General features: G+C 39.2%; 3 protein-coding genes across 4 annotated transcripts; 1 reads left to right on the forward strand and 2 right to left on the reverse strand.

Annotated features, from left to right (window-relative positions):
* Window positions 1–448: 448 nt before the first annotated feature.
* stk39 (serine threonine kinase 39) lies at window positions 449–42,181 on the forward strand. Its single transcript, XM_058392947.1, has 18 exons — window positions 449–628; window positions 2,903–3,015; window positions 3,740–3,848; window positions 5,174–5,315; window positions 6,078–6,133; window positions 8,998–9,107; window positions 9,348–9,449; window positions 9,904–10,037; window positions 10,448–10,496; window positions 10,589–10,654; window positions 15,886–16,008; window positions 16,568–16,597; window positions 17,034–17,090; window positions 19,008–19,069; window positions 31,006–31,058; window positions 31,341–31,409; window positions 31,501–31,565; window positions 38,068–42,181. Exons 1-18 carry the CDS (start codon window positions 514–516, stop codon window positions 38,140–38,142), a joined length of 1,530 nt encoding a protein of 509 aa, XP_058248930.1. The 5' UTR covers window positions 449–513; the 3' UTR covers window positions 38,143–42,181.
* A 112-nt stretch (window positions 42,182–42,293) lies between these two features.
* On the reverse strand, window positions 42,294–155,943 carry b3galt1b (UDP-Gal:betaGlcNAc beta 1,3-galactosyltransferase, polypeptide 1b). Of its 2 annotated transcripts, XM_058392948.1 has the most exons (4): window positions 155,849–155,943; window positions 101,356–101,405; window positions 47,780–47,815; window positions 42,294–44,644 (listed from the first exon to the last, which is right to left on the reverse strand). In XM_058392948.1, the coding sequence occupies exon 4, from the start codon at window positions 44,400–44,402 to the stop codon at window positions 43,410–43,412; it is 993 nt and encodes a 330-aa protein (XP_058248931.1). In that variant the 5' UTR covers window positions 44,403–44,644; window positions 47,780–47,815; window positions 101,356–101,405; window positions 155,849–155,943; the 3' UTR covers window positions 42,294–43,409. The 2 variants fall into 2 exon arrangements, with proteins under 2 accessions (XP_058248931.1, XP_058248932.1); XM_058392949.1 differs by lacking the exon at window positions 47,780–47,815 and having other exon boundaries at window positions 155,849–155,907.
* Window positions 155,944–157,651: 1,708 nt separating this feature from the next.
* Window positions 157,652–183,157, reverse strand: xirp2b (xin actin binding repeat containing 2b). The gene is made up of 9 exons (XM_058390816.1): window positions 182,997–183,157; window positions 178,430–178,584; window positions 176,949–177,077; window positions 175,411–175,482; window positions 174,841–174,904; window positions 173,057–173,151; window positions 162,830–172,799; window positions 160,355–160,485; window positions 157,652–160,211 (listed from the first exon to the last, which is right to left on the reverse strand). The coding sequence occupies exons 2-8, from the start codon at window positions 178,484–178,486 to the stop codon at window positions 160,394–160,396; spliced, it is 10,479 nt and encodes a 3,492-aa protein (XP_058246799.1). The 5' UTR covers window positions 178,487–178,584; window positions 182,997–183,157; the 3' UTR covers window positions 157,652–160,211; window positions 160,355–160,393.
* Window positions 183,158–219,060: the final 35,903 nt, after the last annotated feature.

Here is a 219,060-nt window from a genome sequence, read left to right on the forward strand (position 1 = left end):
CAAGGCTGTTTTGGCAGCAAAAGGGGGACCAACACAATAGGCAGGTGGTCATAATGTTATGCCTGATCGATATATACACGCAGACACACACACACACACACAGACACACTGACCACTTCCTCTTTAAAATGTCGTCACTCGGCCACAGTGGCTTTAAATCTAAACGGTGTAGGTTACAGTGTTAATCCCTACAAAATATTTAATCTTTAAATCCTATTTAAATTAGTTTCACTGCGAATACTTAGGAACTGAAATATGAGTTATGAACAGTTGGACATAAACTACTAAATACCCTAATAACTAAAAAAAAGAAAAGAAAAGAAAGGTTGTGGTAATGAAATCCTCCCTCCTCCGGCTACGCTCAATACCGTCCATCGCGCACTACCCTGGCGCCCTATTTAGTGCGGTTGAAGGAGGCGGATGTGGACGCGACCTCCGCTACAGACAGCTGAGGAGGCTGTGACGGTTAGCCGCTAGCATAGCAGCTCCTGTAGCGCAACCATCCGCAGCATCATGGCGGAGAGAAGCCACTCATCTGCGGCTCCGGCTACCGGCCACAGTCCGCAAGCAGGAACCACAGCCAGCTGGCCGATTGTCAAGGAGGCGTACGAGCTGCAGGATGTTATAGGTAAGTACACAGGGGATAAAAGTGAGTTTTAATGTCGGTGTTTGGGTGTGAATGTGTGGTGAATGACAGGGAGGGCCTGTACCGGCTTTTTCATGTGTACTAGCAGCAGCAGCAGCAGCAGGCGGTGGCGGTGGTGGTGGTGGTGAGATCTCTTCTGCTGCTCACTAATGCAATGCGGATGTGACACACCGTCAGCTTTCACCTCAGTGCTTTCAACTGTTTAGCACATTACACGAGCTATGCGGAAATCTCACAGTTGAGTTTGTCAGCGAGTTTCCAACTAAAATGTTTATACTGCTTTCTGCTGACGCCGTGGCTAGAAGGGACATGATTTCCTGCTAAAGCCCAGGTAAAGTCTCCCTCAGGTCTCCTTCACACCTCACTCTACAGGTTAGAAGTTGACACAGTATTTTCAGCTGCACGGGTATTAACATCAGCTTGTTAACTTCATTAGCAGCATTAAGTTGTAATTAATATCTTATTACCATCACTGTTCATATTAAACTACGTCCCCCCACCCACCCACACAACCCACTCCTGGTATGAGGAGATCTCCACTTAAAAAAACCTATTTAGAAATAACATACAAGTCAGTTCCCATCATATCAGTCATCTATAGTTGATGTGACTGTGTTATTATCAGTATGGGTTTTTTTTTTTGTGTGTCATCAATCCAATCCTTAGTGTCATTTCATTCACCTTCAGACACTTTTTGTTGATGGCCTAGTGACAGATTGTTCTCTTCCTCACGCCCTCTGTTGGAGGATGCTTGCACCTGACATCCTGTTCAACACAATGACTTTTAATATGTTTTGTTTCATGGCACTTTGCTGATCTCCCAGACTATTAAATAGCAGTTGAACCTGATTCCCTTAGTCATAGCTCATTGAAAACCGCACCACGGAAAGACCAAACACGCTTGCTATGGCACGGTGCCATTAGATAAAGCCGGACACAGTAGACGAGCAGTGTCGGAGCCCTATCGTCATATCAGCTGATAAGCAAGAGCAATGCTGAACAGCTTCTGTGCACTTCATTTGTGCTATTTTCCTAATCAGCACTGCATTCAGGACCCCCTTCTCCTTATCTGTCAGCAGCAGTTGGCATGGTGTGTGTGTGTGTGTGTGGTGGAACACATTCGCTCTGTGCGTAGTGTTTGTAAACAGGCCTCGTTTATTGATCATGTGTACAGTGATTAATATGCAATGTTGCCTGCTGGAAGCTGAAATGATTTAGAGCAAGCACCGGTCACACAGAGGTACTAAGTGTGTATCAGGGATAAAATGTAGGTCAGCTGTAACATGCTGCCGGAGAAAGTCATTCAGAGTGTTATCAAAACACAAGTCGATAAAGACACTGACTGATAAACTCAACACAGAGCAAACCGTAATGCAGAGATTAATACAGAGTAGAAATAAAGAAAACTAGGAAATTAGACTTGCTGAATTAAGAAGATCATGATGACTAAATAAAGTCATGCGAAACGTGGAATCAGTGAACCAGCGAGAGAAAGAACAGGACGCTATGACCAATAATGACACTGATATTGAAAGTAGAATGGACGGACAGGGATGCAGAGTCATTAGACAGACATAAATATTTCCCCAGCTTAGGCATGCTGAATGCTCAATTCTGATTGGTCAGAAGGCAGTGATTTATTTTCGATATAGGAGCAGCTCAGAAACTTCTTCCAGGTTTCATATTAACACAATATTTTTTCTACAATAAGAACTCGGACTTGTGTGATGGATTATAAATTCTCCTTCTCGCAAGGAGTCGTCAGTGTCAGTGCTGTGTAGAAGTCAAAGTTCACACACTTTCTGATCCAGGAAAATCTTCAGGACAGAGGGATTTATGGTGTATATTTAATTTAAGCTGACCAGATCCACGTATTGTCTAATGAATTATTTTTGTAGGTGTTCCACAACATTAAATAAATAAAAGGGTGTGATGTTTGCTAAATTGTAATTAATAATAAAAAACGCAGTTGATGGTAAAAACAGGACTGAAACACTACGGGTGCGCTATGCATCAGGTCAAATCACACCACTCTGTTATTGATTATTTTTCTGCCCCAGCATGCCCTATGGTGTTTTATTCCTTACACATTCAACCCATGAACTGACATCAGTCCTAAATGCTGTCCGTTCCTTGAATGTATTTTTCCTATTACACATTGGCTTTCAGTTTTTAGTACATGCAGTAAATGGTAGCATTTAACATTCTGTATAAGTTGGAGGTGTATTATTAACCTCTCTTATTTGTTATTTGTAGGCAGTGGAGCCACAGCTGTAGTCCAGGCAGCTCTCTGCCTCCCTCGACAAGAACGTGTGGCTATCAAGAGGATTAACCTGGAGAAATGCCAGACCAGCATGGAGGAACTACTGGTAAGACTGGAAAAAATGATTTACTCTCTCTTCACTGCGAAGAGATACGCACACTGGACGAGAGAGCTCGAGACGAGAGACCTCGGCTCCTGCACTCAAAGAAAAGTTTACTCAAATTTAACAGACTAAATTCAGCGTGATGGCTGTCTGCCAATAGCTTAAGATTGATTTTTATAACAATTCATATCTCTGCATTGCAGAGAGGTTTATAGGAAAATAAAAATAAACAATAAAAATCCACTTATTTCTAGTTTTGAGGTTGAATTTTAGTTAAACCGCCAAGCATACAAACAATGCTATCATACTGTATATTCATGATTATACTGATTATTCATTTATTGTTCATTTCGGATTCTGTGAATCTGACGTGAGATGCTCTTGATAAACGAGCGCTCTGCAGCAAGTCTGTGGTCTGGGAAAAGACAGTAAACAGTAAACATCTCAATTGTCAGCAGATGTAGAAAACTGGGCTACTGTTAATTTAATGCTGAACCACAATAACCAGTATGTTTTATGCATGATGATTAATAATGTACTACTTTATTTCTTAAAGGCATTTTATTTTTTTGTGGCAGACCTCAAGAGCAATCCTAAAGTTTAACGGACAAATATAGTCCCAGACTACACAAACTGGACTAGAAATACACCCAAAATGAAGAAATATGTCCACGGAAGTTTGCTGAAGTTTTAGAACTACTTATCATGATCTTTTGTCTCAATTTAGAAAGAAATCCAAGCCATGAGCCAGTGCAACCATCCAAATGTAGTGACATATTATACCTCATTTGTGGTGAAGGATGAGCTTTGGTTGGTTATGAAACTACTGAGTGGAGGTAAGAGCACTATCAATTCTGTGTTTTACAATGATTCATCTGTCTTAATTTTCACAAGGCCAAATACAAGTACATGTCTTCCCCCAGGAGTTTGTGCAGTATTTTCCTACTTTTTCTATTTTCCTTTTTTCCCGAAGGAGCCAGTGAACTGGGACGCGATGATTTTTTTTTAATACACAAAATGTATATGTATATGAAGGTACAATCCAGTTACCTCTTGCACAGTATATGAGATCACACATGCATAAGAGTGTGAAGTGCTCAGTACTGTTTATGAGACCTAACTGACACCCTTGATAGCAATCGGCAGTGCAACATGGGCTCATATAATCCACGCTGCCTGTAATAGTATCCACCTCTGCACTGATAGAAATAATTCCCATTCACTACAGCTTCTTTGCTATGGAGGTACACTATTCAGATGAACCTGGTCATTTATAGAGCTATTCTCATCACTCTGTGTGGTCTGAACAAAGAATTCGCAACTGCCCTGGCTCTAGGCTTGCTCGATATAACAATTGACCCATCTCTACATGATATTACGTCGCCATGATATCCAGTGACATTTACTCTGCCAACCTTTATGCATTTTGCAAACGAGACCTTAACACTGGACTGTGTTCTATTGTTTATCATTCAGAAATACAGCAGCCTTTACTCCCGGAGAAAACGAGAGATTGACATATGAATTCGCCCTCTTTCTCCACATCTCACACTAATAATCTCTAGTCTTCATTTTGTTTATGTTCAAGGGACATGGAGAAGGTTTTTAGTCCATTAATATGAAATAAAACCACAACTATAAATTAACATTAAAAACATTATGTTAAAAGGAATGCCATTAAAAAATGGACAAAAATGTTTAAAAAACATCCTCTTTTTTTAGATTTTAACCTAAAAAAGATTACGTAGGCTTATAGTGTGTCAAATTTACAAATAATGCTAATGATGATAATGGAAGTGATTAAATATTTAGTTTTTAGACATGTTTTAATACTCTAAACAAAGAAGCATCAACAGAGAAAAATCCTGGGCATGTTCAATTGTAATTAACAAAATTTTATAATTAAAATGATAGAAAATGTACTGTTGCTTTTTTTAAATTTATTTAATTTATTTATTTATTCATTCTTTTTTTCTTTTTTTTTATTTACAGTTTTTACTGCAAATTTTTCTCTTTTCCCAATTGGCAATTTCCTAATCAGTTTTGGATGATGAATTTATTCATTGAGATTTTCAAAAATGTAAATTGCAAGCAGGGGAAATCAATATCACACAAGTTTACCCTGATTTTTGTTTGTGTGTGTGTGTGTGTGTGTTTTCAGGATCAGTATTGGACATTATAAAGCACACATGTAGCAAAGGAGAGCACAAAAATGGCGTATTGGATGAACCCACAATAGCTACTATTTTAAAAGAGGTTCTAGAGGGTCTTGATTACCTGCACAGAAATGGACAAATTCACAGGTAGGAAAATGTGAATCTGAAAATCGACACTCAATTATTAATTCTAAACGGACACAAACATGACATTTAGATCCCAGTTTATTTGGCACGTCTTTCTTGTGCCATCATCCTTGGTGATTTTATGGGGTTACACCACCCCAGACACTATACAATTAGTTGCTGAAGCCCAGTGCAATTAGTGCACAATTTATCATCCCTTTCAGTGGAAGGGGGACTACAATAGAGCTGATCTGATATTACGTGGGTGGCTGATCATTCTCCGTCATGACACTGACACTGATAAATTGCTAGATGATTAACACAAACTGTGCATGGAAAAAAAGAGCTTTGATATCTGATGATGTGGCTAGACGGCGGACCAACACGAGAGTTGTGTCTAAAATTGGCCAGTGAGTGAACTCATAAGTGCTGCTTATGATAGACTGAATAATCCACCCAAATAATATCTGATTCAAGATTTATTTGGGTTTATTTACGACTCATTTATTATTTTTTAGTTCTTGATTCTGGCTAGCTGCGATTGTGTTGCAGCAGTGCATTTGTGATGCATAGGGGGGACAAATTTAAGGGGGGGGCAAAGTGATACACTCTATCTGACCTATATGGTGGTTGGACCTGATAAGAACGTGTGAGTGCAGACACAAGGGTATGTGTAGCTAATAAACTGGCAACTGTGTGTATATTGTATTGAGAAAATAATTAACAGGCATCTCTTGTGTCATGAAGTCACAGAGGAATGAACGAACATGTGTTTGACCTTAGGGATGTGAAAGCTGGGAACATCTTGTTGGGAGAGGACGGCTCAGTGCAGATAGCAGGTTTGTTTCCCGATACATCACCTTTTTGGACCAGAGGGTATTTTTTTTCATTCCAGGAAATATATTATAGTTTGGAAAATGGTGGCAAGGGGCATTAAAAGGCAAGGTGTAACACATCCGAAATTCTTCTGTCTATTTGTAAAATGACAAGAGCCAACTCGCTTGCATCGTTTAAAACACATCCTCTGTGCACATGCTTAAAATGATTACACTTTATAGCGTGTAGAAGCACATTTACAATATGCTTAAATATGTTTCCAAAGGCTTGTGGCATGCTGTATGGTCAAGTAGCAAACCTAATCCTATTTAAAGTGTTATTTTGTGAACAGCACCAATTAAAGCTAGGATTAAAGCATTCCTGGAACTATAAAGGATTTTTTTAATAGCTCTACATTAATTAAACTTCCTTAGCTGTGAAAATGCTGCAGTAATTAGTTTTGGGGAGTCAGTCTACGCATGGCCAACATGCTATTTCTGGGTTTTATGAATGAGGTTTATGTTGCTTTAGCTTAAACTCTGCAATATTATGTCCATTATATGTATTTATGAGTTATAAATTAGTTAATAAACCATTGTTTTGTGATTTTTAAGATGTTTCATTTAGTAACTACTTGGGCTAGGTAGAAGATATACACTATATTGGCAAACATTTTGGGACACCCCTCTAAATCATTGAATTCAGGTGTTGTTTTTCAGGGGTTCCAGTGGAAGGAGCTCTTAATGCTTCAGCATACCAAGACGTTTTGGACAATTCATTCAAATCATGCTCCCGACTTTGTGGAATAGCCCCTTCCTGTTCCAACATGACTGCACACCAGTGCATAAAGCAAGGCATGGATGAGCGAGTTTGGTGTAGAGGAACTTTACTGGCCTTCACAGAGCTGTGTCCTGACCTCAACCTGATAGAACACATTTGTGATGAATTAGAGCGAAAACTGCAAGCCTGCCAAAACTGGGACATCTGCTTTTACATGCACATGAATTTAATATGGAGTTGCCCCGCCCTTTGCAGCTATAACAGCTTCAGAACTTCTGGAAAGGCTTTCCACAAGGTTTAGGAGTGTGTTTATGGGAATTTTTGACCATTCCACTAGAAGCGCATTTGTGAGGTCAGGCACTGATGTTGGACGAGAAGGCCTGCCTCGCAGTCTCCACTCTAATTCATCCCAAAGGTGTTCGGGTTGAGGTCAGGACTCTGTGCAGGCCAGTCACGTTCCTCCACACCAAACTCCCTCACCCATGTCCTTATGGACCTTGCTTTGTGCACTGGTGTACAGTCATGTTGGAACAGGAAGGGGTCTTCCCCAAACTGTTCCACAAAGTTGGGAGCATGAAATTGTCCAAAATGTCTTGGTATGCTGAAGCATTTAGAGTTCCTTTCACTGGAACTAAGGGGCCAAGGCCAACCCCTGGAAAACAACACCATTTGGAGGGGTGTCCCAAACGTTTGGCACCATAATATAAGTAGAAAAGTGTATGTGGTGACAGAAGGCTGTAACAGGGAATAAGTACTGAAAAAGAGGCTTGAAAAAGAACATACTCATGGGGAATGTGGCAAATCTAGTACAGGCATATTGATTAGAATTTATGTAACCATGCTGACCTTGTTTACTATTGACTAATAAAGATTGCAAGCTAGGGAGCATGTACATCAAATTAGGGATGCACCTATCATGTAGTAAGTGTCAGTATCAGACAGATATTGTTCAGAATCTCTCGATTATTATCAGAAACAGATTTGAGATATTTTCGAGTTCAGTCTACTGACCTATTTTGTTTTTCAATACATTTGGACGAACCTGTTGTTTGTTGACTGTGGTGATGACCTACAGCTGTCTGCTTTAGGATTATTTACAATTCAGGACTATTTGTTATTTAGGATTATTTTCTCAGTAGGTGTGAGAGACAATGACAAAATCTTTTAAATGGTTTACAATTATAATAAATGGATAATAAAAGGATCGCAAGCATGCATAGCTCAAATAGGCCGAATTTTCCTGAACTCCTGTGCATGCATAAAATGTTGATTGTTCAGTACAGGTATTCATATATACACTATATTGCCAAAAGTTTTGGGACGCCTGCCTTTACATGCACATGAATGTAATATGGAGTTGCCCCGCCTTTTGCAGCTATAACAGCTTCAACTCTTCTGGAAAGGCTTTCCACAAGGTTTAGGAGTGTGTTTATGGGAATTTTTGACCATTCCTCTAGAAGTGCATTTGTGAGGTCAGGCACTGATGTTGGAGTCTCCGCTCTAATTCATCAAGGTGTTCTATCAGGTTGAGGTCAGGACTCTGTGAAGTTCCTCCACACCAAACTCTCTCATCCATGTCTTTATGGATCTTGCTTTGTGCTCTCGTGTGCATCATGTTGGAACAGGAAGAGGGCCATCCCCAAACTGTTCCCACAAAGCTGGGAGCTTTAAGGGATCCTGTCACTGGAACTAAGGAGCCAAACCCAACCCCTGAAAAACAACACCTGAATTCAATGATTTGGAGGGGTGTCCCAAAACCATTGGCAATATAGTGTATTATTTCCAGGATTTCCCTCATGGGATCAATAAAATCTATCTATCTATCTATCTATCTATCTATCTATCTATCTATCTATCTATCTATCTATCTATCTATCTATCTATCTATCTATCTATCTATCTATCTATCTATCTATCATTACATTGAAACGTAACATAAAAATATAATTGAGGAATCTTTATAAAGATGTTGCAGTGTTAAGTTTAGTTGATTCTACACTGTATGCTTATTTTTTTGCCAAATTCAGCATCAGTCAGTTTAGGAAAAGTATGGAACGATAACAGATTTAGCTTTTCCAGTTAATCATGTGAATAATTCTCACTGCAGACTTTGGTGTGAGCGCGTTTCTGGCGACTGGAGGAGACGTAACCAGACATAAAGTTAGGAAAACCTTCGTGGGAACTCCGTGTTGGATGGCTCCAGAAGTGATGGAACAGGTAGGATTGTTTATGAAATCAGCATTACTGTTGCACATAATAACCGACTGCCTCCAGCGTGCCTGCAGAGACAGGGACCACACACAGGGACGTCTGTCAGTCACGCCAGAACAGTTCACTGGAACAGTTGTGTGTTTTTCAGGATTTTGCAATACACACGTGAAGTTTCCGTTCTGAATTTGAGAAGATGTTTTCTGTGACACGTTTTCTGTGAGGTATTTGGCTCTCTGTCACCTGTAGGTAAGAGGTTACGATTTCAAAGCAGACATTTGGAGTTTTGGGATCACCGCCATAGAGCTGGCCACAGGATCCGCACCCTATCACCGATACCCTCCCATGAAGGTGAGGGTTTTATTTTCTGTTTTCATTGCTGAGTAGACAACTGACAAATAGAAACACACTGAGAAGTGTTATTGTATTATTTTCTATGTAAAGGTTTTCTAAGCTTGCTTAGAGGATGATTATATTAAGGAAGTGTGGCAAATGTTTTAGGAAATTAATATACAGCATTAACGTGCTTTGATTCACTGCTGGGACAATATAGAGGTATAATTCTACACTGTAACAAACAAGACTAACATAGTTATACCTTGAAGGTTATGCTGTGCTGTGCATACTCTAGAAGTATCCTTAACTAAATAATAGCTACTCTGACAGTGCCGTGCTGTGATGCGTTTCATTGCTGTCCTCTTTGGAATACAAATTCCATGTAAATGATGTAGATTTCATTGTCTGATTAAGACTTCTTCATTGTGCTGTTTTATTGTGACCCTGCTTTCCTCACCCTGTTGTGTAGGTCTTAATGCTGACACTGCAGAACGATCCCCCGACCTTAGAGACAGAAGTGGAGGATAAAGAGATGCTAAAGAAATATGGGAAATCGTTTAGGAAACTAATAACTCTGTGCCTTCAAAAGGACCCAACTAAGAGGTACATTATTTTATTTTCCCATTCGGAAAACCAGATAAACAAAGTCACTATCGTAAATTTGTTCGAAAGTTTATTGAAGAATTACCTTTTTTTTTTTTTGTAGCGCTAAAAAGAAAATCTCTCTCCGGGCTTCTACTTTGTGCCGTCTGTTCAGTCACAATCAATAAAGGGATTCAGCGTTATAGAGCTCCCAGTAGAAAAATTCAATTATGCTCAAATTGATATAAACGAGCCCATGCCAGACGTTATACTAAAGGCTTACTCTAAAATACGTTCTGCGCACATGTTGTTATGCTAAATATTTTTTTAAAGGCAACTTAATTACCTGTGCTGGTTAATGTAGGAAGTCTATTTTTAAGAATGCCGACATGACTTGTTTACATACGCAAACGTTTTTCGCATCTCCACAGGCCAACTGCTTCAGAACTTTTGAAATGTAAATTTTTCCAAAAAGCCAAGGTACTGTTTTATTTTTTTATTTATTTTCCTTTGCAGTTCAGACAGCCTGATGTGCTTTCAAGTTTACAATCTTTTCTGCTTTACCATTCTAGAACCGGGAATACTTGATTGAAAAGCTGCTCTGCAAAGGACCAAATATAAGCCAAAGAGCTAAAAAGGTATTTCATTCTCATCACACGTTTCTCTGAGCCACTATGACCATCCCGGTGCAGCCTGTACTAACTTGCGTGAGGTTTGGTCAGTGTGGTGCGTCTTTTTTAGAATACTGCCGCTACACACTGCTGCTTTTTCCACAAGGTCTAAACACTCTAGTTACAGAGACAGAAGAAAGACGTCTTTCAGCGATTCCATTCTGGCCTTTCTGTGGTGTTCAGGTACACGCCTGTCATGTGATTGCAGCTGTTTATGGCTATTAGACAAAATATATAAATATATATACACCACACAATTTAATCCACAGAATATTTGTTTATTCCGTAGGCCGAGCTTCGCAGTTGGTAAATATTGACTCGGTGGATTGGGTTGCATATATTTCTTTTCTTTATTTAAAGCAGCCGTGGTAAACACATTAATCACAACCTTTTATTTAAGGCTGTTGTATAATCTTATAAATATATAAAACGCAACAATAATGGCAGTGTCCTCTGCAGATCTCGTGTGCAGTATATCCAGAGGAGTGTGATGAGTGATAATGTCACAGCACTGTGGAAACGTACTGAGCCAAGATATAAATATTTAGAGTTAACCTTGTTATAGGTCTGTGCGAGACTGTGACTGTAATATATGACATAAGGTGACTTCATTCCTATGGGCTTTGTGAGAAGGAGACACTGATGTAAACGAACATAGTAACAAGGTTAACACGTTTTATTTTTGTGATTAAATTACATGAGTTGTGTGAGATCGGTGGGACACAAGTGTGTAAACACCCCTGTTTGTTTTATAAGGACATGTCTAGTAATCATAGCTATAGGCCCAAGCACAGGCTGGCAGTGTCATCGGAGGAATAATCCATAATCATAAACGGTAGAACAGCAGAACGAAGGTCAAGACATTCAACTCAGAACACGGAAATATAATGCAGGATATAACACAGTCAACATGGAAGAGGAGCGTAAATAAAGCAGACTAATTAAAGGGCTAAACACAGAACAGGTGCACGCATTAGGTAACGAATGACAGGACAGGGGCGGAGACAGGAAGAAAACAAAGGCACATGGCAATGTAAACAAAAAGCATATGGAGTGAAACATTCTAGAGAGCTAAACACTCATTGTACCAGGAAACAGGCTATGCACCACCTGGGGGTGGGGATGGGTAGGAGGGGCTTGATGGGGATGGACAACATCACATCATGGAATTTATTTCATTGCCTCTTTCTATACCTGGCAACTATTGTAACGCTATTACAGTATATTTATCACCATATAACAGAATAACACCAATAATATAAATAATGTAAAACATTGCATATATAGAAAACTAATTATTGTTTAGACATTTTCTTATTGTCTTTGGCTGCAGTCTAAAATGAGTTCATCTCCGTAATGATCTGATTATAGGCTTCTGGTCATGGCTGATGGCATTTTCCAGCATCTGTGTTGTCTTTATGCTGATGCAGTACTGAGAGAACCTATGGACAGCTGTATCCGCTAAATATTTCGTTAATATTAATTAAAGAAAAACCAAAACAACTGCCTTTCAAATGCTAATATATTCTCATGAATTAATTTGAATATAATATATAAATATACATAATAATGTGAATAATATTATAAAAGCCTGTGCTTTAGTGATGAGACGCGGTTACAAGTGATTGCATCAAGTCCCGCATAGGCAGGAATAAGCGAACGAGTTCGTCTCTGATTCAAAGACAACCTACCTTGCTGAAAAAGCGGCGACTTTCTTCCCTTTTTGGTCATTTGACCTTTTGCCTGTTCTATTTTAAGCGGTAACTGTCCCAGACAGCTGCACCACTGCCAGACCTTGTGTCGTTCGTTTCTATAGATTGTGTAGCCTTTGTATCTGTTTGTCAGTGCACAAATGCAATCAGGTAGGAAGCAGGAGCAAGCAGAAAACGTTGGCCATGCAGAACGGATGCACTGTCAACTCGTGCATTCAGGGAACTGTAACGTATCCAGGCCCCGACAGGAGACAAAGACAAATGGGGTTTAATGTGGCTGCTTAGGCAACCGAGCACGCCACTTAAACACAACCATTTGCATGCTAGGCCGCTTTTTACTCACAGTCTAACTGAGTGTGAGATCAGACCGAGATCACAATTCTCTCCATCTGCCTTCAGCCTAAAAAAGGAAGAACAGAGCACAAGTCAGAAGGAATGAATGAACAGGAAGTAACATGGGTGAAAGGTGTGTGGCTAAAGAAGCTGGAGCTGTGACACATACCTCTGTGACAGTGTATTTATATGAAGTCCATTTATAACATTTTATAGCTCGAGGTTCTGTTTTAATAGAAACTGGAATTATCTTGGTAGAATACACTTCAAATCTCCACATGAATAATGTGCCGTAAGACTAAAAGCTTCATCATTACCACACCAATTTAATGCCGCTGTCACTGTAAGGGTTCACAATGCCTTTCGTCATACCTCCGGAGGGCTCAGCGTAGCTGTTCCTGCATTTGGTAATCGATTACAGTCAGTGAATTAGCATTAGCATAGAGAAAGCTTTATAGAGCCATACCCGTTGGGGTGGGACAGAGTCTGTGAATACTTCTGAGAGCAGTTGCAGTCATCCTGATCTTAGTATGCAGGGATGAGAACCTTTGGGAAATGCAATTTTGATATTACCACAGAGAAGATGATTATAGCAGCACAACTGAATAATTGGACTTCTAAGCAGATGATGCTGTTACAGACAGGCATTGCTGCAATGGACCATAAAATGAGAGCACATTCTGCTGTTTTAATTAGTTTCATTGTTCAATGAAGCTGTTATGAAATAGCGAGCTTTTGTAACATTCCTGTCTTTTAACTCTCTGTCTCTGTTACTCACCTTCTTTGATAGAAATGTGTACAGTTATTGTGGAAGTGGAGAGCAACACAGAGAAAAACATTGTCACTTGAGGATTCTGTGACCTGACCACCTCTGAAACCAGATCCAATTTCCTCTCTCTCTCTCTCTCTCTCTCTCTCTCTCTCTCTCTCGCTTTACAGCTCACTTTTACTGGCTTTGCTCGAGTGAGACTTTACCAAAGCCACTGTACTGCAGTGACTGCTGTTGCCGGATGAATACCATGCCATCCCCTATTCCAGCCTTTACTAGAGTCTGAAAAATGAAGTGAGAAAATATACTGGTCCAATGACCTTGAGAAAGCAGAGTGAGGGTACACTGAACGATAAAATCAATATTGGACTTTGAATTTTTTGCATCTGGCATTTTTTGCAAGCTTTAACTGACTCTTTCTAGTGGATCACATATCTTTGATCCCACTTAGCTGTAGATATATGGATAAATAAATAAACTGACCATCAGGTGTTCATTACACTGAGCAGTGATGTGTACACGTCACACACGATCATGCTGCTGTCTGAACCGATGTAGTGCTGCTGTTTGGCCAACTGGGGGCAGATGAGTTCTTTGGTTTCAGTCAGGCAGAATGTAAGGAGCTACACGGTGAGATTGATTCGGCTGGACAGGCGTGGCCAGTGCCTAATTAACACATCTCATATAATTATTTTATGCCGTGTATTCACCAGAAATGTAGATGTTCTGCTGAAGAGATGGAAATATTGCTGGCACAGGATATGAAGAGTAAAAGCCATTGTTTCCTTTCTTTTACCGGCACCTGCTTTGTGGATTGTGTTTGTGTTTTACGCAGAACATGTTGTGCTTGTGGCATATTAGAGAGTGAGCAATAAAGGTGAGTAACTGACAGTTATAGTGTAGTGGGTGTTTTGGCACATGAAATGTTTGTTTTGTATGTGTAGGTGTGAGGTCTAGGATTGCTGACCTTTTCATCATATTCACACACTCAGAGCTTGTAGATGATGTTTGTGAGACTGAACACATTTTGACTATATATACACATTATATATATATATATAATGTATTATTTTGCTGAAGGTGCCAGTGGAGAGGCAAATGGATGCTGGCCTGCCGGTGTGTTCAGAGAGAGAGCATGATGCTGGGAGAAGGGTACATGCTTCACCATTTGACTCTTAGCTGTAGCTGCCTTTCAGTTTAGTAGATTGCATCACTTAGTAAATTTGTAGACCATTTGTAGATTTAGCTGTCTTTTTAAGCAGTGTGTACGTGTGTGTGTGTGTGTGTGTGTGTGTGGATGTGTTGTACACTACAATTCTCATCATTCAGGTGTTGTGCAAATGTAAAAGATTTCCTGGAGTTTCTTTAAATGTAGATTAGGTCTTTAAATATTCAGGACCCACAGGGTCAGTTTGGGGGTGAGGGATGTAGGGCGGTATTTGGGGGTGTTTGAGCCTTTTATCATCATTACTTAGTTTATAGTTAATAATAACTATTATAATAACTAGTATAATACATACTATTAGTTTCATAGTAATCATGGATTTGTTCAACTTTTAATCAGAACAAAGCTGATCCCTGGACCAGTTTTCACTTGATTGTAGGTTTGTGTAGAAACAGAAATATATATATATATATATATATATATATATATATATATATATATATATATATATATTTATATACACAACACCCAAGCATTACATTATGACCACCTGCCCATGACCCTGTCACCGGTTCACCACTGTTCCTTCCTTGGACCACTTTTGATAGATACTGACCACTGCAGACCGGGAACACCCCACAAGAGCTGCAGTTTTGGAGATGCTCTGATCCAGTCGTCTAACCATTACAATTTGGCCCTTGTCAAATTCGCTCAGATCCTTACACTTGCCCATTATTTTTTTTTTTTATTATTATTTTTTAATATTGAAAGCCTATTAGGCAGATTGAATAGGTTGATGCTATTAGCTATTTATGTATAAATTTCCAGTGTGACATTGATGTATGATTGGATGTGGAGAATTGTTTTCATTAACTGTTATGATAAATGATCACACACATTCATTAGTGTTTGCAAAAAATATATATATATATATAGCATGTTCAGTGTAACCAGTGACTTAATATTTCACTGTTGCTGAACAATAAATTTTACACATGACCAACATTCAATACTCTTCTACCATTTCTGAAACATTATAATTCACCACAACAGTTTTCTCACCTCAGGAAATAAATTGAAATGCCATTTATTGATTAACAATTATGAGACATCAGCTCAGATTCTCAGTGTCCCAAATCGAATAAATTTCCCAGACAATGCACTGCCCTTGTCCAGGGTAAAAACCAACCTGGTATGAGAATGTCTCTGTCCTGCTTAGGTGAGACGAGTGCCAGGATCGAGCGGTCGCTTGCACAAGATGGAGGACGGAGACTGGGAATGGAGTGATGATGAGATGGATGAAAGGAGTGAAGAAGGGAAGGCAGCTGTCAATCAAGGAAGGGTGTGTGTGATTTCATTTTGTATATTATATTCGATATCAGGAAAGCGAGTGCAAGCGCAGTGTTAGATTTCACTCTTTGTACTTCCGTTAAATGTATTTTCCTTGGCTAGACTTTAACATAGCACAGGATGTAGCTTTAACAGAGTCTACAACCACTGACATTTATGAATGTTCCATACAGTGTCTAGCTGTAAATATTTAACCCCATGTATATCTCTGTATCCTTAACGACAGACTTGTTCTTCAGACTTTAAAGCAGCGTGACCAGGGATGAGACACACCTCTCCGTTTTGTTATTCTCTTTGATTGGTGCTTGCGAAATGTATAACTCACTGTGCGCTCGAGTCAGGAATAAAAATCAAACCCCCTCCACTGAAAATCAGCCGCAAATCAGCGTGCACTAATGAGGCTGGAGATGCATTGCTTCTGTGTATTGTTTATCATAAAATGCAAATGAGCCAGTGCTGATTACACTCCTACACAAACAGCTACATCTGTCTATCATTCTTTGTGGGAGAAAACGTACATAATATAATCCTGTCTCTTAATTGCTTTTCAGTCACGGAGGGTCAAAGATGAAAACCAGCATGTGAGTGTTCCTTTTTTCTCTCCTCATACTGAAGCTTGTTTATAGTTAAACTTATCAGCAAATTTGTGTTTTGGTACTTGAAAGAAGAAGAAACGTATTTCAGCAATTAGAAATGTGCAAACAAACACAAGCAGAGCTGATAGACAGAGACAGTGCCGCTAACCATGTTTGGTCATAACCTATTTTAATTATTCACTGATGGATTGTTTTATAATGCAATTACATGTGACAGGGTCCTGTACTGATTGTCTAATAAACTAACTGATATGTGAATGTAAAATATTTTACTACTATAGAAATACAAACTATTACGTATGCAGAGTTATGAGTATGTGCGTGCTCGGGAATGCTCAGAAACCATTTTCCAAAAGCTGAATGAGAGAGGTCTAGCTTATTCTTCCTCTCCCCATGTGCGTAATTCTTTTTTTTATTGCAGGGGGAAGTGAATGCCAACAATGTCCCTATAGAAGGCCTGTCCATTCAGCATCCCCAGGTGAGGGCTATGTGTGGAAGTGGATGTGATTTATCTTGATTCACGAACCCTGTGTCCCTTGCTGAGAGGCTGTGCAGCACAGACAGGACTAGAGGAAGCCTTTTACCATCTCCACATTTGGCATCCTCTGTATTACATTTACAATAGCTACTGAGTTTTTTTTTTTTTTCCCCCTACTTTCTCTCTTTCTTATCCCCTGCCATTTTTACTTGCGGTCTATTTTGCTGTGTTTCTTTTTTGTGTTATTGCCTTATTTAGCGTCATTCAACAATAGGGGTGATAGTTAGGAACAGGGAAAAAAGCCACAAGAAATTGTGAGAGCAGAACAGATTAACAAGTCATTATTTTGCTACTGTACAGTCCAGTGAGTGGTGTTAAATTAACAGCTGCAGAAAACATTGGAGACCAGTCTAGTTACACCAGTCTCTGATGTAGGTGTTAATTTAGCACCCTGGCATTTCAGTGTGTGACGCTGTAATTAAGTAAAAAGAAAATCTGCAGCCATCTTCATAAGTCTCAACTGCTTTTAGCTGCTAAGCAACAGTAATCTCATGATGAACATTTCGGACTGCGAGCTTTAGTTTGGTTCATTTCTTTCTTTCTTTTTTTTTTTTTTGGTTGAAAGTGGATTCAAAAGGTAAAACTTAAGACTTGATGTTATGTTCACCATTTAAAAGTGACGAAATGAAATCGTAAATGAACAGCTGCTAGATACACTGGACATCGGTTTAGATATACCAGTCTCAGAATTACATATCAGGTGTTTATTTTTCGGTGATTGATACTGCCTTTTAAACTTAAACTTTTAAACCAATACATTGATCAGGCATATCATTATGACCACCTGCCTATTATTGTGTTGGTCCCCCTTTTTCTGCCAAAACAGCCCTGACCCGTCATGCATTGTGTATTCTGACACCTTTCTATCAGAACCAGCATTGAGTGCATCAATGAGTCTTGGCCGTCCATGACCCTGTGGCCGTTTCACCACTGTTCCTTCCTTGGACCACTTTTGATAGATACTGACCACTGCAGACCGTGAACACCCCACAAGAGCTGCAGTTTTGGAGATGCTCTGATCCAGTGGTCTAGCCATCATAATTTGGTCCTTGTCAAACTCGCTCAAATCCTTACGCTTGTCCATTTTTCCTGCCTCTAACACATCAACTTTGAGGACAAAATGTTCACTTGCTGCCTAATATATCCCACCCACTAACAGGTGCCATGATGAGGAGATCATCAGTCTTATTCACGTCACCTCTCACTGCTCATAATGTTATGCCTGATCAGTGTATATTTGTGGGAATTTATAATATTCCCTGTACTAAAACAAAGCTATTACGGCCTAAGGGTTTATAAAGATGAACGTTTCACTACTAAAACCCATTGCCCCGTCTAGCAGTGAAGGTTATTTCAGTTTGTGAGAATCGTTGTGAGGTGTGCATACAGGGCTTGAACACAACCCATAGTTATTACCCTGTAGGTCTGTGTGCTCATGTCTGCGACTCATTGTAAATTAAACGAGAGAGAGTGCTGGTGGAAACGGCATAACAATCTCTCTTACTGTTTCCTTATTTATGCACTCATGTTTCCTTCTGTCTGCCTGTCTCCTCTGTCTTTCATCTTGGCACTCTCTTTTCTCAGTGACATTACCGTTATTTAAAATTGATCAGAGATAGAGTGCCACAGGCACGCTGATCCCCGTGGATATGGGGAGAGAATTTCGTATGTCGCCTTTTGTCTTCTGCTCTGATACGAGCCTGAGTTTTTTAGATTGAAACATGCAAGAATGTTACATTAAAATGCTCCGCTGTCAGGAGAATCCCTGTCACATTATGCATTTTCATTTCATAATATACATTGAATAAAAGGTGAATGTATCTGATTTTTTTTTCTTTCTCTTTATGCCCTTTAAAGATTCAACCTCTGGAAAAAAGCCCAAGCACTCAGGGTGCGGTGAACATGGTTCTGAGGCTAAGGTGAGAAAAGTACTTGATTTTCTATTCTATGCTCATTACACTTTTATCATTTCTTAAAGTAGGGGGGAAATCTGAAATACTCAAGCATGTTGACTGTCTGTAGGAGTCTAATAACTGTGGTTTGTATGCTACAGAGTGTGTGTGTGTGTGTGAAAGAGAGAGAGAGACTGTCTGTCTTTTCAAAATGATCCCTTTCAGTCAGTCTGGTTGAGGCTGTGCAGAAAGGAAGTGACTAAATTAAAGCATTATGCTCAGCTGGATTTTCTAAATTGCTCTGCACTCAGTCTTAAACTACACAAAAAAAAAGACTAAACATTGTTCTCAAATCACAAGACAAGGTGAACAGCTTTCAACTGTTCCACACACTCTGGTGAACAAGAGCACCCAGGGGACTCCGTGTATTTTTAGCACTATTAAACAGCTTACAGTGTGATGACAACTTCCTCACTTACTTTTTAATACAAGCCACTGAACTGAGGACTGGACGTGAAAATGCTTGTTAGTATGCAGGTGGAATATTTGTTCAGAGTTTAATTCAGCATGGTTTTCTAAGTGATTAGCCTCGGTGTTCAAATCAAAATGAAAAATGTCAAATATACATAAATGTAATGCACACTGGGCTTGGAAATTATTCGTATTCAGCTGGCAGACAGTCCCAGTTTTTCTGTGTTTTATAAGATGATCATAACTGATATTGAAGTAGCACTGGGGCTCGGGGCAGCACGAGATTGTGTGTGTGTGTGTGTGTGTGTGACAGCTAGATATAGAGAGAGGTGGGAGGGTTTTCTCTGGAGAGATTAAATTCATAGTTATTGCCCTGAATTTAGAAACTTTTTATTTCTTTTTCATTCCACTTTGAGTATAATTTAAAGGCCAGGGTGTGAAAATGGGAGTCTACAGCATCAAATTCTCATTACAGTTACAGACCTAAAGCACACATCAGGCAAGGGATTACAGGGATTATTACGTGCATATAATCATCCATTCTCACACAGAACCCTTTCATAAAGAGTAGACGATGAGAAAGACAATAATGTATTTTTATGCAAATTGCACCGTCTGAATTTGGCAGCTTTTTAATATATGCACACACACACACACACACAATAGTTTCAGTTTGGCTGCTTCTTTATGCTGCTCTCGGTTGATATGATAACAGTACACTCTAGCTCTAAACAACATCCACACTACCTAGACTCCATCGTTATATAATCATGTTCACAGGTAGGTATAATCACATCCTTTATAACCTTCACATCTAATTGAATGGATGTGGTTTCTTATTTCTCTTTTAAGACTGTTCTTTCTTTCTCCAGGGTCTCTTTTACACACCTCCAGTTCTACTCTACTCAACACGATACACAATGTGAAAACACTTAGGTAGAGTTTGGGTTTTTAAGTGAACTGAACTGGATTAAGTAATACTAATTCCGTCTTCTAAATAACCCATGATTTTAATATATGCCGCTGTTTGATAGATTATAAGACGATGTTGCATTTATTTTTGCTTGCCTTTCTACAGGTTTTTTTTTCTTGCATTATTATCGCATCTTCTGGTCACAATATGAAGCTGTTGGCGCTAGATTTGCATGGCTTGATGCTTGGTGGAGGATCAGTGGACAGACAGTTAATGACAGGGTTGCCAGATTGGTAAATGCACAGTGTGATCATGGAGGTTCAACTTTATTGTCCTTGTCAGAGTATGAGTACAATGAGGCAATGAAGTGCATTTAGCATCCAGTCAGTGGTGCAAATAGCAGATAGGTTTAATGAAATAAATAAGATTATGGTACAACAGTGTACAGATGAAGATAAACAGAATAACGCATACACGTAGTGCAATTAAGGTGAATAAAATAAATATATGTCTAATTAAAACAAATTAATTGGAATTTTGTTTTATAACAAGTTATTGAAATGAAATCAAATTTTTTTATGCAGAAAAGACAAAGTGCAAGTAAAGACAGTGTGTCTGTGGTGTACAGAACCATTTCTACAGCAAGACTACAAACACTGAGTAAAAGGGATTTATTTATTGGATAATGTCTGGTCATTATAAATATATGTGATATATTTCGTTTCACACTCAGATGTTGAGAAAGGAAACATTTGTATTTTGGGCTAGTGTCAGGTCTTTTGTGTAGTTTTTGAGATGTATTTGGACTGACACATGTACTGTCTAAGACAAGCTGCTAGGACTGTAGGCTGAATGACTGAATGCTGTCAAATCTCAACTGCCATAAACTACGTAATTATTCACTGGGTCACCATATAGCACAAGTCAAGTATGATAGCCTCTTGACTTAAGTCTGTTTGAAGTTACACTACCAGTCAAAAGTTTGGACACACCTTCTAGTTCCATGGTCTTTCCTGATGTTTATTTCTTTCTACATATTTCTTTCTGTAAAACAATGCTGAAGGCGGCCGAAATACACAATAATGACGTTTGAACAGTTGATATTGAGATATGTCTGCTACTGGTGCTCTGTAAAGCCTTCATAACGGCTCTAATCTGAGATGCTGTTAATTGGTGATTTCTGAGGCTGGTAACTCTAAATGAACTTCTCCTCTGCAGCAGAGGTAAGTTTCGGTCTCGCTTTACTGGGATGGTCTTCATGTGAGCCAGTTTCATCATGGTGCTTGATGGGTTTTGCAAATGCACTTGACAATACTGTTCTTGCAAGAACTGTTCCAGAACACCTGACCTTCATGTCTTAAAATAACAACTGACTGTTTTTTGTCATTACATATGGATTACTTAAGTCCATGTGTGTTATTTCATAGTTTTGAAATCTCCAGTATTGTTCTAGAATGTAGAAAATAAATCCCTAAACAAAAAACATTGCATTAAAAGGTGTGTCCAAACTTTTGACTGGGAGCGTATGTCTGTATTAATGTCGTTCCTTCGTTAGCCTCCTGGTGGTCCAGCATCAGGATCCCGCGCTCTCGTTGCCCCGGCCCGGGTTCGATTTCAGGGCAGAGCACTATCCCAGCCGCTGAAGAATTAACTCTCAGTGCCAGTCCCAGGCCCGGATTAAATTGCGTCAGGAAGGGCATCCGGCGTAAAACCTGTGCCAAATCTAAACATGCGGACGAAAGGTTTCACTGTGGCGACCCCGAACAGAGAGCAGCCAAAAGAACAACAACGTCGTCCCTTCACTGCAAAATCTACAGTCACTAGCTAGTGATGGATAGTAGGTAGATTACAGGCCATGCTCAGAAATAATCAGAAGCAAGTATGAGTATTAAAGAAAGATTGAAGTGTGGTGGGTGTTAAATGAACAGTCGAGAGGAACTGTAGGCTGCACCATATGCAGTCAGACATCATCGAGTGTTTTTTTTTCCCCCTCCTCGAGCACATCTGATTCAGCTCATCAAGGCACAAGCAATTAGTCGATAAGTTGAATCAGGTGTGGCGGAGCAGGAAAAACAGCAAGCTGTGCTGAGAGTCTAAACATCTGAAATGCATAAACGTATTAAAACGGCTTATGGGGATATATATGAATCTCCACTAAAGCTTTAATCCAAGCTGCAGCTTATGCTGTTATATGTGGGTAGCATCGTGAGCTGGTTCTATATGCTATTTATCTTGAGTTGCCTCATTAGATCTCGTAATGATAGACTCAAGCTACACTTCAATTTTTATCACGCACACACGCCCCCGCGCACACACACACACACACACACACACACACACCTAGTAATTCTTTTATCCGACTGTTTGCTTTCAAGGCATTTCCACTGCCACACAAATCATGCTCAATGGGTTTCACTGAGCTCTGTCAACTCCAATTACCCATCATGCCACTGTTTGACCAATCGCTTTTGACTGCTTTTGTGTAGACATGTGACAGGGATGCTTCTCTACCTCCTGTGTTAACAGGGATCATATGCAGAGCTGTTTATTTCCTATTAGCATATAAGCAGCATTTTAATGTGCCAGACAGCTGACTGAGCATCACATTACATTTGATGCGCTCCAGTGATACCTTTTTTTGGTGAAGGGTGATTCATATTAGTCACATTTCACAGATCATGTGCCAACTGGAAGCTGCTTTTCTGACAGGTCTGTGCAGTACAGAGCTATCCCACTGTCTGGCATGGATACATCATAGTAGGATCACGTAATTATATCGCATTATAATGCTGCGATCTTCCACGTGCTGCAGCGTGGATGCAGACAGTAAAGTGAAAGGTTATAGGTTCAGTGATTCAGTCATTTATTCATCAGCTCTTCAAAAGTAACCTCGCAGAGATATCTGAATGTGTTATTTGCCTTGCACAGCTTTTTTACATTTAAAACATTAAGTTTAAAACCTAGTTGCTATTAGACATGAGTGAAGATACAGATAAGAGTTAATGTGTAAGGGTTATCTGCTTTTAGACGTGCGTCTATGTCTCTCTCTCTCTAATTTTTTTTTCAGCCAACTCTTATTTTACCCCATGACCTTGCGTACTCTAGTGTTCACTGGGGTGTTGCTGTGTTGACAGGGTGCCATATGTGTATGCCAGACATGAGCAGCATATTCACCAAATCAGGGTGCATGGGAGAGAGAGAGAGAGAGAGACTGGGTGAGGAAGATAAAGGTTCCCTCTGAGTACTGGACAGCAAGATTAAGGTTAAGCTTAGAGTATGCCAAAGTGTCAGTCACATGGAGATCCAGCTAAGACCCGTGTGCATGACTTAGGAGGATTGCAAATAATCTCCTGTACTGTGTATCAGATTTACCGAGCACACTATATCTCTTATCTTAATTAGGACCACATTAAGCACTGACTAACTAACGTACCACATAAAACGTCTTCGTACACTGTTTTACAGTACGGTCCTGGACAGTTATTCTGTTTTCACTTACGAAGTCACCCAATCCCATTATACTAAAAAGTAAAGAGTAAAATACAGAGTAAGTGTTGAATAAAACATTTACACTCACAAAATGAGGTTCCTAAAATGAAGATTAAAAAAAAAAAAAAAAAACCAACACAAAAAAACCCCACTGTACTCAGGGACTCGTAAAGCTGCCACCTCACTGATTAGTTAGCTGCTCTGGTGGAGGAAGAAGTGGTTTCTACTCTTCTGTAAGAAAACACTGAGATGATTTGAGCTGTTTGGAATTGCTGATGTAAGTACTGTTAATAAATTGCAGCCACTTTTCATATGCAAAAACTCACAAATGTTGAAGATTCCACATTATATTAAGCATCTCTAATTCCTCTGCGTAATCTCTACACTGTTACCGATGAATCATAACAGCTTATGTAAATCGTCCTCATATCTTATGTAAACAAACACGTGTGTATCTACTTCAGAGTTGAACCGTAGTTGTAACAGCACATCAGGGTGTACAGCTCAGGTGGAAAAGAGGGAGGGTTTATGAGCATGTCTGTGAACCTGATGGTTCTCCAAGAAGATTTTCTCTGAACTAAGTAACACAGGAACTATTCACTTATACTGTAACTATAAAGTAAATGCAGTGACTTTAGAGTACCTGTGCAGAAATTATGCAAAAAGTGTTAAATAGCAGACAGGTGGTATCAGATTTTGGTGCTTTAGACTAAAATGTCAAGATACACTTACTTGCATGAACCGTAACAAGAAGATACATGGAAATTTACCAAAGATGTTCTGCTGTTTGCCATCTGTTACACTGCATATATTATGAAAAGGATAAAACATGTTGGGCTTGCTGCTAGAGAAAATATAAGAGAATAAAGAAGCCGTTATCACTCCTTATTTTCCTAAAACACATCACAGTGTTTGTTTTCCTCTTATACCGCAGCAAAGATTTCCCAAAGACTACAATTACAATGATTCCTTGAAGAATGACCAATTATTCGTGTTATTTCTTGGTTTAGCAGTTATATACAGCTATTCCCTAACCAGGATCTCTTTGTTTCCTCCTAAAGTTTATTACACACAAAAAAGAACAGAATGGATTGTTATGTTACAGAGAAACCAGAAAACTCTATTCTGATGACTTTCTTATGCAGAAAACTTTAAGTAATAAAGGGCTGACAATGGAGACTCCTTCCATGAATATTAAATTTGTGTAGTAAACATAGTAAGAAGCCTCTATTTAGATGTAAGTGTGCTCTATAGAAATTCCAGTGAATTAGTTAATATAAATACAAATTCTTGAATTTCCTCCAATATCAATAAAGTACGCTATATTGCCAAAAGTTTTGGGATGCCTGCTTTTATATACATGTGAATTTAATGGAGTTGGCCCGCCCTTTGCAGCTATAACAGCTTCAGCTCTTCTGGGAAGGCTTTCCTACAAGGTTTAGGAGTGTGTTTATGGGAAATTTTGACCATTCCTCTGGAAGCGCATTTGTGAAGGCCTGGCTCACAGTCTCCACTCTAATTCATCCTAAAGGAGTTCTACCAGGTTGAGGTCAGGACTCTGTGCAGGCCAGTCAAGTTCCTCCACATCAAACTCACTCATCCATGTCTTTATGGACCTTGCTTTGTGCACTGGTGTACAGTCATGTTGGAACAGGAAGGGGTCATCCCCAAACTGTTCCCACAAAGTTGGGAGCATGAAATTGTTCAAAATGTCTTGGTATGCTGAAGCATTAAGAGTTCCTTTCACTGGAACTAAGGGGCTGAACCCAACCCCTGAAAAACAACAATGATTTGGAGGGGTGTTCCAAAATTTTGGGCAATATAGTATATCTATCTATCTATCTATCTATCTATCTATCTATCTATCTATCTATCTATCTATCTATCTATCTATCTATCTATCTATCTATCTATCTATCTATCTATCTATCTATCTATCTATCTATCTATCTATCTATCTATCTACAATTATTATAGAAACTATATAGTATTAGAATGAGAGTGTGATTTGACTTGCAGATGGAACTACTGTCATGGGTGCTGTAATGGAAAATTAATCAACACCTTCTGACCAATCAGAATCAAGAATTCCAGATGCTGTGGTATAACAGTAGATATGTTATATCGCCGGTATGGTTTATGCCCAGTTAAACAGGTAATAGAGACTTAATTCAAAGTGGGACACTTTAACAACACAACTGTGTACACCAGAAACATCAGACCTCTTCCACAACTGACCTTTTTTATCATTTAACCATTCAAACACCTTAAAAAGTAGGCTAGAATTTCTCTCTCACATTTCCACTCACAATCCTAATCCATACCGCCTACCTTTCCGCAACACACTGTAATCTGTTCAGTTCCCTCTTGTTCTCTATATCTCTGTCTGTGGCTGGTATTTTCTTCTGATGCAACAGAAGCAGGCAGATTGAGATGGAAGGTTCAGGGTGTGTAAGTCAGATATAGCTATGACAGGCGAGGAGGAGACTCAGCCTTCTTTTTCTCTCGACAGATAACAGAAAATTTTTCACTTTATCCCTTCTTTGCTGGCTGAGATTTTCATGTCACGCCCCTACAGATGGCTGCTTGTCAGCTGAGTAGCTGATGTGCTGCTAGTCTGGTAGTAAACAAATATAGAAGTGAAATCCTTGCACGCGTATTTGGATTGGAGCTTAACTTGCGGCCCACAGTCTCTCCATAGCCTGCAGCGCATCACAAAATTGACTTCCATTTCATCAAGTCACGCCAACTCTGATACTCCCATGACTGTCCATCTTAAATTCCTAGATTGTCATTATAACTTTGGATTTAGCAGTGTGTGGGTGGTCATAGAGGATATTTTTAAGGCTCAAATAAGATCAGCGATAACTGCTGTCATCTTAATCTGGGATTGAAGCAAATGAAGCTAATGCAACTGTCAATCTACTAAATCAGCAGTTTGTAGCATAACACAGCCGGAGGTGGAGATTTTCATTAACGATCTGTGAAGTTTAATACACACACACACCCACACACACACACACACACACTCTGAATGAACTGCAAGCCTGATCTGGTAATGCCTCAATGAGTTCATGCATAAATATCATTCATTCATCTTCAGTAACCAATATATACTGGTCAAGGTTGCAGAGTCTATCTAGGTAACACACGGGCACACACACACACACACTCTCAGTCTCTCTATCTCTCTCTCTCTCTCTCTCTCTCTCTCTCACACACACACACACATACACAGCTAGAGGCAATTTAGCATAGCCGATCCACCTAGCTGCATGTTTTTGGGAGGCAAGAAGAAACTGGATCTTTTCCACCAGTCGCTTGTGCAACATAATAAGGCAGCTTGGAGAACATGCTCTATTATGTATACATGAGCTAACTGATGCTCATGACTGGCTAGTGAGAGCAGGGCTAAAGATAATCTCTTGAACTCCCAGCCAAAGATTCAATCTTGTGATCTTTAAAGAATAAAGTGGATGCTTTAACACTCAGCAGCCCTAGTAAATGCTATTTGCCTTTTTTGCAATTCAGCTTTTTGAAGTCTGTTTATCTTAGACTAACCCAGCACTTCAGATGTTAAGAACTGTGCTGAGTTAGAGAGCAGCTCAGTTGATTATAAATATGCAGCAAGGAAGTTTAAAGTCTGGCGACTTGTTGTAAACCAGTTATAACCCTGTCTGCATTGATACACCTCTCCAAGTATATTATTCACCCGGTTCTGTTTGCTGTTATCTACTTAGCATTTGTGAAGCAGCTTCCCAGTCCCTCTTCCAAGGCCTTGATAGTTCTAAGGGATTTAAAGAATGTATATGCGGGGTGTACAAGGTAGTCATTAGCTTCGCTCTGCTGTAACACTTTCAGGGAAAGTCTTCTTCTTGAGCCAAGTAATTAAGCTTAGTCCAGCTTCTAAGTGGGCGGCTGGGCCACCATCCAAACTCACTCACACTAGAGCTCTAGTGCTTCTTCCATGTAGTAAATGTTGATGATTAATTCCCATGTTACTGTTTAAATATTCACTTCATTATTATTGAAACCACTGTAAAACCAGTGAGCATTTGACAGGTCTTTAATATTACTTATACAACTGTTATAGAAAGAATCTATTCAGTGGATTGTAGTCGAATTTAAAATAGGATTTAACAGATTACCACACGATGTGTACATTACCTGTGGAAAAAAAAAAAAAAAATATATATATATATATATATATATATATATATATATACACACACTATATTGCCAAAAGTATTCGCTCACCTGCCTTGACTCACATATGAACTTAAGTGACATCCCATTCCTAATCCATAGTGTTCAATATGACGTCGGTCCACCCTTTGCAGCTATAACAGCTTCGACTCTTCTGGGAAGGCTGTCCACAAGGTTTAGGAGAAGTCCACAAGGTTTCTTCCAGAAGCGCATCTGTGAGGTCACACACTGATGTTGGACGAGAAGGCCTGGCTCTCAGTCTCCGCTCTAATTCATCCCAAAGGTGTTCTATCGGGTTGAGGTCAGGACTCTGTGCAGGCCAGTCAAGTTCCTCCACACCAGACTCTGTCATCCGTGTCTTTATGGACCTTGCTTTGTGCACTGGTGCACAGTCATGTTGGAAGAGGAAGGGGCCAGCTCCAAACTGTTCCCACAAAGTTGGGAGCATGGAATTGTCCAAAATGTCTTGGTATGCTGAAGCATTCAGAGTTCCTTCACTGGAACTAAGGGGCCAAGCCCAGCTCCTGAAAAACAACCCCACACCATAATCCCCCCTCCACCAAACTTTACACTTGGCACATTGCAGTCAGACAAGTACCGTTCTCCTGGCAACCGCCAAACCCAGACTCGTCCATCAGATTGCCAGATGGAGAAGCGCGATTCGTCACTCCAGAGAACGCGTCTCCACTGCTCTAGAGTCCAGTGTCGGCGTGCTTTACACCACTGCATCCGACGCTTTGCATTGCACTTGGTGATGTATGGCTTGGCTGCAGCTGCTCGGCCATGGAAACCCATTCCATGAAGCTCTCTGCACACTGTTCTTGAGCTAATCTGAAGGCCACATGAAGTTTGGAGGTCTGTAGCGATTGACTCTGCAGAAAGTTGGCGACCTCTTCGCACTATGCGCCTCAGCATCCGCTGACCCCGCTCCGTCAGTTTACGTGGCCTACCACTTCGTGGCTGAGTTGCTGTCGTTCCCAAACACTTCCACGTTCTTATAATACAGCTGACAGTTGACTGTGGAATATTTAGGAGCGAGGAAATTTCACGACTGGATTTGTTGCACAGGTGGCATCCTATCACAGTTCCACGCTGGAATTCACTGAGCTCCTGAGAGCGACCCATTCTTTCACAAATGTTTGTAAAAACAGTCTGCATGCCTAGGTGCTTGATTTTATACACCTGTGGCCATGGAAGTGATTGGAACACCTGATTCTGATTATTTGGATGGGTGAGCGAATACTTTTGGCAATATAGTGTATATATACATATATATAATGTGATCAGGCATAACATTATGAGCAGTGAGAGGTGACGTGAATAAGACTGATTATCTCCTCATCATGGCACCTGTTAGTGGGTGGGATATATTAGGCAGCAAGTGAACATTTTGTCCTCAAAGTTGATGTGTTAGAAGCAGGAAAAATGGACAAGCGTAAGGATTTGAGCGAGTTTGACAAGGGCCAAATTGTGATGGCTAGACCACTGGATCAGAGCATCTCCAAAACTGCAGCTCTTGTGGGGTGTTCCCAGTCTGCAGTGGTCAGTATCTATCAAAAGTGGTCCAAGGAAGGAACAGTGGTGAACCGGTGACAGGGTCATGGGCGGTCAAGGCTCACTGATGCTCGTTGATGGAGTGAAGGCTGGACCGTGTGATCCGATATAACAGATGAGCTACTGTTGCTGAAATTGCTGAAGAAGTTAATGCTGATTCTGATAGAAAGGTATCAGAATATAGTTTGTTGCGTGTGGGGCTGCATAGTCAAGGCTGTTTTGGCAGCAAAAAAGGGACCAACACAATACTAGGCAGTTGGTCACAATGTTATGCCTGATCAGTGTACAACAACCTAATGTTAGCATAAATGGTTCACCTGCCCATCGGGTCATGGACGGCCACGGCTAACTGATGCACGTGGGGAGTGAAGGCTGGCCCGTGTGATCCGATCCAACAGACAAGCTACTGTTGCTCAAATTGCTGAAGAAGTTAATGCTGGTTCTGATAGAAAGGTGTCAGAATACAAAGTGCATGATGGGTCAGGGCTGTTTTAGCAGCAAAAGGGGGACCAGCACAATATCAGGCAGGTGGTCATAATGTTACGCCTGGTCATTGTATATGCACATTATCTAGTTTTCTTCCTAATAACTGCCAATATTTAATCAGTATATCATATTTCCTGACATTAAGGCAAGAGCCAACAGGTAGAAAAACAATTTTGGTCATGTAACTCATATTTTCATATTTTTGGATTAAATGCATCAGCCTGTCTCTTGAACCATATTAATACCATGATCAAAACAACAAATCTTATTAACTACACTTTAGGGATGTGGAAACATTGCTTTGCTCTAAAGGTGTATTTAATTTTTTGTTCAGAACCAGAAATCTGTTTCTAGATGGCCTGCTTTCATGAAATTTTGTTTATTCCTGTTCCAGTGTAGAAGAATATTTCAGAATAATTTCTCAACCTGTTAATAAATCACTGGATTTATGTTACCTTTACTCTGAAAAATGTCAAGAAGTGAAAATTGATTTTCTAGCAGTCTATTCAGTAAAATCTTTTCCTTGAACATGTCTAACGTCGATTTAAAAAAAGTAGATTTTTGTTTATTACTTATGAAAATGTATACATATAATGCTTCAAGCTTCATTTGAATACTTTTATATAGATTTGATATGAAACCTAGAAGACAATGAAACTAGCAAAGATAACGTCTGTAAGAAATACTTTATTACCATGTAGTGTTTTACTTTGAGGTGAATTGGTTTAGTTCTTGCGATTTGATTTCCTGACTCTTGTGTCTCTTGGCTGTCTCTTGGACAGATAGACAGGCGGCCTGATTTAAGTCTTTTGGCTTTCTCTCTCTCTCTCTCTCTGTCTCACAGGAACTCGAGGAAGGAGTTGAATGACATACGGTTTGAATTCACTCCAGGCCGAGGTAAGGGCTGCTCTGAACACATTAGCGTGCGAGGCCTGATGCCCCACCATTGACACAGCATGTGCTTGGGGTGACTGGCATGATCATCCAAATGAGCTTGCTGTTGCTGTGCGTGTGTGTGTGTGTGTGTGTGTGTGTGATTTAGGTATTTATATAACATATGACAGCACTGATATTTGTTCTAGGAGCTGTTTATGTGAGTGGTTTTGTATTTGTTCTATGTGCATTTGTATGCTTGGGAGTTAACACATTGTCTCTTGCTGTTATGTGTTTTCCTTATAGATACTGCTGACGGTGTTTCTCAGGAACTGTTTTCTGCTGGTCTAGTCAATGGACATGATGTTGTAGTTGGTAATGTCACACACAGAAAAATTACAAATGAAACCTCTAGCATTTATACGATTATAGGATTGCTTTCATTGTATGACATTGTATGTTTCAGTTGCTGCTAACCTTCAGAAAATTGTAGAAGACCCAGTTACCTATAAAGTGTTGACCTTTAAACTGGTGAGTACTCCAAACACATACAGCCCAGAATAAATATAATGACCTAAGCGAACATTTGTTTACCATTTTGATTGGCATGTATTTGAAATGAAATGAGCCAGCTCTAAATTAATTTTGCAACCCTTGGTGATATATATCGATATGTGTGATATGAAATTAATCAAGTAAGATTAGATTTTTTTTAAACCCTTTGCCACTAAGTGGTGGAGATCCTCATTAGCACAACATCTCAGTTTGATCTCAGCGTGTTGGAATGTTTGTAGGATTTATATGGAATTCTCATTGTATCTAGTGTTATATTTTGGAATTGATCCAAACAGGGTCAAGGTCACAGCAGTGGTGGGCCGTCAGGGCCAGCAAGGCCTTCTCTGCTGGCCTAAATAGCAGTGATCTGAATCACTGACTTGCATTTAAATATATTTAATATATTTTTCCATGAATGTGTATGCAATTATCCAGTTATCAGTAATCTGTTTTCTACATTTCATAGCTTTTCTTCTGGTTGCGCCGCTTCTAGTAGTGTATATTTATGATAAGAGTATTTATCCAATCATATTTCAGTCATATTAACACATCATGTGTTGTCAGGGTGAAAAGAAATCTGCCTTAAGGCCTTCAGAATCAATAGTGCAGGTGCCAGTAGCTTAACATAAATGGCAATGAAATTGTTACATTAACCAATCAGATTTCGAGTTGGCGTCACTGGGGCCATCTAGCATGCATACAATTACGTCAGCAATTTCCTGTCCTTTAATTGGATAATTGGAGTAGTCAGAGGCAGTGAACCACACAAAATAAATAAAATATATATATTTTAACTAATGGCTGACAGAGGAGAAGAAATCGATTTGGTCGCAGACATCCTTACAAATGTATTTTCAAGGCGGACGGTCATAAAATTGACCATTCCTTGTGAGGTGTGAAATACTGTAGCCTAATTTCTTTTTTACTTTGCTGTTTAACGGTTGATTAGTATCTATTGCCGTGGTGTCATAATGATGGTATAGAGGTGGATTAATTCAGGAAGGACACCAGTGAAGGCCTAGGTGTGAAATGCATGGCCCGCCACTGGGTCACAGCAAGGTCAAATGACTGAAATAGCTGTTGGTTCACTAATTGTAATGCTTTAAATCTTTGCTCTTAAGGGGTTCTGTGTGAGACAGTAGAAAAAAACGTTCACTGTCATTGTCAGGAAGTTTAAATCCATGGCTTGTCGTATACAGAGCAATTGGCTGTGCTGTCTGGGCAGGAGGGATCGTATACTCTCTATATTCTGTCAGACACAGTGACATTTGCCAATCATGGGCATCTGTGAGCTCATGTATGTGGAAGAGGGCTGATAAAGCTATCCTCTGAGAGAATTATGCTGTCCTGTGATTCAGCATGAGCAGCAGTTTCAAAAGATGCGGCTGGATGCCTTCACATATCTCGGAGTGAGGAACGTGTTAACCTTCACCTTCCCCGATTGATAGCTTTCATGTAATGGGGTGGGAACTGGCAGACGACCAGATTGGGTCTGAAGGGAGAAATCTTGCTTTTGTGAGGTATTTGTGGGCACATAAACATCCCAAAGATCTCACTTACTGTAGATTTTTTTTTATACTGTATTTATGATAGATGCTATTACCCAAAGTGGATGCTGCACATAGAACATCTGAGATGTTTTGTACACTATTCTGGTCACAAGGTTTAGAAGCTATTCACGCCTTTGTGCACTGGCCTGTAACGAGAAAGCAAACACAATGCACTTTTCAGAGCAAGCTGCAGTCGCTGGAATGAAAAATAGTTCACAGCCGCCTGTAGGCGTTTCTTTCTAGCTAGAAGCCTGACTTGCGAGCCTAGTGAAAGTGAAGAAAAGGAATGTAATTTGTAGATCACTCTTTTCTGGTATATCTCCTAATTCAGTGCTGATTTATAATGCAACATTTCACTTCAGCAGTGTTACTCCTGTATAAACTCTGATAGTCTTCATAAGCATGACTGAAAAATGGTAATAATCTGATTTTAATGTGTATATCTGCATGCTGACATTATCTTTTGACAGCCTTTATACAATTAAACTCACATCAGTTAAAGGAGAATGCATTAGTGTGAATCCCACTGAGCCCAAACGTTACAGATGCGGATTATAAATGATGGAGTCTCTGTCATTACAGATGTTTTTGTAGGGAGATCTTCTCGATACGGAGCTACAGTAGACAAACGATGCTGTGGTTCCTCTTTAGAAAGATATTTTTCTTTTCTCTTGCCGCCTGTCATACTTCCTGTGTCATTATGATGCATGTATTCTTAGCACCATGTGATCCGAGACAGTGCGGGGTTTCCAGCGTGGGTGTGTAAGAGGAATTAAATACATTACATAGATTGCAGTGAATGGTGCAATATGGTCCAGACCATTTTTAATTACTCCTTTAGATCACTCCTTTGAGCATTGCAGTGGAGGTAAACAACATCTGTGCTGTAGTGCACTGTGCGCTACTCTCTGATCCTCCGTGCTGGAATGTTTCTCCAGCAGCTGCCCGTTTTCACTGGCAAATCACAGCTTATCTACTCAAGGGCTCTTTCAGAAAGCACATGTCTATGTCCGTTTCATGATAAGAGCAAACTAACATGTTTGATCATCCATTAATCTAGTGGAAATCTAACAGGGACAATTATGAGGAGCAGCGATTCTGAGTATGTTGGATTGGGCATCTTTTAACATCACTGATATATCATTAAACCAAACCAAATTTTCAACGGTTGATGCAACTTGGACAGTTCATAGAAGAAAATATTGGCAATGTACTAGACTCCTATTAGTTTAGCTTTATTGCAAAACCTGCCATTGTCATTGTTCACCCCTGTCGAAATTATTCCACATTTAACGTGATATAATACCCACCAACAACAACATAATTACAACCTTCTTGTGTGCACACAGCTTAACAAAATTCGTTAAAGCACCTTCTGCTTGTTATACAGCACTTAGGTTTAGCAGCTGAGCACATCTTGATTTGGCAAATTTATTTCACTCTTCCTTGCACAAATGCTCCAGATCTCACCAACCATGAGGGTATCTCCTGTGCACAGCCCTGTTCAAGTCATTCCACAGGTTGTGGATAGGATTTTAGACCACCATGCTTCTTTGGGTGATGAGCGGTCTTGTTTTGTACCAAACATATTTAGAATTATGTCCAGAAAACTTTTTCAGACACATTTGCTGTATGGTTTGGAGTGAGCGTATGTTTTTGTATTTCTATGTAAAATTTAGCCAGGCATAGATGTTTGTAGCGTGGACCATGCAGGGAGGGACCAGTGCTTGCCAGATATTCCATATTATTGTTGCTCTAAGTCTCTTTCAGCCTCCCTTGTAAATTTTCTCCCTGTCTTTTCCTCAGTTTTGAAGGGATGTCCTATACTTGGTGATGCACATTCTTTTTTTCTTTTTTTTTTACCTCTCTCCTGATTGAAATCTTTTGAGAGTGAGAGCCCATGCAGCATGCATAGTGAGACCAATAGGATGAAACCAAATAGATGCGGCTTTATTTGGGGTTAATCAAAATCACTTCATTGATATGATAATTATAATCATTAACATAATCACAGGTAATTACTTTTGTACATGAGATTGACGGTGATTGGTTGATTCTGAGCAGTCATATGACACATTATAAAACACTGTGCAGACTTATGCAACCAGGTTATTGTAAGATTTTTCTTGGTTGAACTTTGTTGGTTGGTGTGTGATATAAATATCTGACCTGATTTATCCTGGTAGAAAGAATTTTTACATCGCAGAAATGTGCAATTTTACACATTTGTGATTTAAAAAAATTTTTTTTACAGTCACTGTTTTATCAGATTTTTACTTTTCGGATTTTTAAATCAACAGGAAAAAAAAAAATCATTTTACAGCAGTTTCTTTCTTCAGGCTGCGTTTACTATCTCTGTTTATTTTTTTGTACTTGAAGGAAAGTGTTCTATTTAAATGCAGTGGTCTGTTGTCGGTGCTTTTGAAAAACTCCGCTTCTGACTCTTTGTCTACAAAAATAAATAAATATATAAATAAAGTAAAAATAAATGGGCGAACATGGAGCTGTGAACTACACATAGGAAATTTGCATAATCTGAGTGGGAGCCCAGAAAATGGATTTAAGCATCTGCACCACCCGAGTCTGAACTTCCTTGTGTAAATTTCCTTGTGTAGGCTTAAAATGTCACATCTGAAAATGGCCCATAAAGTGAAATCTAGCAGATAGAGTACAGTTATGAGGAGAAGGGTCTGTGTGAGAATGCATGATAAGGCATCTTTTGTTAACATCACCCCATCACGCAGAATGTGATACAGAAACGCATATTTACGTCAGGCTGAGATGATATATTTGCGATTGTGCAGGTACACGCACAGTAAATATGTTCCGCTTTCCCGTTTTCACGCGCTGTAATTCATAACATTTCACTAGGAGGATTTATGTGATGCGCCATTGTAGTGCGCTCTCTGCAGCACCGTTGCCCTTATTGGCTGACTGTAGTCAAAGGGAAAAGTGTCAACAGAGATGTGTTTTTCATCACCGGCCCTTTCAGCTTTGTAAAAACACACCCACAACTCTCCCAGCCTGGCTGTAAATTGTTTAGTGCTGTCTTGCCAAAATCTGCTGTTCCATCTATGTGAGGCAAAGTGTGTGAGAGAAAGATCGATCACCCCTCTGGCCCTCTGCAGCGTCTCAGAGTGTGTGTTAGCTGTGATAAGGACCACCGCTGCACAGACACACAGAGGCTGTACTTTGCATACCAAAGGTGAGACAAAGCCTTTCCAGACAGAAGGATTTTATATTTCTTTATGTTTTTTTTCTCCACCTGTAGTTTACTCTCCTGCTAATACAGGTATTTCTTTGTTCATCCCATTTTGGAAGTTTTGGCTTCTGTCGATCAGTTTCTTACAGCTTCTTATAACAAGTGCCAAGTCTGCTTTGCAAAAAGAAAAGGAAAAATCAATATGACACAAAAGCCCAGTGTGTGAGCTGCTTAGACACACGGACAGCTAATAAATAATTTTATTTTGTCATCTAGCAGGTGTTTTTTTTTTTCTTAGACATGAATGTATATGAAAAGAATCCTCATTTAAGGTGTTAGAAAAGCACCGAAATGACTTTCTTCTTTACAAGTGGATTCACAGAAATGTAAAAATCATCCATGCTTAGTTGGAAAACTCATTAGAAGCAAGTTCTAGGTCTGTACTGTAGGTTGCTCAGTGCGAATGTGTGCCTGTGCTTTCCTTTTTTTTTTTTCAGTCAGGAAATCAGGTCTGAAAATAGATGTGCATGGGTCATGCATCATCTGTGGGGACCATAAAGTGCTGAGCAGAAGCAGAATGAATGGATCCAACGCAACAGCCCTCCTCCACCTCTTCATCTGCAGCATATCTAACACACACACACACCTCTTCACTCACATGTCTCCTCATCTTTACTGTACTTTACTGAAACACTGATCTTTCTGATTTCCCAAAACTATACTTACAGTAAAGATAAACAGTAGGTTCTGTATGTAATCTAGAGTTGTGCGCTTCTCTTAATGCTAGCCGTGTGCTGGTATCGAAATGTTGAATAAATGTCTGATGCATATGGCACACAAAATTAGAAACAATTCAGGAGATTCGTAGTAACATCCGATTGTTTGGAACTGGAAGATTTCCAGGAGACGCGTGCCACATCTCTCATGGAAGAAGGAAGCCGTTGTGTTTCCAACTGTTACCGTGAGTGCTCATGGAGATCAGCTAAATGCTGGGTTTTCCAAATGATGTGCAGTTCACAATATAGACTCATTAATTTGCACAACTTTCTTAAATGAATGTTCTATGGTTTGTTTTCGTAGGGACATTGACTTTACATTTTCACGCACAAACATGACGCTGAGCAAAAACGAACTGTGATTGGTTGCTTTACATGTCAGTCAGGTGCCCTCATGGGCGGTGTTTGGCGAATAAAAGCTGCTATGGAGTCCAGACCTTCCAATGATCAGTCTGAAGGTCTGGCTACCCGGGACTAGCCATGTGCTAGCATTTAATCTTTTCCACATCCTCTATTAGTTTATACAATAAAATTGCTAGCTGTCAGTTGAGGCCTTGATTTTTTCTAAAAACTTGTGTGTTAAAAATGTCTAAACTTTTTAAATCTGTGAATGTGATTAATAACTGTGAAAGCTGAACAGTGAAGGTGTATGTATTTTTATGTATGCAATTTAGCATGTGTTGTCTGTTTTGTGCGGTGTTTGCCTTATTGAATATGCATTGTGGAGAGATTGTACCTAAAGGTGCAAAATGCAGAGTGGTGTTTATGCAAAATCGATTACTTTTGCACCCTACAATGTGATTTATTACTTTGGGATTGGCGATTACAATTACAAATGACTATGGCCATAGGGCAGGTTTCAAATTAAACAGGGTGGGTAAAGAATATATCCTGAATACCTGCTGAGCCTTGGTTTTTTTTTGTGTGTGTGTGTGTGTGTGTGTGTGCAGGCATCTGGCTGTGACAGTACAGAGATCCCTGACGAGGTGAAGCTAATTGGCTTTGCCCAGCTCAGTGTTACCTGATGGCATACCTTCTGAGGGAAGAGGAAGAGGATGGGAGGAGGAAGAAGGCTTTGAACAGAGAAACTGAATGCTGAAGAAACTGCAGACTGGGGGTTTAGAAGCCATCTCCAGCTTACTCCCGACTCAAGCTCCTCTTTCAGCTCTAGCCTCATTTTAATTACCTTCTAACTGTCAATAACTAAGCATTCTGTCAACACCTAAATAACACACACACACAGTCAGCTTCCCTTGGCCTACATTCTGCTCCTGCAGTGTCTTTCCTCAACATTCCACCTCCCTCTTCCCCTCAGCCCTGCTAACTTGATGCTCTCAGGTGGCTACAGCCAGCAATCACAAAAAAAAAGAATTAGCGTTTATCTTAAAATAATTGTGTTACATTTGCTCTCAGCAAAGCTATTATTATTATTATTTATTTTTTTTTTATTGGGAAAAAAGCTTTCATTTTCCTTACCTTGTTTTGAAAGATGAACTTTTTTTGAGGCGCACATTAACACCGCAAAACCCGGTGTTAAGTCGGATAATTTAAGTCCTCCTTTCTTCCAAATGTAAGTTATTTATGGCAAAAAATAAGCACATTATTATTCATGATTCTAAAATGAATACCGTTTAAAAAAAAAAAAAACTTGTACCGTACTATATGTACAAAATATGTAATCCACTATAAATGAATGAAACCGTTTCCCCCACAGGAAGTAGGAGGCGAGAACCGAATGCTGCCATGTGCAAATGTACTTGCTTATTTTTCAGGACAGTGTTGACGCTTAACTGCTAGAGGTGCCTTGTTCATTAATCCGTGCCTAAGAACACAGGTAACAAGCCGAAGCTGTTTGAAAGCATAGACTGCTTTATGTTGATCAACCGAGCAGAATTGCTTTGCAGCTGATAGCTCCATTTAAAAGTATTTTCACTGGCAAATGGCTTATGTTGAAATGACAAAGCTTTAATGCACTTTGATTTAGGATTGTGCAATGTACACGTGCTTCTCCCTGGAAAAAAAACCCCTCCTGATTTAACCTCTAAAGCTTTGTTTTGAAACAGGAAGATCATTACAACTGTAACGCACACCTGAACTGTGATATAATGGGGGGGTAAAAAGCCAGCTGCTGAGTAAAGAAGTAAAAAAAAAAAAGAAAAAGAAGTAGCCGTGATATCCCACTGCATTAGCCAGCATGCATCTGTCTGATTTTTATAACAGGAGGAGGTTCATAACCAAACGATGACTACTGTCCGAGAGATTAGTCATGATTCCAAAACCAAGTACAGCTATTCCAGATTACTCCATTTTCAACTGTACTTGAAAACATATGCTTAATATTACAATAAATATTATTTTATGAAATTGTGTTGCTTTAGCATCTGCGTTCTATTCAACGTCATCTGCTTCAGCAAACTAGCAAAGGGATGATTCTCAACAGACTAGATGGCCAGGTGCTAGAATTCAATATCGCCGTCATCCTTTTTAAAGACGGTTATCGATTCCCACTTAATTGAACATAATTCATCAAGCAAATCAGTTATTAGATTATTATAAAGTCAAATTAAATTATACTCACCCACTCGTCACCACAGCTTCCTAGAGGCTTTTCCGGACTCCGAGGCCAGCCGGGCTGTTTAGTAAATTTATATCCAGTGATCATCGCCGCGTATATCACCACAAATGCCCGGCTCCCACGGACTATATGGTGCAATGATTGAGCTGGCTCATATATTTCATGTGTAAATGAGTCTAATTCTGTAAAATCAATAATGTTTTAATGTTATAGCATTATCTTCATGCCCACAATCTCATAAAAACAGCCATTCCTGGCCTGTCTGAGTGCAGCTCATAGCCACATGCTGAAAATCCCAAAGATTGGGTCAATTTGTTACTGGCAGTAAGAGAGTTTTGTGACGGGTTTACTTGTGATCACTAGGCTTCCAGCCAAACGACATTGTTTGCCAGGGTTAGAGGCAGGCGAGTCCTTCAGGGTGGTGGGTTTGGGGAATTGTGATTTGGAGAAGTTGGCTACAAACTGATGGTCTGCTTTTGCTCTTCGGAGCAGTTTATCACACCGTTGAATTTCACCTTCCTCACATGTTTAATATGGAAATTATTCCACACTAGGTGCTTGGCAGACACCTGACGACCTGCTGCAATTTTCTCTGTAGCTGGAAGCCAGAAGACATTTATGATCGCATAATCAGAAGATAAAGACTACTCGGAGGAAATGCACATGTGGTAATGATAATGAAACCTCTAAATCAGTGCTCTTAAAATGCACTCAGCTTAAGGCAAGGAAAGATGTCGTACTCAGAAACGACATAAAGGACAGTTTGCCGTCTAAACCAGGGGCTGTTTTTGGAAAGGATCTTGAGAATTGAAAAAAGGGGGGCGTATTAATCTTAAAATGATTACTCTTAACGTTTTTTATCTGTGTCATTCACGAAGCATTTTAGCACTGAGAGAAGGTCTCAAGGCTGTGAAACCACACCACAGGGCTCCCAAGTCAGAAAGACTGAATCACAAACCATCCTAAATGGCTGTGGTGATTAACAGCGCAATCCAGTCCATTTGTTCTATAGAACATCTGTGAGATCATGCTTTAAATTATGTATTGTGCTACTTGTTCAAGTATTTCAGTGACGCAGTAAAGGGCAGACAGCTCTATAATGTAATGCAGTACTGCTAGACATCACGTTTACACAACTCTACTTCACTACATGGCTGTATGACAACTGCAGGAATGCTGCAAAGGTAAACTACAAACAGTTATATTTTATACCAAATCCTTCCATCCTTTCTTTAGCTTGTAATAAAAATAAAAATCATTGCTAGTGATATCAGTTTTAATATGTAAATAGCGACAGTGGTTGGCTGATTGTTCTTAACAGGAGATGTATTTAAAAAACCCATTGCATTATTTTATATGACTTTAAGAGGGGGAAAAAAGTAATGTTGCTTTCATACCACATGGAAATCTCTACTGTAAGTAAAGTAGGATTCTGCACAATGTTTACAACCTGCAAAAACAGACAGGTAATTTGTCAAAAATATATGGATATGGACAATATGGACATCAACTTCAACCCTGTGTACACATTCACCAACCCATATACACTGATCAGGCATAACATTATGAGCAGTGACAGGTGAAGTGAATAACACTGATTATCTCTTACCACCTGTTAGTGGGTGGGATATATTAGGCAGCAAGTGAACATTTTGTCCTCAAAGTTGATGTGTTAGAAGCAGGAAAAATGGGCAAGTGTAAGGATTTGAGCGAGTTTGACAAGGACCAAATTGTGATGGCTAGAAGACTGGATCAGAGCATCTCCAAAACTGCAGCTCTTGTGGGGTGTTCCTGGTCTGCAGTGGTCAGTATCTATCAAAAGTGGTCCAAGGAAGGAACAGTGGTGAACCGGTGACAGGGTCATGGGCAGTCAAGGCTCACTGATGCTCGTTGATGGAGTGAAGGCTGGCCCGTGTGATCCGATCCAACAGACGAGCTACTGTTGCTCAGATTGCTGAAGAAGTTAATGCTGATTCTGATAGAAAGGTGTCAGAATACACAGTTTGTTGCATGTGGGGCTGCATAGTCAGGGCTGTTTTTGCAGCAAAAAAGGGACCAACACAATATTAGGCAGTTGGTCACAATGTTATGCCTGATCAGTGTACAACTACCTAATGTTAGCATAAATGGTTCACCTGCCCATCTGTTTGAGAATTGGGAGGTCTTCTCCACAGTAACCCAAGCTCAGGATCGAACCATGGACGCTGGATGTGTATGACATTGTCTTCAGGTCACTACTTCATTAGCCAATCATGGTCAATATTCATTCAGTAAACAGGCCCTCAGCTACAGTAATGAACACATCCCTCCATCTTAATTTAGGAAATCTGCTTCCTTTCAGCAGTTTCACTAACAGCTTTTAAGAAGGCTTCCTTTCAGCAGTTTCACTAAAGGTTTTAAGAAGAAACTCTTGGGATCTTTTAGCGCTGCTTATGAGAACTCATTGGTGAGATTCTCTGTCAGTACAGCCCCAGAAGCCATAAGAGTGCATTAATATACAGTAAACAGGGAAAGAGATTTACAAGCAAAGTGTAAGTGGGATCATAAATCTCACGTGCAAATAAATAAAAAATAATGAAAGAGAAAAATACTAAACTGCTGTATGTTTGCATTTTTTTATGTTAAAAAAAATCCACAGTATAATACAACAATACAACAACCTCCCATGGGGACAGCTTTCCCAGTATTTATGCTTTTCACAATTAAATGTCACAAATTGTTCAATATTATGAGTGAATAAAAAAATAAACACAGGAAAATTAAGTTTTGGCCCCCACAATTAAGTTTTTAGAAAATATAAAGTTTCCACTGTCCAGTCATTTTCAATAAAGTTCTTTCTTTTAGATGAATATGTAACATATACATGATAAACATTCCTCCAAGGAACGTCTTTACAGTGCCTTTTACCAAGTACAGTAAATGCGCTTTATAGGATACTTAGTACTAAGTGGTAAGTAATCAATATATAATATGCATGTGCAGCAATAATACAAAGATGAGCCAGCTGGATCTGAAGTAAGGATAGTAGCTAAGCATCGACTACGGAAATAAATAAAATCTTGTTGTAACTGTTATTATAAATAATGAAATATACATCTTTACATTTTTTACCCAGAAAAGAATCATTTTCCTTTAAACACACCAACATGTAAACAAACAGAACTCAGGCGTTTCCACATGAAACAAAAGCATCTGTTAGAATATATATATATATATATATATTATATATCTTTTTTAAACATTATTAGTTTTAACACTCGTCATTAGTGCTGATTACATCAACACTTTAATTACATCCAACAAAATGATGTGCAGAGTGGAAGGAACTAACATCAAGGACATTCATGTTTGGTTTTATCTAACTCAGAGTGCACCTTTGTTGAGCTGATGAGCTGAATTACTACAGTGCAGAAGATTGTTTATGCATGAATTAGCCTTTAAGGTACTGAAACAAAGCACAACGCACCCTCTGCTGATGCATTTCGACCGGCACAGCAAGAACACTCACGCTGTCAATATATTTATCAGTGTACTTCACATTTGCACATCAACAGTAGCATATTCTTCACTCTTGGATGATCTTGATCTGACCTTCATCGAGTGGCTCAAGGCGTCACAGGCTGTTCTTGGGGCGTTTTGGGGGTTAAGGAGAACTTTGTATAGGTTCTTTTTATGTATAAAAAAATTGAAGCAGATAGAGTGTCCCCTCAGGAGTTACTAACATTTGAGGTGTTTCTTGCTGGACATGTCGTTCCAGATGCGGTGAATCTCTTCAGGAGAGATTTGGTGCACTGTGATGACTCGACGGTACCTGCAGAGGCTGTAAGCCATTTTCCAGTGATTGAAGCCACTGTTCTGATACGGGTGAATGCCGAGCTTCCGTAAGCAAACGCCTACGTAAACGTCCTCCAGATGAAGCAGACGGGTGTGAAGAGAAGTCTTATAGATCAGCTCGGCCACGTCCGCTGAGAAGACGTAGCCGGTGCCGGAGCAGAACGGTGGGTACTTGCTTTCTGGGTACAGGTCTCTGGGCATGTACCACTTACTGCGCATATCCCGAATAGGTGAGCCATTTATGACGTAGCCGGTGAAATACCTCCGTCTGGGCTTGGTGTCCGGTTTTAGCAACTTGTACACCAGGTTGTCCATGTTGACGAAAATGTCACTGTCCGTCTTCATCACGTACTTGGCCTGGTTGCAGAAGGTGGCCACCCAGCGCATTCCCATCAGAGTCTTTAGAGTCAGGTTATGGTAGGAATCCACAAAGTCCTCCACTACGATGTCGTGGAAAATCTGACTCTCTTGCTCCACCATCTGATTCAGCATGCCGTCTGTGCTGCGGCCAAGGAGGAAGAGCGTGATGATGCGGAGGTCGCTGAACGTGCTCTCGTCGCCCCACGTTTCCCGAATCGCTTGCCGAGCATCAAACTCCTTGTGTGTTGTGCTAATGAGGATCACCAGGAACGGCACGTTGGTCTCACATTTCTTGGGCTCGTTAATGATGAAGTCGAAGGCGTGGGGGTTTAGCGGGCGGGTCCGGATGTTGTTAAACGTGGTGTTCGCGGTTCTTTGTGGTTTAACGGTTTTGCGAGCGGGCGCAGACAGCTGCCCAACTAATGACGTTGTGGGTCTGGATATGCTGAGATACCACAGGGCACTTGCCCAGCAAACAACTGTCAGCACATAGAGACATGAGACTTTTGAAGGCATTATGGAGCGTTTTATGTGTGTTTTGGTTGCTGAACATCAAGTAGCATCCGAGCCATTAGTAATGGAGCTTCAGGCAAAACAGCGCAAGGCTGCATCTGTGTGCCGCTTGATATTAATTGTCAGTTACTAATGGCTTTGGTGTAAAATTTGGAGCTACTCTCTCTTCATGCAGCAATTGCACAAAGTTGTCATAGGGCTCTGAATTTTCCTTCCAAGAATCCTCCACATTTTCCATCGAAAAGCTGGAAAACACAAATACACACACGCTTTAAACCAAGGAAAACGATTTCATTTAATAAAGTCAAAAGCATCAGTTAGTTCTTACTGAACCAGTTCATAGAAATATAATAAACCGGCATTGGTGCTAGAACCAAAACTAGAAGTGAACAGAAACCCCACAGATAAGATGGTCAGGTTTTAAGTCTAGTCGAAGATACACCATGCAAACAGACTCTAGAGAAAGAGGAGTCTGCACATGGAGATGAAGAGTGCACATATTGTGTTGCTATGCAGTGCAGATTCGTCTCTACACACAGTATCAGCTTTTCTTTAAATACACACCACTATTTTTGTTCTGACACACATAATTTCCTGCTTAATTATGCTAAGGTGTTGCTATTTTAGTTCTTTTTCTATCAACTCCACTCGAATACTAAAGTCCAACAGCTCTCACAATTATTTTATCCGTAACTAATAAGAACAAACAAGTCGGGTGCGGCTACTAAACGGCAGCTGTCGAAGCCGCGCACAACCTTCTACGTTAACCAGCGTTTAAAAACTGCACCAGATGTGAGACGCCATAGAAAAACATACACTCATTTATCCGGCTGTGTTTATAATGCAACCAAATCCAACAGAACATGACTGTATTAAAATCAACTATTTATTTATATAATGAGGAATATCGATGCTGTCGAGTTCGCAAAGAGGTTATGAGTTCATTTTGTACTTTTACAGATTGTTCTCATTATGCTGCATGTTCTCTTGCATGACCTTTCCTTTGAATATTTTGCTCCCGAAAACTGATAGAAAAGCACTGAGCCGCTACACCTAATGCTAACAACTCCTACAGAAATAAACCTGTAGCACGTTTCAAATTGGAATTAGTTTACCCTGTTGAAGCTGCTGTGAAGCTTCATGTGATGTACAAAGAATTTCCTTCAGGAATAATAAAGTTAACTATCTTATGTACAGCAAACTCTCAGGCACAAGGCTTTAATTCCTACAGTATACGCGATAGAGAGTGAGAATTCAGCTTTCCATCTCTTCAAACAAGTGTTTATGTGTAATCAGATATAATTAGTACCTATGTGCAGGGATCCATGAGAATTTGCTATTTATGTTGTTTTGGAAACTGTTACAGTAAATATAGCTCATATGGTGTTTTAATTGCAGACCATATTAAATGCATGAATTTTTCATTTTATAGTGTTTATGGCAGGAAGCCATGCCTCGGGGAAACGCACCCTGTGTGTGCACGGCTTGTAGACCCTCCATCATTCTGTCTAAATCCATCATTAACATTCTGCATGCTTTCTCTTTTTGTACCTTTCATTCTCTGCATTAAACTCAACTCTGGTTTGGATATTTAACTAGTCTTTTTCCCCCAGAAGCAAAAAAAAAGAAAAAAAAAAAGAAGGAATTTCCTCCAGTTTTAGGGTGCACATGAGTTTCTCTGGCATGTCACACTCCATAGTGATTAACAGCTCATATAAAAAGGTGACATTCAAGGTTTTAATCATTTCTATTGTTTCATTAATATACAGCTCTGGAAAAAAAAAAGAGAGACCACTGTCCATCTCCAGATTTGAACCCTATTGAAAACATCTGGAATGTCATCAAGAGGAAGATGGATGGTCACAAACCATCAAGCAAAGCTGAGCTGTTTGCCTTTTTGCAAAAAGAGTGGTATAAAGTTCCCCAACAGCAATGTGAAAAACTGGTGGAGAGCATGGAGCCAAAACGCATGCAACTCGGTGTTATTCCACCAAATACTGATTTCTTAATGTTATTTAGCCAAAGCATTAACACAATTTGTTTACAAATGATTTGCATTTTGTTTTATTTGAGTTATTAAAGCTCTGCAAATACTGCATGATCTTGGGTCATTCTGATGTGTTGTCATTTCCTTTAAATATACACTCTAAAGAACAATAGTTATATTTTGAATTTAGGAGAAATATTGTCAGCAGTTCACAAATAAATGAAACAAAACTCTTCATCTCACCAATACATGAACCTGTAAGAAAAAAAACATAAGAAACTGATTATTTTGCAGTGGTCTCTTATTTAGATATTTAGTTTTAATCTAGCCTAAAAGTCTGCGTTAACATGTTCTAATGTTAGTGCAGCAAGTGTGTTCAGAGTTTTAACATTGTAAAAGCTCGAGTTGTATTGTCTGTACCAGCGTTATTGTGGAGAGGTGTGAATTACTTCCACAGCAGGAGGTTCTAACTCCACCCCTCTCACATCACCCTGCTCAGCAGCAGCTAAACACAGAGTCACGATACTTCACACACTGAAAGTCAACAGTGTTCCGACTAATTTTCTATCAGACAGCTGAAATAACAATTCATTTATTTATACTGAGTAAAAATGTCAAGTTCATGTGCAATTTTGACTGCAAATTTTAAATAATTATTTATTTTCGACCAAGAAAAAAAAATAGAGAGCAGGAAATCATAAATCAGTGTGTTAGTATTTAATGGAACATTATATTGCCAAACGTTTTGGGACACCCTTCCAAATCATTGAATTCAGGTGTTGTTTTTCAGGGGTTGGGTTTGGCCCCTTAGTTCCAGTGAAATGAACTCTTAATGCTTCAGCATACCAAGACGTTTTGGAAAATTTCATGTATAGGAAGGATGACCCCTTCCTGTTCCAACATGACTGTGCACCAGTGCACAAAGCAAGGTCCATAAAGACATGAATGAGCGAGTTTGGTGTGGAGGAACTTGACTGGCCTGCACAGAGTCCTAACCTTAACCTGATAGAACACCTTTGGGATGAATTAGAGTGGAGACTGTGAGCCTGGCCTTCTCATCCAACATCAGTGCCTGACCTCACAAATGCGCTTCTAGAGGAATGGTCAAAAATTCCCATAAACACACTCCTAAACCTTGTGGAAAGCCTTCCTACAAGAGTTTACGCTGTAATAGCTGGCCAACTCCATATTATATTCATGTGCATGTAAAGGCAGACGTGCTAAAACGTTTGGCAATAAAGTGTATGCAATGTACATGGCTTAGTTCATCAGCATTATTCTGAGGCAGCACAACCCACAGCGTAGACAAACTACTTATATAAAGCTGCTGTTGGTGTGTGTATGCGATATTTCATTTCTAAATATATGGATTATGACGGCTGTATTGACTTACCATTTATTAGTCTCTCAGTGGGTGAATAAATGGCACCTGCAATTAAAGAATAAAAGACACACACAACAATGACCATCAATACTGTCATTTAGACTAATATGTAAAAACATTTGAAGTAAGTGTAATCGCTAATCAAACACAATAAAGCTTCTGTTGATTTTCAGAAATTTCCAGTCACAAGGCAGCACTGAAGCGGTGAAATGAAAAATTGCTCTGTAGCACTACGCAAATATTTTATTCTGTCCTTTGTGAAAGTCAGCCCTTATCGCTCTGTGCTCTCACTTTGCCAGCATCTTCTGTTTTGCTTCATTGGTTCAGTTTCAAATGCTTTCTGTCTCGGAGCTTGCGCTGTATTTGCCGTAAAACAAATGACGGTTTATGAAAGAGAAATAAGTCACTGTAGTCTGTCTGCTTCAAACAGTGCAGAACCCTGACGCTGGGGTTGTGTTGGTTAAGAATGAAATGCTATCAGACTTGATGCTCAATAGAACTGAGGAAATTGGGTTGGTACACGCACGGTTGAGTTGGTAAGCATGAGCTGAAATAGGAGTAAACAAAGTGTTTATTTACAGCAAGACAAAAGTTTGACTCTCCTCCCTACAAACATCTTCATAACACTGCCCATGATTGTCTGCAGGATCGGGACTAGATTACACCACCACAACATGGGTGTTTCATAACCAACGCGTTTCAGTGATGTTTAATCAAACTTCGATCATCTCTTTGTCTCCACTGTTTTCTCGTACAAAGCCTACTGCAAGAACGAATGCTGGTCTGTCGCTTCTATTCAGACACTCTTATAAAAGCAGGAGAAAATAACAGAGTATCTGGAGCTTTATAGAGCATCACACATTGATTTCAGAGTCTAAAATACTCTGCGTTGGATAAGAAAAGCTTTTTACGTGATTAGTTTTGACATATAAACCTCATGTTTATTATGTTATCTTACCAAGACAGATGCTGAGCGAAAATGAAATTTCACCAAACAATTTATAAAAATGTTTAATATCTTCTGTGGGGGACGATGTAAATTGCTGTTAAAGCATGAAGACAATGTGCCTGTATGTGTGTGTGTGTGTGGTAGTAGTAATAGATAGAGACGAGGGCGTTATTAAGAAGGCAAAGTGATAAAACTGTCTGTCACATTCGCAAAGCCAAGGCACAGCAGGAGGGCAGCTGCTCGAGTCCAACACATTATCTTTAAAGCAAAGATTTAGATCCACCGAATCTGATCACCCACTGGACAGCCTGTATGATTAAAGAGAAGACTCAGTGCCACAAGCGCACACACACAGGGAGATAACAGCAGAAGGGCTACAGATGTTTTTTCTCAATCAGAGCCTGTTTATCTGAGAGACAGGAAGAAAGTTCTGTCCGTAAAAAGAGATAAAGAATTCTGACGGGTTACAAAAACAATCAGTGCTGAAACAAGATAGCCGCTGTCCATCTCACAAAAAGCACAACGGATTTTGTTTCAAAACCCGAACAGATTTAGAGACGGGTTTATGGTTAAAAGCCTGGATTCAGTGTGGCTGCAAATCTATGACGTTCAGGACCGTGTTTATTCTCGCTCTCCATGAGTAATGAAATGCCTGATCTCTGACCTGCAATCTCCAGATTCTCATTTTTTTCATTACCTACACTATGTAATTACCAGTGGACAAATTTCATATCCCATTATGTCTACTTTCCTGCTCTTGTAATTGAACACATTTATCAGCTCAGTCCTCTGTTTGAGAACTTCATTAAAGTGCTTTTTACTTCGATTTATGGAATGAAAAAAGGCAGACGCATATAAATTAAGTGTTGAAAAACTACACTTTCACCAAACTATAATAGAAATCAGAGTTCAGGGTGACATGGTCCCACAGCAGCTCACTCACAGCTCCCAGGGTTCCAGGTGGGCTTGGAGCTCCTGTGTTCTTGGCTTTCCTCCCATGCCCAAAATTATATAAGTATGTATGGCTCTGTGAGTGTGTGCGTGTCTGTCCTTCAATGACCCATCCAGTGTGTATTCCCTTCCAGCTCCCAGTGTTCCCAGGATACGCTCCAGATCCAGGATAAAGCACTTACTGAAGATGAATGAATGATTTAGTGCACTGAGACCTTTTGTAATATAAAAGCTTGAGGAAATGATAAAACAGAGGACACTCACACACAGAGACATGTCTGTCCTACTGCCCTTGTAAAGACCATCCTTTAACATAATTATTAATGCAGAGAATTAATGCTATATGTAGATCTTAAATTAACCCTAACCTTATATTCTTACCCTCGGGAAACGTTTGGCTCTTTGTTCCTAAAAAATATCTGACAAACAAACAAAAAAAAGCAGCCCAATATCTCCACAAAGTCAAAACTATCAGATATTCCTAGCCGTCTGGGGACAGTGAGTTACCAGCAAGATATACATTCTCTCTCTCTCTCTCTCTCTCTCTCTCTCTCACACACACACACACACACACATACACACAAAGCAAGGTTCCAAAAATGATTAACCTTCAAAATGCATCCATCATAGTTTGTAGTACCATATGATAAATAATGGATCAAAATATTATGAAATAAATTCTCAGATGCAGGACGGACTCATTTGTGTGACTGACAGCACAGCAGGAAGTGTTGAGTGCCTGAGCACCTGTGCTGTAACACTGCCCTGTCTGCCCCATCATCTTCTCTCCTATTCTGACGATCTCACACAGTAATTGCAGCATGTCACAGCGGCAGCACACCTCAGTGCATGCACACACACGCATACACACACACACACACACACATATATACACACACACACACACCACCTGCCAAACACATCCTTACTGCTATTCAAATTTGATTACCGTAAGTGGCTGTAAAATACTGCTCTCCAATGTCTGCTCCTCATCCAACCTCAGATTAAATGCTTAAAAACAGCAGGCCATCGAGTTTCAGCTGTACAGTTATAGACTGAAGAGAGTGTACAGGAACACATGACCAGAATTCATATCAAAGATACAGAGATTTAAAAACAAAAGAAAATAATTGGGGAAAAAATCAAAAAAATATCAAAAATACCATACCAACATAACCACTGGGTGTGGGGTGGATGCACTCCCCCACTCCCCCACTCCCTCACCCATCCCCCCACCCCTTGATCTAATTACTCCCTCATCCAATCACTCCCTCATCCAATCACTCCCCCACCCACTCCCTCCCTCATCCAATCACTCCCTTACCCACTCCCTCATCCAATCACTCCCCCACCCCCTCCCCCATCCAATCACTCCCCCCACCCACTCCCTCATCCAATCACTCCCCCACCCCACTCCTCATCCAATCACCCCTCCACCCACTCCCCTTATCCATCACTCCCCCACCCACTCCCCTCCCTCATCCAATCACTCCCCCACCCTCTCCCTCATCCAATCACTCCCCCACCCACTCCCTCATCAATCACTCCCCCACCCACTCCCTTATCCCATCTCACCCCCACCCACACCCTTATCCATTCACTCCCCCACCCACTCCCTTATCCAATCACTCCCCCACCCACTCCCTCCCTCATCCAATCTCTCCCCCACCCACTCCCTTATCCAATCACTCCCCCACCCACTCCCTCCCTCATCCAATCACTCCCCCACCCACTCCCTTATCCAATCCCTCCCCCACCCACTCCCTTATCCAATCCCTCCCCCACCCACTCCCTCCCTCATCCACTCACTCCCCCACCCACTCCCTTATCCAATCACTCCCCCACCCACTCCCTCATCCAATCCCTCCCCCACCCACTCCCTCCCTCATCCACTCACTCCCCCACCCACTCCCTTATCCAATCCCTCCCCCACCCACTCCCTCCCTCATCCACTCACTCCCCCACCCACTCCCTTATCCAATCCCTCCCCCACCCACTCCCTCCCTCATCCACTCACTCCCCCACCCACTCCCTTTTCCAATCCCCCCCCCACCCCCTCCCTTATCCAATCCCTCCCCCCCCCCTCCCCTATCCCCTCCCCCCCCCACCCACTCCCTTATCCAATCACTCCCCCACCCACTCCCTTATCCAATCACTCCCCCACCCACTCCCTTATCCAATCACTCCCCCACCCACTCCCTTATCCAATCACTCCCCCACCCACTCCCTCATCCAATCACTCCCCCACCCACTCCCTTATCCAATCACTCCCCCCCCCACTCCCTCCCTCATCCAATCACTCCCCCACCCACTCCCTTAACCAATCACTCCCCCACCCACTCCCTCCCTCATCCAATCACTCCCCCACCCACTCCCTCCCTCATCCAATCACTCCCCCACCCACTCCCTCCCTCATCCACTCACTCCCCCACCCACTCCCTTATCCAATCACTCCCCCACCCACTCCCTCCCTCATCCAATCACTCCCCCACCCACTCCCTTATCCAATCACTCCCCCACCCACTCCCTCCCTCATCCACTCACTCCCTCCCTCATCCACTCACTCCCCCACCCACTCCCTTATCCAATCCCTCCCCCACCCACTCCCCCCCTCATCCACTCACTCCCCCACCCACGCCCTTATGCAATCCCTCCCCCACCCACTCCCTTATCCAATCCCTCCCCACCCACTCCCTTATCCAATCCCTCCCCCACCCACTCCCTTATGCAATCACTCCCCCACCCACCCCCTTATCCAATCACTCCCCCACCCACTCCCTTATCCAATCACTCCCCCACCCACTCCCCTATCCAATCACTCCCCCACCCACCCCCTTATCCAATCACTCCCCCCCCCCCCCCCTTATCCAATCACTCCCCCACCCACTCCCTTATCCAATCACTCCCCCACCCACTCCCTTATCCAATCACTCCCCCACCCACTCCCTTATCCAATCACTCCCCCACCCACTCCCTTATCCAATCACTCCCCCCACCCACTCCCTTATCCAATCACTCCCCCACCCACTCCCTTATCCAATCACTCCCCCACCCACTCCCTTATCCAATCACTCCCCCACCCACTCCCTTATCCAATCACTTCCTTACCCACTCCCTCATCCAATCACTCCCCCACCCACTCCCTTATCCAATCACTTCCCCACCCACTCCCTTATCTAATCACTCCCCCACCCACTCCCTTATCCAATCACTCCCCCACCCACTCCCTTATCCAATCACTCCCCCACCCACTCCCTTATCCAATCACTTCCTTACCCACTCCCTCATCCAATCACTCCCCCACTCCCTCCCTTATCCAATCACTTCCTTACCCACTCCCTTATCTAATCACTCCCCCACCCACTCCCTTATCCAATCACTCCCCCACCCACTCCCTTATCTAATCACTCCCCCACCCACTCCCTTATCTAATCACTCCCCCCACCCACTCCCTCATCCAATCACTCCCCCACCCACTCCCTCATCCAATCACTCCCCCACCCACTCCCTCATCCAATCACTCCCCCACCCACTCCCTCATCCAATCACTCCCCCACCCACTCCCTCATCCAATCACTCCCCCACCCACCCACTCCCTTGTCCAATCTCTCCCCCACCCACTCCCTCCCTCATCCAATCACTCCCCAACCCACTCCCTCCCTCATCCAATCAATCCCCCACCCACTCCCTCATCCAATCTCTCCCCCACCCACTCCCTCCCTCATCCAATCACTCCCCCACCCACTCCCTCCCTCGTCCAATCACTCCCCCACCCACTCCCTCCCTCATCCAATCACTCCCCCACCCCCCCCCCCCCTCATCCAATCACTCCCCCACCCACCCCCTCCTCCAATCACTCCCCCACCCACTCCCTCACTCATCTAATCACTCCCCCACCCACTCCCTCATCCAATCACTCCCCCACCCACTCCCTCATCCAATCACGCCCCCCCCCACTCCCTCACTCATCTAATCACTCCCCCACCCACTCCCTCACACATCCAATCACTCCCCCACCCACTCCCTCCCTCATCCAATCACTCCCTTACCCACTCCCTCATCTAATCACTCCCCCACCCACTCCCTCCCTCATCTAATCACTCCCCCACCCACTCCCTCACTCATCCAATCACTCCCCCACCCACTCCCTCCCTCATCCAATCACTCCCTTACCCACTCCCTCATCCAATCACTCCCCCACCCACTCCCTCACTCATCTAATCACTCCCCCACCCACTCCCTCACTCATCCAATCACTCCCCCACCCACTCCCTCCCTCATCCAATCACTCCCTTACCCACTCCCTCATCTAATCACTCCCCCACCCACTCCCTCCCTCATCCAAACACTCCCCCACCCACCCCCTCATCCAATCACTCCCCCACCCACTCCCTCATCCAATCACTCCCCCACCCACTCCCTCACTCATCTAATCACTCCCCCACCCACTCCCTCACTCATCCAATCACTCCCCCACCCACTCCCTCCCTCATCCAATCACTCCCTTACCCACTCCCTCATCTAATCACTCCCCCCCCCACTCCCCCCCCCCTCCAATCACTCCCCCACCCACTCCCTCCCTCATCCAATCACTCCCCCACCCACTCCCTCCCTCCCTCATATAATGACTCCCCCACCCTCACCCTCACTCATCCAACCACTCCCCCACCCACTCCCTCCCTCATCCAATCACTCCCTTACCCACTCCCTCATCCAATCACTCCCCAACCCACTCCCTCACTCATCTAATCACTCCCCCACCCACTCCCTCCCTCATCCAATCACTCCCCCACCCACTCCCTCACTCATCCAATCACTCCCCCACCCACTCCCTCCCTCATCCACTCCCTCCCTCATCCAATCACTCCCCCACCCACTCCCTCATCCAATCACTCCCCCACCAACTCTCTCATCCAATCACTCCCCCATCCAATCACTCCCTTACCCACTCCCTCTCTCATTTAATCACTTCCCCACCAACTCCCTCATCCAATCACTCCCTTACACACTCCATCCCTCATCTAATCACTCTCCCACCCACTCCCTCATCCAATCACTCTCCCACCCACTCCCTCATCCAATCACTCCCCCACACACTCCTTCATCCAATCACTTCCTTACCCACTCCCTTCCTCATCTAATCACTCCCCCACCTACTCCCTCATCTAATCAATCCCTTACCCACTCCCTCCCTCATCTAATCAATCCCTTACCCACTCCCTCCCTCATATAATCACTCCCCCACCCACTCCCTCATTCATATAATCACTCCCTCACCCACTCCCTCAACCATATAATCACTCCCCCACCCACTCCCTCATTCATATAATCACTCCCCCACCCACTCCCACATCCAATCACTCCCTCACCCACTCCCTCAACCATCTAATCACTCCCTCATCTAATCGCTCACACACTCCCTCCCTTACTCACACACCCACTCACTCACCCACTCAACCAATATAAAGCAGTGAATCCACCCACTGGCATGTATTTTGTAGGTGGGAAGGAACCACAAAACCAGGAAGAATCCAATGGGACGTTTTGTATTTTAATTCATGGGTTGATCGAGTGGCTAATCATCTTCATACCAAACATCTTGAGCACTTTACAGCAACACTCATCATCATATCAGTCACTGTACTCACGCTGTATTTTTCTAGATTTTGTCTGTTTATGTCTCCTTGTGCACCTAGTCCTTTTCTACTGTACATCAAATTCCGTTTTATTTTCTTATTATTCTATTCCATTTTATTTTTAAATTCCATTTTTGCCTTTTTTATTTGACTATCTTTTATAACACATCCAGCCATAAAAAGTATTTTACTGCACGTCGGTTCTGTGTGTGTCAAATAAAAGTAGAATTTGATTGTAGCGATATCTTCGACACTGACATAGTAGTTTCTAACAGCAGCATATCCTCCCAAAATTGTACTTTCCTCAGAAATGCCCTTAAAAAGCAACACTGATTTAACTAGTTATCTTTCTAACTGAAGAACTGTATTAGTTATTTATGTGTATTTATATCCATATGTACATTACTATCCTGACTTACTCAATGGATAAAAGAATGAAAGCTCATTCATCAGTTTCAACACCTGTTAAATTCATTCATCTGAGAGCTACAAATATATAACACAGACAACAGACCCATGGGATCAGCTAAAGGTGTTAAATATACATATACTTTAAATATAATCACTGCTTCACAGTTGAGTTACAGTATTTCTAAAGAAGATACTGAGCTGCACAGCAAAAATCCAGGCTGGCTTTTTCCTTCTGTTGTTAAAAGCACTGCAGGAGTTTGTAGAAAGCTGTTTTTCCATGCTGGTGTTTTGTATATAGATGTTTTCACTCACCATCTTCAACAAGTTTTTCAATCATCACACCACAACGTTTACAGCGTCTAGCAGATGCTCATTTCCAGAGCGACTTATAGACATGCTTTATGCGCCCCATCAAAAACCAATCCTTATTCTTGTGCAAACGGGTCACGGTCCGCGAATAATATCAAGCTAAATCCTATAGAACAAAAAGAAAAACACAAGTCAAGAGATTGGGGAGAAACAAACAAAGACACACACACACACACACAAAATAATGTTTTATCAGCTCTAGTCAGGACAGCAGAGGAAAGTGAAAGCGTCTTCTGATTGACAGCAGGAACGAAAGGTAAAAATCAGACTTGAATAAATACATTTAAAACAACACAAAGATTTCACACACTGTTTTGATCAGAAATGTGTCTCGTAAAAATTCGAAACACAACATGGAAGCTGTGTACTGAGCCTGAGGTAAGAGGTGCTAAAGTCATCTGAGGGCAGCGGCTAGTTTCCTTCCCATCAGCTTTCATGGCAGATCAGCTGCAAGTCTGGTGTAGAGCTGGTCCATTCATATAAACATAAACAATCCATCTCTGTACTCTGATCAAACAGCAATTGGAAAATTGATGGCAAGAAACAGTGTGTTCTGTTTATTTCTGACAAGAAAACTGTCGAGAGGAAATGGAGGCAAGGAAAGGTGGAAGTGTGTGTGTGTGTGTGTGTGTGTGTAGTGGCTACGGCTATCGGCCTGCTCCGGAAAAGCTTGGATGGCTGTGTGATTACAGCGTGTTACTACCCAGGATAAATTTCATGATTCAGTAAATGTTAGTGGAAATGATTAAAAAAGTTTTAACACTTGGCTTTTGCTGAGCTTTAGAAGCATAGTAACATAAGAAGGCATGAACAACAAAAATGATCAACGGGAATGTGTGATAAAGATTTGGACGGGAATTTTTCTCTGGAAGAAGAATGTTAGGCATGTTAGGACTTCCCTCTACCTTTGGAAAGAATTAGATAAAACAATTCTGGGGACTCAATTTGGTAAAATGTGGGATCGAGATTTAATTGTTTGTTTTGTAACAAAGACTAATTATTTGTTAGGGTTTGTGTTTTCTGAATAAAAAAAATATATTTATTCGCTTTTTGTAATTCTTTGTAAGATGGTAGGAAACAGTGATTTTGTGTCATTATCCTTTTTCTTACTCTTTATTTTCTACACTGCACACTGGGTTTGTTTGGTTCTTGGTTACTATTTTAAATTTAGCAAAATCATAAGAAAAATAATATTAAAAAAAAAAAAGTTTTGGATAGGAGGTTGTCAGTTGTGTATGTGTTTCAACGCTTTCACACATGGTTCAAGGTTATAATGCATGTGTAAAGGCACCAAATTTTTCAATAAGGCACATTTGATATGTCTAACAGGTTATTGGGTGAAAGATTGATCTATAAGGCAGGAATGAAGACTAAGTGGCCGTGCACTAAGGGACAATTTGCTATACATCTTGGAGCTGGACCCTCATTTTGCCATCATGCACTGTGAAAAATATGACCAGGCTACCTCAAATAAAAGCCACGAATCAACAGCGGTTGCTGTATCAATCTCGGCAGTACGATATTGCTTGGAATTGAAATCTAAGTGGGATATATCAATTGGCAGGTTTATGCATTGCAGAGCAGAGATACTCCATTACACCCATCCATCTCCGGAGCAGAGCGAGCTACCGGGGGCCATGCTGTGTTACTCTGCCTGCCAGCTCCAGCCAGCACAGAAACACACGACCCGATTGAAACGTATGGAGGGGATCATTTATAAGCTCTGCTACAGCAGAATGAATATGTAAAGTTGATGGCAGGTAAAGAGGTCATATAGGAGTATCAGTTCCCTATGTGGCTTTATCTAATAGATTCAATACTGTAATAAGTATATGAGACATTTCACAGTGCAAAAAAACGACCATCAACTGCGAAATCGAATTCTACTAAATCTAGAATTTTATTCATTAACTAGAATTTTCATTCCTGACCCGTCTTCTTTAATGATGGTTTCATTTCTAAGCTTCAGATGTGGTCAGGAAATACACTACAGCAGAAATCATTTAAATGAGACTTTTAGTGCGAAAGGCATTCAGTCCTGTCCCTTTTTGGCATGCATGAGGTGCCGCCTAGGCCGGCCATGTATATTCATGAAAGAAGACACAAAGCAATCTATTGAACAATTTCAAGCAACTCAAATCATCAAGCAAAACAACCAGAAGATAGAAATTATATGGTGATTCATGTAAGGATTAAAGAGATTTTTTTCCCCCCACAAATCTATTTATATCTAAAGCTTTTCAGTGTTCACATCCATATATTACTCCTTAAGCAGAGCTCTAAAATTGTAAAACCAAATAAATATATAAACTGTAGATTTTACAGACCTAATTCAAAAGAATGGTAGAAAACAAACCCACTATTGTGCACTGAAGCCCTCTGCATCATGTGTAATAAAACCTTGATCTACTAATGATTTATTTTCACAGATTAGACAATTACGACCAGAGCTCCAGAAAATAATTGAAGAAATAACAAAATAGATGCTAACAGATGAGCGGATAAGAGTGTAGCCTAGTTAGTAATTGAAGTCAGTTTATCCCTGTGACATTGTCAGATCATTTTCTCCTTGCAGCTGCTTCCTGTTTCACTGTGAGCAGTCCAGCTTTGTCCAATTAATGATGCATAAAGGTATTCATGAAGGTTACGTTTCTCTTGCCTGTCCCTTTCTAATTAAAGCCAGACTCGATAAGTCTTCTCGGCATGACGCGACCGTGTTGTCGAGCGATAAGACGTAATTGAATGATTGCCGCGAGAAAATTTGCTAACCGCCACTTTTCGGAAATGACAGGGAACGGAAAGGCAGTCGATAAAGAAGCCGGTTGAGCTCTCAGCGTGACGTTGGGTTTCTTAATGTTTCTTCTTTCCATAATGAGCATTTAAGGAAGAACACAAAGCTCAGATCTGCCTTCACTGTTCAGACGTACACACCAAATCAAAGGAAAAAGAGAAAGAAAAACAGAACTGTGACAAAGAGAGAATCCGGCCTTCACTCCTCCCTGGGCAGTCATTATTACTAATAGCTAGCGTTAGCCTTCCGAGATCTCCGGTACATGCTTAGCTGTCTGAACCAGGAGGAAACTGCAGTTCATCTCAAAGTCGTAAAGTCGATCTGTGCCCAGTAAAATTCCTGATGACACAGGCTGTTTTTTTTTTCTTCCCCCTTTTGCGGCTACCTCGGCCTCTCCCTGCAGGGACGCAGCATGTGGGAGATGTATTGTTGCTGGCAGCAGTAATGATCTGAAGAGGGCAGAAAGCCGGGCATGACGGAAAGCAGGGAGAGAAGTTTCTAGTGTCGAACCTGAACAAAGTAAACAGCACAAGGGAGCTATTTCCACAGTCACTTCAGTTAAAGCCTAGATATGATCTATTCCAATACAAAATATAGAAATCAGTTTTCGTTGTGTGTGTGTGTGTGTGTGTGTGTGTTTCTTTGTTTTCCACACACAGGTTATTCTTTTGAAACTGTCTGTGCAGTGGTTCAGACATCCATGATGTTTTACTTTTCACACTGAGACACAAGTACACCAAAAACACTTAATATTTCACGCCTAAAACCTGTAAAAATATCCAAATTATGCAACAGGTTTAGCATTTTTAATAGTTTCTTTTCACAGGAACTAACACCCTACATTAGAGATGCTATAATAGCATGAATAAAATACAGAATAACACCAATGAATGACCTTTATCTAATAAATGCATGAGCTTCTCTGGCCTATAAATCATGCTCAATATTCCGTATCCCAGATCTGCCATGAAGTGCTGTATGCCAAATCCATCTCGGAATGTCAAAGATCACAGCAATAAGCCTACATGCCTGGCATTTAAAACATGATCAATAACACATACCCAAGATAAACTGAAGTGTGACCTGTAAACAAAATGATAGTAAACAACAAATCTACAATACAAACCAAACATTCACTTCATCTTAAGCCACAAATACACAAATTAATTAAAAGGCAATAACCATGTGTGTGTGTGTGTGTGTGTGTGTGTGTGTGTGGTGAGTTTTTAACCAGAAAAATAAAAACGCTTGACTAAGTGTCAGCAAAGATAATGTTCGTGACTGGTTCTTAATTTGTTTTTGCGTTTGCAATTCAATGTTTTATTACAGCTGTAATTGTAAGAAGGAGATTTTCACATAGAGATATAACTGAAGACTGAATTGAAATCATGTATATTAAATAAATATGTACACAATAAACAACAGATCATTATGAACAACTCACCACGAGGTTTTCACATATAACAGTATTTACATTAGCTACAGTTAAATGTTCACATCGAGCATCAGAATGAAGGGAAAAAAAAAAAAAGGCTGATCTCTGACACTTTCCTGATGACGTAGTCGTTGGTGCCAGATGGGCTGGTTGGGGTATCTCAGAAATTGCTGATCTCCTGGGATTTGCATACACAACAGTTCCTCATGTTTACAGAGAGGTTATGAAACACAGTAAAGCATCCAGTGAGCATCAGAAATGCTTTGAGGAGGGAGAACAGCCTGACTGGTTCGAGCTGAAGGGAAGGGAAATCGAACTCAAGTAAGCAGTCTTTAAAACTGTGCTGAGCTGAAAAGTATCTCACGATGCACAATGAGGCAAATGTTGAAGCTGAGGGACGACAACAGTGGATGGGTTGGACGTGTGCCGGACAAGAACAGGAAACTGATCCTACAGAGGGTGCAGACTCACAAAGTGAAAAGCTGAAGATTCAGAAAATCACCTAAGGCTTTACTCATATTATTATTATTACTTTTTTTAAGTGCATCAGCTGATAGCATTAAATCACAATCCATCATTGCTAAGATATTTTAAGATTGTTATCTTGTTTTTAAGAAATTGTTAAGATTCTTTGCTTCAGATTGCTTGAAAAATAAATAAATAAATAAATATATACACACACACACACACACACACACACACACACACACACACACACACACACACAGTATCTCTGTAAATATTTTATTATATCTTTTCATGTGACAACACTGAAGAAATGACCCTCTGCTACAATGTAAAGTAGTGAGTGTACAGCCTGTATAACTCTGTAAATTTGCTGTCCCCTTAAAATAACTCAACACACAGCCATTAATGTCTAAACCGTTGGCAACAAAAGTGAGTACAGCCCTAAGTGGAAATGTCCAAATTGGGCCCAAGGTGTCAATATTTTGTGTGGCCACCATTATTTTCCAGCATTGCCTTAACCCTCCTGGGCATGGAGTTCACCAGAGCTTCACAGATTGCCACTGGAGTCCTCTTCCACTCCTCCATGATGACATGACAGAGCTGGTGGATGTTAGAGACCTTGCGCTCCCCCACCTTCCCTTTGAGGATGCCCCACAGATACTCAATAGGAGTATTCAATTGGATACTCAATTGGAGGCGTGTTTGGGGTTGTTATCATGTTGGAATACTGCCCTGCGGCCCAGTCTCTGAAGGGAGGGGATCATGCTCTGCTTCAGTATGTCACAGTACATGTTGGCATTCATGGTTCCCTCACTGAACTGTAGCTCCCCAGTGCCGGCAGCACTCATGCAGGCCCAGACCATGACACTCCCACCACCATGCTTGACTGTAGGCTAGACACACTGGTCTTTGTACTCCTCACCTGGTTGCCGCCACACACGCTTGACACCATCTGAACCAAATAAGTTTATCTTGGTCTCATTGGGCCACAGGACATGGTTCCAGTAATCCATGTCCTTAGTCTGCTGGTCTTCAGCAAACTGTCTTTCTTGTGCATCATCCTTAGTAGAGCTTCCTTCCTTCGACAGCCATGAAGACCAATTTGATGCAGTGTGCGGCGTACGGTCTGAGCACTGACAGGGTGACCCCCCACCCCTTCAACCTCTGCAGCAATGCTGGCAGCACTCATACGTCTATTTCCCAAAGACAACCTCCAGATATGACGCTGAGCACGTGCACTCAACTTCTTTGGTCGACAATGGCGAGGCCTGTTCTGAGTGGAACCTGTCCTGTAAAACCGCTGTATGGTCTTGCCCACCGTGCTGCAGCTCAGTTTCAGGGTCTTGGCAATCTTTTTATAGCCTAGGCCATCTTTTTGTAGAGCAACATACAGATACATTTACATCATACATTTAGATCCTCAGAGAGTTCTTTGCCAAGAGGTGCCATGTTGAACTTCCAGTGACCAGTATGAGAGTGTGTGAGAGCGATAACACCAAATTTAACACACCTGCTCCCCATTCACACCTGAGACCTTGTAACACTAACAAGTCACATGACACCGGGGAGGGTAAATGGCTAATTGGGCCCAATTTGGACATTTCCACTTAGGGGTGTACTCACTTTTGTTGCCAACGGTTTAGACATTAATGGCTGTGTGTTGAGTTATTTTGAGGGGACAGCAAATTTACACTGTTATACAGGCTGTACACTCACTACTGTACATTGTAGCAGAGTGTCATTTCTTCAGTGTTGTCACATGAAAAGATATAATAAAATATTTACACAAATGTGAGGAGCATACATATATATATATATATATATATATAAAATAAAAGAATCCATATATACAAATGAATGCAAAAAATTCTAATGAAATATAAATGAAAAATAAATGAAATATATACAAAATAGATAAGAAGTATTAAATAAATTTCAGGAAGCATGCTCAGTACTTTTTCCCTGTGTCATTATTACACATTATTTATGGACATCTATGATTTCTTTGCATGTGTGGATTGCAATAGGTTTGTTACCAACATCTGGTGAAAATTTCATGTCAATAGCACTTTTAGAAATATATTTACTGAGAAAAATGGTGACGTGGTTCAATACTTATTTTACCCAGCTCCTCATTTGGACTGAAAACAGAGCTCTCTCATTCATCGCTGTCACAATTAAGTTATAATTCCACTGCAGAAGCTTGTTACATAAGCTGTGAAGTTACATTAGGGTTGTTTTTTTTCTGGACTTTGGCAATTTACAAGTACAGATGACTCATATCTGTCAAGAGTGAAAAAGGGAGTGAATAAATGTCAACTATCTACAAATGTAAACACACTCCCCCATTAACCTGTGACAAGCTGCCACATTGTTGAATGTCACTGCAGTGGGTGGCTGCTTTCCACTTGGGAATTCACAAAATTCTACCCCCCCCAAAAAATAAATAAATAAATAAAAAAGCTGCCTTCAGACTGAAATGTACTGCAGGAGTCTCTAAACATATTGTGTTGTTTTCTTAGTAAATTAGATGCAAAGTGATTTTAAAAAGCAAAAAAATCCCTGCTTACTTCACCAAGTTTAGCGAGCATGCACACACACACATATATATATATATATATATATATATATATATATATATATATATATATATATATATATATATGTGTGACACTGAAGGACTGGATTCAATTAGAATTTCTGCTGTAGCAGCAAGCGAGCGACAGGAAATCTATCAGACAATTAGACGCTGTTGGCATACATTAAGCGGAACAAAAAGTTTTGATAAATCACACGAAACTGCTGCAAGAAAACAAGTCCATAAAATTTGCATTAATGTTGCATTATTCCATATGGTGATAATTAGTTATGGAGGCAATTTGCATTTCGAAGCAGGCTAATTAACATTTTACGTATAACATGCCGTGTCGAGTCCTCCAGTCTGATGAGATGTGGAAACATATGTTCGTATCTGAAATTTTTTTATTTTATTTGGAACATACATAAACCTGCACAGTGCATGTAGTCAAGTGCTTTACGACTGACTGTGTCACAAAAAAGTATAAGAATAAAAATAGAAACAGGATTACCTTTTTCAAGCCAAGAGAAAAAATATATAGAAAATATAAAAAATATATACAGTATACTGTGGCTTGGTGGCAGAACGGGAGGACTTGTGAATAAAGTGTAGTTGTGTGAAATTGTGTGCAGTTAATGCTGGATCTATAGGTGCCATATCTTAAGGACATTTTGTCAGCAATTTTAACCAATGAACTCCTATCAGTGGAGTTTCCCCATGCACATGTGCTCAGGTATAAAATCCATTTGATCCATTTGGAGCCTCACACCTCCAGCGTCCTGGGTTCGAGTCTTGCTCCCACTCACTGTGTGTGTGGAGTTTGCATGTTCTCCCCATGCTTGGTGGGTTTCCTCCGGGTGCTCCGGTTTCCTCCCACAGTCCAAAGACATGCTACTAGGCTGATTGGAGTCTCTAAATTGCCCGTAGTGTGTGATTGCGTGTGTGAATGAGTGTGTGTGTGTGCCCTGCGATGGGTTGGCACTCCGTCCAGGGTGTATCCTGCCTTGATGCCCGATGACGCCTGAGATATAGGCACAGGCTCCCCGTGACCCGAGGATAGATCGGATAAGTGGTACAGACAATGAAATGAAATGAAAAAAAAATTAATGCAGTTTGGATTGGGACAGCTGGACTACAGCATCTGTAGCAGTGAACATTAGTGACTAGACATTACTAGCTGTTCTAACTAGTTTTCCTGCTTTCTTTTAATTAGAGAGAGTGTCTGTCTGTCGTTGCACTTCGGACAGTTACTAAATATTTTTAAAAGAGGCTGTGCAAGCAGGATGAAATTCTGACATATGCAAATGATTTGCAATTTAATAGGGCTCTCTTATTTTCTGCGGTCATTGGGCTAGCTGAAAAATTTTCAGAATGCAGTTAGGAGGCACTGCTGTATGTTAGGGAAGTACATTTAGGTCATTTCAGCAGATGGCGTTTGAATAAAGGACATTATTCTGGTCTAGTGTGGCTCTTTGTTTTGTTTTTTGACATGTTTAAATGCCATGCAATTGCTTGTTGTTCTAACAGTAGAATTAAAGCCATTTTACACCAGATCCAAACATGTTATTCAGTGTGTGTATGACTTTGTTTTGTTCTTTCAAACTGCTGTGGTTATTTTTGTCACTGGCTGCTTCAGGCTCACTTGTGATTCCTGGCCACAAAAATGAATAGTATCACTGTACACAGGTTTAGAACCAATCACACTTTATTCCCAGGCATTTACATGACACGATGCACATGCTCACGGCAAGAAAAGCGGAGAAATCAATGTGCCGTGCTTTCTTCTACACTTTCTTCTATATGAGCGAGTTACACTTAATCTGAAAGCTCAGAATAAATGAATGCACTACAGCTCTGTTTGTGTTTCTGAAAGGATTTTACACTTGCTGTTCGGTCAGCAGTTAATGTATAATACACTTGCCCAAGGTGAAGATTTAATCCTACATAATTAATAAAAGTACATGTACGTTGTTGAGACTACACCATAGCACCTTAGTATAATTCAAATCAGTGGAAAAGAGTACAACTACAGAGCAGGTGCACAGGAAAGAGCCACAATGACAGTGTTTATCACTGCATCTCGGTGGTTTCACGGCTCTAAAACAACAGGGGTGCTTTTACTGTCTCCATTTTACCAAACAGTGTACTCCAAACTCCCCTGTCCCGTCCCTCACCCTAGTGATTATGGCTGATAGCTTGTGGTGTTTATGGTTGTTTAAAGCCATCCTTCTGCATCAGTGCTATCAGTAGCTGTGTTCAACATTTAGTAAACACTGAATTTATCCTGTGCCTCACTGACATCCATAATGTATGAAGTATGCTCTACAATTACTATTTGTGGCATTGTTAGCTTCATAAGCAGAAGCTGAGCTCTGTTGTTAGCAGAGGGTATAGGGAGAAAGCCCGTGAGCTGCTGGAATGGTGTGCAGAGCTTTCATCGAACAGCTAACTGCTGGGACACTCTAGCAGCAAGAGCTGGTTTGCTGCTAATTTTAAGTCATGCAAAGCTTTGGCAGTAAATAAATCATTAAACATGTCTAAAAGAATAAGACAAATCTCTAAGCCGGCAAGAGGTCCACAGTGGTAGAGCTGCTGCTTTACTGATGAGCAAGTGCAGGAGTGAGCGAGAGAGTGAGTATATATGAGTGTATGAGTGTGTGTGTGTGTGTGTGTGTGTGTAAGGATTTAAGCCTGCAGAGAGAGAGACCCCCAACCCTGCACAGAAAAGCACTTCAGGCCTATCAGCCTTACTGTTGTGCCGGAAAGCCTTGAGAATCGCATCAGCCGAGCTACACGTCCTGAACATTTACCGCTTGGAGCAATTGCTTGCAGTGTAACATCAGTTCAGGAGGATGTGAAAGCCTTTCTTGAGTTGCTCTTTGAAATGGTTCACATCACACAACAAAGCTTTATTTAAACCTAAAAGGATTATATTGTCAATAGCAAACTCGCCCACTTTAGAGCTCAGTAACGCAAAGATTTTCCATACACAAGGGTAAAGGGGAGCTTGAGGGAGAGGTATCCTCTAAGGGGGGGAATAAAAAGTTGAAGAATTTGACAGTGGCTTTTACATAGTAAATAGCAAAACTCCAGCACCACCCTCATGTTCTCACTTGATGGTATGATATACACTGATCAGGCATAACATTATGAGCAGTGAGAGGTGAAGTGAATAACACTGATGATCTCCTCAACATGGCACCTGTTAGTGGGTGGGATATATTAGGCAGCAAGTGAACATTTTGTCCTCAAAGTTGATGTGTTAGAAGCAGGAAAAATGGGCAAGTGTAAGGATTTGAGCGAGTTTGACAAGGGCCAAATTGTGATGGTTAGAGGACTGGATCAGAGCATCTCCAAAACTGCAGCTCTTGTGGGGTGTTCCCGGTCTGCAGTGGTCAGTATCTATCAAAATTGGTCCAAGGAAGGAACAGTGGTGAAACGGCCACAGGGTCATGGGTGGCCAAGATTCACTGATGCATGTGGGGAGTGAAGGCTGGTCCGTGTGATCCGATCTAACAGACAAGCTACTGTTGCTCAAACTGCTGAAGAAGTTAATGCTGGTTCTGATAGGAAGGTGTCAGAATACACAGTGCATGACGGGTCAGGGCTGTTTTGACAGCAAAAGGATCACCAACACAATATTAGGCAGATGGTCATAATGTTATGCCTGGTCGGTGTATGTCTCTGCTGATCAAATCACCATTAGCCAAGTGCCTTTGTAAACAAATTTAAAGTAGTGGGATATGTTTGAATCTCTGTACATCTTGAGTCACCCCAATCTGATTTTTTTCCTGTTCTAAAACAGAAGGTATGGAAAATGCTGCACTCCTCCAGATTGTGTGACTGAGTGAAAGCCTGGGTTTTCAACAACAGGGACACAAAGCTTTTAAATCTTGCTCTTACATTTTCTGACTGACCTGGTTATTCACTTTGCTTTTCTAAATCGTGTGGAATCTGCCACTTGCTCTAGAGTTCTTCATGGAGCTAAAGCGGCGCTTGTGCACGTCATGCCTCTTGTTCAGTTCTTGTTTGTTTTTTTCCTTCATAATATCTGCAGTATTCTCTCTTTCAAAGCAGGGAGCCTGTACTGAAACCTGCTAGCTAGTTTCTAGCATAAATGTAGCACTCTTACTAGCATACACTTTTACATTTCACCCCTTAATTGGTGTAAGCCTTATAACTTGCTCCATGCTGAATTTAAAAAATCTTATTACAGAGATTTGTGCATGTAGAATTGTTTGCTAGACCAAAACATTGTATTTGTGATGCTACACCCTGTGGCGGACTCCTTACTTAGACCTTTCACTAAAGACCGCTTATGTTCTTCCCCCGTCAGTATTGCCAATTTTGTCTGTCACCAGCCATTGAGGGAGAAGACTCCTTCATAATACAGGCCAATCAAAACCTCCTTCATATTTCTCTCCGTTTCCCCCCTTCTTCGTGTCTTAAACTGAAGCCGTTTTCCTGTGAGGTGCCTGCAGGCAGAGTGACATTTATCCCCATCTTTGATTTATCTTAGCTACGCCACTCTGATGGCCATGTACTTAAAGTGTCAGAAATACAGACCATCCATCTGTTTAAGTGGGTGACCGGTACACAGCTACACTCACATCAGGCTTTAAAGGACATGGTAACGTCAGTGTGACAGAGAAGGGCAAGAAATCTTTTTTCCTTTTCTCAGATACACCCTGTTAGCAACCAGCCTGCTTCTATCCATCTGACAGACTGAGAGGCCTGCACTAATGACTAAATTAGTGACTGAGGCACAGATGTGATGCCCTTCCTGCATGCACAATATAGATACTGACTAACCTCACTATGCATTAAAATAGTCTAACTATCCTTTTCATTAATATCATTATGCTGATGAAGGATCTTGCCTTGAATTTGAGTGCAGAAGCCAAGGCCTGACGCACACGCCTCATTAGTTTAGGTTGTTTTAAATCATTTACTTCAGTATGGATTCTGATATGACTAGTTAGTCAACACTTTAGCCACATCACGTAAATGTGTACATCTGCTCTCTTACATAAGCAAACCACTAGCAAATTCATTTTTACTTTATTACAGTTAAAAATATTACCTCCTTGTGGCATTTAGTTGTTTATTTACAAATAACAGCACATGTTCGAGAGCATAGCCTCATGGGTTACCGTGACAAAACCTTTGATTTAAACCCAACAAGCAGCTTAATGTAACAGCTCGCTCACATTCAGTTCAGGTGAAGGCTATGGTTCTGTAACATCTGATTGTTTCCAATTGCTTTTTCTTCTGTTCGCGCTTTCATTGTGCTCTGTTTGTTCTTTTGTTTGATCCCAACTCATATCTCACAATCCTCATCCTTTAAGCAATGGATGTTAAGCAATATATCTAGGATATTAGCGACCATTCTCTCATTTGACATGGTAAATTATGCACTATGCAAATTGTGCATTGTTTAAAACATATAATAGAGGTTTTATATTGTATATCTGTCAGCTATTTGATTTTGATGGCTGACATGTCTAGTGAAGGACACATCCAAAGACCAAGGACACTGTTCATGAGATAAATGCCTTTGGGACTCCTTTCCTCCAAAATAACCACAGAGGCAACCCCGTGACACTGAGCCTGAAATGTAACTCAAGTCATTTCTGGCAGACGGAAGAAACGTAGCGCTACAAAAATGCTGCTTCAGTTATTACTATGCGATCAGCAGCACCTTCATTAAATCACATCTTAACCCAACAAACCATTTCACGCAGGAATCGCTCGGTTTGCTGTCAATGGATGACAAAACCATGCCTTAAAATGCACTTCATCTATGCATTAAATACTTACAAGTTTGAAAGTAATTATGAACCTAGGATTGCCTGAAACCCTTAAAAGGCATTAGTTTATTAGTTTTTTTTGTACCCCATGCACTCACAATGGCTTTTAAAATTCCATCATTTAATTATTAAACACTTTAATCCCTTCCTGTTAGAGTCTAGGGAAATGCTGTTTGCATATCTCCTGCCTTTAAGCAGACAGTTTAAAGGAAACTTCACCTTTCCAATTACCAATCTATCAGTTTCTCATGATGGATGGCTGTGAAAGGAATGAGGGGGAAAACGTTTCAATTACAGGCACACCGGAGCTACAGGGCAGTAGAGGAAACACCAGAAATAAATAGCAGAAACCTCACAGGCAAACGCTAAACTTGAGCAGCACTTATCACAAATGCCAAATCATCATAAATCAATGTTGCTGCTTAAGTGTGGTTTCATACAATTTAAGCCATTTTTAATGATCACACAAGATTCTTTTCTAAAAGAAAACATGTGAACGCCGCTAATGTCAACATTAATGATCCATTTCAGAGCTCTCCGTTAGTGCGGAAATGCATTAGACTTATCGTTTTCATTGGCAGTGCAACAATACCCATTTGGTAATGGACTGAAAGAACACTGTGGTAGTCTTAGTAAGATCAGGACAGACGTTAAGGAATCAATTTATAACTTGACATTGACATGGAGGAATTTACAAATATAATCATGTGCATATGGAAGAGAGAACTGATTAAAATGACAGTTGCTATTTACAGTGTTATAAGATTACAAAAGCAGGGTTTTCATATTAGTGCATTTTATTTTCAGAATTTCAACACGACCATAGCTGCATGGCTTTGAATTTTGACCAACAGAATGTGAAGCCACAAAATTATAATTTTTATAGCCAGTCTTCAGTAAGAGAGACAGACACACGGTAGAGGAGGACAGTGTTAGTTAGTGGTGTTCATGGTCAGGGAGATGTAGAGAATTCAAAAGTAAAGGCAATGCAAAATAATTATGATGGGTTTGAGAATTCTTTACAGTTGATTACTAAGCCGTGTATGATACAAAACTAAACAAACTATTCAATTTAGCCAGCTCCATCCAGGGTGTATCCTGCCTTGATGCCCGAGATGACTCCCGAGATGACTCCCTGTGACCCAAGAATAGATCGGATAAGTGGTACAGACAATGAAATGAAAAAATTAAGATAGCATGTATAGCTAGTCTACTAAACCAGCAACTCTATAAGCATTTATTATTAATCCTTCAATCTTTAGTTAAAGCTTTCCACATCCTCTTTATAGCCAATAGTAAGATCACTATAATTTCTAGCTAACAAGATACACATATATGTCCAAAAGTACATGGACACAATGTATATGGTTTCCCCCACAAAACTGGAAGAACAGAATTGTACAGAATGCCTATGTATGTTAAAGCATTAAGATTTCACTTCGCTAGAACAAAAAGCCCAAGCACAACAATGCCCTTGTGCACAACGCAGTAGAACTGGAGTATCCTGTACAAAGACTTGACCTCAACCCCAGCGATCACTTTTATGTTAAACTGGAACAAAGACTGTGCCGCAGGCCTCCTCACCCAGCATCAGTGAGCAAATCCCTCAAAGCCATGCTCCAAAATCTAGTGAAGAGCCTTCCCAGAAGAATGGAGCTTATTACAAGCTTTGGACAGTAAAGGGGGATAAAAATCTAGAAAGGTATGGTTAAGAAGCAAACATGGGTCTGATAGTTCACATAGGTCTGCGTTCACATACTTTTGGCTGTATAGTGTAACTGGTTAGCCACGTATGCTTAAACAAATTCATCAGTTCCAAGAAAATCTACATAGGTGTGTTTTGAAGCCTGAATGCTTTCAGTACTCTTCATCATTAAACTGCAATATCTTCAGTATATCGACACTCTGCTTAACAGTCCAGCTTTATTACATATTAAATAATATTAAATAGTTAACTTTGACTATTTAATAATAAACTGAAATCAAGCGTGTCTTCATCTCATTTCAGCCATGTGTTAATGCCTTATGATGGCAGAAGTGAGTAAATCTTTATAGATCATGGTTCCTCACTGAGCCTAATTCTGGGCCAAAAAAATATAAACCAAAGCCTGGAGGGGAAAAAAGAAAGTGTCATCAATTTGTGGCATACTGTAATTTTTCTACGGTGCCTTTAAAATTACGAAAGACCTTCGTATTATCGTTTCATTTTTTCCCCATCTATCATTACTACTTATATTCTGAAGAATCCTGTGTAAAAACATTAGAGCTGCAAGAGCACTTTATGCCTAACTAGATCCCTGACTCCAATTACAGTAATGGGGGAATGAATTAATTTCACACAAAGTGATCCCATCCATGCTACATGTTCCCTAGAGCACTTATATATTCCCTGATAAAAATATGACGTGCTGTGGGAACTCTAATTTTCGAAGGACTTGAACCAAGGTGAAAAAATACTGCAGATTTTTTTTTTGACCGAATCAGTGTTGATACTCCCTCCAACTAGGCTAAGCAGTCAAGGCTTTGGGGAGAAAGCAGAATGGCGGAGGTTTATTGAGCCAGGGCCACCAAGTCGGCGTGATGAGAATAATTATGGAGTATTATCTTGAAACGTCAGTAATGGGACAGAATGAAAGACAGTGACAGATAGAGACAGTGAGAGAATGAGGTGGGGATGACTACTTGCAAACAAGTGGAGATGTCACTGAAATGAACAGCCTCTATTCTGCTTTGATATATAATTGGCACTAGAGACAGCTGCCAGACGGAGTGTGTTTAAATAGAGACACTGGAGAGCCAGAGTCTGATCTGATCTTTCTGCAGTGTGATGGCAGGGTCAACTAGAGAGACACCACTGTCCAGCTGCATCTAACTTCTAACAAGCATTGGATATTTATCAGTGAGACAGTTCCATTGGGCTAGATACGAGAGTGGAATAAACACTTAACGGAAAAGCAGAGGAAGCAGGATAGAGCTGTTTATGAAACGTCTGTTTATTGAATTTCCAGACTTTACAATGTGAAGCAGGCAGATTTACAACACAGTGAAACAGCTTCGAGCCGTTAAGTGTTACGCTCAGTCCTGCTTTCCTCTGTAACCTGCTTTGACCTTATGGCAATAGCTTCTGATGTCATTTTATGAAACTGATAAAAAGCAAGCAAGCGATATTTGCATTAATATACACTGTTGAAATAGCGTGTATATGACTATAAAATAATAATCTGCTTTGAGCCTTCGCCATCCTCAAATCCTCATGCCCCTGGAGACATGTGAAAATTAGAATCGAAATGCCAAGCAAACACAAACTTATAACTTAGATTACATTGAAGGAGAAAGCAATCTAATTCAGCAATGCTGCTTTCAGACAAATTCGAGTTTGTGGAAGTGTCCCTGCTCTATTCTTGCTCGTCTGTACATGGCACAATATAACACCCAGACCTAATCCCGATAAGCAGCTCTGTGGTTAATAAAGATCAGCGTCGAGGCAGATAGGAACGTCTGCGCTCACCGACTGCGAATTGTTTTTCCTTGTGGGAGGTCTCTGGAGTCCTACAACACAGATTAAGATTCTGTAATTTGTGCCACTCGTGAAGATTATTTCTGCCCTGGATTTTATTTTACACCTAATGAGACATATAGCGGTATAGCTATGTTTACTTAAATAATAATATCAACTAATGCTAACATTTTTACAGTGTGATACTTGGCTTTGCTATTTTCATTTATTTATTTTGCACTCTGCAGTATGCAAGCTCTAATGAGTGTATAGCAGAATCACAGCACTAATCCATTATCTACTGTATGTTTGCTTATGCAGCTATATGCAGTAAAAGAATTCTTAATGAATTTTTTTTCTGTAGGCATTGTGGCGTGTTTAGCCTGAGCACAGCGCTCAAATCACATTCTTACATCTCAAAATATATTTCTCTACTGCTGAGCCATCAAACACGAACGGTAAAACAGCCTTTAGTGCTAATCACGGCTGCTAATGAAGGGCTGATATGACTTGGTACTGCCACACTACTGAGTGCTTGAGGTGAGAAAACTGAAGTGCCTGACCTATTTTTAGAATTAGTTCAGCGTACACAATTTCCCTGCTGATGTAGTAAATATAGTAAATGCATGCACCCTTGACCCACCCTTAACCTTAACCAACTGGTTACTTAGCAACACAGCACAAATGACACTAATTATCCTAATTACACAAATTATTCCTACAATGCTTTATGGCTACATCAGCCGGATTTTAATGCATTTTAGGTTTCGGCGCATTTATAGTTTTCTGGATAGTTGGAAATTGTATACATAAACTTTTGGGGTCATACACAAAGACTTTAACATCAGCTTCATTTTAGGGAAAATTACCATACTTTAAGTATAACTAAGTATACTGTTCAACAAGCGTACTCGTTTATCTAGGCAAAAAATAAAGGTGTGGCTAGGCTTGTGCAAATGATTTCCTCACAAAACATATTTACCATTTACAAACAATCTAATCATCCAAAACTGATAAGACACTTTCCCACAGTTTCAGGTGTAAAAAGGCAGGGTGTAATAATATTATCAGCTGTGCAGTCGGGGACTGCTTACCCGCTCAGCTGAATGGTGGATTTTCAGGAGAATCTGCAGTAATCTGGCACAGGAGAGCAAAAATAAATCATGACTAATGTTATCTAGGTTGAACACACATTGAAAGATTTTATTTCACATTAATTCAAAACATCCTCCCTTTAGCCCGTACATGACGCCGGTTGCTCTGAGAGCACTGAAAGCTCTGAGAAAATGCGGAAGGGGTTGGGACTTCCAGGTTGCATCAGTAAAGAGCAAACTGCAAAAAACTGCAAGTCATTCCAGATTAATGTCTCTGTTGGCTCATTTTCCTCTTTATCGGTGAGAAAAAGGCTCTTTTGGCATATTTTGAAGAAACAAACTACACTACTCTGTTTTTAAAGGCTGGTAATAAAATGTAACCAAAGTAAACACCACTGGACAAGGTTAGGTATGACAAGAGGAGGAAAAAATGTTCTTATTGAACAAATTGATGCAAAATATAAATTCTCCTCTAGGGAAAAGATGTTATGTACAGTATTAAATACGAAAATGTACATGTATCTACATCTTAACTAAAAAAAAAAAATCAACCCTCACCTGCACCTGGGTGTAATCCAGTTTCTACCGCTGCCGGCATGACCATAGGCATGAGAGTCTCATGAGAGCTAAGCATAATGGCTGCTTAAGTATGTGGACAAACCTAAAGTGTTTTTCTGAGGTCAGTTGTGAATGATCTCTGCTTTCTGTGCAACTTTCTCAGTGAGAGATGTCCTCATACTCATTGCAAAAAGCCTCAGCACTGTACCTGGTGTAAAAACACCACTGGCTTTTCCTTTCACTGGGAAACGGACAAAGAAGCGGATCTGAAGTGGTTTATAATTCCGTGCAAACCTAATTACTGCAAATGCACAATTTGTCCAGCAGAAAACTACCACAGTGTGCACATGTAACAAATATCTGGAAGCTTCCCATTTGCCCTCGGCATCTCCCTTACTCCTTTTCCCCATGATGGCCTCTTGCTTCCCCTTCCCCAGTTCCTTTTCCTCTGCATCATTGTCTTTTCTTCCCCCTTTTGCATTTCTCCATCACCCTTTTTTCCCCTCTGTACCTGTGTCTAACTCTCTCTCTATCTGTCTCATCTGCAGCAGGTATTCATTAGGAGTGAGCAGATGGTGTAGCTGCTGATTGCTATGCGAGTGTGTCTTCACCCGGCGCTGCCCTGGAGCAATGTGGCCTCCATACATTCAGAACGCTCCAATACAACCAGACAGCTGAACACCGTCCACTGAGCCACTGTTCGGCTGAAAAACTTTAGCTGTTAAATCGTATACTGTATGACGGTCAGATCAATATAGCAGCCAGTGTGATATTCAATAATCAGACTACCATCAAACCCTCTGCTCTAAAATAGGGACACATTTCAAATTTATATCAGGAATTTATATATTTCCATAAAGCTGATTCGTGCCATTGTTAAAAGCGCTATACAAATGAAATAAAATTGAAACTTGAACACTGGTTTCCATTAAACCCTGCCCTGAATCTCAAAAAACATGTCTTCATACCTGAATTTCTGTGACTGCTCGACATATTAACATGACCGTATTCCTCTTAATGAGGACTGAGCTGATGTTTGAATATTACCGATACAGCAAGCATTTGTCAAATACGAAAGTAATGAAGAAAATGAGTGAAGCAGAGAGGATTGTGCGTTTCCTCTGCAGTTCTCCTCCTGGCTTCCTCACCTCCCCCCAAGTGAATTGGTTTTAATAAGACAAAGCCTCAAACCAATTTCCTGCACATTATTTCTTTCGAGCAAGATTGCCAACTGCTCACAATTTAGTAAAAGTCCTCTGCTGAGTTGCCACGTATAAAAACATACAGCACTCCCACGTCTACAAGTCAATAAAACTAGGATTTAGCTGGAGACCATGTGATATTCCATTTCATATAAAACAACAGCGTACTGCAGTAACTATAATTTCCAGAAGATGGAATCAGCGGGAGGAAGCGATTAATTTGTTCGGAATTGAAAGAAGCCGAATAGCGAACGCTACACTAGCTTCATGTTAAACAGCACAACAAGCAAACTGCACTTACTGCAACAACCAAATAAACATTTATGCAGTATTACCTACACCTCCAGGTACAAGCCGACATCAACATGCTTCCATTGTTCCACTGGTGGATTCTGAAAGCTCACACGCCGTTACAAACCTCCAGATAAATCTCAGAAAAAAGTTGTAATATAATTTCTAATAAAAAAAAAAATATTGAAATATAAGTGAATGTTAATAAGCTTAAATAATTTATACAAAAGTGCTGCTCAAATCTGATTGGTCAGAAAGTTCATTAATATTACACCACAGTTTAACCACAACAATAATTCTAGCTGCATTTTTTTTTTTTTAAGTTTAATTTTTTGTTCTTATTTCTCTGCTGCTCCCTGCAGCAAAATGTTCAGGGATCACAATATCTTCATTTGCCTTATAAACTAAATGAAATTTAGTTAAGACTATTCATAGCCGTTATAAGTAATAACAGTAATGTTGTTTCGCAAAAGAACATTAAATTGTAAAATGATAAAATGCACAACAATCTGTTTGTTGGCAAGTGGTATAAAATCAATAAAATCATATGCTGTTACTAGAAACTAATCAACTGCAGCATGGTAACTCCTATCTACTTCCCAAAACCCTGTTGTTGACTTCAGGGAAGTGTTTTTCAAGGAAATGAATTAGTGGTATGATTACATGTTTATCACAAAACTAAAAGCCTTCTAGGCTGCTCACGAGAGAGACAGAGTGTTTTTGCGGAAGAATGCACTATTGTCTCTTGTACATTCTGGACGCTGCCGTGAGAGTACTGGCTATGAATAAAAAGGCTGTCTAATCAGATGTGTGATTACAACGAAGTCCCGATTCCCAACATTACATTTCACTCACCGGCTCGCAGAATGATCTCTAACCTGCGAGACGAGACACCCTCTGGAGATGGGTAATAAGATCTAAAGACAATGGTGAAAGTTTGTGAGGCTGAACTGCATGGCTTCATTATGAGTTTAGCATGCATGCAGAATGCTTAATGGTGTAGAGCGTGGGGTCTGATATAGTGCTGCCACTCAGTGTGTGGCACTGGCGTAATTGAGAGAATATCTGAGGTGGAAGAGGACAAGGAAATGTAGATGCGTTATCCACCATTACATCCATTAGGCTGCAGTAAGAAGCCGAATGGGTTTTATCCAGGTGCCTCTATTGAACAAATAAGAAACGTCGCCTGTAGCACTGGTGCTATTTTATACAGTTGAGACAGATTATTAGTGTATATAGATTTCAGTAAAGAGGTACTGAGATGAGAACCAAAAACACATTAAGATACCAATAAGCTATAATAAAAAATGTCCGAGTTGAAAGGTTTTTTATTTACAGGATTTAATTTAAAAGTGCGATCTCATTTAATCCCTAGCCATGCAGTATAAACTCTATTCAGACCTGTGAAGCCACACAAGGGAGTTAAAACACCTGAGATGTACATCTGATTGGGAATAGATACATTAAAATAAACTTCAGCAAAGAAATGTAGCATATTGTGTCTATGCCTAACAAATGTAACTGTGTGAAATCAGACATTTTTATCGATCTAAAACAAAATGCATTGTGAATGGAAGGCAGATGTCATTTAACTTATTGTTTTTTTTATACCTTTTATACGTTACATAAGAAATATTTCTTCACTGCAAATATAGGTATAAATTTGAGACAAACTTTCCATCACCTGAAACACTGACACACCAAATCATGTTACATCACCGCAACAAAACATTTCCTTTCGAGTGAATGATCCCAGTATTCCTGCATATTATAACAGTATCAGCTGAATTATTTAACCAAGATATTAAAAAACAGCACAGAGCTCCGAGTGATCCTGTGAATAAATATCAAACGACATAGATCTAAATACTCACAGTTTGAGAAACAAGACAATAATGATGTTTTCTGTTGATATTTGCAAACTCATGGTGATCGTGATTAGCAGGATAATGTGCGTTTTTATTTTAGAGGCATTTAAAACTATACTAGTCTGGATGTTAGATTAAACAAACAAACAACAGTAATGAAGTTCAATTTTTTGTGACATTCAGACAGGAGTTCAAACCTAAATCTAATCATTGTGTATCATGATTGATTCGACATTACAGCGCTAAACACAATATTTCACAATATTCTGGTTCAGTTTTATATTCGAGTTCTCCATTACCAACCTGTACGTTTCCATAATTTCTACATTTCTGATGTTTAGTCAGGCGAAAAAAATGAATAAAAAAATATTGCACAGAAGAACATAACAGGCAAGCTTTGCAAACAAGAATGGAAATGCCAGCAAATGTTTTTTTGGCATTTAGGAACTGGCCAGGTGAGCAAGTACAGACCATATATATATATATATATATATATATATATATATATATATATATATATATATATATATATATATATATATATAAACTGACACCTCAGCAACAACCACAGACAGTCCTATGCTTTCATGTAAGATGCTATTAAAAATATCTAATGCCTTCAATAATGTGAAACATACTGTAATATGACATTTTGGATAAATAACCCAGTTTTACTCCTAATCAGATGTCAAAACTAAACGCTCCAGTTACACATCATTTACTTTATGCATTATATATTGACAGAGTTTGAACAACCTTTGTGTAAAATCAATCTGACTTCTTTACACACATACACACACACACACAGTACAACCTTTAAATACAGTACAGTCAATGACAGAATTTGCAAAAACAAACAACGATCTAATATAAAGCACCGCAATCTCTGGTAATAAACAGCAGAGCATTATTAACATCACAAGCCGTATTTTAGCTCACAGTTATTACGCTAGATCCGATGAATGATTTGTGATTTCATTCTTGATAGTAAAGATTAGGACTTAACAAGGGCAAAGATGGTCACTGTTCAGGAAAAAGCAAATTAGCCCCTAGTGCTCACTGTGCCAACAGAACCATCACTTTCTCTGAGCTCTCAGCTGCAGCTGTAATGCAGATCATTATGCAGAAGACTGCTTTATTTTCATCTCATTATCAGACTGTCTGCAGTGCTCCTGCCTGTGCCACAGACCTGTGCTGCCTTAAGATGATTACCTCTCACAATCTCTCTCTCTCTCTCTCTCTCTCTCTCTCTCTCACACATACACACACACAATCTCTCTCTCTCTCTCTCTCTCTCTCACACACACACACACACACACAATCTCTCTCTCTCACACACACACACTCTAAATTAAAAGCACTTAAGACCCCCTGGTCTCTTGGGGACTCGATGATTACAGTGCAGCACAGAGGCATGGGAAATCACAACCTGTACAGAGTCTCACAGCTGTAGCCAAACACAATGATGAACATGATTTTAGTTCTACTGCTTACCTTCACATGTCTCAAAGCAATACATTGTTAGTAATAAACATCACTTAACAGTGTAACAATGTAAGTAACTGAAACCCCTTTTCCGTTTTTCTCGCTCTTAATGTATTTAAAGAAAATTGTGTCACTCCTCAGATACAGTGGATCTGGTAGAAGCCCCAAGAGAATAAATTAAGGAAGAGAAGGATAGGATAGGATAGGATAGGATAGGATAGGATAGGATAGGATAGGATAGATAATTATCTATAGATTATTATATAGCAGAGAGTTATTATTATAAATAAAGTGCATTTTTATCATACCCCTCTGAATGTACTGGAATGGGAAATGCAGTTCTGCTGTTTTTGCTATACACTGAAGACTTCTGAGTTTGAGATCAAAAGATGAATGAGATGAGAGATCAAAATTTGTTTCATTTTCATCGCAACCCTTCGAAGAAGACTTCAAGAGCAGAAATACACAGGCTATACTATAAGATGCAATCAGTCATCAGCAGTAAGAGTCAGAAGCCCACAATGGATTTGTAAATAAATCAAGAGATGAGCTTCAAAGGTTGTGTAACTAAAATCTACCAAAGAATGCAATAGTTTGATGTCAGCCAGACGCCAGCTTCATGCAGTTCCCTGCAACCAGATATGCAGCGGTATAAAACTGCCGGTTCCAATACTTTTGGTCATGTTTAAGTTTAACACATCTTGATGTAAATCTCAGTAAACAAAAGCTGAAATTCTGATCTATCATCTCATATCCATCTACTGATCCCAAACCCAAATATCTTAAGTGTGCAGCATAAACAGTACAGGCTTTGCTAATCTAAAACATTCAGAGGTGACTCTACATGTCTGAGATATATGAAGACTGATTCATTCATTGAATATTTTCCCCATTATACGCTACTGAACAATAAATATGCTGTTTTTGACATTGTGTGTGACATTATGCAACTATTATATAATATGTTGCATGTTCAAGAACTTTAACACTGATGATTTTGACCCTCAGCCAGTGCTACTCCTGATCCCCCATCATTACCTGAATATACACTACCAGTCAAAAGTTTGGACACATCTTCCAATTCCATGGTCTTTCCTGATGTTTATTTCTTTCTACATTGTAAAACAATGCTGAAGGCGGCCGAAATACACAATAATGTCGTTTGAACAGTTGATATTGAGATCTGTCTGCTACTGATGCTCTGTAAAGCCTTCATAACGGCTCTAATCTGAGATGCTGTTAATTGGTGATTTCTGAGGCTGGTAACTCTAAATGAACTTCTCCTCTGCAGCAGAGGTAAGTTTTGGTCTTGCTTTACTGGGATGGTCTTCATGTGAGCCAGTTTCATCATGGTGCTTGATGGGTTTTGCAAATGCACTTGACAATACTGTTCTTGTAAGAACTGTTCCAGAACACCTGACCTTCATGTCTTAAAATAACAACTGACTGTTTTTTGTTGTCATTACATATGGATTACTTAAGTCCATGTGTGTTATTTCATAGTTTTGAAATCTCCAGTATTGTTCTAGAATGTAGAAAATAAATCTCTAAACAAAAAACATTGAATTAAAAGGTGTGTTCAAACTTTTGACTGGTAGTGTACATGACTTGTTGAGGTGGTGAGACATGGGGGTTATACACTGCTGGGGAGGGCAGCTAACTTGTAATATTAGTGTGTGTCCAATCATTATCACCATCAGTACAAATTATAGAACTGTATTTAAATGTAACCCACTGTGCTCTATAACCAGTGTGTTCTCAATCTAAACCAGACCCAACAATGACCTTAATAATTGACTATGAAAGAGGCTGTGTGCTGGAAAACAATCATGTAAGTGAGAAGCCATTTTGCAGGTTTCTGTAACCTAATGAAGCAATGCTTTTTTTTATTGTGCCTAGAAGACTGTAAAATCAGCATGCATGTCTGAGTTTGATAAGTTTGAAACAAAATTAAGCTGTACTGGGCTCTTACCATGATTAACAATTAGTTAAGAACACTGGAAAGTAATTGTGGCGAGAGGCCAAGGCGTGACCAAAATAAAAAGAAAAGGGACGTCATTTCGAAATGGTGGTTCGCAACTGTGAAGACAGATGATCTGCAGACACTTCTGCTTTATTGTGTGTCAATAAAGTCTGTCTTTAGAAGCATTGGATTTTTGACTAGTCAGATTTTCCACAACTTTCATTTTGCCTACATTAGGTTGCAAAACAATATGGCATGAATATATATATTCAATTAAAATATTAAAGGTAGATGATTTTGATGTATCCAGACATCTGGAAAGATTATAGTACTGTGGTTAGTCACATGACCACAAAATAATATTACTCTCCATTACACAGAACGAGATTATATAGTACTCAAGTATGTATAAAAGTTTTACCACTGTAATGAAAAGAATTTCAACTTTTAACTAAAGCCACAGTACAAAAGCTACAGTGCAGAAGATTAAGTCCTGTAAAACAAACTCTTAGTAATTCACAGTCAGAGCTATGGGGTCAAATGTGTATGAAAACACGTCACACACTGCCTCTTTTGTCCTACATTATTGTGCCAAAAAGCTACCCAGAGACCTGCTCCCAGAATTCCATCCTAAGCTGCAAGGCATCATAACCGAGAATCCACCATCAGCATTTACAGAACGAACATAAAGCACAAGATATTCACAAACACGCTGCTGCAACACACAATAAACATCACAAACCAGCCAACATCGTGTGCATGCTAATTGTGTACAATTATACTGTGGCCATACATTTTTTTAGTATTTTCCACCAAATGTAAAATGTTGGGTAAAACTGACATTAGTTACATTTACATTTCTGGCATTTGGCAGAAGCCCTTATTCAGAGCGGCATACAGGAGTGCTTTGAAGTCTCTATCAATGAATACATTAACACTGGTTCAATGGGTCACAGATTAACGATACCATCAGCCTAAAAACTGTTACAGGCTACATGTTTTAGAGGAATTTAAAATGGCCAGCCAAATAGATTAATCACTATAAGAACTCAATAATGTGACTGCTTCAATGCTTCATGGTTCCCAATATGTGAACCTCTGGTCTACCTCTAGTTTAAGAGTAATGGTGGCTCCAGTGGTTAAGGCTCTGGGTTGTTGATCAGAAGATTAGGGTTCAAGCACCACCAAGCTCCACTTCTGGGCCCTAGAGCAAGGCCTCTAACGCTCCCTGCTCCAAGGGCACTGTATCATAGCTGCCCCTGTGCTCTGACCCCAACTTCCTCAGCTGGATTACGCAAAGAGAAAAGAATTCCAGAGTGCTGTAATGTATGTGTGTCGATAATAAAAGCCTGTCTACATTAATGTTAACATTTATTTTTTATTTTATCCAAAGCACCATAATTCTATACCATTCAATTTAAATTGGCTAGTGCTTTTAACAATGGACATTGTCATAAAGCAGGGAAGACACCTAGGCAGACACCTGAAAAGTGGCATCCTATAATAACTTATAACACTAGCTGGATGAGAGCACATTGACAGCTTTCTCCAAACCGACGACTGGAAGAGAAAAGCAGTGTGAAACCTATTCGAGGTTTTTGTTGGAATAGGTCTTGCATTGATGGAAGGCAATTCATAGAGACTACAAAAGAAGACAGAGGGTTGCTTCATGAAAAGCTTCCTTTTTTAAGTAATAATACAATAAGATGGATTCATACAGCTACTTTAAAGCAATTTTAAATCTTTTTTTTAAAAAACTGAACTTTAAGGTTAAGTCCAGTGTAACACTGACTATGGGTTGCTTACCTTCTGAATAAATAGTATGAAAAGGTGGTCGCATTCCTTATAACTGGAAAATAATGAATAATGGTAAGTACTCATTCATAAATGCCTTGAAAACATTATTCTGCCACTAATAACCATTGTAAATGAATTCAGTTCAGTTTTATTTGTATAGCGCTTTTAATATCAACGGACATTGTCGCAAAGCAGCTTTACAGGAATATAAAAATTCTGAATAATAATCACAAAGTTTAAAATTGTAATTTCTATTTGTCCCTAATGAGCAAGCCAGAGGCAACAACGGCAGGGAAGAACTCCCTGAGACGGTATGAAAAAGAAACCTTGAGAGGTCTCAAAAGAGAACCCATCCTCATCTAACTTAAATCATTTCTACAACTTTATATAGTCAAGCGCATTTGTGTAACCCAGAGGTTTTGAGCAATTTCTGGATTCATTATAGTTTCAACATAAACCCCTTCCTGCCAAAGCTATCAAATATTCACTGAGAGAGCTACAAATGAGGAAATTCAAGCAAAGCGATACATCAGGCAGAGGACAATACAAGATCTTTAACTGACTGCTAGAGAAGCAAAGTGCACAGAGTAGAGATGTAAGAGCAGATTATTTATTTATGTATGTATTTATTTATGGAGTGAGGGCAAGTTAAGGATTAGTTAAGTGTTCACAGAACATTTGGTCTATAGTTGTTATTTTTTTAATGTTAGTGATGGATTCTGCTGTCTGGATTGAGGTTGGAAGTTCAATCACTTCTGGAAAGGGATCTCATGCATCGCTGGGTAAGGTTAGGGTTAGGGTTTCTACCAGGCATCGGTTTTACTCAGGCGGTGATGTTTATCCTCATAACCCCTCTGTAATACTGATGAGACCACAATCATGGCGGCAAATCATTACATCTTCAGGTCTTAGGTGCATCGTATACCATATAGACCCAGACTCAATATTATGTCAAAGACTGCAGTTCGGGATGCAAGTTTGAACTCTCGTCGAATCCGCATCCCTTGCCTTTTGCAATCATCAGCGTATTCTATGAGATTCTTGAGTAGAAAGCAATACCAATTTTATACCATTTTCTTCCCAAATCTAACAGTTAGTCTATGGTTCATATAAATTAAAAGACATCTTTATAGGCTACAATTAATATCAAACTCATGCATCATCTATATTTCGCCTGGCTATTGACAATACACAATGATCTAGAGCAAAGTGAGAAGTGCAGAAGCTCCTGACTACACAGCAGTTTGTGTAATAACCAAACGAACGGCAAGTGTAGTGATTGCTCTGTGTTGTATATGCTGCCTTTATGCAGCTGATACAGCCCAGTTCATCCTGGTGCGGGATATAAAAGGAGTTTCTCAGGCGGCATGAATCTGACATGTCCACATTCAACATTTTCTCATATCATTATACTGCTAGATGCAGAAAATGGTTCGGTTTAATTACATTTATTCTGAATGCATACATAATACATCCATATATTCATACAAAATTTATCAGCACTGGAAATATCCAATTTCCTTAGCAGACATTTTAAAATGAGCTTTAAATTAAGGGCTGGGAAGACACACATTTTGGTTCCCGTTATAGTATGTGCATTTGTGTATACTTTGTTCAAACCCTGTGAAGAAGCAACTGCTCAAGCAGCACTGAATGGACGCACATGCAAACTTTCTCTAAATGTTTCCTAAAGCTGCGTCTCTTATTTATAACGGTGTCAGAAATGAAATGCCCTTGTACAGTAGATATTAATGCTATACAAACCAATAATAAAATAATACCAGCACAAGTTTACAGTATAGGCAGGAAAGAGCGGATCCGCTGTGAAGAGAAAGCTTATGTAATAATATAGTAGTGAACTTCTGATTCTTCGATTCTGCCATAGCATGAGTCACTAAGTGTGATATGATTGTAACAGCTTTAAAAAGATGAATAATGCTGTTTGGAATTTCATAATATTCATGCTTTTTCTGTCTTCACACAATGAGGGCAATCTTGCCATACATATATACATGAGTATACACTTGTGTATATATTGATCACTAACCACTTCACGAAAAAGGAAGTTTTTAGCCTTAAAAAAGTGTAGTTATGAGTCACCTTCTAGATAAATAGACTGATCACTTTATTCCTAGAGGGAAATTCAACGTTTATAACGGTTCTTTCTAGAAGTTCATTCTAGAAGGTTCTTTCATGTCATGTGAAGGAGTATATTATAAATCCTACTAACATTAATAAAGACCAGAGCTTTGTATTCACCTCTGCTGGGGATAATACAGCTATCTTGTAAGAGCCATATGTGGTCATTCTTTCGCTACAGCTGACATCCTCAGCCAAACATAACTATTAGTATTAAATTAGAGTGGAGATAGATTAGACAGAAACTGGTTGATACAGTGCCATGGGCATATTTCATAAGGTTTGGACATCTGCTTGTGTTGCTGCTGCTCTGGTCTCAACGGGAATATTTCAACGATAGGAAAGCTCATTGAGAAACACACTATCAGCTGCTGACACACATGTGGACCAGCCTACATGCTGAGAATTCCTACACAGAGTACTGAAACACGAAGATACGCATTACTATGTGACCCATATTCTAGTGAAAATGCAAACACTGAAGCAGGGAATACACCTAGACACCTGAAGAGTGCCATCCTATAACAACTTATAACACTAGCTGGATGAGAGCACATTGACAGCTTTCTCCAAACCGATGACAGGAAGAGAAAAGCAGTGTGAAACTTATTCGAGGAACAGGTCATGCATCGAGACGAGGCAATTTATAAATAAAGATTAAGACTACAAAGGATGACAGAGTTGCTTCATGAAAAGCCTCCTTTTTCAAGCAATAGAAAAATTGCATGGGTTCATTCGGCTATTGTAAAGCAAAGCAATTTTTAAAAAAATGAACTTTAAGGTCCAGAATACCACAGTCAACATGGAAGTTTACTAGAGGTTACATAATTACTGAATAAATGGAAAAAAAAAAATGGGGTTGCATTTTCTTTTTAACTGGAAAAAAATAAATAACGGTAAGTCATGATTCATAAAACCCTCGAAACAATGCTCAAAAGCTAGCCAACGTTATGCTGCCACTAATTTAAATGATGCATTGTAAAGTTCAAAGGTGTTCTAATACCTGTGTATGCATATATTTTGCACAAAATATACACATCAATCAGCTGAATTATTTCCACCCAGTATGCTTTGTTTGCAGAAAGTCTTTCTGGCCCTTGCTCTAATGACAACGACCTTTATTTTCCAGTCAGTGTTAGGTGAACTTGCAGACAGGCACATTGCATGCTGCAGTGTAAGCAAAAATCGAAGCTTGTAGAAGGCACATTTTAAGTTACCAACATTTACGTCCAGCGCTAACTGCTAACCCCACAAAGAGAACCGATTTGGCTCTGTAGGCTCAGTGGACACAACAGCACAAACAAGAAAAACTGAACTGCTTTGTTTTTTATACAAAACGTTTTATACAAAACTCCATTTATTCATTTTCATCAGCAATTTATTCACAATTCAAAGTTTGATAATTAAATACTTTTAACGCTTGGTAGGAATCTGTAGGACTCATGAATAATATGTACCACTACAGTGAAAGCTGTCACTTTTAAGCAAGACAGAAAAAGTTAATTTAAAAAATGTCTGTCTTGTAGTTTAAGATATATCTGTCTAGGTATAATGCAGGCGCAGAGCGATAGGTCATTACACTGGTTTAGGTTCACGTGTGTTTTATTATCTGTATGATGCTGAACCATCAAAATGTCACTGACATTCTAATCAAACTCAGGATGTGTCCCAAGGTAAACATAAGGCCTGCATTTCTTGTTGTCTTTTCATCGCTTGCGAAAATGCAATTCTATTAGGGCTGGGGAAATGAATGCGTTATTATCGCATTAATACATTAATTCATTTTTTTTTATCGCGTGTTAACGCAGTTTTTATTATTTTGTAAATAATTTAAAAGTCTGCTGCTCACTGGCTCTGAATACACACACAGACAAACCACGGGTGATGGGAGGGGTGGGATCTTGTTTCGTATTGGCTTGGGATAAAGATGATGACGGGTGTCAACCAATGAGAGCATTTGGGATGAGCGTAAGTGTACTGCGGTGCTGACAGGAATCGGAAAAGAAGTAGAAGCGGCAGATAAACAAACACGCAGGCAGGCAGGCACACACAGAGAGAGAGAGAGAGAGAGCGTTAACTCGTGACAATCATGCGATTAAATATTTTAATCGATTGACAGCCCTAATTTCTATTAACATTCAGCAAAATAGAAAAATGCCATTTAAACACAAAGCACATGTCCATCACGTGCCCTAGCACATGTCCATCAGACATACAAACCCTGCATTCTTCAATGCAAGCTATCTAAGCACGCATGAATATTGAAACATTTGTGAAACTTTTCAGAAATATTCCTGTGAAGTAAAGTAACTTAAGATTAGATGTCTTCATCTTAACTGGTGTATTTGTTTTGCATAGAAATTTTTATTTGCAGCATTATCACCCGCATCAAACCAGTATTATATTTTACTGAAGATTCAATAAAGGCAACAACGGCTGCCATACTGCTTACGCTGAGAATTTCCTTGCAAAGTGAATCCATTTTCTACTTCAGACGCAGATATATTAAGTGGTGCACCAAACGCACCTTACTGCAACAGTTGAACTATAACTGGAATCAGCGGTCAAACTAGAAAGGTGGTTTGGGTCAGAGGTTTTGGCTCAGGTAAGACTGTAGATACATACAAGTGCAATATTCTGTTAAGCTTAACTGATTGTGTGTCTAGTGCAACTTCTTTACAATCAAAGGATTTTTGTGGGGGGGGTTTTGCAGCAGCTAACAAGCAGATTTCTGCACAAAACCAAATTGCATACAGTGTGGATAAAATTGCTTTGATATGAAAAGCATTCACTGAACCAAAGATTCAAAAGAACTGTGTATTTATAAAGTTCCAAAAAAAAAAGTCCTGAAATAAAATCACGTGAAACCCAGTGAATTCTGGGATATGGGGGCGGCTCAATATCACAATTTGTGAACAGCCACCATAAAACCAGTTGTATTAATGTATTCAAAACCTGCAATAGAAAACACAATATTTAATTTTGGGTTACCTCCATGGAAGGATTAAGCCTTTTGTGTACGCAATGGGACCACAATACATTTCAGTCTGCATGCAGCCCCACACTCAAATTTATTTGTACAGAGATTGCAACAATAGGCATTGTCACAAAGCAGCTTTACAGAAATCCGGATATAGATCCAGATTCTTAATGAGCAAAGCAGAGACAACAGCAAGGAAAAGGAAGAAGGGTAGCAAGGAAAATATTCCTGAGCTGACAGAAGGAACCCCAACCTCTTCTTTAGTGAAATTACAGTATAAACCATTATAGTATGTTTTAAAGTGTAGAAGAGTAAAGACAAACAGTGCTATGTGTGTTGAATGAATATTCAGTATGGAGAGTTCATAAGCACAGGACAGTATAATGGCAGCAGAAGATCTTGGGTACAAAGATCGGGCATAGACAGTTTTTAGGGAGTTCAAAGTTTTAGAATATTCATCACCCCTCCTAACTGGCAGGGGTCCTGTAACCTACCTCCTTGAGTTTCTGCATTTGAATGTCCTAATCATGTAGTGATGAATGGCATATGCAATAAATAACATAATGGACATGCCAGACTACATGAAGATCAGCCAGAAATATTCATTAGTAGCACAGCATGGCAGTGAGACACAATCAAATAAATTGCCATAGAGTGTTCCAGACCTGCTCCATGCAGACTCTCCACTAGTATCCCACTAGGTTGAGTGCTTGATCATCCTCTATCCTAACACTATACATTGTTCCACATGTTTTTTCATACCGCTGCTATGCTGATGATGCACATTTTTCTTTCCTCCTCTCATGTTTCAACTCGTATCTAAGCGTGCCTGGCAGACATCTTGTCACGGATCGCAGCTCGACCCCTGAAACCACATCCCAGTGTGACTGAGCTTTATATCCCTGGAGATGCATCCCCATGTCAAAACCTTGTGCTCTCCCTCGGCAACTAAATGATACAACCATCTGACAATGCACAACACCCTTGAGCAGCCCTGGACAACAAACTCCTTACACTGTTAAACTGACTCAGTTATTCACGTATCATTTAAAACATCAGGGGTTTCAGGATGTTTCTCTCCATGGGGACTCGGGTGCTTCTTCAGTCTGCTTTCATCTCAAGATTGGTCTACAGCTCACTACCAGCAGCTGTAGTCCTTTCAGAGGTAAATTATCAGCCTTGGGCTAGTGCAGCAGATGTTGTGACTGCAAGTACTGCAAGGGAGTGGTGTCTGCACCCAAACGTATTGGGATAAGTTTGGCAGGGCACAGGTAGACCTTTTTCAGGTGCCAAGAAAAACCCTACATTGCTGAGGGTAATTCTCCCAGAGCTAGACATCTGGACAGTGAACTCTAACCCAAGACAGGCTGTGCCGATCATTATATGACTTTCCTTCAGGTTTTTCAAATACTGTAAGGGAGAATGTATGGGGGAAACGTACAGCTTTATGCGGTTTAGGTTTGTGCTGCTGCTACTGCCTGGGTCAGCATGCACTTTCCACACATGGTTAACATCACACCTTCCCTATTAGTATACAGAAGATCCCAAATGAATTTGTGGTCAGTTGGCTATCTGACAGTGCGCAGACTCTGAACAGATTGGATTTGTCCAGCTACAGATCCAATAAACAGTGTAGAAAAGCATGCCCAAGTTCTGCGTGTTTGAATGACACACACTGTGTCCATTATGTTTTCTTGTTGTTCTTGATCGATAAAGCCTGTATCTATGAGCATATGGTCAAAGGTGTGAAATGGCCTGAGGTACAGGGATGAGGTACAGCATCCAGGGCATATGACAACAGTTGGAAAGAGGAAGAGGGAGAATGATCTGTGCATCATATCAGTGTTCTTAGGGCAGCTGTGATCTCCGAGCACCTTCAGGGTAGTCCTAAGGTGAGCCCTGTTGCTAACTCCACTGTCAGCATACATCATCAAGGTGGTTCACACATCTAATGTGAAACAGAAGTAGCTAATGGTGGTTCTATGAAAGATGGCTGTATAATGGCAGTCTTTATGGAAAATGTCATTTGTCATTAAGAGACTTTGCTGGAAGGTTTGTGTATGTGTGCCTACATGCACATGGAGTTATCCAGGTGTGTCACACCATCAACGTAATGGAGGATCCATGCGAACATTAGGCATAAAATGGGAATACACTTTACAGGCTAAATTAGAGTAGAATACTACTTGTTCTTGTGGTATACATCACAGCATATTCAATATAGTATATATGTATCATTTTGTATGTAATGCACAGTTTGGAAAATAATTTGAAGTATATATAGTACCGCTTGCATAAGTAAACAAATGCTCTGTGTGTATGTCAAACCTAACTTTGCTTCAAGGACACCAAATAAGAATGTGTCCTCAATCTCCTCTCACTATCCCCCCCTTCACAAATGCTTCCAATCTGTATTTCTCTTTCTCCTACTGAATGTCCGTGTCCTTATGAACCTAACCAACTGCCAACATACATGCTCTCTCTTCCTTCAGCAAATCTCTTTGTAAGCACACAGCAAAACACAATAGCTAGAAGAGTATTGTGGAATCTTCCTCCTGTAGTTTTCCTTCATTGCATTCATTTCTGATTAATGATGCGGCACTGATGAGACAGAGGTAAATAGACAGCAATGTGGGCTCCAAGCGTGCTACTGCCTACACTAAACTGCATCTGCATCTGTTCTTCTGACATCTGGGCTGCTGAAGATGATAATGCTTGTCTGTTTAAGATTTGTTGGTATGTCTAGGTGCAGCATCTCACTCTGGGCTAGTTGTCTGTGACTAACCCCTCCATCCCTAACACATTATATAGCTAAAATTAATCAGAGATCAGAGAATGTATATAACCTATATATAACCTATGTATATAACCCATACCAGTGTAGACAAATAGGTCTGTAAAGATGTGTGTGAGAGAGTGGTGGACAAAGAAACAGTGGGATTGTGGCAAGGAGAAAAGGCAGCGGGAGAGGAGCAGGCTCTGCCTGCAGCAAGGACCTATAATATTCTCCAGCCATCTGCTGCTGTGCTCTTGCCCCTTCTGACATTGTGCCAGCCTGAGCGGGGTACAAACAGCACAAAAGTGCATAAACAGTACTGAGCAAAACAAGATTTTATTAAATTATTTTCTTTTTAGCACTGCTTCTTGATAATCATCTAAACAGATTTTATTGTTAAGTTTGTATTCCTATTCCTTGCTAATCAGAATATGTAGCAGATCCCAAATGAATTCATTACCGGTTGGCCATCTGACAGCGCACAGGCTCTGAACAGATTGCGTGTGTCCAGCCAGAGATGCAATAAATGCCGAAGACCAGCATGCTTAAGTTCTGAGTGTATGAATGGCAAGCACCCTATCAGTCATGTTTTCTTGTTGTTCATGACTGATAACGCCTGTATCTCTGAGCATATGGTCAAACCAACTGTGAAAAAGCCTGAGGTACAGAGATGAGGTTGAGCTTTCAGGGAATATGATAATGCTTGTGTCTGAGATTAGACAGCATGATCTGACACTTTTCATTTTCTTGGACTCCATTTAGTCATTTACAGTCTTCTCTTGTAAGTGTTGGACCAGCATGGAAAAATATTTTGGGTTTTTTTGCTATAAACTGAAGATATTTGGTTTTGAGGTCAAAAGAATGAAATGAGACAACAGATCAGAATTTCAGCTTTCATTTTCGGATATTTACATCTAGATGTGTTAAACAACTGATATAAAAAATGACACCAAGTTAAATCATGTCAGATCTTTTTCCACCTTTAAATGTGATAATTATTACAATTAAATAATCTTACCACACATTGCAGAAGCATACTTTAAAACTCACTGTACAGCTGCTATGCAACTTGCCTCATGGATTCTTCGAAATATGTCTATTTAGGAGAAGAATGAGTTTCCTTTAATGGTGCAAATTGAAGCTTTCTGATCATTGGAGTTTCTAGCAAGACAATGACAGGCATGCATCCTAGTCAATCAAAGCTTTCTGCTAGGATCAGTCCCGGAATGTCCTTTAGTGACCATCTCAGTCCCCAGATTTAAATAACATTGAAAGATGGTAATCTAAGAAAGCTGTGGTGGCATAGAAACCAAGGAACATTAATCAGATAGACGTATTTTTACATGAGCAATGTGCAAAGATTCCAATAGAGAGCTACACTATATTGCCAAAAGTATTTGCTCACCTGCCTTGACTCGCATATGAACTTAAGTGACATCCCATTCCTAATCCATAGGGTTCAATATGACGTCGGTCCACCCTTTGCAGCTATAACAGCTTCAACTCTTCTGGGAAGGCTGTCCACAAGGTTTAGGAGTGTGTTTATGGGAATTTTTGACCATTCTTCCAGAAGCGCATTTGTGAGGTCACACACTGATGTTGGACGAGAAGGCCTGGCTCTCAGTCTCCGCTCTAATTCATCCCAAAGGTGTTCTATCGGGTTGAGGTCAGGACTCTGTGCAGGCCAGTCAAGTTCATCCACACCAGACTCTGTCATCCATGTCTTTATGGACCTTGCTTTGGTCACTGGTCACAGTCATGTTGGAAGAGGAAGGGGCCAGCTCCAAACTGTTCCCACAAAGTTGGGAGCATGGAATTGTCCAAAATGTCTTGGTATGCTGAAGCATTCAGAGTTCCTTTCACTGGAACTAAGGGGCCAAGCCCAGCTCCTGAAAAACAACCCCACACCATAATCCCCCCTCCACCAAACTTTACACTTGGCACAATGCAGTCAGACAAGTACCGTTCTCCTGGCAACCGCCAAACCTAGACTCGTCCATCAGATTGCCAGATGGAGAAGCGCGATTCGTCACTCCAGAGAACACGTCTCCACTGCTCTAGAGTCCAGTGGCGGCGTGCTTTACACCACTGCATCCGACGCTTTGCATTGCACTTGGTGATGTATGGCTTGGATGCAGCTGCTCGGCCATGGAAACCCATTCCATGAAGCTCTCTGCGCACTGTTCTTCAGCTAATCTGAAGGCCACATGAAGTTTGGAGGTCTGTAGCGATTCACTCTGCAGAAAGTTGGCGACCTCTTCGCACTATGTGCCTCAGCATCCGCTGACCCCGCTCCGTCAGTTTATGTGGCCTACCACTTCGTGGCTGAGTTGCTGTCGTTCCCAAACACTTCCACGTTCTTATAATACAGCTGACAGTTGACTGTGGAATATTTAGGAGCGAGGAAATTTCACGACTGGAATTGTTGCACAGGTGGCATCCTATCACAGTTCCATGCTGGAATTCACTGAGCTCCTGAGAGCGACCCATTCTTTCACAAATGTTTGTAAAAACAGTCTGCATGCCTAGGTGCTTGATTTTATACACCTGTGGCCATGGAAGTGATTGGAACACCTGATTCTGATTATTTGGATGGGTGAGCGAATACTTTTGGCAATATAGTGTATCAGAAAGCTTGTGAGCTCTAGCTGGAAACATTTATTAAAGATTATAAAGTATAAAGGAAGCTCCACAATATACTAACTTTGGGGATTGAATGATATTACTTTCTCAAAATTGCTTGAATGTAGTAGTCTGATTTGCATTCTGATAGGTTTGAATATATTTTATAAACATATAATATTAATATTATATGTTTTACTCTATGGGTTGTACCCCTGGTGTTCAAACTGTGCAGTTGCATTACATGCATAATAAATTTCTATGCTGGTTTACACAAAATGAATCGCACATCACATTTTTGGATCGCAGTGCATCATGTCCATAGGCATCGTCACACCCCTGCAGAGCGTAGAGCAGTCCAGTGTCTGGATATTGTCTTGATCCACTCCTCTTTTGGAAAGTGGGAGCTCACTGGTTAAAGTGGTGTTTGAGTTCAAATCCCAGGATCACCAAGCTGCCACTACTGGGCCCTTGAGCAAGGGCCTTAACTGCTCAGTTGTATAAAAATGAGATAAATGAAAGTCGTTCTGGATATGGCCATCTGCCAAAATGCTGTACATGTTCTGCAAAGGAATCAAAGTCTCACCCAGAAGGCACGTGCTGACAACAAGCAGTCAGCAGAAACAGCATCGATGATCACGTTTATATTGCAGAGGTCGCTGATGGATAAGCTGATCTCGCCAAATCCATCCACCAGCCAGCACAAGGTCCACTGGCACAGACATCAAAGCATGACATTTATTGTTTGAGGGGAAAAAAAGGCACCCGCGCAAGGTTTTAGATGCCTTTAGAGACTTTTTACTATTAGCTTATTACCCAACATGATCTTTGCAGGCAGACAGCCAAATCACAGTTAGAAAGGAACCCAAATCACAATGTTTCCTCGTCAGTGTTGGTTAATATTCTTAATGTAGTCATATTTTTATGCTTAATTCATGTTGTCCTAATGTCAGCTAGGATAACACTGCAAAAAGAAGGAAAAGTTTGTGTCAAAACCCTTAAATTCAGTGGCAGTGACATCCAAGTTAACAACAGACCACCAAACATGTGTCCACACCAACAAACACACGGAAGCTGTACGGCAGTATTGTAATCAGCAGATTATAATTCAAGTGTGTCTGCTTCTGTGAACACAGAATGAGGAGGAGGCAAAGGGCAAGAAAGATAAAATCCTTATGGGAATGCTATTTTATTACAATCCAAGATCTGACATCCTCACTTCCAGTGATCACTGAAAATCTTCTCCCACTCCAACACTTGGCATTTTTAAAGTCATCTGTTCTCTTTACCGAGAGAAACAAGTCCAGTTCAGATTGTGACAGTGAAAATCGATTTTAACTTTATTTCTTTTTTATCCTTATATCTCTGAGGCAGAATCCTAAACAGTGATTTATACGCCACACAGGTCCACAGAAGCCCAGTTCTGAAGCCCAGTGTTAAACTCCTGCCCCAGAATGCACAAAAACTACCAAAGGCCAAGAAGAATATAAACACAAATGTCCATCAACATTCAGACTGTTCACCCAGGCCTTTATCATGGCTGGTGGATCGACAGGGACAAGTTGACATTTAACACTGCACTTTTAAAAGCATTCGAATGACTCGGCTGCATTGTTTATTTAGTGTTTATTGAGATACTCATGTCATGTCAAAATGTGTTTTTAAAAAAAATATTTTCTCCACAAATGGTCATATAAGCAAACACACGGAAACCTTTCATTTCACACACAGAGAGAGAGAGAGAGAGAGAGAGAGGTAGCATAGTGTTTAAGGCACTGGACTACTAAGGTTGTAAGAATCACAGATCCACCAATCTCTGCCACTGCTGGGCCCCTGAGCAAGGCCCTTAACCCTCAATTGCTCAGTTCAAAATGTAAGTCCCTCTGGATAAGGGAGTCTTCCAAATGCCAGAAATGTAAATGTAGAAAGCGAGAGAAAGATTTTTTAAGAAACTAAAAGAAGTGAAACCTACATGACAAACTGCCATCAAAAAAAAAATGACATGAGCTTGCTGAGATATGGTGAGGAGGCAGCATCAGAGGGGTATTGGACAATGTTAAGAGCCCTGACACCAGTATCAAAAATAAAAGCAGGTTTAATAGGCAAGAATCAGACATGAATACAAATTTGACTGCATGACTATTACAGACCGGAAAGCTGCCTTTACTCAGCTTGACACAAGAGTGCACAGCAGGCCCTGTGTAAGAGTCTGTGCAAGAGCAAGCAGTATTGTAGTCACCTTTGACAATGCACGATCACAGCAAGTTCAATTTGCCAAACAAGCAGAAACCAGAATTCAGTACACTGAGTCATGTCACAGTGACACAAGCTCCTCTTAAAATTCATCTGGCAGCGTTGTATACGAACCGAGAAACGCTTGCACAGGAAGAAAATGAACCCATGATCATTTGCCCTACAGCAATTTAGAAGCAATTTCCCCCAAATGTAATACAGAGATGTAATGAGCAATTTGGATAATATGTTGTTCATGTAATGGGCTGTTCCTTATCTCGGGCACATCGTGCTTTAATACACTGATGACACTGGAGTTCTAGCTGAACCTTCTGAAGAACAACAAGCAACCTGAGAAAGTACTAAAAACAAGAAACTCTCTCTTAAAATTGCCCTTGATAGCCTTAAAAACTCTGCAGAGGGTGTTGAGTATTACTGTAAATTTGTCCCATGGTAACGTCTCATTTGCCACAGCACAGATCCTGTCGGCAATTTATCACCTCCCTGACAGTCACTGACCTCAGTAATAGCATTGATCCCACACTGACCCTGAGGAGGTCATCGGAGAGAGGTATGATTGGCTTACTCTCAATCTCTCTCGCTCGCTTTCTCACACCAAGTTATTAGTAGGATATTTGAGATCTCTCTATAATAATTATACACAAAAAACTTTCATCCGTTAAAACAGCACATTCAATCAATTCACCTCCTCTTACCTGCCACTCAATCTGACAGCTCTATAATCTCATGTAAAAATAATGTTTCTATTTCCTGTTGCGCTATGACAAGCCTTAGAAATTAGCGCTCAGAGCAAATCAAACTGTTGAGGCTGCACAGGACAGTATAAAAACACATGCTATCCTGAGGACAAGCTTTTGGAAACAGCACTGCCAATAGGAATAAACTTGTAAAACACGAATAAACCATAGTTTACTACCCAACAGCTTTATTTCACAAATAAATAACAGCAGGCACCTTACAGTACAGCTGCTGTGCTTTTAGATGATGTCTCAGGGGAACTAAGGGAGATGCAGTGTACTATTAATAAACCAATGAAGTACATAAAACGGCAAAAAACATGATGTGTGAACAGGCAGACACTTTTTGCGTCAAGCAACCGCAACCTCTTCTGTCGAGAATAAAGGGGCGGAGCCACCAGAGGTCACTGAAGGACCTGAGGTCACTGAGGACCTTTACATTTCCCTTCAAGACAAATGTGCTTGATTTGAGACACTGCCCTACAAAAATGAGGTATTAAATACTTGTATAGTATATAGTACCTGCACATTCAATAAAAAAAATAAAATAATAAATTTCCTTGCAGGTTCAGATAAAACATTATGACTAAATGTTGACATTATGACTATAACTAAACAGCGCAAAAAAAATTATTATAATTATATTTTTATAATTATAATTAAATTAAATTCTAATTAATTTAAAATGGTTAGTTGTGTATAATTTTGTATATATTATAAAGTACAGAATTTATAATTAATATATTTAATACAATTTATAATAAACATACATTTTACTTATTTGTATATTTTATTTATTTATTTATTTATTTATTTATTTATTGTTTTCATGCATTTATCAGCTCTGCTACAGCGTTTCTTTAACTGCTCATTTCAGTTCACTGAAATACTTTTTCCGAGTCTGCATGTGGACCGTTTTCTGCCAGATGAAGATAATACATAGAGCATAATTTGCAGTTACTAAGAAGAAGCAGCTACTAAGTTCTCCTTAGCAGCTAAAGCTAATAGTGGGAACTATTCACGAAAATGACAGAGGCTTTACAAATGAAACAATGAATTCATTTGCCGTATGCTGAAGCGTGTAACAGGATGAAGTAGGGTTGGCAGGCCTTGTGGCCTGGTAGCAATTGAGCCGAGAGAAATCTAGTTTGTGGTGCATTATTCATCATCCGTTCGGCCTCTGGATACAAAATGCTTCAAGCAGAGCTTGTTAAATGTAATCTCACTTCTAGAGCCACAACTCCACAAAATCAGGTTTATTTTTTTCATGCCCCTCTTGGAGTCGAATCAAATCAGGTTTCCAAAGACAGGAGGCAAGCGCTCAGGGCTGGTGGCGTGTATTAATACATCATGAGCATGTCAGCACACACTGCATTGTGTCCATGAGCAATGAGTTTAACCCCTATGTGTTTTAGTGAATTTGTGGTTATCCATGGCAAGAATTAACGAAACTCCATTGTAGCAGTATATTCATTTTAGTTAAACCAGTGGTATCCAATAGCTGGGTTCAGAATATCTGAAAAATATCTGACTGTGAAACATGACTCCTACTCTTCGCTGTCAAACTGAAAAGAATGCTAGCGAAATTTTGAACCTTGAGTCTTATAGCTCTCTTCTCAAAGTCAGAGCACCGAGCTAGAATCTGTTTTACATTTTAATAAATGCTCGCCTCTGACTTTTACAGTCTAATGAATGCTCTGGCAGACCAGAACCTGCTCTCGGATTCTTAATAAATATGGGTTCTGGCTTGCTGAGAACGGGTCGCCAGTACTCGCTCAGGGCAACGCCTGCTCTCTCTTTTTCTCACAGCACTGTGTTAATGCACCTTGCTTTAATTAACATCTATAATTCAAGTCCAATTGATCAGAGTTATTGACAGATAGATTAAAGGTAAGGGGAGAACGGTGGTTAAAGGAAAAAAAAGACATTAATAGTTGAAAAGGTGAGAATGGAGAGAAAGCAGCAGCAGCAGCATGGCATTACAGAGAACTCATTCACCATCACATACAGTTCTGCGCTAGTCAGTAACCCTCACACCTACATTTAATATACTACTGACATCTCATTTTAATTCAACTGTATGTGCATGGCACTTTTAACAAAAAGACATTGATGTAGATTTACTAGATCCTTAATGAGCAACACCGATTCCACAGAGGAAAACTGCCTGTGAAAACACAAGGAAGAACCTGGACCTTAACCAGACTCGAAAGGGAACCCATCAGTTGCTGTGGTCCGAACATACCTATGATTGTTCCCTGTGTCCCCACAACACTGGTCTGGTTTCACTGAAGTCAACTGATTCTATCAAATCCGGTACATTTGCAATCACAAACATTTTTTTTAGTGCTATTATGCACCACATAAGATAAGAGGTTACATAAACTAATGAGGTCATCATCAGCTGAAACACATGAGCTTTACTTCTGGCACAAGTGCAGACCCGAGGTACGAGCTGCGTTCAAGTTCACAGGAATCACAGAACAGTTCCAGTGCAATCGAACATGCACCAGCTCCTACAGGAAGTACTGTTGCTATCACATTACCAATTTTTCATGCAAATCGTGCTCTAATTCAGAGTAAACTGTCAGTGTGAAAGTCTCCTATAATTCACTACCTCCTCCACAGCAGTATATTCCAATATAAATAAAACATTATATTAAAAAAGGATAATCAGTATGACCATCACAGGGTTTATGATTACAGGAGCAGTTCTTAGGTATCTTCAGTACTTTTCTGCCTAATTACAGACTATCTGTAGGTCTTATTATTTTTACATCTAAATGCAAAAACATATTTAGACTGTTAAAGAAATAAAAAGCAGCCAATAAAATATTTGATTTGCATTTTCAATTGATTTGTTAGTTGAAAATTATGATAAGTTTCTTTGCCCCTGACTGGCTCACACCAAATCTGGCTCTGTGGATTAATATGTTTTTGCCAAAGCCTTTTTCTGTATTTCTGAGCCTTTTTCTTTTTACCTTTTCTGTCTCTGTGTATATGATTATAGACCAACTCTGACCATGTCAAGCAACATTGAGAACAAAAATTGTAGAAAAGCTCCCCGAGTGTCAGACTACATATTGTTATTGCTCCATGTGCCAAAATCAATTCAGCTCTTTTAAGCCAAGCTACTGGGAATAACCAGAAGGAAAGGGAGAATGTAATGATTACCATGATTACAGAATGCACACACACACACTCCCAGGCACAGCAGGGTTGCTTCTATTGTGCATTAAATTAAGTCAATCCCCTGAAAAAGCGGAATTTCAGGTGCTTATGAGGAAAATTATAAAGTCACGCAATATTGTTGATCCAGGCTGTCAGGACACAAAAGAATGAATGAATGTTGAACAGCCTTGATCCCTTGATTTACCCTTCTGGCTCTAAGCAATGCATAATGTACATAATACCGAATGTCTGTTAAAAAGCCTATTAAAAATCCAATTTCTGAAAGCTGTTATTGCTGAAGGGAATCAAATGGGCCTCTGAGTTGCTCAAGCTGCAACAACACTTTTAACATATGCATAAGCCTTCCTGAAACTTTACCAATACAATGCCAATAAAAATTACACACAAGCAACAGTGACATGGAGCTAAAGTGTGAATGACTGGACAGCTCGAAGTGCGTAGATTAATAACAACAAAGCCTCTTTTTGAAGCATAACACATTAAGTTATAAATGCAAATCATGGCACCGATTTATGTGGAAAATCAGACTACAATAAAAGCATTTGGTCCAATTGAGAATACAGCAAATAGCATTTAAGGCTTGCGGTATGCACCTTTAATGTCTTTAAATCAAACCATTTAAATGAGTAAAGGCATTAAGCAGTGTGGTTAGAGGAAAGACGTCTCTGATAGCCCTCAGAGCCACAGAATGTAATTTGCACATTTCTATTTTTAAGAAAGAAGAATTAAAAGAGCAAGCTGCTTGGGATTTGCATTACTTCTGACCACTTAAAACTTTTTTTTTTGGCTAACCTGCAAAGCACCTCTCACCTATTATTTATATTAATATCTCAGTAATACTGCAATCTTGAAATTATACGGTTCTACCTGGAAATTATTTCCAACTTTCGACTATTATACTTTTAAGTAATTTCTACACTTTTATAACCAATCAAAAAAAAAAACAAAACCCCATCACTGTTATTCCAAGGTCTTGGCTGTCAGTGAATGAAACGTACATTTGACCTCCATAATACATTTATAAGCAGTGCATAAATAATTTAGAAGCAGTGCTTCAGGATTTGAGATTGGATTAGGCTTAAATGTGCGAGGCAGCAGTGCTTATGTACTATTTATCTTTGTCTTTACGGGAAGCGAGAGGTATTGTGGTAAGACTGTACAAGATGTAAGATGTGAAGCTTTTATCACACCTGGAAAGTATACATTCTATTTGTTCACCTGAGGGCATTATGGGAACTCTGTATAGTAATAGAAGATCTACATGATTATTGTTCTTTTAATTCTACATCAGCACCAAAGGTCCTTCTGTAAATTATTAGAGTATTACAAATATTAAAATATTACTACTTTGCAACAGTGTCAACAACAACAGCTATACAAGGTCCTTCACTTTAAAATTCAATAAGAATTCTAGGATTTTTTCCTGGTGAGAAATTTTGGAAGACTTCTAAATAAGTGTTTAGAGTAAAATTGTTAATAGCAGGACAGTCTCTGCTTGAGAGTGATTCTTTTACAGGAAGCACACTACAGGAACTTATATTGTGCTTCCCGTGCGATATGCAGCTTCAGCTGAAGTCATGAGTCAAACTATTCTATGAGGGAATGTCTCGTGTTTACTCTGTGTATTAATTTACAAGATTAATTAGATTGCCTTCGGTAGTGTAACGATTCAACAATGTCATGAGTGACTGAGAAGCAGGTGTTTGAGTCAAGGAAAAGAATGCAATAGCGTACCTCATAGACATCCTGTCCTCTCCACATCACGACCGACGTCCTCAGCTGATCTGCAGAGACAGAGGTCACAGGTTATTAACATGCACTTGAGACGAGACGATGACGAGTAGAAACAGAAGAGGGAGGTGGGGATGATCAGGAAGACAAAGACAAAGGAAAAAAAAAAAAAAAAAGAGTTAGACAATCAGGAAAAGGATGACACAGAAAGAGATGGATGGAGGATAAACGACTGCATTTTTATGAGTCTGTCAGAGAATGTGACTGGAGCAATTGATTATTAGTGTTGCAGTGTTTCGGAAAGCCCACTGTGACCTGTCTCTCTGAAGACACACTCGGGTGATTGATGTACTCTAAGACAACAGAGGCATTATATATTAAAAGCAAGATGATTTGCTGTTGGATAGAGCTCTTCACACTTCACATGCTGTCCGTTTCATACATGTGCTTAGCCTTTTCCTCCTGGCTGGAAGCTAGGATTTACAAAGGTCTTAAATAAAGAGTGCTAATTTGCATGCGCAATCCTGATACCAATACTTGTACTGTGTGTGTGTGTGTATTACAGATGAATTACAAAGAAAAAATTTATAAAGCAGGTGTAGAAAAGGCATTTCAATTAGTTTTATTTGGTCTTCAAATGGCAAAAATCTGGTTTAATTGTGCACACAACTGCTTCCTTTTAAGCAGTAAATCACATTTCTGGTGCTAAATGAATCTGGTTCTAAAATATTATTAGAAAGAAACACCACATATTGTATATTACTCAAGACATAACGTACGGAAAAAAAGCTAAAAAGCTTTTAATGAGCAAAACCGCATATTATTTTAACACATCTCCAGCTAGCATACGGGTAATTTTAATATGTCATGCTGTAGATGACCGACATTAAATTTTAAATGGTGCTACATACTGCTAACGCAAATACAGCACCATCACAACAGTTCTGAATCCCATCCCATGCTCATGTAGGAAAGAGATAAAATACGTACATTTGCCAAACATTAAGACGACAGGTGGATGCTTCATATAAATCATTCTCTAATGAAGTTTTGTGAGAAAAAAAAATATAATGATAATACAGGCTTTCTTCTCCTTTCCCTCTTTCAAGGGAAGATTATCACATACTAGGGCTAGCTGTTCTGGCATATTTTTGATGCACCTCTCAATAGTTGAAGACATCTTTATGACACATTATATATATACACCTCAATATCCAATTTTGCTGAAGGTAAAATAAAATGTCCAGTCAGTTACTTTTTTTTTAGAGGGAGTAACTGACACTTCGCCAAAATCGCTGGTGTATTTGAGGACTTTTAGCAGGAGCAAACCTTTCTAATCCGATTTCCTTTTATTTGTGGTGTTATAATGGGAAATTGGTAGACATTCAGACAAATTAATAACTTGTACATTAACAGTAAGGCAAATCAGTTCCTCTGTGTTCTCCTCTGAACATGCATTTAAAATGCTTAAAATGCTTCCTAGCCATCAGACACATAAGTAACATAAGTACAGTGGAACCTCGGCATACGAATTTAATTCGTTCTGGAGGTGAGTTTTTAAAGAGAAAATTTAAATGTAAATGCAGATAATCAGTTCCAGCCACCCAAAAATATTACCAATATTACCAGTAAGAAGTGCATGTAAACTGTATGGCTGCTTACAAAGAACTGACCCAAGCCCAGCATTCCATGTCAAGGATCCTCACAGGAAGTCATGCCACCAAGCTTGGGCTAAAAACAGAACAGATCACCCACACCACCAATCTGTCAACAAAAAAACGCATGCCGAAGGCAATGTATTGTGGGTTGACTCTTCCGAAGCAGAAAAAAAATGTAAAATTCGTAAACTCGCTTCAGTTGGCTTAGCTTGGCTTTACACTGACACAAACACGTTTTGAACGGCTCCCGGACGTACACGCAACTTATCCAGCATTCGGTTCGTTCGTACACCGGAAATGCTTCGTATGCTGATGCAAAAATTAAGGCGAAAATTCGCAAGGGAGGACATTCGTATGTCGAGGTTCCACTGTATTGCTATGCTCTAGGAGGAAGCACTCAGACATAAAAAGGAAAGAATATTGTTTAGATATACTGTATAAATAGGATTTACAGAATATCTTCTAATTAATAACAATCTGATTTTATGTAATTGGCAATTACACAAATCAATATTTGAAATCCATTTATCTCCCTGTACCTCCATCACTTTGTTTATCTGTAAAGTAAATGACAGACATCGCTGTCTTTGAACTGGAGACTCTGAACACATTAAAATGCAGTCATAATAAAGAGTTCGTTCTGTAGTTGGCTCAAATTAGTTCTAATTTAAATCAGCTTTTTCCTCCTCACTGCAGTTTCGGTACAAGAGTCATCTATTTTGCACATCAAAACATACCAGATTTCTTCAAGAAATGAATCCCTTACATACCTTAATTTATTAGGAACATGCTCATTCATGCACTTTTCTAATCGACCAATCACAAGGCAGCAGTGCAATGCAGATTCGGGTCAAGAGCTTTAGTTTATGACTACATAAATCATCAAAAGGTGGAAAATATGATCTCACTGATTTTGATTGTGGCATGGATGCTGGTGCCAGATGGGCATGTTTGAGTACTTTTTTTAGAAACTGCTGATCTCCTGAGATTTTCACACACAACAATCTGTACAGTTTATGCAAAATGGTGTGAAAGACAAAAACATCCAGTGAGCAGAGGTTCTGCTGACAGAAAGAATCTCAGAATACACAAGGCAGAGACTCATAGAAACTGGACAGGTGACAACTGGAGAAGTGATGCATGGTCTGATGATCAGGATTTCTGCTGCAACATGATGCAAGATTTGGGCATGTGGTAGCTCAGTGGTTAAGGTGTTGATTGGAAGGTTAGTTTGAATCCCAGGTCCACTGAGCTGCCACTGCTGGGCCTCTGAGCTCAGTTGTATAAAATGAGACAAAAAATGTAAGTCGCTCTGGATAAGGACATCTGCCTAATGCCGTATATGTAAATATAAGATTTGGTGCCGACAGCATGAATCCATGAGTCCAAGCTTCCTTGTGTTAACAGTTCAGGCTGGTGGAGGTGGAGGTGGTGTAATGATGTGGAGAATGATGATTTCACAAATACTGGACCCCATTAACACCAATTGAACATGATTTGAATGCCACAGCTTATCAGTACTGTTGCCCTCATGCATCCTTTTATGATCACAAAGTACCATCTTGTCCATCATAATGTCACAAAGCAGAAGTCTTTTTTTAAACTGTTTCCATGAACATGACAAGGAGTAGACTTTAATGGCCTCTCTGGTCCACTGATCTGAATCCAAAAGAGCAGCTTTGGGGTGCGGTAGAACTGGAGATTCGCAATACTTATGTGCAGCTGACAAATGTGCAGCAATTACGGCATACAATCATGTCAACATGAAAAGAATATTTCCAACATCTCGGAAATCCATGAGGCGGCTCTGACAGCAAAGGGTCTCCTACCCAGTATGATGAACCTAAAAGATTAGTTTATACTTATTCAATAACTACAGTAAAGTGTGGCAGTTCTTGGGAGTTTAAGAGGTTAAATACTACAGCCATTGTCACAGAAAAATCAGAAGGAACCGTATCAAAAGAACAATTTCGACCTAATTAATATGTCAGTGAACCCGTCACTTCACCTTTATTGTTGCTGCTTATCTTTTCTCTCCAGAATAAAAAAAAAATCTGAAGCTCATATGAATAACATGCCTCTATGATTGTACTGTCGTGGAGCGTGTGATGGTTACACTGGGTAATAATGTCTCACTCATTCAGCAGGGAAATATTTAGATTATCAGTTCAGTGCACTCATATGTAAATAAGCTGTCTGCTGTAATGATGAATGTGCTCTGTTCTGTGAGCCTCTGCCGAAAAGACCCTGTGATAATAAAAACCGAAGTCGAATTCCTCTCTGTTTTAATTTCTCAAATTCCTCAGCTACTGTGGCAATGACAGTAAACAATGTTATTAACCATTATTCCCACCATGATGTATACATTCTTTTTTTTCTTTTTAAACTTTGCCAAGAGGAACAGTTACTGAGATATTAATTGCTGTAGACAGCTGATGAACTACTGGCATGGAACTGCAGGGTAATTAAGGAGGCAGATTCATCATATTTAGTGTTGTAGCAGTGGCAGGGTGACAGGCCCTGGAGAGGGAGAGGTGCTCCCAACTGAGATGAGAGGGATTCAAACCACTTTAAATGATCTGTCATGACCGGAACACTACAATATTCCTCCACAGCCTATTCTTCAAATAACATTTCAGGGAAATGAGGAACGCAGCCACTGCTGATTGGAAATTAAATTAATTAAACTAGGGAAGGTTTAATGCTAATGATTTGATTGGAAGGGTTGTAAGTTAAAATCTAAACACTGCCAAGTTGCTTCTATTAAACTCTTAAACCACAGCTGCTTAGTTTGCTTCCTGTCTCAGCTGTGACTCACTTGGCACTCCCACCAGGATTTCGATTGTTTCGGCCAAAAACGTTTGATTTTGCTTCGGCTTTTGTAAAAAAATAAATAAAAAAAACTGCAAAGCAAATTGTGTAGTATTTTGTGCTTTTTGGGGAAAACTACATGGATTGGAGAAACTGCAAGCACATCATTTGTCTTTTATAATGTTTTTCAAATAATTTAATAATTATTTTAATATATATATATAAGAAGAGTATCGCAGAGTTTGCTTGATTTTGTGTTAATTTCTGTGCATCGTGGATGGATTCACTTCAGATAAAAGCATCAGCTACAGCTAATAAACAAATGCAACTAATAAACGATGTGAGAATTTAAAATAAATAAAAGTGCAATCAATGATCTTGGCTAATCATACACTACAATGCATCAGCTCCAGGTTTCTAACCAAGTTAAAATGGCTCTGGATATTTCGAACATTTTTGTGGCCAATTATTCCACTACAATCGCCCATCCAACCGTCCCTTTGTTCTTCTGAGATATTTTGTTAGGGCAGTTTCTCAAGAACAAGTGCTTGAATTTGGAAATCAGCATTGTATCCAGCAGATGAAGTGAAACGTTTCAGAAATGTTTCAGGGTCACAGTAACAGCAAGATCAAACACCTGAAATAGTTTTTCTTCAATTGCTTCTTTCCTGTCTGAAGCATATTCCAAGGGTATTTGTGGCAAACAAATGAGTAACTTGTTTTAGCTAATATTTTACGCTACTATACTATATACATGTACAGCTCGTGTTATCCCTTAAAAGAAAAAGTACATTCACAAGTCATTTCAGCAGCACACTGCTACACACTTAGAAGTGACAAAGTGACTGGCATCAGGGACTTGTCACCAGCTAGTGTAAACACAGGGTGAGAAAGCTAGGCATCACAAGCAAGCCATTACGGCACTGTGGTCAGCTCTGTGGCTCTCGACTGGAGCACTTCGAAGGCAGTTCAGTTCTGTGGAGAGAAGAACAACATCCTCTCTGCTCCCTGTCTGAATCTCTGCTGTCAACATGCACAAAGCCACTACACACACACAGTGGCTGTGGTGGTGTGACGGTTGATCTGCTACATGGGGTTTTGTTCACAGCATTATACCAGCATTGGAACACTTTCGCATAAAAAAAATATTACACATAATCCACAGAGAATGCAACAGTGCAAATGATTAAATGATGCAGAAAAATAGAGAGATAGAGACCCACATTATCATCAATACTCTGCTGCAGTGTCTTTAATTCAGCAACCTTTTACTACTATAAAATTTGTGATTAAGCAACACACACACACACACACGGGTCTATCCACTGAATAGCCTCTTATCTATGAAGCCTAATGTCGTGAAAAAAAAAAAAATCATTTATTTAATGAACGATGCTCTGGGCCAGTTATGATTACGTCCTCCAATTAACAGGCAAGTATGTGTAATTTTATTGTTATATTATTAATTACTATATTACAAACTGTGGTTTGCAAGAAAGCTTGTATCCTGTAATAAAATGCTCTGGCACTCTGTAGCAGCTATGTTGTGTTTGGGTCACTTACATCAGTGTTTCAGGATTAAAATCAAAGGAGGTTTGAGAAGATTACAGAATAGTCATGGACAGGTTTCACTTGCAAATTGAGTATAGATAGCATCCTTAACAAACACAATGTTTGGGAATAAATAGTTTCCAGAGACTAATTATTTAAGCTATTGTGACTTATACAAATATTCCAGCTAAAAAAATGTTATGTATTCAGATTGGTAATAAAACTTTCCACTAACACCCGTAGTACCATGATATTTTTTAGGGCAGCCTCAGCATGCTAAGCATTTAGTCAATACTACTTTTTCTTGCTAACTTTATTGCTAGCAAATGATCATTTTCTACAGTTGTATAACAGGATGTAGAATTTAGTATTTCAAATAGGAGAGTTTTCACTATGGGCAGTGGTAACTCATGTGGTTAAGGCTCTGGGTTGTTGATTGGAAGATCAGGGTTCAAGCCCCCGCACCACCAAGCTACCACTGTTGGGCCCTTGAGGAAGGCCCCCAACACACCCTGCTCCAGGGGCACTGCATCATGGCTGACCCTTTGCTCTGACACCAACCCCCAAGGAAGAAAGAATTTCACTGTGCAGTAATGTACATGTGACAAATAAAGGCTGCTACTGATTCTTAAAGAGGAGTATAATTTTATTAAACCAAAAAGATAATGGATACACCAAATATACTAAACCTCTGAAAAGTCCATATCTGCTAAAATATATGTAAGATGAAGGTACTACAGCACACAACTTGGCAAAAAAGAAAGATCAGAATCCCATCAGCTAAGAACATTACTGTTAAAACACTTTCATGATGACCATCAGTATGACCTCAACAAACAGAGCCAAAGATCTGCGAGATGGCATTTTGATAGCAAGAACAAAAACATTGGCTCAGACCCTGTGAAGGACACTGATCAAGCAAAGACTGACCAAAAACTCCAGGCACCTCACCACCTTACCTCTCACTTTTATTCAGAAGTCATGAAACACTGACTTGAATTCATAAGAAGGTTGTAGGAAGAGCCTGTGGAGTTTTTTGGTGACAGCAGCATGTCTGGGGTAAGAAAAGCACTGGACAAGAACACCATCCCCACAGTGACCTGTAGAAGTGGGTCATTCCTACTGCATCTCTTCAGCATGTAAAAAAAAATACCAGGCTATTTTGAAGAATGCCCTCAGTGCATCTGATCTTGGGACTTCCTAACATGTCATTGATCCCAAGCAAATATCCAATTAAAACAAGCTTTTTTTGTACAGAAAATCCGAGTTGCCTTCTTAGCCTGATTTAAATCCCACTGAACAAGTGAGACATGCTACAAGAAAATATTTTCAAAATTGTGAGCTAATAAACTTTTGTTGCCTGATTACTAAGCCTTAGTTACAGTTGATTATTTTGCTGTACAAAGGTCTTCCTTCTTTCCTTTCTTCATTCCTTTATTTTTGGTTCCTTCCCTTTTCTTCTTCCCTTCCCTCCTTTTCCTTTCTAACTTTCCTTGTCATTTCTTTCCGTCTTTCTTTCTTCTATGTTATATATGGCCCACTAACATGTGTACAAGGTTCTTCCTTTGTCCTGCTGACACTGCAGTTCTCCTCTATTGCTCAGGAATTATTAATCTATACGCACAATTTCAACACTGAAGGGTCCAAATTTAATGTTCCATATCTAGCTTGACCAACAGTATCTATCAAGTCCCACTACACAATGCATGCTGTACACGTTATTTTGTAGCGCGGAGAAACTAAACCGTTTACCCTACAAAGCACATGGTTAGCCAATTATTGTGGAAAACTGACAGCTAGTGAGTGTGGACTCCATGTTGACTTCATTGACACTGTGCACAGGAGTATAGCTGCGAGTCATGGCAATGAATGAATTCCCAGCTCTCTGCATGCATAACCTTTAGAGATCCTTTTATAGATCACCACTGTGACATTGTGCAGACAAAGAGTAAAAGAAAAAAAAGAAAATAATAACACAGGTAAGGGGAATGTTAATCTAGTTCTAATCTTAGTCTTATTCACATTTAAATTAAAACTATCGATGAAAAGGTGTTTATTTATACAACATTTTATACATATCCAAAAGCAAGAGCACATAAGTAAAAAATAAAATAGATAAATCAGTTACATGAAATAAAATAAAACAGAGGTGAAAACTTAGGCAGAAAGTGCTTAAGCATACTTCACTGGGAATATCTGAGACCTTTTGGTGGCTGGTTCCAGTTTTGGGCCACATGAAAACTAAATGCTGATCCTATATGCTTTATATCACTGCTACTGTAGCTGACAGGCTCCTAGTAAAGATCCATCCGTTTATCCTACTGGGTTATATGAGAACCTGGAGCTGATACCAGGAGACTCTGGGCACAAAGAAAGGGTACACTTTGAGCAGGATGCCAGTCTATTGCAGGGCACAGTCGCACACACTACGGACAATTTAGAGATGCCAATCAGTCTACAACACCTCACTGGACTGTGGTGGAAACCAGAGTACCCAGAGGCACCAAGAGAACAGGCAAACTCTATAGACACATGGCACAGACGGAAATTGAGCCCTCAACCGTGGAGGCCCTCTAGTAAAGATCTATTTTTTGATTAATTAATCTTAAGCTATATGTCCATACAAGTGCGTTCTGAAAAAGAAAAAAAAACAGGAGGTTTTATGTTATGGCCCAGTTGTTTAACAGCCTAATAAGAGGTGGATTTCACAAATTTTGGCATCAGCTGCTGGAAATCAAACTAACCACTCCACTCTGCAGGAACACAGTCAGCACCTCCAGCAGGAAGGTAATAACCTGCTATCTTTAAAATGCTCCAGTGTGCTTCAGGTTGGAGGTAAATGGACCTATGTAACGCTGATGCCAAGTCAATTGTTAAAAATGTTCTATTTTCCAGCAAGCTTATTTGCTCTAGACTCCAATAATAGTCCTAATTTAGATAGTGAAGTCACTTGAATGTTCAGCAAAATGACTCCCAATCAGTGAAGTATCAGAAAATAGAAATCATCTACCCACCATGCAACAGCTACCAACCTGGGGAGGGCTAGGATTAACACATGCTTTAACTAAAATTCACATAAGGCAGCCAGGCATATCTTTTTGAACTGCTCATGCTGAGTCACAGATCAATGTAACACAATTAGAGGAAAGTGACATCTACCCACTGTCACACACATGAGCTCACAGATATTCATGACTGGCTTGTAAGAGTGACTGAGTGGGAGAGAGTGTATACCATCTTTCCCACTCAGAGAACACAGCCAATTTTGCTCCTTTGGACTCCCTGTCCCGGAAAGCTGTGATCTCGTCTGGTTTCAAATCTGTGATCGCTGGAAGACACAGTGAACGGTTAGCTGTTGCACCGCTCAGGAGCCCCTTGGACAGCCTAACATTTCTGTCACTCACAGCAGTCTAAAATCAAAGCAACAATTGCCTTAAAATTATAAATAATATCCATTGCCAATAATTATTGTGCAAGTCGGCCCAAGGACAGAGTTGGAAATACCGTTAGGCAGAAAGCCGAGTGTGGACACTGCCAAGCCCATTAAAACGCCTGGAAGTAAGACAGCAGAGGTTTTACTCATTCTGAATTTGCTGCATTAACTCACCCAGAATAAAAAGGGACAAAGAGAGGAGGAAGTGGCCTTGGAAACCAGTTGAACATGGCCAGAATACTGTATCTTTCTTCCATTTGTCCCTCTGTTCCAGAGCAGCAGGAGTGGCAGATTTAATCAGTATTTCATATGACATGAAAAAGTTATATATGGGCTGAAAGAAGTTTGCAGCTACCGGCCGAGTTCCACATTTCGATGCCTGTTTGAAGGTTTTAACCTTGTCCATTTAGTGACAGTGGTTAATGTATTCAGTTGCTGCTCTTTGTTTATATGGAAGGTCAACTTTGGACTAAAATGAAATAGGAAGAACATTGAGGCATAATGACCATCTGACTGCTGGCAGACTTCCTATTCTATTGCCGAACTGATTTGTCTGGACACAAGGGGATGTGCCGATGGCTAACAGAAAACGTTCGACGCATGAAATGTTATAGCCGTAAAATAAATTTAGTAGTTGATTTAAATTCTACTCTAATAATCAGTCAGACATACATAAGCACATAAGTGAGGAACTCTTGCCAATGCTTTATGAGCAATGACTCTAGCCCTTTATAATATGGTTTTCTATGGCTTCTCTGTATTGATAAGGGTCTTATAGGTTCACCTCTTAAAAGGTTTCTAGTTGGAGCTTGCTCTTATAAAGCATCAGGGTCCTAGATGAAGCCTTGAGCATTTTCTTCTTAAGCATTTTGTGTGTCTACAATATAATCATATGCAATGAAATAACCGAAAAATTCACTACCTTAAAAAGCCCAGGTACTGTGGCCAAGACCGTTAGGGATTATTTCATTTTATAAAGTTATCAGCACTTTTTATTGAAGGTTATACTCAGCTTCAGGTTATACAACAATGTTAATTACCCAATTATATCATGTGCTATTCCATATATACATAACTAAGTACTGAATACTATGTGTACTTGCCTGCTTTTCTCTTTTGCTCACTATTTTCGTCATTAATTGTAGTGCTGACTGAACAGAACAAATAATTAAGTCTAGCAAGCTTGAGCTCTCTGTCTGATCTTTTTTTTCTCGAGACAGTGATTCTAATAAACAAAGAGGCAGAGAGAAGTGGTAAAGCAGGCACAGGGTGTTTAGTGCATCTCTTTGTGCATTCTGAACAGTGTGGAAAGGAATCCAACAACTCCCCTAAAAAGTGCAAAAGGGATTAACCTTCAGCTAACACTCCCTGTACTGCAGCCTGACAGACATCATTAGAGCACTGACAGACATAAAGATGAATGACACTGAACCACTCGATACATCATGCAGATTCAGCTCCCTGATTAAAGTTCCATATCGCTACCAAGCAACACAAAGAATGAGAGCTCAGCGTAAAGAATGACCTCGCCGTCCACTTTAATAAGAACACCTGTACGCCCGCACGTTTATGCAGTTAGCCAATCGCTGTGCTGTTGCCTCATGCGGCCATGGCACAATGCAAAAAATCATGCAAATACAAGACAAGAGCTTAGAAAAAGTGTGAACTTTAACCATGGCATAGGTTTTGGTAATACATGGACTTGTTTGGGGATTTCAGAAACTAAAGATCTCTGAAGAATTTTACACAAAGCATCTCTAGAATTTATACAGAATTGTGTGAAAAACGAACAAACAAACAAACAAACATTGTGTGTGGAGTGTCTGCAAGCTGAAGTCTGCAAGATGAGAGAGATGGAAATCCAGACTGATAAAATGATTGGGACACATTAAAGCGTTAAAATATTTACTTCGTAAATACTAAAGTTCATAGTTCTAAATGGTAGTAATCAATATTAGGGGTGTGTGACAGAGGTGAAGGTAGTGTCATAGCTTGGGCATGCATAGCTGCTTCACTAATCTATATTGATGATGTAACTCTATTGATCGTATTGACGGATAGCAGCAGAATAAATTCAGAGGTCTACAGAAACGTCCTGACCCAATGACCCAAAGCACAGTGCCAACAAAACAAAAGGACAGGGGAAAAATTGGAAGGTTTTACACTGGCCAAGTCAATCGGCAGAACTTAACCCAACTGAGCAGCATTTTACCTCCTGGAGAGGAAACTGAAGGGAGAAAGCACCCAGAACAAACAACTGATAGAAGCTGTGGTACAAGCCTGGAAAACCATCACAAAAGAACAGCACAGTTGTTTAGAACAGTTTGGTGATAGCGAGCTGCTGAGTTAATGCATTTCAAGGTCTGTCTGTTCCAATACTTTCGCTCACCAATAGCGCCATGTTCAAAGTTGTTCGACATCTAGACGTTAATATCAGAAAACGAAAACTGGAAAATCTGATCTCGTTCACCTTTTGATCTCAAACCCAGAAATCTTCAGTGTATAGCAAAAACATTACATATACTGTTTATCATAAACATGCCCCAGTCCTAATTGGTGAATATTTTATAAACTTCTAAAATATTGACATCTGGAAGCCCCCACATTAATTGGCTGCCAGTTTATAATATAGCACAGTGTTATCAGCAAGTACACATCAGTGAGATCTGAATAAGCACCACTTGAGCACTTGTAAAGTACTGTTTTATGAAGCCAATTTACAATTTCATACGCACTCTATTCAATATAACACTAAAGGATCGCTGTGGCTGCTGTTGTGAGCACTAGGAGGTGAGTGAATGATGCATATAATGATTTATTTTATAACGTTTCATAGTGTGTACATAATTTAATCTTGGCCTCAAATGGCACTTCAGAGCTTTGGAGTGTACTTACTCAAAACAAAAGTTTTGAAAGAGTGATGCTTGAATTATATCACACTAGAAAGTTGAAAATCATGAATAATTGTTACACACTTCAATTTTGGGCTAATTCTGCCATGCATGTGCATCTTGCGCTTATCTATACAGTCTATAGTTACTTCTGAGTTCAATATGCTGACATAAACAGCTACTGGGAATGCAGGTCTGTGCGTATACTTTTACATTTCGGGAAAATTTACCTTGTGCTGTAAAAAAGTTATCTGATCTATCGCTCTAACTTGTGCCTTATGCATGGTGCAAGGATACAGTGAGCCACAATCCTGAGGCACCAATGAATAAGATCTCAGCGTCAGAGGCAAAACAAGTGTGATGGTGCGATATCTCTAGTGAGACCTGGTACACAGCGAGTACAGAGAACCACAAACAAATGTGTTATAAAACTTTTTATATATAAGTTTTAGTTTTATTTTCCTGGTCCTCAAATATATTTTGAGCGTTGTGTCAACATAATAGCATGCTGAGAGTTTGAAGAATTGTTTTGTATCCCTCCATGAGATAGTGGGGAAAAACTGCCCAGGGCAAAATAAGAACTCAGTAACCCCCTTACTAAAGATGGATTAGAAGCATTAATTTTTGGGGGGCTGTATTATTATTATTTTCCCTCCGTTCATCTATTATAGTGTTGTGTGAATGACTGAATCACAAACTGCTCTCAATAAAAACATTTTAAAATCATATCCCAGCAACCAAAGTTACAGATGCATCTGCAACCGAACTATGGGAGTTATTTACACTGTGTCAGCTATAACTGATTATAGGCTGCAGGAATCTACAGTCTGGGCTAGAAAGAATAAGCCCCAGCTTTATTATTAGCTGCCCCTGTATTGGAGCAAGATTATGTTAAAAATATTCTGAATTTTTAATTGAATCAACTGTTCTCTATAGGATGATAGTTTTCACAGATTTGAATATTTGTATTAAAACCATTATTTTTTCTTAATGTTTTATATGTGGAAAATATCAGTGCAATTTTCGACTACATACACTATGTTGCCACAAGTTTTGGGACTCCTCCAGGGGTTGGGCTCGGCCCCTTAGTTCCAGTGAAAGGAACTCTGAATGCTTCAGCATACCAAGACATTTTGGACAATTTCATGCTCTCAACTTTGTGGGAGCAATTTGGGGATGACCCCTTCCTGTTCCAACATGATTGCGCACCAGTGCACAAATCAATGTCAATAAAGAAATGGATGAGTGAGTTTGGTGTGGAGGAACTTGACTGACCTGCAGAGTCCTGACCTCAACCTGATAGAACACCTTTGGGATGAATTAGAGCGGAGACTGTGAGCCAGACCTTCTCGTCCAACATCAGTGCCTGACCTCACAAATGCGCTTCTAGAGGATTGGTCAAAAATTCCCATAAACACACTCCTAAACCTTGTGGAAAGCCTTCCCAGAAGAGTTGAAACTGTTATAGCTGCAAAGGGTGGGCCAACTCCATATTACATTCATGTGAATGTAAAGGCAGGCGTCCCAAAACCTTTGGCAATATAGTGTATATTCTATCCATTCCAAACTACAGAAAACATTTACCTTTCCATATCCTTTTGCATAAAGCAGAAAATTTGAGTCTAATAAACGCTTTTTCATCCCCACTGTCCACACTGTTCTCCTGCTCCAGCCTGATATGAGTGCAGGGCAGCAGATTGCTCAAAGAGAAGACGCACTTTTAATGTTAATGAGGAGGATAAAAATACACAAGGGGCAGGGACCAGACATGAGGAGCTAAAAAAAAATTGAAACTGCAAAGAATTTCTTAAAAAACGTAAGACACAACCATGCAGGCAATAGCAATATCATATCTACATTACATACTGTATCATGTTTGGTGCAAACAAGATACACAATATACACATACCTGTATAAGGAATTTTATCAGTAAGGCTGTGATCAGATTGAATTCAGCGCTGAAATCCCAAAATGCAACTGAAATTCATATTCCTTTCAAACTCACAGACTCCATTTCTATTCTCTCCTGTAACTTACTTATTTATCACAGCCTCGTGTGGCTATACTACACATAATACCCCAGATCTAACCTTCACAAGTTCTCATGTTTATTGTTCTTATGGTAAAATAAAAAGACTGGCTCTTATATATACATAGTTATTTATTCAAACATACCTTTAGTGACTTGGAAACCTAGCCAACACTCCACTTTCGTCAAACTCACTGTAAATGGCAGTGTGGCATGTTTTGCCTCCTCATAGGAGACATTCACAATTATATATCTGCATCAATGCAACCGCTTGCCTGAACAACAGAATTACAGCCATAATAACAGTTATGTGTTTGGCATGTACAGGACAGTCAGTCAAACGGTTATAAATTCCCATTTTACAGCCTCACTGACAGTCAGGCATGGCTGGATGAAATCTCCTCAGACAACAGCTGACAAAAGCAATACTAAGGCTAATAAAAACAATAAAACCTCTTCCATAATGACCCTCATGAGAGCTCAAAAATAACCCAGGACTGTATTCAGTGTTGAGTTACATGGATTTAGTGAAATGTCATACATCTGTAATCACTGACAAACAAAAGTCACTCTAAAAAATATGGTTCTACATAAGCTCATCATTACACTGACCAGGCACAACATTATGAAAATACTGTGTTGGTCCCCCTTTTGCTGCCAAAACATCCCTGACCCATCATGCACTGTGTATTCTGGCACCTTTCTATCAGAACCAGCATTAACCTCTTCAGCAATTTGAGAAACACTAGCTCAAAGCTCAGTAGTCTGTTGGATGAGAGCCTTCCTTCACTCCCCACGTGCATCAGTGAGCCTTGGCCGCCCATGACCCTGTCTCTGGTTCACCACTGTTCCTTCCTTGGACCACTTTTGATAGATACTGACCACTGCAGACCCCACAAGAGCTGTAGTTTTGGAGATTCTCTGATCCAGTCGTCTAGCCATCACAATTTGTCCCTTGTCAAACTCACTCAAATCCTTACACTTGCCCATTTTTCCTGCTTCTAACACATCAACTTTGAGGACAAAATGTTCACTTGCTGCCTAATATATCCCACCCACTAACTGGTGCCATGATGAGGAGATCATCAGTGTTATTCACTTCACCTGTCAGCGCTCATAATGTTGTGCCTGATCAGTGTAACTACGAGATGCTGTTTATTGTAACATTCATATAACTATTTTTAAAGTAACACATTAGAAATGTCAAAGTTATGACTGCAAGTATGTGTATGTGTGAGAGTGTGTGATCTTTGCTGGAGTATCTTTGGGATTTTAGTCTTGTCTATATCTCTAATGTCATTTATACAAACTGCATGTACATGTGCCTGGAAAGCTTGTGCTATATTTTCTCTTCTATAAAATCTCCTGCACATATACACTCTAGGAAGTGCAGGCTCTTTTCTAGCATCTCTAGCCAAAAGCAAAATGAAACCTAGTTCTAGCCAGGTTTAAAACAATCACATGTAGCATGCATCAGAGAAGTGATGCCTCCGAGGGATTAGGAAAGTTATTCAGTTCCTAAAGCCTACAGGCATGTTACAAGCATGTGACCTAACGATCAAAGCTCACTAATAAGCCAAGAAGCCCTGTAATAAGCCGTTGTATTAAAGGTGAATGCAATGAATTTGTATTAAAGTGATGTAAAGTCATGGAATTCTTAGTGAGACGAAGTAGTGATCTTAGTGTGATGTACATACATCAGGAAGACACTCATTCCTCCGATTTATATAGAAATTGCATATCCTGTGCAAATTGTACATAATCGGTACATGTCCTCCAGCAAAGTTAGTGTAGAGACCTACATCTGCAAATCTCATCACATCCATATACTACATAACGATTCACACACTAATAAAAGGGGCAGAATGAATTACTATTTCTCTCAAATAAAAAAAAATAAAATAAAAAAATGCGAATAAGTGAGACTGCTACGCTTGTCAGCTGTGAAATGGATTTCACAGCCAAGTAATTTAGAGACTGATGTAATTCTGATGCAATTAATGAAACATTATATTATTGATTTGGACTTATAATAGCTTTAAATACTTTTACATTATTCACAGATGTGCTGAAAAATATTTCTAGGCAGCAATAGCTACACTGCTCAAGTGTCCATGGCTCCTCTGCCTACACTGGAGGCCTTCTGCTGCCTTTACCCCTACAGCACATCACACCTTTAAGGAACAGAAGTCTTCTCCCAGGATGGATGAATGGATTCCTCACAATCTGGCTTTGATCCTCATCCCCCCCACAAAAACCCCTCTCCTGCTGCCAGTTTGGTTTTGAGGTTGGCACCATGTACCTCTCCTCTAAGCCTCATTCTCTCTCTCTCTCTCTCTCTCTCTCTCTCTCTCTCTAGTTAGTCATTTTCTGTTCTCAAGTGACATCCTTCTATCCAGCCCTGGTGATCATAGCTCAGTACAAGAAGATCTTTAATCTCCTGTTCAAACCTTCGCTGTTTAAAACCACCTTCAGCTTCCGCTTGCACACTACCATTATGTAGTGCTAAAGGGGCTGCACTTTGTTCGCTAATTGATGCAATTATCATGCTATTTTTGGTGAAGCACTGCTCCAGGCAGGCACATGTTATAAAGGATGAAGAAGGCAGTCGGTGGGTGCTTGATGGGTTGTTTGTCCTTAATAAGAACATGGCTCCCTGATCTCTCCTCGAGTGGCTTTTACTTTCATGTGGTATAGATGGCTAGTAATTGTACCACATGGAAGTGTGTTACTTAGTTCTCTCTCTATGTGTGTATACACAAACACAAACATACACACAGCTGAGAAGAAAATCATATTCCTTAAGCTGAGCAGTAAACAGTGTAAGGTCACATGAAGGATTTTTAAAGCTGTGATGGAACTACCTTATCTATTAGAGTGGCAATGTATGCTCTTTGACTTAAAATAGCAATTTAATTTAAGTCTTGGGTGAATTTTTGATTACTTAATACGTAACATGTCAACATAGCTGACATTCAAAAATGCATTAAAGTGTCCACTGCTTTCTCTGTACTGCAGATGTATTTAAAACTAATTATTATAAGATTTTTACTTTAAATCTTAAAGTCTATCATTGAATACCTACATTTTACTCATAGCAGCTTCAATGAAACTGTTCATAAACTATTAATCTTTTTCTAAAGTAAAAGCTTTGATGGTCTTCTTTGTGGCAAACTTTATTGTGATTATTAATTATGATCATAAAAATCACTCCATATTGTCACTTACAATGAAATGAAGTATAACAGTGAAATAGGAGCCAACAATGAGCCTCAACCACACAATCCACTAATTACAACATGGGCATCTACTCTCTCATTTACACACATTTTGATGAATACATTTTGGACAATTTCAAATGTGGCACTGCCTTCTGTATTTTTGGCTTTATACAGAAAATGCTGCGAAACAGATGGATTTCAACGTGAGATTTCAGGTTTTACATGTAAATAGCTAGAGATAAGTGATACTGTATATTACGCAGCAAAAGTGCAAATGAAGCAAGATCTCATCTGTGCCTGATATTATAAAGGCTACACTGAGATCTAGTCTCATAATTTTGCTGAATCTTAAAATGTTAGGAGACTTTTAACTCCTGTTGTATCACAAAGAAAACATCCATTCTTGCATATACTGTTCAAGATAGGGGAAAAAAAGCCTTCTTTCTAGATAAAACAAGCTGACACTTGTAGTGGTCAGGAGTTAGATCAGCAATTTTTTTGCAGTTGCTGAGCCACTCAGAAATTCTGATTACAGCAAAGTTAAATAAAGTGAAACATGATCTTGCACATCATCGCTCACTCAAATACTTATCCTAATTACAAACTATACAAAATTCTCATAAAAGTTTTTTCCCCCCCATAAATTAATCAAGTTCATAAATGTTTTGTCACAAATTGAATTATATCACACTGATGAATTTAAATAATCCATCGTCTGATTTCAAGCAGTTTCCATATAAAACTATGTGTAGGCTGTAAACATAAATTTCATAAATGATCACACCCAGTATAATCTAATTAGTGTTCTTTACAGGATATGTTTCGCATAAGTTGTTACTGTAATGTTCTGAATAAAGTTAAATGACACTTCAGAATTCTGTTTTTTTTTTTGGCTTTTACTTTACTCCATCCTCTTAATCCATCCTCTCTTGTTCTTAGCAACACCATCCTCTTTGATCGGTCCTTGATGCTTATTGTGTCAGAGACCATGGCTCAAGCACACGTTCACACAGATGTTCGACTGTACCATGTTCTATACCTTAGATCTTTACAAAACTTGCAGAAAAAAAAAAAAACATACATGGGTTTTATTGTAATCTCGATCTCCAATCAATTGTAACCTTCCACTACCATCTTAAAAAACACTCCCTTCAGCACCTGTGCCTGAGTGCCCAAAATCACGTACAGTCTACAAGAGATAATTTCCCTAGTAACCCATAGCAACAACATCCCTCCATCCGTACAGCATGTGAAATAACCTAACTTACTGAGGCCCATCAGTGAATAAGCTCAAGACCTTTATTTTCTACATGGGCTTCCCCAAAGGACACAGTAAGGTTACGTAAAAGGTGTTCATGAGGAACCGTTCTGAACACTCAAATAAAAAATGGGACCCTATGACCTTGCAGAGCGGCACACAAGGCACAATCAAGAATTGAGAGGTTTAAGTGCATCATTTGGAACAGGGCCATATTTTGCTTCTACGGAATATTTTATGAAGCTTGTGGCTTGTGTCTGCTTATCCAAATGTAAAAGAGTGAGAGAAATGTAGTTGTTAGGGACACATTTGATAAGGATCTTTTGTCTTTTAGTCACATTAGTCCTTGAAGTAAATACTCAAGTAAGCAGCTGATGCTGTCCAGGACTTGAAAGATGGCACAACCTATAAGTGCTCCATTATCCCAGTATTTGGAATTCCACTTTTTTTTTTTTCTGGTGATTAAACAGAAGACAGTTAATCAGTTGGGACACTCGTGTCAAAATTCAGGTTCATTTACTTGACAGTGCGCTGTTCGGCACTACAACTGATACATAGCAAAGGTACCCATTTTGTGTTAGAAGTGGATTGTAAGTCATTGTTAAGGATAACTATCTGCAATAAGTGCTGTGTCCAGATTAGGTCTGAAATAAATGGGCTCCAAACTGCTAGTTTTAAGATTACTGTCAAGAGTAAAATTGCCCTAGTATGTGGTGACATCTTGGGTTCACTGCAATACTACACAAAGATTTCCTGTGAATGCTGGTGTTGTTGCCAGATGGAAAGCTTACAAGTCCAGACAGTTAAGGATAAATCATCATTAAGAAAGTAATTTGATTACCAAACGGACCTGGAGCACCAAAATCCAATAGAGACGGGCGTTATGAGGTAGAGACTGGATTTCTACAACACTGGTCACAAGGTTATATTGTCATTCTTGAAGGGTGTTGAGTGTGCAGACACCACTCTCAAAAAAAATGGACAGCCTCCTGAACATACTGCCTCTTCTGATCAGTGGCATTATCCCAAACAGCAACACTAGGATTTTTTTTGTATTACTGGGTTGCAGTAAACTGCAGAGGTGCTACATTCTTTTTTGCTGAAGAGACATCTACAACCAACATATCACCTTATGGTTGCAAACTGTGCCATATCTTTCATTATTGATCCACATGATCTATTTTTTTGCTACTTATGTGCTACAAAGTTCTGAAGGTTATAACGACATTATTTTTCTTTAAATGCAGAATCAGGAATATATCACTGATGATTTTGTCTAACATCTAGGACTTTTTACACCATGTTTTTTGTTTCCTATGTTCTGTAAAGCTGCTTTGAGACAATGTTCATTGTTAAAAACGCTATACAAATAAAGTTGAATTGAATCGAACTGAATCATTCTACAACATCAAAAACATAATATACAGACAATGAAACTGAAACACCTGTTTTTAGACCACAATAATTTATTTTTGTTGGTGTAGCCAACCTTTTTCAAGTCAATACAGCATCAATTCTTCTTGGGAAAAACAGATACAAGTCGTACACAGTGGCCAGAGGGATTTTGAGCCATTCCTCTTTCAGAACACTGACCAGGTCACTACATGATGTTGGCGAAGGGAAACGCTCATCCAAAACATCCCAATGCAGCTCAATATTATTTAGATCTGGTGACTGTCCAGACCATGGGAGATGTTAAAGTTCACTTTCATCTTCATCAATCACTCTGTCACCAGTCTTGCTGTGTGTATTGATGCATTATCATCCTGATACATGGAACCGTTGTAGCTTTAGGGAACCAGGTTTCAACCACTGAGTGCACATGGTCCTCCAGATGTGGGAAAGACAGTGAAGGACTCATCAATACATCATTCACATTGTCCACAGCCCAAGATTTCCGATGCTGGCACCATTGAAACCAATGTCTGGCCTTGACACTTGTGACCAGAGGTTTGTCTATAGCACTCCAACCATGAATATTGACCCTGTGGAGCTCCTGACAAACAGTTATGGTGGAAACAGGACAGTCAAGGTGCACATTTAATTCTGCAGCGAGTTGGGCAGCTGTGGTTTTATGTATTTTGGATACAATCCAGATGAGTACCCAGACATCCCTTTCAGACAGCTTCCTCTTGCGTCGACAGTTACACTGTGGGATGTGGTTCGTCCTTCATGGTTTTATGCAGACATTTCTCTGGATACTGTGCATATCGAAAGACAGACTTTCAGTCCTGGTCACAGATGTGCACCAACAATTTGTCCTCTTTTGTACTCTGATATGTCTCCTATTATGTTGTGTAGATTGCAGCATTTTATTTACAGCAGTGCTATTGCTCGGCTAATTCAACCTCTGCTCTTAGTGAATTAGTGAAGCCTGGACACCAGGTCAATATATATTAGCCAGTGTTTCAGCTTCATTGTACAAACCCATGTGCATGTACAATTTAGTTTTGCCATCAAATATATTAATAAAACTAGTTAAAATGCTTTATTACACTTATTCCACATTACTTTTCTAAATTAAGCTCAGGTCATAATTTCTTTGTTATTGAGCATTATCTACCAGCTCACTACCTACAACCACAACAGCTATAAACAGCAGATAACATCCATATTTCCATAATAACGTCCATATTTCACTTCAATTCAACTGCATCTGTGTAGCGCTTTTAACAATGAGCATTCTCACAATGCAGCTTTACAGCAATATATAAATTCAGGATATAAACTATTTCTCCCATATGAGCAAGCCAGAGGAGATGGTGGCAAGGAAAAACTCATGAACTTTATAAACTTATAACTTATCAAAATTACAAATTTGGCAGCGCTGTTGTAGAAATCATTTTAAAAGAGCTGCTTATTCTAATTGTAACGCTTTAAATAAAAATGTTAAAAAAATTAATGTTCCTTTCAGGCAGAAAAGGGTAAGTAGCGGGTATACCATTAAAAGTGTTCTGTTAACACAGACATACTGTTAAAAAGGCATGATTGTTGGGTTTACTTTCAAGCTCCTAGGTAAGAGGAACAGCATAGTCATTACTACCTAGCACTGCATTTTTCCCATCCTGAGCTAGTCATAACAACAGAATTTCAAGTGACTTTTCAGGCGTGGATTAAATACAGTTTTTCAAAAAAAAAAAAGTATCTTCCAATAAATCAATAGCCTTACCCATGCCCGGGGTAATTTTAATGAAAGGTCTGCAGTCTAAACTTTCTTAAGCGAGGCAGATTACTCTTAAAGACAGATGATAGCCCAATTTCCCCAGTTCCTCATAATTGACTTTATGGCTCTGCAGGGTCCTGAGAGGTGTTAATAACTCTGTTCAGGCTCTGTGTGCAACCCTGTGTATACGTGGCACAAAAACCACAACATGAACGAGAGATAGAGCACTATGTAATGCATGGCTGAAAGCTCCGATCAATAGCCCTTTCCTTCTGAATCACAGTGGTGTGTTTAATCAGTGGATTGTAAGTCACGGTTTAGTATCATGAGCAGATTGTAACATTAACTCCTGCCGAGTGAGGAAAGTCAATCACGGGGCTCCTAAAGCACATGTCATTGCCTCAAAGTACTTATCTGGTCCTGTGAGCCATCCTGAACAGACTGCTGCAGTGTCTCAATCCTGGGAGAGCTTCAGAGCTTTAGGAACATCAGCTACTGACCTTCACGCTGCCCGGATAGAACAGCCACAGAGCGCCTCGAACAAAAACACACTTTTTTATTTATTTTTTGGGAGTGGGGGACAGCTAGAAACAGTGTAAATGTAGCGTTATGTAAAGGGGCAGTAGTAGCTGTAGATAGGAATTAGGGCAGTGCAATTTGGTTATTTTTGATAGCCTTGGGAAAAAAAGAAATGCTCAAATTTCCAGTGAAGGGGTGGATTTGATCTTGTAACACTTTTTCTCTAAGCAGTGCTGCTCTCTCGGCATCGGCCAGCATCCCATATATGCCTTACTCCGGAAAAATTTGCAATTTGAATCCATCTAGCATCTTCACTTCCACTCGAGACTTTATTTTTAAAATGCAAGGCAATGGCACACAGTAGAGTTACATGGAAGAGTTGCACAATCTTTAGTGTAATGCATTTGGCACAGTTTTGTTTGTTTCCCTACACTTCCATTATTCGCAAAGGCACACTGGTGTAGTTAGTGATACAGTTTTTGGCTAGAACAAGGGATTGGAGCACTCTGTTCTCAGACAATGTCACTTGTGCAGTCTCTGTAAACTATTAAAAAAAAAAAATTCCCCACACCAGTGCCACTGGATGGTGATTTCTATCCAAAATGCCAGAGTGTCTCAAAACACTGCAGCACAGAAATCATCCAATGTTAAAGTGAATAGAACAATAAACACTCTTCCTATCAGTTAAAATGATCTTAACTTTACAATGTTTTTGGGAAAATAAGGCTGTGCAGACATTTCGACAAATAAGTTCCTGTGCAGACACATTGTAATGAATGACATAATTCTAAAGATATTGTTTTGATGGTACTGGGTTGATGTAAATGGATGAAAAATGGATGTGATGTTACAAAAAAATTATATACACTATATAAACATTTCTGTATCAATTACAATGTTACAAAGATGGTCAGTAGTTACAGCCAGTAATTAAATAATCTCACAAAATGTTAACTGTGTTCAGTAAAGTAGGTAAGAGCTTTATACTCTTGCACAGATCACAGATGATGTGATCATTAAGCGATATGGATGCTATAGGAGTACTGCTGAGGTATGGTTTCGATGCAGCAGTGCTTCAGCAGCGATGCTTGAAGCGTCTCAGAGGGAACAACTGCTGCATGGATCCTCTCATCTTCTCTCACAGGACTGATGAGATGAGACTCCATAGACTCGGCCTTCCTCTCATCTTCCACTCCACTCTCATTCCAGCTTCTATCAGTCTCTAGCTTACACTTCACTTTCGTTTCTCTCCTTCTTTAATTTACTCTGTTCTCTGTAGTCCTTCTCTCTCTCTGAGGCCTGCTTTCCTTCTACGTTCTTTTGTCCTTCTGCCCAGTTACTCTCTCTGCCATGGCTACATGGCCAGATTTATGCCAGGATGTTGATGTTTGTCATGGAAACAGGTATCCAGTTAGATTAAAGATGATTGCTAGTTACATACAATACAGTGTTCTGCACACTGCGAGCACTAAGAGGATATTAGTGTGTAACCAGCTTCATTAAAATGCTTCAGTCAAGCAAAAAGAGGCATAAAGAGCCCCTTGTGCTGCACCGTCACTACAAAAGCTATACAGACAGCTGTGAAGTTCCCTTGTCAGGATTATTCAGCATCAATAGGATTAGCAGGGCTCTCTGATATTGTTTAAATATTTCTGATAGGTTAGAATGTTGAAAACATATGCACCTGAGGCCTGCTGGTTGAAGCCCCATCGTTTCTCTATGTACTTTTACTCCGTCCCGTCAGTTCTGTTGCCATACGCACAGAATCTCCTGACCTTTTAGATCCCATCTGTCTGAGGTCAGATCATATCTAAATCCTGTACATGGTGCAATTAAAGCAGTCCAATCTGAGCCAAGCAAATGTTCTGACAAAGAAGAGAAAGAGAGAGAGAGAGAGAGAGAGAGAGAGAGATGATTTATTTAAGTCTGTAGATATTTTCTATATGTTCCCAAAGCTCTGGCAATAAAAATCTAAATATCTGTCATGCCAATAAAGCAACCTTTGAATTTTTGAGAGAGAAATAGAGAGAGAGAGAGAGAGAGAGAGAGAGAGAGAGCGCAAGAGAGAGAGAGAGAAAGACAGAGAGATAGAGGATTGCTTAAATCCATTAAATACAGCAAACTTTAGCTCAGTGCTCACATGGGAGGCAGTCCTCCTCCAGCATGCCATAAAAACAGTGTGTGTGTGTGTGTGTGGGCACATGTTTGAGAAAGAAGAAAGAAGATTGGCAAGGACAGCACACACTGGTCAACCTGATAAGGTCAAATCTCAGAGCCTCACATCACTGTTAACTCAAATCAGCACAGGCTTTAAAGCATGACCTGTAATAAAACATTGATACGATCAGCACTATGGACTTTAAATAGTCTATATTATTCCTTCCTTTCCACTTGGGCCACTTAATGCTTTCAGAAACCCAGTTAATTTACCGCAAGACTTCACTAATGGCAAGGCCACTTCATATGGGATCTGCTGCTTCTAAACTCCCACCAGCTCAATCATACATCTCTCCCATGCTGAAACCATGACTGTTCAAGCTTTTCATTTTATGACTGCAAGCATGAGACAAAGGATGAGAGGGTTTATACTGTTTGCTTTAATTTTGCCTTTTAAAACCACACAACTGTGCTTGCGTCTGGAAATTGATACTGTCGGGGTGGGGGGGGCAGAGAAACAGAAAAAGGTTTCAGTCATGAGGCTAGTCCTTGAGAGTAAATGCAGAATGAAAGATTTATCATGTGAAACAGTACAATGTCATTACTGCATTTTAATGTAGTCAGAGTCGAATGTACCCTGCAGTATATCAACTTTAGCGGCAAAGGCTTTTCTGCTTCGCTTTAAAAACGGACTAATGGGGAGGAAAGGAGTGGAGAGTGGAAGCAAAGAAGAATTAAAGAACCAGGGAACGAAGAGAGGGATTGAATGCTAAGCCATTGTAAAAAATATTACACCAATTTAAAATGGAAACTAGCACGTTTCATTAAACATGCAATTAGCAGCACGTGTGCGGCTCCATGAGTCTGTCGAAGCACAGCAGAGGATGTGCGTGTATTCATGTGTCTGGGTGAACAAGCTGGTCATTGTGCGTATGATAGACAAGTGTGTGTGTGTGTGTGTGTGTCTGTATGACAGACGAGCAGATGAAGGCTACTTCATTAAAAATGGCAGTTGGGGTATTGACAAGACAGCTGATTCACAGGGTCAGTTGGCAAGCCAGGCACGATATAAATGAGCATCTGGACGCTTCAAAGTCAAAGCCTGTCATTTCTGTACAGCCACTGAACATACACACTCGCGCGCACACACACACACGCACACACACATACCCACACACTTCTTTGGGTGCTAATCCATCATCTGGCTTAGATCTCTCCTGCAGACTAATCGTTTTTTTTTCCTTCATGTTTGACGGGTATGCACAGCATTACAGGGCACAAATTCAAAATAAAGGCGTATATATACATATATACACACACACGTTAGAGCTGGAGAAACAAACAATATGGACAAACGAAGAAGTAATAGAAGGACCCGGTGTCACGTAAAGCTGAGTCAGCGTTTGCTATATAAATTCCAAAAGGAAGTGTTAAAACAAACCTTTTAAAAAACGCTGCACATCGGAGATACTGAATTACTTAATTACTAAAATATATGTATTTTCCAGTATAGAGGTGTGTGTGAACACTGTCAGATTAGACAGAGAGCTGCCTAGGCATTCCCTCCCTTTCATTTGCATACATTATCTCAGCCTCTTACAGTTCTCTACTCGAGGAAGAATTTCAGCCCTCGTATTCAAGGACACGGTAAGATCAAGCTTATTCATTAACATTTTCATGCTGGTTTCTATAACCACAGGCCACATACATCAGCTTTAAGGTTCTCTCTACTCTTCGAGCTGCGCTAATGGGTGAAATCACTAGATAATACAATTTGGATTGTATGATAATTGAATCTGAGCAAATTAAGGTGCTGCAAGGTGCACCTCAGTCAGAGAAGTGCTTAAGACAATACCATTGCGTGGATACTGGAGCATTTGTGGGCATTTCATCAAAAAAATTAAAAATAAAGCGACTAAAAAAGGCACAACATCTGGGTTGCCCTGGAGATGCTGTAAGATTTTAATGAGTAAAGGTTAAAGCCTCTCTGTGTTAAAGCCCGCTCTAGACTAATCAGCTGTAATCCTCACTTAAAATAAATATTGGGCTCTGACACGGCTTATGCCATGTATGAAATCTAAAGCTTTATTAAATATTTAAAAACATTCTGGCTAAGGCTTTACACAGAACCTCTACTGCAAGATGTTTTTAAATTGTGTAACTTTCCAAAACTTGGCATTCATTCATCTCTTTCTCAGTCTCTTGATTTGGTTTTTACACACACGGCTGTTAATAGCAGCATTCATGCACCCCCACAAACCGAAATACACACACACACACACACACACACACTTTTTACACACTGAACGCAACAACTTCACAAGTCCTGATTTAAATCCTCCAAAAGCAAACACGTCGGCCTCGGTGTTGAATTTGCATTTCAAATTTGTCGGAAGAAAGTATTTCACCAATTTTATTATTAATTTAACAATTTTAACTGCTGTGCAATAACATCACTCATTACTATACTCTACAACACATTAACCTTTACTAAAGCCATCAAACCCAGCACAGTGTCTACTCTGCATTTCATTCTGATTCTTTGAATCTATGTTCATTTCATTCATACTGTCATTTTCTTTTCTCCCATAAATAATTCGCAACAAATTTAATAGCAATTTGTTTAATTCCTAATTCAGCTAGACTGAATTTGGGCTAGTGGTTAACTTTTTTTCAAACCATCTCCCTTCAATGCACCCGTACACAAAGCCTGCCTCTCAAATCTACAGCACGTTTTATTCTCCTTACAGTCATTCATCAGTTTTCTATAGCAGTGTATAAAGTTCACACTTATTCGCTTCAACTGTGCTGGAGAAATTATGGCAATTTCATCAATTTCGCAGTTTCCAGAAGTTTCTCCATCTAGGAAATGATTTACTCTAACTTTATTTTCATTTGTATTTTTTTTTATTTTTTACTTTTTTACTGTTTTTCCTTCTACAGCAAAAGCATGAGTGTGAATTCTGACTTGTTTTTGTTTCTGAACAGTGAAGATTGCAGCATGTAGAATGAGAGATATAACAGGATGAGACACAATAGCATAGATCTAATATAAGCTTTCTTTTTTTTTTTTTCTAAGCCATGTGATGCGCTTGTATTCATCACTTTTACCCAAGGCCTTAGGAGAACAAACAACAAAAAAAAGAAAGTAAACTAGTGTTTTCAAGTGCTTTAGGTACTCTAAGACTCTTGATCTGAGTCTGAAGTTTTCACTCCACAACACTTTTCGGCACAAGCCTTAACCTAGGTCTAAGAAACCGCCTCTTAAAGTCTCCAGCAGCTGGTTTACACTCGTGTGTCTCTCATAGTGGGAGCAAGCTGTCGATCCAGCTGAAGAGGAATGGACACATAGACAAAGAGTCTGTTGCTCTGTGGAGTATCAGAGCAGCAGGTCAGTGAAAGACAGAGATTAGAGAGAGCTTTTAAGAGAGAATGTGTTAGAGACGTGTGGGACGTGTTTCGGGGGATCACAGAATTTACTGCTTGTAAAATTAAAGGGAGAAATGTATTATAAATGATTTGTATGTCTAAATAATGTCTAAACATCTTTGTATACATAACAAGAGCCAAAAGGTTAAAAAAAAAAAAAATGAAATCCTTTCATTGTTCCTCTTCCTTACACTAAAAAAAAACCTTGTTGAATTTACTTGTTGCTTGTGGAATCTGTTGCACGTCAGTGAAGTGAATATATCATAACACAATTATTTTTCACACTATCAAAAATTGTGGAGGGGGCTGTATAAATGAAATTCTTTCATTCTTGTATTTTCGTGGGATGTGGTAGCTTAGTGCTTAAGGTGTTGGACTAGTGCTTAGAAGGTTATGAGTTCAAATCCCTGGTCCACCAAGCTGCCACTGCTTGGCCCCTGAGCAAGGTCCTTAACTGCTCAGTGGTATAAAATGAGAAATTGTATGTTGCCCTGGATAAGGGTGTCTGCCAAAATGCTTTAGGTCAATGTCCATTGTTATATAAATAACCATAAAGCTCACCAAAACAGTGCTGTTTATATTTTGCATTCCTATGTAAAAAAAACCCCGAAATTTAAGTGAATGACTTATAAAACCCAACACAAACTTTAAAACTCTTGGTAAAACAAATGCATAAGCCCAACATATAGATATAAGGATATTCCATATATATCATATAATGGTAATGTCTTTTTATTAGTCTTGCAATACCTCTAAACAACCAGTTTAGTCTTCATTCAGGCTGAGCTCTACAGAAACAGATGCCAAAAATGATCTGAATAGTTTTGTTTGTGCAACTTGAAGCAATAAATGCTCATCTACAAAATGACAAAAGGCAGTTGGGTTGGCCGCTAATGCACAAGTAACGTGATTCTCTTCAACTTCAAAGAGATCAAACAATGACTTTAGTGACAAGAATAGTCATAAAATGAGGAAAAATAACTGCGGCAAGGCACCACATCCTGCTTATGGTTTAAAGCTATTTCTTTTCCTGGGTTTATTGAAAAACATTTATAACCCTGGCACTGTCACTGAATCTTATGCTAATTCCAAATGTAATATTCATACTGCGAAGTCAGAATACTGAAGCAATATTCAGCGTAAGGCTACTCAGAGTTGGCGGTGATAAATTAACTTCAGCTGTATTTAAAATTGAATTGCTAGAAGGAAACTCAGTGAGCCCAAATGATTTTATTCTGATCTCGTATCAGACTGTGCACAAAAAAAAATAAATAAAAAGACAGAAAAAAAACAAACCCCACACCAACAAAAAGGATGTTATCTGCTAAGTGACAAAGACTGGACAGAAAACGACAGCAGCAGGTGGTTGTAATGTTCTGTTTGCTTTTATTGACAGCGAAGGGCTACACCAGTGTGACATTTCTGGAGAAAACTCTAGGCTTTGCTGTGTTGTGCAAATGAAGTTCTCCCTCTGTTTACCTTGACTAACAATGAAAAAAGGTGTAGGCAAAAGGTTTAATTATTGAGATTACACAGACTTCAAATGTTTAACGTAACAGACTCTAACCCTGTCTCCGGCTACCTTAAACCTGAAAACTTTATAACATCTATTTGCAATAAAGAATGCAAAATAAAAACAAATTAATGTTTCATTTGACACACCCATGTATATTTCTCATTATATAATACACAAAGGTTTTCTTAAAATGGGATGTTATACTGTAGTCTCGCTGCATTATTATGCAGTATCTGAGGTTTACATATATCTAAGCTTTACCTTAACTTTCTTGAAGGAAGAGGTTAGAAAGAGCAGTCAGCTCTTTCGGGAAAAAAAATATGAAATAACAACACAGGCGATACAGAGAAAAGAATAAATAAGAAATTGTTCATTTCCTTTTAACATCATTAGAAGGAAATTGTTTTACCCTTGAGAAGTGTAATTCCATTAAAACTGCATTCTAATATATTTTTATTCTTATTCATTCCATTTTTATGACACGTACAGTGAAAGCATTTCACTACATGTCGTACTGTGTATGGTTGTGTATGCGACAAATAAAATTTGAGTCTTGTATGCAGCATCATATTGTTTCTCCCCAAACAGAAGTTCTACCACCGTTTTTCCTTTCACCCAAGACTATATAGTTTCTTCTTCTTTCGGCTTTTCCCTTCAAGGGTCGCCACAGCGAATCATCTCTCTCCACCTATCCCTATCTTCTGCATCCTCAACATTTGCACCCACTAGCTTCCACACTCTCCTCCCTCCTCTACTTCTTCGACCAACAGTAGACCAATTTCCACCGGCGCCCTGTAGGTCAACGGCTACCGATGGCGGTCATCGTTAACCCGGGCCTCGACTGATCTGGTATGAAATTCAGAGTACTGACGATTCGCATGGTTAAATTTGGATGCCGGATGCCCTTCCTGATGCAACCCTCTCTATTTATCCGGGCTTGGGACCGGCACAGAAGTCACTGGACTGTGAACCCCATGGCTAGATTCAAGACTATATAGTTTGAGGTTTGTTATACTATATTTTATTATTGGCCAGAATAAAAAAAAAAAATAAATAAATGATGTTGCTTAGGATATTTAAATAATGTTTAAAAATGTTTACATACAGCACAATATGAAGTCATATATTATAACTTCTATCCCCATCCCATATGTTCAAGCATCTTTTTAAACAAGTGGCAGTTTGCAAAGATGCAGTAGCTGGCTCATGTGTCTCAAGAAAAAAAAAAGCATGTGCTAGCCTTCACCCTGTCCTGTTGATAGCTGTCGCATGATAGCGAAGAGCTGCCAGCAACACTGTGTGCAAAACTGTTTGAAACAGACATCATCCGCTCCCTCTGAAAGCTTCTGAACACTAAAAGGAGAGGAAAATAATGATGCAAAGTTGTCTAATATCCTCCTAATCTGTTCGTTTAAAGTAGCTGAGGGGTGTCAAGCTACAGAATGAAAATACTAGGAGCTGCACAATGGCATGTTTATGTGCATCAATGAAACACAAGCGTTTAAAAGACTAATTGCTCTCCTCCTGTTGCTTCATGCAGGAACAAGTAGCTCATGTATGGCAGCCCACTTCACTGTTATATATCCCAATCCCAAGCACTACAGTATATGCTGTCTGGCATTTGCACAATAAAGATAATAATAAATATATAGAGAAACTATCTTTGTAACAAAAAGCTAGTTGAGAATTAATCATTGTGATGTGCTTTTTGAGTGAAGGTGTATGTGGGAGAGAACAGCTAGCTATTTTCAGGTGTACTTGGATCCACATGTTTTTCTTCAGTTCACGTCTACATCAATAACAGAGAACGGGCTTCATTGTACTTGTATTTGGTTGAGTACAAAATACTTCAGGTAAATATGAAAATGATTTGCGTTTGGATTCACTAGACATTAGAGCTAAAAGGAGTTTAGCCTTAATAAAATGCAAAACAAAGGCTCAACACAAACACTCCAACTCCTCTGTCAAAGCCTTGTGCTCATTACCTTTGGGGATAGCAAAGCTGTGTGACTCATACAGATGCACTTCTGCCATTAATTTTTTGCAAGGTGAATCATTAGAGTAAATTGCTTTTGACAGAGCCTATTAATGCTCTCATTTCTCCGTGTGTGTGGCGCCTGTTCCCATGTGTGTGACTCTGCTTTGCCTCTTTGCAGGTGCACTGAAGTTTTGAGTTAACACACATTGCCTCCAACATGACACAGAGGGCTCAATCAGCAGTGGACCATTTAGGCAATCTGACAGCGGAGAGAACTTGAGGTACGCAGTCAATACTAGAGCTGGGTTGAAAATAAACAGCTGATTTAACTCGCATTACTCTATGAATGTCTTGGCTGTTAAGGGAAATAGACCTTAGATCAAGAAGACTTCGATATGCCCAGCATGTTTAACACACTCAGGCATTTGGGGCAAAAAAACAGGATAAAAATGATCCACTTCTTTGTAAATAGTAGGAATGCAGAGAGTCACTAATTAATTATTTATTTATCTATCTATCTTTAAAAAGTAACTGCTTCAAACACTGGTTAAGCATAATTGTAGTATAAGATCAATATACTGACTGATTATGTTGCATTCCCTATTTGGAGATACTGTTTTTCATAAGAAGGCTGGACAATAGTATCTTTAGAAGGTAGGCTATAGCACAGCGAGTCTGTGAAAAAGGAGGGGGCATGGCCAGACATACATACAGTGGAACCTCGGCATACGAATTTGTATTGCAAAATGAATTTTCCCATAAGAAATAATGTAAATGCAGATAATCCGATCCAGCCACCAAAAATATTACCAATATTACCAATAAGAAGTGTATGTAAACTGTATGGCTGCTTACAAAGAACTGACCCAAGCCAAGCATTCCATGTCAAGGCTCCTCACAGGAAGTCGTGCCACCAAGCTTGGGCTAAATATAGAACAGACCACCCAGAACAGACCACTCAAGGCACCAATCCGTCAACAAAAAAAAGCGCAAAAAATCCCGTAGCTTTTGAATGCATGTTAAAGGCAACGTTAGTACAGTAATCCCCCGCTATATTGCTGATTTTTATTTTGAACATAACTATTTTTTTTTTTTTTTGGCGGATTTTCCCAGGATATCGCGGTATCCGCAAACCTTTTTAACCTTAATAACCTTGTTTTTATGTTAAAATAAAGTAATTTATTAATAAAAATATCATTATTAATTACAAAATATACACATTAATTGAAAATGATGTAAAATGTTAATAAGAACATGTAGCGTTGTTTAGGAAAGCGTGGTGCGGGGATGCTGAAAATCAAAATACAGTACAGCTGGAGGAACAAGTCTGGCCAATCGGAATGCCCCATTCATTTAATCACGGTTGTGATTGGCTGCTGGCTATGCGTGCAGTTGAGGAAAGGGAAGCAGAATTCTCCAGCACCGCAGTTCTTGGCATGTCACTGTCCCGAGTGTTTGGTTTTGTTCTGTGTACGCTGTATTTTTATGGTTTTTCTGCAAGCCCTATTAATTCATCTCGCTGTATGCTTGCAAATGATTTCTGTGTGTGTTTAAAGAGTGTGGGAGGGTAGTCTACAGCTTAAACAATAAAAAAAAGCATTTGGGGGTGGCGTCCGTGTATCGTGGATTTTCGTTTATCGCAGGTGGTTTTGGAACGTAACCCCCACGATAAACAGAGGACTACTGTATTGTGGGTTGACTCTTTCAAAACAGCTTTTGCTGACTGAAAAAAAAAATTAGTAAAATTCATAAACTTGTTTTGGTTGGCTTCGCTTGGCTTTCCACAAGTTTTAAACGCCTCCTGGACGTACAGAGATAGATAGGTAGATACTTTACATACAACTTAGCTCAACATTTGGGAAAAAGAAGGGAGTCAGAAACACAAGTTAGTCACGGTAACTAAGCTCATATTAACTTTTAAGTTGATGTAAACAATATATAGAACGGCGGCAGAGATGGTTGTTGTATTCTTGCAAAGTGAAGTAGCCTTTAGTTCATGCCTTGCCAGCATAAACAGTTAATGCCTGGAAGGCTAGCACAAGTTTATTTGTTTGGCAAGAACTCACAAGGGAAGCTAAGATGCATCACAGAAAGATGTATTGTTGCTCTGTTCCAAAGTCAGACAGGGTATTGAGGTTCATATTGGACAAAATGTGCTAAGAGAAAGCACACATTTCGCGACACGTCAGAATTTATTTTTGTTACTCTTAAAGCTGCAAACACAAACATTTTCTGATAGACAGTTAAATCGCTCATCATGGCTGCTACGACAAAAGATAGAATCTAGGAGTGATTCGTGATACTACTGACGATCGTCTCAGAATTATTTATAACTGTTTTTTATAGCCGTTATAAGCTCTGATTGGAAGCAGATTTTATGTGAAAATCTTTTATTGAATCTACTGAAAATTGCAAAGTGACAATAGTTATTTACTTGCTGGCAGTTTATCAGCAACTCTATAGAACATAACTCATATTGTGTATCGTAGAAATGTCTAAGTATCATGATATAATATTTTTTGTATCACTGCCCCCTCTAATGATGGGCAAACAAAACACTCGGGATGAGACATTAGTCCACACTCACACACACACACACACACACACACACACACACACACACACACACACACACACACACACACACACACACACTCACACACAGCAGCAATTTAGTGAAGCCAATCCATCTACTGGCATGTTTTCAAGACCCACATTCACATACAAGGTAAATGAGTTTATTGCTCAATTCTTAGAGCCACTTAAACTTTTAATGGAATCTGTTTCTCTAAAGGATAGCTCATTGGTGGTTCATCTCATTTTAACTATACCAAAGAGTGGGGAAAAAAACCTTTAGTCTTACTTAGTCCTTTTTTAATGTGTGTCATGTCTGAGGCAGTCAGTGTAGTTAAAGGAATGCACCAGGGTTTTAAAAGCCTATTCCAAAAACTCTGGGTTCTAGACAGGAATGCTCCCTGGATGTGAGGACGGTCCAGCACCACACGCAATCCAAGCTAGGAGCCAGTGCACCTTCCAGCATGTTTCAGGAGGTAAAAACCACATGGACACATGAAGAACATGCGAAACCTCGCTAACCAGAGTCGAGCATCAAATAACGAGGGGCTTAGAGGCCTCTATGCAGTAGAATCACTTCGAGAAGCAGTGCCATTATAGCCTGACAGTGCATCTGGAAAGTAATTTGGCAAGTCAAATAACTACATGACAAACTGAGATCCAGCACTCATCCTCTGCACATAAGGAATGTCACTGATCAAACCTGCCCCACTCACTTCCACAGATTTCTGCAGACTTAATTATTCCTAGAACTGTTGCAACTGACGGCTGACTTGTGAAACCTTCCTAGCAGATGGTGAAGAAATTATGCAATCCTTTAACCTTTAAACCTTTGGAAGAATATTCAAATCATGCGTCATTTATAATGTACATGAACTTTAAACATTAAGTCTTTAATTTAGTCTTTATTTGTCCCTATGGAAAAATACAGAACAACAAATACATGTCATCCTGAGCTCCTGAATTTTGCTTGTGCCCTCCCTTATATGCATTTCAAGTCTCTGCAGTCTGAAAATAATCAAAATAATGCCACTTGTCTCATGTCTGATTATGGTTCAACTTGGATGCTTTAAAAACAGGAAAAAAAATGTATCTACCCTATCTTTGATACATGTGAGTCATACAAATGAAGATGATGAAGATGCAAAAAGATCAAAACACTTACATAAAATGGGCAAATGGCATACCATCTCAAAATCATGCAAAGAGACGAGAACAAGGCTCTCGTTTTCTCTAAGAGCTGGTCTTATGGTGAAGAGTGTTTTGGAAGTGGAAAGAAAGAATCTAAGAGTGAGAAAAGTACACACCCACTCAAAAGACTAAAATATGGCATCAGGATGGAAAGAGCCACAAACGAGCCATTCTGTTCAGTCCTCTCCAGCACAAGACGAAATAAAAAGAGTCTTGCTGATGTCTCTCACACCCCACAGACCCCCCCCTTCCCTCTCCAATTCCCAGATTTATGGACAGATCAGCTCAATCCAGTGCAAAGACAAAGCCTGCCATCTTTCACAGAGCTTGTTATTTTACAGTCTCCAGGGAGCAGGACCGATTTATCCAACACGACAGGAGAAAAGAACAGGATGGCATTCTGGTCAACAAACCTAATTTGGAATATGACTCCAGATGAATTCAACAGTTCATCTCAGGTGCCTCCAATATATAAGTATGTCAAGAGTCAAAAGGCCACAACAAGGACCTGATACTTGGCCATCATAATTTTCATATTTGCGAATCCTCATAATATCTATTGTCTAATTTCAGGAAAGGTATTCTGCCAGCTAGTCTGCAAATATTCTTGCAGTTCTTGAATATCACAATCCCTTAAAATAATTCTTTTTCACAGTGTCAAAGATCCTTTTTGTTGAACTACTCAAGCAGTGCTCTAGTAACTAATGCCAGTTGTAGAGAGTGTGGTGTGAAATGGAGGATCATGCGCAAAGCAGGCTATGTGCAATAATAAGGGTAGGATTATTTGATTTTTAAGGGTTCTTTCAGACATTGTGGCTTCTCCCAAGAGAAATGAGTTGATGCTGAAGATTAGCGCTACTCTTAGAGCCACTTAAACCCTTAGTGGAATCAGGATATCTGTAAAGAACAGCTTGGTGGTTGCTCAGATCTCATTTTCACATCACCAATGTGTGATGGTAAAAAAAAAAAATACTTGAACTGTGGCTTCTTTTCAGTTTCAATAGATGAGGTGAGGAAGTCAAATGTGGTTTAAAAAAAGGAATGCACTGGTGTTTTGAAAATTGCATCAGCGTCTTGTTGTTACCTAAAGGTTTTTAATTTGATCACAGTGTCTGTACTCAGACAAGCAAAGATTTCCAAGCACAAATTTAACAGTGCAGGTGGAAGACAATTGAAAAAAGAGCTTTTAAGGGCATAATATACGGACATTTTATGACCAAAAGCCATTACTGCAACAACAGGAGTCAAAGACACCCCATCTGTCCATGCACTTATTGGATAGGACGTATGAGTTCATGTGCTTCCAGATCAGACTTACTGAATTACTCATCGCTTAAAATAATTTAGTGAAATTATCCAAGTATTATATTATCCAAACAGTTCCAAAGCCAAAACACCCAGACCTTCAACTAATACTGGAGCACCACCTGCACCTCCCTCATTAAAGTCCAAGTTTGTTAAATCAGCAAAACACAAATTGTTTGAAAAGTCTCACCAGGTACATATTAACACTGTGCCAATCAACTGTCCCAAGCATATTCAACCATTTACAACAAATCATTAATGATTTCTTAGACAACAATACAAGAACTCCATGCATTAAACCTTAATTGTCCCAAAATAACATAAAAAAAAAAAATCCAACAGACCTTTGCTCCCTGATCCAACATAGTTCGAAAAGATGTCATTTATGTTACCCTTATCCTCTACTCTCCATTCACTCCAAAATATCAGAATTTAACTTTTCACAGCAGGCTACAATCTTTAACCAGAGACAGGAGGCACTATATACTGACTTCTACACTCTGCTTGACTTATTGCATCTCCATTAAACACCCCTTTTTTAAATGATACCACCATAGTGGGCCTCGAAGACAATAATGAAGTATAATTACCCAGAGAAAGCAGCAAAATCTGTAGCATGGTGTGAGGAACCCCCTCGAGACTTCTACAAAGGCCAAATCATCCCATCAACCTTTAGCAATCAATGATGACTGCCATCGAGGCATTCAGATGCTTTTACTCCGCTATTGCCAATTGGGAATTGGTAATTGCGTCTAGAAGGCACAAGAGAAGACGTTCTTCATGCTACAAGTGAAGAAACTCGATGGATTTCGCCGACTGCTGGTTCATCTTTGTTCACACATCCTTCATTAAAGACTGTTTCCCCTCCTCCACTTCTCATTAAAAGAAAAACCACAGCAAGGACATGTGGTCTGTAAATTACTAGAGAGCCATGTAATCATGTACATGATTCACACCAAGACAGCACTTCACAACAACAGCCTTTTCCAACATGCTTAACCTGAGTAAATAAGAACACCCCCCCCATCTCCTCTACCCTCATCGACTTCCCAGTCTTTTCTTTTCTTCTTTCCTCCGTCAACTCTCTTATCACTACTGTACATCGTACAATTCACTCCTAAACAATTCATTATTAGCATTTCATACCACAGCACTATTGATTGGTGTTCTGACTGGTCAGAAGGTGGGGGTTCATTTTCTATAACAGCAGCTCTGACAATAATAAAATCAAATATTTATATTAAAATGTGTGTAATGTATCCATAGTAACTGAGTTACAAGGACCTTTATGACAGATACTCCACAAAATCTAAAGCTAATAATAAATGAATAAAAATAGATAATGTTATTAAGATAAATTATAATCCTGGGTGGGTTGAATCTTTCTGTATGAAGACATTTAACATTTTCTGGTTTCATAGCAACACAACTAGCTGTATTTTATGATCTTAATAACTCTAATTAGGAAAAGGAGAGAGAGAGAGAGAGAGAGAGAGAGAGAGAGAGAGAGAGAGAAAGAGAGGTTTGTAAGAAAATGTCTGTTTATTGCTGTGGACGTTCCACAAAATAATTAAATGCAACTATGAATTAAAAGTACAACGTGTTCAATGAAGAACTGGTTTTTCAAACTACTGTAAAACATAAGAAATCAGTCACATATGTAAGAAATAAAACACTCCAGTATGTGCTGTTACTGCATTGACTATTTATCTATTTTAATGTTGTATGAATATGAATACATTCATGTTTTTACATAAACATTAGCATCCTGATTGTAATCTTATGAACTAAATTGCACATCCACTGGCATTTACTATCTGCAAAATGAATGCACTTTGTCCTTTATAGAGCTTAAATATTTGTGCTGTTCTCCTTCAGTCACACTGTTGATCTATGCACCAATAAAAGAATAAGAATTTAATTAATTAATTAATAAATAAATAAATAAATAAATAAAATCATAATCCGAAATGCCATAAATGACTGTTGTCAAAATATCATATATATCATACTAAATGCACTATTATGCTGATTGTGTCATCAATCCAAGGGAAAAAAAGTGCTACTAATTTATCTGTACCTACAAAAACAAAAGGCTTTAATTAATGAAATACAAGTGCAGTGGCTTGCATGTTTTCTGAACAGCAGCATGTAATTACCCGACATCAGCCAAATAAATCGTTACTGTCAAACACAACCGGGAGTCACATACTGAACATTTCAAATTAATTTGGGGCCAAATAATGATGTACCCTATATTTGACACACGCACGACAATGTCATCCAATGTACAAAAATGAAAAATGGTTTGTGAACTAAAAGAGCTTTACACCGAGCTCCTTCAGGCTCATGCAGTACAGTATTCTCGCTACCTGCAGCTTGTACAAGAGAAGCTTTAAAGCCAAGGACAAGAAACAGCATTGTACAGCATTCAGCCTTGGTCATGCTTCCAGTTTAAGCAGTTACTTTATTTGTATTCATTTATTTATTTATTATTAAAGGCTATTATGAAAACTATTCATATCTTTTTTTCACCATACTACATAAACTCAGGTAGTTTCAAAATGCGACACTCATTCTAGTCGTTTTCTTCCTTCATTATGGTTGCGATGTGATTCCCATGAGTACATTCAAATCTGTAGTTTGGACCTGTTACCTCCAGAGCAGCTTTAATGCAGGAATGCATCTTCTGAATGGTTTGTGGTGAACTGCAGGACCATTCATCAGGAAAAAAAACCTTACAGTTATTTGAGGGATAATGGTGGCGGTGGTTATTTACTTTGCAGTCTGCACTAGAGAACATCCCATATAGACTCAGTGATGTTTAAATCTGATGATTTGAGAGGCTCTTGACTTTACCCTGGTGTGCATTAAAGCACTCTTGAATAATTTCAGCAGTAGGTATAGGGGTAACCATAGGACTATATTCAGAAATGCACCGCTGGGCACACACCGTTTTATAAAACCACCTCAAATATGTTGACTGCTATACAATCCTGCAAAATCTACCAAGTTCCAAAAGATGGCTGCCAATACCTTTTGAGTCATCCATCATATATCTAGCAGATGGCAGCAGATGGGTTGAAGTCATCGTCAGTGAGCCTCGACTTGAGACCATTGTTACTTTCTTGCTGTTTGTTTATGTTTGATGTACTCGACCATAAATTGACAAAATGTTTGCATTTGCAACAAATAATTTTCCAGTTTTTTCCCCACACTACCCACTTGGAAAATAACCCGATATAATGTACCTGTTTATTAAGGTGATTTAGTAGCATGAAGGTCATTTTTATATGTGGTGTTTCTGTTATGGTTGATAGACAGTTACCTTTTTGCAGGCTTCTTCTTTGTTTCCATAACAACAACAACAATAATAATAATAAGAAGAAGAAGAAGAAGAAGAATGCATTTCCATCCACATTTTGCTCAGCACACCACCTTTCCTCTCTGCCCCTTTCTCTTTCAGTTTACAGCAATATCATCTTTCTACAGTAATATTCGGATTTGAATATACTTACATTCGATTCAGATAAGACCTGGATAAAGGAGTAATTTATGAGCGATTTATTACCACACAGTTAAATCACCTACTATGAGCTCATACTGTCATCACAGCAGAATTAAGCAATATTGCACAAACAAGAGAGAGTTATACTGCATATCAGTACAGCTGTGATTCAGCTGTAAGGACAAGCCCACAGGATCAGTGCTGTAGCTAATCAAGTATTTGATGTGCCAATATACAGTATAACGGCATGATTGGGAGTGTGGGATATTACTTTCCTACAACAGATCTTTAGACAAGAAATGAATATGGTGTAACATTTTGGACACGATTTTGCTAAATCTTGTTTATGTAATATTTAAAGTGAAAACAGATCCTGAAGAAGCCACCCTCACTTTATACCATGTCAACTAGCTAACTCCCATTGATTTGTACGTTCCTGTTGAAGGCGCTTCTAGTAAAACTGATTCTTCCTTCAGAACATCTTTCAGAATTAAGTCAAAAGTTTTACTGCTAAAAATTCCTAATGATGAGGTCACTAACACTACAGTGCCAACAGGTTTGGACTAGGAAGCAGAATTTTATGTTGCAAACACAGACAAGTTATACACACAGTGAAACATCCCACCGCTGTTATATAGGAATGTAAGCACTCTTGGGGAACGCTGCTCCACCAGTCAAACTAGTGAATTGAAACTAACTGTTGTATAACACTTGATATTAACAAAAAATAAATATTAAAAAATATCATACTGAGGGCATGTTTTAGTGTACAAGCCTAGATCACAATATTTGGATGTCGCATTAGTGGCAGCTCAGTGGTTAAGAAGTTAGACTAGTGATTGCTAGGCCCTTGAGCAAGGCCCTTAATCCTTAACCGCTCAGTTAACCAGATAAAAAGGGTAAGCCATGGCAATCACAATGGATATAGGTGTCTGCCAAAATGCTGCAAATGCATTAATGTTAACTTACTGACAATATTTTCCCTTAATCATATACATATAGATATCTATCTGAAAATGATCTACAAGCAAAATCGATATCAGACTTTAAATAATTCCTCTCTTTGAAACAATTCCTCTACCTTGTGCTTGTAAACTGATCAAGTCTTTATAACGAGGCTCTGATGGCCTTTACTTTTTCTCCACTGCAAATAAAGTCAGCTTCCCACAAGAGCAGCCTATCGGCACACGATGACAAGAAAACTGGTTCTTGGGGTGTATCCTCTAGAGTCTGGTCTAATTGCTAATGTCTCCTTAAGAAAATTCTCTGGATCGTTTCAGGACTCTGTGGGTTATTGCATTTATACTAAGAGTGCTCTGGCTCTTGCCACTAATAAATTGCAGTGCTCAATATCAGAGCGGCGAAGTGTCAGTTATGAAGACCAAACCTGGCACGGAATTTGTTTTCCATCTTGTAACCAGCCTGCCTCCTACATCTCCAAGTGCACTGATTGTGCCTTTCCCCTCTGATGAGATATTGGAGTATGGGAAACAGCCAATAAGTAAATAAAATAAAACCCGCGCTCGAGAGGCAGGCAGAATTCGGATCACTTTAGGGTCATTTCATTTGCAGCCCTCCCGCTGGTGTGCCACACGCCGCTACAATGCTATTCTGACCTTAATCAATGCCAGTAAAAGTCCATTATTTCACTCGGTGTATTTATAGTGAAGGATTAGAAACAACAAAGCTGAATGTGGGGCAATTGACTGTAGCACATAAAACCAACCGTTTAAATAATATAAGAATTAATAATCAATACTGAAAAAAGTATATAGTTATTAAGTGTGACAGACACCTGGGTATTACAAACACATCTGTCAGCCTCAATTCTTCATGGTATGGATTCCACAAGATGTTGGAAGCATTCCTTTGAGATTCTGGTTCATGTTGACATGACTGACATGATGACAACTGCAGATTTTTTAGGTGAACTTTCATGCTGCACATCTCTTGTACTACCACATCCCAAAGGCTGTCTACTGGATTCAAATCCGGTGACTGGGAAGGCCACCAAAGAACACTGAACTCACTGTCATGTTCGAGAAGCAGTTTGAGACGACTTTAGCTTTGTGACATGGTGTACCATCATGCGGTAAGCTGGTCAGCAACAACAGTCAAATAGACTGTAGCATTCAACCAGTCAATGATTGTTATTAAGCCATAGTGTTCAAAGAAAACGTTCCTCACGCTACCTCCACCAGCCAGAACTACTTAACTGACTTAAAGCAGGTTGGGTCCATGGATTAATGTTTTATACCAAATTCTGACCATGTCATCTGTGTATCTAAGCAGAAATAGAAATTCATCAGAACTGAACATGAAAATGTCCAGTTTTGGTGAGTCTGTGCTCACTGCAGCCTCAGCATTTTCTCCTTGGCTGACAGAAGAGGAACCTGAAGGTCTTATATCTGCCTCAAGATTCAGAGTGTTGAGTATTCTGAGGTACTTCTCTGCTCACCACATTTGTACAGAGTGGTTGATCTGGGTGACTGTAGACTTTCTGTCAGCAGATCTGTCACTCACTTTGTTTCATTTTTATACATTAAAATGAATTCTAGAGGCTGTCATGAGTGAAAATCCCAGGAGATCGGCAGTTATAGAAATACTAAAAGCAGCCCATCCGGCACCAACAACCACGGCACCAATAAAATCACTGAGACTACGTTTCCCCCTCATTCTGATGGTTGATGTGAACATTACCCAAAGTGGCTGGCCGGTATCTGCATGATTTTATGCACTGCACTGATGCTACATGATTGGCTGATTAGATAAATGCATGAATGAGTAGGTTTACAGGTGCGCTGAGGGTGTATATTATTTAAAAGTTAATTGCCTCCACTCATTTATTTGTGATCATATATCAATGTTGTTGTTGTTTCGGCTGTTCTATGTTCTGGATCACCGCAGCAGATCATTTGGTCCACGTATTTTAATTTGGCACAAGTTTTACGGCGGAAACCCTTCCTGACACAGCCCTACCATTTTATCCAGGCTTGGGACAGGCACTAAGAGTTAACTCGGGCCAAAGTAATGACTGCGTCTGATCCTGTCACTGGACCACAAGAAGTGTGATCATCTCTCAATAAACCATGCAAAAGACATGTAGAAATTGATCTCCGGTTCAATATCAAATTCAATCTCAATTAACATCTCAATAAATTTTGCTCGCCATCTGAGCCAACAGACTAACGCTACAGTTACAGAAGTGTAAGCTGGAAGCTGGAGAAGGTTCTGTGCTGGCCAATGAACTGACTTAAATGTGCGCAAACAGCAGAAACACTGGAATATGACTCACAGCCTGACATGGACTTCAGTGATAACAACCGTACATTTATTTTTATCTGTTCATTCATATTATTCAAGGCTGTCTAGAACAAGGAAAAGTTCAAGGATCAAGTAGCTGTTTGTTGTGCTGTTTACAACCAGGTATATTAGTGATATAGGCTTGTAATGATCACATACTGTATGTTAAATTGCTGCTAATGCCTTTTGCTTGAGCTTCTGTGAGGAAATATAATGGTGTTATTATCATAAAAACAGCACTTTACCTTTGAGCAAGTCAGCATGATTCAAAGTTATGAAACATAAGACTAAGTTGTTTATGATTGTTGTTGGTTACGTTCGCTCACGTTTTTTGATAAAGCTACAGAACATCCCTACACATAGGTGACACTGGAGATCCAGGCACAATGAGGAGCGTTCATATACTTGCATATCTTCCTTTAAAAACACAGAACATCCGAACGCAGCTGGTAAAATAATCTCGTCTATTAGTACTTAATTATCACCCTACGAGTTTGGTTGCTAGCTTACAAATGTAAAGAAGTTGACATTTGTACTCGGTTCATGCCAGCCTGTCACGGAAGCTGCTAATGTTCGGTGCAACACAACAGTAGCGTATATGACCATGACCGTCCATCACCCACCAAAATGACAGCTGACTAGAATACAGTAATGCTGCTTTTAAAACTGTAACATGGACTGATCTAGTAATTACAACGTGTTAATTCATGATTTTCCCATACGTATAACAGGTCATAGCAATCCACTAGCAACACATTTTTCAAGCAGCACAACTATGGACATTTCTTTCAGCTGCCTCAGACTACTTATAACTGACGTGTGCTTGAGCGATTAGTGAGGAGCTACATGCAGCTCACTCTCCTCTTTAACAAGAGTCAAAAACATTGATTTAAACAGCTAATGATAAATTTGCACTTTTGCGGTCATCCATGTTCTGCATGAGGGTCATGACCTGATGCTGTCGAATGCGTATATTTAGAATTTCACCCAAATCACACCCAGCTGGAAAGCCAATAAGATTTCACCTTGCATTCAAAACTGTTCAGCCTCTGCCCTGGGGTCAGAGTGCTAAAGAAAATTACAGCCTGAGGTTGAGGAGTTAGGAAGACTCTGATTTTTACAAATGAACTGTAATAATTTTCACATTATTACACATCACATCTTTCGAAGACGCTCAACATGAAGTGAACAACCAAAGCAAGAACAAAAGCAAATATAAAATCTCTAAATCCTACTAGGAGCATCGGGAAGAAGTTCGCAGCATGTGCTTGTATGTGTGAGATGGCCAGATGCACTGGTTATGATCTAGCTCACGTCACTCCAACTTCCTTCAGAAAGTTATAAAAGTCTTGGTGGTGTGAATGCAAGTGGTAAATTATGTGGGATCACAGCTTGTTTGAATAACAGATTTCCTGTAGACTGCACGCTAAATAGTGAAACTCACAAAAGCAGAACAAAATCATTCACAAAGGCTATAATTTACTGAACTGCTCTTCCCCTGTATTCATTTCTCATCCGTGTTTGTATGATATACGGCTGCATTATAGAAAATGTTTTATGTATCTCTCCAGCATCTGATCATCATGTCTGAAGTCGGGGATCAGACTAAAGGTTGAGACACTTGCAGAAACACACACACACACAACACACACACACATTTAAACCTCTAACAAAACATTACCAAAGGAACACAAATTTGATTTAAAAAGCCATCAGATGGACTTTAGCAATATGTTTGGATTGAAGACCCTGAGCTCTCTACCGATATAAGAAAAGAAATATTATAAAATAATTTAATCTGTTTTCTTTGATTATATAACAATAAACTATTCTTTTATGAGAGGATCAGAGCTGTGCTTCAGTGCTATTTATCTGATTTATGCTTTTAAGCACAGCTGCATTTCTGCTATGCCCTTGATGCAACGTTGCTTGGCCGTATTTCAACCATTCATGTCACATACAGGGAAAATAAGTTGCTCATCACACTTAATGCATCAAGCCACTAAATCAGTGACAGAAGAAAGACTTTGGTCTGGCAGCCTGCTTTCACCTGCAGCGATATTCCGGGTTTGATCAGAGGTGGGATTTTTCTCCTGATGCACAACAGTGACACAGAGTCACAGCTTTGTTCTTGGCCCTCTGATGAACGGTTCTAACTTCTTCTATAAGCTGTAAGGGATCCATGGCACACAGTTGTGATATTTAACAGCATAGTCACATGAACAGGCAGGAAGCCCAACTTTCCCAATGCTGCTGAGCCTGGAGCTCTGAAGGCTGCTTCTGTGTGGATTTGTTCATGCAGGAATAAACACTCTATGGGTGATTCCATCTGGGTGCAAGTCTCGCTCTCTCCATCTCACACGCGCACACACACACACACACACACACACCATCTCTCTTTCTTTCTCTCTCTCTCTCTCGTGCTCTCTCTCTCTCTCTCTCTCTCTCCCTATTTCTCCCTCTCCCTCTCTCTCTTTTTCTCCAGCTCTCTCTCTTTCTCTCTCTCTCTTTTTCCTCCATCTCCCTCTCTCTCACACAGACACCCCTTCCCTCTCTCTCTCACTCACCCATACACATACACACACACACACACACACTCTTACACACACCTCCAGTAGCAGTTTTATGACATGCAACCGGAAGCCATACTCTCACCGAGTTGATGGCACCAGGAGTGCAGATGAAAGCTGCAACCAAGCACATAAATGGCATCTGTATTGAACTTTTTTTTTTACTTCTATAGCAACTTACAAAAGATTTTATCACCAGAAAAATGGGTGATGGCAGGTAAGTAATCCAGACGGACCTCAACTTTCGTACACGGAAGCTCAGATGCATCATGCAGAATGTACACTTTCTCCACTGCGCACATCATAAATGAACACCTTGAAACGCTAGGCTGCTTGATATCCATGTTTCAGTTCAGATACAACATCAGGAGGTTTGCCTAATATTGAAACTTCAATTTACTGGTTTACAGCTTGACGCTCTCTAAGGCATCCCGGATCTGTGTTGACGTGTTGTTCAGCGAGGTGTCGGTTATCCCAGCTGTGCACTGTTACTGACACGGCTTTCAGCAATCTAAGTACTTCATCTGAATTGCTTGACTGAATATTAATTCACATAAATGGCCAAGTAATCCTTTGCATTGGATAAGGGCTTTGCTTAAAGAGAGTGGAAAGAAAGGGGGGGAAACCCACACACACCGTTTGAGTGTGCTACTGGCATCGTAACTCGGCTTTCACACATTCAGATCCACTGTGGAATTTAGTGTGGGTTAGTGAAAGATAAGGGCAGCTGAATTGCTCAGATGCAATTACACTAGCCACCACTCTCTGAATCACTTCACCAGAAGGTGCAGAACACTGAACTCCACAGCAGTCACGCCAGTGAGCTCGGTGAATGGAACAAAAAAGCATTTCAATAAACACAATTACTACCCTCAATCCAGAAATATACCTGTCTGCCCAGAGCGGAGCATAAAAAGCCTCCAAAGCTTAACTAGAAGATTATCTGCGCTGTTGAAAAAAAAAAAAACTCATAATATGATATAAAATAAATGTACGATATAGTATACTCCAAACTCACAAAAATGTAGCTCAGTATGTCAACAGCTCACAAACACATTACCGGGCAGGGGATTGAGCAGGGGCACAGACATTCTTTGTAGCTTCTGTCCTATTTACACATAATTAGGAGCAGATTTTAAACGTCAGATTGATGATCATTATCTCGTGCCCTTTGTTTAACACCCGCCAGAAGTTCACCCACATGAATACCTTTTAGCGGAGACAACAATAAGCGAACAGCCGACGCATTAACGGAGGGTGGATGGTCAACCGTAATGAGCACATTTAACCCAGACAAAGACCCATGGGTCTAACAAAGTGGCCAGAGTATTTGGATATGCAATGCCTTTAATGTCCTAAAAGCCTAAAAGTAGCTATATTCATTTTCTCCTGCTACGACACCTATACAATCGATGCTAGGGCTCTTTTGTGATTGTTTAATCAGTTAAGAAAAGAAAAAAATAAAAAGAACCTTGCACAGGAAGTGCCACGCGAGGGGTGACGGAGCCAGATTTCATTTTCAAAATCATTCCTTGCTCAACGTTGGAATTAATTTCACACGTCGATACTGCCAGCATGCTCATATTGACCTCATGGTGTGGCAGAATGTCACTGCATGTCAATGCAGAAGAATCAATTACCACTGGCTTTTATTAAAGCGCCCCCAAGACTAAGCTTTTCCAAATAAATGTCAATACCAAGAAGCCAGGCTCAGAAGTATAATTAAAAACAATTTACCCCCTCCTACCTGCATACGAGCGTGTGTGTGAAGTTCACACATCTGTGTGACTAACAAACACACACACATCCTGCCATAGCTAAGAGTGATTACATAAAGAATTCAAACAGCAATGATGGATTGCTTGCTCCGGGCAATAGGAAATGTAGAACCGCATTTGTTAACTTAAAAACAAATGAATCCCCTGAGGATTGCGGTCTACTAAATACCATGTTCCATAAAACACCCGAGACCTGCAGAGACAACTCAAAAGGTCCTACTCTCGGAGCAGTCTTACTGAACTGATTCAAATGCATCAGCAAAATCCGTAACCGAGTTCAGAAACACCTGTGCAAAAGTGAGAGAAAGCATGCTCTCGCTTCTCACAGCTACACAAAAACGTCCTGCTTTGTGAAAAGGAAAGGGGAAAAAAAACACTCTGTTAAAAGCATTCTGTATCAAAGCTTAAAAACGCTTTTCTCCAAACTCAGCAAGGAGGCAGCTGAAAGGTAACTCACAGAGAGAGATGGCAAGAAAAGTTTAAACCACTGTCCATTTCTCTCTCTCCCTCTTGACCGGTACTTGAAGACTGGGTCATGCTTATTTTTCATTCCATTTTATATAAATCAATGTGCCCATAAGCAAAGCCCTATAAGTTTTTACTGCAGAATGACATGACGATATAATATCAATATTATGATCGATTATGTCATATAATACACAATTTCCAAAATGTTATCCAAGATAAAACAAATTCTGAACATAACCAATGTAAATATACTTCATCATATTATTTTGAGGGAATTGAGCATGGATATAGTTTTATTCTATAGAATGTTTGACATTTGCAGAAAATAGAAGCTGGGTCATTTTGACCCACACAGGACAGTTAAGAGACTGGCACTGTGACAGCAGCTGGTAGCTGAGCGCCCAGCTGAAAGTGTAATTGAAACCAACATGTGGCAGGATCAGCGAGAGAAGGATTACAGATTTTTTTTTTCCTGATGGATAATGAACTGAAATGTTTTAGGAAAAAGAGGGACATGAAAAGATGAAAAGAGAAGGGATCTTCAACGCATGATACAAATCTAACCAAATCAACACACAGGAAGGAACATTTTTAATATGTTACACTGGAAGAAAAATGAATACAGGATAAATGACTATAAAGCCGGCCTTGAAAGAAAGTTACATAATTCAAACGGTTCCACACGAGTGAATTGAAGAATATTAACACAATTAGTTTTTGTACATACAACAGGTCTGGAAGTTGAGTCATGTCAACTGGACTTCTTTCTACTCACCACTCATCTGAGCACTCTTCAAACGTTTCGACCTCACTAGAAAGAAGTCCACCTGGATAAGTGAGAATCTTCACAGATACATACAACGTGATATGAGCATGTATTTTTAAAATCAAATAAAATCAAACATCGAGCTCACACTGGAGCCGAGAATCAACCCCACAACACTAGTATTTTACAACAGACCACTGTGCTAGTCTATAATGCATGTCTTAAGTGGCTAAATTTAATACTATGGTCAGAATTCCCATCAGTGACAGCATCCTCATGAGATTTTACAGTGTAATCGGTTTATGTTAATACTACATGGATTGTTCATGCTCACATCATTCAATCTACATCAATACAGACTTGTTTTAATTAAACTGGGTATAAACAATAAAATCACATTTTAGTGAAAAACATTTTTTTCTTAAATATGACTGTAGTCATATGACCACATCTCAAATATTCCTCTTTGATATTCTAAAACAAGGACAATGCAGTGGTCAGTATTGTGTTCAGTAATGTTTCCCCGCCCTGGTACATTCGCCTTAAAAAATGAAATAAACCAATATGCATGGTTAAGCATTTCAACCAACATTACATAAATGTTGTTTGATAAATCGATACTATTTTTTTAAAAAAATAAATAAAAATGCACTTCACAATTATAGTTGAGTAAGTCCTTTCATTTAATATATTTTATGCTGTAAGCCTTTAAAAATTTCAGCATGACCTAAATAGCCCATTTTAAAAGAAATGCCACTTGCCCATAAACCCAGTGCCAACAGCAGTAGAGCATTTGCCAGACAATTTAGGAGAAAACATCTCATTGTGTGTAAAATGGTAAGAAAGTGATAAAGTCAGCGGGAAATGAACCAGAGCCACAATATATGGAATCAGAACAGTCTCATTGCACATAAAGGCAGAAAACACAATTCTCAAATATTTCTTGATGTATGACTATATAGTATGTGTTCACAAACGTTGAAAAAATACAAAAGCCCAGTCCCCACTGAATGTCTTAGAAGGGCAAAGTCAATCCTTTTGTTTTTGCTACACACTGAACACATCTGAGTTAGAAATCAGCAGATGAGAATTTCAGTTTTAAATCTCCTGATTTTTACATCTAGATGCGTTAGACAACTTGGAACAAGACACCTATTGTTTGAACCAATTCATTTCAAGGAATCAAAACTATATGAGTGTCTTTTTAGGTTAAATGTTTATACAATGAATAAATAAATGCATAGGTTTCGCATTAAAAACTGCATTTGCTCTTAAAAAAAAAAGAAAAGGTGTGAGCAAAAACATGAGGCAAGACATACAAGCTCATCAGTCTAGCATTGTGGTGGTAGTGTCAAGGCTTGGGCTTGCATGGCTGCCCCTGGAACAGACTCACTAATCTGTATTGATGATGTAACTTCTGAAAGCAGCAGAATGAATTCAGAAGAAGTCTACAGAAACATTCTGTCTGCCAATTTACAGAGAAATGCATCCATTTTAATTGAGAGGAGCTTCATCATGCAGCAAGACAATGACCCAAAACACAATGCCAACACAACAAATGACTTCATCAGGGGGAAAAAAAGTGGAAGGTTTCAGACTGGCCAAGTCAATCAGCAGACCTTAACGCAACTAATCCGTGAGTAAAGTGGACTGAAGAGAGAAACACTGAAAGAAGCTACAGTACGAGTCTGGGAAAGCATCAGAAAAGAGAAAAGCAACCCAGGTCAGTGGGTTATACGTAACAAAATATTGTGTTATCTATTTTAGGTCTATCTGTTCCAATACGTCACCTAAAAATTGGGTTCATTTTTTTTTTGATAGATAGATAGATAGAACTTTATTGTCATTGCAAAGTACAGGTACATACCAACGAAATGCTGTTTAGCATCTACCAGAAGTGCAAACAGTAAAAATTGTGCAAATGAACAAGTGCAGATAAATATGCAAATATGTACATCGATAAATAAGGCTATGTTAGAGTGTGCATTGAAAAGTATGTGCAGGTAGTATTTACAGCAGATAAAGTGACAGGTATAATTATAATTGTGCTAAAAATGTGTGCATTATGTACAATGTATGTACAACAGTAACAGATAATATACAATGAATATACAGATGGTATATAGTATATATAAATGTATATAAATAGATAGAGAGATAGATTTTAAAAAAAATAGGTGTAATCTATGAAATGGACAATATGTACATTAATTATATTACACAGTGAGAAAATATTATATTATAACAGAATGTATAACAGTGAAAAATATTATATTAACAGAATGTACAGGGTGGAGCAGAACTGTAAAGTGGTAAGTGTAGTAAGACATGAGTGTCCTAGCGGTGTAGTGTAGAGTTCAGTAGATTTATGGTTGAAGGAAAAAAAACTGGCCCTAAAACCTGCTGGTTCTGGTGCATCTACATGTAAATATCAGAAAATGAATGCGGAAATTCCTATCCATAATCTCATATACATCTTTTGATGTAAGCAAAAGTACTGGCCTTATCTTTCCAAAAATGTAGAGAGAACCATATTTGCCACTGTGCATCTAAAACATTTGTGAATATCAGGTTCATTGAGGTTCTTCAGTCTGCTTTCATAATTATAAGAGTGTACTTTCTCCACTGTGGTATTCAGATGTCCTGTCAAGTTCCCATACTTGTCCACCTATATATCCCTACCCCATGCCCAAACCCCATCCTGAGTACATTAGTCTCAAATCTGATTCAGTGACTCAATTCCGTGTAATGCATTGTGCTATTAGGAGCCAGATGAACTACTGAGCAATGAAGCTGAAATACTCTACATGTTTTACACAGCCAGTGAAGGCCAGTGTGGTTGATTTTCTAAATGATTGATGCACAAATAAAGAACCAAGTAAAACATAGCTTTAATATTTAGCTTAGTACATGTTTTCCATGCCAGCTATTATTAAAATAAATCATTATCACATTTCTTCGCTCAAAATCCATAATATATCACCATAATGTTTGGTTTCCATGCTTGTGTAGCACAATGGTTTTTCAATGTTAATTTTGAAGAAAAAGAAGACGATCATACAGCTGTCTGTGTGCTCTTTGCTTTCATCTATTTATTGCATCATTTTCTTGTATCATTTTTCTTCATCTTTGTTGTTTGGATGTTTCAATCTTTCACGCAGCCTTGTTGTTAATCCTTGTCTTCCATTTTGCTGGTCAAAATAATGACTAGCCGTACATACTTCTTGACTTGACCATAAAAACACTGCTGTAAACAAGAAGCTGTGTACTCATGTCCATGGAGGGAATTGGAGACCTCCCACTCCCAAACACCATGTTTCCTTCACCACTATAATTTGTGCCCTTTTAGCCCGAGTTTATACTTGTCATGCATGTGGCAATGCAAACACTGTTCACACATTTGCCTTCATACCGTATGTACATCTAGAGGAATAAGAGTGACATCCTCTCGCTGGCATATCAGAGACCAAACATCTGTCTGGCATATTTCCACGTCAAACCTTAAAATGTTTACAGATTTCACGCCAGGTATTTCAGGACACACATTTGTCTCTGTGCAGCAGCAGGAAGATGTTAAACACACAGACGAGCTGTTTGTCTTTCCACCAAATCCATTGTGGTGTGTTTATAACAAGCATTTCAAATTGAAAACAAATCACAATACTTTTAAAATGATTCACGAATCTAGAAAATCCAGACAACCTGCATACAAAATGGACTTTTCAGTAGGTCCAGAGGTCTTCATGAGAAGTGTTTGAATTTCAAACACTAATCCAGATAGGGAGATATGTAAATTTGCTGCTCATATGCATACTGCATGTAATCTGCAATAAGAAATTTAATTGCATGTAAAGCACACTTAGAGTCATCCTAGTTCTGTCAGAATATAACATGCTGCAAAATCTCAGTTCAGCATTTTAGCAGAGATTTCATCACCTTTAACAAGCTATTTTGTCAGGTTTTGAAAAACGTCCATCAAGTGTATTAATTAAACAGATCGAGAAGATTTTTATGCTCTATATTATTCTGCTTAAGAAATATAATTTGGATTCCCATTCAACATCACCATGATCTCACCTGGAGGGGTGGGGATTGTTTTGGTTTTCTTTATTTATTTTTTATTTGGCCAGCAGTCCAAATCCAAAGTCTTTGACAATATATTCAAAATGTTCATGTGTTTATCCACCTTGGCCAATCTAATAGCAATGCCATTTCTATTACCCTGTGTTTTACTCTACTACTACTACCGGAGTGAAGGTTTTCCATTCTGATTTGAGCCATCAGTCAGATAATTAGACTGCATGCAAACATAGCCAACAGCCAGGCGAATAGGCTTCAGATTGATATCTGATTTATCAATTTCGTAATCTAGAACAAGCTACGCAATGGCACTCAGCAAGCTTTGAACAAATCAGTCAACACAATGTTGGCACTAGTTGAAGTTCTTATGATGGAAACTCAAGCTAAAGACTTATGGATGTAAGCTGTGAGGTTTGCAGAGAAAAGGCACTGTGTGATGCCCTTCATTCAGGATAGATGAGATACAACTGAATGAAGAAAACTCACTGGACTGGTTAAAGTCTTCAGTAGGAAAATCCCACAACTCACACTCAAATGCAATAAAGTTCACACATGAAAATGCAGGACATATTTATAAATACAGGTACATCATTGAAAACTACAATGGTTTGCTTGGAAATAAACTTGAGCTTTTTTTTTTTTTTTTTTTTTAATGAATGATAGTCCTCTTATTCCAGTCTGGCTCAAGGTGACTTGTGAACCCGACAAGACGAATCTAAAAGTCTAATTTTCAGCTTCCATTCTACAATATCATGCGTGAGTGAGCAATTCTTTCTCCTCTATTTCTAACGCAGCACCTTTCCTACCTTATTCCTGCTGTTCTTAGCGCCCATACGGTTAAAGACCGTGGCTTATGGCCACTGGGATGACACCCAGATTTATGCACTTTAAATGAGCCAGGAAATCAAGCATATGTCACTGACAAATCCAGTCAACAAAGTTGATGAGAGAGAAATACATGTCCGATCTTAAATGTGTCCAGGATCCTGTGCAACTCCGTTTTAACAGAAAGCCGTCAAAGTCGTATTTAAAGCAAACTACGGCGCTTATAACGCTTTCATTAACCATGCAAGCCACGATAAACCACTGAACAAATCACTAGCACTCATTTGCGCACGTTTCATCATCAGAACCAAACCAAAGCAAAGATATATGAAGATGACCCGAGCGAGTCACCGAGTCCTCCTCTCTACAGGTATTCGGCTTTAAGTCTCAGCTTATTTTACAACGGGTCATTACAAGATGCGATGAAGCTCCACTACACGGCAGGCAATCATCTGCAGAAAGTGTGTTTAAGTCATCACAGGGATACAAAAAAACACCCAGAGAATAAATTTACCAGAAATATCGGTGCGCGTGCTCCTGCTCTCTATGGCGCCCTGCGCTCCGTTCGGCATCTCGGAACGACAGACCGCTGCGCGCGAGGAATGCTGATAGCGCGGCGCGCGCCTCGCCCCGACAAGAAGCTCAGCCAATCGGAATCGCCTCTCAAGATATTCCAGCCAATCCGCTGCGCTGAAACCTTAGCTCTTTTGCATAGCAAGGTTGATTGGCGATGTGAAGTAATTCAAAGAAATTTAGAAAGGGTTAGTTTCATCCCAAAAGTGTGCAATTATACAAAAAGAGAAATGGGCTTGTAACCAAGCTAAGAAATTACCAGCCAAATTCATCACATATCTAATTATAGTTTTATTTGACCACAGAGTTAATTGCTATGGTGTGCTATTAATTCAGTAATAGATGTGCCTAATTATACCGATGTCCGTTTATATGTAGGTGAGGTGAAGAGTTCAGCAGAGTTCCTCAGATTAAAGCACACTAATCTAATTAGGAGAGACAGACAAACCTAACAGTGACAGTGGCAGTAGGGTTACCACGTTAAAGGAATAGTTCAGCCAAATTTTTCATTCTGATTTCATATTTTCAGACTGCCATTAACTGTTTAGCCTCATAACACCAGCCCAAAATAAAGAAGTTAAATATACTGGACATAATATTTTAATAGAACAGATATCGAAAAGTCCACACTCACATCCTCATCATGGAGCCCCTGGTAACTGGTAATATTGTTCGCTGACAAGTTAACAGCGAAGCCGGTGGGCCAAACACCCATCAGTGAATTAGTTACAGAAACAACCATAGAACTCTTACTCATCTTATACCAGCCAAAACGGAAAGAGATGTCCGTCCTGCTGTGATCCCCGTATGTCCCTCCTGAGATGTTATGTCGAGTAAATCAGGATAACATTGTCACCTCACAGCTCCACGATCCCCAGTACAGTTCTGAGCTCAGGTTACTGTCTGTGTGCAGCTTCTATGCATGCTCTCCCTGAGTCCATGTGGGATTCTTCCTCTATGACTGTGTGTGTGAATAGTGCCAAAGAACCTAGAGAACAAACTCTGCCTGTGGTGAGGCACCCAGCAGCACCCACGAACTGACATTTAGTCTGTTCGCAATCATGTTTAATATAAATTGAAACAGAGGACATTTTAAGGATAATTCCATGATGACGTTAAGCTGCCTGATTGCATTTTAACAGCTTCAATTCATTTACCTGTGAATGAAATTAACACTCTTGTTAGTCCTGTTCCTTATTCATTCAGGGTAGTAGGTAGAAGTGGATTACAAGAGTTTTGCGGTGAGGAATTATCTATGATAATGTTGCACAAGTCTGCAAATCTAGAGAGGAAATCTAGAGTGGTATTGTACTGTACCTACTGCCATGAAACATTACAGATCTATGAAACTTTATCCTGATATTCTCATCGCTTCCTACAATTAATTCCCATGGTTTAATTGGAGCTCTGAATAGAACTAATTAAGGTAAATTAAAAATTTCCCCCAAAGGCGACAGCTAGAAGTGTTGTCACCAAGCAATCTAACAAAGACATGTTTTCAGACAATCTCTGTCTATGTGATAACTGACTCAATGTGGCCTGACAGCCACTTAATGGAAGATAGGTTTTTGGCTCAAAGATTGTGCTCTTGGCAAGCTTATGAAAGAATAAAGACAGTTCATATGGTCTTGAAATGGAGGATTATTGAACATGAACTGCACTCGAGAATCCACTGAATTGTAAGGGAGAAGGCAGCAAAAAGTCTGAACTTAAATGGATAGGGTTCTTTTCACCTGCTCTTTATTCCCTAAATCCAGATTAACTCGACCCCTATGCATACACAGCAATGAGGATTATAGCATACAGCTTCACTCTGAATTAAACACAATATGCAACACATGCTTACAGAATGATTGTCAACAAAGAACAGCACTAACAATGAGATCAAATTCTTAATATATTATACATTATGTAATAAAATATATTATAACATGATACACTTTCTATTCAGTTGAGGTCACAAGTTTAGTTATGCCCTGCAGAATACATTTTTTATATTTATAATGTATGTATAATAAAATGGACATTAAAAATTGCCTTTTGTTTTTGTATTTAGTTTTGCCCTGAGTAAGCTATTTCACATAAACAGATGCTTACTTATAGTCCAAAAGACACAATTGTAACTGAATTTACACATTTATGGCATTTGGCAGACGGCCTTATCCAGAACAACTTACAATTTTCTTATTTTAATTTTTATACAACTGAGCAATTGAGGGTTAAGGGCCTTACTCAAGGGCCAGCAGTGGTAGCTTGGTGGATCTGGGATTTGAACTCACAACCTTCCCACACCTTAACCACTTAACCTTGATCCTTAATACTGTATGTTGTTATGCAGATGATCAGCAACTGTTTTTATGTTTTGTGATAGTTGATCATGAGTATCTTGATTGTCCTGAGCTGTTAAACTATCCACTGTTCTTCAGAAAAATCCTTGAGGTCCTGCACATTCTTTGCTTTTATATATAGTATATAGGACTAGAGAGTTATACTAGTATACAGTATGTTAGTATGATCAGAGTAAATTCTTATTATCCTGTTCTAAAGTTATCCCTCTGTCTGTTACGAGTTGTCTACGTTGTCTACGAGTGCCTCAGCTGTCTTCACTGTGAAAAGATGGATCTGAACATTATGTAGGCACAGTTGGAAAGGGGTCAAATATTCAGATGCTGGAAAACCAAATGTGCAAGACTTTAGGGAGTGACCGTTTCAGTGCACTGGAAGGATTTTTCAAATAAGACTGCCCTTAAAAAGGCAGACTTTCTCATCAGTGCCCTGGATACTGAATTACGGCGCTAAATGAGATGCACCCTCAGTGTTCCCATGATAGGCACCAGATCCACCGTGACTATGATAAAGCTTTTTCTGAAGATGATTGAATTAATATACACCTTGGAAATGAATACAATATATACATTGATCATAAGAGCTGTTTATTTTTCTTAGATCAAGAAATTTGCAAGATGCACCAATGAACCAGCCTGACCTGCTTAAACGATCAGGAATGCTCTTGTACAAACAAAGACTATTCTAAAAATAAATGTCCATTTAAAAATATTTTCTGTTTAGAGTAGGACACCAGTGACCAAAATAAACAAATACCAATTAGATATGACATTTACATAAGAAAAAGTATGTACTCAGTTTAATCATTTGCTACACTGCACCCCAGGTGCTTCCAAAGGCATGATCACACGGAGAAACAGTCATGATAAAATCTAACCATAGACAGAATATAAAAATAGTAGGGGCAAATTGGGAAATCTAAAATTTGTATGATAACTGTACTCTCTCCATGGACACTGTCAAAGATAAAAAAAAAAAAAAAAAAAAACAGGAAACAGTATTTTTGCCAAGTAAAAACAGTTTACAATATGCTATAATTCTTATATAACACTAAAGTGTTTAGTGCAGCAGATACTGAGATCTTTGCATATGGCACCTTGTTATCTATTTCATTTTCCATTATTTCTCTATCTGATCAACTAAATTTGATTATAATCTATGAAGTTTAAATGCAGTGTGAATCATGAATTTGCATGCTACTGGATTACGTTCTTCAAGTCTACATTCAAAATGTCATTCACATTATTTCACATCCTTCTCCATTTCATTTCTTTATAAGCACAACCCTTCAGTACCCTTCCACTGACGTCATTCTTCTTTCTCATCACATCCTCATCAATATTTACCACTTTCCTTCTCCGACCACATCATCCATTTTTCTTTTATTACCATCTCAGATTCATTAAAGAGTATTCCCTTGCTCTCAGTGCTCATTCTTTAGTATTTATTCACCTGTTTTTAGATATTCCTCAGATCCTTTTGTCATTCTTGTGTTGAAGTCCTCAAGCACCCAGGCAGCCTTAATGTCTTATGGATGAATTGTAATAATCTGTGATGCTTTCCGTCGCTGGTGTTTTGGAGACTTTGAAGACTCACTCTTGGGAGGCCACACTGGTTTTACTAACTGTATATCTTGGTCCATGTTAAAGGGCTTCTTTGGCGGCTCGGTGTGAGGGGGCCACACTAAACTATTTAATTTTTGCGGGGTTTGATCAGATTTGTCTTGTACCTTTGATGCTTTTTCATAGATGTCTGACACAGAACTGAAGCTGCTTTGAGAAAGGGAATATCTGCACTCATGGTCTTCCGAAATGGCATTCATTAAATTCCCTCCACTCAGCAAATCTTTCTGAGACCTTTGTCCAAATCCTTCATCAAAATGTCCTTTGGATTTGAAGAGCTGCTTATAATGCGGTGGGCAGTATAAATGTCCATGGAGAGAGACATAGTTTCCAAGGCTGTTGATTATTAGAAAGAAAAACATCGTTCACAGCTTAACTCCTATCCCCAGTTATCAAAGTATGCATTTGACACTTTTTTATAAATCACACTACGGTCAAACTTTTCAAGGCATAATACAGTGTGTAAACAGGGGACATACCTTAATTTATTTTTGCAGTGTTCACAGAAAAAACAGGATTTATGGAACTTCTTTTTGTCTGCTATCAGACCCTCCATGGGATACACTCTCGTCCGACACACTGTGCACAGCTCCGACTTTGGAACTCGAATCTAATAAGAGATAAACAGAACAAACCAAGTTAACCCTTAAACGTGGTAATTCACTTTCTATGTCATAGGTATCCGCAGTGAAAGATGACAAGAAAAACGGATGAAATCCTAGCTAATTATAAAACAAAATATTTGCACATGCCTGTTAATATTCTGTAAATGTTAAGCACCGTCTGGGAGACCTGAGTTAACTGAGGCATAAACTATGAACTAGAACTTTCTACTAAGTGTAAACATGAAAATATTTTTATATTTAATATTGTAGCATGAGGAGCTTTTGAGACAAAAATATGGTATCTGATTAAATGTCTGCAGAAATAGTTTGTAATGATTACTTAAGTATAAAAAAAAATCCTAAATTGATCTTGCTGCAGATTTTTCAGGTGCAAGTCTGACTTAATCCATGAACCCGAATTTAAAGTTTTAATATACTGCCTAAAAGAAATCCCCTTCATATTTAACACCCATAGTTACTTTAGAGGCCAGCTTTTATTGCTCTACCTGTTCTCTTTTTCTTTTAGGTTTTTCTGGATGTCATTATTTAGAAAAACCTTTGCTGATCCTCTTTCCAAACTGATTGTATGTGTTTTTCTGCAGTAATGAGGCAGAGATGAAGGAGGTCTTTAGGAATGGCACTTCCAACTAAGTGGCAAACAAAATGCTAAACTAATAAGTCTACTCCTTTCTGCAAGGGAAGATTATGTAACGCAATTTAAGTATTGAATGTCACTAATTATCTTCCTCTGAGAGCATGTTGAAATAGCAATTCTATATGTGAAATAATGCTAAAAAAACCCCCAGATGCATTAAATCTATTCAAACCCATTTACGGTATCAACCATAAATACACTGAGGGGAAATAAGCATTCAGACACTGGTCTCTTTAATTGAATACACCTCCAGTGCATAATGTACATAATGTCTTGTGACTGTTTGTAATTATGAGCAAAAAAGTAAGCATTCATAACCATAAACAAAGATTTTACAAATAAAATTTCTACAGGAAAAATATAGATGTAAAGGTTACAAAATATAAATCAAATTCAGAACTACATGCTCCAAAAAACATTCTAATGCAAACTGAATCTGGCATCAATATAAAAGATGTTGACATGGTTAGTAAGATTTCAGGCACCAAGCAGCAATTATGGTGAAGGTGAAGAAGCTTACGAAAATTCTCAGGGTTCAACATTATTAACCAAGACTTCAAAGAAAAAAATCCACAGAACCGTAACAAAGACCTTAAACATCCTTGTCAGTGCAACTGGTTCAGTATTTTGCAGTTGGAAAGTTGATGGAGCTACAAGTAATTTTCTCTGGGCAGGTGAGCCATGCAAGATTTCACAGCATTCTCTCAGATTAATGAGAAAGAAGGAAAGAGAAAAGCCAGCAGTCAGTTGAAAAGAGTCGCAGGATGACCTGAAATCAGCAGAAACAACCGTTATACAGAGAACCACAGTTAACTTCACAACAGACATCTCTGCTCCTACAACCCTAGATGAAGTCCTCTGCTAAAAATGAAGCAATGTACAATATAGCCTGGTCAAAACCGACAAAACAAAAATAGAGCTATTTTGCAGTAATTCACCTTCAGTGATGGAAGGATTGAATGTATGATGCCAACAACACAATACACACAGTGAAGTACAGATCATCATGATATGGAGTTACTTCTCTATACCTTATACATCATCAAAGAAAACATGAATCTAGCGATGTAGCAGGACATATTAGAGGAGAATTTTATCTCATCGGTCATGTCACTGAATCTGCCAAGAAGATGGATGTTTCAACAAGACAATGACTACAAGCAGCCAAAATAACTCAAGAAGACCTCGTCTTGTATCCCATTGACATTTTATGGAGGATTTTAAAATTGTGAGACAATCAGTGGGGCCCTTATAGCCTTGTGGAATTGCAGACCATTTACAAAGATGTATGAGCCACATTCGTGCCAGAATGGTGCAAAAATGCTAACCACAGATATTGCAGAGATAAAATTGTGAACAGCTCTGCAGAAGAGTACTGATGTTGTGAGTTTGTGGTTTCCGGATACTTTTTTCCCTATCTGTTTTGTTTTTTTAACATGTCCTTGTTTATGAATATCTCATTTTATCGAATATGTACATTTGAGGTGGATATATATGTTGGAATGATTGATGAATAACAAAATATCTGAGTACTTTATATACATGCAGCGTGGCTGTGTTTAACTATAATCTGCTTTGCAGGCATTGATTCTGCTTCAGCTTGCAGTTAGTTTCCAATCCTCTCATGCAATGTTAGCAGGTTTGTCAGTCACAGCAATCTCTCTTTAATCTGGTAGCCAGTTAAGTTCCCTCACCTGAGACACTGTAGCCTAGGCTTTTAAACACACTCTCACTCTCAGTCCACATCTCGTGAAATTTTTTCAGTAATTCTTCGGCAGAGGCCTCAGGGGATATGTTCAGCTCTGGAGCCTTTTTCTTCACAGCATCGGCATAAGAGATCGGAGCCTGCTGTGAGACAACACTCTCAGAATGTTTAGATATTGTTGTGGTGTTTCTTGTCCCAGTTATCATTGTGCCAGCTTCATCGACAGTGGTGTAATGCTCTGTAATGTTTTCTGTCTCTGAAAAGTCACACGGATTGGCCGACTTTTCCAGCATTTCGTCTTTGAGCAGAGGTAGGGGTGAGGTCTGTTGGGAGATCTGCCTCAATGTCTGTTGATCCTGCTTTGAATCCTGAGGCGTGATTTCGCTCACTCTTGACACCTGCTCCTCCTGTTTCTTTTTCTCTTCTTTCACAGAGGAACCTTGCTTAGACATTTCCAAAATGTCTTTTACAACCTTGAAGTTATAGTCTGGTCTGTCTAAGCCTTCTCTTTCAATGCCAGAGAATTCTAGGACATCAGGTACTTTGCTGAAGCCTTCTGTCTCTGGTACTTTAGGTTCACCTTCTTCTGTATCCAGCCTTAAATGCTCAGGAATATAACTAGTGCTTTTCTGTTCATCCTGAGTCTTCTGTTGAATTGATGACACCTTTACTGAGACAGCTTCCTCTGAACTTTCTGAGTCTTTACACTCTTTTTGAAGCTTGGCATCCTCAGCAGGCTTAGAATCAATTTTGATTTGACACTGAAATGTGGATGGAATTTCTACAATCTCAGACTTCCTCCCAGAATGATGTACAGTTTCAGGTGAGGGTGAGGGTCCCTGAAAAAGTTTAGCCACTTCCTCTGAACTTTCAGAAACTCTACGCTCTTTTAGAATCCTTACATCCTCAGCAGGCTTAGTATCTGCTTTAATTTGACACTGAAATGTGGACGGAATTTCTACAATCTCAGACTTCTTCCCAGTGACTGACCCAGGACGATGTACAGTTTCAGGTGAGGGTGAGGGTCCCTGAAAAAGTTTAGCCAATTCCTCTGAACTTTCAGAGACTTTACGCTCTTTCAGAATCCTTCCTTCTTCACCAGGCTTAGAATCAGGTTTAATTTTACAACGAAATGCGGATGGAATTTCTACAATCTCAGACTTCTTCCCAGTGACTGACCCAGGACGATGTACAGTTTCAGGTGAGGGTGAGGGTCCCTGAAAAAGTTTAGCCACTTCCTCTGAACTTTCTGAGATTTTACGCTCTTTCAGAATCCTTCCTTCGTCAGTAAGTTTGGAATAAGCTTTAATTTGGCACTGAAATGTGGATGGAATTTCCACAATGTCAGACCTCTTCCCAGTGACTGACCCAGGATGATGTACAGGTTCAGGTTCAGGTTCAGGTGAGGGTGAGGGTCCCTGGAAAAGTTTAGCCACTTCCTCTGAACTTTCAGAGACTTTACGCTCTTTCAGAATCCTTACATCCTCAGTAAGCTTAGTATCAGCTTTAATTTGACACTGAAATGTGGATGGAATTTCCACAATGTCAGACCTCTTCCCAGTGACTGACCCAGGATGATGCATGGGATCAGGTGATGGTCCACGAGAAAGTTTAGCTGTAGCTTCTCTGAGCCTTGTTAGACTGCTGGCTCTTCCTAGAGTGGGTGATGGAGAAGCTCTGCTTAAACGTGATGTAGGTGTTTCAGACCGCCGTGGTGGAGGAGTAGGTGGCATTGGAGTAGGTGATGGCACTAGTTTCTGGGGTGAGTCAGTTCTTTTTGTGGATTCAATGGTGATAAATGTGGGTGATGGTGAACGCATTTTTAATAAAGGTGATGGTGATCTGGGGTCAGGAAGATTTTTGCTCTTGCCTTGCTGCTTGCGACTTTCACGAGTGTTTTTTTTCTCCTCTACTTTCTTTTGTGCTTCTACTTTTTTGGAGTCTATAGTGATTTTTGAAATTCTTTGAGCACCCTTGCCTGCAACTATTTTTTCAGATGTAGCTTCACATTCATGTTTTTCAGTGGTTGCAACATTTCTTTCAACATCCATTAGTTTTACTTGAATGAGATGTTTTAAATGAGCTACAATTTCTTTGATTTTCTCCAAATTATGTTCATCTACACCTTTCACCAAGCTATTCTTTTCCTCTGGCCCTATAAGCCACTCTGGGATTTCATTGAGTAATGTCTTCACAGTCTTAGAGTCCATTTTCTCTGTAACTTCTTGTAACTCTGAGATATAAGACAGCAACTTCTGAGTTTCTGCACATCTTTGTAATGCCTCTCTGCTTTCTGTCAAAGTCTTGGAAGGCTTCCTTTGTGTCAGCTCCCCTGTCACATTTACGCTTTCATCTTTAGATTTCTGTAGGCTGTCAACTCTGTCTTTCTTTTTCAGAGAAGTCTTGGCCTGTTTTTGAGACTTTACCATAGTGTCCTGTTGCTGCAAACTTTGCTGAACTTTGCTCTCTGTGATGGTGATCTCTTCGTGGACTGCAATGTGTTCTCCTTGAATGGTTTTGTGGGTCTGCACCACCGCAAATTCCTCTTCTTTCTGATTAGATGTCAAAACTGGAGATGTTACCTCAGAGGAGGAGGCAGGCAGAGGAAGAATGGTATTACTTTGTGTTTGCCCCTGGGCTTGTTGAGCTGTGTCCTTATCTTTCTTGGGTTTAGTTCTCTTCTTTTTCTTTGGAGAGGCAAAACTATCCTCACCCTGCTTTTGTGTGGCCTGTTTTTCCCCTTTAATCTCTGACTCTGTGACTTTCCTTTCTCTGATTTCTTGCACCTGGACGTCTTCTTGTTCCACCTTTAGCACTTGAGTTTGAGCTGCAGGCTTTTTTTCGGTGCCCTCATCTTTCTTGCGGCCTTTCTTCGCTTTTTGAACCTTTTGCTCAGCTTCTTTAATTTCAGTGTCTATATTTACCTTTGAAGTGTTGCTCTGATCAGGGGATGTCTTTCTCTGGCCTGTTTTCACAGAGATATTAATTTTCTTACTTTTATCCACTACAGATTTTTCAGCCAAACTATTATTTACAATATCTTTCTCAACACTTTCTAACTCAATTGCACTACACACAGAGTTATCTGTAGAAACAGTCGGATGATGTTTTTCTTCACCTAGTTCCAGAGCATTTGCGGCTACGTTCGCAGTATTGCTAATAACCATCTCTGACTGTTTAACATCACTCGAGGTCACTTGGTGAATAGTAGTTGTTGCGGCCCGGGATTTTTTCTTCTTTTTAGATGTGCTAGATGTGGTCTGCTGCTGAACTGAAGTGCTTTGAGATGTCTGATTAGAGATAACGCCCTGCTTATCTGAGGAAATAATGGCAGATTCGGAAAGAGATTTTTTATTTGTGGTCGAGATTAAAGGCTTGCTTGGGGGAGCTTCTGAATGTGCTGCATTCTTGGATGAATCATTCAACTCTGAGTCTGATGTCATTTTGGTCACATTATTTTCTGTTTTCTCTTGTGGGAAATCAGATGGTATGCCCTGTTCAGAATGTGCAGTGCTCTTGCCTCCTGAGGAAAGCGTTTCAAGGGCTGTACTGATGGACGCACGCATGTCAATTTCAAATGCTGTGGAGCTGGATGATGTGTGGCTCTCCTTGTGCTGCTGCCTGTATTTTTGCTCAGCTTTAATTAATGGAGTTTTGAAGTTACGTTTCAGAGATGGTGGCGATGGTGAATCTGGTGGAATAGGACCCAAGGGAGGATGTGGGGACTCAGGTGGCTTCACTGAAATGGATGATTGGATCTCAGATGAGACTAGAGTGGATGAGACCATACACTCTGTCTCTGATGTGCTGATTTTTTTCACTCTTTTAGTGTTTGCAGGCACTTGTAAAGCTGATCTAGAATGTATATCCACTTTGTCAAGATGTATGACTGGTTCCAACTTTGGCACTTTACACAGAATTGGAGCTTTGACTGGCTTTACTGTCAGTTTGCTAGGCTTGGTGGGTGTTATATTGGGAATGAGGTCTAGCTCCATCTGAGTTGGAGGAGGGGGAAGAAATTCTTGTTCTACAGTAGGAGGAGGTGGTGGAGTAGGAGGGGGAGGTAAATGATCAGGATCTGATTTTATCAGGTCGCAAGGAGGAGGACTGGGTGGTGGAGGAAGATCATTATCACCCTGGATAACAGGAGGAGGTGTAGGAAAGGAAAGGCTATCATAATCTGGAGGAGGAGTTGGAGGAGCAGGGAAATCAGGCTCAGGTAAAGATGGGAAATATGGTACAGGAACCTCTTGCTCTCTGGCTTTGGTTTTATCTAATCTTATTACACCCTTGAGGTTTGTTTTGAGATTGCGGAATTCAGTCTTTAAAGTTTTAACCTCATGAGTCTGCAATATTGTTTTGTGTTCCAGCACAGTGGTTTTTGCTGCCTGTGTGCTGGTTGTGTTTTGAGTGACAAGTGTGTTATTCTCTTGAGATGTGGATTCACTTTGCACTGATTTGGTGGTTACAATCTTTCCATGCGTCGTCTGACTGGTTTTGGTTAAATTCTTCACTGTACTGGCAGGTGATTGAATCTTTTGTGGAGACTTTTTTGCTTTCGGAACTTTCACTTTTCTTATTGGCTCTCTCCTGGGAATCTTTGGGCTTGCTTGTTGAGCTGTTTCTAGCAAGCATTTGATTGTGCCCTTAACATCCCCTTTAATCACCTCCTCTTTTTCTGACTGCACCTGCTCTTGTGTCTCATATAGTGATTTGATGGACAGCTTCACGTCACCCTCTGTGCTGGCCCTGCGCTGCATTCTGGGAGTTGAAGGAGATTCTAATAAGAGCTGAATTGTCCCTTTTACATTTCCTTGGACATCTATCTCTTGCTGGTAAACCTTTCGCTCATTAGAAGCCTCTTGAAGACTCTGCAAGGCTGAATTAATGTCACCCTTAACAATTTCATCTTTCTCCACTTCTCTCACTGCTTGCTTGGCTTCCTCGAGAGATTTTAATGTCCCTTTGATATCACCTGGAACTAAATCTTCAATAACAATTTCAACTTTAGCAGTAGCCAAGTCTTTCAGCGATTTCAATGCTCCTTTGATGTTGCCAGGGATGATTTCAGGCTTTTCTACCTCTTTAGGATGCATTTGGGCATCCTGAAGAGACTTGAGGGCAGTGGATATGTCACCTTTTACAACCTCCTCTTTCTCCAGAACAACCGACTGATTTATAGACTGTGTCAGAGAGTTCAGCACAGCTCTTAAATCACCTCCTACTATTTCTTCTTTCTGGATATGTTCAATTGAAGGCTCTGTCATGAACACCTTGACTGTGTTATGGACATCACCAGGCACAATATCTTCCCTATCCACAAGGCGACAGACGTTAGCTTGGTTATGCATAAGGCTTTGTTTTGTCCCTTTAATATCACCACCAACAATTTCTTCCTTTTCTTTCTTACTAATTTCAATCTCCTCGTGCTCTGTCTGGAGCTCTTTCAGGTAGTCCAGAGCACCTGACTCAATGCAGGTTGAATAAAAGTTTACATTTCCCTTTTCTGTGTCATCTACCTTAATTCTAACAATCTGTTCTGTGTCTGGATTATAAAGTTTTTCCAGACAGCCTTTTACATTGCCTTTGATCACATCCTCTTTTTCAATATTGGTATTCTCTTGTTTGTTAAAAAGAGAATATATAGTCATACGCACATCTCCTTTTTCATCCTCCTGTATGAGAATGCCATGTTTGCCAGTGCTCTCCTCCTTCAGTAGGTTGTTTATGGCTTCTTGAATGTCACCCCGAATAATTTCCTCTTTTTCTACATTAATGTCAGTATCCTGGTTGAACAGCTGTTCCACAGTGTTACTGATATTTCCCCTTTCCTCTGCACTGATAACAATTCCTTTTTCTTTTGTCTCTTGCCTGTAGAGGAGATTCATCATGATGTTCTGCAAGTCTCCTTTGATGATTTCTTCCTTCTGAATCTCAGGGGGCTCTTTATTCATTAGATTATACTTAGCCATGCGCACATCTCCAATCTCATCAGTCTCTATTATAATGCCTTTGGAATCTACCATTCTATGACTGTATAGCTCATTAAGAGTTTCTTTTATACTTTTACCAATGATTTCAGTTTTCACTGTGCTGTTTGCATTGAAGTCAGGAAACGGGGTAGTTTCAAAAAGCCAAGTTGTTGTTTTCACATCTCCCTTGGGTATTTCTTCACAAATGAGCTGCTTAGTCTCCTCCTTTTCATTGATACTATTGAGTGGATTTTTCTCAAACAACCAAACAGATTGTTTTACATCTCCTTTAACCTGTTCTTCCACAACAACTGTCTCCATCTGGTTTTCGGTGTTTTCCCCATGAATCTGATCAATGGTGCGAGTCTCAAACATCCACTTAGCTGCCCTAACATCGCCTTTATGAATCTCACTCATGCTAACAGTGCGCACTAACTTCTGTGATGTCAAGTCAGATTCAAAGCGCTCTTTGTTTGTCTTGACATCACCCCCTCTAATGTCTTCCACAGTTTTAACAGAGATTTGACTGTAGTCAGTAAGCTTGTCAAGAGGTTGGGTTTCAAATTTCCATCTCGCAGAACTGACATCACCTTTGAGAGCATCCTCTTCAGTAACAGCTTTGATTAGGTAGACTTCATCAGTATCTCTTATGGAATCAAGAGGCTTTGTTTCAAACAACCAACGGGTGCCCACTACATCCCCTTTCAGTGTCTCTTCTTTTGTGAGTGTGGTCACTTCATGGTAATGTCCTTCTTTGTCCTGGATGGCATAAAGTGGCTGAGTTTCAAACATCATTGCATAATTTTTTACATCTCCTTTCTCCTCATCCTCACAGATTATTCTCTGCAGTTTTTTCATCTCTGACTCCGAAGAGATCTCTTGGATTTTATCTAAGGTACAGGTCTCAAAAACGAACCGACCCTTATCCACATTGCCTCCTTGAATGTCAGTCACAGTGCGGGTCTCCTTCACTTCATTTGGGTTCTCATGGATTGTATCTATTGGATGGTTTTCAAAGAGCCATTTGCAATTTCCCACATTTCCTTTCTTAATGTCCTCAGCCTGGTCTGACCTCAGCTGGCGCATGAATTCCTCCGAAGTTGAGGTCATGACATCAGAGGACTGGTTCTCAAATATGTATTTCATTCGTGATACATCTCCAGACTGGATATCAATCTCAGTTAACTGTTTAAAAGTGCATCCATCCTCTCCGGTGATCTTTTCAAGGTTCTCAGTCTCAAAGAGGAAGCAAGCGGTACGTACATCTTTCCCCTGAATGTCTTCTTGCTTTACAGTGCAAGTTTTCAATACAGTCTCAGACTCATCTCGGATGGCATCAAGCGCTTGAGTTTCAAAGAGCCAGGTGCAGGTTTTAACGTCACCTTTCCGAACCTCGTTATTTCCATTTTCACTCTTGAGCTCAACCTTTTCATACAGCACATCCATCGGTTTGGTCTCAAATAGCCACTTACAGGTCTTTACATCACCTTTCACTATATCAGTTGTCTCTTTAATAACACACTCTTCATCTTCAATGTTGCTGAAGTATTTGATGGCATCAAGAGGCTGTGTTTCAAAAAGCCATTTAGCTGTTTTGACTGTACCTGTTTCGACCTCTTGCTGAGTAATACCTTTAATGACTTGGTACTTGCTTATACTTTCGTCAAACTGGTCAATAGGGCAGGTTTCAAACATCCACTTACAGGTTTTCACATCTCCTTTCACAACCTCTTCACGCCTCACAGTTTTCACTTCATGATAGTGGCCCGAGCTATCCTGCATGGCATAAATTGGTACAGATTCAAAAAACTCTTTGTTGGATTGTACAGAGCCTTCGGTCACACCTTCAACTTGAATTCTTTGACTTTCATCATATCTGCCCATATCACATGTTTCAAAGATTTGCATGTAATTTGTTACATCCACTTTTTCAATATCCTCTATATTCACTGTTCGAGTGATTTCCTTTTTTTCATCCCTAATTTGTTCTAGTGGCTGGCTTTCAAACACCAGTTTCTGGTGCTGAACATCACCCTTCTCCTCTTCAGCTGTCAAACTTTTTTTGAGTTTACCCACTTCAGCAAGTTCCTTCAACTCATCTTGTGGTACAGTTTCAAAAAAGTGCCTGGCGCTTTGAACATCCCCTCCAATGATTTCTTCCATTTTCACAGGTCTGGTGTTTGAGTCATCCTTTAATGTGTCCATAGACTGAGTCTCAAATACCCAGCAATTCCTGCGCACATCACCTTTGTAGTTTACTTCATCTGTCTGTTTGATGTTAATCGTTTTCATCACTTCCTTCTTTTCCTCTCTGATATCTTCGAGTCTCTTGTTTTCAAATAGCCATTTTTGATGTTTTACATCACCTTTCTCTTCTTCTGAGGCAGCTATTTTCTTTACCTTTCCCATTGCATCATCCTCATTTTGAATGTCCTCAAGACGTGGATTCTCCAACATCCATTTTTGGTGTCGTAGGTCCCCTTTGTCTTCATCACTTGCTAGCCTTTTCTTTAGCTTTCCCACCTCTGGCAGTTCTTTGAGTTCTTCTAATGGTGCCGTTTCAAATAAATGTCTTACTGTTTGTACATCACCACCGAGGATTTCAGTGGTGATGGGTCTGGAGTTGGAATCATCTTTTAGAGTATCCATGGGCTGAGTCTCAAACATCATGCATTGTTTGCGTACATCAGCCCCAAGAATCTCCTCTCTTTGTTGTCTAAGTATCCTTTCCCACTCTTCATTTGAAGAGTTCAGCATTTTGGTTTCAAATAACCATCTTCCTCTTTTCACATCACCTTTAATATTGTCTTCCAATGAAATACTGGAGATAAGCCTAACTTCAGAAAGGTCTTTGTTGATTTTGTCAAGAGGCTGTGTCTCAAAAAGCCACCGTGATGTTTTGACATCACCTTTCTCTGTCTCTTCACGGCGAACACATGTAATTTCTACTATTTGACCTGAGTGCTCCCTTAAAACACACATACACTGGGTTTCAAAGTGCCAGACAGTTATCTTCACATCAGCTTTAATCTCTTCCATGACAGATTTTAGACTTAGAAGGTGCTTTTCATCCATGGTTTCAGTATCACCCACAGAATCCATTCCCTGATTTTCAAACATGTACCGCATAGATTTCACATTACCATGGATTGCTTCTTGTGTAAAGATAACCTCTTTGGTTTGCTCATCGTCACCATGCATCTTATTCAGTGAGTCCATTGGCTTTGTTTCAAACAACCAGGCTGCTGCACGCACATCTTTTTTACCCATTTCATTGTAAGAAGCTATCTTTGCAGACTTACTAGTATCCAACTCTAATGTGTGTTGAGTCTCAAACAACAAAGCCGTGTTTTTTACATCACCTCCAGCTATGATTTCTTGTTGAACTGGATTTCCGATTTCCTCATCGTCATCGGAACAGTTCTTAATGCAGTCGAGAGGTTTATTTTCAAACATCCAGCGCATAGACTGTACCTCCCCTCGCAGGATTTCATCCCATTCCAGATATTCTCTCTCTGGGCTTCTGTTAGGGCTACTACCACTGTGTTCAAACTGGTGTATGGCATCTTGTACATCACCTACTATCTCCTCATCCATGTCCATCTCATTTACCTCGTTATATAAATCTTGCTCCAGGTCTTTCCTAACATCAGGGTGAATGTGCTTGCACAGGCGCTTCACTTCCTGCAGTTCTCTCTGTTTACTGTATTGATCTTTGTGAATGATGTGCTTCATTGGGGGTGTTGGTTCAGGGGGCTCTGGGAAAACTATGTCTTCAGGGAGATCCTCCAGTAAGTCTGGTGGTGGAGGAGGTAAGTAATCCAAGTCTTCATCATCATCATTAGAAGGCACAAATCCTAAATGCCCTGAATCTGTTCCGGAAGCTTCTGCTTTATCGTTTGATTGGACCCGCATGTCATCCATGAAAGCCTGATGGGATACGTTTATATCCGAGGCCTGCTGAGAATGCCTGACTCTATATTCAGTCTTTTGGGAAGAAAATTTGATTGTATTATTCAGAAGAGGAATCTGAGCCCATTTTTATTACAGCTGAAATGTCTGATATGATTGGGTAATCGAGTTTAAAAAAATAATAAAAGAATTTTTTAAAGTATTAGATGGACTTCAGTAAGGATGGATACCAGGAGGATATCAGTATCATTGGTAACTATTGTTTGCATACTGTATTTAATATCCCCAAACAGAGTGGACTGAGAAAAAGAATTATAATAATGGGTAATTACCTTAATTTTCTTATTTGGAGCAGCTTCCTCAATGGTTTTCTCAAAGTGCCGCGCCAGTTCTTTGGCTGAGAGTTTTGGATAATACTCCTCTTCATCTGCAATCACATACATAATACATTTTAAATTAGGCTTGATTTCAGAAATGTAACAATAACCAGTGATTAATCATATATATGTGACATAATACAATGTTTAGTGACAGTTTTGACCAGAAATTAATAAAATGGGCAAAGCACATCCACACCTTTACCCTCATAAATCAAATACTTCTCCATCTGCCGGTGTGAGTTCCCTTTATGTTCTCCTGTTTCCTTCTAACTCTAAAAATTATATCCGGTATGTGGATTTGATATGCGAAAATGAATGTGTGAATGTGTGTGCATGTCTGGTGCACTGACAACACACACGCGCGCACACACACACACACGCACAGATCAGCAAAACATTAAACCCACTGACAAGTGAAGTGAATAACATTGATTATCTCGTTACAGTGGCACTTGTCAAGGGGGTGGGATATATTAGGCAGCATGTGAACAGTCAGTTCTTGAAGTTGATGTGTTGCAAGAAAGCCAGAAAAATCGCCAAGTATAAGGGACAAATTGTGATGGCTAGACAACTTTGGCAGAGTATCTCCAAAACAGCAGGTCTTGGGAGGTGTTTTTGGTATGCAGTGGTTAGTACCTACCAAAATTTGGCCCACTGAAGGACAACCAACCAAGTGAGCTACCAATCAGCCATAAAATTAAAAGCACCAGCCTAATATTGTGTAAGTCTCATGTTTGCAGCAGATCCTTTAAGGAATTTGGAGGCCAAGTCAATATTTTAAACACTCTCATGCTCCTTAAACAATTTCTGAACAGTTGTTGCAGTGTGGCAGGGTGCATTATCCTGCTGAAAGAGGCCTCTGCTGTTAGGGGATACTGTTGCCAAAAAGGGGTGTACTTGTTCTGCAGCCATGTTTAGGTAAATAAAGTAACAGCCATATGAATGCCAGGACCCAATGTTTACCAGCAAAACACTGCTCAGAGCATCACACTTCCTACTCTGGCTTGCCTTCTTCCCATAGTGTATCCTGGTAACATCTCTTCCCTAGTTAATTGTTGCACAAGCACACAGCTGTCCACATGATGTAAAAAGAAATCTTGATGCGTCAGCCACATATTTTTATTGCTCTATGGTCCAGTTCTGATGCTCTCATGTCCATTGTAGGGTTTCTGGTGATGGACATGGTCAGCATGGTCAGTCTGTGGCTACAGAACCCCATACGCAGCAAGCTGTGATGCATTAAGTGTTCTCACACCTTCCTAGCATATCCACCATGAACATTTTTAGCAATTTGTGCTATAGTAGCTCTTCTGGGATCAGGCCAGCCATTGCTCCCCAAGAACATCAAAGAATCTTAGCCACCCATGACCCTGTCGCCAGTTCACCGGTTATTCTTCCTTGGACCACATTTGGTAGGTACTAAACACTGCATTCTGGGAACACCCCACAAAACCTGCTGTTTTGAAGATGTTCTGACCCAGTCGTCTGGCCATCACAATTTGACCCTTGTCAAAGTTGCTCAGATCCTTACACATGTCTATTAGGTGGCTGCCTAAAATATCCCACCGCTTCAAAGCTGTCACTGTAAAGAGATAACCAAGAGATTCAATGTTCTTTACCTCATCTGTCAGCGGTTTTAATTATTTAAATATATATGAAGTCACAACTGGAGTTTAGCTGCAGGTGTACATTAAAATACATCAATGTAAAAAAGGATCAATGTAATAAATTCTCACCATTCTCGCTATGATGGTTTTCGACACTAGAGGCCACTACCTGGTGAACAGCTTGATGTGAAACCTGTTGAAAATTGTGTAATAATTATAATCTAGATTAAGTGCTAACACAGAAACCATATTAAGCAGCAAGACCCACACTCATTGTTTCATGCACTGTCCTACTGCAATTCATGTACTTATTACAGTATTGGCTGTATTACTCCCATTACAATGACAGCTCTTCCCTAGAGAAATCACAAAATATATCGTGGCTTGGAGTTTGAGAGGCAAAAATAAAACCATGTTTTATTTAAAAGGCAGGAGCCATGACCAATAAAGTGCTGTTGTTTGGGCTCATGTAGCTCTAAATGTTGCTTAGGTGTTTTAAAAGAGGACCAGCTCTAAAATTTGGTATCTCTTTCATGCATCAAAATGGAGTATGGTGTAGCAAATAGACAAAACATAAATGATATTACAGTTTAGAGATCCTCAGAGATCTAAATTAGAGTGCTGTGATTGCCTGTGTAGCTTCGTTATACAGCCTGTGTGGATTAGTCATTAGCGGTACAGCTTGAGGAGCATCTGTACCCTTTCATCCTGTTGGGAGCCTCCTTCTTTAATTCCTCTTCTCACCGATAGCTCAGATGAGTTTGACACTTCCTGGGTGTGATGGAAAACAGTGTGTTAAGTGAGGTCAAGATGTATGCAAAGACATTGGTGCAGACACACACACACACACGCACACACAAACACACACACATAAATACTGTTTATTATTAAGTTTCAATGTAGATATAGTCTATTAATTGACATAAACAATTTAGGCAGTTCACTTTAAGGAGTACATATTGACTGAGAGAGTTCCTTTAATCACACAAATTGTGAAAAATTTTGCCAGTCTCTTTATGTGTTCAGCCCTGCCAACTGCAATCTATGCAGCATCGGCCTGTGGACATGCCCTAAACCCCCTAACACTATACCAATCAGTTAGAATTGGGAACCTATTTGGTTATTAGTATCCACCTGGGGTGATACTAAAGTTTTAGTTTGGCAGTAAAACACATGCATATACAAATCAATCGAATACCCACACAGCTCTGTTTGTCTTCGCATCAACAACAAATCTCTCTATTTTATAGAAAGTCTTAATCTTCTATAGGAAATCTAATCAATCTCTTAGTCTTGATCGATTAACATAATCTGCACATCTCAAAACACATTATTCTTTTCTCCCATGAGTGCAAACAAACTCTCTCTCTCTCTCTCTCTCTCTCTCTCTCTGGCTCTTTTAATCAGCCCACAACAAAAATCTCCTCGACTAATCCACAGATAATTAGACGTAACTCCTATTCTGTCAATAATCAATTCAAGCAAGACTAATTGATGTTCTAATAGTGTACGTCATCAAGAGATGGCCCTTCATTAATGAGAGACATGCTGCTGTGACATTGTGCCAATCTGAATGAAATCTCCATTCCAGGATTGTCACCATCAGCCTACAGATCTGGTTTCTGAATATATAAACAGTATCATTTGTTTTCGGGCTCACATTAATTCAAAGAGAGTGAGACAAAACAGGACAAGCCGGCAGAAATGCATATTTCAATGTAAACTCCCAGAGCACTTTAGCTCCTGTTGTTGCATTTGTAAAAATAATAGATGTGAAAGCAGCTTTTAAAGCCTCCACTTTTGTTCAGTATTCAGCCTTATCTTTTCTCTAGAGCGCCACGTCAAACGCTGCAGGGAGTGGGGCATGCAGGAAGAAAGCACTGGTGTGGATGGATGGTTTGAATTTGGATAGGCAGGCTAGGATTTTACAGGATTTGAATCTATTGAGTCTGGTTTTACATTTTCTATCTCTTACTGCTAGTCATTCACACAGGTGCTGCATGAATGTAATTAGCATTTCTGAATACTAAACAGCTATGTGTGGATTGCATCTTCAGCATTCTATTCCAGAGACATTTTTCGTTGATTTTTTTTTTTTTTTTGGAGGGGAGGTTAGGGTTATGTTTTATTACTAGAATTTTCTTAGAATTAGATAATAGTATCAATAAATGTGCCATTGCTGATGTAATCCATACTGTGGCTGTGTGCAGACTAAAAGGAAATTATTCTGAAATTACCTGCATGGATCTGTGTGTGGTGTGAAACTGTGTAACTGTGCGAGTGGAAGACTTCTCTTCACTCTCAAAATGTCTGCGAATGCTGGCCAGCCCTCCAGGCACAGAGCAGACATCAGCTTCCTTCATGACCTAGTGAAGTAGACACAGGCGAGAGAGAGAGAGAGAGAGAGGGAGGGAGAGAAAATCACACAAATTTTAATTTATAGTGGGTTACACCATTTTTTCTTTACAGTTACAAACTGTTAACTGAGCAGAGTAACCTGCAGGAGGCAGAGGTGGACTATGTGGCAAAGGTGGTTTGCAGAGATGATCTATAGGGATCAGAGGTGACCTATAGGAATCAGAGGTAGTCTGTAGGGGCAGAGGCAGCATCTAGAGGGCAGGAATAAGCTATAGTGGGCAGAGGTGGTCTATAGGGGACAGAGATGGCATATAGGGGGCAGAGGTGGTCTGTAGGTTTCAGAGAGGGCATGTTTGGGGCAGAGATAATGCATCGGGGCAGAGATGTAGGGATAGCAGTGGGCTTTAGTGAGCAGAGATGGCCTTTAGGGGGACGAAATGGCTAAAGAGGGCAGAGGTAACCTGTAGGGGGCAGAGGAAGCCTGTCTTAGGCAGATGTGGCCTACAGGAGTCATAGGTAGCCTCTAGGGGACAGAGGTGCCCTGTATGGAATAGAGGTGGCCAGTAGAGGGCAGAGGTAGTGTATGAGGGCAGAAGAGGCCTCTTGGAACAGAGGTGGTGTATAGAGGGCAGAATGGGGACTAGAGTGTGCAGAGGTGGCCTATAGGGGCAGAGGTACCCACAAACACACATTTAGATGCCCTGTATCAGGACTGAAATCTTAGTTTAAGGCTCACTCTGATGGGTATGTCACAGGCAAATGGTGGCAAGGCCAAATGAATTGGTCCAAGAGTGCAAAATATTCAAGAGCACATACAGCAGGTCTGTCAAAAAATCAACAAGAGTGTAAGGTTTTGGGCCATGAATAGAGATTCAAAAAGCAATAGTTATGAATGTAAAAGCAATATATTTATAATGAAATGCATCAGAAGTCATTTCCAAATTCATCTTCTCTCTCTCTCTCTCTCTCTCTCTGTTGCATATCTTGATTCCACAGCTGTTCAACCATATGTTATTAAACACTGTCCTTTATAAATCTAAAGTAGCATATTCATAGGCAGCTCATCAGTCTGTGTGTCTTAAATTGACACAGGAGGTTTTTAAGGATTCTATTAACTGCAAATGTTAACATAAAACAAAACAAATAATAATAATAATAATAATAATAATAATAATAATAATAATAATGAAAAGAAGAAGAAGAAGAAGTCATCACTTTAATACCTTATTTGTATTCATGCACACTTCTTGTCTAACATATACTAACAGGTTTGCGGTGATTTCAAACACGTTCATAAACAGTAAGATCCTGTAGAGCAGATTTGTTTAGAGTGTGTTTGTTTATGTGTGAGCTTGTGTACCCCGTTGGAGATGCCTGGTGTGTCCTGCTTGGACACAGCAGCTTGATACATGGCCATGCGGTTTTTTAGAGGGATGGGTTTAGAGTGAGGCCTGCTCCTCTGCTGCTCTGACTCCTCAGGATGTCCAGTCCTGGGTACCACCACGCTGCCTTCAGCTACACACACACACACACACACACAGTCAATCAAATAACACAGCCTCAGTGGACAGAGCTCACTTGAAGACACCCAATACACAATCATCTGAACTTTCTACAGTGGAATATTTTTAGTGGTGAAACACTCCATGATGAATGAAAATGTTAAATTAGGAAAACAAAAAAATGAAACTCAATAATAAGTGGAAGCTAAATTCCATAACATTTAACATTATGTTACGTCATGCTCTGTGCAAGCTGAAAAATCCAATCACCCAAAATTAAATATAGCCTCACACCATACAAGGAGTTCATATTCTAAGGGCAGAGGATCCTTATATCCTTGCACTATGCATTTAGAGGTTGCTGGGATGTGAGGCATGTGAATGTTTACCTGAATACTATCTCATTTTGACACAGCCTCACACTGTGCAGAAGTTATATCTAGACAAGAAAACAGACTGGCTGTCAGCCATGGTTAAAGCATTTAACTCGATGTTGTTGGCATATGAAGTCACTTTGTTACTATATCCAGCTTATGCTTGCATCATGCAAGATGTTGCCAGGTTGAAATGGGAATCCAAAAGATCAAGAATGTCTTCCTTCTTAATGTATTATTCAAAATAAATATATTCAAATCAATTGCACAATGTCCCACTGACAGTCCAATTAAACATGTGAGATTATAGATTTATGTCTCAGTGCCTGTTGTAAAACATCATTACGATAATGAGCTGCTGGCAGCCCAAACATTTTCATACCTTTGGGGCAAACACACACACACACACACACACACATTGAATTATTCTCATTACCTGAGGAGGGTGAAAGCTACATGTGAGCCCAGACAGACGACTTGTTTATGCGTTTATGCGTGTCTCTTTCACAGATGCAAAGCGTGCGAGAAAAATGTCTCCTTTGTGCTAAAGCAATTCAACTGCCCTGACTTACTCAGTAATTAAGCTCTGACATTGTTTCTGATCTGACATGGTTCTTATAAAAAAAGTGCTGCACTACAGCTTGTGCAGTTCTGTTGTAATAATTCAAAGCAGTGACACTGTTTACTCCTGAACAGAAACTGTGAAACACAATTCGGTGTGGTCATTTTTCAATCCTTTGACATTTTTCCCCTTCAAGTAACAGTCTAAACAAATATGCAAATGCTTTACAAAACACCCAAAACAGCCATCCAGTGCCGAGGAATGAAATTCTACCAACCTGATTTGTGTAAAAACTCTTTGATATTTCAGTCATTCTTAATAAAAAATTCAATAGCTGGGGTGTAATTTCAGAAGGTGAGTAGCCGTAATGTGCTGTAAATATTTAATTTGTATGAGGAGAGTGGGCCAGATTCCTTTTAGGTATAGCATGTGGAGCATTTTTTTCCCCCTGTCTTTGTGCCGTCGTCCAATACAAACTTTTTATTAATTTTTTATAGACATGATTTGTGTGTAGCTCATACCCCTCATACAAATTTGATTTATTCTGATACTGCATGCAGTTGAAAAGGTCCAGTTGTAATAAATTGTTAATAGTGCCATGTTGAAAGAAATGCATAATTATGCTGCTGCAATATAAATAATTATCATGCTGCCATTTTTCTTTATTTCTTAAAAAGCGGCTTTAAACACATATGGACTTTACTCAAGTTTAAACTCAAGCCAAATAGGCTATTTCTTTCTACATGGTTACATTATTGTTACATGTAGTTACATAGTAATAAAATATTAATGTTAAATATATATATTGTGCTGACTGTGCACTGATGGAAAGAGCTATGACTAATGACTAAGAGTCAAAGCCATATAATTCAATTGAATGCAAAGCAGTTTTACAGGAATATCACAATTCAGAAAAACATTACAAAGATAAAATTTTTTATATTTATCCCTAGGGAGCAAGCCAGAGGCGATGGTGGCAAGAAAAAACGTCCTAAGACGACATGAGGAAGAAACCTTCAGAGGAACCAAACTCAAAAGGGAACCCATCCTCATCTGGGTGACACCAGAGAGTGAGATTATAAATGATTTCTTTTTTGTGGAATACAAACCTGAAAAAAATCTGTACAGGTCTATGTAGATCTATGCATCTAGATTGTTTTCCTATCAGAAAGGATCCAAGTAGAAAAGCTTTAGGAAGACAAACTCCACTTTTTCTAAGAGTGTACTGTATGCAATAATGATGCATAATGATTTATAATGCAATAATGATACAATAATAATTACAATAATAATGGTATGTTGTTAACTACATACAGACTAGGTAGGCAAATTGTATTCCTAAACCTTTACCAGAGATGCTCAGACCAAAAAATAAAAAATAAAAAAGTTATAGTAGTGATAAAATTCCTAACATATCCATTATTAACATGTTTTGTCCTGTCAGAATTATTCAGGAGAACACAGAAGGCTTATATCTTTCAGTCAGGCTGTTACAGAGCAAGATTTACATGTCTAGCTCAGTCAGGTATGTTCTATCCTTCCTCATAACTCTCCAGAAAATATAAAAGCCAATATACTATATATTACAGGACTCTACACATGGGCTGGATTGAAGGCTGTGTAAATAAGGACTTGAAGGACCCTTAAGAATAGTTTGCATGCCAAAATGTGCACACAATTCTTATAAACAGCCTGCACAGTGCCTGAAACATATGACATTCACTCTGCTAGTCTTGTTGGTACATTATGGCTTCCCTGGGTCTAGACCAGTCTCTGACCCTAAATTAGACCCACTGGTATTGGAGGCATGTTAGAGAAAAGCAATCAAAGGGTCAAGAGAAATGTGTCTTGCATAGTGTATTGCATGGCAGGGAATAAGTGTGATTGCTGTTACTACAATAAAAGACTTAAAAAGACTTTTTGCAATGTACATAGAAGATCTTGGTGGTCCAGAGTCATTGACATGTGACCTGAAAAAGTCTGTTGTGTCAAAATGTGTCCACCGTTCTTGGCTATCTTGTGACAAGTAATGTTCAGTTGAGAGCTCACATAACAGAAATGTGAAGTAATCTAGGCGCCAAGTAGCTGCAAAAATAAATCTAACTTATTTTAAACCAGTGCAACAAGGAGGCTCGGGTTTCGTGTAGAGGAGCAGACATGAGCAATCCTGTCAGAGAACTGAAAGTCTGCTTAAATGAGCTGTAGGTGATTCCTGTTTCTTTAAATGGTTAAATACTACATACTTAAGTGTAAGCAGATGGCACTAAAATCACAGAGAAAATAGCAATGCTTGCAGTGTAATGATCTAAATATTGAAACAAGAGAATATGCAGTTCATTTCATTTTTCTCCTGTTTAGAATTGTCATATTGCAGGATGACCGATTTAGAACTACAGCATTACTAAAAGGTATAAAACAGATTACTATCGAGTAATGATATTAATATGGATATTGTTTTCATTTCTTGTCCACTGATGTATTTTATGCTATGAATATGTAAGATGTCAGAGAAAACATAGTTCATACACATACATGTAAGACCCAAACTGTATTAAAGCATGCGCATCTGATATTTTGCATAAGTTGGCGATCAGAGCTGGCAGATTGTTGGCTTGGTTACTGAGGGTGTGAGTACTGAATCAGTAACAGCAAATACTTGTGATAGAGTTGTGATATGAATATAGAATCAAAAATTGAAGCATTTGCATTGGCATGTGTGTGTGTGTGTGTGTGTGTGTGTATTATTCTCAATAATTATGTAACTAGCCTCCTGAGTCAACTTAAAGCCTTTTCTAACTACAAAAGCTAGTACTTCCTATAATTACTTTTACTACACTAAACTTGTTAGAAAGATCATAAGATCATTTTTGCATAGCCAATATAGTCTGCAGGATAATTCAGTCACAGCCAACCCTCAGTGACTATGTAGAGACTACCTGGAAAATGTAAATCACCCCCAGAGTTACAGCTAGACAAATAAGGCTTTTTAATCAATTCTGATACAGTTTTATCAAAGACAGGATGGATCCTAACAATCCTGTAATGCTTATATTAAATAGATCTTGTGTGTATGTATGATCCAGTATGTAGCTTAATATGGGGTCAAGACAATCGGTCCTCAGGTTGTTAAAAAGCCAGTGTAACATAAACCACAGCGCAAAGGAATATCCATAATCTTGAGAAGATTGTGAAATTTCAGCAGTTAGCAGTTATGTTGTACATCATCTACTGAAAAACAACTGCGTAGTTTTCCACTCTACTAGTGTACTAGGGAATCAATTAATGCCTACGCCACCTCTGGGTCTTTCAGACCAGAAATACCTGCACTTCAATCAATAAATGCACCTTTTATTTACAACATTTCTATTGCAAACCAACTACAAAAGAATTGCCTGGCTTTGTCACCCTGAAAACAAGAACAAAGTTCTCATAATTACCTCTTGCACAATTCAACATCAAACACAAACAGATTAATTCGTATTGACTCACCAACTGCGTGTAGCTCTAGCTGTAATGGACAAGTGTGAAGTGTGACAGAAATCCACAGATTGGGTCAGTTGTGCTCAGCCTGGCCTGCAGGTCACCAAATGTGCCAGCAGTCTTGCCAATCCTGCTGTGGTGGTGGAGACCAGCTCCTCCAGCAGCCTCACTATGTTAACTCTGTCCAGCAAGCACTGAGGGACAGCTGATTTTATTTCAGATCCCTCTTCTTGCTTGACCGCCCAATCCCACTGCCAGTGAGGCTTTTTTTAGAGCTTTTTTTTCAATGCCTTCCATGTTCATTCTCTGAAATCCACTTCCCTGGACTTCCTGCCCCCTCCCTTTCTCTAATAAATCACAACAAGCATTTTGTCAGTCAAGATGACATAATGCTATTAATGGGGTGGAGGTAAAACCCAATAATGTTCTTCTATTGAGGTCCCTGCCCAAATTATTTCTCTCTATTACAGGGGTGTTCTGACATACCTGACAATTTCTGATTCTTTGTTCTGACATACCTGACAATTCCTGATTCTTTGAAAAACTGCAGACACACAGGCCTTTTATACACCTGCAACAATTTCATAACTCATACTTTTACTATTTAAAGTATTCTTTTAAATCTGCTTTCAACAATGTGTCCAGCATTGGAAACAGCACAAAATTCTCCTGTTCAAACAATGTCTCAAAACCCACATGGATCCCAGTGGAGCAGGCCCGAAAGAAATAGGTGTTTCAGGTTTTTAAATTGGGCCACTTCTATAATAAAGGCTCTGAGTGGGTTCAAACCATGCAGCTAAGACCTCTGAGGCCCAGAGAGAGGAAATAGGTTGTCCTTCTAGTCTCAGCTGGATGCTCAGTGGCCTAGCCTATCTTCTTTAGGCCCCAAAAGGAAAGGAATTAGTTTGTAATGCCACATTAGTTTGTAATGCCAAAGATCTGACCATCTATAATAGAGACACACTGTACACCTTTGCCTTTGTCCCTATAAACAAAGGTGGACCTATTAGTCTCATAATAAGACACAATACACCTCCTAGTATTCAGAGAAGTTTGTGTCTTGTTATGAGACTATTGAGCATAAGTCCAACTTTGCTTAGAGAGAGCATTAAATGTTTGTTAGATGAAGAAAACAGAGAGAGAAAAACATACATTCACAAACATACATACATACATACAGTATATAATACTGCCCAATGTTTGGTGGCACTTTCCTACTAACTGATGTTTGACTTTTAATTACCTGAAGCAATCTACAAGGCAGTGCATTTAAAAAATAAACATGCAAGCCAGGAAGCAGTGCTGACTGTAATAGAATGGCCTTTTCAGTCACCTAAGCATAACCTAACTGCTCCAATTCCTCCTGCTCTTGGAGGAACTGGGTTAAAAGGTATGAGATAGGGTCCAACCAGCTCTATGAACCTGTGAGAGCTCCTTCAGTGGACATGCCAGAGCAGCTATGAGGAATGCTTGGGGAAAAAAAGGACTGTGAAATGTAAAGCTGCTAACAGATGATTTCGTCATGATGTTTAAATGTTATAAATATTAACACATCTAATGTTGTTAAAATGCCCTGTGATAAACTGGTAGCCAATCAGTGGTGTAGTCCCTATTTTTTAAAAAAATAATAAATATTATAACACAAATAAATGAATTTCTGTTGTTTGTAGCAATATAGACATTTTAGATTATAATCCCTTCATATTAGAAGACATTAGGTAATTGGATGAATTGAATTTAAAAAGATTAGGTTTAGTTTGTGGTCACAGTAGGCTATGACTGTCTGTAATGGATCTACTTTTTAATTTCTTTTGTTCCTGTCCTGAGGGTTTCTGCCTTTTAAATTAAATGCAGCAAATTAAATGCAGTTATTGTGATTAAATTCTGATAAATCATCTGAAATAATACAAGTCATTATCGCTGATTATGCTCTATCCAACATGATTCCCCACCCCCCATTTTCCTCAATTTAGTCCCCTGCCAAATCTCACCCGACATCCAGTTCACCCCAGTATACAACAGCTAGCAACTAAGAAGAGAGAAGGCAAATGTGCTTCCTCTGAGACTTGTTAAGCCAGTCTATCACATCTTTTTTTCTTTATCTGCTGCTCATGCTGCATAACATGACAGAGTAACACAGCATTATCTGCCCTTATCTGCCTGCATGAGTATACAGGCACTCACAAATGGTTAATGTTGCTCTAACTGCCAAAGAGAGAGTATGCGATCCCTATGCACCCTTGGATCCCAGTCATGTATAGCTGTGACTGTGGCCACTCGGAAACCCCTCAAGTTTTGCAGCCTTACATTCCCCCTCTTTCTCCTAGTCATTGTTTCAGTTCGTATCTAGTTTCTTGGAATCTCATAAACCCTTTGAAATAATGTGGGTCATACTCTTATAGTTGATAGTTTTAATGCTTTTTTCCAACAGTCATTCTATTATTGAAAAGTACTTTTCTGTTCCTTCCTGTGGTCTTTTTTTGGACTTCATATTGTGTTTTTGCTGCTGTACCTTCACTTCATTCTTCTTGTCATTGTTCATTTCTACTGGAATTTCATGGAATAAAGAACAAATACAGCAAAATTGTTCCTTATCTATACAATATGGACTGCAGTCTGAAAACGTGAGAACTTCCACAATGCAAAGTTTCATGCCTTGTCATGTCACAAAAGTATCATCATACATCATGTCACCAGACATTTTACACAGAAGTTATATTTATATAGTTAAGCCAGTGTGAGCCAACAACAAGAAGCAATTTTCACATACTTCATGCAGACACCTCTCCCTCTTTTTCCTGTCAGCATCCTTTGATGGTTACCAGTGAAGTCATGCAGAGACACCAGTCGAGTGTATTACTTTACCTTCCCCTCGTCACTCTACCCTCTTTCCTTGCCTCCAAACAGCTGTCTTTTTTTTTTTTTAACACACATGCTGTCTTCTTCCATCCTGGACCCCTCTCTTTTCTCATCACTCTTAGTATCCCTTCACAGGAGCTCAGTGGTGACTTCCATTACACCCTCTCTGAGCTGTTACATATGACTGGTGACATGGAGGAGAATGAGAGAGACAGACAGCGAGATGGAAAATGAGGAGGAACACAGTCATCACAGTGGAGAATAATGAGCTACCTGCTCTCCACTACATTGCAGTTAGCTTGGAGAATGTTTGACACCTCTTTTGTCTCTGCCACAGTCACTTTAACACACAGGACCTTCAGGAGGTCAAAGTTGGCACAACTTTTTACAGCAGATTGAATAGGTAGTGACAAGGGTTGAGCTGTGCATTGAATCATGTCACTGTGGCAATATCCAGCTCCTAATTTACTGACCTGACGTTCTAGGGAGGCGTGGGCTGAATCAGTATACAGTTGGGTTTAGTATGTCTCACCGGTGGCACCAGTAGCATCACACTTGTGATTGTCATATGCAGCAAGGTGTTACAAACATTGTCTCAGCTGATTTTTAAAGGAATGTGGTTTGCAACTGTCATACTAAATAGCGATATATTCTGTCCATTTGATTTGCTATGCAGATGTGGTATGTTTTGTGTTTTACTGAATCTTGAATAAGCTTTAACTTTGCAACATGCCACAGTTAAACTACAAACTATAGATAACTAGTAGTGTGTAAAAATGATCAAGCAAATCTTTGTTGCACAGAGTGACATCTTGAACAACTAAGTAACATGATTCAACACATACAGGAAATACTACCTCTGTGATTCTGTCACATAATGATGCAGTTAGTGTCTGCCTCAAAGCAGCATTTATATACTTGGAGAGAGTTCTTTCTGCCAAATTCTAACTGTAGATAATTGATCAAAATCCAAATCATGTTCTAAAGTGATTATAAGTATAATATAAAGTAATCATGCATGTGTACATTATAGAGATATGCACTTGTTCTTCTATTTGGGAAGCTTGTGCAACAAAAAAACCCCAAAACAAAATAATCTTAAAAGAAAAGCTTTAAAAATAATCTGACATATGCTGCCTGAAGCCAACAATCTCAATAAGCAATATGGTACAGAGCAAAGTGTTAGCTGCAGTAGTTGCTTTAAAAATAGCTACCTTCATAGTGTGTCCTAGCTTGTATAATATCACTGCCAGCCTCAATCGAAAACATAAACTCGGTTTTACAGGATCCTTAGCAAATCACATTACAACCTGCATAAGTCTGTAACACAAACTTCATTTTCCAAGATCCTAAAAGTCAACAAAATAGAGAAAACTCAAACAATGTTCACAATTACATACACACACCTTTAAATATTTGGCAAGGTTTCACTTCTGCTGTCTGCAAGTGACAATCCTGAGCCTTTAAGTATGACTGACATTCTGGATTTGAGCTCTGTGTAGTTTATAATATATGCCCTAGTCTGGTTTATTCTGTTTGGTGATCACCTCATCACCCTTGCTTGTCTTTCACTCTGGGTTTGCTTCAACCTTTTACTCTGATCTTTTAATACACATGTATTTGCATCCGAAAGTTGCTTGCTTGATCTCACTGATTTATGTGCAACATCACAAACAGTGTATCTCTGTGAGTTGGCCAAGTCCCATAGAAATCATTATCCTCCTCACAAAAAAAAAACAAGGAAAACAAAAAGCAGTTAGAATCAGTGGAAAACTGGCTGCAGTTTTGGCAACAGTAGTTAACCGATAAAAACGGGATAATATCACCATGGAGGTGGCCAAATGCAAAACAAAAATGCAAAATCAATACAAATGGTACAGAAAAACAAAGCCACGAATAAAAAATAACAGCCAGTAACATGGCGAAGCATTGCACAACAATGAAAATAGCAAGATCTCACAAAGAACTGCAGGAACCAGAGAGTATTTATAGTCCAAGGAGATTTTACGTGATTTGTGGGTGCTGCCATAATCAGAAGGCTGGGGAACCAAATGGGTATAGACATTTCCTGAGAAGCATGATATACTAGAAACCGATGGTTTTTCTTTTTACAGTAATGTATAAAGATGTTAATGTGGTTATAAGTGGCATGTGTAAATCATAAATGATGGCACAGTTGTTCAGTTGGCAAACAAAACAAAATGCTAATGTTTTAAACGCCCTTCAGCAATATGCTGTTCACATTACACAGTACCAGTTGTTAATATTGTTGATAAATGGATATTTATTGATGAACTGATTGCTAGACTAAAGTACTAGTCAATTGTTTAGCATCACTTCATGTGAAAAGTAAAGGAGTGTTAGTGTTTTTCTTTGTGTATTAATGGCTTTTCTCTCCACACGTTCGCTTAAAAAACATTTCATGTGCCCAAAACACAAAGTAATAATAATTAGTCTAATTACATTTGATAATAAATAAAGTAATAAATAAAAAAATATATAGTTGCCAAATAATACAAGTATTTTAGGATAAACTATATTACCATTTCACTGATATAAAAAAAATAAAAAAAATGAAGGCTTATAAAACACAACATCATCCATTTTTCTTCAATTACAACTTAAAGAAAGAACCATGATGAAAACAAAGCTATTGTGCTGAGTCAGCATTTCCTTGCTATGTTTAATGTCTTTGTTATGGCTGGGCAGCAATAATTAAGTTTGCAATCATAATAACACATTTTTAAGTTTAATATATGCATGTAAATCTAGCTATCATTTTACAGTGATTGTTAATGGTGTCCTGATATATTTCAAATGACCCCTAAATGCTTTTTTCATTACCCCACTGTGATTTTACTACATCATTCATCATTGTAGAATTATACTGATTGCAGAATTATTGCCTGCGTGTGACAGATGCAGCTGCTGTACTGATGTACAGTATTAAAGCAAGCACTGCACAGACCATTCTTTTTTATGAAACAAATCGAAGGTTAAATGTCCAGCTTCAATCACATAAAAGAAAGCCATGACTGTATAAAAAAGACAGAATGAAAAGAGAGAGAGAGAGAGAGAGAGAGAGAGAGAGAAAAAGAGAAAGAACATGATGCAACATCGATTCCCAGAACAATTTTTAGAAGGTTTACAAAAGGTCCTTGCATCTGTTCACAGATAAGGACAAGGCTTGCTCTTTAGAAGAATACAAATGTACTCAGGTTATTGTTAGAGCAGAGGTTGTGTCACCTTTTGACAACTGCAGCAATAGTGTGCAATGGTGTGTGCTGTCATTAGTCTTACAGGGTTCTGTGGGTTATTTGAATTCGGGCTTGACCTTTTCCATTACAGAATATGATGCACTGAATGCTGGGTGAACTGCAGAGTTGCCGCCTGAACAAGAACGTTATAACTGTCATGTGTTAACAATTAACATGAAGGGATCTTGTCTTAGGCTTGAACCAGTAAACACTGTCTAATGCAGCAAGTCAAATAAAATGGAATAAATGTAGTAAATACGCAAATGAAATAATAATAAGAGCAGAATGATTCATGAATAAATGCTAATAAAATTAAAGCAAACAAACATCCAAAGAATGGCTTTTTAAAACTGCTTTTAATTAGCATTTATTCATGAATCATTCCATTGTTATTATTTCATTTGCATATTTTCTACATTTATTCCATTTTGTTTCACTCTGCAATTTAAATGATCATAATATTGTACTGAGTAGAGAACATATTACAGAAATACATTCTGGGATTCTATTGGTGTTACTGTCTCGTTACAACATCTTGCTATATTTTTGACCTTGCTTTGTGTCTTGGTCACTTTTTTTTTTCTTCTCCTGCACATCCCAGCATTATGCTGCAACCTATTGCAAGCTGTTGGAGCACATGTAAAGGAGATTTGGGAGAATTGAAATCACTGTATAACATTCCTTAGCATCTAAAGGTGATTATTTTGTGATACCTACACTGCTAGTAGTGTGTCAGAAACAGTATTCTGGTGTCTCAGGAAATAATGTCTGTACTATTCACAGCTATAGACATTATTTCTGTATGGTGTCTGTATAGCAGTAGATGGATGTATTAACTAATAATTATGGAACGGCTATCTTTTATGAGAGAGCTCAATAGCTGTTTTAATTAGAGGCTGAGTGTAATGACCCGTAACTAGCTCCACCCTTACCATTTTCATTGTCTTTTACTGCAGAGCAATTGTACTGAACATTCCCAATTTGGATTGTTAATTTCTTATGAACAGCCTTTGCTTAATTTCTTTTCGTTTAACTGAGCAGTGGAATATGGATTCTCTCCTCTCCTCTCCGCTTCCACCCTCCCTTGTCCTCTTCACCCTTCTCCACTTATGTCTTGTCCTGTCCTCTCTTCCCCCTGTCCTTTTCTATCTTGTCCTACACTGTCTACTCCTTTTCACTGAAGTAGTCCTGTCCCCCTCTTCTCCTCTCCTCTGCTCCCTATATATATATATATATAAATATATATATATATATATATATATATATATATATATATATATAGATATATATATATATATGTATATATATATGTACATATATATATATATATATATATATATATATATATATATATATATATATATATATACACTACTGCTCAAAAGTTTGGGATCACATGCACATTTCAGCTTATCCATCTTGTGGGAGATGCTCCAGGAAGCATGGGGTGAAATCTCATCAGATTATCTTGAAAAAATAACAGCTAGAATGCCCAGGCTGTAATTGCTGCAAACGGTGTTTATTTTAATGAAGACAAAGTTTGTAGAAAACATTCATCATTTCCATTAAAATCATTATTTCTAACTCTGACATGTCAGCATGTCCTGTTCTTTTGCTATATTTCTAATTCAGACTAATTTCGTGTGTGTTTCCTTGGAAAACAATAACATTTTTGAGTGGTAGTGTATATATATATATATATATATATATACACATATGTGTTATTGTCAATAAAAAATTAAAAATACTTATATAATTATGCTGATGATGATGATGATCATCATCATCATCATCATAATCTTCATATAAAAGTGCTTGTACTGAATAGCTGCAATAGCACACAGGATCTTAGGGTCTTACCATCTGCATTCCCATAGTTTCTCTGTATAGAACTCAAGTGTTCCTCACTTTCCTTTTCCCCACAGAGAATAGATCAGATTTTATTTTAAAGTCATGGTCACACTTAGCTATGACTATCTCTAATAAAGTCACTAATAAAAAAGAGGTCCAACTTTGCCAATAAGGAATCAACCCACTGGGCTCTATTAGAAAACCAGAGACACAGGAAATTCTTCAAAACCATTAAACCAGGCACAACTAATTGCACTTTAAAGGTTGCTTTTTATTCCCAGACTCCATATGCTTGTCTAGGTCGTTTAAAACAGTATTAGTAAAAGGCTATTAAGTGTCAGTGCTGCAGTGGCAGAGAGCCTGTAAACAGTCATTTTGAACACGGACCAAACCACCTCATAGTGAATGTGCTACAGCCGAGACACAGTAGTTTACTGTGCTAGACTGACACACTAAGGCAAAAATGCTGAAATTGGCTCTTTTCTGTCTATTCTCTAGTTGTCACCATCCTCCTCTTTCATCAGCCCACTGAAATCACAGTCAGAAAGCCATTACTGCCAATATGCACTAATGCTTCTTCACCCATCAATTACAGGGGCAGCAACAATTTCTTATAATAAAACTGAATTTATTAAATCTGTCCATAAAGTATGTGTCACGCTTTGGGGCATGGGAAGACTCCAGGAGTTCATATTGTAGTAGATATCAGTGTTAGTTTATGGTTTCCAATAAGTTTACAAGTGTACTTAAAATTGATCAATACAATCCAGTGAACATTAGGGTAATAAAAAAATACAAAGAGTTAAGCTGGCTTTTAATGACCAGATTACTCTAAAAAACAATTTTCCCGTCTCTAGCGGCCAGTTTAGATAAGACACTGTGCTATTTATGTGTTAATGCTGTGGTGAAGTTGTAAATGGAGGACCCAGGGTGTCTGAATACAAGTGAGGGTGTACGTGTCTCATACAGAGGGGAATGTATCTGCATTTATCATTCCTGTACACTCCACTGACGAGACACCCCGTCTCTCCTCCCATCCTGCACCCTGCTGACAGCCACACTGACATCATGGGCGGCAGCCCAAAATAAAATATATTGTAAACACGTTCAAGGTCTGTATGGTAGGTGAGGGACAACCACAGAAGGAAAATGCGTGGTTACTTTTGAATGCATTCGTGTCTGGGTAGCCAAGAGTGCCAATCTATACAAAAAAAAAAAAACATTTTCAAATACAAGAGACAAAATAGAAAGCTTATCATTCATCACAAACGAGTCATTCATCACTTTTCTGCAGATAGTCAAGATGAGATGAAAAAAGGGATAGAAATAGCACTACTGAGCTTCATGAGGTTGAAAGGACATGCAGATTTATTATGAGACATCAATAAAGAAATCAGTCACCACACTTTTAATCAAAAAGCTGCCATGATAAGAATGGCTAGCTGTCCTGACATGCTTTTAAGGAAGCTTTTTCTACATGATAAAAGCTGATTTTCTATGATTAGCCCAAAAAAGTGAAATCAAGTATATATAAAGGCAATAAAAAGTGACGCCAATGCTAAAAAAAAACAAATCCCACAAGCAAATAAACCCAGCTCCCTCAGCTGCAGTATAAATTCAAATTATATTTGAAGAGATTTTTTGTTTCACTGTATTTGTTTGTTTGCATTTTGATGAAGCTTTTAGTCTTGTAGAATATAATAGTCATAGTCTTTTCCTGTCTTGTGTGTGGGGGAGCCTAATATCTCCAAACATTTAATTTTAATTTCATATCTAAGCACTTGGAAAGGTTTGATTGACTGTGACTTAATGTGCACATCTACTGTTACCTTAAATGGGCAACTCCAGCCGGTAGATGTCCATAACTCCTAACCTGATGATTGAACGAGAAAAAAAATCAGTAAAATTCAGTTATATTCAGTTATTAAGAATTAATTGTATATCAAAATGTATTTGTTAAAGGGTTAAATTATTCACATAGCAATCACAGTCCAACATAATATAAATACTACACTATTTTAGCATACTATAAGTAATTTGAGGATGGGCTTCTCAGGTTGTATCATTGTATTAGTACAATGTACTAATCACTGCATTAGTAGTTCATGACCACAGGGGCTAATAAAAGTTTAAAGTTGCTATTCAATCTGTAGTCTGTTGTTTGACACTGAGAAAAAAATTGTGTCAGTAGCAGTAAAGTGGATATCAAAAAAGCTAAAAAATCAGAACAAATAAATAGATATTGTCAAGACACTTGCTGTGTCATGATCGGCGCACTTTTAATAAGGAACAAAGTAAAGATACCTTGGCAATTATCTCTGACCGTACTATGACTATCTATCTGATGTTTTCTTTCTTTTTTTAAAAAAAAGATTTCCAGAAAGGTTCATGGGCCATTTGCTTTAGACTAGAGGCATGCCAAGAAAAGATGCATTGGCAAAAGAGTTGTCAAATATGAGTATTATGGGACAAAGAAAAGCCTCTATTGCGCAATGAATCTATAGCATCCTTAGTAACTGCCTGGTCATGTTGGAATAAATTATGCTACTAGTTTGTTTACATTCTGAAGAATAGAACCAACTACATTTGCCAGAAAATACCCCAGGCAGGTACAATAAAAATAGATACAGATACAGATACAGGCATCTCTGGAGTTTGTCAGGGGCAAAATGTATAATATTTGTCTCTGATTTGACCTCCAGTAACCTGGACGGGTCTGCTTTAAACTCAGGGAGTGTACATGTACCATAGGGTATCAAATGAAGAAAGAACAAGACTGAGGAAGTATCATTTGTCAGAAGTTTCATCTTTTCATTCTCCTTTCTTATCTCAAAATCTATCTATGTTTTTTTTTTCATCATTCTTTGCCCCCTGCACATTCCTCATAAAAGCTTATCTTGTAAGGTGGGATGAACAGAAAATGAAATTATGTGGAAAAACAACCCTTTTTGGATTCACCAAGATGGCCCCAGATTTAATGTACTGTAATAGCACTAAATTATGTCTTTCATCTGAAATCATAAAACCACTGTCATTTTTGCTAGGCTGCTGCTATAGCAACCTGGACGCCCGGCATGACCATGTTTTTAAAAGCCATCTCTATCCTCAGGAAGCCAGTAAGCTAAAATGCTCAAAAGTCATATTGAGTACACTGACTTATCAGGCCTTTGGGCTTCAAAAACAAGCTTCGCTTTTGTCTCTGAAATCTATTTGCGAATCAAATGCTCCCCCAATGTTGCCACCAGAGGAATTGTGGGTAGACTGTGGTGGGAAGGAAAAAGCCCTTCTCTAATCACCAGTGCAGTCAAGTCTCATTCTGGTTTCCTTTGTTTGCTGAGAAACCGTGACTAAGAAAATTTGCCATGACAAAAATGAGAACAACAGAAAATTCACTGTGGATCTTTCAGGAATGATCTCCCCCTGGATCAAATTATAATCTGTCACTGATTCTGATCTCCCCCGCCCACTCTCAGCATCTCCCTCTGTGAAAAATTTCTTATGTGCTCTCAGCAGTACAGAAAATCACTGTGAAGTGTACAACCTTTCCTGTACCACAAACAGAAAAGCACAGGCTAGTCTAAACTCCTCTCAGGCTCTCTTTGAACAAGAGTGGCCCTTCAGGCTGAGGCTCTGATCTTTCTTTTTAAACCAGCAGGGTTATGGAGGTGGGTTATGGAGCTGGGTTCGACATAGGATCAAGGTGTGATTTTCAGTGTGTGAGATAAATTTAGCAGGCTATTGAAAAATAAATCCAGTATTGAAAAATAAATCAGACTATGGTCCCTTTACACTATGGATATAGCCAGTTTAACTAAATTTATGTGAGCCTAACTAAATCGATTTTAAATGTTCATATAATCACATGCTGCTGATTTGAATGTCAAGATTTCGAGCCCCAGCACTCCAGTGCTGCCATCGTTGTGCTCTTCAGCTAGGACCTTAACTGTCTCTGCTCCAGTGGCTGTTTCATGGCTGACCATGGCTCCTGGATATCAGACTACTAAAAAGCTTGGAAAAAATGAAAAAATTCTAATGAAAATTAACTATATTTCATATCATATAGCATACTATCCATCCTTTATATGAACCACTTATGCTACAAAGGGTCGACTCTACAAGGCATGGTACACTGCCTTGTGGGGTCCAACTGATCGCAGCGCCCAGTCACACACATGTACATACAATCACACATTAAAAAACTGCCAATTAGCTCACAATGCATGTATAGAGAGTACATAGAGGAAACCCCCAAAGCATGGAGAACATGCAAACTCCTCACATAGAGACCAGAAATAGAATTCAAACCCCAAACCCAGGAGGTATGATGCAAACATGCAAACTAGTTTTCTTTCAGCAATAATTTGCCTAAAGCTTAGGGACAAATACTCACATTAAAAAAAGAAAGTTAATGAGAAAAGTGTAAATAATTGTGTATAGCGACCATTTTATATAGATATTTGCCCCATTTTTATGAAGGTTACCAATAGTTTAAGAGCTGACTGTAAAGATAATTTAACATGGGTTAATGCTCACTCACATCATTTCATTTCACCTCATTTTCTTCTAATTAAGTTATTTGCCACTGCCACTTTTTAAACTGCTGCTCATGTTGCGTGACAGTACGACTAAATGCACTCAAAAGAAAGCACTATCTATTATTTGGCATTCATATACTCACAGATTGGGTAGTGTCATGCTGATTATTAAGGGAAAGAATGATGCCATCCCTCCCATCCAGCGAGGAGGGCCAAATATTGGCATGGATGGCGGTGACATGGTTGCAATCTCCTGTAGATAGGCCAAACGCTTTCTGTTGCACCATGCGGGAACTCTTTGGCACTTTTAATGAAACTCTAATGCATCATTTCACAGAAAAACATTGGGTCTTTAACTGATCTTTTAGACTATGGGGTAGACTATAGGGTACTGGTTGACAGTGATTATAGCTGTAAGCTCTAATTCCTCGGCTTAGAGCAGATAGATCAGGTTGAGAGATTGAGATGTATTGTGAACTGTGCTGAACTGTAATGCCGTTAAAGAATGAGAAGATTTAGGTCTGATGCTCTGATGATCTCTTCCTCCCAGCTTTACTTTTTTGGGTTATTTAAGCAGAAATGCTTTAGAAATGTAAATACCTATTAAACATTTACTTACCTATTTTTCAAAAATGAAGAACTATGTGTAAGGGTGTGAAAACGCTAAGTCAACTTTGTGAAAATCATATAGAGGACGTTTTAAATTTACATGACAGGTCTTTTGTTGTAAAAGCTCACACTGGCACATGATGATTGACTGTGCAACTGGAGCTGTTTTATTACCCCTGTTTATTGAGAGAGACAAGTAAATGTGTTGTTAAAAAACAGCCAAAGCTCTTACTCTGTATTCACCATGAGCCACAGGCTCAACATCAAAGTCCACAAAGGAAGTAATAGTGGAATAGCAGGTTGTTTATATCAATCCTCATCATGCGCATAAGTATTTGGGTGTATTCATGTACATTTCGCATTCTCTCTGTGTATCCAAGTGTCAAATGGTCAAGACCAATCTGAAATGCAAGTCTTTTTTTTTTCATTCTCTTTCATCCATTTTTTTTTTTTATCTGTAGCTTTCATCACTGTGTTCATGCTTCAGAAACATTTGCTCTCTTAGTCTGTCTTGAGACATGTTGGTTATATTTGTCAGACATACAGCTTTTCTCTCTTTCTATTCATTATGAGATGATATGATTTGCTGGCTGCAGCGCTTCATCTGGAACTCTTTGGCACCTTTGATGCTCGCAGTATCCTGGGAACACTTGGAAGCCAATCACGTGCAGCCCACGCAGCTCTGTAGCTGTAGGCTGACTAAACAGCACAGGCTGGTCTCGACTCCTCAGTCTGTTTAGAGGAGACACGGCTTTGTTTCCAATCAAACTGGAGGGAGGAGGTAAGAGGAGAGACGTAGAAGGCAGCAGACGATATCACTCTTTCTTTCTTACTATCATTGTCTCTTTGTTCGTTTTTCTCTCGCCACACATCCTCCACTTCCAAAATCCAGTATGGTAATTATCACTATGCTTGGCATCTGCGCAGTTGGTGTGTTAAAAATAAAACCTGGAAATGAGTGCATATTTTAATGATGATAAGTGCTTTTTTTTAATGAAAGCAGAAAATCCAACATCCATTCATTCACATTCAGTAATCTTTTTATCCTGGTCAGTGAGTATGGCGTCTACCCCAGCCACATGAGGCTCACTGGATGGGATGCCAGTCTTTCACAGAGCACCATGCACAAATACATTCACGCACTCATTCACACCTAAGGGCAATCAACACACTGGCATTTTTTTTGGGAAGTGGTAGAAAAGTGAGAAGCCCATGTGGACTTGAGGAGAACTGGTTAAACTCAGCACAGACAGCTCAGGTGCTTAGGATCGCACATCTGCTATACAGCCACGAAAACAAGACATAACATAATGGACAGAAAAGCAACTGGATAAATTCACAGATAGATTAAAATATAAAGAGAAGATAGAATCTGTGTAGTTATCGAGGAAAGAGGGAGTGTTACTGTAGCACTGTGAGAAAAAACCTGGGATAGGAAGCCTGATAGAGAGATGAGATTTTCTACAGGCTCTGATTGAATGAACTTCAGAAATTTCATGACGACACATTAATAGTCTGACAACTCATGGATGAGATCATAGATCTTAGCACGACAAGCAAACTGGCACACTATAAGCTTAACTTGCAAGTGGAGTTTATATCAGTAAGACATATCACGACACAACTAGGTAACCTGGTACAGGATTTAAGAGCTTTGTAGGTCAAGTGACAGATTTTGCATTGAATTACAGTGAATGAAATTGCATAACCAGGTCAAATAAATAGAATAGGTGAGAAATTGGCAGGATGGTTAGTGAGTGGAATCTAGCATCTGAATATCAGACATAAAGGCTTTCATAGGAAAGAAAAGAGAAAAAAAGGGCACTGTGATAAATTTATCGCATTTGCCCTTATCCAGAGTACCTTACATTTATTTTATTTATTCAACTGAGCAGTTGAAGGTTAAGGGCATTGCTCAAGGGCCCAGAAGTCGTAGCTTGGTGGTGCTGGGATTTGAACTTACAACCTTCTGATCAGTAGTCCAACATAATAACCACAGAAAGATGCACATAAAAATGCAAGCTCCTTTAGAGCCTCAATAGCCCATTATCAAGCATCCAAACACACAGGACCTACCACTGGCAGGACACAGTGGTGTATTGTGTCTGAGGTGAAAATCCTGCATGCGGATATGCAAATGCGCACAAACTCGTGCAACCACTGCAGATTTTGTAAAGCCCATTTTCACTGCTCAACACTCTCTACCCTTTCTATCTGTTCTGACACCTAATCAATGCAAATCTTCTCTCTGCTTCCTTCATCATGCATCCTCCCTTGACAAAGCCAGAGCTGATCATGCTCTGCTGTGTGCGCATGCACACGTCCGATCAACCATTTGGTGTGAAATCTGGTGTGGGTGAAGGCAACATTTCTGAACACCCACACACTTACGCTGGAGGTCAGTGCTGGTTCAGTTCATCTGCTGGAGGAGAGAGTGAGAAAGAGACATACTAAGTGGTTACTGTGTAGCAATGTTAGGAAGTCGAAGAGAATGCTAGTGAAAGAGAGAAAAGAAAGGGGAGAGGGGGAAAGAAATGTGAGGGGGCATAATTACTGTTAATGCTTTAGTCTGATGCAAGCTGCAGAAATGACCTTCACACTTCCCATTACAGCCACTTTCACTCAGTCACACACAAACACCCATACTCATGCTCATTCTCTCACACAGACTCTCTCTTCCACGCACATATAACCTCTCTCTCTCTCTCTCTCTCTCTCATTTCTCTTTGCTATGGCAACCAGACCTAATTTCTGAAAAGTCCTTGCTTTTATATGTGCTGCCTTTGTCAGGTACCCTAATGTCTACACATTTGCCCAAGTAAAAAGAGTATTGATTGATTTCACTTGCGCTAAGCAACAAAAACCTTGTGTTAATTGACGCTTTATCAACAACTTGTGCCAAATTATTGTAAGATGAACCATTTGACACCGGACATTCTCTGTGTTCCTGGCTCCACGAGGCGCTGCTTAATTGACTAAAAAAAGTATTTTGCTCTTCCAAAATATTCATGATTTCCTACTCCATATATTTTTGAAATTGTCATCATTCCCTGAGTATTGTTTTCTGTGCAGACTGCGTTGGACATCTGCCAGATGATGCAGTATTTGTGCTACATAATTGATGCAGTGGCGAAAAAGTCTTGTGCCCTCCCTCCACCCCAACTTCCTTCCTCTGTCTTCACACACACACACACTCAAACACAAGGGCATAACGAAAAACACAGGATTCTTTGCAATCCTAAATGAAGAGCTACATGACAAATCTCTATGGATGTACTGTATATCAGCGGGTCATGTTATTGCTATTTGAAGAACGGCATATGAATTGGCAGAGACATTCTGTATAGAAGCAATGAAAATAAGGTAGAGGAGTGATAATTCATTTAAAATGCAGAAGTACATGTGTGGATGGAGCTCAAGGTGAAAGGCAGTACAAGTTAACAATTTTTTTTCTCCCTCGCTTTCTCTCATTCTTGGTCCTTAGGCTACAGTGTACTTGAATAAAGCTTGTGGTAGAAAGATTTAGTTTGGGCAGACAGAGCTGATATTCCCATATTAATCTCTTTGAATGAAGAACATTGTGAATGAAAAACAAATTTTTTTAAATCATTTCAAGACAGTGCTTCAGTTTTCTTCACATTATTATGAATATAGATATAGTAAACCCAGGGGAAGTATAACATCATCTGTTATATCTCAGCAGGATTTAACTGGCTTTGAGGACGGTAATAAGCAAAAGTAAGCTGGAAATTTATTTCTTTTTGTATTTATTATCCATTTATTTGGAAAAATATTTGGAGAGGTTACATCAGCATGCACTGCCTAAAAACTCACTGTCAAACATGCCATCATGTTTGAGAAAACTGCCCCCACACAGGCTAACGCTCTCTCTTTCATTCTCTCTCTCTCTCTCTCTCTCTCTCTCACACACACACACACACACACACACACACACAAACACAGCTGTCTTTCTCATGCACTCGGCACTCAAGAAAATAATGATCTTCCCCACATCCCCTGTTGAGCCCAGAAAATTCTCTGGAGAAATCACTTTTCTGTTAGGTGCTGCTCTAGATACTTTGAAAATGGAGAAACAGAGAATCTCTCCCATGAAGGTGTGAAGATGTGAAACAAAACAACACACTCACTGCATATATCCAAAACAAATTGGCGTCAGAATCAGGGTTTTTTTTTTTTTTCACAGAGCTTAAAATTGCACAAATCTGGATTGCTGCTGGCTTTGCAGAAATCGCTTAAAAATGGAGAAACAGGTGAAAGAGTAGAGTGACAGCACTTCACACATTTACTGCAGATAGGCCTGAGAGGCTCTGGTTATGTTAAGATGAGCATAACATGATATTCATGGTAACAGAATGTATATTTAGCCCCTGCTCACCCTATGAAACAGTCAGTCCTGACACCCAATCGCAGCGTCCAAAATCTCCAAAAGAAAAGCTAATTATAACTGTCTCAAGTGACAAAAGAGCAGGACAAGGACCAAGATGACCTACATTTTCAACTCAAGGCCATATGGTTGCTAGCTTGCAAAATTTGTGAAAGTGTTTAGGGGGAAAAGCTGTTGATATAAGAAGACTTGAAAATATTCAGATCACTGCATCTCTGCCTTTACGCAAGCAAAGCCATCACAAACCCGGCACACATGGGAGAGCTGAGAGGCTCCAGCAATTCATCATATATCAAAGGCCTGTGATGACAGCCAGATGCAGAAATAAGACCTTTGATATCACACTGAGAATGTGCACCTACGTGTGACTGACGTTTATCAAAGACGAATCATTTTAATATCTGTGATTCATCCTTTATATTTGTGTTTTCCTTTTTATGTCTCTGGGGCTCCGAAGAGTTAATAAAAGATAAGAAAAAAAATAACGGAGCTCTGTTTGTACACAGATTACTCAGAGATGACATGCAGTCTGTTTTCTCAAAGCTTTTCCTGATTGTTGATTTACATCTATCCTCAGTATATCTCATAAGGGAGCCAGATATCTCAAGAATGCTGTAAATATAGCATTACATTCATATTGCCTTCAGTATTGCTTTTTTGTTGTATTCTGACATTGTGATGCACCAAAAGCTTGGGTCTCGCTAGTCAATAAAAAAAAGGACTGAATTACAAATCCCCTTCATTAAAAATATCTTACATGAATTAGCATTTCAACTACACATACTACATCCAACACCTATGTTATATAAACATACGTAAATATAAAAAATACAGTGTACTTGTTATGTCCTGAATGTGTGTGTGTTTCAGACCAACATAAAGTGAGTAATGAAGATAGATGAATGAATAAATGATGATATAGTGAATTTTCATCTAAACCTACAGTATGTATAGAAGTAAGTCCCATAGACACTGCTCCCCTGTGGCGAAATGGTGGCATGTCAAAATTCCTTTTTGTACAGGAAACTGAAGTGTCAGCTGTAACCAGCTATACTTGTCTACATTGCTGTCACATTAGACAAAATCTATCTGAAACTGTAAACTTACTAACTTCTCATTAGGCTTCAAATCATTTCGGAATCATAATACTTCCTTCTCATTTGCAGTAATGAGATGAGATTATTTAACGAGATGATTTGCTCCTCGGCAAGCCGCAGCTGAAAATGGCATCACTACTCGTGATTTTCTTGCAATCACTTACAAATACAACATTCCTCTCATCTATCTTCCCTTTCACATATTAACTTAGACTCAGCATTTGTCTTCATTAAAACACATTGCGTATGACTGCACATTTCTTCTTCTCTCTATGGAGCCCATCAATCTGAGGCATGCGTTTAACCGATCTTTATGCCACGTCTCACAATTTGTAATTAATCTCAAATAATACCAGGACAAAACATGGAAACAAATAATAAAGACTCATGAATTTTGTTGTGACCCTGTAGCACATTGTTCTCAAATTACGACAGCTTCTGTACAGGCTTCAGAAAATCATGTTGACACACAAATCAATGGACAGAAATTATAGTTATTGAGTCCACTGAGCATTTTTGACTGACGGCTAAAGCTCTGCTAAGGCAATGTCATACATTCGTTTGCTGCTGCAGCATTTTCTCCTGTGTAATTACCATCAAGGCTTGTCTATCCATTAATTTTCCTCTGGTCACCTTGCCACAACACAGGAAACAAAAATCAATCTTGAGAGAAACAGAGAGGTAGATGAAGTATGCTTCACAAAAAAAAAAAGCTCAGAGAGAGAGAGAAAGACAGAGAGAAAGGCATGAAGGATCAGCTCTCATTAAGATTCATTAATAAGCAAATGACTGGGCTTTGGGTCAAAGAATGTAATCTGGAAGTTAAGCAAATTAGACATGAGCTATCACTAACTATAATAAATTACCACATGGTGACTTAAATCACTTTTCACCAATTAATTCAGTGAGTGGGTAGGAACTATGCTATTTTTCCTTTTCATGTAATTTATGTACAGTATCCATTATAGAGTCTCTGGAAAATATTAAATAATAAATACTAATGGCGCCTGAATCCTAATGAATATAATCATTCATTCATTGTTTCTTTCATTCATCTTAGTAAGCGCCTTATCTTGGTCAGGGTCATGGTGGGTCCATAGCGTATCCCAGGAACATGAGGCGTGATGTGGGAATACACTGAATGGAAGGCCAGTTCATTACAGGGTGCCATGCACGCTGACACATACAGACAACTTAGAGTAGCAAATCCACCTAGTTATTAAAAGTGCGAAGCAAACTGAACGCCTATCGGAAACCCACACAAACATTATGAAAACATACACAACTCCGCACAGGATCCTACTGGAACCCTGAAGCTGTGAGGTTGCAATACCGCCCACGCTGCCCATGATCAAATACGCCATATTTTCCCCAAATATCTCAAATACTGTTTAACAAGTGACATATTCGTGTGTGTCTATGAGAAGATGTTGTGCTGTGGAGTGTAATTAGTTCTGACACATTTTGTCTGCAACACTGATCCTTTTATTGGATGAATGACCTTAGAGGTGATTGATATGGGTTCCAGGGCTTGGAAAACAGTTTTCATGTAATTAGGTTTGCTACTGAGACCCTTCTATATCCTCCTACATTTACTGGATCAACAGCACGGCAGCACAGTAATGCTTTATGAGCAGACTGCCCTCACTGAAGTTACGTCTGAACTATTAGACTATAGAACTGAACACGTACCATGAGTTAGTGCAAAGTCACAAATTCTGGCACGTTATTAAAAAGCCCTGAATGGTAGACCAGTCTTTGGCAATGCATTAACAGTATTTACAAGAAAGATGCATAGTAGTGCTGAACAAAATTGAGTAGAAATATGCTCTCACCAAGAAAGCATGGCCAATTTTGCTCTTTGGATTCCAAGGCTGGCTGTGTACTCATCAGGATTTGAACTTGCAATCTCTTTCTGATAAATATGGCAAGCGTTCTAAACCTTCTAAAACTTTAGCAATTTCTTGCAAAAACTATAGATTGAATCCTAATGCACAATAACTTCGTCTCTAAGGTATTGCTAATATATGACTTTAAACACCATTTAGACACACAAATCTGCTCAGTTATTGTCTTGGCAAGACATCTGAGACAGCACCGATCCAGAAATAAAGGCATGAAACAGCATGTAGTGAAAGATTTGCTAGGCTTATTTGTGACTTTTGCATAGATATGGCTCATATCATACCTCCACTAATAGGATTTCTCATCACTAACTGTTACATTTTATTAAGATGATGCTCTCGCATTCAGCTCGCTGATGCCTTCCGTAAAACTGAATAAAAGCATCAATAGGCACAAAAACGTATCTTTTTCTGTGCATTAAATCAATCAGGAATAACGTCACTCACCAAACCAAAAAGAAAGCTGATGTCAGTAGAGGCATTTTAGATTTTTTTTCACAAAACCTTCAAACCTGAATAGATTTCAGATATACCTGCAAAATACGCAGCAATTTCTGTAGCTAGATCAGTGAGACGAATACCTCATTCCTCAGAAGAGATGAGACTTAGGAGTTTCTTCTTTTCTCCTTCATATCTTCACTCATGTTGACATTCTTGTTTGAGTGAACATCATGAATAAAGGAAACTTTCTCAACTCTGATGTCTTATTAATCCCAATTTCTGTCATAGTGGCAACACGATACCTGTGAGCAGCTCTTGTGACACTGCTAAACAGCAATGCAGTATTTATGCATGTTCACTGTATCTTTAATTAAGACTTTCTCTGCTCTCTTGGGACAAGATACTAAAAATAACACAATACTTAAAAAAAAAAACACTCACATCCCAGGTATGAAACATACATACGTGTCTTCTCCAAGACCTGGTGATCATTAATTTACAACAAATTGCTTCGTGCTATTTTTGTTACTGTATTAGCTCCTCTCTAACAGGTTTATAGCCTGAGACTATTAGTATTTTTATCCACTCTAGATATGCATGTCTGCCAAATGGTGTAAACTGAACTATAAATGCACACCACGTTATTATGAGCAATGGTATTTAGTGACCTGGTTGTTATCCATAGAGAGAACGCCAACAAAAAAAAAAAACATTTTTAGTCATATGTTGTCTGTGCAGAAAGTAGAGTTGTGCTTCCTTTCTGCCAGCAGTGCAGAAAGCAACAGACTGCATTTAAGCTCCGTATTTCCATAAACGTTTATAGTGTCTCGCTAAGCTGCACTGATTTTAAAACAATATTCCCCCACCCTCTGTTCCCCCGTGCCTCGACAGTGCATTTCAATTAAACCTGGCATGAGAGGACATGGGATCTGCACACTTTTCTCCATATTTACATGATGGTTTTGTATTCAGAAAACAACCGGTTGCATTTTCGGGCAATTTAACCAATGAGGCTTTTCCTTTTTCTCTATCAAATTCAAATCTCAGTTGTGCCATGCAGCTTCCACAGATACAGCTCTGACATGCCAAAAAATGGTAATAGCATCCTAGCTAAACTGATACCAAATATTAGAATGGGTATGAGTTTATAACAGAGTTGTGCTCCTTTGTTCACCAAAGTGCTCAACAATGACAACATCTGCTACACATAAAAAAATGCTACACCGAATTAAAAAAAATGAAATAAGCCCATCAATAACAATGACGAAGCATAAACCATCAATGTCACTTGGCGTTGTTACACAAGGTGCTGCTTCCTTTATGTAAAACAAAGGACAAGGATAAAAACATTGATATGATCACACAACATCTATACAGTACTAACAGTACTTCCATTACACAGTTATTTAGAAGAATCAAAATTAGAGCTCATCTCAATTCAACATCCACATGGTAATAGATTTTAGTGTTATCAGCAGACATGCTTACTGTTCATGAGTTTTCAGGGACGGTTTCCTCTGGTCTCTTAGTAGGCCTTTCAGTTTTCCTGCAATATCCCTGAATTTCAGACTGTGACCCTGTGTGTGGTGTGTGTGTGTGTGTGTGTGAGAGAGAGAGAGAGAGAGAGAGAGAGAGAGAGAATGAAGAGTTGATTTGAGGCTATCGCAGCTACTCCATTTCTTGATTGAATTTCCATTGTTGGGGAAACTGAATCGCTGTCCCACAGGACACTGGGCATGAACTATGGAGACAAGGTTAAGGATAAAATGGGGAAAGTTAGATATAGAGAAGGAATCTCCTAAACGCATCACATCTATGCAATCAACTTATCATGAGTTAAAAAGTAAAGAAAAATCATCTCATTGAATAATTTTAATACATCTACTTCTTATGCAGCCCCAAATGAGGGCCATAAGATAGCCTTGTCTACCTGACATCTATGCATAATTCAACATCACCTGTGAAATGTGAGGATCACCTGATTGTCTCATATTTCTTGGTTCTATTCAGGAAAAGCTGCAGGTTTTACAGCCAACTGACTACGAAAAGGACAGAATGAAGCAACTCTATATTCATGGTCAGGCAATGAAGGTAAAAGTGAGACCTGGGATTTGCAGCTGCACCCAGGATGGCTTTCTTATCACTAGATGTGTTATATGTACTACATTTGACATGTCAGGCTTTCTGAAATGCAAATAGGGGTCTGTTGTGCTGCTTCGAGATCAAGTCTGACATAATCATTAGCATTATTCCATGCAGCATTCTACAAGCTACAAGGACACACAAGGTCACTTGTATCATAACCATAAATTCCACTCGCACCTAATTACCATCAAGCAAAAAGGCACACTGAGTGGCTTACCTAATGCTGATGAAAAATAGGAATAATAATGCACATGATTATGTAACGCAATGAAAACATTTCATATTTTATACATCTGTGAATTTCAAGTAATAAACAAAAGTCAAAAATATCTTTCTCACAAATACTCCCCCATCACACACACTCACACACACACACACACACATCATCCCACATACACAAATCTGTCTAGCTAAATAAAAAGCCACACAGGTAAATATGTTTAATGCATGCCATTTTAACACATTAATACAAATTACTGCACCCATGTGGCTGTAAAAAGCAAGCACCATTCCTGTGAGACACCAATTTCATATAATGATTTAAAGTTTTAATGAGCTCCGGGCTCCAGTGATAACACACATTTCCATTTCCATGTCATGCTCTGTGTGCAAATGAGTCATCTAAAAACCAGTTACAGTTCCAAACAGGTATGAGGAGTCACGAAAGCTGCAAGACCCACCCTGGAGAGCTGCCATTTCAGACAGAGTTCACACTGCTCATTTAGTCAGAATGAGATACAGCTGTGCATGATTAGTGCAGACAGTTTAATGAGGGTGAGGTTGCTATCTGTAGATCAAAAAATGGTTCATTTATTTACAAAACACACAACAATAAAGTAGGGCGGCAGGGTGGCGCAGTGGGTCGAGATGCCGCCTCCCAGCTTAAGGACACTGTCCACTGAGGGGAGTTTTGTGCATGTTCTCTCCATGTGGGTTTCCTCTAGGTGCAGATTATCTCTCCTTATTAATGACTTAGCCATTCGGTTCTTTCAAAAGGTTCTTTGAATAGTTATAGTTCTTAGCTTCCTAATAAGAACATTTCCTGATGGAGAAATCCTCTTGTACACAGCAGCTTTAATGGTTCCCTCAGAGGGACAACTGAAGAATCATTAAGGACTTTTTATTCCCTGCATTTCATTTGTCTTAAACAGACAATAGGGATCATTATCTTTTTTTAAGCCACACTATATACACTATAACTGTCATTTCACTAATAATTTCACTGACAACTAAATAGAGGCAGTGGTGATTAAATGAAATTGCTGGGCCAGTTATCAAATACTGCTGTGGCTTTTATAGAAGCCTGCTGTAAACGCATGTATAAACCAGTTCCCAGGTATTGTTGCCAGGCATCATCATGATTACAGGAAGATGGACACAGGTGCAGTTATGTTTCATAGGAATTATTTTTAGCTCCCCTAGTATCAAAGGAAAGAGAGTTACTCATGCTCGAGTGCCGTAGTAGATTAAGGATGCCAGCTGAATCTCAATGCAAAATGTTTGGGAAATGGCATGCTATTCTGTAGTCATTATGTGTATAGTGGTGTGTTGTTTATGAGACACAATGCAAATGTAAATCAAATTACAACATGCCGTCTATCCAGCACTTTGCTTTTGGGACTACAGATGTAGCTTTCTACTAATACTAATAAAAGTGGTGTATAGATACAAGCCGTTTTATTACATTAGAGGACACTTTTGTATAAAATGCTCAAGGGGCTGTGTCTGATAAGTGCACAATGATGCTGAAATAAATGTAATTTTAGCAAAGCAAAAAAAAAAAAAAAAAAAAATCTTTCAATATAATTACTAAATAATTTAGACTGGTTACAGATTGAGGTGCTTAAAGACAAGTTACAAGGGACATTAAGGGGTTAATAACCTCTGATAGGTTGGAGTTCAATGATGCCTTTTAGTAGCGTCACATTAATTAGAGTAACCTTCATAAAAAATGAGTTGACATTCACTTTCGTACGAACATGCTGAAATGCATATTACAAGTAGCAAAGCATCAGAGCATTTCCACTGGGAAGTGATGCTACTCACACTTAAAATAAAATCAAAATACTGAGTTTATTTATATTTGACACCAGTACAGTGTTGTTACCGACACCCAGTGTTCAGTGGCAGATTCCTCTCAATTCTCCACATTTACACACACACACACACACACACACACACACACACACACACACACACACACACACACACACACACACACACACAAGTAACATTGTGAGTTCAAACCAGCTGAATGTATGAACTTTGACTCAGCCATTTATTATTCCATATTTACTGTGCAATGAAATATAAAAACAGAGAAAAAGGCTGTAAGTAAATCACCATTAGGTAATGCAAGTGCAAAAAAAGACAACCCACCAGCACAAGTCTCATGATGCATACACGCAAATCTGATCCTCTCCTAATGCTGAACAAGTCAAAAGTAAACACAGGTACATATTTCAGCTCAGAAATAAACTGTTATTGGTAACACATATGCAGTATACAGTATATCCAATATACAGTAAAATGTATTTTATATGTCTGGCTTTGTGTAAGTGATATTTTCCATGAAGGATCATTACATTACAAATAAAGATTACAGTCTAAATAAATCATAACATCACTAGGGTGTCCAGTTTTAGTGGCAAAAATAATCACACAAGGTGTCTATAGCAATGAAACTCTGTTTATAAACAGAATGGGCAGGTGTGTTCCATATCTTACTGACAGACTGGAAAAATGATGCTTACAGAAAGAAAATTTTAGATGCAATTCTTAAATATTCTACCCAGATATGTTTTTTGTTAAAACAATACTGTAACTTAAACATTAACATATTGTAAAATAGTTAATAAGCATATGAAAACAATTATATATTTTTTTTATATTTTTGTAACTGTTTAATTTGCCTTAACACAAGAATTTCCCTCTAAAGATCAATAAATTCTATCTATCTATCTATCTATCTATCTATCTATCTATCTATCTATCTATCTATCTATCTATCTATCTATCTATCTATCTATCTATCTATCTATCTCTAAGTGCCATTTATAGCGGTCGCCAGCAGAGGGCAGCATTTAATAGTTTAGTAAAAAAGCTCAATTTAGGGCGCTATATTTAGAAATGTGGGTCTTCATGTGACGTTGTATATTTACATTTGTTTTCAAATGCTCATTTTCTAGATGTTTTATGGTATTTTTATTCCACGTGTCTACATGAGAGAGCACAAAGATGAGACAACTTTCTATTGCTACAGCAGTTTGTGTTTTTTTTTCCAGATGACAATATGTAATTAGCGTAATTAAATTAAATATTCCCAATTCTAGTTCAGTGTGTTCCCCAGAGGAAATAAACAGGACTGGGACCCAGGGACTCTTTCATTAGTTAATGCACATACAGGTTTGGCAAAAAGAGAAGGAAGCGATTTAGTTCCCATGATGAGCATGAATAAGTAATAAAGTGTCTGGCAGGATTTGTGGGAATGGTCTGATCTCCCAGCAGACATCTCACACTCTGTCAGGTTGTACTGCACCTGGCCAAGGTTAACTGCTTGAAATGATCAACAGTGTCCATAAGAGGGCGCACTACACAATTCACTACTCCAGCTGTGCATATGCATACTCCATGGACAAACACTATTGTACAGGATACAGAGGGAGTATGGACTCCAGACCAGTTAGAATGAGTAAAATTGATATATTAAAAACATAACAGATGCAATAAGTGATATCTTATTCAACATACAGTGAGAGAAAAATATAGAGTACATATTTTTAAAAGGGCAATTTTCTTTTGACCTCCTTAGATTGAATATTTTGTATCACTAGCCCTGGAGAGAATAGCAACATTAATTTCCTTTGAATCCTTAGGTTTGTGCATGTGAGCATCTCTCTTCATTTACTCCCACATTTTCAGTATAAGGTTCAAATCTGGACACTGAGCTGGTCAATGCCAAACACTGATTTTGTGGTTTTTGAAACAATTCCGTATTTATCTGGAAGCATGTTTGACTCATTCACTTTTCCAAAGCTATGGCCACTTCTGAATCTCCAAGTTAAAGCTCAAGCAGATTTTAGACTGAAATATCCTGGAACTGAATTCCTGGCAGTATTCATGAAGCTTTGCTTCACTTTTGATCCACCTTCCAGCAAACAGCCACAGGGCATTAATGATTATATTTTACAGTGGGTATCAAGTGTTTTTACCTTCTAAGCAGTGTTCTGTTGTGACCAAACATGCTGATAGTGTTCATGACCAGAAAGTCTGATAGTCCTGTCTGATGTCTGAACACAACACAGGATGCCTTTTGGTGAATTTTAAACACTGCATTTTGTGTGCTCAGGGTTAGTTTTTGTGTTCTCATGGGTTCACTTCCTGGCAAGTTCAAATCTTTTCAATGTAAAACCTTTTTGTTATATTAATGTTATTTTAAGTGCTTATGAAATGTAAATATCAATTCCTTGGTATGTGCAGTTCAATATCCATGTCTCTGCATGTGTTTGCAACATCATATTCATACCCAAGGGAAACAAGATTGTTAAAGGAGCTCCTGGGGACTTAGAAATTATTATTATTATTATTATTATTATTATTATTATTATTATTATTATTATTATTAATAATAATAATAATAATAATAATAATAATAATAATAATAATAATGTGTTTTTGTGAATTAAAATGTATTCATTTGCACGTAATCCAAACGGTTTATACAACACTGTGATGCAGGGACACTAGAGCCTATCCTCTGACACCCTGGAAGGGGTGGCAACCCGTTACAGGGCACAATTGCACATTACATAGGAATTGAATGCCTGCCCTTGATAAAAAAAAAAACATTTTTATTTATTTATTTTTTATTATTATTATTATTTTTTTTTAAATAGTTCTACTGTGAATGATTTTGTTAGAAAGAGATAAATGGTTTATTCTAATGTAGGAGTTGAAATTTTTCTTGAATTATTTTGAATTATTCCTTGTAATGTTTACTTTATACACTCAATTTTGGCCATTCCTCTGAAAGGTGGAAATAATTCTATAGGGAATTTATATAAAATGAATAAATTATGTAGACCACATAAACCATGTTGATGATTAAATAAAACAGTTATCAGCAGAAACAGAAGTTGCAAGTCCCCCAGGAATCCTAGAGCAACCTACTAGCCAATTACCTTAGAAAACCTCAAAACGGTGTACCTAGGGAAATGTATTCCATTTAAATGCAAAGGCAATTTATCTGTATTTATTTCTATAGTCATAATTTGATATTTAGAAACAGTGGCAGCTGGTGATATTTTTTAACAAACATAAAATCAAACTGTTAGTAATGCAGGACTGTAAATTTGTCAGGTGATTATGTATAATTATTGCTAAGATAAAATATTGAAAATATTACTGTTAAAGTCAACTGTTAAAGCGTGCAATAAATGTACTATCTGAACATTATATGTGAATCAGTGAATTTGAGTTCAATGTGGTTTATTATCAGTAATCAAGTAATGAAGGTAATCATTAAAACACACACACACACACACACAGGCCTCCTTTCTTTTTGGCTTGCCAATTTCTCAATGACCTGCTGGTTAAAGTCAGTTATCTCAGTCACCAGTCTCTTTTCTACTGACAGCATGGCCAATGCATTCAGTAAGAAGTGCTGGAAAAGAACCGAGTGGAAGCTCGACTGCCATCACTTGACTGCTGCTAAATTTGCAAATTGGGTCGATCTGGTCCAATCTGGCAACACTTCCGTTAACTTAACGTTATCTGCTGAGCGGTAAATCTGCAAATTGGGTCGATCTGGTCTGATTCTTTTCTTTTCTTCATCCGGCGCCTTGTGAAAGTGTATTTTTGTAAAGATATAACCAAATCTTTCATCTCGAGATATTTCTCTTGCTTCCACATTAATCAGTACCTGCCCATTAACCAGTGTTGCCAGATTGGACTGAAGATTTCCAGCCCAAATACAGCTTAAAACACATAATGATGAGAGATTTAATCACTAACTGCAGGAGAGATGCAGAACAGACACATGAATTCACTAGACTCATTTCACAGCACATGCCAGTTTACAGGACGAGCCAGTTGACAGGGTATTGTGTATTGCCCTAACTGTGCGACAACAGCAGCGACTCTATTTGCAGTAACTTTCTGTAAATATTAACGCATAATGTGCTGTGATTATTAGGTTGACTACATTTATAGTGACATTTTACTCATGCATGAATATCACCTGCTCAGTTTAGAGGTGTGTGTTGGTTGTTGTATTTTTTTGTTGTTGCCTGTATTAAATAAATAAAAGAAATAAAAAATAATAATCTTGAACATGAGACTTCTCCTGCTTTAGACTTCTTTATCACTTCCTAAAAGAGAGAGAAAACAGTGCTATATTAAGATAATGTAAAAAATGACATGACATCCAATAAATACTTTGTGCTCACATCAAAATGTTTCATCAGTCTAATCTAAAGTCTAATCCAATAGTCCAACTTCACAGTAGACCTGCCCTGTTCACTGAAAAATATTCTAGTTTCAGGGGTATATGTTTCATTACACACAAGGGACCGATTGATTAAAGTTCAAAGTATCACCTAAGCTCAGATCCACACCAAAACACTCAGGCCAAGATCACCTGAACGAGGATCCATTTCCAAATATATATACATATATATTTTTACATTATCTTAATATAGCACTGTTTTCTCTCTCTTTTAGAAAGTGATAAAGAAGTCTAAAGCAGGAGAAGTCTCATGTTCAAGATTATTATTTTATATTTCTTTTATTTATTTAATACAATATTATATATATATGAGGTGTGACAAAATAAACTGTTCCATTGTATTGTGAGATTTTATGATATACATTTATCAAATGTGTACAGAAAATGATTACATGTATATAAAAGAAAAGTAGCAACAATTTAAAGTTATGATCATTGTCAGTTATGACAACTAACTGAAAATGTCAAATAGAAAAATAAATATATAAATGTAAAAATCTACTTGTTTAAAAAACAGATTTTACTTCAAGAAATGTAACTTAAATATAATAAAATAAAATGAATCTCTTCATGAATGTAATAAGTGGAGTAAGTGGAGTAAGTGGCATTAGTAGTAAGTGGAGATGTACTTGATATTGCAGTCAAATAGTTAATGATTTTGAACATATTACACAATATTTCTCTTAAAGTTTTAAAGGAGAGCTTGGAAGTGCTTAGAACCTTCACAAAGATGCGAACTCTCCTGAGTGTGAAAGTGTGAGCCTTTTATACGTTTTCTTTTATCTCCTTTCTTTTTTTAGTGTTTGTTTATGTGAAGATGGGGTCAAGACTAGCTGAAAAAGCTCATTTGTGTGTGTATATTTATTCATTTCTATCCATTTTGTTTCAGGATCTTGTGACCTTGTGATCTGACCTTCAGTCACTGCACGTGACCTTGAGAGTAACCATGAACAATCAGCTGTCCTTTTCCTCTCACACAGCACTTTCTCCTTTACAGAAGGATCGATTTATTTTTTATCCACACAGGTCACTTCAGGGCTCGTTCAGTTCCTTCTCATTTCAAGACTGCACTAGCTCCGACCAGGTCTGCCTCTGAGCACTGCTCGACCTCTGCAAACCGTCCACAATGCTCTTCTCACACCTCACACTGCACCACGCTTCCTCCAGGCCTTTAGCACTGCTCCAGTGATCCATCTCTCAGGGTACAAAGAAAACCTGCATCTAGACTCTTCTCTGATCTGGTGCCTCGGTGATGGAACGAACTTCCCCTAGATGTCCAAACAGCTGAGTCACTGACCTTCTTCAAATGACGCCTAGAGACCGACCTCTTCCTGAAATACTTAAAAAAATCTTGTTGTCTTTTTTGCTGTATCGCCTCTTATTGAGTTTTTAGACTGATCGTATTTTCAGTCTGTGAACCAGTACCAGGATGTGTTTATTGAGACAGACTCAAAGCACTTGAACTGAATATTTTTTTAAATAAATCTGTGCATGATTATCATGAGATATGTTTATTTCTGAGCATTTTCTCTTATTTATTAACATCCTCATTAAATAATCTCTAAACATGAAGCATTACACAACCGTATGAGAAAGTTATTATTACAAATAAAAAACGATAGAAATAACGTATGAAAGTTGTTGGTTATTAGAAATGTGATTTAATTGTTTATCTTTATAGTGTGAGTGGGTTATTACCGCTGAGCAAATGAACTATTAGTTGATTTTGTTCTTTTTATGTTGCTTTGTGTGCAGAAAAGACGCACAAACAGGGAGGTATAAAGTCAGATTGTGTGCGCTTCAGCAAAACACACCTGTTGTTCATAAAGATTCGGTTTATAAAGACTCGTACTGCCAGAGCAGAAACAATGCAGTAAAAAAACACTGAGATTTTGATATTAATTGCCTTCACAGCATCAATTACTATCTCTACGGTGACTTTTGTAATACACACACATGAAATATTTACAGAATTGTCTTCTGAAGTTAAAACAAATCACAAACATGCAAATTCAAATTTGAAGACTAATACACTTCATTTAATACTTACACAGAAATAAAAATACAGAAATGTTCAAATACCGATCTACAATCATTTATGTTCATTATTCTGATTTGTAGTTGTATCTTAAAGGGTAATTCTTTAATAATAATAGTAATAATAATAATAACCAAAGGAGAAAAGCAGGGACAATGCAGCATTAATAAGGGCTCATAATTTCTGCAAAATTAAGCAACATTAATTAGTTTTAAAAAATGATCGAAGTAAAACTAATTCTACTATTTTAAAAATGATACATAATTCAATAATAGGACAAATACATGATAAATAATACAGTGGAGCTCATACGTTTTCGTATCCTTGTTGTAAAATGCTGTTTTTTTAAATAAGAGATTTTTTGCAGTTTATTTATTTGTTTGTTTATTTATTTGGTCCTGCCCTTAATAAGCCATTTCCTCCAAAAAAAAAAAATCATCCAGGTCCTGCACATTATTTGCACCACATTAAGAGCCAGGGGGTGTGTAAACTTTTGAACAGGATGAGGTAAATTATTTTGATTTATTTAAAAAGAGGATCACTAAACATCTGGACTTGTAATAGTTGTGCTCAAGACCCTCAGATGTCCTCAGGGTAAAAAGATGGTCTTAACATTATACAGCTGCTGATGAAAAGGAGACCGAGATGCAGGAGATGCAGAAAAAGCCAATCATCTGCAGGACCTGGAGGATTTTTCTGAAGAACAGCGGCTCAGGAGGAACTAAGGAGTCACAAAACATGTCCTTAATAACACAGTAAAAACTTTTGAACTGGTTCATTTGTGTCCATTCATTTATTATTGCGTCTAGTGGACTGTATGTAAAGACGCGATATAGCTTATTCAGGACTAAATACAAATCAAAATGCAATTCTTTTATCAGGTTTATTAATATTAATTAATATCAGGTGTATAAATCATGCACTAAATAGTGAAACTACTGCTGCTAAATGTGTTGGTGTTAACAGTTTAGATTAGCAATGGCGTTTATTCGCCTCACGCGCTGCTTCAGGTGTGCAACACAATCGCTTCTTTCTCTTTTTTTTTTTTTTTACTGTTTTAATCTAATCTTATTTTTTTACTTAAAGACTGAAAGGTGATTTCGCTTTTCTCTCATGAAAAACAAAATGGCAAAAGAGTGTAGAAAATAATAAGAAAAGTTTTGGAAGAATACAAAACCTCTATTCTGGCCTGCCTTCACGTGACTCTACATGATCTGTGAATTTGCCGAGCGTGCAAAGAGAAAGACCACACGATATCAAAATGTTTAGATATCTTACAAACCGAATTCCGCGAAGGAGGCTGAAAAACTCAATATTTTTTTCCACTGCAGGAGGAGTTGGAGAAGAAAGTAAATGAGAGGGAAGAATGTGAATTGATGAAGGAAATGAAAGAGATCTTGCTGAAAGACCGAGAGCGAATGCAGAAACATGTTGATCAGTTGGAGTCCACTTTGGCTTCAGTGCAAGAGCAAGTGGAGAAGGATAAGATGATCGAGTGGTACACTGAGTTGTGTAATGATGCATTGGTCCGTAAGGTCATTGAGCTCCAGGATTCTCTGCATGTACATGAGGAATGGAAGCACTTAGCAGAGCTGAAGGCAGACAGCTTGATGGCAGAACAAAACTGACTGGAGAAACGTGTTGCTGACCTGGAGTCCACTTTGGTTTCAGTTGAACAGCAAGTGGAGAAGGATAAGATGTTCAAGTAGTACACGGAGAGTAATAATGCATTGGTCCATAAGGTCACTAAGCTCTAGGATTCTCTGCATGTATATGAGGAATCGAAGTGCTTAGCAGAGCTGGAGTCAGAGAGTCTGGAGAAACGTGCTGACCTGGAGTCCACTTTGGCTACAGTGGGACAGCAGGAGGAGCCGGAAAAAGAGAAGATTAAGGAAGAAGTGGAGGAGAAGACTACTGCTGGCCTCCAGAATATCATCAGGCTCGAAGATTCCCTGAATATCTTTGAGGACCTAGAGAAGACTAAGGTACTGGAGAGCGAGAGCTTGCTGAGAGACAGAGAGCAACTGCAGAAATGTGTCGATCAGCTGGAGGCCACTCTGGCTTCAGAGCAAGAGCAACAGGAGCAGGAGCAAGAGAAGATCAAGCAGGACATGGAGGAGAAGACTACTGCGCTCTTCCAGAACATTGCTGGCCTCAAGACGGTTGCTGAGCTGGAGAGAGAGAGCATGATGAGAGACCGAGAGAAATTGGAGAATCTTGTTGCTCAGCTGGAGGCCAATTTAGCTTCAGAGCGAGAGCAACAGGAGCAGGAAAAAAAAGCAACTGGAGGAATATTTTGTTCAGGTGATGGAAACATTGGTTTCAGAGCAAGAGCAACCTCAGAAGGAAATAGAGCTAAAGCAGGACATGTATGAGAGGAATACTGAACTTGTCAGTGAGCTCCAAAAGTCCCTGGAACTCTGTGAGGAATGGGAGAAATTTGCAGAACTGGAGAGAGAAAGCTAGAGAAACTTGTTGCTCAGCTGCAGGATATTTTGGGTTCAGAAATAGAGCAACAGGAGCAGAAAAAAAAAAAAGATAAAGGAGAAGATTAATGTACTGGAAAGAGAGAGCTTGTTGAGAGACAGAGAGCAACTGCAGAAACGTGTTGATCAGCTGGAGGCCATTATGGGTTTAGAGCAAGAGCAGGAAAAAGAGATCGAGCGGGACGTGGAGGAGATTACTGCTTTACTGCAGAACATCACCATACTTGAAGATTCCATGAATCTCCTTAGTGAACAGGTGAAGACGAATCTACTGGAGTGTCAACACTTCAGAGAGTGACCGGAGAAACGTCTTGCTTCAGAGCGAGAGCAACTGAACCAGGAACAAGAGAACATGAAGCAGGATGCCAGTAATAAAAACAGCAGCCAGTGATATGAACACCAAAGAGCAAGTACATCATCAGCAATGGTACAGTTATCAAGATCATAAAACTAATAATAATAGGACAAAAATATCTCTAGACCAACACCAATATTTCTACTGTAAATGTTTAATAATCTTATATTTCATAATGTTATTCAATTATTTAGAGATATAGTTGAAGTTATAAATATTTCAAGCAACTGCAAAGTGCTGCAAAAAATCCTACATTAACACACGTAATCATGCTAAAAATATTTATTTTTTATTCACAGATCCCTACAGGTTTTAGGTAGCCCTGGCATAACACAGCGCCATCTTGTGTAAATGTTGCTGGACTTCACCTGAGGCTTGGAAATATGTATTCTGTATTCCTAAGGCCTTTGTACTGTTGGTTAGCAATACAGTGCCCAGTGTCACTGAAGCTCTTAATTTATCTTCTTAAATAATAAATGGGCAAGATTTTATTAGGTGTAGACTGCCAAATAAATTGATAAGAACTTTATTGACCCAAGATAAATTTCCAAATCAAGCTAGTCGAAATAATGATAATAACTTAATAAATAATAACTTTTTCCCAAGATCTCTATTTTAAAATTAAGAACCATTTATCTCTCCCTTCCCATACCCCCCCAAAGCCAAGGAAGTACACTTTCAAATTTTTAATGATATCTATCCATCTTTAGAGTTTCTTAGATATAGATTTAATATTGATCACAATAATTGTACCTTTTGTGATGTTGACATTGAAACGACTGTACATTTATTCTTTGACTGTTCATTCAGTAGAGCCTTTAGGTCTGATACATTTGAGTGGTTTAAAGTGTCAATCAAGCTGTCTTCTCAATTTTCAATTTATTTCTCAATTTATTAATGGAAGATGTACATGCTCAATGTCGTGTAATGTCGTGTGTGTAACAGGGCTGTTGTGAAAACAAGCGCTGTGTCTGTAAACTGTCATAGTCGTACATTTTGGAGTTGTACTCTAACAAACACTCAAAATCTCGTATCTGTAAACTGTCGTGGAATCTAACTCTGACAAAACACAGAATTACATACAATAGTTTTAAATTAAGCACGAGTAAATTAAAACTAAACACAAGTAGTTTTGAACTATGTACGATTATTTTTGACAGTGATTTTATTCCATACTTAGAAAGAAGATAAGTAGCGGTCTGCAAAATAAAATGAAATGAAATGAAATACTGTAAATAGGTACAGCAACTTTAACTGACCTGGCTTCTACATGCACACCTTCAAATGAGACAGAAAACTCCCTTCCATCTTAAACACAAAATATCTCACATATAGATTTTTTAGCCAATGCCCAAACCCCAGCCACTGGATACAGTGCCGGTCCCAAGCCCGGTTAAAAATGGGAGGGTTGCGTCAGGAAGGGCATCCGGCGTAAAACCTGTGGCAAGATGTTGTGCGGACCAGTTGGTCCGCTGTGGCGACCCCTCACCTGCAGGGAGCAGCCAAAAAATCAACAACAACATCTCACATATAGATTTTTCTCTTGTATCAGCACGCTCCCCTATATACATTAACACAAAAAACTA

This window comes from Hemibagrus wyckioides, linkage group LG06 (assembly GCF_019097595.1).
Source record: "Hemibagrus wyckioides isolate EC202008001 linkage group LG06, SWU_Hwy_1.0, whole genome shotgun sequence".
Lineage (NCBI taxonomy): Eukaryota > Metazoa > Chordata > Actinopteri > Siluriformes > Bagridae > Hemibagrus > Hemibagrus wyckioides.

Coding starts and splice junctions, on each gene's coding strand:
- b3galt1b (XM_058392948.1), bottom strand. CDS start 44,402: ATGCCTTCAAAAGTCTCATGTCTCTATGTGCTGACAGTTGTTTGCTGG.
- xirp2b (XM_058390816.1), bottom strand. CDS start 178,486: ATGGCCATGTATCAAGCTGCTGTGTCCAAGCAGGACACACCAGGCATC. Junction 172,800..173,056: donor CTCCAAATAAGAAAATTAAG/GTAATTACCCAT, acceptor TCTTCCCAAAAG/ACTGAATATAGAGTCAGGCA. Junction 160,486..162,829: donor CCTAGGCTACAGTGTCTCAG/GTGAGGGAACTT, acceptor ATCTCTTATTAG/ATTCGAGTTCCAAAGTCGGA.
- stk39 (XM_058392947.1), top strand. CDS start 514: ATGGCGGAGAGAAGCCACTCATCTGCGGCTCCGGCTACCGGCCACAGT. Junction 6,134..8,997: donor CGGCTCAGTGCAGATAGCAG/GTTTGTTTCCCG, acceptor TTCTCACTGCAG/ACTTTGGTGTGAGCGCGTTT. Junction 10,038..10,447: donor CAAAAGGACCCAACTAAGAG/GTACATTATTTT, acceptor GCATCTCCACAG/GCCAACTGCTTCAGAACTTT.